General features: G+C 39.7%; 10 protein-coding genes, 1 non-coding gene and 3 pseudogenes across 15 annotated transcripts; 11 read left to right on the top strand and 3 right to left on the bottom strand.

The window, feature by feature from the left end:
* The first annotated feature begins 8,923 nt into the window (after positions 1-8,923).
* LOC124226311 (putative olfactory receptor 2B8) lies at positions 8,924-9,856 on the top strand. The gene has a single exon (XM_046639410.1). The coding sequence runs from the start codon at positions 8,924-8,926 to the stop codon at positions 9,854-9,856; it is 933 nt and encodes a 310-aa protein (XP_046495366.1).
* A 12,128-nt stretch (positions 9,857-21,984) lies between these two features.
* On the bottom strand, positions 21,985-22,931 carry LOC124226302 (putative olfactory receptor 2B8; annotated as a pseudogene).
* A 13,699-nt stretch (positions 22,932-36,630) lies between these two features.
* On the bottom strand, positions 36,631-37,584 carry LOC124226301 (putative olfactory receptor 2B8). Its single transcript, XM_046639403.1, has one exon. It carries the CDS (start codon positions 37,582-37,584, stop codon positions 36,631-36,633), a length of 954 nt encoding a protein of 317 aa, XP_046495359.1.
* Positions 37,585-69,487: 31,903 nt separating this feature from the next.
* Positions 69,488-70,429, top strand: LOC124226305 (olfactory receptor 1F12). Its single transcript, XM_046639405.1, has one exon. It carries the CDS (start codon positions 69,488-69,490, stop codon positions 70,427-70,429), a length of 942 nt encoding a protein of 313 aa, XP_046495361.1.
* Positions 70,430-85,381: 14,952 nt separating this feature from the next.
* Positions 85,382-93,271, top strand: ZNF165 (zinc finger protein 165). The gene is made up of 4 exons (XM_046639387.1): positions 85,382-85,874; positions 89,721-90,204; positions 90,495-90,633; positions 92,303-93,271. Exons 2-4 carry the CDS (start codon positions 89,794-89,796, stop codon positions 93,211-93,213), a joined length of 1,461 nt encoding a protein of 486 aa, XP_046495343.1. The 5' UTR covers positions 85,382-85,874; positions 89,721-89,793; the 3' UTR covers positions 93,214-93,271.
* Positions 93,272-115,289: 22,018 nt separating this feature from the next.
* On the top strand, positions 115,290-178,807 carry LOC124227079 (uncharacterized). Its single transcript, XM_046640985.1, is given in 19 exon segments — positions 115,290-115,348; positions 117,321-117,780; positions 117,912-118,059; positions 125,351-126,248; positions 140,396-140,673; positions 146,488-146,683; positions 146,753-147,257; positions 155,460-155,924; positions 162,079-162,495; positions 163,430-163,571; positions 165,370-165,458; positions 165,771-165,894; positions 166,566-167,513; positions 167,516-167,583; positions 168,114-168,318; positions 174,195-174,360; positions 176,314-176,450; positions 178,267-178,415; positions 178,673-178,807. Coding segments are annotated over 18 exon segments (5,469 nt in total). The 5' UTR covers positions 115,290-115,348; positions 117,321-117,381.
* LOC124226317 (zinc finger and SCAN domain-containing protein 16-like) lies at positions 130,614-140,216 on the top strand. The gene is made up of 5 exons (XM_046639417.1): positions 130,614-131,774; positions 132,399-132,817; positions 133,791-133,929; positions 134,347-134,398; positions 140,158-140,216. The coding sequence occupies exons 2-5, from the start codon at positions 132,431-132,433 to the stop codon at positions 140,159-140,161; spliced, it is 582 nt and encodes a 193-aa protein (XP_046495373.1). The 5' UTR covers positions 130,614-131,774; positions 132,399-132,430; the 3' UTR covers positions 140,162-140,216.
* Positions 167,523-194,634, top strand: LOC124226315 (zinc finger protein with KRAB and SCAN domains 8-like). 2 transcript variants are annotated; one of them, XM_046639414.1, is made up of 6 exons: positions 167,523-176,096; positions 176,952-177,096; positions 178,267-178,415; positions 181,210-182,304; positions 183,900-184,013; positions 192,214-194,634. In XM_046639414.1, the coding sequence occupies exon 4, from the start codon at positions 181,268-181,270 to the stop codon at positions 182,090-182,092; it is 825 nt and encodes a 274-aa protein (XP_046495370.1). In that variant the 5' UTR covers positions 167,523-176,096; positions 176,952-177,096; positions 178,267-178,415; positions 181,210-181,267; the 3' UTR covers positions 182,093-182,304; positions 183,900-184,013; positions 192,214-194,634. The 2 variants fall into 2 exon arrangements, with proteins under 2 accessions (XP_046495370.1, XP_046495371.1); XM_046639415.1 differs by lacking the exon at positions 167,523-176,096 and having other exon boundaries at positions 176,148-177,096.
* Positions 194,635-204,296: 9,662 nt separating this feature from the next.
* On the top strand, positions 204,297-212,816 carry LOC124226316 (zinc finger protein with KRAB and SCAN domains 8-like; annotated as a pseudogene).
* Positions 212,817-213,957: 1,141 nt separating this feature from the next.
* Positions 213,958-219,032, top strand: LOC124226318 (zinc finger protein 24-like). The gene is made up of 3 exons (XM_046639418.1): positions 213,958-214,477; positions 215,283-215,430; positions 218,233-219,032. Exons 1-2 carry the CDS (start codon positions 214,070-214,072, stop codon positions 215,370-215,372), a joined length of 498 nt encoding a protein of 165 aa, XP_046495374.1. The 5' UTR covers positions 213,958-214,069; the 3' UTR covers positions 215,373-215,430; positions 218,233-219,032.
* Positions 219,018-219,673, top strand: LOC124227078 (zinc finger protein 383-like; annotated as a pseudogene).
* A 14,384-nt stretch (positions 219,674-234,057) lies between these two features.
* Positions 234,058-234,139, top strand: TRNAS-GCU (transfer RNA serine (anticodon GCU)). The gene has a single exon. It is a non-coding gene; the product is annotated as a tRNA-Ser (tRNA).
* An 11,831-nt stretch (positions 234,140-245,970) lies between these two features.
* Positions 245,971-270,190, top strand: ZSCAN9 (zinc finger and SCAN domain containing 9). Of its 4 annotated transcripts, none has more exons than XM_046639394.1 (5): positions 245,971-246,091; positions 247,524-248,015; positions 248,188-248,335; positions 250,660-250,746; positions 251,951-255,534. In XM_046639394.1, exons 2-5 carry the CDS (start codon positions 247,596-247,598, stop codon positions 252,565-252,567), a joined length of 1,272 nt encoding a protein of 423 aa, XP_046495350.1. In that variant the 5' UTR covers positions 245,971-246,091; positions 247,524-247,595; the 3' UTR covers positions 252,568-255,534. The 4 variants fall into 4 exon arrangements, with proteins under 4 accessions (XP_046495350.1, XP_046495351.1, XP_046495352.1 ...); XM_046639395.1 differs by having other exon boundaries at positions 246,002-246,062; XM_046639396.1 differs by lacking the exon at positions 245,971-246,091 and adding an exon at positions 270,054-270,190 and having other exon boundaries at positions 246,109-248,015; positions 251,951-252,615.
* Positions 270,191-273,279: 3,089 nt separating this feature from the next.
* Positions 273,280-283,557, bottom strand: LOC124226292 (zinc finger protein with KRAB and SCAN domains 4-like). The gene is made up of 5 exons (XM_046639386.1): positions 282,857-283,557; positions 281,296-281,443; positions 279,075-279,157; positions 277,991-278,111; positions 273,280-277,015 (listed from the first exon to the last, which is right to left on the bottom strand). The coding sequence occupies exons 1-5, from the start codon at positions 283,277-283,279 to the stop codon at positions 276,153-276,155; spliced, it is 1,638 nt and encodes a 545-aa protein (XP_046495342.1). The 5' UTR covers positions 283,280-283,557; the 3' UTR covers positions 273,280-276,152.
* Positions 283,558-288,358: the final 4,801 nt, after the last annotated feature.

The following is a 288,358-nucleotide window of genomic DNA, read 5'->3' as shown; positions in this document are numbered from 1 at the left end:
GCTCGTTGCTTGGCTCAGGGGCTTACAATTGCTGTAGGCCTATGGCCTACAAGGCTGTTGTCAGCTCTCAAGATTTCAGTGGAGTTAGGATGGCCCCAGGCATGAGAGCACCCAATTTTTTTCTGGCTTTGGAGGATGGGGCCGATTCCCTATGTGGCTCTTTGAGAAGACAAGTCTGCTGCAACTCACAACCCTCACTGCCAGAAGGGACACACACCACATCAACACAGTCTTGCCCCATGCCCACACCCTGACCCACTGAAGCAGACCCTTCCATCCTGCTGCAGAGGTCCCGCACACTCCACCAATGCAGGCCCACCCCTCACACACACCCTGCCCCACAGAGGCAGACCCACTCACCCACCTGCAGAGGTTCCAGGTTCCCCACTTATGTAGGCCCACAAGTTGCCTGAGGGCTTGCTATTGGCTAGGCCCAGTCCCTAGGGCAGGCTGTCTGCCCTGGCTGAGCTGGATTAAATTGGTGCCCTAGTGGGTGGGGCAGATCCTGGCCTAATAGGCCAGGGGAAGAACTCCAATGGCTCCTGCCAGCATCTGTATCAGCACACCTGCACTAGGTGACAATAATGGCTGCCGCCAATGTCTCCATACCTTGGGAGGTAGATCCAGCCAGGGGAGGTCTCACCCCTCACTGAGAGGCACCCAGAGCCTATCAAGTGAATCTGTTTTCATCAAAGGACTGTGTACCTTTCTTTCTGGTGATTTTAGGTTGCTTTTCAAAATGGGTGAGTTTGTGCATGGGCTGTTTAAGAGCAGGCTTTCTTTTTTCCCTTGTGTCCAGTAGCTTTTCTGGGAGTATTCTCCATTGTAGTTAATAGCTAATAAAGCCAGATATTATGACACTTGTCTCAGTTATGCTGAATCCAAAAGCTGCTTATTGTGATAATGTTCCCCCACTCAGATCCCCTACTCCTCCAGGGAAGGCTTTATACCTTAGGATTGCTCCCAGCTGGCCGAAAAGCACCACAGCTGGAAGGTGGCATTTTTCCCTCCAGAAAGGAATTTCTGCCTCTCCCACCTCAGTCAGTACTGTCCCTTGTTGTGGGGGTTCTTGTTATCTGATTTTCAGTTCTCTCTCAAGGATAACTTTTCCAAGAGTAGTTGAAAATTAGTTATGTCATGGGAGGAAGTGAGTTCAGAGTCTGCCTATGCTACCATCTTGACACCAGATCTCCCAGAGAATCATTTTAACTAGACAACTAACTCCAGAATAAGTAGTAACTATACCCAAAACAGTAAGTTCTGATTGATAATCTCCAATGGGGAAAAAACAAAGAAGAGGTTTAACAGCTGATTAACCCAAGCAGGCACCTTAGGTGACTAAATAGAATTGGACTTTAACAGTTCCAAGGTGCTAAATTAAACAAATTATCTTAAAGAAGAACACTTAATGCTCAAATTTGATTTCTCATTTCTTGTGAGGAGTATTCTCTAGGTGTACCTACTAACTATAATGAAGCATTAATAAAGCGGGTGTAAGTTTTCCATGATTCTAAAAGACTGCAGTAATACATAAAAGTGACAGTCAATGAGTATATAATATTGACAAAGAAAGTAAAATTATAAAATAATTTAGAGAGATATTCTAGATTTAAAGGAGTAATATTTAAGAGAAAGGAATTGACTTAAAGTTCTTATTTATAAAACAAGTAAATATAACTCTAGACAGCACTCATAGTCTTAATGGTAGCTTGGCTTTAAAAAACATACCAGATCCATTTCCTGAACAAGAATCAATCCTAATCTCTTTTTAGCTAATTGATTCTGATTTTTTTTATTAATCTCTTTTATTTCTTTGCATTCCTTTTAATGATATCTTAAGATGGGTGCTTATATGACAGTTTAATTCTTCGTTTAATAAAAATGGTTTGACTTCTGGGGCATAAAATAGCACATTATCAACCTTACCTGGAAGAAGAAGACACACTTCACAGAGTAAGAAATGCTTTAACTTAACTATGATGTCTGAAAAGACATCCACTATATAAGAACATTCAAAGTGAAAGGAGCATCAGAGGGAAAAGCTGATCTGTGAAACTAGAAAAACAAAGAAACACAACATGAACAAGGACCTTGACTGCTATGCTTAAGAGTTAACACTTTATTCTGAAGACAATGGTGCACTGCCAAAGGAATTTAAGCAGAAAAGTAAGTTATCATTTTTACATATTAATAAGATTCCTCAAATCCACATTCATAACCTCACCTCTTAAATCAATATCTACTTGTGAAGGATGTACATGTACCTTTAACATATACAGAGAGAACAAGATAATTCTCAGATTCTTTTTCAATCCACTACAATTAGAGCTTACATTGAAATTACATTCATTGTTTCAGAATTTCAGCTCATTAACTTAATATTCATTAAGAATAAAATTTTGAAAACATAGAATGCATAGGACATAGAATTACACTGGGGATAGAAAGGTGAAGAAGAAATAGGCCCATCCTGAAGGAATTCACATTCTACATGGAATATAGGCAGCCAAGAATAAATACCATGGCCACTGATTAGTAATAATAATAATTAGGTAGAACATGTTACAAGACCTCAAAAAAGAGAGCAAGTGGGGATTTTATGGTCTTCATAAAGAATATGATCCTTGAGCAAAGAATTCAATTAGAAATACCTTTCAGATGAAACAACATGTTAGAGTGATAGAACGCCTAATATATTGGCCCCAAACTGGAATGTGTATGCAGTGAAAAGCAAGTTGTGGATTTCTTCCCACAACTACAGGGTCCATGGAATAAATACAGTTTCATATGTTAAAGTTGTACTTTTTATTTAATCTTGTAGAAGATAGCTATCTTTAAGCAAAGAAGTGATGCGATTATGTAGTTTAGGAAAAAAATTCGATAAAACTAAAGAAACTGCGAGTCGATTTGGTTGGAAGTTCTCCTAGGAGATGAATTAAATAGTTCTTGCAAGAATAAAAAGATCTTAATTAATATGCTGATAACAAGCGGAAAATGTGTGCTAGAGGGTGAATGTATTCTAAAAACATGTCAGAAAGAGAATCAACAAAGCTTAGGTTCAATGTTGTGACCCAAACAAAGGGCAGAGTCAAGGAAAATTCAGGAGTCTCAAAGTGGTTACTGAGGGTTTGGTAAGGAGATTATGGAAATTTGACATGTTTTCTTACATGATTTACATGACTTACATGGAGCTAATTTCATAAAATGATAAATTAGATTGTAAAACTATTGAAATTTTCGAGTTCATAAATAGTCCATGTGTATATAGCCAAGATTCCATTTGCTTTAGTATTGAACTCAAGAGTAGGTCTACATTGTAGATATGGAAAGAAGATTTATCATATACATAGATAGTAGTTTGAGCCATGGAAACAGCAAAGTATCTCAGGATCAGTATGGAGACAAAAGACAGCCAAGGATAGAATTTTAGGAAATCTAAACATTGAAGCTTATGTCCAATGAGAAAGAAGAGTGAGAATCAGGGTTCCAAGAAATAATAGATAACAAACACAGAGAAGCTATTAGCATAATTTCTTGAAGGAGGGAACATCATCAATGCCAAATTACGTCAAGTAAGATGATGATTAGTTTGTCGACCTTGTTGACTGGAAAGGTATTGAAGATTTCACAGAAAGCAGCTTCACAACAGCGGCAGGGCAAGAATACAAATAAGAGTATTTAAAAGTGTTGATGAGAGGAGAACAAACATGGGTATTTTGTGTACTATCAAGATGATTCTAAGTTAATGAAAGGGAGAGCTAGAAGAGTGTGGGGTTGGGGAAGAGCAACTTAATCTTAATTTTATTTTTCTGATAGGGCACACTTCAGCATATTTTAGGCTACGGATAAACAGATAATGGGATATAAGAAGCTGAAGATGGAATAGATTAGATATGTCTGAGTAACAAAGTCTCAAAAAATGTGGAAGGTAAAAGTTGATAGCACCATTAGAAAACACTTTTTTTAAGTGAGTCATTAATAGTGGAAGAATATAACTAATATGAAAAAAGTCGCAGAAGTTTATACTTACTGAAAATTTTTTTACTCTTTTAAGTAGGAAAAAATAATATTTCTGAAAATAGGATGAAGAATTTAAAGACTAGCCATGGGGATGTAATGTACAGTGTAGAGACTATAGTTAGTAAACATTGTATATTTCAAAGTTGCCAGAAAGTAGATCTTAAAAGTTCTTATCACAAGAAAAAAAAATTTTAACTGTGTGCGGTGATGGATGTTAACTAGACTTATTGTGGTGATCGTTTTGCAATATATACAAATATTGAATCACTATGTAGTACACTTTAAACTAAATAGTATTATACATCAATCATGTCTCAAATAAACAAAAGGATTTAAAGTCTAGCAGAAAAATTTGCAATCAATACTACTAGATTTGAGAAATGGAAATTAAGTAGACAATAGGTTCACCCCTAGTCAATTTGGCAGGAAGAGATGGACAACCTGTTGATGTCACCTCTCTAGAGCCTTCCTGCTTGGCTGCTCCCAAGAGGCAGCCAAACTCTGGATGCCTGAACTGAGTCTAATGAGTTACACAGGGCAGGGCACTCTTGGGACCGCTAAAAATAAACACATCCTCATGTATTTCAGTCCCTAAAGCATGTACTTTGACTTTGTGACTTATAAATATATCCTTCAGATGTAGTATTAGCCCTTCTTTCATGGGCAGATTCCATAGAATTCACAGATTCCAACTTCTGTTTAGCTACAGACTCAATTGTCCATTCTAATTTATTTTTCCTCTTTTGCACTGGAACACTCTATAAAATGAGTGGACAATCTTCCTGGAAAAACCTGAGGATGACATGTTATGCTAGCAATAATTATAAAAAGAGTTGGTACTACTTTTGACTATCCTGAAGTACCAACAATTTCCATTTTCCTTGACTTTGATGATTAACAATTTTCAAGGATTATCCTGCCCAAGGTTAGCATATTTTAAGGCATTTTTAAAATATATGGATCTGTATTTATTTTAAGAATTCTGTTCTATCTACTTCAGCCCCTAACACATTTCTGCAGTTCCACGACCACACACTGCTTAGTAATTACTGAATGTATCAGCATTCATGGGGAACTATTAATCATGTGGTTTCATCTGCTAGATATTAACTTTCCCAACAATATGCCAATCTTCTAGTTTCGCAGAACTGCAGTGGTCCTTCAAAGACCATCTTGCTTCTTTGAGAAGGTAATTGGATAGCTATAATCTTTCTTATTCTTCTATGAAAGAAGATGTCATATTTTTAACCCAACATCCATTCAAATGTTCCAAAGGCCAGCTGAGATTGCTCCTTTTGCTCCTGATTCCTTAGATCCAAATGTGGTGGTGCTTCGTGCAGAACTGGTGTCTGTGCATGAGTTTGCTTTATACATCGATTAAATTCTAGACTGAAAGAGTAGTCTAAACTCCACATACCACTTCAATAAAGAAGTGAAAGGACATAAGTATTTTCTCTTTCAATTCAAACCAAATGCTTAGTGCTAAGTCTTATAGGCATGCAACCTGTATTTATGTTTCAGATCCCTAAAGTGTAACAAGGTGTGTATAGGAGAAAAGCCTTCATTGGATATTCATGCTTACTAAGGGGAATCAGTTTTTCCTATTACTGTGGACTTCTGCTATCTACACACCAATTGGAATAACAGAAATAGCAATTTTATCGATAATAATCTTAGCAATTATCATAGTCACATTGTACCTCGTTTATGAACTTGGAATAAGATAGAACTAATATCTGCATCTTAGGCTTATCACTGCATAGCACGCATTTATAATAAAGAACTCTTATAATTTGACAAGCGTGATTACACTATTCTATTGGTATGGGTTGAATAGTGTTCCCCAAAAAAGATATGGTGAAATCCTAATCATTGGTTCCCATTCATATGACCTTGTTTGGAAATAGGGTCTTTGCAGACGTAATCAAGTGAAGGGAAAGTTATACTCAGTTAGGGTGGGCCCTATTCCAATATGACTGGTATTCTTATAAGAAAAACAGAAAGACAGATAGACAGGGGGAGACCGCTGTGTGATTACCGAGGCAGTAATTGAAGTGCTTCAGCTGCAAGCCCAGGAACCCCCAAAACTGGCAGCAAACCACCAGCAGCTAGAAAATTGCAAGGATTTATTCTCTCCTACAGGATTCAGAGACCCTGCCAACACCTTTATTTTGGACTTCCAGCCTCCACAACTGAGACAATAAATTTCTGTTGTCTTAAACCATGTACTTTGTGGTACTCTGTTATGGCAGGCCAGGAAAAGAATATAACATACAGAAATCTATATTAAAATGCCTATGTCAATTTAATTCTACTTTTGTAGTTACAATGAACTTTATGTCTTTTTTATTAGAATATGTGCTTTCTTGGTTCAAATCACTTTCTGTGCATCAGTAAGAAGAATAAAATCACTTCAAATCATGTTCTAGACTGAGTCATGAGATATTTCAGTGATCTCTGAGAAACAACAGCCTATTTGAAAGCATTTTAAGAGCCTTTAACTGGCACCGTGATGGACTGGAGACGCTCCTTCTCTGTGACTCTTAAAGCACAAGGATAGAGAGAAGAAGCAAAGGTAAGCACCAACAACATTTGATAAAACAAATTCTGGTGACTAATGCCAGTTTTATGATTCTGGATATTTTGAAACAAGGCCTGATAATCTGGAAGCTATAGAAATTAAGAACCATGTTGTCACTAAAGGGTGTGGAAGGACTGAGGAGAGTATATTCAAAGTACAACAGTAGGGGGCCAGCCCCATGACATAGTGGTTAAGTTCAGGTGCTCCTCTTCAGCAGCCGGGGGTTCTTGGGTTTGGATCCTGGGCACAGACCCACACACCACTCATCAAGCCACACTGTGGCTTGATGTGGCTCACATATAAAGTAGAGGAGTATTGGCACTGGTGTTAGCTCAGAGCCAATCTTCCTCAAGCAAAAAGAGGACAATTGGCAAAAAATGTTAACTCAGGGCCAATGTTCCTCAGCAAAAAAAAAAAAAAAAAAAAATTCCACAATAGATCTATTGGAACATAAACCTACCAGGTTTCAGTAAAGAGCTAAAAACATTGTCTTTCATTGGTTATTAAAAGCTGACAACAGTATCTCTTTTATTTTGAAGGAGAGAAGGCCAGGAAGTAGGGGTGGGGGGAGCAGCCTTTAGAATCTCAGAGCTTATTAGTCGTAGATTTGTATTAGAATTCAAGCATCCTGATTCCCACTTTATTGCATTTTAGAACTTACTATTCCAAATTAATTTCACTCTTTGAAAATACAGTAACAACAGCCACCAAAACAATCAATATCCTCTTGCCTGGTCATGGGTTTTGCTAATAGAAAAGTGACATTTACAAAAGATTAACACTCCTGAAAGGGTCCATAAAACACAGCATTTTACAAAAATCTAAAGTTTGAATGGTAAAGACTGCTTATTAACTGTTGTTCGAGATTCCTTATTTTTTTTGCCCTTGTACACTTATAGATTTCAATAACCCTTAAATTCACTTTCTATAACCTATTACAGATTTTAAACTTCTAGCGTATTTTCATTTATTCAACATCTATCTTTTGTGAATCTACCATATACCAGACTCTTTTCTAGGCTGTTGTGATATTATGAAATATTTCTCTTCCTTACGTATTATTTACTACTAAACTTGCATCATGGAGGGTTGTATGTGCGTGTGTTTGTGTGTGAGAGAGAAGTTTATTTCCAAGAAAATGCCTGCTGATTTTAATTAAAAAAGGAATGATTTGGTATTTATAGGAAGAGCAGAGTGAAAAGTGGAAAAAAATAAATTACTCTACCACATTGAAGAATTTAAAAAGAGAATTACAAAGTGAAAGAAAAGGAAAGAGTAAACATTGTGTTGTTCGTTCCCTGAGTTTTTGCTGAAAGTGGTATCAATGATGATTCTTCAGGATTAGTCCTCCAAAACATGAGATTTTGGACACAATGAATTCTTAAATCATGTCCAACCTTTAAACATGATTTCAGGCTCCGTAATCAAAGGTTCCTTTGGTGTAGGCATTAAAACATATTATTCTCTTTGAATAAAATTGGTGATGGTAAATTTTATTGTTTATGAAACTTCAGATAATATATTTTTTCTCTACACAAAACAGAAGAAAGGCAGTCTGAAATATTTCAGTTCCCCATGGAAAACAAAATTAGAGGGACTGGGGAGTACATATTTGCAAAATATTCAAGACAATTAGATTTAATTTTTTGAGAAACTTGGATTATCTTTAGAGTTCATGCAATTATAAAAAGGCAGTGTCCCTAGCAGTAAAGAACTCAGGTCGTGGAGTCAGTTTTAATCCTGCCTCTGCTTTTTTTTTTTTTTTTTTTGAGGGAGATTAGCCCTGAGTTAACATCTACTGCCAATCCTCCTCTTTTTGCTGAGGAAGACTGGCCCTGAGCTCACATCCGTGCCCAACTTCCTCTACTTTATATGTGGGACTCCTGTCACAGCATGGCTTGCCAAGTGGTGCCATGTCGGCACCCGGATCCAAACTGGCAAACCCCAGGCCGCCGAAGCTGAATTTGCACTCTTAACCGCTGAGCCAGCCCCTCTGCCATTCGTTAGATGAGTCACTCTGGGAAAATTACTGAACCACTTTAAGACTCAGTTCCTTCTTCTATTCAGTGGAGATCATGATAATGCCAAGCTCATAGAGTTGTTGTGAGAAAATGCATAGGAAGTTTAGGCCAGTGCCTGAAGCAAAGAAGGTACTCATATACAGTACCTATTTATCACTCCCTTTCTTGCCAACCAGGAAGTGTTGTGAAAATGCTTCAAGCTCCCAACCAAACTCTATTTACCCACTCTAGGAAAAAAGAGGTGGATTAAACATGGAAAATAAAAGCATAGAGTCCTCTTAATTCCAACTGGCAGAGTACAATGGAAAGAGCTAATGACAGCACCTTCTCTGGATTCATTCTCCTGGGCTTCTCCAACAGACCTCAGCTAGAAACGGCTCTCTTTGTGGCCATCCTGATCATCTACTTTTTGAGCTTTCTAGGTAATGGCACAATTATCCTTTTGTCAGTTTTGGATCCTCGCCTCCATACCCCTATGTATTTCTTCCTCTCCAACCTCTCTTTCATGGATCTTTGTTTGACTACTAGCACTGTCCCTCAGACACTGGCCAACTTTAAGGGGAAGGACAAGACCATCACTTATGGTGGCTGTGTGACCCAGCTCTTCATTGCCTTGGGACTCGGGGGAGTGGAGTGTGTCCTCCTCTCTGTCATGGCCTATGACCGCTATGCGGCTGTGTGCCGCCCACTCCACTACATGGTGATCATGCATCCCCAGCTTTGCTTGCAGCTTGTTGTGACTGCTTGGCTAACAGGGTTTGGCAATTCTGTAGTACAGACGGCATTGACCATGACTCTCCCCCTCTGTGGTAAAAACCGAGTAGACCACTTCTTCTGTGAAGTTCCAGTGATGCTAAAACTGGCCTGCACCAACACCTCCATCAATGAGGCTGAACTCTTTGCTGTCAGTATCTTCTTCTTGGTGGTGCCCCTGTCATTAATCTTAGTATCCTATGGTCACATTACCCGTGCAGTCCTGAAGATAAAATCAGCCCATGGAAGGTGGAAGGCTTTTGGAACCTGTGGCTCTCACCTAATGGTAGTGATCATTTTCTTTGGCACACTCATCTCCATGTACCTCCAGCCTCCCTCCAGTTATTCACAGGATGTGAACAAAAGCATTGCCCTCTTCTATACTCTGGTGACTCCCCTGCTGAATCCCCTGATTTACACTTTGAGGAACAAGGACGTCAAAGGGGCGCTAAGGAGACTAGTGAGGAGAACCAGAGACTAGAGAGAGAGCTAATGCAGGGCATGCAGGCCCAAGCACTTGTGCACTGGAAGACTTCTGAGTGACTAAAATCTAGTCATATCTTAATTCAACAAATTCTTGCAAAGCACCTGCTGTGTACAAGATGCTATTCTAGGTATCTGGGATATATCAGTGATGGAAACAGAGATCCCTGGCCCCATGGAGCCAACCATCCAGTGAGGAGAAAATAAGTTATATAAGATAGCTAAAAGCAAACTGTGGTCTTCTGTGTATTGGAATACTATACAATAATGAGAGTAAACAAATTTTAAGTACATACAACATGAGTGATTTTCATAAACATAATGTTGAGTGAAAGAAGCCAGACACAAAATAGTTCATACTGTATGATTCCGTTTACATAAGACACAAAACCAGACAAAATGAATCTGTGATGCTGGAAGTCAGAATAGTGATTCCTTGGGGCCGGCCCACCGGCATAGTGGTTAAGCTCGTGTGCTCTGCCTGGGCAGCTCGGCGGATTCACAGGTTTGGATCCCAGGCACACCACTTGTCAAGCCATGCTGTGGTGGCATCCCACGTACAAAATAGAGTGAGACTGGCACAGATATTAGCTCAGTGACAATCTTCCTCAAACAAAAAAAGGAAGATTGGCAACAGATGTTAGCTCAGAGCCAATCTTCTTCAACAGCAACCAAAAAAAGAATAGTGGTTCCTCTAGGGAGTAATGATTAGAAGGAGAAATAGAGGGAGGGGGCTTCTGGGCTTCTGCTTACGTTCTGATTCTTGACATGGATGCTGGTTACATAAGGTATACAATTTGTGAAAATTCATCAAACTTTCCACTTAAGGTACTTGCACTTTTTGTACGTATATTGTACTTCAATATCATTTACTTTTAAAAAGGTTTAAAGAAGCTGAAAATTAATAGAATAGTATGACACTAAGTAACCACATTAAGTATTCTTTGCTCCTTTCACACAAAATTTGGGTTTATATTGTGATCTCAGTTACTTCTCTCCATTGAACTGAACTAGTAGATTCTAAAGTGGTTTTGATATTAGTAATATTTAGCCAATTAGAATGAATCCTAATTCTCTTTTGAAGATCTCAATCAAAGGTAATTTGTACAGTGAGTGTCTGATCGCTTATTCATTCCACATAGATACCTAGTGGCCAGTTCTTAAGGTAAAAACACTGATAATTTTCAAAAGAAAATTTTACTACTGAGTATTGTATTGCTGTGAATTAACTATATTTTGACTGAAAAAGATGTTTAGTGTGTGTGTGTGTTTGTATATCTGTGTGTATTTGTATGTATGTAGTCTACAAAAATCCACAGTTTAGTAGAAACCTAAAAATATTTTCATTCAACAGAGATTTCAAGATATTTAATTAATATTTCATGGCATACTAGTAAAATAGCAGATATTGAAGGGGATTTATAAAATAAAGTAAAAAATAGAATCAAATAATTGGTAAACTCAATGTGCAGTTAGTTTAATAATTTTCTTCTTAAATGTTTCTTATTAAACTATGACAAGTTTGAAGCTTTTTCATTTATTATTATGCTAATTAAAGTATAGAAGAGCAAGGATTTATTCTGTATACTTAAAATAAAATTGATTAGTGAATTGTTGAGTTCCATAATGATTTTGTCTCTGCTTGTGTTGAATAAATTGAGTGCTTTCTGATTGTATTCTGGATATAACAGAGAAGATATGATTTTTTTAACTATTTGTTCAAGGTCATATTCATTTACAACATTGTGTAAATTTCAGGTGTATGTTATTATATATCAGTTTCTGTAAAGACTGCATCAGCATCTGGCCTTATGGCTGAGTGGTTAAGTTCACAAACCCTGCTTTGGCAGCCAAGGGTTTCGCTGGTTTGGATCCTGGGTGCAGACCCAGCACCGCCCATTAAGCCATGCTGAGGCAGAGTCCCACACAGCACAACTAGAAGGACCTAAAACTAGAATATACAACTAGGTATGGGGGGGGGGGGCTTTGGGGAAAAGAAGAAAGAAAAAAGATTGGCAACAGATGTTAGCTCAGGGCCAACCTTAAAAAAAGAGAGAGAGATTGCTTCAGGTTCAACATCAATAGTCTAGTTTTTATCCATCACCATACATATGTGATCCTTTACCCCTTTCACCCACCACTGAACCCCCTTCCTCTCTGGTAACCACTAATCTGTTCTCTTTATCCATCTGTTTGTTCATCTTCCACATATAAGTGAAATCATGTGGTGTTTGTCTTTCTCTGTCTGGCTTATTTGGCTTAACATCATATCCTCAAGGTCCGCTTATGCTGTTGTAAATTGGACAATTTTGTCTTTTTTATGGCTAAGTAGTATTCCATTGTATATATGTATATACGTGTGATATGTGATATATATCACATCTTCTTTATCCATTCATCAGTTGAAGGGCACTTGAGTTGCTTCCACATTTTGGCTATTGTGAATAATGCTGCAATGAATGTAGAGGTGCATAAATATCTTTGAATAGTTGATTTCAAGTTCTTTGGATAAATACCCAGTAATGGGATAGCTGGATCATATGATATTTCTATTTTTAATCTTGTGAGAAATCTCCATACTGTTTTCCACAGTGGCTGCACCAGTTTTCAATCTCACCATGAGGGTGCTCTTTTCTCCACATCTTCTCCAACATTTGTTTTTCTTTGTCTTGTTAATTACAGCCATTCTGACAGTTATAAGGTAATATTTCTGTAGGTTTGATTTGCAGTTCCCTAATAATTAGTGATGTTGAACATCTTTTCACGTGCCTGTTGGCCATATGTATGTCTTCTTTGGAAAAATGTCTGTTCACATCCTGTGTCCATTTTTTGATTGAGTTGTTTGCTTTTTTCTTGTTGAGTTATATGAGTTCATTTTATATTTTGGAAATTAATCCCTTATTGGACATATGATTTGCAAATATATTCTCCCAGTTGTTGAGTTGTCCTTTCATTTTGTTCATGGTTTCCTTTGCCGTGAAAAAGCTTTCTAGTCTGATGTAGTCCCATTTATTTATTTCTTCTTCTGTTTCCCTTGCGTGAATACACATTGTATTCAGAAAGATGCTGCTAAGACTGATGCCTAAGACTGATGCCTAAGACTGATGCCTAAGACTTGTGCCAGTACCATGCTGTTTTGATTACTATAGCTTTGTAGTATATTTTGAAGTCAGGGACTGTGATGCTTCTAGCTTTAGTTCTTTTTCTCAGGATTGCTTTGGCTATTCAGGGTCATTTGGTTTTCCATATAAATTTTAGGATTCTTTGTTCTATTTCCATGAAGAATGTCATTGGGATTATGATTGCAATTACATTGAATCCATAGATTGCTGTAGGTAATATGGACAGTTTAACTAACTTTATGCCTCCAATGAATGAGCATGGGATATCTTTCCATTACTTTCTATCTTCTTCAATTTCTTACAATAATGTCTCGTAGTTTTCAGTGTATAGGTCTTTCACCTCGTTGGTTAAATTTATTCCTAGATATTTTATTCTTTTTGTTGGGATCGTAAATGGGATTGTATTCTTGACTTCTCTTTCTCCAAGTTCAGTATTAGTGTGTAGAAATGTAACCAACTTTTGTATGTTGATTTTGTACCCTGCAACTTTGCTGTAGTTGTTGATTATTTCTAATAGTTTTCTGGTGGATTCTATAGGGTTTCCTACACATAGAAACAAGTCATCCACAAAGAGTGAAAGGTTTACTTCTTCCTTCCAATTTGCATCCCTTTTATTTCTTTTTCTTTGCCTAATTCCTCTGGCCAAAACCTCCAGTACTATGTTGAATAGGAGTACTGAGAGTGGGCACCCCTGTCTTGTTCCTGTTCTCAGAGGGCTGGCTTTCAGTTTTCACCATTAAGTATGATATTGGCTATGGGTTTGTCATATATGGCTTTTATTATGTTGAGGTACTTTCCTTCTATACCCATTTTATTGAGAGTTTTTTTAATCATAAATGGATGTTGGATCTTGTCAAATGCTTTCTCTTCATCTATTGTAAGGATCATGTGAATTTTATTCCTCATTTTGTTAATGTGGTGTATCACATTGGTTGATTTGTGGACGTTGAAACATCCTTGCATATGTGGAGTAAATTTCACTTGATCATGGTGTGTGATCCTTTTAAGGAATTTTTGTATTCGAGTTACTAATATTTTGTTGAGGATTTTTGCATCTATGTTCATCAGGAATATTGACCTATAATTTTCCTTTTTTGTGTTGTCCTTTTCTGGTTTTGGTAACAGGGTAATGTTGGCCTTGTAGAATGAGTTCAGAAATGCCCATATGCTTCCCTATTTTGAAATAGTTTGAGGAGGATGAGTATTAAATCTTCTTTGAATGTTTGGTAGAATTCACCAAGAAGTCATCTTGTCCTAGACTTTTATTTTTTGGGAGGTTTTTGATTACATTTTCAATCTCTTTACTTGTGATTGGTCTATTCAGATTCTCTGTTTCTTCTTGATTCAGTTTTGGGAAGTTGTATGATTCTAAAAATTTATCCATTTCTTCTAGGGTATCCAATTTGTTGGCATATAGCTTTTCATAATGTTATATTCCTTTGCATTTCTGTGGTGTCCATTGCAATTTCTCCTCTTTCATTTCTGATTTTATTTACTTAAGTCTTCTCTCTTTTTTTCTTAGTGAGTCTGGCTAAGGCTTTGTCAATTTTTTTTGTCTTCTCAAAGAACCACCTCTTAGTTTCATTGTCCTTTCTTTTCATTTATTTCTGTTCTGAATTTTATTGTATCCCTCCTTCTATTGACTTTGGGCTTTTTTTGTTCTTCTTTTTCTAGTTCTTTTAGGTTTAGTTTAAGATTACTTATTTCAGATTTTTGTTTGTTGAGGTAGACCTCTATTGCTCTAAATTTCCCCCTTTGTATCACTTTTGATGCATCCCATAAGAGTTGGTTGGTTGTGTTTCCATTTTATTTGTCTCCAGATATTCTTTGATTTCTCCTTTGATTTCATCCTTAATCCAATGGTTGTTCAGTAGCACGTAGTTTAGTCTCCACATGTTTGTGACTTTCCCAACTTTTTTCTTGAAGTTAATTTCCTGTTTCATAGCACTGTGGTCAGAAACGACGCTTGATATGATTTCAACCTTCTTAAATTTATTACGTCTTGCCTTGTTTCCTAACGTGGTCTATTTGAGAATGTTCCATGTGCACTTGAGAAGAATGTGTATTCTTCTGCTTTTGGATGGAATGTTCTGTATATATCTATTAAGTCCATCAGTCTAGTGTTTAATTTAAGGTTACTGTTTCCTTGTTGACTTTCTGTCTGGATGATCTACCCATTGATGTAAGTGGGGTATTAGGGTCCCCTACTGTTACTGTGTTGCTTTCCATTTCTCCTTTTAGTTGCTTTATATTCTTTGATGCTCCTGTGTCAGGTGCATGTATATTCATAAGTGTTATGTCTTCTTAGTGGAATGTCCCTTTTATCATTCTATAATGCCCATCTTTGTCTCTCATTATCTTTTTTATCTTGAAGTCTGCTTTATCTGATATAAGTATGTCTACACTCATTTTCTTTTGCTTGCCATTTGCTTGGAGTATCATCTTCCATTCCTTCACTCTGAGCCTATGTTTGTCTTTAGAGCTGAGATGTGCTTCCCGGAGGCAGAATACTGTTGGGTCTTGTTTTTTAATCCATCCAGCCATTCTGTGTCTTTTGAGTGGAGAATCCAATCAGTTTACATTTAGAGTGATTATTGATACATGAGGGCTTAACAATGCCATTTAATCTCTTATTTTCCAGTTTTTCTATATTTCCATTGTTTCTTTTCCCTTGTATTTCTGACTGCCATTTCAATTTGGTGGCTTTCTGTGATAGTTTCTCAGTTTTATCTTTATTTATGATTTGTGACTCTGCTCAGATTTTTTGTTTAATGGTTACCATGATGTTTGTATAGAAGATCTCGTAGATGAGACAGTCCATTTTCTGATATCCTCCTATCCCCATTAACCTGAGCAGATTCCATCCCTTTCCTCTTCTCCTTCTAATTTTTGTTTTCACAGATTACTCTGTTTTGTGTTGTGAGCTTGTGACTAAGTTGAAGAGTTTATAGTTATTTTTAATGCTTTCTTTCCCTTTATACTCTGTGTTATAACTAAATGTTTGCTAACCTATTCTGACATAGAGTGGCAAATTTCAGATTCTGTCTGACTATTATCTCCTAGCTTGAAGCTTTGTAAACTTTTGCCTTTTTATTTCAAACAGGAGTGCTCCCTTCAACATTTCTTGTAAGGCAGGTCTGGTGGAAATGAACTCCCTCAGCTTTCGTTTGTCTGGGAAAGCTTTTATGTCTCCATGATATCTGAAATATAATTTCATCAGATAGAGTATTCTTGGTGATAGTTTTTGTGTTTCAGTATTTTGAATATATTGTTCCATTCTCTCCTAGCCTGTAAGTTTTCTGAGGATAAATCTGCTGAAAGTATGATGGGGGTTCATTTGTAGGTTATTTTCTTTGCTCTTGCTGCCCTTAATATTTTTTCTTTGTCATTGACTTTTGACAGTTTTAATCTTATATGCCTTGGAGAACGTCTTTTGGCATTGATGTAATTAGGAGTTCTCTTGTCTTCATGTACTTGTAAGTCCAGTTTTTTTCCCAGGCTTGAGAATTTCTCAGCTATTGTTGCTTTGAACAAGTTCTCCGTTCCTTTCTCCTTCTCATCTCCCTCTGGGATACCTACAATACTTATGTTACTTTTCCTAATTAAGTTGGATATTTCTCAAAGAATTTCTTCATTTTTTAAAAATCTTAGTTCTGTCTCCTCCTCCACCTGAAGCATTTCTATATTTCAATCCTTGAGCTCACTAATTGTCTCCTCCATAAGGTCTGCTTTCTACATTATTTTTTCTACTTTATTATGCTTTCTACATTATCTTTTACTTCATTAATTGTTATTCATTTCCAGAATTTCTGTTTGCTTTTTTTTTAAGCTTCAATCTCTTTGATGAAGTGTTCCTTCTGTTCATTAATTTTATTCCTGAGCTCTTGAACTGTCTTTCTGAGTTTTCTTGTAACTCGTTGAGTCCCTCTATGACTATTATTTTGATTTCTCTATCAGTTAGACTGTAAACTTCAGTGACTTCAAATTTGCTTTCTGGAGAGTTATAATTTTCCTTCTGTTCTGCAGTGTTACTGTAGTTCTTCATGGTGTTTGAGCAATTGATCCTCTGCCAGCACATTTGTGGTAGTAATCACCTTTTCTTATTTGGGTACAGCTGTTGTTGCTTTGGTTCTAATCACCTGGCTCTTGTGTTCCTCCACTGGCTCTTTGCAGGCTCAGATGCTACTTTCCCAAGAACCACCTACACTGCTGTTCCTGGGTTATCTTGGGTTGCTCATTGCACCACTGCCAGGGTTGCTTCATTCAGGTGCCACAGTCACTGGCAGGGGCTGAGGAACCCAGAGACCTGTACACAGCTCCCACTGCTGCTGGAGCCGGTGTTTGGGTTCCTGCCACTGGAAGCTGAGTCACCAGTTCTGCTGTGGTTCTTGTTGCTTCTGGTTGGAGGTTCTACTTGCCACAGACATGATTATTTTAATAATAATTCCTTAGACTTTTCTTTCAAACATAACAACTAACTTCACTGATAACCATATCATTTTTATGACACAAAGGTTCCATACTCTATATCCATCTAGGTGTTTACTTTTGCCTTTTCAGCAAATAAACATTGCTTCCATTCACTAACTCAATTTATTATCCCATTCAAGGTAGCCTTGTGTGACTTCCACTTCCAGATAGGATGTATTAGGTTGTAACAGGCCAATATTCCCACTGAAATTACTTGAAAAAGCCAGATGAACTTTTAGCAATCATACTTTTGAAGACATTAGAGAGCTGCGGAAGTGACAAGAGTGATGTAGATGAGACTTACAGAGGACAGAACCTTCTGAACTGAACTGATGAGTGCCAGTATTCTTTTTCCCAGGGAGCATTTGCAGAGCCTGAATGTGAGCTGACGATTGGTCTTGGCCCAGAGAGAAGGCCTTTGCCAGAAGGAAAAGAAACCATCATAACAGTCATGTAAGGCTGAAGTGACAAATGGAAACCTAAGAGACTTCAAATACATGGCCAGATGTTTCCAGTGGAAATTTCCATTATCAGTGGACCACGTGGGAAACCAGAGAGTTAGACCAATAGCTTCAAAAATATAAAATAAAACATCTTGCACTTTTATTGTGCTTGAGAAATGCATACCCACTAGGGAGAGTCCTATCTCTACCACACAGCTCTCTTTATTAAGGCATTTGCCAAATTTTGAGCTGCATAGAGCAGGGGACTAAGTAGCTAAGCTGAAGGGCAGAACATAATCTTCCAGAGTCTTTCAGGACCGATTAAAGACTTTCCAGACTTTCAGTCAAAATCCCAGGAGGACCAAGCCCTAGAAATAAGAGAGAACAAGAGGTAGACTGAACATAAGTCTGCAGTCCAGCCTGACCAACTTAGTCTTAATCAAAGAAAGGGAGAACACTACCTGGGGGAAGATAACATCCTCTAGGATCCGCTATGGTTCTTTTATACATCACATCTGGTATATCATTAAAAATTAAAAGACATTAAAAGAAGGAACATTATATGACTGATAATTGAGGGGAGAAAATGATACTAGAAGCAGGGGGACAAATGATCTAGATAGTGTATTTAGCAGCCCAAGACATTAAGATAGCTGTGATTAATACATTCAACAAAAATGGAGGAAAAGATGGGAAAAAGTGATGAAAGGAAATAGAATTTCAACATAAAATTGGAATCTATGTGAAAGAATTAAGCAGACATTATAGAAATTAAAAATACAACTTCTATCACTAGAACCTCCCCAAATGTGCACACGTAATGAGTGTAAGACTCATATATATGCCTTTGGAACATTCTTCTCATGATTAGGCACACAAGTCTTAAAGGTATTCTCAACAGGCAAGGGTATGGACTAGTTTTGTGAGGTTTTCTGTTTTTTAATCACAGCAATAGTGAGCAGGATTTAAAGCTTTCCTTACTTTAGAAGTAAGTGGATGTGTGATGGAATGGAGATAAACAGAAAATTGCTTCCCTGTGACGTGCAGAAAAAAAAAGAGGGTGGAACTCATGAAACAATAAAAAGTCTTGTTAGAAATCAAATGTCAATAAAAAATTATAGGTTTCTTAATGCAAATTTAATCTGAACATCCAAGGTTTTTATAGAAAAAAAACAGCACTGAAAGTTCAGAATCTTATCCACTAATTAAGGATAGCACTTGATTTTGGAAGTTCCATGCTTTAAGAGTAGGATTTCACGCTAGAGGACCTTGGATTGGAATCCAGGCCCCAGAAATATGACTGTTTGACTCTGAAGAGTCAGTTACACTTTCAGTGCCATGGATTACTGATCTATAAATAACAGTTAATGTCATTTAAAAAGAAACAAAATTTTTAAAAAAGAAGGATTGGCATTATTCTTTAAATATTTGGTAAAATTCACCAGTGAAACCATCTGATCCTCAGCTTTTGTTTCTTAGAAGGTATCTGACTACCGATGCAACCTCCTTACTTGTTATTGGTTTCTTCAAATTTTCTATTTCTTCATGATTCAGTCTTGGTAGGTTGTATATTTCTAGATATGTATCCATTTCTTCTAGGCTATCCAACCTGTTGGCATATAATTGTTCATATTAGTCTCTTGTGATCCTAGGTGTTTTTGTGATATCAATTGCAATGTCTCCTCTTTCATTTCTGATTTTATTTATTTGAGTCTTCTTTTTCGTTTTCTTAGTCTAGCTGTAGTTTTGTCAATTTTTTTTATCTTTTCAAAAAACCAGTCTTAGTTTGGTTGATCTTTTCTATCATTTTTCTGGTCTCTATTTCCTTTATTTCTGCTCTGATCTTTGTTATTTCTGTCCTACTGCTGACTTTGAGTTTTATTTGTCCTTTTTCTAGTTCCTTGAGGTGTAAAATAAGGTTGTTTATTTGAGATCTTTTTTTCCTTAATGTAGGCATTTATTGCTATTAATTTCCTCCTTAGAACTGCCTTCTCAGCATCCCATAGGTTTTGATATGTTGTGTTTCCATTTCATTTGTTTTAAGATACAAGCATACCTCATTTTATTGTGCTTTGCTTTACTGCACTTCACAAATAATGTTTTTTACAAGACCCTCCACCAGCAAAAACATTACAACTCACTGAAGGCTAAGATAATGGTTAGCATTTTTTAGCAATAAAGTATTTTTTTAATTAAGCTATGCACATTTTTTAGACATAATGCTATTGCACACAATAAACTACAGTATGGTGTAAACATGACTTCTATATGCACTGGGAAGAAAATCATGTGACTTGCTTTATTGAGATATTTGTGCAATTGCAGTGGACTTGGACAAAACCCACAATATCTCTGAGATATGCCTGAATTTTTTTACTTCCTTTTAATTTTTTTTGGCTTCAGAAGTGAGTTGTTTAATTTCCGCGTATCTGTGAATTTTCCAGCTTTCCTGCTATTATTGATTTCTAATTTTATACCATTGCAATTAAAAAAGATGTTTGGTATTCTTACAATCTTCCTAAATTTGCTAAGATTTCTTTTTTAAATTATCATATGTTCTATCCTGGAGAATGTTCCTTGTGTGCTTGAGAAAATATGCATTCTGCCACTGTTGGATGAAATGTTCTGTGTATATCTATTGGGTCTTTCGGTCTAAATTACGGCTCAAATCCAATGTTCCTCTGTTGATTTTCTGTATGGATGATTTATCCATTGTTGAAGTCAAAGTATTGAAGTCCTGTGCTGTTATTGTATTGTTGTTTATTTCTCCCTTCAGATCTGTTAGTATTTGCTTAATATATTTATTTGCTCCTGTTTTGGGTCCAACATATTTACTATTGTTGTGTCTTCTTAAAGAATTGACCCTTTGATCATTATATAATGAAGTTCTTTGTCTCTTGTTACCATTTTTGCCTTAAAGTTTATTTTGCCTAACATAAGTGTAGCTACCCCTTCTCTCCCAAACATTTAAAGAACTAATGCCAATCCTTCTCAAGCTCTTCAAAACACTTGAAGATGAAGGACGTTCCAGAACTCATTTTACAAGACTAGCATAACCCCGAAACCAAACCCAGATAAACACTAAAAAAAAAAAAAAAAACCCTACAAATCAATGTCCCTCATGAATATACATGCAAAATTGCTCAACAAAATATTAGCAAACCAAATTCAACAGCATATTAAAACATTCATACGCCATGAGTAAGTGAGATTTATACCAGGGATGCAGGATGGTCCAACATACACAAATCAATAAATGTGATGCATGGGCTGGCCCGGCGGCACAGCAGTTAAGTGCGCACCTTCCGCTTCAGCGGCCAGGGTTCCCCGGTTTGGATCCCAGGTGCGGACATGGCACCGCTTGGCTATGTACAAAATTCTACATAAGCACTACCTAGTGTTATTGCCAGCTAATGGCTACCATTGTCACTGGCAGCATTGCATCACATCCTTCATCCAGTGATCCTGTGCACAGCCTACAATGAAATTAATGCTACATAATATGGCTGCCACATTGGTCAGGTCACTGTAGGACCTAATGTCGAAATGGCTTTATCAGGATTGTTGTTAGCAAGTTTTTTTTGAGCTTAGAGCTCGTTTTCCCAGTTTCCCCACCTACTTCTGTGAAAGGCTCAGATAAGTCAACCTGCGGACTTTGTAATAGACCATGATCAAAATGCAAGAATAAGTGATATCCCTCAGGCAATTACCAGAAAATGCTAAAATATTAATATTTCTTACAGCGTTTCAGTGGCTTACACTCTTATTTGGCTGTGCCTTTATGATATGTACTTAAATGTCTTTTTGCAAGTAGAAAAGGGATAATGTTTCTAAATGCTAGTGTAAATGAGAAAGCTCTATAGAGCTTTTGAAAATGATAAATATAATGCAGATGCTTAAGGAACAGGGAATGAGCATCTCTGGATGTTGGAATGAATTCAAGGTTTATAATAACTTACTTTCATAGGAGAATGAAGCGAGAAATTCCCTTGAGAGCTGTCAGGGGAAATTAGGGTGACACACGCAGGACGCAAACGTCTTAAGGACTCTCGTATTCAAAGTTCTTGCATTAACACATCTTCCTTAACCAGTTATCTAGAGTCATAGTCCTTCCAAAGCACCTTCTTCATTGCTCCTTTCATATCCTTGTTCTGCAGCATATACATAACGGGGTTGACCATGGGATGGTGTAGAAGAGAGATATGAACTTGCCCTGATCCTGAGAGTAGTTGTTGCTGGGCTAGAGATAGGCATAGATGCCTGTCCCACAGAACAGGGTGACCGCTGTGAGGTGGGAAACACATGTCCCAAATCTTTTCTCTGGCCAGCTGCAGACTTTACTCTTAAAGATGGCCCTGAAAATCCGACCATAGGAGAACGTGATTAATGCAACAGGTATAAGAAGAGTGATAACACTGACAAGAAGAGCTCAGATTCATTCATAGTGATGCCACACAAGCAAGCTTGAACAAGAGGGGCCTCACAAAGGAAGTGGTCTAATCTATTTCTCCCACAAAGTGATAAAAGGAAGATGAGCACCCACTCCCATAAGGAGTTGGCAAAACCAACGAACAATGAAGCAGAAGCCATCAGGGCACAGAGACGGGGGTGCATGATTACTGTGTAGTGGAGGACCCTGCAAACAGCTGCAGAGCAGTCAAATGCCATAAATCATAAGAGGATGCATTCTGTACTTCCCAAACCTACAGAGATATAACAGCTGAACTGCACAACCACCAAAGGATATACATTTGTCTTCTTTACTGAGATTAACCAGGAGCTGCAGAACAATGCTGGTAGTGTCACACAGGTCCAGAAAGCTGAGGTTGGAGAGGAAAAAAAAGTACATAGGGGTGTGAAGATGTGGGTCCAGGTGGGACAATGCGATGATGGTTGTGTTTCCCAGCAAAGTGAAGATATAGAAGATCAAAAGAACCACAAAGAGGACCAGCTCCAGTTGAGGCCTGTCAGAGAAAGCCAGCAGGACAAAGCCAGTGAAAGAACTTCCGTTTTTCTTTTCCGTCCTTTGTTAGCACATGGTTCCTGTCAAGACCAAGCATTTAGGAATTTTTTTAATTCCTAATTCCAAAAAAAGGGATGAGGGATCTATCATGTTAAAAGACATGCCCAAGAGGTTTTATATGTAACTATTTGAATAAATGATGTGCTCATTGAAGTTGACATATCTTAGACCAATTTAGTTTTACATCATCACAAAAAGTAATATCATTGATATTTAATATACAAAAATCAAATCATGGACCTTGTGTTTGCATCAATCATGGATCTGTTTCAGATTGAGTTTAATAGGATTTAAAGTACTGAAAGAATATATGTATGTTTTTGAGAAAATGAAAATGAGGGGAAAACAGAGAGATTGATCAGAAAGAATAAGAGATGCAGACAGAGGGAAAGGACTTATTTTAAATATGTATCTCAAAATTCTACACAACTGAATTTGCACATACCTCACATGCAATAGAATATAACAGGATAATCTCAAAAATTCATTCAGATATAGAAATTTATGATCTGGAATGTACTGATACAAAGGATTAAATTATATTCAAAATGTCACTAATAGTGCTGACTATATATATTTTGGTAGTTTTGCCTGTCTACTCTACATAACATATTATATTTGTGAATGCTACCCTGGTCTTTTAGTAGGTAGTAAAACAATTAAATAATCAGATATGGGGCCGGCCCGGTGTCTCAGGGGTTAAGTTGGCACGTCTCGCTTCAGTGGCTGGGGGTTCACCGGTTCGGATCCTGGGTGCAGACATGGCACCGGTTGGCATGCCATGCTGTGGTAGGCATCCCACATATAAAGTAGAGGAAGATGGGCACAGATGTTAGCTCAGGGCCAGTCTTCCTCAGCAAAAAGAGGAAGATTGGCAGCAGATGTAAGCTCAGGGCTAATCTTCCTCAAAAATATCAGATACAACAGGAAAATATCACCTTTCAATTACAATACTTAACTCCTTCCTGCCCTCAAGATGCCTAAAATTACTGTACTTATTTAACAAGGACTCTGAAAATTCATTGGCTGTGCATAGTTAGGTTTTTTTACATTCAAATTGTATTTATTCGTTGTTTAAGAAATATGCACCAAATTCCTATTATGATCTAGGTGTCTTTTTTTTTTTTAGAGTATTGCGGTATTTATTTTTTTTCCAAGTAATTTTATTGGGATTATAATGGTTTATAACAATGTGCAATTTGGGGTGTACATTATTTTTTATCAATTTCTGAATACATTTCATCATGCTCACCCCCAGTAGTCTAATTTTTATCCATCATCATACTTACGTGCCCCTTTATCCCTTTCACCCACCCCTCCACTGCCTTCCCCTCTGGTAACCACTAATCTATTCTCTTTATCCTGTATTTGTTATCTTCCACATATGAGTGAAATCATGCAGTATTTGTCTTTCTCTATCTGGCTTATTTCGCCTAACATCATACTGTCAAGGTCCATCCATGTTGTTGCAAATGGGACAATTTTTTAATCAGAACTCTGTAATCCAGTGGCCAACACTTGCCTTTTTATGTTGTTGATTTCGTTTTCAATACTACCAACAACTAGCGTGCCTGGAATTTTTGAAAAAGGTAGAATTATTCACTATCAACATTTTAATCAGGGTAAACATTTTGAGAAATTATCCAATTGTGCAGTCTATATATAAAGTGATTGCTTTACCTCACTCCCTGTGATAAAATAAATAAATAAACATACAGAAATAAAGACAGACACATTGTCAAAGCAATGACAGGTCAAAGAGATACATTGCAAAACTAAAGGTAATACCAGGAAACATATAAAGAAAACGATATTTTGGAAATATAAAAATCTAAGAACATCCATCTACATTCAGTTAATTTTATATGTACACTTTTCTGGGAGCTACCTTGAAGAGTTAGTTACACTGGACCAAATGCATTGCCAGCTCTAAGGTTAGTTGATTGCCATTTTCACCCAGCTATTTAGTGTTACACAAGCGTGGTCACATGCAGACCTAAGTAGCATCAGAAAATAAATAATTCATTTCTATTATACTCAAATCGTTAGGCATACAATAAATTTTTCATTTTCTAAGACCTTTAAAATCTGAATCAGGTTTGGATATAGACCTATTGATGTATCAAATAAATTGGTACAAAATTGGCATAAAATAAATGTTAAGGGGCCGGCCCCATGGCCGAGTGGTTAAGTTCTCGCACTCCGCTGCGGCGGCCCAGGGTTCGGATCCTGGGCGTGGACATGGCACCACTCGTCAGGCCACGTTGAGGTGGCATCCCACATCCCACAACTTGAAGGACCTGCAACTAAGATATACAACTATGCACGGGGTTGGGGAGATAAAGCCAAAAAAAAAAAAGATTGGCAGCGGTTGTTAGCTCAGGTGCCGATCTTTAAAGAAAAAAAATGTTAATGAAATCTGAATAAGGGAAAAGTAAAGGTCAAATGAAAGAAGAGTCAGTAGGAGAGAGGTCACTAGGAAATATTTCTCCATCACTGACATAAATGTCCTCCTTGTCCCAAACTTAGTTTCAAGGAAAATAAACAACAAAAAAATCAAGTGTCTTGAAATATAAAAGCACACATAATAGAAATTTGATACATCATATATGAGAAGCATTAGTTAAACTAATCTACATTTACACTCAATCCCCAAACAACAGTATGGCGAGTACTAGTTCACAAATCTGGCAAAAACAATAATATTAAATTAATAAAAATTTTTTCACATTTAAAGTTTGGAAAATTAAAGTATCCAAAGGTTGAAGGCTGAACTGATATGTTCCTTACACTTAATAATATTAATACGAGCTGGTACGATTGAGTGTTTATAAATTCTAAGACATAGACAAGCATAATCTCAACTAAGCTTTCAAAAAATTTTTGAAATTAATTTCTGTCTCCTTTTTCATAGCTTCTTTTTAGCATATTGTTGTATTCTATTTGGCTAGTATTTTGTCCTTTTTACATATGAAGAAGAAGGTTAAAGTGGTTAAACAGCTTACCCAAGATCATTAAAATCCTAAATGTTTTAACACAAGCCAAGTCTCTTTGATGTCAGACTTCATACGTTTAACCACCACATTACTTTATCATCAATGAAATGAATGTATTAAAATTCAGAGCAAGTCACCACATGTGACATAGAGGATGTCGTATTCACAATATTTCACACTTCCTTTAATTTCTTACAAGGATGTGATCAGTGGTATCTGCAAAAATTTCATAATAGAATTCATTATAAAAGCATGAGAGATAGTCTAAATGTGCAGTTCCAGAAGACATCCCCTGACTCACGTCTGCTCAGAAGAACAAATAAAAACAAACCATAGTTCAGTTTCATGCGCACATACATACACAAATATAGTGACACTCTTCTGAAACGAACTGCTGGCAAATTTTTTAAATGCACTAATAAAGGAAGCATTCACCAAATTGAAGGAGGGCCAAAAAAATGCTAACATCCAAAGAAAATGCCAATATAATAATGCACATTTATAATAAAATAATGTTATATTTTAACATTTTCATATCAATAAGGACAAAGAAGGCAGTTGATAAAAGATAAAACCCTGTTGAAATGAAGTTGTTCAAAAGATTTGCTGCTTTACAGGATTATATAGATAGATAGATACAGATATATACAGATATATAAATGCTGAATGGCTACCTATCTGACAGATATAAAAATGAATATGATTTTCAGTTGAAAAATAAAACATTAGGCAAAGGAGATGCCCACCAAACAGAAATAAAAATGTAATTGTCTCCATGTGTTACAACTGCTTCCAGTGCCACACTGGAGAGCACACTTGGAGGTAATTAGGATACTAATGTCGTATTCTATCTTCTTACTTTTAATTTTTTTCTCTTTACAATTCAGGAAAATGATTATCCTTTAGGAAGATTGGATATGGGAAAGATCTAGCTGCAAGATGCGTTATCCCATTGATTCTCAAGAGTGTGTTCTGCTGATCTGGGTCACTTTGTTCCCTTCCTCCTTTCCTACTCGGCATCCATCCCTCCTAAGGTTGTTTGCACCACCGCCAAAGCAATCTTCCAAGAGAAGGATTTTTTTTTTTTTTGAGGAAGATTAGCCCTGAGCTAACTACTGCCACTCTTCCTCTTTTTGCTGAGGAAGCCTGGCACTGAGCTAACCTCTATGCCCATCTTCCTCTACTTTATATGTGGGACGCCTACCACAGCATGGTGTGCCAAGCAGTGCCATGTCCGCACCCGGGATCCGAACCAGTGAACCCTGGGCCCCCCCCAAGAAGTGGAAAGTCGGAACTTAACAGCTGCACCACCGGGCCGGCCCCCAAGAGAAGGAATTTTTTTGGCTAAAGTCAAATGAGAAATTTTACCTCATTTCCTTCCTACCACATTTAAAGAATTGTGTAATTTGACTGGGAATCATCATCTCTGTTTAGATAAGCATCAGTTGACTCAATGCAGTAAAAAAAGATTGATTCATTTTAGATAAACTATATAAATAATAATGACTGGAAATATTAGACACAGTCATCCTAGGTATAGGAACAAAGAATGGAACAAACTATCACAATATGACACGATATGGGAAAACCCCATTACAAAAATCACACATAAATTATTACTTTGGATAGAAAAAATAATTTAAAAAATGAAGATTATATATTCCAAATAGGTAAAATAAAAATAGATTCTACAAAACAAAGATGGAAGTCTATGTAACAATTACCATCAAAAAAAGAATATAATGGGAAATGACATCTCACAAGAACACAATTATACAATTATAAAGAGAACAGGCATCAAATGAAACAAGTTAAATGCTTAGAATTGACACATATCAGGTGGTGGAGGTAGTATTTTACAATTACAATAATTGTACAATATTGACAATTAATCTAACTCTTTATCCAATACTCAGTATGCAAACTACACATTTTAAAGACAAAAGATCTCAAGATAATGTTTGTATTTAAGATATTTCAAATTATACAATATTCACTGAAATATTTAACATACAAACTCTGCCCTGTCCAGTTCCTGAATAAATTCTGAAAAGTGCTCACAAAATTTCCACAGCCTTAGTCCTATGACTGAATTGCTATTGCTTTAACAATGCTTCTGTCTCATAGGTCTAAGTTGACTCAAATATATTAGGACTGGCTCCTAATGGCAATGGAGGATGTATGAATGAGGGGGAAATATATCTACCACTCTATTGGTAATGACAGGTCTACTGAACATGGACAGTGTTTTAGTCCAGGTTTTATGAAAAAAGAGGCTGAAGTAGGAATTCCATTACATGTTGTTTTTTGAGGGAATATTCTCAGGATAAAGGGAGTGAGAGCAGAAAAACAGAGCAGAGAATGTTGCTAAGATGTGATCTAAAGTGGAATATAGCATGAGCCTGATCCCATAAGAAGCTGGAGCAGGACTCTGCAATAGAACTATCTGTGATGGTAGAAATATTCTGTCTTCACTGTCTGATACAGTAACCACTATCCATATGTTGCCACCTGAGCATTTGCAATGTGGTAGCTAAGAAACTGAATTTTAAATTTTATTTGATTTTAATTAATTTAAATTTAAATAGCTACATGTGGCTAGTTACTGCTGTATTGGACAGCACACCTCTGGAGCATGAACTGCAGGAAAATTGTTCTCATCTCAAGGCAAAGGCAGCCTTTTGTATATCCCAAGAGTCATTTGTTGTGAGCTGCCCTGACCAGGTTGCAGAGACCTCCTGGCAATGAGGCTCCTTTTCAGCTGACAGCAATTCTCTGAAAAAGGGAATGGCTGTGAATCTAGCAGTCAATACTTATAATAAGTAAGGGATGGATGGAGGCTCCAGCCAAATATAAAGGATCTGAGCAAGGCGCCAACAGCATTCATACAAAGGAGTCCTTTCATAGAGCACTAGGGTTGGAACTTGGATATGTAGAGTCAGGAAGTAGGTTATGTGGAGTGAGTGCCAAGATTCATTATACCAGCGTTGGATTATCCAGAAATTTTTCTGAAACAAGGGGATTCTTTCTCATGACTTCATATATCTTCACATGGTACTAGAGATCTGCTTTCTACCTCTGGGTGGTAGAAAGACAAAGAAAGGCAATTTCTAAATTTCAGTATTATTTCCCAAATACAATGACCTGGCCATGTGTCAGTGAGACCTTAAGAGCAACATGAGAAGATGGTGTGAAACTGTTCTGTGACGGGTCTAGCACAGATGGTGAACCAAATCTGTCTACCTGGCTGAAGTCTCTGGGGAATGTATGTCCTGTACTGTTGATTGGCTGATGTCCCCCAGATGCTCAGAGATGACAACCCTCGGGGAAACTGAATATCAAGGAAGATGCCAGAGGATGCCTAATCTGTCTCTGTTATTCATTTCATACATTTAAGAGAGGACAGATAACTCTCTAGATCCCCCTGTAATTACTTTTTCTTTATGTGTGTGTGGAAGATTGCCCTGAGCTAACATCTGTTCCCAATCTTCCGCTTTTTGCTTGAAGAAGATTGTCACTGAGCTAACATCTGTGCCAATCTTCCTCTATTTTATGTGGGATGCCGCCACAGCATGGCTTGAAGAGGCGTGCTGGATCCACACCTGCAAACCCCTTCCGCTGAAGCAGATCATGCACTTAACCACTACACCACCAGGCTTCCCTCCCCCACCAATTACTTTTGCTTTCATCTTTGAGTGACTTAGATGTTTTACAAAAACTTAAGATTATTTTTCTCGAATTGCAAAATAATTTTACATATAAACATACAAATATATAAATAAAAATTTATTCAGTTTGTCAATTTTAAAAGTAAATATGTAAATTAATTTCTTAATTCCGTTCATAACCAACTTACAAAGGATCACAGAGCTAACAATTGGGCACATTCTAATCTTTAAGCTTAGGAATATAAGGATCTATAAGGTTAGGGACTATAATGGAGGACAACCACTACATTTATTACCAAACTTCACATAGGCTAAGGAATAAAATCTCACATCCTCTACACCATTGTTCAGTTTATATCCAAAAGTTTTAAGGGTTCACACAAACAATAAAAAGAAAAATTATTGATTTTTTAATGAAACTTACATGGTTTGTTTGAATTCAACTAGTCTTTGCATTTACATTTCAAATGATTTAGAGTATACCAGGATAGTTATAAATAATCACTAAAGAAAAATGGAGCATTATGAGGGGTGCTTTGGCTGTTGAAGTCAAGTTTGAAGATCAATTAATTTATTTCAAAACAACTTGTCTTCACTTGACTATACAGGCAAAAGGCAAGCATAAATACCATCTGAGTTTGGCAAGTTTGGGCCCTAAATATAAAATGCAACTTCAAAAAAAAAAGTCTCTTCTTTCAGACTGGAACACATTTGGTTTCAGAGTAATAGACAACTGCTAAGTAGCAGCATAAGCTGGCTCAGAGAAAGCCATTGAAGTTTGAAACATCCTGGTTTTTATATGCCATTAGTCACACAAGTATAGAGAGCTTCAGTGATTAACTTCCATTCTATAGTCAACTGTTTCCCATATATCCATAAACTCCAGTTTTATTTATAAACTTCAGCATAGAGAGGTAAATTATCTATTTCCTACTAAAAAATTCTTAGGTTAGATTTTCTCAGATATCTCCCTACTAGTTAAATCCCATATGATATTTATAAGGAGGACGAGGCAAGACTAATACTGCTTAAGGTGTCCAGGGGAGGGAGGGAATTACAGACCTGCTATTGACACTTTTCTTCCCAATTCACTCTTGCTGCTGCAAGTATTAATTGGTAGAATTACTTTGATAATAGTTTGACATTATCTGGGAATGCTAACCTGCAATTAACATTACTAGGTTAAATATTCTCTAGAGTAATTCTTGGCCATGTGACTCGAGACAGAGACATGTATAAGAATGCTCATAGCAGCATTATTTGTATTAACCAAAACCTGGAAACAATCCAAATGTTCATCAACAGTAAAGAGGGAAAATTGTGGCCTACTGATGTAACTGATATAACTATGCAATAACAAATGTGAAAAAACTACAGCTAGACAAATCAAAATGACGTCCTCAGAGAAATACTGAGCAAAAGATGAAGATCACAAAGCAGTCAATGCTTCCAGATTAAGTTCAAAAACAGGTTAAAAAAAAACTGTTGTTTATGAATGCAAGCATAGGTGGTAAAACTACAGCTATAGTAAAATATTGTAGTCAAGGGGCCAGCACAGCGGTTAAGCTCGTGCCCTCGGCTTCAGTGGCCCGGAGGCTCGCCAGCCCAGATCCTGGGCCTAGAGCTACACATCGCTTATCAAGCCATGCTGTGGCAGGTGGCCCACATAGAAAACGGAAGAGGATGGGTACAGGTGTTAGCTCAGGGCCAATCTTCCTCAGCAAAAAGAGAAGGACTGGCAGCAGATGTTAGCTCAGGGCTGACCTTCCTAAAAAAAATTATAGTCAAAACTAAAAAGAATATCGAAAGCCTGATCATAACAAAATCAAGGGGAGAGGAAAGGATGCAATTGGGGAGAGGCTGTCCAAGGTACTGTCCAGGTTCTAGTTCTTAACAAGGATGGTGATATTATGACAATTCCCTTATTAATTATTCTCTAAACTGGCCATATTTTTATACAGATATATAGAGAGAGAAAGAGACAGAGACAGAGAAAGCAAGAGGACATAAGGAACAACACATAGGACCCAATATGATACTTACAACAATAAGAAAGCAGGAAACAAAAGGGTGACATAAAAATAATATAAATGATCAGGAGTACTTTTTAGAGGATGAGTATGGTTGATAACATCACATTTGGAAAAGCTAAGTTTAGGAAAAAGGAAAAATTATTAGGGATTTGTAAGGAATCAGGTGGACTAAAAGAAATACATCAAGGAACAATCACAAATAACCTTAAGGAAAAGCAACTTCAATGCAAAAGGAAAGAACAGGAATGCTTCTCCACCAGGTTCCGGGACACCATCCTCTCTGTAGAGCTAGACACAGGGCAGGCTTTCATCTGACATATCTCAATTGCCACGACCTCAGTAAATGCTTGCACAGGCTATTTCTGGTCTCTGAACTATTCCGAGCTCTCAGATTCTCTTCCTCACTGCTTGTCCCCTATCTGAGATAAGTAGGAGGAAATGTCCACACTTCCTAAGTGAAATGCTGCCACCCAAAAGCTGCCCTGCTTTTGGATTTCTGTGGTTTCCACTAGATAAATGGATAAAGAGCCCAAATGGGGAAAGGGAAAAGGGTAAAGCTCAGAAACAAAGGTAAAGATAGAGAAGACAAATCTTCCCCTGGAAGAACACAGATCAAAACTGGCAACAAAATATTAGCACACTGAATTCAACGATACATTAAATGGATCATACATCATGATCAAATGGGATTTATTCCAGGGATGTAAGCGTGGTTCAATACGCATGAATCAACCAATGTGATATATCACATTAACAGAATGAAGGATAAAAATCATATGGTCATCTCTATAGATGCAGAAAAAGCATTTGACTAGAATTCAACATGCATTGATGATAAAACTTTCAGCAACGTGGGTACAGAGGGAAGGTATCTCAATATAATAAAGGATACATAGGAGAAGGCCACAGGCTAATATCATAGTTAGTGGTGAAAAGCTGAAAACTTTTCCTCTAAAATCAGGAAGAAGACAAGGATGCCCACCCTTACCACTTCTATTCAACATAGTAGTGGACGTCCTAGCCAGAGCAATTAAGAGGAAAAAATGCATCTGAATCAGTAAGGAACTAGTAAAACTGTCACTATTTGCAGATGAGATGACATTATCTAATTTCCTTTAGGTTCCAGAAAATACCCACAAAGATGAAACTTTTCAAAATCTTTCAAAAAACTCATAGAGGCAATGGGAGTGTACAGCTCCAGTCCATGAAAACTCTGCTTACATGAGAACCTCCAGGGTTCATCCTGCACAGGAGGGAGATGAAGGACTGGATGTTGTACTGAACAGAAAGCTATCAGATTGTTACCATTGCTTTTGGTGAAAATATAGCTTTCTATACTTAATATGTCCCACTTTTTGTGTAAGATGACCATGTATGTGAAAGTGCTTTCAAAAAGTGAATTGTTTTTCAGTAAATAATAATTAAACAACATGCTTGCTTTGTAGTCTGGCACTATGTTTTAATTGTAATTACTTCAATGCATTCTGAGTTTTTTGAGCTTGTAAGAATTTTGTCTTCTCTCTTTCCCTTTGTTTCTGAGCCTTTTGCTTTTCCCTTTCCCCATTTGGGCTATTTATCCATTTATCTAGTGATAACTACAGAAATCCAAAAGCAGAGAAGCAGGGTAACGTTGGTGTCATAAAATGTATTTGCAAATGTTCACTCCTGTTTTATTTTTCAAAAAAGTTTGAGTAGGATTGATATTCTTCTTTACATGTTTGACTAAATTCAGCAGTGAACAGCCCACATTTTCAGCAAACCACACTTCCAAGAATTTCCCATATGGGTGGTTCCCAATGTCTGCCATATCAAGTTTTGAAATATGATACTACAGTAAAAAGATGGAAGAAAGCTCTCAACTATATTACAATGTCATTCTTTTCTTTTCTCTTCTTTTTTTTCTTTGGTGAGGAAGATTGTCACTGAGCTAACATCTGTGCCAGTCTTTCTCTACTTTATTTATAGGACACTGTCACAGCGTGGCTGTTGTTGAGTGGTGTGTAGGTCCATGCCTGGGATCTGAACCCGCAAACCCCAGGCCACCAAAGCAAAACATGCAAACTTAACCACTACGCCTCCGGGCCAGCTCCAACTAAGGGCGATCTAAGACAGGAGTAGGATAGCCTACCCGGCTGCTTCATAGTACAACATAGATTTTTGTACTGACTTTAAGCATATGCAGCTTGCTTGCTAGCTTCACCTGTTAGACCAGGGAGAAGAGTCCCAAAAGTTTGTTCACAGCAGGATGCATAGGATCTGTTTAGAATGTAGTAAAATTACAGCACGTGGGCTGCAATTATACTAATGAATAAAAGCTAGTCCTAAATCCAGAGCAACGCTACAATGATGGGGACACTATAAACTGAGAAACTCCCAAGCCTTCTCTGTGCTGACTTGTACCACACAAGTTAGTGCCCCACATTCCAAAAAAGAAAATATTGAATTCCACTGTAGAAAGGAAAACTTAGGAAGCTGTGTCTGACTGGATTGGGGCCCCATAGATATTGCATGTGTTGGTGCTCCTGTTTGTATCCTTTGCTATTGTTAGGATATTTTATGCCGGTTAAAAATTGTGTTTTACGCCAGCCTGATTGACGTTTTGGGTCTCAGTGATCGCTCATCACCTGAGCTGGTGGTGTGCACCCTGTGTTCCTCAGAGGATGAAAGAGCTGGAAGAGTCTATGAATTGCTCTAGGGTATAATGTTAGTCCTGAACTCCGGATGCTCAACACAGATGGGATAAAATAATTCGGCCAAGCCCTAGGTATGACTGCTGCAGCCTTTCCACTGTTGTTGGTGAGGATTCAAAAGGAAACAGTCCAGATAATTTTGGCAGTTGACAAGCATGGAGAGCTTGAGAAGATAGAGTTCCTAGATCTCATTTGAAAAATGTTACAGCACAATACAGAATTTGTTGTGTTTGGTCTCTTAAGTAATTTTTTTTTATTTTAGCATGGACCCAGAAATCTTTATCATCTGTAATTTATTCCCAAGTAATTTAACTATTCAAATGCCATTCAAACGTTTGCTTAAAGAAAATAAATCCATTTTGTGGCAGCGTTTCATGTGTCCTTAAGAGCAGAGAAGTAGTTGCTAGTCAGAAAAACAGTCTCTCTGGCTACATGAGGCCTTGAGGTTTTCTGAATCAAAGAAATTTCATTTGTGAAACTTTAAAGGGACCATTTGAGTATAACTATCAGAGGGTTGTTGAATAATCATAGAAAGTGGGAAATTTGTCACCATTGTGGGTAAATACTATTCCAAAACTGTTTTTATACTGGTATACATTAAGCATTACTATGGTGTCAAAATACGTGGTTTCCCAAGTGTTGATTTCAGGTGTGAATACTGTGATGCCATTGGGGACATAGATAGAATCTTGACCATGCGTATAATTTGCCCTAGCTGTCATTTCCAGGTCGCCAACCTGTGTCTCTTGCAAGATCACTTGTCGTGAGAATGACCAACTGAGGGGATTCAAGGAGGAGGAGGTTTAGCTGTCAGGAGAGGGAAATGTATGAGAATTGTTATGCTTATGTCTCCACCCAAATACATACATGTTTTTACCCACACTGTGCTACATGTTGTAAAATCTACATTTACGAAATGTTTCTGTGATTATGACATTGTCAAAGCTCCAACCACCATGTAAAAATATACTGTTCATGACACTGAATATATACCAAAAAACAGGATCCATACCCCGAATCAAATTTACACTGTAAACTGAGCCTGAGTGGGAATCTAAGAGCTAGAATAGCAGATTCAATTTTTCTGGAAAGTTTACACTTATTACATAATTGAGAATTGCATGACAGTTATTTCATAAAGAGATGGCTATTTGTAAAGCTTAGACATAAAGAGATTTTTAAAAATTAATATGCACTTTATTTAAATTTCCTCCAGATGAATCTGAGTAAGCTTCTACACAACACGAGGATTCCTGGGAATAACGGGCCACTTCTGATATTTTTATAATATGCCACTGAATTCAAATTATATGGGGCTTTGCCAGATGTGAGATACAAAGGCCGTAACTAATAGATGCCTGAGTCAAAGAATTTATAAAATAGTATGAACAGAGAAATCTAAACATATTCTACCCTTTGAAACTTTTGCTGCATTACTATAGGTGAAATGTGTAGACTATGAAACAGGACTTGGGTCTTGTACTATTCAGATGAGATAATGTCCTCAAAAGCCATTCTGAGAAAGGAAAAAGGTGGCTTGCAAAAATTAAAATAACCAACTGCCATAACTTACATCGATGTTTCTCTGACTACGTACGAAATTATATGTAAGCACTGCCTGATGTTATTATCAGCTAAGGGCTGCCATTGTTCTTGGCAGTGTTACATCACATCCTTCACCCAGGGATCCTTGTACAGCCTTCAATGCAATGAATGCTACATAATACGGCCGCCATGCTGGTGAGGTCACAGTAGGACCTAATTTCGGAATGGCTTTATCAGGATTGATATTAGCAGGTTTTTCTTTGAGCTTAAAGCTTGTTTTACTCACAGTTTCCCCACCTATTTCTGTGAAAAGCTCTGATACAGTAAACCTATGGACTTTGTAATATAGCCATCACCAAAATACAAGAATAAGTGATAGCCCTCTACGATTGCTAGAAAATGCTAAAATGTTAATATTTCTTACTGTGTTCCACTGGTTTTATGGCCTTATTTGACTGTGTCTTTATGGTACATACTTAAAGGTCCTTTTGTGAATAGAAATGGAATAATGTTCCCAAATGGGGATGCAAATAAGAAAATCCTGTAGAGCTTTTAAAAATAATAAATATAATGCAGATGATCTACAAACACTGAATCAGTATCTCTAAAGACTGGAATGAAGTCATGAACTAAGATTTGGAACATTCATTTTCATAGGAGAATGACGTAAAGAAATTTCCTTGAAGGTTGTCATGAGAAATTTTGGATGATACGTGGAGAGCACAAACATCTTAAGGACTCTGGTATTCAAGTCCTTTCATTAAAACATCCTCCTTACCCCATTATCTGGAGTCATAGTCCTTCCAAAGCACCTTCCTCATTGCTCCCTTCACATCCTTATTCCTCAGTGTATATATGAGGGGGTTGATCATGGGAGTAACGATGGTGTAGAAGAGAGCTATGAACTTGCCCTGATCCTGAGAGTAGTTGTTGCTGGGCTGGAGATAAGCATAGATGGCTGTGCCATAGAACAGAGTGACCACTGTGAGGTGGGATCCACATGTCCCAAATGCTTTTCTCTGCCCTGCTGCAGACTTTATTCTTGAGATGGCCCTGACAATCCCACCATAGGAGAGGATAATTAATGCAACAGGTATGAGAAGAATGATAACACTGGCAAAGAAGAGCTCAGACTCATTCACAGTGGTTTCAACACAGGCAAGTTTGAGCAATGCAGGAATCTCACAAAGGAAGTGGTCTAGTTTATTCCTCCCACAAAGTGGTAAAAGGAAGATGAGGATTGTCTGCAATAAGGAGTTGGCAAAACCAATAAACCATGAAGCAGAAGCCATCAGGGCACAGAGACGGGGAGGCATGATTACTGTGTAATGAAGGGGCCTGCAAACAGCTACATAACGGTCAAATGCCATAACTCCTAAGAGAATGCATTCGGTGCATCCCAATCCTAGAGAGATGTACAGCTGAACTACACAACCAGCAAAGGAGACACACTTGTCAGCTCCACTGAGATTGACCAGGAGCTGGGGAACAATGCTGGTAGTATAACACAGGTCCAGAAAGCTGAGGTTGGAGAGGAAAAAGTACATAGGGGTGTGAAGATGTGGGTCCAGGTGGGACAATGCGATGATGGTTGTGTTTCCCAGCAAAGTGAAGATATAGAAGATCAAAAGAACCACAAAGAGGACTAGCTCCAGTTGAGGCCTGTCAGAGAAAGCCAGCAGGACAAAGCCAGTGAAAGAACTTCCATTTTTCTGTTCCATCCTTTGATAACACATGGTTCCTATCAAGACCAAGCATTTAGCAACTTTTTGGAGGTATCTTCAAAAAAAATAAAGGGGGCAGGAGATGAATTGATCATGTTAAAAGATATAACTATGGGATTTTATATACAACTGTTTAATAAATGATGTACTCATTAAGATTGACATACACCAATTCAGTTTCACATTATCACTAAAAGTAGTATCATTGATATGTAATGTAAGAAAAATCAAATAATGTACCTTGTGTTTGCATCAGTCATAGGTAACAAAGGTCTGTTTCTGATTGAGTTTAATAGAATTTAAAGTACTGTAAGAATATAGGAACATTTTCGAGAAAATGGGAATGAGGGAAACACAGGGAGCGAGATCAGAAAAAATAAAGAGAAGCAGACAGAGGGAGAGAGGTTATTTTAAATATGTATCTCAAATTCTACACCACTGAACTGTACCTACCTCACATGCAATAGAATATAATAGAAGATAATCTCTAAAATACATTCAGATAAAGAAGTTTATGATCTAAAATATACAAAAGACTGAAGTACTTTCAAAATATCACTATAGTGCTGAATATACACATTTTGGCAGTTTCACCTCTCTACTCTACCTAATATATTACATTTGTGAAGGCTACCCAGGTCCTTCTTTTATTGTAGAACAATTAAATACTCAGACACCATTCAATTACCACCATTCAAATACAATGTTTAACTATGCCCACAAGATGCCTAAAATTTCCGTACCAATTTTATAAGAACTCTGAAAATTCATTGGCTATGTGTAGTCACTTGGAATCAGAACTCTAAAATCCAGTGGCCACATTTTTCTTTTTCTTCTGCTGATTTCATTTCCACATATTACCAACAACTAGAGTGTATGGATTTCCTGAAAGTAGTGGGATGATTCCCTATCAACATTATAATCAGGATGAACATTTTTAAAAGTTATCCAATTGTATAATCTTAGTAAAAGAATAATGCTTTACGTCACTCCCTATGATAAAATAATTAAATATATAAATACATAGAGATAAAGACAGATACATTGTCAAAGCAATGACAGGTCAAAGAGAGGTAATGTAAAACTAAAAGTAATACAAGGACAGGCATAAAGAAAAGGACATTGATGTATTTTAAAATCTAAGAACATCCATGTACAATCAGTTAATTTTATATATACACCTTTCTGGGAACTATCTTGAAGAGTCAGTTACACTGGACCAAACACATTGCCAGCCCTAAGGTTAGTTGACAGCCATTTTCATCCAGTTATTCAGTATTACGTAAGCATGATCATACAGGAACTTAATTGGCATCAGAAAACGAATATTTCAGTTCTAGCATATTCAAATGGATAATCATATAGTAAATTTTTAATTCTTATAAAACATTTAAAATCTGAATCAGGTTTGGGTGTAGACACTTTTATGTGTGAAAGAAATTGGTACAAAATGGCATAAAATAAATATTAATAAGATCTGAATAAGGGAAAAGCAAAGATCAAATGAAAGAAGAGTTAGTGGTAGAGAGGCAGCTGGGAAATATCATCTATCATGACATAAATGTCCTCCTTGTCCAGTAATTTAGTTGCAAGAAAAATAAACAAAAAAATTATATATTTTGAAAAGTAAAAGCACATATAATAGAAATTTAATATATGATATAAGAGAAAGATTAGTTAAACTAATCTAACTTTACACTCAATCCTAAACAACATGAAAGAGTACTATTTCTCATATCTGGCAAAAAACAACTATGTAATCAGTGAAAAATTTTTCAAATTTAAAGTTTGAAAAATTAAAGTATCCAAAGGTTGAAGGCTGAACTGATATGCCACTTACACTTAATAATATTAATACCAGCTAGTGTTGTGAGTGTTTGACATGCTCCAAAATATTGACATGCGTAATCTCAACTAATCTCTCAAAATATTTCGAAATTCATTGCCATCTCCTTTAAACATATGAAGAAACTGATTTAAGCGGTTAAATAGATTACCCAAGATCATTAAACTCCTAAGCGTTTTAACACAAACCCAGGTGCCTTTGACATCAAAGTTTGTACTTTTAGTCACAACATTACTTTGTTGTCAATCAAATGGATGTATTAAAATTCAGAGTAAACACCACATGTGACATAGAAGATGTGGTATTTCACAATATTTCATGCTTCTTTTGATTTCTTATAAGAATGTGATCAGTAGTATCCCCTTAAGAATCTATGGAAAAAAATTTCGTAACAGAAATAATTATAAAAATATGAGAGACAGTCTAAACGTGCCATGACAGGATACATCCCCTCACTCACACCTGCTCAGAACAGCAAAGAAAAACAAACCATGGTTCAGTCTCATGCACATATACACAAATATAAAGACAATCATCTGAAATGAACCACTGGACAATTTTTAAATTATATCTAATAAAGGAAGCACTCACCAAATTGAAGGAGGGCAAAAATAAAATGCTAACTCATCCAAGGAAAAACACCAAGATAATAATGCACCATTATAATAAAATATATATATAAAATATATATATAAATATATATATAATAAAATAATGATATATTCTTATATCAATAAGAACCAAGACAGCAGTTGATAACAGATAAAACCCTGGTGAGACAAAATTGTACAAATGATTTGCTGCTTTACAGGATAATATATATAATAATTTTTAAAATGTTGAATGGCTACCTATCCAGCAGGTATAAAAATGAATATGATTTCAGGTTGAAAAATAAATATCAGACAAAGGAGATGCCCGCTAAAATGGAAAAAAGAATCTGATTGTCTCAGTGTGTTACAATAGCTTCCAATGTCACACTGGGAGCACACTGGGAGGTATTAGGATACTGTCATATTCTGTCTTTTACTTACAATTTTTTTCTCGCTACAATTCAGGAAAATTATTATCCTTCAGAAAGACTGCATATGGGAAAGATCTAGCTGCAAGATGTGCTATCCCATTGATTCTCAAAAGTATGTTCCGCTAATCTACGTCACTCTGATCCCTCCTCCTTTCCTGTGTGGCAGCCATGCCTCCTAAAGCTGTTTGTACCACCAAAAAGTAATCTTTCAAGGGAAGGAATTTTTTTTTGACTGAAGTCAAATGAGAAACTTCATCTCATTTCCTTCCTACCATATTTAAAGAATTGTGTAATTTGACTGGGAATCATCATCTCTGTTCAGGTAGGCATCAATTGACTTTAATGCAGTAAGAAAGATTGATTCATATTAGACAAAATATATAAATAATAATGGCTGGAAATGTTAGACACGTCCGTCTTAGGTACAGGAATAAAGAATTGTGTCCTTGGTAACTATCACAATGTGACATGATACAGGAAAGTTCAGTTATAAAATTGCACATTAAATATTACTCTGGATACAGAAAATAAATAATTGATAAACTAAGAATATATAGATAGAAAAAAGTTTTTAATTGGTAAAATAAGAATAAATAGATTCTACAAAACAGATGGCATTCTATGTGACAATTACCATCAAAAAGGAATATAATGGGAAGTGACATCTCACAAGAACACGATTTTACAGTAGGAATCAAGAGGATAGGTAACAAATGAAAGAGGTAAGTGCTTAGTGCTGAGAGATATCCAGTGATAGAGGTAATAGTTTACAATTACAATAACTATACAATACGGACAAATAACTCCAAAAATTTTAGTGGAAGAATACATATTTCAATAAAGCTAGATACTTAGCAAACTACACATTTTAAAGACAAAAAACCTCAAGATAATGTCTGTATTTAAGATATTTCAAATTATACAACATTCACTGATATATTTAACGCACACACCCTGCCCTGTCCAGTTCCTGAATGAATCCTGGAAAAGTGCTGGCAAAATATCCACAGCCTCAGTGCTATGACTAAATTGTTATTGTTTTAATAATGCTTCTGTCTCATAGGTCTGAGCTGAACCCAGATCTAGTAGGACTGGCCCCTGATGGCAATGGAGAGTGTATAAATGAGGGCGAAGTGGATCTATCACTGTACTGGAAATGACAGTGTATGCTGTCCACTGAACATGAACAGTGTTTTTATCCACATTCTATAGAGGAAGAGGCTGAAGTAGGAATTCTATTGCATGTTGTTTTTTGAAGTAATGTTCCTAGGATAAAGGGAGTGAGAGCAGAAAAATAGAGCAGAGGACGTTGCTAAGCAAGGATGTGATCACAAGTGAAATATAGCATGAGCCTGATCCCATAAGAAGCTGGAGCAGAAGCGAAATAAGCCAGAGGGAGAAAGTCAAATACCGTATGATCTCACTCATAAGTAGAAGATAAAAACAACAACAAACAATCACATAGAGACAGAGATTGGATTGGTGGTTACAGAGGGGAAAAGGGGAGGGGGGAGGGCAAAAGGGGTGATTAGGCACATATGTGTGGCGATGGATTGTAATTAGTCTTTGGGTTGTGAAAACGATGTAATCTATACAGGAATAGAAATATAATGAGGTACACCTGAAGTTTATATAATGTTATAAACCAATGTTACCACAAAAAATTAATTAATTAAATAAATAAATAAGTAAGCTGGAGCAGGACTCTGCCGTAGAACTATCTGTGATGGTAGAAATATTCTATCTTCACTGTCTAATACAATAGTCACTATCCACATGTTTGAATGTGGTATTTTAAATGTGAAAGCTAAGGAACTAAATTTTAAATTTTACTTAATTTTCTTTAATTTAAATGTAAATAGCTACACGTGGCTACTTACTACTATATTGAACAGCACAGCTCTGGAACGTGAATTGCAGCCGAATTAACCTCATCTTAAGGCAAAGGCAACCTTTAGTATATCCCATGAATTGCTCATTGACTGTGGGCTGCTCCCACCAATTCCTGCAGACCTCTTGGCAATGAGGCTCCTTTACAACTGAAGGCAATTCTCTGAAGAAAGGAACGGCTATGATCTTAGCAGCCAATACTAATAACAAGCAGGGTTTGGATGGATGCTCCAGCTAGCAAAAAGGATCTGAGTGGGGTCCCAACAGCATTCACACAAAAGAGTCCATTCATGAGTATGTGCAAGGATGGAAGGATGGTCACTAGTGTACATTACGCATCACCTCAATGCAAACCCATAAAAAAAAAATTGTCGTTGGCCTAATTCACCAACTATTTAAACAATCAGGTCACCTTTTCCTTTTTCTTCTTCAAATTAGTATTTGCACTTAAGTGAAGAATCATCATTCTTCATTAACAATAAACTCAAAATAAAAATGCATTGACACAATATTCACTTAATGGAACTTCCTTGTAACTTTCAACCTAGCATTTTGAAGATTCCATACATATTTTAGACATATTTTTGTCCCACTTTAATGGAGGAAAAGAACATTTAAAAACTACAGATACTGAAAATACACTTTAAGGACAGAGAACAAATATTGTGCAGTTTCACAGAGAATAAAGAGGTAAAAGGAAAGATTGGAAGCATATGGTCTAATACTTTTACATACACACACTATTATTCTATTACTGAAGAACATATTCTGTTACACGGAAATATGCTCTGTTTATGTTATTTTCCATATGTACATGCTGAGATACAATGAATGTACTACAATAGAATGAAATATCTGGGAACGAGTTGTCAGCTTCTAAAATGAACAATAAAATTTAGTTCTTATATTTGATGAATTTCTGTAGTTTGTTTCTTTTGCCAGTGGACGTGTAGGCAAACCAACTTAGCTTTTTGTTTCAAGAGCAATTGCAACTGAAAATAAACTAACTTGCCAATTCCTAAAGCAACACAGAGACTAAGTTCCATTCCACTCACCTTTGTTCTGTGGGTCCTAAGCTATTTCTCTACCTCATCTTCAATTTGCCGCCTTCAATAGAGTACTGGGGTTGGAACTTGGATATATAGAATCAGAAGTATGTGGAGCGAGTGCAAGGTTAATTATACCAGCATTGGATTATCCAGAAATTTTTCTTAAGCAAGAGGACACTTTCTCATGATGGCTTCACATATCTTCACATGGTACAAGAGATCTGCATTCTGCCTCAGGTAGTAGGAAAAAGAAGTAAAGCAATTTCTCAATATTATGTCCCCAATACAATGATCTGGTTTTATGACTGGGAGACCCTTAGCAACAACATGAGAGGGTGGTATGACACTGTGCTATGACTGGGCTGGCACAGATGGATGGAGAACCAAATCTGTTTACCTAGCTGAAGTCTCTGGGGAACATATGCTCCATACTGTTAATTGTTTGATATCACCAACCTGTCCAGAGAAGACAATCCTCAGGGAATCTGAATATCAAGGAGGATGCCAAGGGATGCTTAATCTATCTCTTGTATAACTTCATATATTTGAGAGAGGACGGATGACTCCCTGGACCTCTTAGTTACCTTCTCTCTCATCTTTACATGACATAAATGTTTTACCAGAACCTTAAGACGTTTTCTCTCACTACTGCAAAAAAATTTTACGCATAAGTATATAAATAAATAAGAATTCATTCAGATACTTAATTTTAAATGTAAATGATTTTTTACTCAATATAATTTATAACCAACTTATAAGGGATTATAGAGCTAATAATTAGGTACATTCTCATCTTTAAGGTGAATATAATGGAGGGCAACTCCACATTTACTACCAAATTTCTATGGTGGCTACAGAAAATAATCTCAAATTCTCTATAACATTGTTCAGTTTGTATCCAAAAGTTTTAATGATTTACTCAAACAATGAAAAAAGATTATTGATTTTTTTAAAGAAACTTACATAGTTTGTTTGAAGTCCACTAGTCTTTGCATTTAAGTTCCAAATTATTTTGAGTTTACCAGGATAGCTATAAATAATTGCTAAAGAAAAATGAAAGGAAGTTAATGGGTGTTTTGCCTGCTGAAGTCAAGTTTGAAGATCAATCAATTAATTTCAAAATAACTTATCTCTACTTGACTATATAGGCAAAAGGCAGGCATAAATAACATCATCTCACATTGACAAACTTAGGCCCCAAATGTCAAATGCACTTGAAAAAATATATATAAAATCTTTTTCCACACTGGAACACATTTGGTTTCATAGAAATAGAGGGCTGCTAGGTAGCAATACAAGCTGGCTCAGAGAAAGCCATTTAGGTTTGAAGCATCTTAGTTCTTATAAATGCCATTAGTCACACAAGTATAAAGAGTTTTGCTGATTAATTTTATTCTGTAGCCAACTATTTCCCATATACCCAGAAATTCCAGTTTCACTTATAAGATTCAGCTCAGAGAGATAAACTATCTCCTCCTAAAACCATTCTTAGGTTAGACTTTCTGTTATCTCCCTACTAGTTAAATCCCATCACGATATTTATAAGGAGGTCTAGGCAACCCAATACTGCTTAGGGTGTCCAGAGAAGGGAGGGAATTACATACCTGCTATTAAAGCTTTTCTTCCCAGTTCACTCCTGCTGCTGCAAGTATTAATTGGTAAAATCACTTTGGATAATACTTTGACACTATCTAGGAATGCTGACCCACAATTAACATTACTAGGCTTAATATTCTCTAAAGTAGTTCTTGGTCATGTGCCACAAGAGACATGAATAAGAGTGCTCATAGCAGCATCATTTGTATTAACCAAAACCTAGGAACAACCCAAATGCTCATCAACAGTAAAAAGCGTAAATTGTGGACTATTGATACAATATAGTAGTATACAATAACAAATATGAAAAAACTACAGCTAAACAAATTAAAACAATGTCCTTCACACAAAAATATTGAGCAAAAGATGCAAGTCACAAAATACTTAATCTATGTAAAATTCAAAAACTATTGTTTACGAATGCAAACATGGGTGGTAAAAGTAGTTATAATCAAAAGTTATAGTCAAAACTAAAAATAATATCAAAAGGCTGATTATAACAAAGTCAAGATCAAAGAAGAGGGAAAGGGATGCAATTGGGAGAGGTTATCCAAGATACTGTCCGGGTTCTAGTTTACAAGGGTGGTGATAGCAGGACTATTCACTTTTTAATTATTCTTTAAAATGAACACATATTCATACAGCTCTATAGAGAGAGAGAGACAGACAGACAGACAGACAGACAGACAGACAGAGACACAAAGACAGAGAGAAAGATCGACAGAGGAACTAAGAAATGATACATAGGACAATGTTATACTCATGTTATACCCAATATTAAACCTCTGACAATAAGAAAGCAGGAAACAAAAAGGCTATATAAAAATAATATGAATGATCAGGATTATTTTTTAAATATGGCTGATATTCTATAAAAAGGAAAAATTATTAGGAATTTGTAAGGAATCAAATTAGTGGACCAAAAGAAGTCAAAAACAATCAACACTGATCTAAGGAAAAGCAAGATCATAGAAGGAAAGAACACAAATGCTTCTCCACCAGCTTCCAGGACACTATCCTCTCTGTAGACTAGACATAATGAAGATAACCATCCATCCAAAATATCTAAATTGCCACCACCTCAGTAAATTATTGAACAGGCTATTTCTGGTCTCTGAATTATTCTGAAACCTCAGATTCTCTTCCTCAGTGCTTGTCCTCTGAGATAAGTTGGAGGAAAGGTCCACACATCCCAAGTGAAATGCTACCACCCCTCTACTGCTTCCCTGCTTTTGATTTTCTGTGGTTATCACTAGATAAATGGATAAAGAGCCAAAATGGGAAAAGGGAAATGCTCAGAAACAAAGGGAAAGATAAAGAAGACAAGTATAGAAGGACAACAGGATCTGAGAGAGACAGCAGATATAAGCGGAGATTTGAATTAAATAGAGACAAAAGATATAAACTAAAAGTAAAAACAGAAGGAAAGTGATAGTGAAAACAATAAAATGATGGGCACAAGGATTATTAACACCTCAAAAAGCTCATAATGGATTGAAGTAATTACAGTTAGGTAAAATTTAGTGCCAGGCTACAAAGCAAGCATATTGTTTAATCATTCTATATTGAAAAATAATTCACTTCTTGGAGAAACTTTCACATACATGGTCATCTTACACAAAAATGGAACATATTAAATATAGACATCTATATTTCCACCAAACGTCAATGGTAACAAAATCTGATCACTTTCTGTTCATTACAACATCCAGTCCCTCACTCCTCTCCTGTACAAAATGTGTGTCTGGAGGTTCTCATGTAAGCAGAGTTTTCATAGACTAGAGCTGGACTCCACTGTTCCTGTGAGGTCCTTAAAAGATCTTCCCAAAGTATTTTATCTCTGTGGGAATTTTCTGAACTGTAAAGAAATCAGGTATAGTTAGTCTTATGGAGAAGTGACTGTGAGCACTATAACCCAGAACATGTGGAAATGGCCCATATATCACATGCTACATTTCCATCATCCACTCCCTCCCACTCCCAAAACTACACTCACATACACATAGACACAAAATATTTGCACTAGAAAGCTTCCAAATTTTGGTTCATCATGTCTGATTTGATTATCTGATCAATGAATGAATCTATGTTTATGTTGCTGAATATACCAGAAAACCTTAAAACAGTTTGAATCAATTTCTATTTTAATATATTAAAATTCTTTTGAAACTGCAGGAGTGACATCAGTAACATGGCAGAGTGAGCTGTTTCCTTCCTCTCCCCCTCTGAGTTACAATGAAACAAACAATCATTGGCCAACAGAGGATACCCACACAGCACAACAGGATGCCTGAGAGACCCCCAGAGCTATACATCTGAAGGTGGATGGACAGGATCCCCAGGAAGGAGCGGAGATGGGTGAGTGCACCCCTCCCTCACCCTAGCAGCAGCAAGCCAAGTCACAGGGCCTCACACAGTGGCCAGGATGACTCTAAGAGGGAGTGGGGGCAGTTCAGCCTCCACATGAATGCTACCATGGCCTTTGGGAGAGCCCACTGTGCTGTGGCAGCTCTGCCAGTGACAACACTCCCCACTGAGTGGCTTCAGCTTGACATCTGTGAAGGACCCCAGCCCAATAAGCACAGCGGCCAGTGTGACTGTAAGAGGAGTTTGAGTCAGCCTGGCATGCACAAACACTATCCCAGCCTGCCAGAGTGCCTAACATGCCATGGCAGCCCCACCAGCGGGAACACTCACTACTGAGTGGCCGCAGCTCAGCCCCTGTGAAGGAGCCCTGCCCACCAAGCACAGTGGCCCACATGACTATAAGAGGAGGCAAGGGCAGCCTGGTGCACATGCAAACATCTTTGGAGGGGTAGTGTGGTCTGCGGGAGCACCCACCATTCCCCAGTGGCCATGCCAGTGGGAACACTCCAGAACAAGTTGCCACAGCCCAGTCCCCATGAAGGTTCCCTGCCCACCAAGCACAGTGGCTCAGCCAAACCACCAGCAAGCACAGTGCTGGCCAGTAACTGTGCAACCCACCCACTGAGCACAGAGGCACAGAGGTCCCACCGCTAAGAGAGCTACCCGCCCAGCAGCTGTGGCTACCTGGTACACATGCAGAGCAGCCATACCTGCACAACTTCCAGCAGAGGAGGCAGCATCAGAAACACAGCTCCTGCTTCCCCCCAAGTGATGGCAGGTGGAATCTGCCACCTGATACTACCACTAAATGTGCCAGCAAAGGATGAGTTCATCAAACACCATGAAAAACTACAGTGAGACTTAAGAGCATAAGGAAAATGACAAGTCTCCAGAAACCAAGCCTGAAATCAAAGAAATTTACAATCTAAATGACAGAGAATTCCAAATAGTTATGAAGAAACTCAATGAGTTACAAGAAAACTCAGAGAGACAGTTCAATGAGCTTGGGAACAAAATTAATGAGCAGAAGGAACACTTCACCAAAGAGATTGAAATTATTAAAAAAAATTCTAGATAATGAAGAACACAATTAATGAGATAAAAAATAATCTAGAATCCTTACAAAACTAGAGCTGATGTTATGGAGGACAGAATTAGTGATTTAGAGGATAGAAATATAGAAATGCTTTTGGTGGAGAACAGAGAACTAAGATTTTTTTAAATTAAAGAAATTCTTCAAGAAAAATCCAACTCAATTACGAAAAGCAGCATAAGGATTATAGGTATTCCAGAGGGAGAAGTGAGCGTGAGAGGAGCAGAGAGCTTGTTCAAAGAATTTATACCTGAGAACATCCAAACCTAGGGAAAGAACTGGACTTGCGAGTACATGAAGCCAATAGAACTTCTAATTACATCAATGTCAAAAGACCTTCTCCAAGGCATATAATAGTACAACTGGTAAAAGTCAATGACAAAGAATAAATATTAAGGGCAGCAAGGGAGAGGAGAAAACTCTACAAAGGAACCCATATAAGGCTTTCAGTGGATTTCTCAGCAGAAACCTTACAGGTTAGGAGAGGATGGAATGATATATTCAAAATACTGAAAGACAAAAACTCTCAGCCAAAAATACGCTATCCAGTGAAACTATCCTTCAGATACAATGGAGAAATAAAAGCTTTTCCAGATAAACAAAAACTGAGAGAGTTCATCACCACTAGACGCCCCCATACAAGAAATGATGAAGCTCTCATACCTGACACAAAAATGCAAAGGTTTACAAAGCATTGAGCAAGGATATAAATAAACAGACAAAATCAAAAAACTGCAGCTCTCTATTACAACAGGTCAGCAAACAGTTTTAACATAAAAGATAAAAGGAAGGAAAGAATCAAAATAACGATAAACACTTCAATGTAGTCACAAACTCACAACACAAAACAGAATAATTTGTGATAATAACTCAGAAGGGGAAGTGGAAAGGGATGGAACCTGTTTAGCTAATGGAGATAAAAAGCTATCAGAAAATGGACTATCTCATCTATGAGACCTTTTATACAAACCTCATGGTAACCACTAAACAAAATCAGAGCAAAGTCACAAATCATAAATAAAGAGAAAACTGATAAACCATCACAGAAAACCACCAAATTTAAATGACAGAAATATAAGGGAAGAGAAACAATGGAAATATAGAACAGCTGGAAAACAAGAAATAAAATGGCAGTATTTAGTCTTCATATATCAATAACCATTCTAAATGTAAATAGATTGAATTCACCAATCAAAAGACAAAGAGTAGCTGGATGGATTTAAAAACAAGACCTAACAGTATGCTGCCTCCAGGAAATACATCTCAGCTCTAAACACAAACATAGGCTCAGAGTGAAGGGATAGAAGACAGTACTCCAGGCAAATGGCAAACACAAGAAAGCAGATGTTGCCATACTTATATCAGACAAAGCAGACTTCAAGATAAAAAAGATAATGAGAGACAAAGAGAGAGATTATATAATGATAAAAGAGACAATCCATCAAGAAGACATAGCACTTATGAATATATATGTACCTAACACAGGAGCACCAAAGTATATAAAGCAACTAGTAAAAGACATAAAGAGAGAAACTGACAGCAATACAGTAATAGTAGGGGACCTCATCACCCCACTTACATCAATGGATAGATCATCCAGACAGAAAGTCAAAAAGGAAATAGCAGACTTAAGAGAAATGCTAGATTGCATGGACTTAATAGATATATATAGAACATTCTATCCAAAAGCAGTAGAATACACATTCTTCTCAAGTGCACATGGAACATTCTCATATAGACCATATGTTTGGAAACAAGGCGAGCCTCAATAAATTTAAGAAGATTGAAATTTTATCCAGCATCTTTTCCAATCACAATGCTATGAAACTAGAAATCAACTACAAGAAAAAAGCTGGGAAAGTCACAAATATGTGGAGCCTAAACAACATGACACTGAACAACAATTGGATCAATGAAGAAATCAAAGGAGAAATTTTTAAATACCTGGAGAGAAATTAAAATGAAAGTCAACATATCAACTCTTATGGGACACAGAAAGAGCAGTTCTAAGAGGGAAATTCATAGTAATACAGACTCATCTCAACAAACAAGAAAAATTTTAAATAAGAAATCTTAAACTACACCAAACAGAACTAGAAAAAGAAGAATAAACAAAACCCAAAGTCAGTAGAAGGAGGGAAATAATAAGAATGAGTAGAAATAAATTAAATAGAGACTAAAAAACAGTGGAAAAGATCAATGAAACTGAGAGCTGGTTCTTTGAGAAGACAAACAAAATTGACAAATGCTTAGCCAGACTCATAAAGAAAAAAAGAGAGAATGCTCAAATAAATAAAATTAGAAATGAAAGAGGAAAATTTACAACAGATACCACAAAAATACAAAGGATTACAAGCAAATACTATGAAAAACTATATGCCCACTAATTGAATAACCTAGAAGAAATGGATGTACTCTTAGACCCATATTACCTCCCAAAACTAAATCAAGAAGAAATAGAGAATCTGAATAGACCAATGACAAGTAAAGAGATCAAAACAGTATCTAAAAACCTCCTAAAAAACAAAAGTCCAGGACCAGATGGCTTCTCTGGAGAATTCTACCAAACATTCAAAGAAAATTTAAGACCTATTCTTCTCAAACTATTCCAAAAAATTGAAGAAGATGCAGTGCTTCCTGACTCATTCTATGAGGCCAACTTTACCCTGATAGCAAAATCAGGCAAAGACAAAATAAAGAAGGAAAATTACAGGTCAATATCGCTGATGAACATAGATGTAGAAACCCTCAACAAAACATTGGGAAACCAAATACAGCCATACATTAAAAGGAAAAACACCATGATCAGGTGGGATTTACACCAGAGATGCAGGGATGGTTCAACATGCCCAAATCAATGTGATACAACACATTACCAAAATGAGGAATAAAAATCACATCATCAGGGCCAGCCCAGTGGTGTAGTGGTTAAGTTTGAGTGCTCTGTTTTGGTGGCCCAATTCACCAGTTCAGATCCTGAGTGCAGACCTGTATGCTGCTCACCAAGCCATGCTGAAGCAACATCCTACATAGAAGAACTAGAAGGACCTACAACTAGGATATAAAACTATGTACTGGGGCTTTGGGGAGAAAAAATAAAAAATAAATTAAATTTTAAAAAATCACATGATCACCTCAATAGATGCAGAGAAAGCATTTGACAAGCTCAGACATCGATTTTTTATTAAAACTCTCAATAAAATGGGTATAGAAGGAAAGTACCTCAACATAATAAAGAGCAGATATGACAAACCCACAGCCAACATCGTACTTAATGGTGAAAAACTGAAAGCCGTCCCTCACAACAGGAACAAGACAAGGGTGCCACTCCTATTCCACATAGTACTGGAGCAATTTGGCCAGAGCAATTAGTCAAGAAAAAGAAATAAAAGTTATCCAAATTGGAAAGGAAGAAGTGAAACTCTTGCTGTTTGTGGGTCACTTGATCCTATCTATAGAAGACTCTAAAGAATCCACCAAAACACTATTAGAAATAATCAACAACTACGGCAAAGTTGCAGGGTACAAAATCACCTTACAAAAATCAGTCGCATTCCTATATGCTAACAACAAACTAGCAGAAAGACGACTCAAGAAAACAACCCCACTCACAATCACAACAAAAAGAATAATATATCTAGAAATAAATTTAGCCAAGGAGGTAAAAGACGCGCACACTGAAAATTATAAGACATTATTGAAAGAAAATGAAGAAGATATAAGGAAATGGAAAGATATTCCATGCTCATGTATTGGAGGAATAAACACAGTTAAAAATGTCCCTATTACCTAAAGCAAGCTACAGATTCAATGCAATCCCAATCAGAATCCCAATGACATTCTTCATGGAAACAGAACAAAGAATCCTAAGATTATATGGAACAACAAAAGACCTCAAACAGCCAAAGCAATCCTGAGAAAAGAGAACTAAAGCTAAAGGCATCATAGTCTCTGACTTCAAAATTTACTACAAAGTTATAGTAATGAAAACAGCATGATACTGGCACAGAAACAGACACACTGATCAATGGAACTGAATTGAAAGCCCAGAAATAAAACCACACATCTATGGACAGCCAATCTTCAACAAAGGACCCAAGAACATACAATGGAGAAAGTCTCCTCAGTAAATGGTGTTGGGGAAACTGGACAGCCACTTCCAAAACAATGAAAGTAGAGCATTATCTTACACCATACACAAAAATTAGCTCAAAATGGATTAAAGATTTGAATGTAAGACCTGAAACCGTAAAACTCCTAGAAGAAAATATAGGCAGTACAATCTATGGCATCAGTCTTAGCAGCAGCTTTCAAACGCCATGTCTACTCAGGCAAGGGAAACAAAAGAAATAATAAACAAATGGGACTATATCAGACTAAAAAGCTTCTTCAAGGCAAAGGAAACCATGAACAAAATGAAAAGACAACCTACCAACTGTGAATGAATATTTACAAATCATATATCAGACAAGGGGTTAATTTACAAAATATAAAAAGAACTCACACAACTCAACAAAAAAAACACAACCCAACCAAAAAATGGGCAGAGGATATGAACAGACATTTTTCGAAAGAAGATATACAGATGGCCAACAGTCACATGAGAATGTGTTCAACGTCACTAATTATTAGGGAAATGTAAATCAAAACTACAATGAGATACACCTTACACATTTTAGAATGGCTATAATTAACAAGACAAAATACAACAAATGCTGGAGAGGATGTGGAGAAAAGGGAACTCTCATACACTGCAGGTGGAAATGAGAACTGGTGTAGCCAACATCAAAAATAGTACAGAGATTTCTCAAAAAGTTAAAAATAGAAATGCCATACAATCCAGCTATCCCACTACTGGGTATTTATCCAAAGAACTTGAAATCAACAATTCAAAGACACTTTTGCACCCCTATTTTCATTGCAACATTATTCACAATAGCCAAGACATGGAAGCAACCCAAGTGCCCATCAACTGATGAATGGAGAAAGATAAGGTATATATATACAATGGAATACTACTCAGCCATAAAAAAGACAAAATCGTCCTATTTCCACAACAGGGATGGACCTTGAGAATATGATGTTAAGTGAGATAAGCCAGACAGAGAAAGACACACACCATATGATTTCACTCATATATGAAAGATAAACTAACACAGGGATAAAAAAAACAAATTAGTGGTTACCAGAGGGGAAGGGGATTGGGAGAACGGTGAAAGGGGTAAACAGGCACACATGTATGGTGATGGATAAAAATTAGACTACTAGGGGTGAGCATGAAGGAGTATATTCAGGAATTAATAAACAATAATGTACACCCAAAGTTACACAGTTATAAGCCATTATAATCCCAATAAAATTACTTTAAAAAAAAGACCCAGAATTTACAGTGTTAACTAATGACTACACATTTTTTTAAAGGTTGTTCTTACTTATAAAACTCTTGGTTAGTTCTTGTTGACCCCACAGAAGCCAAAAGCAGATATAGTATTTTAAACATTCCCTCCTTTGTAATTCCAGCTATGGTACAGATTTTTCTTTGCAAAAAAAAAAAAAAAAAATTAGACTACTGATGCTGAGCACAGTGCAGTTTATGCAGAAATTGATAAATAATAATGTACACCTGAAATTACACAATGTTATAACTACTATGACCTCAATAAAACAATTGAAAAAAATTCTTTTACTTTTTGCCATTATTGGACCCACTCTATAATTCATAAGTAATTATATTATGAAAATTATTAACATCTTAAAATTAAAAATTATAAACACAAAGCTTACCATTATACTGAGGAAATCTTTGAATGTACAGCAAGCCATTTAAAACATTAAGAAAAGTTGATTGCCACCTTTTGGTAATCATTAGTCTCTACCTAGTGAGAGTGAGAGCTTATTAAAAGAAAGAAAAGAAGTTATTCCGTTTTTACATAGAAAGAGCCTAACTCTGGAGTCTGAATATCTAGCTCCACATCTTGGCCTCGTCGTTCAGAATCTGCATCACTTCAACTAAGAATTTAACTTCTCTGTTCCAGAATGTGCTGAGCTGCAAAATAAGTATAATATCGTCCCTCAATGTTGTGGTAAATAAATAAGAAAATGAATGTAAAAATGCATTATAAATTGTAAAGCATTGTGTAAATGCAAAGAACTACTAGCATTCCTGGATAGAGTCGTACTTTTTCTTCAGTCCGTTTCCTCAGATCGTCTTCAATCACGCCACGCTATTGGCTACTTCCTTTTTGAAATGGTCCTCATGTTGCTTTTACAAAATGTTCAGCCTTGATATTTTCACATGTCAGTGGCCACTACTTTTCCGAATTTTCTGAAACCCAAAGTCCTTTACCTTTAATTCTCTTTTTACACATTTTCTCTTTAAAATCGACTTCAAAGGTTGATTTTGAACCACCAAAGAGATAATTGCCAAAGCACATCATTCTCAAGGCCCTCTGTGCAAATATAATCCTACATTTCCATTGTCGTTCCTGACACACCTATTTATATATTTACAAATAATATGGCTCTGTAAATTCACTGTTTCCCTCTCCCCAACAAAAGTAGCTGTATTACTTTCCGATGGCTGCCAAGGTGCCAACAACTGGGGGGCTTAAAACAACAGAAATTTATTCCTCACCATTCTGGAGGGCAGAAGTCCAATATCAAGGTGTTTTCAGGGCCATGCTCTCTCTGGAGGTTCTGAGGGAGAATGTGCTCTATACCTTTCTTTTAGCTTTTGATTTGGCTAGCAATCATTGGCATTCCTTGGCTTGTAAACTCATCAGCATTGCTCCAATCATTGCCTCTGTCATCCCATGGTGCTCTCCCTGTGCGTATGTGTCTCTATTTCTGTTTTGCTTTCTTATAAGGACACCAGCCATTTTGAATTAGGGCTCACCTTAATCAAGAATAACCTCATCTTAATTTGATTACATCTGCAAAGACTCTATTTTCAAAGAAGTTCACATTCATAGATAACAGGTGTTAGGAAATGAACATACCTTTTAGGGGGACACAATTCAACCCTTAGCAGATGCTTTTCCTCTTGGCTTCTCCATTTCTAACAAAGGGATCAACTGATTTCTCAGTCACCAAGACTGGAATCTTTTTTTTTTTAAAGATCGGCACCTGAGGTAACAACTGTTGCCAATCTTTTCTTTTTCCCCCTTCTTCTCCCCAAAGCCCCCCACTACATAGTTGTATATTCTAGTTGTGAGTGCCTCTAGTTGTGCTATGTGGTACGCCACCTCAGCATGGCCTGATGAGTGATGCCATGTCCGCACCCAGGATCTGAACCAGTGAAACCCTGGGCCACCAAAGTGGAGTGTGCAAACTTAACCCTTCAGCCATGGAACCAGCCCCAAGACTGGAATCTTTAATGATACTATAGATATCTTTCCCTTGTTTACTCCCCTATAGTTAGTTATCATATGTTATCCTGTCATACTCCGCCTTGAATTCCATAAACCGTCTCTTAATCTGATTTTAAATCCAAATTTAAGTCTGAATTCATGACGTAAGATGCAGGTTCCCGTGTATTAGTGGTGTGAGCACAGGAAATCCCCTTACCCTCTCTGGACTGATTCTTCATCCAGAAATTGACGGGATTTACTAAAGGCTCTCTTAAGATTCCTTCCAATTTAAAAAGTTGTAACTTCTGCCAAATGTGTTTATTTATTCCTCACCTACCAGGTTGAATTACTCATATAATCAATGCAATTAAAAATAAAAAAGAGTGCCAACACTCAAAACAGAACAAAGTCTCATTAAAAGGAACAAATTCGAACCCGTCTTCCTGGCTCCTTATTATTATTATCCTCACTCCTTCGATGCTATATCACTTCACAGATCACTTTGGAAAACATTTCTTTCACCTTGCCACTCTCCTGAGCAGAGAGGAACAATGTTCCCCATTGTCTAAGACAGATCAGAAAACTATGGTCCATTGGAACTCAGACACACTCATTTGTTTATGTGTTGTCTACAGTCGCTTTCTTGCTACAATGGCAGGGTTGAGGAGTTGTGACAGAGACTACATGGCCTGCAAAGCCTAAGATATTTACAGACAACTTGCTGACACCTGGCCTGAAAGATGAAGTCTGAAGTCCTAAGCCTGTCTTCTTGGGCCTTTCACGATAAGGCTCTTAAGTTTCTTCTCTATATGAATCCTCCACCTCCAGCACATACCCGGAGCTCAGACCTTTTCTTCTGCTTGTTAAGATCTCTCCAGTCTTCTCCACCTAGACAAAGATTCACATCCTTCAAGGCGCAGCTCGAGTCCTACCATTATTTGTAAGCCTTCCCAAACCAATCAACTTGCTATCACGCTCCTCTGAGCTCAAACACTATGGCCTGCTGCATTCATTTTGCAATTGATAATGCATCATCTTTCTTAGTTTCCTGTGTCTTCTTTTTAACTCTTTTAACTCTTTTACAACTTATTTAACTTCTTTTCACATTTTCATTTGCCAATTAAATTGCAACGCTCCTTGGAGTAAGACATATTTATTTCTTTGTATTTCCCATTGCATCCAGCAGACACAGGTTCTCAAACAGTATTTGTTTAATAGCATGTGGTTTAATAATCTCTTCAGGGGACGGCTGGTGGTGCAGCAGTTAAGTGCGCACCTTCCGCTTCTCTGTAGCCCGGGGTTCGCCAGCTCCAACCCCAGGTGCAGACACGGCACCGCTTGGCAAAAGCCATGCTGTGGCAGGCGTCCCACGTATAAAGTAGAGGAAGATGGGCATGGATGTTAGCTCAGGGCCAGCCTTCCTCATCAAAAAAAGAGGAGGATTGGCAGTAGTTAGCTCAGGGCTAATCTTCCTCAAAAATAATAATAATAGTAATAATCTCTTGACAAGTATAAGTGGATGTAGAATTAGAGGTCATCTTCATCCTTAGTTCTTCATCAGTTCATGCTGCACAAAAGGAAACCCTTGTCACCTGACATTTTCCAGCTCCAACAATATAACCCTACCTTGAAATCTTATACTTCTTGATTATTTATGTGGGGTGCATTTGCACACACATTATTTAAATCCAGTGGGAGTGGTCAGCTGAACAGTACATATAAAAGCCAAAATCAGGGCCTCCAGCTACGTCCATTAACGACGTAATTTAAGCATCTCATCTTCCATCATTGCGCTCATTATCCCTGAAAATTCAATTTCCTAACTTCCCACAACAAATTTCAAGCTTCCCCTTCCCACTTGCTGTCTCAGTTAATAAACTCTTTCTCTAAATCATCTAATAGAACCACCACCTCCTCCCCACTTTCTGGATGCTTCTCTCAAACCCCATTCAGCACCTATCCTGGCAGAATCATCAGCAACTGCTCCAGCATCAGAAGCTCCAAGATCTAATCCTGGTGTGCGTCTCAGGCCACAGACACTGATGGCAAAGCTACCAGAGGCTCCAGAAGATGGTTCATCAAATTGCCTGAAGCATTTTCACAAGATCTCCTGTCCAGAAATCTCCACCTCAAGTTATATTCCTATTTCTGAGTATTATCCTCCTTCATATTTGCTATTAGAAGCCCCTCTTATTTGGAAGAAAAGTGGAGATCCAGAGTTGCTGTGCTCCTTGATTCTAAAACCATTTACAAAATGGCTCATGGAACATAGAATCTAGATTTCTAGGAGATTCCTTCATGTACTATTGTTGGCAAAAAATACCACTGTTAACACTGAAAAATCACAAAAGTTGCTACAGAATTTAAAAGAAACTTAAGCTTATTTACCATCAATGGAGTGTGGCTGTAACAAAGGCGGGGATGAGAGGGAACGTAAAGTTAGGGGAAAAAAATCAACTCCTCCAAAAAAGGGTACCTGTTACCCAAGTACAATAAGAAACTACTCTAGATAGTCTTCCAACTGCAAGAAGGGTAAAAGTCACAGATGGAGAGAATGGACTGGAATTGCTGAACCAACATAAAACCCAGCAAGGATTTTTAAAAAACAAGAAATTAAAAAATTACATAATTAATGTTTGATTGAGAGTTAATAATTTGGGCCAGCCTGGTGGCACAGTGGTTAAGTTCACATGTTCCCCTTTGGCGGCCCGGGGTTCACCAGTTCAGATCCTGGGCACAGACCTACACACTGTTCATTAAGCCATGGTGTGGCAGGTGTCCCACATATGAAGTAGAGGAAGATGGGCATGGATATTAGCTCAGGGCCAGTCTTCCTCAGCAAAAAAGAAGGGGAGGATTGGTGGCAGATGTTAGCTCAGGGCTAATCTTCCTCAAAAAAAAAGAGAAAATTAAAAATTAATAATTGAATGAGAATCTGAGAGAGAGGCTGAGACACAATCTCACCAAAAACCCCACCAGTGGTGTGGCGATACAAAATCAGGAGGGAACTCGTAACTCACAGTTCTCCCTGAAGAGCAAAAGTGTTTGTACCCTACATCTGGTGCCCCAACTTTTAAACACTTCTACCTGAGAGATGGGCCCCCAAAACACATAGCTCTGAAGCTAACTAAGCTTATGTCCAAGACCCACAAGGCTGTAACAAACTGAGAAACGGTTACCCGGACTCAGTGTGTCTCTCTCTCCAGGGCACAGCACAGGCGGAGCAGACTGAAACAGCCAGTTTTTTCCTGAAAGAGGCCTATTTACTTATCTTAAAAGCTAAGGCTTCTAGTTTAACATACATCTAAATGCAGATTGCAATCCTCTCCAGAGAGGGGAGGCCCCGAGCACCATCTTTGCACTCTCCCTCTGCCTCACTCCAAGTTGCCCATATCTCCCAGAAGGGAGCTTGTGTATCATGTCTGGTGCCTTGGTTTTTGTGGCTACCACCTAGGGTACACTTCTTGATCACCTGGTTCTGGTAGCCAGTGAGGTTTATCTACACGGGTACCACAGGACTGTAACAAACAGAGAAAGAGGCCTTAACTGACTATCCCCCCAGGACTCAATGCAGAGGAAGCAACAGAAAGGCTCATCTCCTAGTCTTCCTCTGGGAGAGGTATGTTTACATACTTTAAAAGCTGCTGCCTGATGGTCCAGCCTACATCGAGGTGCTGACTGAGATCTTCCCCTTTGGAATACTGACAAGTCTTGGCAAACCCTCAAATATCAGGAGACACTAAGAACAAAGTAGAGTTAGAACTGCCCCCCAATTCTTGAGAAGCTACACCACTGCCTGAGAGAGAGAGAGGTGGAAAGAGAGAAGACAGATGCAGAGAGAGAGAGAGACAGAAAAAGGATCTTCTGTAAGCAACTATATTTTCTGGGTCTTTTTGTTATATCAGCTTAGCTTTAATGCAACTAAAAGAATTTTTCTCTCACCTCTCTGCATTTTTCTCCCAATCTTATTTAGAGTCTTACAATTCTCTACTACCAATCAGTAAATGTTAAGGTGCCCCAAACCTTGGTCTTATGACCTCTTCTTTCTCTAAAATTGCCCCCCATGGGATCTTCTCCATTCTTATGGATACAAATGTCTTTGATGTTTAGTAACTCCAAAATTCATGTCTATAATCAAGATTAATTTTATAGGCCCCAAGATTTTTTGTCTTAGCCTAGGTTTCCCGGAAAACAGAGCTTGACACAAAGACATATACACAAATACCTAATGCAGAATGTGACACAGCATCAGGAGTAAAAGAAAGTGAGCAGAACAGGGAAGAAAAGTGGGTTTGTCAAGGATACATTATCACATTTACCACCAGTATGGAGTAACTGGGAGCTCAGTCACATGTGTCCCCAGATGTGTAACCACAGGCCCTCAAGGACCAGTTCAACTGACCCCATCTTATCAACAGAGTAATTAAGAATGCTTTTCCAGGAACTGAGACCCTCTTGTCCAGTTCAGGCTGGCTGAGACCACCAAACTATCAACTGGGCCTGCACAAATGCTCAACAAATGACCTTTTGATGTCAAGGAGCTAAAAACTCCACCCTCAGATCATGGTAATAGCTGGCATTTTGTGCGCATGCGTCCTATGAAGAGGCACGAAGCCTGACTATACTTGTGCAGATCATCAATTACCTTATTTCTCCTCACCTCCAATCATCTATTCCCACATTTTAGACCACCTTTCCCCCTCCCCCATAAATATCCCTGAGTCCCTATTTTTGAGAAGGCAGATCTGAGATTGATTCTCTGGCCTCCTAACTTAGTTGCCTTGTGATTAAATCTTTTCTCTTTGCAAACTGGTCATCTCAGTGATTGGCATAATCACGCGGCAGGCAAAACGAACCTGGTTTGGCAACAGAAATGTCAGGAGCCATCTCAACAGACATCTATCCCAGGAAAAGAAAGGAGAAACAATTTACTCATTGGCTCACATTCCCCATTGGTCAGATTTTCACTCCATGGGATGTTAACTGTCCCACACTTGCAGGTTGTGAATGTGTGACCACTAAGCAGTTTCCTTACCCCCTGCCATGGTGTTGTAGCGTTAGACGAACCTTAGGGCAAGCACCGGCCCAAGCTGAGGCATGGTCAAGGGGCACCCAATCAAAAATAGTGCTCACGGAACTAACCACTGCAGCAGTGGTTGAAATAAGAAGTGTGAGGCCCAATGATCTGAAGTGGTGCTCCAGACGTTCCTGAAACAGTCTACCCCCGGCAACATAAAGATCCCTTTTTGTCTGAACAAACACAGAGTCGCCTGCAAGGTGGCTGCCAGCATAATCTCTATAAAACCTTAATGCAAGAGATTTAGTGAAAATGCTACAATCTCACTGTTGCAGCTGTTCCGAAGCCGTTTATCAAAAATAGATTTCATTTATTCTCAGGCATTATCTATGTCGTTTGCCTGGAATGGTGGTCCAGACATTTATCCTCAAGAGAACTGTGTCTTGCCTTACTCTTGTAAGGTCTTTGTTGCCGTAATTTCACATTCACACCCTGGGCTCCAGATATACTCCTTCCTTGTCTTATGTGTAGCAGCAACCCTAGATCTACACGATAATCAAGGTCAGTTATCCCCTACCAGTATAGTAACACCTTTCTTTGCCTGCTCATCCACTGGCGTGCGGAGCCCAGAGCGGCCAGATGGTAGTCACTGCTTCAAGTTCAGTGAAACCCTTACTGTGTTCCCTTATGGAAACAGTCTCTTCCTTAGAATCAAATCTAGCAGACCTAAAGTTACAGGGATGAGAAACACAAATTCCAAAAGCAAACCATTTGCAGAAATGGTAAAAGATATCATTCCTACTTCCATCCTTGGTTAATTGCAGAAGTGGCTACAATTATGCCCTCTTCCTTGAATCCATGTTTTTTGCAATGTGACTTTGAAGCTCCACCCATCAAGAGGTAGAGTCTTTCCCCACGCTTTGAAACTAGGTTGGTCTTGTGACTTGTATTGGCCAATAGAATGAAATAGAATTAACGTTGTGCCAGTCTTAAGCCTAGAACTCAAGAGACCTTTCATGTTTCTACTCTTTCTCTCAGAAATCTGCCTCCATGATATGAACAACCCAGGCCATCCTGTTGGAGGATGAGAGACCACATCAAGCAGACAGGAGCCATCCCAGCTATAAGCCCTAGACCAGTAAGCCCTAAAGGAACCCAGTAGCTAACTGCAGGCATTTGAGTGAGTCTAACCAAAACCAGAAGAACTACCCAGTTGAGCTCAGCCCAAGTGGCTGACTTACGTAATTGTGAGATAAATAAATGGCTGGTGTATTAAGCCACAGTTTTAGAGTGGCTTCTTATATGGAAAAAGCTAACCAATACATACCCTTTGGCATCTGGACACATAAATTACAGCAGTGGGGAAACACTACCATACATTGGTCATTTTTCCCATGCATAGCACCCTAAAATTTCTGGATGTTATCCCCAAGCTGATACATTAGTTGAGGCTTTAAGAGGCCATTCCACTGTTATTCTAGGCTGAGTGCTTCATGAGGATGGAGTACACTGTAAGAGCAATGAATCCTGACCATGTGCCCGTTATCTCACCTCCTTTACCACAAAATGGGTCCTTTTATCTCAGGCAACAATGATAGATCAAGCATTCACAAGCCCAAGGGTGGTGTTGCTGAAGAGTGCTGAGGCAGGGAAGATAGACCCTATGTTTAGAGAGTAAATCGACTCATGCCTGAAAAGATCATTTGTTATCAGTGTAATGTTTGATATTTGTTGTTTTGGGGCCTCTTGAAGGTAGAGGGGGAGGAATTGTGTTACAATCCTTCCTGGAAGCCTATGAACAACTTCCAGATCTTTTAATTGTTTGAATCTCCCTGGAGAATTGTCTGCCACATACATTATCTCTAGGGTTTCAGTTGGGAAACCCACAGGAGGATGAAGTAATTATTACTGGCATCGAGGGAGCTTGTCAACATTGGGTTCCAAGAGCTACAAAGAAGCTGTAAATGTCAGTGTGGGGGAGTCCTGTGGTCACTCCAGTTCTCACTGCACCAGATATACCATCACCAGATACATCCCATCCCTCATCCTTGTACATCCTCAGGGAAGGATAACTTTCTTCCATTTTTATTTTTCCTATTACCCCTCAGTGAGACTTGGAAGCTAAAGTCTCTTCCTGGAAGGTTCCTGAGAGGAGCATTTGGTAAGCACAATGAGAAGTGAGCAGCTTTGAGAAAAAAGGAGAAAGCACGTCTTTAAATTAGATTTGTGAAACAAGTTCAGGTTCTACTTAAGGTCACCAGGCATTGTCTAACATGTAGTAAATTCTTAATAACCATTTGTGGAGTGAATGAATGAACTGATTAATTAATGAGAACATACCCTGGGAATGTGTGAGATCCTAGATGCAGTAGTGGCTTAGTAAAAAGTGGGCTGGATTTCAAAGAAATCGTAATTCAGATCCTGGCTCTGATAAACTTAGTGTTGGTATAATGAGGATATGTGACGTATGTTATAGAGTTGTTATGAGGATTAATAAATTATGAAAACATTTTGTGTGGTATAGAGTACCTGATAGTGGCAAGTCTTTTCTTTATATTTTTTCTATCTTGGTGAGAAATTTATGATTTTTACATAGTTATAGAATTTACTCAGCTTATTTCATGTACTTTTTATTGCTTTATCATGTTTACAAGAGTGAAAAACATTTTATCTTATGGCAATTGAGAGGGATAGATGATGTCTTCATTGTTATCACTATTGCCACCACCCTCGTGCACTGATGAAATCAACAGATGTCTGTGATTATGCATCCAAAGTATTTTCTCATGCCTATAACTCCTTCTTGATGCCTCCTAGAGATTATTGAAAAGCCCTTTCTCCTCCCTCCAGGGTATTTGTTTTCTAGAATATTCTCTTTATACATTCTCTGTAAATGAAGGTTTCAGTGGATCAGTTCTTTAACAGAATCAACAAAGAGCTTAGGATAACAGTTAATAATAGGTTTGGGTGAAAATGAAAGAGTACTAGAAAAAATATATACCTGCAGTTGAAAACATACCTGCAGGCAAATAAGGTCTGAAAAGCCAATGGATATGAACTTGGTCCAGGCTATGAACAAAAAAGAAGGAAGCTGTGTCTTCAAAACTGAGTTTAGGAAGAATCCAGTTTGGTAGGGCAGGAAAGTCAAAGGTGCAAAGGTAGGAGGGAAAATAAATAGGAGCAAACCCCTTTAGATAGTCAAAGCAATTAAAAAATGAGTCAGAATTGAAGGAGAGCACTATGTGACTCTCTCCCTTTTTCTGCAGATCAATTTTAGTCTTCCTTCTCTGCAGGTAAGTTTCCTCTTTTATTCATTCTACACAGCATAAAGTGGCAATGGTTCAAATTCTAAATTTTCATATCTGCTCTGTCCAAGAACTAATCCCACTTCACCTGGCCATTCCCCAGCACCCCCAAAGATCCTTGAGTGAAAGAGCAGAGTCTTTGGTAGAAGAAAAGACTGTGGGCACCATTTTCTCTTGGAGTTTTCTCTTTAAGTAGAAGTGAAGGATCTACACACTAGAAGTAGTTACTGTCAAGGTAAAGAGATATCCTACAGCTTATGTGCAAAGTAGAGAAAGGCATTGGCACTTTGGACTCCAGAGAAGCCAGGGCTGCATTGGCATTAGCAGCATTAGCAGCTCTGAGATCATCAGTGCCCCGATATCACATCACTTTTGTAAAAGCAGGCACTGGCAGAACAGTATTGGCGAGCAACCTAGATCAAAAGAGGAAGAAAAGGGAGGATTCCAACCACCAGGGAGACAGCAGAGAACCCGTGTGAGGGTTTCCTGGGAACTCTAAATAGAAATTATGGCAAATGATAAAAGCAGAGATGTCTGGTATGCCAGTGAGAGATGTGGAGGTGAGGGAAAGTGCAGCAAGAAGAAACCTCCCATAAAGGACGTTTAATATTTTTATTTCTTCTGCTTCCTGAAGAGCGCATGGCCTGCCCTCCCCTCCACCTATGTCTGCTTTATATTCCATAGTGAAAATCCTGTCTCCTGCTGTCACCATAGCTGTTACAGAACATTTATTCAACTAACATTTTTGAGTGCAAAAGCTGTGCCAAGTGACATGACACAATTCTGATCCATGTTTCCTGAAACCACATCAATCTGTTGGCCCGAGAGTGGCAATAAACAGCAGGCTGTCATTTTATCTACCGCAGCAATCCCTGCAGTCTGTGGAAAGTTGCTTTAATTATTTCTGGGAATTCCCAGGAAGTTCTCACATGAGCTCTGTGTGTTCTGGAGTCCAAAGTGTCAATGCCTTTCCCCACTTGACATATACATGTGTAGAATGCCTCTCCATTCCATTCAATTTCACATTTTTATTATTCAATCACGGAAAAAGTAGTCCAACAGCATCCCTCCATTTCCTTTAGTTTCTGCCACCAGACTCTCCATCCCTTTGGCTAAGACTCAGGACAACGGGGCTGAGTGGAGAACCAATCATGGAATCAGAGACGGTGTTGTCTTGCATCCTCTGGCAAGCAGGTCATTCCACCTATAAATTCAGTCTGTCTTCATAGGCAAATATAAACCATTGTTTATAAAACTGAGCTTCCCTAGACAAAGATGAATAAGATTCAGTGCATGTGCTCTCCAAAATATCTTATAAGCAAGGAAGAGCCATGAAAACAAATATACAAATACTGACATATAGATGTAGATATAGATAATCTCAAATTCTATATAGCCTAGAATAAAAGTCACTATAAAATATGCATTAAGGACACATATTTCTATCTGATATTTAAGAAAAAACTTTCTGAGTCTTTAATAAGTATGTTCATTTATTCATTTATTCAACAAATACATACTGATTATCTGCTGTATGTCAGGCACTATTCAAGACATATAGTGGTTTAAAAAAAAGACAGATTTCATGCTCTTATGGACTTTACATTTTACTGATGTAGATTAGAAAATAAATAAATTACTTTTCAGGAAACAAGAAAATTCCAGATAGTGGTAGGTGATATGAAGACAAAAAGCAGGGCAATGCAGTAGAGGATGTCTTGAAGGAAGCTTTAGATGGGGTGGTCAGAGAACTTCAAAAAAGGAAAAGCCACATAGACATAAAGTTTCAGGGTATGTCAGGAAGTTCTAAGGGTGGGAAATTGACCACAGCAAGAGATAAGACAAGAGAAGTAAGAAAGGGGTAATGAAGAACCTTGTAGGCCACAATAAGGAATTTGGAATTTGAATTGAAGGCCATTGAAAACCGTTGAAAGGTTTTTTTTGTTTGTTTTGTTTTGTTTCTGAGGAAGATTAGCCCTGAGCTAACTACTGCCAATTCTCCTCTTTTTGCTGAGGAAGACTGGCCCTGAGCTAACATCCGTGCCCATCTTCCTCTGTTTTATGCGTGGGACGCCTACTACAGCATGGTTTTTGCCAAGCGGTGCCATGTCCACACCTGGGATCTGAACCGGCAAACCCCAGGCCACCAAGAAGCGGAATGTGCAAACTTAACTGCTGCACCACCAGGCCGCCCCCCGTTGAACGTTTTTAAGAAGGGAAATGGGGAAATTCTTGTTTTAGAAGGATAATTCTTTGCTAAGTTTGAAGGAAGGGTTGAAAGGGAGAAGACTATAGGAAGGAAGACCAGTCTGAAGTTTACTGTAAGTATCCAGATGAGAGACGGTAAGAGTTTGACATAGACAGTATAATTAGGAATGAAGAAAAGGAGCATGGGTGCGAGAAAAATCAGAATCAACAGGGCTCATTCACAAATTGGATGAGTCAAGGACAACTCCGAAGTTTCTGGCTTTGATTTCAAACTCCTTGAGGGTAGAGACCACATCTCTCTTATTCACTGCTATTTCCCAATGCCTAAAACAGTGCCTTAGTTGTGGTAGATATTAAAAATCCATTTGCTTAACAAAAATATTCTGATTCCTAAGAAGTACTATCAACAGGGCTTAGCAATTGATTGGATGTATAGGTAAAGGAGAGGGTCCTGGACTCACTCTCAAATTTTCTCTTCTTGAAATTGGATAGATTGTGGCGCTGTTTACTGAATAAGGGTACATGGAGAGAGAAACAGTCTTTGAGCCCTGAGGAGAATATGATGGATTCCGTTTGGGAAGTATTAGAGATAAGCTGTCTATGACATCCAAGTGGAGACATCAGAAAGCATTGGGTATATGAATCTGAAAATGAAAGAGAATTGCACTAAAGAAATAAATTTGGGAGAGAGTGGCACATGGTAGCATTAAAGCCATGGAGGTGAATAGAATCATACAGGAATATGTGTAGGATGAAAAGAAAAGAAGCATAAGACGAAAACCAGAGAAATGTCAACATTTAAGGGGCAGTTAAAGGGAGGGAATTCTGCCAAGGCAACTTAAAAGGAATGGCCAGAGAGATAGGAGGAAATATGAAAATAAATCCAAGAAGGAAAAGAGTTTCTCAAGGAGAGAATTCTAGGAGGTCTAAAAATGTAAGGACTAAGAAATATCCATTGAGTTTTTCCAGAAATTTTGATGGGGCCGGCCCGGTGGCACAGCAGTTAAGTGCACACGTACCACTTTGGCAGCCCAGGGTTTGCCGGTTCGGATCCCGGGTGGGGACATGGCACCCCTTGGCAAGCCATGGTGTAGAAGGCATTCCACACATAGCGTAGAGGAAGATGGACACGGATGTTAGCTCAGGGCCAGTCTTCCTCAGCAAAAAGAGGAGGATTGGCAGCAGATGTTAGCTCAGGGCTAATCTTCCTCAAAAAAAAAAAAGAAAGAAATTTTGAAAGAGCAATTCAATGGAGTGGCTGGGGCAGTAGATAGATTGGCCCGAGATGGGATCACATGAAGAGGTTTTGCTTCTGTTGTAACAAAAGGGAAAGAGAAAAGGAAGGATGAAAGGAGATGCAGAGAAGTTTTCTGCACTGGTGGCAGGAAGAGAAGAAAAGATTTAAAACAGCCACTGGAGGCTGGGAAAGAAGCCTGACTTATCCCTTTCTGGCTTTCTCAACAATAGTTTGAATTTATTGAGTAATCATTATTTGCTAAGAGTTTTTCATACATTAATTCATTTCATTTTCACAACAAACTTTAAGGTAGGTACTATTATTTTACATGAGGAAACTAAGATTTGGAGAGGTTAGGTGACTTGGTCAATCAGACTGCAAGTGATAGAGTCTAGTTTCAATGTGGGCTAACTCCAGAGCCCACACTCTCCTGTATCTTGTCCATCTCTTAGGGAGTCCTCCATTCGTCTAAAACTATCTCATCTATGGACGTGAACCTTTGTCTTCTTACTTATTTTCCATTATAATATTTTTCCTCCACAACCTGATTCCAAATTTCTTGGATCAGGAACTCTGTCTTCTGTTACTTTGTGTTTTCTACATCTCCAAGAAATGCAGGAAGTAATAATGATACTGACAAGAGATTTTCACATATTGAGGTATATGGGGTAACTATTTGAGTTCAAAACTGATTCGACTTGAACTAGAAAGCCTGACTTATGGCGTATCAAAAACATAGATTCTACATCTGCTTATCCATTAAAGTAAGGAATCTCTCTTGACATAGAGAATGCATACTTCCCCTCCTATGCCCTATTGGTAACAACATCCGATTGGTAACATCCTATTGGTAATGCCCAGATTAGTCCCTTTCCTGGAATCATGGTCATGTTGACCTGTTAATTTGCAACTGTGTACTGGGTGTTTTTGAAAATGTATCCTGGGTGTTTTTAATGTATCTTCTTTGTTCTAAAAAGATGTAAGACTGTACTGAAATTCATGCTTCTCTGGAACACCTTCTAAAGCCTTCCCAGGTTATAATCCTCACTTTGGCTCATAATAAACTCACTCTAATTTTGATATATAGGTTGAATATGGATTATTTGCATTGACAATACTTTATAAACCTGAACCCCTTTTTGTAGTTATGGTTAAAATATTACAAAGCCATCAAAAGGAAATCTTCTAAATTTGCCCCCCTATTTTGACACAACTTTTTCTCTGTGTTCTCCTTTAGATTTATCTACATGTATTATATAATTATAGTATACAACTTTTTAACTTGCTTGTAAATACTTACCTATTTTGTACATAGTTTTCATGTAAACTATTTCTTTGGTGTCTTAACTCTTTACACTTGTCAAGTATGTTAATATATTTTTATTTTGCGTCTCAAAAAAATAAGATAGTTTATCTTTTCCTTATGAATCCTAAATGGTAGATGTCTGACTGGTTTCCAAGCAGGTTGGTTATTATTGTGTTTGACAAACATTTGGAAAAATTTTCTCATTTAAATCTTAATGTTTGGCGTGGAGTCATTTAGTGTGTCAAACCCATGGATGTGTTCCAGCACACAGCTGACAGTCAGGCAGTCACACAAATTGCAGAATGTGCAAGAGTTTGTATCAACATCATAAGTGGGAAAATAATCTCTACTTACAGAGGAGAGATGTATAGAGATCCCTTGGAAATCTTGGATGAGGTGAGGTTTCAGCAAGAGAGGATAAGTGAAAAGACAACGCATGAAATGGAAAGACACACCCAAGGTGCAGCAAGGCTTGGCAGAGAATATCAGAGAGGAGGTAGGGTAGTCTAAAGAGAAAATATTTAGTAAATGGGACTAGACTAGGTAAGTAGGTAAAAAGTACCAAGGGGAAATTTATTCTGTCGAAAATATTTCATCCTCTGGGTCCTCATGCAGGTATATCCAGGCAATGGAAAAGGAAAACCAAACCAGTGTCTCTGAATTTCTCCTTCTGGGCTTCTCGAGTTGGCCAGAGCAGCAGGCACACCTTTTTGCACTTTTCTTATGTCTTTACTTAACAGGTCTGTTTGGAAACTTACTCATCTTGCTGACCATCAGCTCAGATCATCGTCTCCACACACCCATGTATTTCTTCCTTGCCAATCTGTCCTTTGTAGACCTGTGCCTTCCTTCAGCTACAGTTCCCAAGATACTACTGAACATCCAAACACAGACTCAGTCCATCTCCTATCCTGGCTGCCTGGCTCAGATGTATTTCTGTATGATGTTTGCCAACATGGACAATTTCCTTCTCACAGTGATGGCATATGACCGTTATGTGGCCATCTGTCACCCTTTGTATTACTCCACCATCATGACCCAACACCTCTGTGCCTCTCTGGTGACTGCACCTTGGGTCATTGCCATTTTGAACCCCCTCTTGCACACCCTTATGATAACCCGTCTGCACTTCTGCTCTAACAATGTCATCCATCATTTCTTCTGTGATATCAACTCTCTCCTCCCTCTATCTTGTTCTGACACAAGTCTTAATCAGGTCATGGTTCTGGCTGTGGTGGGGCTAATCTTTGTGGTACCTTCAGGGTGTATCCTAGCATCCTATAGCCTCATCATCTCTGCTGTGATGAAAATCCCTTCTGCCCAAGGAAAATGCAAGGCTTTCTCCACCTGTGGATCTCACCTTGCCTTGGTCATTCTTTTCTATGGAGCAATCACAGGGGTCTATATGAGCCCCTCATCCAACCATTCAACTGAAAAAGACTCAGCTGCGTCAGTGATTTTCATGGTCGCAGCCCCTATGTTGAACCCCTTCATTTACAGTCTAAGGAACAATGAGCTGAAGGGGGCTTTAAAGAAGGCTCTAGGCCAGAGCAAAATCTTCTCCCGGTGATTCATACTGGTAGAAAGGAGTTCAACAGGAGGCAAGTTCTAATGAGATCATCATTTTCATTTTCATCATAATTACAAAGCTGTTATTAAATACCTATTAAACTTGACAATGACCTAAGTTTGCTACAAACTCTAAAAATGACATAGTCACAGGTCTTATCCTTTTGAGCTCCCTGAAATATTATTTATGTGGGCAAATATTTACATATGAAGTCCCTGAAAAATCACAATAAAAATATAAAATCAATATTCAAATGCATGATTAGGACCTCACATATGGCTCAGATTAATACAGGAATACACCACGGGGAGTTCAGAATAGAGTATTTCCCCAGGACTGTCCTCCTAGAGTAGACAGGAGTAGATAACACATTGTCATGCATGAAAAACGGTAGAGAAAAAATTACTATGTAATGAAAGGTTCAAATCAGAACTTTGATGTGAGGTCGAAGACAGAAGATATTGGGGAGGATTTAAGAGGTCAAGTAAAGCTTCAAGAAAAAGACAGCACTTAATCTGGACCTTAGACACAGATGAATTTTACATAGGAGTGATAAGAATATTCAAAAGTGGTTAGAAAGCCTTGTAGGGAAGAAAGAGCATGGTACGTATGAGTAAATGTATTGAATAAATCAATCTGAATGAAGTGAAGGGTCCATATTACAGACTGGTGAGAATGAAGGATGGATTGTTATTTCTTACCCTAATGTTTTATATTTATTCATGTTTTATGATATTGTATGAATTTCCTATAATCTGTCTTTATCTCCTTGTGTAAAGAGCAGGATTTATATCTATGTCTATGTATATAGCTATATAAATCTTCATGGTGGTCTCAACAAATTGCCTGGGATGCTATTAATCATCATTTTAAAATTTAAAAATTTGTATTTTTATTTACTCTGGAACATGCATAGAGTTGCCTATATGAATAGAAGACCACACCAGCAATGGAAAGCATATGCCTTTGTGACTTTTGATTTGGAACTCACATCTGATTTAACAGATTGTTTTCTGTCCGCAGTGTCCCCCAGAGCCCTACAAAGTGCACTTTTCCATATGCCATATGTCCCATATTTTAAGTCATACTACCCAAAGTATCTCTTCAAAGTTGGTTAAAAAAAAAATGCTCATTCATTTTCATGTGATGTGATAACTGACAGGAAAAAATAAAGATAAAAAGATAGAAATAAGATAAAGACAGAGATTTTTAAAAAGACATCCTGCTATAAATATTTTTTATTCCTTTGTTTATTTATGATGCAAAGATCTTCTACAAATTACCCTTCTGGTTTTCACTCTTCTCTGATGAGAAAGAGATCCAAAAAATTTGCTGGGGCATGTAAGGCCCAGTATAAATAACATTGGGCGGAAGAGAGAAGCAATGGTAAAAATGGCCCAATCAGATACAAATTCCCCAACTCTTGAAAGATCTTTGTATGCATCAGATATCTTAGTTGCAAAGAAACAGAAATCAATTCTGCTTAATTAAGCAGAAATAAAATTTAATGAAAGAATATTGGGTAGTTCACAAAATTGCTAAAAGGGCTAGAGAACTGGGTTCAGAGGCTCACAACCAGACCACAGCCAATACAACAATAATCATCCTATAAGTTGACCAAAGTCATGTCATTAAACACTGGATATTGCAGCTTGACCCAGTGATGCTGTGTGCCACAGACATTGGATGCCTATGCTAGCCTGCTGCCACTGCTGACTCAAAAACTGGACATTTCTGTCACTGCCGCCACCAGCAGAGAGATTTTCTACCATTTCTCATTTTTGTATCACCTATCCTTGATTCAAATTGCAGAGAGACTATATCTGATTGGTCAAACATAGAATACATGCCCTTGCCCCAAGTACAAAGAAGACTGAGAGAGTATCTCAGATTTTCCCCTGTACTGAACACCATGCCATGCCTCCCAGGCCCCCTTTCAAGACTGACAGATTTATCCCCCCAGTTGCTGGGAGTGTTGCTGGTTGATAGTCCTCCCTGATAGGCCTCACTGTCAGCCCTCTCCAGAAATTGCCCTCAGATGAAAAGAACAGCCTAGTCTAAGGGGCAAGCTCTTTAGGGGCAAGCTGTATGCAAAGACTGGTCTCTTGAGGGAGTATAAAGACCTTACCCATTTAACCCAATTCAGGACACTCTGAAGGGCCATCTTTCTTCTGAGTTAGCAGCAAAGGCTTTGTTGTGATTGCATCACAACCCAACTTCCTTCACCCAATGCTGATGCCTTTATTCTCTCACAGGTATCAGTCACAGGATCGCTACCTATAAACTTCCTGCATGCCAATCTGTAATCTCAGAGTATGCTCCTCTTGGAAGGCAATCTGTGACTCCACCTGTAATGAAATAGTTAAGACAACAGTCTCTGAATGTAATCTAGTAAAACTAAAAATTAATGACACATTCAGAGACAGAAAAATCTTCCACTTGAAATGTTTTTAAGTGTCCTTTAGGTAACTGTTGATTCAAGAAGGAGCTATAAATATTTGAGAATACTTAGAAAATTATAATAATCAAAACACTACATATGAGAAAGCATGAGAACAACTACAGCAGTGTGCAAAGGAGAATTCTGAGGCGTAACATTTAAATGAAACTTAGATAAATCTAGTTAAGGATCCGACTGAAAAGTTAGAAAAAGGCAACAAAATAAACTGAAGGACTACAACAGAAATGGAAATAAAAGCAAAAAATAATGAATCATAATACAAAACAACAACAACAAAAAATAACACTTAAAAAATAAGTCCAAGAGATGGATATTTAAAAAACAATTGGTAAAACTGAGAAACCACTACCTAAACTAATCAATAAAAAGAGGAGGGCAGAAATATACAAAATAAGAAACAAGAGGAAATATCTACAGAAATAGGAAAATTTGAAGAAACATAAGACTAAAGTATTTTAATTAAATCTATGCAGATAAGTTTGAAAATCTAAACAAAATGAGTAATTTTCTAGCAAAATATATTTATCAAAAGTGACCCTAAACAAGATATAAAATCTGAATAGACTGATTTCCATAATAAAATTTTCAAAGAACTATCACCCCAAAAGAACCAAACCTGAAGTTTTCATAGGAGACTTCTACTAAAATTTAAATAATTTTCAGAGCCTAGAAAAACTTCCAAAATCTATTCAAAATGAGCATAATATTGATATCAAAATGTCGCAGAGATTAAACAAAATTGAACTAGACAATGTGACTCATGTACACTGATCCAAAAAAAATAAGTAAAATATCAGCAAGAGGAATCTAGCCGCATTTCAAAAGAATAATACATTATGAACAAACAAGCTTTAGTCCAAAAATGGTTTAATATTAAGATCTGTCAATATAACTTATCATAATACCAAAAAGATGAAATAAACAGAAATAATCTTAAGAATTGTGCAAGGTAAATATGAAGAAAATTTTAAACCACTACTGAAGGAAACAAATGAAGAACTGGATAAAAGATAGAACTCCACAAAGATGGTCAATTCTCCCTAAATTAATTTATATATTCAATGTGGTACCAAAATTTATCAACAGTTTTTTAATCTAGAAGCGGGTACTAAAGTTAACAAGGAGAAAATAGATTGATAAAGGGCAACTAGATCTATCATGTTTAAACATCACACAGCCTCAATAATTGTATAGCACTGGCATTTGGCAAAACAACCAAAACCAATAGAACAGAATAGAAACACATGCAATTGTAGATAAGAGTTGAGAATAAAAAAAAGTGGCAAATGATAAAAAGACTAATGTACTATTTAATAAATGGTGTAGGGATCTCTTTGAAAACCAAATTGGATCCATTACTCATACCTTTCACCATAACAAATAATAAATGAATCAAAGACTTCGATGTAAAAGATGAAACAAATATACAATGATAAAACATAGAATTCCTTTATATTCAAAATTCAGAAATCATAAAAGGAAAAAATTATATATTCAACTACATAAGTTTTAAAAAACAAAAATTAAAAAAACTTTTACATGGTAAAGACATCAAAAGGAATATCAAAAGAAAAATGCAAAATATTTGCAACGCGTATGAAAGACAAAGAGCTAAAGCGAGGAACCCCTAGAAATAGATAAGAAAAAGACTAACACTTGGAAAAATGGCAAAAATATTAGTAGATAATTTAAGAAAAAATGCAAATGACTCCTAAACACATGACTAAATACTCAATAACGCTTATAAAGAGGAAAACAAATTTAGGGCCAACCCAGTGTCATAGTGGTTTGGTTCACACTTTTCACGGGTTCGGATCCTAAGCACTGACCTACACCCGCTAGTCAAGCCATGCTGTGGCTGCGTCCCAAAAGCTTGCAGATCAGTAGGAAACTTACATAGGTTATCCAATCATTGCTATTGGGACAATCCACATGTAAAAATATATAAAATTGTGTCTGTATTCCTTACCACACACACGCAAAAAAAATCTGTCCAGATAGATTCAGGACCTAAATGCGAAAATCAAAACTTAAAATTTTCTGGGCTACTTGTGTTTATTGGTCGCGGGTAATTGGAGCCGTATGCGCGGGCTCGAGGCCCGGGGTTTGGGGCGGGGATGGGCTGGGACCTCGGCGCTCCGCACGGCGCCTTCGAGCAGCTGCACAGGCTCCATCCCGGCCTCGCTAACCAAGCCCAGGCAGTTTCGCGGTCCTCCTCCTGTTCTCAGCGCCTAGCGGCCCGCCTGCGCCTTTTCGCAATTGAAGATATGAAGCTTGAGATAGTGGCGGCCATTCCTCATATCGTCGTTCCAGTTCCGCTCTGGAGCTACAAAAAAATTCCTGGAGTTATACATATACCCTCGGATTTCCCCCTTTGTTAGTCGTATATGGCCTAGAAAAGCTATACAACAATCCACTGAAAATAACAAAGGCAAAGTACACTAAAAAGGGCAGGCATAAATGGATTACCAACAAAAGGACCAACGGAAATCTCCCACAAAAAGAGAAACCGAAGGGATTTTTTTCAAAGGATCTCGTTTTAAAAACGAACCTGACCATGTGAAGCACTTTCTGTGTAACTGTCTCTGATCTTTTTCTCTGAGACCAGAATTTAGTAGATAGTTTAGATATTTGCCTTATACTAACCGGAAATACATAGTATTTATATTTAAAATGTATTTGGTTATGTTTAAGGACCTCATTCCTGAGTTTCTCTTTCATTAAAGTCGCTTTCATTCCTATTACTACAGTTTTAATAATATAAATAAATAGAAAGTTTGCACCAGTAGACACTCTGTTACTAAATCTGTACTGAAAATCCCCGGGCCTCTAGCATTCATTTACATGAATTTGACTGCTCTTTGCTCTAATTTCTTTGGACTCTTCTAATTTGAGTGGAATATAATTTTACTGTGAAACAGTGTAGTGAGACTGCACAGTGAAATGAAAGATAATTTTTGAATATGATAACTTGAACCATCAAGATATAATCACTGTCAAACACAGTGGAGCAGTTTATCTAGTAGAGTAATAATCTCTATTTACTGCTCCCAAGAAGACAGAAAAGGCACGGAAATAGGAGAAACTTCTTTGAAAAATGGAACATCTTTTACATAAATGGCTAATGAATATTATAAAATTCTAATCTGTCCCCTTCCTTCTATTCTTTCAAATGTTCTAAACATTCAGTTTAAAAAAACTTTTTGGGGAAAAAATAGAGAATAATATCTTTGTAAAAGCAGTCTACAGAAAGATTTATTAGACAATTACCATTTTATCCCCATTAGATGGTGGAAATTACAACCAAAAATACTAAGTGTTGCTTGAAATATGGAGCAATTGTAACTCTTACATGCTACTAATGGGAGTATACACTGGTACAACAACCTTTGGCAACAATTTGGCTATATTACTGATGTTGAATGTATTAATACTCTAAAACCCAAAATTTAATTCCTAGGTATGTATTCTAGAGCAATTTTCATACATAAACACAAGGAAACATATCCAAGAAAGTTTGCCCCAGATTGTTTGTGTGGTCCAGATATCAGAAACAGTTTAATGTCCATTATCAGTAAAATAGACAAATAAATTCTGATATATAAGCATATAGTGAAAATGAATGATAAATATGAGAAGAATAATTTTGACCCACGAGTTTTTCCTCTATGTATGTTCTATATATGTTCTATATATATTCTCTTCTACGTATATGCTCTAGAAAAAAAAGAGAGAGAAGTTAAATGTACATAATCAAGAAAATGGATGAACTGAGTGGCTACATTTCAGTATATTTATATAGTGAAATATTCTACTGTATTTAAAATGAACTACATATATATAGGAAAGTTTAAACATCTCAAAAATATAATGTTGAATGAAAAATCAAATGTGAAAAAAGAAAGTTGCAGTACAATTTCATTTATATAAATATTAAAAACCCATAAAACACTACTATCTACAGCAAAATAAATATATACCGAAAATAGAATTCTAAATATTGAATATATGCTAGGGAGAGTGTTAAGGGGATGGAATGCAGAAACACAGAGGAGCCCTCATCTGCATCTGTTATGTGTAATTCTTTAAAAAAAGTCTGAAGCAAATTGAGTATAATGTTAAAAATTGATGAATCTAGGAGGTGTGGCCAAGGAATTTTACATTATTTTTTATTCTTGTCAATAAGCTCAAATCCATTCACAGCTTTTAGAAAACTGGAGAAAAGAAAAGAATAAAGAAAATGAAAAGTAGTGTTCATGTGAGAAATATGTGGGGAAAATTTCCAGATCTGAGTTCATGAATTACTAGACTGAAAGGTCCTACTAACTTTCCATGATTGTGAATGAAAAAAGACTCTCACCAGGACATATTGTTGTGAAATTTAAGAACACTAGAAATAAAGATCATAAGAGCTTCCAAAAATGAAACATTACATCACATGCAAAGGATCAAGAATCAGATCTTACAGTCAAGTCTTTAATCCATTTTGAGTTAATTTTTGTGTATGGTGTAAGATAATGGTCTACTTTCATTCTTTGGCATGTGGCTGTCCAGTCTTCCCAACATAATTATTAAAAAGACTTTCCTTTCTCCATTGTATGTTCTTGGCTCGCTTGTGGAAAATTAGCTGTCCATAGATGTGCAGGTTTATTTCTGGGCTCTCCATTCTGTTCCATGGATCTGTGCATCTGTTTTTGTGCCAATACCCTGTTGTTTTGATTACTACAACTTTGTAGTACATTTTGAAATCAGAGAGTGTGATAATTCCATATTTGTTCTTTTTTCTCAGGATTCCTTTGGCTATTTGGGGTCTTTCATTGTTCCATATAAATTTTAGGATTCTTTTTAGTATTTCCATGAAAAATGCCGTTGGGACTTTGATAAGGATTGCACTGAATCTGTAGATTGCTTTAGCAAGTATGGGCATTTTAACTTTGTTAATTCTTCTGATCCAAGAGCACTGCTATCTTTCTATTTCTTTGTGTCTTTGATTTCTTCCAATAATGTTTCATAGTTTTCAGTGTACAGATCTTTCACTTCTTTGGTTAAATTTATTCCTAGATATTTTGTTCTTTTTGTTACAATTGTAAATGGGATTGTATTCTTAATTTTTCTTTCTGCTATTTTGTTGTTAGGCTATAATTAATAAGACAAGAAGCAACAAGTGTTGGAGAGGATGTAGAGAAAATGGAACTCTCATACACTGCTGGCAGGAATGCGAACTGGTGCAGCCACTATAGGAAACAGTATGGAGATTCCTCAAAAAATCAAGAATAGAACTACCATACAATCCAGCTATTCCCCTTCTGGGTATTTATCCAAAGAACATGAGAACACGAGTGAGAAAAGAGATTTGCATCCCTATATTCATTGCAGCATTATTCACAACAGCCAAGACTTGGAAACAACCTAAGTGCCCATCAATAGCTGAATGGATAAAGATGTGGTATATATACACAATGCAATACTACTTAGCCATAAAAAAAAAAAGGTGAAATCTTGCCATTCGCGACAACATGGATGGACCTAGAGGGTATTATGCTAAGCGAAATGAATCAGATGGAAAAAGTCAAATACCATATGATTTCACTCATAAGTAGAAGATAAAAACAACAACAATGAACACATAGATATAGAGATTAGATTGGTGGTTACCAGAAGGGAAGGGGGGAGGGAGGAAGATGAAAAGGGCAAAGGGCACATGTGTACAGTGACAGATGGTAATTAGTCTTTGGTTGGCGAACATGATGTACTGTATACAGAAATCAAAATATAATGATGTACACTTGAAATATATATAATGTTTTAAACCAATGTTACCTCAATAAAAAAATTTTAACAGTATAAGAATGGTGTTAGGCTTGCCAACACAAGCATTAGAAATTAGAACATAATGGAGAAGTACTTTAAAAATACTGAAGTAAATCATTTCAAATCTGGTATTCTCTATCTCAGTAAATAACAGTTGAGTGTGAGAACATAAAAAGGACAATTTTAGACTTGCAAGATCTCAAAAAATTTCCTTTCATGCATTCTTTGTTGAGAAACCTCTGGAGAATGTTCTCTAACAAAACCAGGTAATAAACTAAGAAGATGTGCAATCCAAAAAACAGGGGACTCCAAACAGGAGTGGGTGCCAATAGATTTTGGACTATCAGCTCCAAGCCCACTGAGGAAAAGTAAACAACAAAGAAGCCCATACACAAGGGTCATCTTTAATTCATTTATAATGTACCATCCTTTTGTTTTCAACCCTGTTGTGGCAATTTGTTTTAATTGTCTCACTCTTAACAAACAGCGTGTTACTGGGTGTTGTTTTTTTTAACTCTTTTCTGAAAATCTCTCTTTTAAAAGGATTTAATTCATGAATATTAAAATTATTATATTACTGCGATAATAATTTGTTTTCTGTTTGCTGTGCTTTCTAGTTTTGTTTCTTCTTCTATCTTGTTACACAGCTATACCATATATACTGAAATATAATAAAACATATCACTGATTCAAATATACGATATCAGAATGTCTGATATCTTCAGATATCATTGAAAGACTTCTTTTGTATTATTTTAAAATTAATATTTTAATATATGCAAATGAGTACTTGTGATTGGATAAAACTTCCAGGATGCCATAACTGGATTCAAACTCTCAAACATCTTAGACAGAAATAAAGATGATGTGCTCTGAAAATTTACATAAGAAGACTCTAAAACTAGCTTTGGAACACAAAACACTATCAAGGATGTAGATAAAAAACCGTAATATATTTATTTCACAAAGTGTGAATGAAAAGTCACATTTGTAAGTTTATTTTTATAATATATGGTTTTTATATTTAATAAATTCTAATTTATTAATTTTTTTCATGGATCATGCTTTTGGCTATTGTGTCTAAAATATAACCATCAAACTCATGGTCATGTAGGTTTTCTCCATTTTTCTTCTAGAGGTTTTATAATTTTGTATTTAACATTTATGTCTATGATCTATTTTGACTTAATTTTGTGAAAGCTCTTCTTTGATTTATTTCATCAGTATTTTGTAATTTTCCACATACAGATCCTGTACCTATTTTGTTAAATTTATACCTAAGCATTTCATTTTCTTGGTGCTATTGTAAAAGGTAATTTCTTTTCATTTCAAATTCTAATTGTTCATTGCTGGTATGCAGGAAAGCAATTGACTTTTGTATATTAACATTGCATCCTGCAACCTTGCTATAATTGTTTATTAGCTTCAGGAGCTTTTTTGTTTGTTTTGTTGTTTTGTTTTATAGAGTCTTTTGGATTTTCTACATAGAAGAGCGTATTATCTGTGAATAAAAACTGTTTTGTTTCTTCCGTCCCAGTCTGTATATCTTTTATTTATTATTTATTTTGTCTTATTGCACTAGCTAGGACTTCCAGTATGATGTGGAATAGGAGCAGTGAGAGAAGACACTCTTGTTTTATTTCCAGTCTTAAGAGGAAAATAACTAGCTTCTCATTCTTAAGTATGGAGTTAGCTCTGGTTTCTTGGGGGTTTTTATTTTCATTTTCTGTAAGTGTTCTTTATTGAGTAGAGAAAGTGTCCCTCTGTTCCTAGTTTGTTGAGAGTTTTATCGCAATGGGTGTTGGATTTTGTCAGTTGCTTTCTCTGAATCAAATGATCATATGACTTTGCTTCTTTAGCCGGTTAATTATATTGATTACATTGGTGTATTATATTGACTGATTTTCAAATGTTGAACCAGTCTTGCATATCTGGAATAAATCCCACTTGGTTGTTGTGTATAATTCTTTTTACTTACTATTAGATTTGATTTGCTAATATTTTGTGAAGATTTTTGCACCTATGTTCATGAGAGCTCTTAGTCTGTGGTGTTCCTTTCTTGTAATGTCTTTATCTGATTTTGGTATTAGAGTATTAGGTGTCATAGAAAGTTATAGGAAGTGTTCCCTCTTTTTCTATTTTCAATAGGATATTATGAAGAATTGGTATTATTTCTTCTTCAAAGGCTTGATAGAATTCACCAATTAAACTATGTAGTGGGCCTGATGCTTTCTTTTTCAGAAAGTTATTAATTAGTGGTTCAATTTCTTTAATAGATATAAGATTATTCGGGTTATTTGTCTTTTGTGAGTTTTAGCAGTTTGTATTTTTCAAGGAAATTGTCCATCCATTTAAGTAACCAAATTTGTGGGCGTAGATTTGTTCATAGCATTCTTTTATTATCCTGTTAATGTCAATGGGATCAGAAGTGATGACCTCTTTTTATTTCTGATATTGGTACTTTGTGGAGTTTTTGTTTGTTTGCTTGCTTTTTAGTTAGCCTGGGTAGAGGTTTAACAATTTTATTCATCTTTTTAAAGAACTATATTTTGGTTTTGTTGACTTTCTTTATTGCTTTCCTATTGTTAACTGCAGTGATTTATCTTCTAATTTTTATTATTTCTTTTCTTCTGTTTGTTTCAGGCTCAAATTGTTCTTCTTTCTCTAGATTAGATACATTACTTTTATTACCTATTACCTGGGGGAGGGGGGAGAGGTATTTGTTTTTTCATGCATTCTTTTAAATAGCCTCTCAAGCTGAGAAAGAAGTCAGAGATAAAAAGAGAGGTGAGAATATGGACAAGAATCTAACTTGAGGTTGTGGACATGAGCAGTAACCAGAAAATTAATGCAGTGTGTGGGAAGAAAACTGGGATCTGGTGTAGATGAAATTTTAAAGAAATTCAGGAAGAATGATCAGGAGAAATCCTAAGAGAAATAGTTGAGCAAGAAAAGACTAAGGATGAGATAGATTAGAATCACTCACCATTGGAGTTGGAGGCAGAAAAGAAGGAAAACTAGAATTTGGCCAGATCAGGCTCAGAGAATTAACTCTGCTGCAGGTCAAAGCTAAAAACAGAAGAACAAGGTATGTTGTCATGAATAAAACTGACTTAAAGATACCAACTTGAATTGACAGAAATTCCCTCCAGGCCTACATATCACAACAGATCGTTCCAAGACCCCTTAACTTCCAAAATCCCCAAACTGGTGTGCAAAAGGGGGACTCTGTCAGTGGTTGTCATGATGACAACAGAGCACAAAGATTCTTGGTCATTTCCTTAGGATTGGTTTGATTCTGTAATGAAAGGTTAATTGAGAGGCTTGCTCCTCTTCTCCAGGAACGTCTCAGATCCCAGACTTCACTCTCATGCAGACATTTACCGTTTCTTCAAGACACACAGTTGTGATAGAGGCTGGCCTTCTGCAGTGATCCTTTTTAAAAATAGCTTAAGCCTTTTCTATCAATTTCAGTCCACATAGAAAGCTAAGAAATAGGAACTATGGACATCTCTGGCAAGTGATTATTTACTGTTATTTCATGTAATTGTTTCACATTTATGCCTTCATCAAATATTTACTCAGCATCTACTCTGTGACATACACAGGGTCAGGCAGTTGGTCATAGAAGTATGAGCAGAAGAAATGTGCTCCTTCCTAGTGGTTACCATCTAGTAGAGAATACAGACTTTAATCAAATAACACATTAATCATGTATAATTACAAACTGAAGTAAGCATTCTGAAGGCAAGTCACATAATTCTTTGAGGATAGTCATTCAACCAATGTTTACCAAATACCTCTCATGTGCTAAGTACATCACAGTCTGTGACATAGCAGCTGTGTGATCTTGGACAATTTACTTAACCTTTCTTAGCCTCCATTTGTTCAACTGTAAAATGTAATAGTGGCTACCACATACAGTCTTTATGATAGTTAAATGATTATTGTATGTAAAGCAATTAACATAGTGCTGGCATATGATAAAAGCTCGTCAGCATCAGATCCAGTCATAGACTGCTCCTGGGGAATAGAAACTAGGGCATGTGTACTATAGCTTTGCTGCACAGCCACTGCCAAGCACTGGGGATACAAGAATGAATACAATGTGGCCATGTTCTAGAGGAACTGAGTGGAATGGGGGGAAGAAGACAATTTGAGGGATTATTTCTAGTATAGTATAGTATAGTATAGGAAAATGAATGAATAGATTCAGAACTTATGTCAAAGCAAAACTTTAAAACTCTTGGTATAATATATATCTTTCTGTCCCTTGGGTAGGGAAGAATTTCTTTTAAAAGAACACAGAAAATGCTAATTCTAAAGGAAAATATTAATAAATTTGTCCATATTCAAATTAAGAACTTCTGTTCATCAAAAAAAAATAAGGAAAGTGAAAAGAAAGTGCTATAAATTGGCAGAAAATCTTCGCAATAAATAAAATCAACAAAAAAATACTATCTAGAATATACTCATACAAATCATTAAGAAAAATTTTTAAAAACCCAATAGAAAAATGTACAAAAGATATAAAGAAATTTTTCATAGGAGAGGAAAACCATAATGCCAATAAATATTGAGATGTCTGGTCTCACTACTAATCAGACAAAGACATATAAAGACCAAATTTTACACCCATTCAAGTGGTAAAAATTAAGGAGTCTGTCAAACTAATTTTGAAGAAAGTATGCATAAACAAGACTGCTTAAAAATGGACAGTGAGAGTATAAATTAGACGACCACCCGGTCTAACAAAGTTTGACACCCAGCAAGTCTGCTTCTGAGAGAAACTCTTACCCATATACAAGATTCATAGAAGCACTGCTTGTAATTTTTTTTAAATGGAAATACTCTAAATACCCATTCATTTGACAAATATTTATTGAGAGTATATTTCATGACAGGCCTTATTATAGGTGTTTGGATATGGTAGTTATCAACACAGAAAAGAACCATTACTTCGAATATTGTACATTCTAGCATATGAGGCAATCGACATAATAAATAAAATAAATTACATAGCATGAAAAAGTAGAACAGGGAAGACGGATGTGAGGGGGCAAGATACGTCTCATTGAGGAGGTATGACTTGAGTAAAGATTTGCAGAAAGTGAGGAATTTAACCAAGCCCATACTTGTGACAGAGAAAACAGCTGGAACTGTGGACCTAAGCAAGAACATGCCTTTGTACTCCAGGGAGAAGGAGGAGGCCCATTGGGGATGATGAAGCAGAATGAGCAAAGGAGAGAGTAATAAGAGATACATAGGGTACAGCTCATATAGGGTCTTATAAGCCATTTTAAGGACTTTGGGTTTCACCCTGAATAAAATAGGGAGCTACTAAAAGGTTTTAAGCTTTAAAGGCTTTAAGTTTTAAAGGGCTAGTATAGGAGGTGAAAAAGTAATTTTCCCTCTACCTTTCTGAGTTCTTAGCTGAAATCCTCATAATAAAAGACAAATTAACAGGGAAAAATAAACAGAAGTTCATTAACCTGTATACCTTATGTATACATGGGAGACACACAGAAAAAAATGAGTAACTAAAGAAATGGCTTTAGAATTCCAATATTAACAGGGAAAGAGGAGGGTGAATGCAGGCCTCCTACAAGAGAGTAAATGATTTTTAGAAAAGATGAATGGGCCCTTAGAAGAATAAATGGGAGGTCTGATAGTTTATGACAAAATTTGCCTGGGTGCAATGTCTCCTATACTCTGATAAGAGTCGATCTTGACTGGTTGATGAAACTCAAGGAGAGGGAATTTATGACAATTTTGCTCTTTTTTGGAAGATCTGTCTGTAGGCAGGGATGAGGGGAGTTCAGAGAAAGCTTCTCTCTGCATTTGTTGTTTTTTAAGTGCCTACAGCTCAAAATCATCAACATATCAAAGCAGTATATTTTGAGGAGGTAATTTCTTCTACCCTTCAGTAGCATGATAGAACTTATGCTTCAACAGTACCACTCCAGCTTCTCTATTGAGAACAGCCTGTGGGGGACAAAGATATAAGCAGAGGGACCACTTAAGAGGTTATGGCAGCAATCCAGAAGAGAGACAATAGTCTATAGAGATAACAGTGTATTGGCCCATCTTTAGGAGAATGGTTGAATGCAATGTGATATGCACAATTGGAATATTATGCAGTAGTGAAAACTAATTTTAATTCAACAATACGGATAAACCTTAGTAACATTGTTGAAGGAAAAGAAGCAAATATCAGATAGTCTATGACGTGATGCCTTTTACATCAAAAACAACTAAAACCATACACTGGTTTTCCCATACATACGTATCTAATAGAAATATCTTTTTAAAAAGGGAAAGATAAACACAAAATTTGTTAACAGTGGTTACCTCAGATGAGAGGAGGTAGGGAGAGTGAGGAGAGAAAGAGTATAAATCTAAGTTATTGTGAATGTTCTAGTTCTTCCAGGTTGGGAAATGGAATCAGTGTTCGATGGGGCCTGCAGTGGACCAGTGATTAAGTCCCTGCCCTCCACTTTCACGCCCAAGGTTTTCCCAGGTTTGGATCCTGGGCGCCAACCTAGCACTGCCCAACAAGCCACGCTGAGGCAGCTCATAGAAGGACCTACAACTAGAATATACAACTATGTACTGGCCGGCTTTGAGGAGAAGAAGAAAAAAAAAAGATTGGCAACAGATATTGGTTCAGGACCAATCTTTAAAAAAATGTTCACATTTTAGGGCCAGGCATAGACGTCTTGAGCCAGGGTTATGCTTAATCCCGTTTTGTATATCTGCTTTTCATCGGAGTTGGGGGATGAATCAAGGGTTCGGGAAAAGGCTTCCCGTAAATCCAGAAAGGCTTTGCAACGGTGAAGTTTGAGCTGCATGCCTGTTGCGTGGGCTTCAATTTCACTGCCCCAGACTGAAGTTGAGGACAGGCCGCACGGGCGCAGTAGAGCCAAGTTGACTACTACAAAGTGCAGAAAAGACTCCTCCTCCTTCAAGGTCTGTGAATTTTAGGATAGCGGTGAAAACGCCAGGGACACAGAGTCTGAGCGCTGAGAAAGCCAAGAGGCTTCTGGGAATTGTAGTCCAAAGCCAGCCCGTCTTCTGCGCAGACTCAAAAGTCTCTGTGGAAGGAAGCCTTGAGGCGGTGCAGAGCCGTCCTTCCACCGGAAGTGTCCGATCGGAACCAGCCCTGTAAGAGAGGTGAGTCCGGATTTGGGGACCCAGGTGTCCAGCCCTTTGTCCCCTCCAAACACCCAGTCCCTACTATGTTCTATACGGGATTGTAGCAATCCTGTGTCGACCTGGACCGCGGACCTTAAAGGAATCCCGAGGAAAGGTGGAACTAGGTTCAGCGTTGGGAAGGCATTCGCGCCCGCCTATTTCGAGAGGGTAGTGTGGTTTCCATAGTTACCCCCGCCGCGCGTTACGTCATCGTTGAGGGCGTAGAGGGCGTGGTTCCGGGAGCCGACGGCAGTTCTGCTGGCGGATATCTGGGGTCCTGGTTGTGAGGAGTGGCCTGACCCCGTCGGGCGAGACGGGGAAGGGTGGTATCTTTTCCGGTTCGGCCGCTTTCTGCCGGAAGACGCTGTGCCGGAGTCCGGCCCCGATGCCTGCTACTCATGGGAGGAGTAACTGCCTTTTCATAGAAAAAGTGGGGATAGCCCCCGCCTCCTCGTGAAATTTATCACACAGTAAATATTTAGTATTTCCTGTGTGCTGGGGATGTAGTGAAACCAACGCTGAGCCCCTGCCATCGTTCTCGAACGAGAGACAGACCGCAAAGTAGGCAATTACAAGACGGTGGAAAGTGCATCCATGTGAGAAACACAAGGTGCCGTGGGAGCCTTCCCCGACACGCACTTTGAATCCCCTGCTCTGCTCTGTGGTCTCTACTAGATTTCCCCCAACTTCCCTCCCTCCACCGACAAAACTGTTCCCCCGTCCTCCTTCAACCCAAGCATACACACCAGAGACCTGCTAAGCCATCAGGAACCCTGCTCTTCGTCGAACCTGCACCTTTCCGAACATAATTACGCCTTCCTTTCAGTTCTAATGGCGTTTGTTTACATATCTGCTTAGCTTTTTTGTAACTCTCCCCAACATAATGATTGTAAAGCACTAGATGCTCAATAAGTGTTTATTAGCTTGAAGTTAGTAAGACATTTAAAAACCATCTTTAGGGGAAATATGTCACATCCTTGAGGACTAGATAATTCTCTCCACGGTTGTGGACTGTTTTAAGTGGATCAGAAGTGATGAAACACCTGGAGACAGAACTTTAAGCTATCTGAGGTGATAACATATGTTGTAGACCCAGCCACTTAGCATGATAATGGAAATGTAAGTGAATTGTGGATTATGTAGGTCCATCTTCCTATGCTGAATGAGGTAATGTCCATAAAGTATTAGGACACTACTAGGTAAGCACTTCACACATCCAGCAAACATAATAAGAAGTGAAATTAGATTTCTATATCAAAAGAAAGTCTCCGTAAACTATGAAGGATTGAGACTCTCTGATATATCATAGCACTAGCCCCCTTATTTCACCCTCTATCATTGCTAAATTTTGTTCTTACTTATACCCGAACTCTCTTTTCCAAGGTTCAATCTGATCCTGTGATCCTCATTTCATAATCTTGGAGAGTTGATCCCGATATTTGTCTTCAACTGCCTTTTCCATGGATCTTGTCTAAATCTATATTTCCATTCCTAGCTCCTTTCCCTTAAAATCTCTTAATAACTGTTGGAAATGTTTTTCCAAGTTGATGTCTCCTTAAGACAGAATATCCAAAACACAAAGCATCTCAAACTTTCCTAATTTCCACTTTTATTGATTTTATTCAAATCGACAAATGTGAGAACTTAAAAATAATAGTAATAATGCATGGTCCTTAACCTCATGGAGCTCTAGTCAACTAATGAAGAAAAGCAGCCAAACAACTAAAAATAAAACAAGGTGATATGTATTGTATTCACAGATATTATGTATTGGCAACTCAGGGTAGAGTTGATGAATTCCGTAACTGAGGCAGTAGAATTCTTAGTCGTTCGAATTATTACATCCTGCTGCGTGGTCTCACTATCAATCTGCTGTTCGTTCCTGCTTTCTAAGCTTTTCTTCTATCCCTTCCTTTTTGCCTTTCTGGATCTTTCTCATCCTTTATTGACCCATTTAAGCCCCACCACCTCTAGGGAATATTTGCTACCATTTGCACACATACACACACATTCTCTCCCTACCTCTGAACTGTTTGGCTGTTGTCTCTCTACAACTTTAGTACTTCAGCGTTCAACAGTTATGAAGCGTTTTCAATGTGCCATGTGAAACGTTTCATTATTTAAATGTTATATCCATGTTTGTTTTATGTCATTTCTTTCCGAATGTTTTGCAAACTCTTTGCAAACTCAAACACTCTTTGTTTAATTCCTTATAGCCGTACCTCAGAAGAGAGATTCTCCAGGCGTCCCCCATACTAACCCAGTCAACATCCCAGGCATCTGTTTGTAACGAAGTTCCCATGTAATGATCAGGCAGCGAGCCCAGCTCTGAACTCAGACTTTCTTGGAAACCACTGCCATACGACCTCTAGCCCAGTGCTTTGCTTGTGCTAAGATTCTAAAAGCACATGTGAGTGAACAGTCAGTAGTCAACTTGGTGATAGGTCTAATAGAAGGACCGGAAGAATTGATATTTGCCTTTTGCTATTGTCCTCTAGGACTTCATCTCTAAATTCTTGTTATTCAGTTTTTCAGTTCAGAAACCAGACTGACCATTCCCACTGCTGCTAACACTTGAGGAACTGATACTCAATAACAAGACTCACAGAAGGCTGGTTTATTATATTTTATTGGTGAGATGATAGGCCTCAATGTCCAAACCATGGACTAAGCCATGAAACTAGGAAGGCAGAGAAGAAACTGTTGGGACAAAAGGAAATCTATCTGGTTGCCGGCCCGGTGGCGTAGCGGTTACCACACGTGTTGCACTTCAGTGTCCCGAGGTTCCCTGGTCCGGATCTCGGATGCCAGGCAAGGAGGATTGACGATGGATGTTAGCTCAGGGCTAAACTTTCCTAAAAAAAAAAAAGGAAACCTATCTGGGGACTTTTGGGGAGGGAGCTAGTTATACTGACTGAAATTATTAACATCTGGCTCTCAAGAATATTTGTCCTATTTTATTATTTAAGAGATTTATAAGTAATCCTGCTTATAAATTCTGAATAGATAATTATAACATTCTCAGCGTCTATTTTCCTCACACTTGTATGAGTACAGTGGCCTCTTTTTGTTTCTGTCTTTTCATGTTGCAGTCCATCCTAGAAATGAACAATGTGTTAATCTCCACAAACAGTATCTTTCAGGTCATTCTGCTCAAAAACTTTCATTGGCTCCCCAGTGCCTAAAAGATGAACTCTGAATTCATAAACTTGACAGTTGAGGCTTTCTGCAGTAAGGCCCCAGCCTTTCCTCTGTAATTTCCTGATGCAAACCTGCTGAACTTCCCAGTTCCCCACTTCCGTGTTCCTGCCATTAACCAATTGTTCAGGCTGTTTCCTTGCTTATAATTTCCTATTTCTCTCTTTCCCACACCCTAGTCAAATCCTTTCCATTCTTCAGAAGTTAATTTTTTAATTGTTTCAGAAGTTAGTTTTTTAATTAAGCTTCCCTGACCATGCAACCTACTGTGCGCTTTTCCATCTTCCAACGTTATGAAGTACTTCTATCATTTATCTCTTTTGATCCTTATTGTCTTTATGACTTAGATACAATTTAATTGCATGTTGCATGTTAACATTTAGTATTGCCTTATATTTGTATTGCCTTATATTTAATATTTCTAATTTAAGTAACCTTATTTTTTAATTGAAATTTTAAGCTGCCTTGAGGTAGAAATTATGTAACAGTTGTATTCCGCAAAGCAGGTATTTCAGTGCTTTTACGCATAGGAAATGCCCAGGAAATTTTTGTGTAATGGAGAATGGCTAATTCTATGTGTGATCTTTCATCTTCATAGAGAGTAATAATAATTTTTTTACCCCTCAGGAGAGTTCTTGAAACTAAATAAGACCCTTCACAAAGCAGAAGTGTGTTTTCTGATAATATATTCTATTCGAAGATGACAACAGAATCAAAGAAAGCTTCAGCTCAGAACCTTCAGGAAGATGAAGGACTTCTGATAGTGAAGATAGAGGAGGAAGATTTTGTCTGGCAGCAGGACACTTGCTTACAGAGAAGTGATCCCCTCAGGCAAGAGCTCTGCCGGCAGCTTTTCAGGCAGTTCTGCTACCAGGATTCCCCTGGACCCCGCGAGGCCCTCTGCCGGCTCCGGGAGCTCTGCTGTCAGTGGCTGAAGCCAGAAACCCACACTAAGGAGCAGATCCTGGAGCTGCTGGTGCTGGAGCAGTTCCTGACCATCCTGCCAGGGGATCTGCAGGCCTGGGTGCGTAAACATTACCCAGAGAGTGGAGAAGAGGCAGTGACCATACTGGAAGATCTGGAGAGAGGCACTGATGAAGCAGTACTCCAGGTACAGAGGGGATGGGAGATCTAAGACCTCCAGAATGGATGGAGTCCCACAATGGGAGAAAAGAGCCTGAGATTGAATATCTAGTGAGACTTACAGGAGCTCTTAGTTCAGTGTGCATTTATATCTCCTTTCCTCTCTGTTTGGTACTATACTACATTTTACAATTGAATCAGACTTAATTCTTCCTTCCCTAGTTTTGTATTCCTACAGGAAGTTCTCTTTGTTTTTGGAAGATATTTAATTCCAACAGAGATTCTCTCATAAGCCCAAATATACTTTCTTTTTCTCAGATTCCAGTCCATGGACGTGGACAAGAAATATTCAGGAGAAAGGTGACACCTTCTGGACCAGCACTTAATGTCCAGTTCCAGCCAGTGGATGCCAAGGCCCTTCCTGGTTCTTCAGAAACCCAGCTCATAATGGACTGTGGTAAGGGGCAGTTTTCTATGCGGTGCATGTCACTAAAGCAGTGTGACAGTAAATCTCCCTTCTCAGATTAGTCTGAGTCGCTGTAGATGTCCTTTCCTTTATTACCCAGTGAGAAGGAGAGAACCTTTTTTTTCTATGTGTTATTGACCAATTAAAAAAAATAATTTTGTTCCTTATCTAGAATATTTCCATTTTTCCATTTTTTCTTTATCTTGAATGTTTGCAAAACACAGGTTGTTTTTATTTTATGAGCAAATTAAAAGAAAGAGAAATGAATGAGTCAAGAAAATGTCAGGGAATGAGAAAAGAAGCAAAAGAAGCAGCAGCACATGGACAGAAACATGTTAATAGAGAAGTGCGTGTAACGGTAGAGGAAGAGAGAGGCAGATACATTAGATATACTCATAAACAGAATATAATTCACAGATACATAGAATAAGATCCATATTGTTGCTGTTTTTATGTAATTTTGGTCTTTCAAAGCTCTCTTATGGTTTTATAGAATTGGCCATACTTCTGACTACCTCCATAGAATACTTATCACTGTCCTAAAACTGATCTGTTTAAAAAGTTCATAGATTCAGTATCACTTTAGGGGTGAATGGTCCCAAAAATAAACCCAAGAACAAATTACAGTAATTTTTTTAAAAAATACCCAAATTCTGCTTTCAAGGTTGTTCTGGAAACATTTCTATCCACCCCATCTAAAATTGTAAATTTTTCCCACCCTAAGACCAGCACTGCCTAACCCCCTGTCCTGCCCTAACTTATTCTAGGCAAAGGAAACCCTATATAAAAGAGGGGCTGCTTGACTCCAGCACAATATAGAGTCATGAGCACACTATAGATTCGTGAGCTAAAAGGAAGGAATTGTGAGGACTAAATAAGTGGGTCCTGGAAACCAGCCTGATGAATTCGGATGTGTTGTGCAAGAAAAGAGTAGAGTGTAAGAGGATGACAGGGTTTAATGACAGTCTGGTAAGAGTATTTATGATGGCTAAGAAGTAACAGCAAGGAGGCTGTTACAGTCATCTAGAAAGGAAGTGATGAGGTTCTTGACTAGGATGATAGTAAGAGAAATGTAGAGAAAGGAATGTATATAGGGGACATTTAGCAGAAAGTGGTGATAGAACTTGATTAAGCATGGAAGATGAAGAAAAAATGGAAGGTTGGATTGGATGGATAGACGGATGGAGGTTTTCTTCTTGACATACACATACCTCAGGGTCATTTGTAGCTTTACTTTTTCCTTGCATCTATATCCTCTTCTGCTTTCTTTGATATGGTGCCTCTCTTTCTCCCTCTAAACCTACCACTGGAAATCTATCATAGATTCAAAGTTCTCCGTCATATTGCATAGTTCTTTCTCCTTACTTTGTCTCCCCCTCCATTCTTGCGGGTCATGTTCCTATTCCCAGTCTTTTCTATTTGGTCTGTTCCTCCTTGAATGTCTGTTTCCTCTTTCTGCAAACCACTGCATATATACTTGCTTTTAACAATTTTTCTTTCTTTTGTGTCCTTGTCTATCACTCCTTTCATTTGAAAGGGCACATTTTTAGAGTGGCCAAGTGAGGTGCCAATATGTAACTGTATTGTACATTCCTCAAAATTTTCTGTTCTTCCAGCTCATCAAACAGGTATTTACCTCTTTCTTTTTTCATTATTTTAGATAATAAGAGTGAAAACAATGGATCCATGCCAAAGTTGGACATTTATGAAAAAATGGAATCGCAGAGAATTATATCAGGAAGAATTTCAGGATTCATGTCAGAAGGATCTGCTGAGTCTCAAAACATCTGTAAGTCTTCAGGCAAGATAAAGAGGCACTGGGAAAAAGAACCAGAGGAGTCTTGGAGACCATCATCTGCTCAGGATGGAGGTTTTAGTAAAATCCTCACCCACAAAAATACACTTACAGGTGAAATAATAAGCCATGATGGATGTTCTGAGAGAAGCTTAAATCTGAACACAAATGAATTTACACACCAGAAATCTTGTAAACACAGTACCTATGACCAAAGTTTCAAATGGAATTCAGATTTTATTAAGCATCAAAGAATTTATGCTGGAGAAAAAATCCATCAATACAGAAAATCTCTGAAGAGCCCAAATCTTATTAAACATGCAGCAATTTTCAGTGGAGAGAAAACGCATGAGTGTAATGAATGTGGGAAAGCTTTCAGACACAGCTCAAAGCTTATTAGGCATCAGAGAATCCACACTGGAGAGAGACCCTATGAATGTAATGAGTGTGGGAAAGGCTTTGGGGGGAGCTCAGATCTTATTAGACACCAGAGAATTCACACTGGGGAAAGACCCTTTGAATGCAAAGAATGTGGGAGAGCATTCAGCCTGAACTCACATCTTATCCTACATCAGAGAATTCACACCAGAGAGAAACCCTATGAATGTAGTGAATGTGGGAAAACCTTCAGAGTGAGCTCACACCTTATTCGACACCTGAGAATTCACACTGGAGAGAAACCCTATGAATGTAGTGAGTGTGGAAGAGCCTTCAGTCAGAGCTCACACCTTAGTCAACATCAGAGAATTCACAAGAGGGAAAACCTATTAATGTAAAGAACTCAAATTCATATGGAAATGCTAAGGAAATAGCAAAACATGAAAAACATTGAATGAAAAATAAACACTGGTGAGATGAATGACTGAAAGACCAGTGTCTCTTTTTTTCTCTCTCATTCTCTGGCTTGCTGTTCTGCATATGATCTTCACCTCTGTGTGTGTGCTTTCTGTGAGCCTGGGAATGTACGTCTGCCATTGACTGCCAAAGTCAACCCAAAAGAGCAGAATTTCGGTGAGGCTGATAAATGGGTTAGTCTAGAACAATGGAGATAGAAAAAAAGACTCTCTTGGGAAATAACCATAATTACAGAGCCAGGGGGAGGGGATTGGAGAGGAAGATTCAGGTAAAGAGAGACATCATCAACCCTAGTTAATGATTCTCCACAAGAGGAGGTAAGCTAAGCCCAGGAATGGAATAGCTTGAGCAATGCACTACAGAAAAGTGCTTTTGGAACATTCCTTTAAAAAATCAAGACACAACAAAATTAGAGTCATCTCAAACAAGAAGGCATACACAATGGTGGCATTCCAATATGGAGGCCAAAATCTATGTCCAGATTTACTTCTGCCAGGAAGTAAACAACCAGAAGAGCATACAAGGCAAGAAGCCAACATCCAGAGATTCAAATAAGACAGGAGGGGACGGGGCTGGCCCCGTGGCCGAGTGGTTAAGTTCGCGCGCTCCACTGCAGGCGGCCCAGTGTTTCGTTGGTTCGAATCCTGGGCGCGGACATGGCACTGCTCATCAGACCACGCTGAGGCAGCGTCCCACATGCCACAACTAGAAGGACCCACAACGAAGAATATACAACTATGTACTGGGGGGCTTTGGGGAGAAAAAGGAAAAAATAAAATCTTTAAAAAAAAAAAAAAGACAGGAGGGGAGTAGAAGTAAATTAGGAAAGAGTTGGTGTTAGAGATGAGGAAAGTTGTTCAAATTGATCTAAACCTTAGAATTTGGAGGAGATAGTAGTATATAGTAGTATAACCAGGATTGTACTGCCACATATGCTGTGGCTTTTGGCACCTTCCCGGGGTGGGAGAATATAGACTATAGTTCTGGGGAGCTCTTGACAGAAATACAGGGCTCTGGCTACTGAGTTATGGAAAAGAGCTGAGGGAATTAGTACTACAAATAAAGATTCTAAAATCTTATTTCATTGCTGCTGGCTCCTCTTCTGTCCAGAAAAGACAGGAGAGTGTAGAGAGGTTGGTATCTGAGAGAAGAGTGGAGAGAGGAATCTGCAACACGTTGGAGCTCTACCATGATTTCAAGACAGAAAGGTGAATTCTGCTCTACTTGTTTTACCTGTTTGTCGAGGCACATTTCTGCTAATGTGAGCAATAAAAACAACCATACAAGGCTTAAATATTCCACAGTATATGTTTTTATGTGAAAACTCTCTAGCTAAAAGCAACCTCAATACTAGAAGTATGATCATCTAAGGTACAAAATCTTACAGTAAGAGACTTTATACAAACTTTGCATTTATTTTTTGATGACCTTGAAATAGAAATGTCGTGATAGGATCTAAATATGCCAATATTTGGTTTTTGGAAGGTAATATTGAACTCATAGGTTTTGTTTTTTTTTTTACAGGCACTGTGCTAATGCATCCTATCTCATGATTGTACAAGTGGTGTTATTTTTCCCATTTTATAGTTGAGAAAATTGAGCTGTATTCCTGCACAAGAGCACATGGATAGCAAACGGTAGAAACAGGATTTAAACATATTATTCCAGGGCCTTAGTTCTTAACACCTAACCTTGATTATGTCACGATATTACTACCACAGGACATAAATCGGAAACGACAGTACTGCTCCACCATAACTTTAAAGTTGAGGGGGAGAGCGTTCGTTTACCACCCTTTTAGAAGGCTAACTGGCCATACATTTCAAAATAAAGGCGGCAGCAGGGAGCTGGGAGCCGCGCGAGACCACCACCGAGAGCGTCTTCCTAGAGAGGCCTGAAAGCCGCCGCTGAGCCTCGCTTGGCAGGCGCCTCGCCGCGGGTTTGTGTGGCCGGAGGGCCCTAGACGGCGGCCGAGGATCTTGTGCGCAGTTCCTGTCTCTAACTTCTCTCACGACTGCTGTTTATGTTTAAGAACAGGATTCCGGGGAAGTAGGCGACAGCTGCAGGAGGGGGCTGCGACTTTGAATCACGAGATTCGCCCCTCCTCCCACCGCCGCACACACAGACTCCAACACAAGGCCGGGGGAGGGGCCTGAGAGCTGACCCTGTTCCTTTCCCTCTGTTTTCTCCCCTCCGGGTGCTGGCTCTAGGAAGCTCTGTCTCCAAGGCAGACGGTGGCAGAGGAGACCTGTTGGAGGGCTGAGGTGTATAAACACACACAAGCGCTCAGACCTGTATATGTTGTTAGTGAACCTCTGGACACAGTTTGATCATTTTCTGATTATGATCGGAAGTCTTATCTGTAGATTTATTTGTAGTGGAAAACACCAGCATGCTTGGTTTGGTATTTTAACTTCACTCCATTTATGGTCAAGCTTCACATTGTTTCTATATTATAAATTTTATTGTCTGTCTTGCCTAATTTGTGCTTTCTGTCACACATCACAAAATTCACCAGAACTGTTTTTCTTTTGAATTAATATTTTAGTGGTTCATTCAGTGAATTTCAAAATAACTAATCTTCTTTAACCTCAGTAAAAGTTGTTAGATGGGAGAAATTCATAATATAAAAATGCCAGTACTTATAGTGGGTTGAATTGTGGCCCCCAGAACCTCTTTGGAATAAGGATTTTGCAGATGTGATTAAGGTAAGGATTTCAAGACAAGAGTATCCTGTATTAGGGTGAGCCCTCAATCCAATAACAAGTGTCCTTATAAGAGACGAAAGGAGAAGACAGAGAGACACGGGGAAAGCCATGTGAAGATGGAGAAGTTGGAGTGATGCATCTACAAGCCAGGGAATGCCAGGCATTGCCAGAGCCACCAGAAGCTAGGAGGGACATGGAACAGAGCCTCCCTCAGAGCCTCCAGAAGGAACCTACTCTGTCAGCGTGTTGATTTTGGCCTTTTGGCCTCCAGAACTGTGGGAGAACATATTTCTGTTGTTTTAAGCCACGCAGTTTGTAGTAATTTGTTACAGCACCCTTAGAAAACTAATAAACAACTCTCCCCAAATTCTATAATGCCAAACAAAATACAAAATATAACAAAAGAGAAGGCAGATGGTTCTGCTTCCTGCAAAGATGACAAACTAGCATAGGCTATTGGCTCCTTCCACCCAAACCAAGCCTGGAGAAACTTTAGAAGCTGAAGGATAATATGGATTCCAGGAAATAAGAGAGAGAGAAAGAACTTCTTGGAAGGACTAATGTCTATCTTGAATCAGTTGGGGGATGAGCTTCTCTATAGTCTGGGGCAGAGGAGTTAGTAAAATGTCAGAATGAATAAATATTTTTTGTTTGTCTTGGTTTTTTAAATAAATTCTACTTTTCCCTGTCCTTTGGGATCCTTTGGGATCCTTTGGAATAGTTATCATCTTTTCTTTCTGTATTAGTTTCCTATCGCTGCCATAACAAATTACTTCAAACTTAGTGTTTTAAAACAGCACAAATTTATTATCCCTGAGCTATAATGAAGGTGTCAAAAGGAGTAGGTCCCTTTCTGGAGGTTGTAGAGGTGAATTAATTACCTTGCCTTTTTCAGCACCTAGAGGATGCCCATATTCCCTGGCTCATGGCCCCTTCATTCATCTTCAAAGCCAGCAATAGTGGATTTAATCTTTCTCCCATCACATCACTCTCACCTCCCCTTCTACCTCCCTGTTCCACATTTATGGATCCTTGTGATTACATTGGGCCCACCTGTGTAAATCCAGGATAATCTCCCTATCTCAATGTCAACTGATTAGCAACCTTAATTCTATCTGCAACCTTCATTCTCCTCTGTAATGTAAGGTAACATTCATAACAAAATAAAGAAGAAATACTCATTACTGTTACAGACTTCATCTCTACAGCTGTCATGTGGTTGTAGCTAGTATTTATAATTATCTTCTTCCTCTACACATTCTTTATTCCTTTTGCCCTCAGCAAACATCTCAGTTAATTGTGATTCTTTGCCTGGTGGGGTGATCCAAACTTTCATTCCTGAAGAGTCTGGACCATTAGTAGTTTCCTTGAATTGTAGTTTTCCATTAATTTTAATCACAGACATGGTGGTACTAAGAGAAATTCTAAGATACCTCATGTATTCACACATATTCTTCCTTACCTCCATTATGTAGCAGCAACCCAATTTACCCTAGGTAATCAGGATCAACCACGTAGCCAGGATAGCAAGCCCCTTCTTTGCCTGTTTTGTTGTTGTTGTTGTTGTTGGCTTTTTTGTTGTTATTTTTGTTCAGTGTTTTTAGGCATGAGATGTCTAAAGTGGCTAGGTTGCAGTCTCATCTTCCAATTCAATGGAATCATTGCCGGGTCTCCCGATGGAAGCATTCCTGCCTTTGGAACTAAGACATCTAGACCATCTGAGGTGTTTGCTGAGGGAAAAGGGAATATGGAATGGGTAGTGAAAGAAGGTAATTATAAATACCAGCTACAATCATATGACCAATTGCAGAAACAAAGACTGTAAGAGTTATGAGTATTTCTTCCTTATTTTGTTATAAAGGTGTTATCTTACACTGCAAAAGGGAAATAAGTTTGCAAATCAGATAACCTTGAGGTAGGAAGAATATCCTGGATTATCCAGGTGGTCTGAATGTATTCACAAGGATCCATGAAAGTGGAAGAGGGAGGCAGAAGGGAAAGTCAAAGTGAGGTGATGTGAGAACGCAATTCACTTCAACCCACTATTGCTGGTTTTGAAGATGGAGAAGGGGGGCCATGAGCCAAGGAATATAGGCAAGATCTAGAAGCTAGAAAAAAACAAAGAAACAAATTTGCCCCTGGTACCTCCAGAAAGGAATACAGCCCTTTTGACACTTTCATTGTAACCTAGTAAGATCTGTGTCAGACTTCTAACCTACAGAACTGTAAGATAATAAGTGTGCATTGTTATAAGCTGCTAAGATTGAGATAATTTGTTAGGAAATAAATTAGTGATGTGGATGTGAAACCACAAGAAATCACAAAAAAAGAATCATGTGATAATATTAGTTATGGAAAATTTAACATTGAAAAAAACACAATAGCTGAGATAAATGGTAAAATGAATATAGCTAAAAATGAAACAAATTAGTGGTTTGGATGATAACATTAAGGAACTCTCCCAGAAGGCAGCAGGAAAGGAGCTAGTAAATATAAAAAGCTAGGAGGTAAGGAGGATAGATTAGAAAACCAAAAAAAAAAAGAAAACTGAAGTGCCAGAAAAGGAAAAAAATAAACTGGAAAGGAGGAACATTTTGAAGAAATAATGGGGAAAGATGAAAGTCTTCAAATTTAAAATTCACAAATTGGAAGGGCTTTCTCCAAACAAAGAGAGATGGAAAAACTCGTCCCTAGACACATTGTCTTAATTTGGGTTCCTCTGAAAGCAGAGCCTGAGAAAAGGACTAGGATACACATCATTTATTTAGAAGGTGATCCCAATGGGTGAGCATGGAGAATGAGACAAGAAATGAGGGAAAGTCAATAGAGTGAATGTCACTGAACTGATTACCGCAATGTCAGCTGGAGATCCTGCTAGAGATCCTCTGAGAAACCCTGTAGGATGTACCTCAGAATTGTTCCTCTGAAGAACAGGAAACTGAAGCATTTGTTCACTGCCTTCAATTCAGTGTTGCCCCTGGGGCATTAACTCCCCTGCATTTTTGAGATGTCTTTGACTATGTGGACTGATGTAGCTCCTATGGTGTTGGAGAAATCCCTGAGGCAGTAAAGCTAAGAGAAGGTGCTCTAGGTGGAACCCCATCAGTGTGTATGTTGTATCTCTAAAATGTTTTATGTAAGCCTCATGGTAACCACAAAGCAAAAACCTATCACAGATTCACAAAAGTTAAAGAGAAGGGAATCAGAGATACTACCATGGAAAATCATCACTCCACAAAGGCAGGCAGCAAGAGAGAGAGAAAAAAACCAGTGAAACTACAGAACAACCAGAAAGCAATTAAGAAGATGGCATTAGTAAGGCCTTACATATCAGTAATTAATCTGAATGTAAATGGATTAAATTCTCTAATCAAAAGGCACAGAGTAGTTGGATGGATAATAAAAAAACCAGACCCAAGTATATGCTGCCTGAAAAAGACTCACTTCAGTTTTAAGAACACACGTAGACTCAAAGTGAAGGGATAGAAAAAGTATTCCATGCAAGAAAATAAAAGAGAGAAGAGGGTAGCAATACTTATAACAGACAAAATAGTCTTTATGTCAAAAATAGTAAGAGACAAAGGAGGTCATTATATAATAATAAAGACGTTAACTCATCAAGAAGATATAACTTCATAAATACATAAGCACCCAACATTGGAGTACCTAAATATATTAAGCAAATACTAACAGATTTCAAGAGAGAAATAGACAACACAAAATAGCAGAGGACTTCAATACCCCACTTTCAGAAATAGATCATTGAGACAGAAAATCAACAAGGAAACATTGAACTTGACCCATACTTTAGACTAAATAAACCTAACAGACATATATAGAACATTCCATCAAAATGCAGCAGCATACACATTCTTCTCAGCACATGGGACATTTACTAGGATAGAATATATGATATGCCACAAAAAATGTCTTAGCAAATTTAGACGATTGAAATCATACCAAGTATTTTTTTCTGATCACAATGGTCTGAAAGTAGAAATTAAAAGAGGAAAACTGGAAATCACATAAACACATGGAAACTAAACAAATCACTACTGAACAACAAATGAGTCAAAGAAGAAATCAAAAGGGAAATTTTAAAAATCTTAAAACAAATGAAAATGGAAACACAACATACCAAGACCTATGGGATGCTGCAAAAGTAGTTCTTAGAGGGTCTTGTGCAACAATAGATGCATACACTGAGGGGAAAAAAAGCAAAAGGAAAAAAAAATCCAATTAAAAAAGCAGGCAGAGGGGGCCCACCTAGTGACATAGTGGTTAATTCGCCTACTCCGCTTCTGCAGCCTGGGGTTCACATGTTTGGATCCTGGGTGCAGACCTGGCACCACTCATCAAGCCATGCTGTGGCTGCATCACACATAAAATGGAGGAAGACTGGCACAGATGTTAGCTGAGCAACAATCTTCCTCAAACAAAAAGAAGAAGACTGGCAACAGATGTTAGCTCAGGGCCAATCTTCCTCATATACACTCACAAAAGAACAGTAGGCAGAGGATCTGAATAGACATTTTCCCAAAGAAGACATACAGATGGCCAACAGGTATTTGAAAAGGTGCTCAACATCACTAATCACCAACGAACTGCAAATCAAAACCACAATGAGATATCACCTCACATCTGTTAGAGTAGCTATCAAGCAGACAAGTAATAACAAGTGTTGGTGAGGATATGCAGAAAACGAAACCCTTATCTGCTGTTGGTGGGAATGTAAATTGGTATAGCCATTATAGAAAACAGTATGATGGTTGCTCAAAAAATTAAAAATAGAACTACCATACGATCCAGCAATTTCAATTCTGGGTATTTATCCAAAGGAAATGAAAACACTAACTTGAAAAGATATGTGCACCCCCAGAAGTAATTCAACAGCATATTGAAAGGATCATACACCATGATCCTGGGATGCAAAGATGATTGAACAGATGCAAATCAGTTAATATGATAAACCAAATTAATAGAATAAAAGATAAAAATCATATGATCATCTCAATAAATGCAGAAAAAGCATTTGACAAAATACAACATCCTCGTATGATAAAAAAATGTCAACAAACTGGGTATAGAAGAAACACACCTGAACATAATAAAGGCCATATGTGACAAGCCCACAGCTAACATCATACTCAATGGTAAAAGGTTGAAAGCTTTCCCTACAAGATCAGGAACAAGAAAAGTGTGCCCATTCTCACCACTCTTATTCAACATAGTACCAGAAGTCCTAGAAAGAGCAATCAAGAAAAATAAAGACATAAAAGTCATCCAAATCAAAATAGAAGTAAAACTGTCTTTATTTTCAAGTGATATGATATCTTATATATACAGAAAATCCTAAAGACTCAACCAAGAAACTTGAAACTAATCAATGAATTCAGTAAAGTTGCAAGATATAAAATCAACATACAGAAATCAGTTGCATTTCTACATACCTACAACAAAATATCTGAAAAAGAGATAAAGAAAACAATCTCATTCACAATAGCATCAAAAACAACAAAACACTTCAGAATAAATTTAACCAAGGAGGCAAAAGATCTGTTCACTGAAAACTACAAGATTTTGATGAAAGAAATTGAAGAAGACTCAAATAAATGGAAATATATCCTATGTTCATAGATCTGAAGAATTAACATTATTAAAATGTACACACTACTCAAAGCCATCTATGGACTCAATGCAATCCATATCAAATTTCAATGGTATTTTTCACAGAAATAGAAAAGCCAACCCTAAAATTTGTATGGAACCACAAAAGATCCTGAATAGCCAAAGCAATCCTGAGAAAGAAGAACAAAGCTGGAGGCATTACACTTCCTGATTTGAAACTATACTAAAAAGTTATAGTATCAAAACATTATTATACTGGCATAAAAATAGACATATAACCAATGGAACAGAGTAGAGAGTTCAGAAATAAACCCCTGCATAAACAGTCAACTAATATTTGAGAAGTGAGCCAAGAATACTCAGTGGAGATAAGAGAGTCTATTCAATAAACAGTGTTGAGAAAACTGGATAACCTCATGCAGAAGAACGATATTGGATCCCTATCTTACACCACTAACAAAAATCATCTGAAAACGGATTAAAGACTTAAACATAAGACCTGAAACTGTAAAACTCCTAGAAGAAAACATAGGGTAAAATTTCCTTGACATTGTTCATTGCAATGAATTTTTGGATATGACACTAACAGCACAAGCAACAAAAGCTAAAATAAATAAGTGGGGCTACATCAAACTAAAAAGTTTCTGCACAGCAAAAGAAGCAATCCAAAAAATGAGAAGGCACCCCATAGAATAGGAGAAAATATTTGCAAACCATCTGTTGGACAAGGGGTTAATATCCAAAATATATAAAGAACACACGCAACTCAATAGCAAAACAAACATCAGATTAAAAAATAGAAAAAGGACCTAAAGAGACATTTTTCCAAAGAAGACATACAGATGGCTAACAAGTGCATGAAAACATACTCAACATCACTAATCTCAGGGAAATGCAAATCAAAACCACAATGAGATATTACCTCACACCTGTTAGAATGGCTATGATCAAAAAGACAAGTGATAACAAGTGTTGGTGAGGATATGGAGAAAAGGGAACCCTTGTGCACTGTTAGTGGGAATGTAAAGTGGTACTATGGAAAAGAGTATAGAGGTTCCTCAAAAAATTAAAAATAGAACATGAGTCAGCAGTCCCATGTCTGTGTATACAACCATAGGAAATGAAGACAAGATAGCAAACATTGTGTCCATCAATGGATGAACAGATAAAGAAAATGTGGAATAGATACGTATATAATAGAATATTATTCAGGCATGAGAAAGAAGGAAATCTTCCCGTTTGCAACAACATGGATGGACCTTGAGGGCATTATGCTAAGTGAGATGTCAGCCAGAGAAAGACAAACACTGTATGATATCACTTATATGTAGAATCTAAAAAAGCCGAACTCAAAGAAACAGAGAATAGAATGGTGGTTACCAGGGGCTGCAGGGTAGGGGAACTGAGAGTATATTGGTCAAGTCAAGGGTACAAACTTGCAGTTAAAAGATGAATAAGTTCTGGGGATCTAATACACAGTATTATGATTATAGTTGACAATATTATATTATAAACTTGAAAGTTACTGAGACTAGATCTTAAATGTGCTCACCACATAAAAGATGAGATAATCATGTGACATGATGCAGGAGTTAGCTAATGCTATGGTAGTAATCATATTGCAATATATAAGTATCAAACCAACATGTTCATACACTTTAATTGCATACATGTTATATTTCTGTTATTAAATTATATCAATTATGTCTGAATTTTAAAAAAACACAAACACAGAACTATTTTCAAAATGTCAATATCTTGACACGGATTCACCCTGACGTGAAACATATTTTTCCAAGTCTCATTATTCATATACTCATAATGACTAACTTTTAGATTAATAATGATGATGATGATGATGATGAAATAGAATTTTAAATTCATGCTGGATTTGGATTTAGAAATGATTCCTCCTTTGTTCTTTCATTTCAACCCAAGTTTCTCAGTCTCAAACATAACTTCTTATAAGACCCAAGTTTTGTTTTCTTTCCTGAAATTAAAAAAAAAGTCCAAAAATATTATAGCCCATCTCTCCCACCTGAGGGACTGATATTGTGCATTTTTAAAAGAAAGAATACTTTGTTGGAAAGACAGTGAAGTTTATGTCTCTTGAACCTGCAAATTTTATGAAAGCATAATAATGAACACTGTAATATATACCTTGGGGAAAGGTTTTGATTCATATTCTGGAAACACAATTGTAACATTTTTCTTAAGTGATATTTGTTAGGTTTTAATATGCATTTTTTATTCTCATTTATTTCTTTTCTTTACTTAAATCTCATACTTTTTTTGGTCTTCCATTTTGATTTGGCAGAGCCCATACTCACCTCTACTACAGCTTTCTCATACTGATGTGGATTAAGGCTGCCCCAGGTAGAGAAGCCCAAAGTAACCTGGCCTACGTGCCAATCTATATGACCGGGTGGATTTTTATGGTATGTGCCGGGAGCCGTGGCTACATCATTTGATCGGCTGTTTGACAGGGTCCAGCCGATTAACGCCTAAGGGTGCAGGGTCGCCCCTTGGTGAAGAATAACCGGCCAGCCCCTCACATAGTTCTGAAACCTGTGCTGCTTCTAATTGCCCTTCATTCCTTTTCCTTTCTTAACCTCCAGTTTTCACTCCTTTGGGTGGCTGCTTGGGAGGCACTACCTCCTGGGAAAATTAGATATAGTAAGAGAATGTGACCACCTGCAGGTAACTTTCAAGATATTTTTCAGTTAATTATTGGAGGAGCACACAGTCCCATTTGAGACAATCAGAAAGGAATCCTGCCCAGATAAGATGTCGAATTATGTTTATGGCCTCTGTCTGGTTAATGTTTCTTTCTCCCTCCAGTTCTTTGTCTAAATATATATATGCATCATCCTTCTAAGTTTGCTGGTTAATTGGATGATCAAGAAGTATCTATATATTATTCTTGACCTTCTGCTTTCTGTTAAAATGTTATAGAGGTTTTCTCCTAAAAGCAATAAATAATAAACAATTGATGAGTAGAAGGGCCGAGGGGTGCAGGGATGCCCCTCGGTGAAGAATGGCCGGCCGACACCCCTGATATTTTCTGAATTATATGCATGCTTTCTAGCAAGGTTATGCCTATACTTATTTCTGTTTTTCATTCTTGAAGATATATAGTTTAGCTTAGCTTTTCAGCCCTTTACTCTACTAATAAAATACTTTCTCCGGCAGTGTGTTTAAGGGACTGTTAGCTCCACAATCTAAAAGACAAAGGAATGCTTTCACCCGCTAAAGGGCGCAAAAATGTAAAGATGTTTAACTGCCCACTGAGAATGCAGATAGCCCTGGGGATAAGACACCCTGGAGTCGCCTTTTGTTCCCATTAACCATCTACACTAACGGCGTAAATGATTGAGGGAGGAAGGGATGGCTCCCCCAGGATGTAAACAGCTGTCCTGTCCGGAGGCCTGGACCTTCTCCCTTTGATTTAACTTTACCATGAATTACAACAGGTGTCTAGGTACCTATCTCTTTTAGCTTAGAGACAACAAACACTAGTTAGTTGTGGAGAAGACGATCATTAACTTTATGCTCTATAGAATGGAATGCTAATAAATATTCTTGTGCTCGATTTTTTTTACTTCCTTATCTCTCTGAGAATATTTGTAGAACCATTTCTGTACTAATCCTGAAAAATATATAAACGACACTTGTGCACAGTAAAGTCGGACTTGCTAACACCAACCCAAGTCTCACGTCCTCTTTATTTCCCCCTCCTTCAGTTTTTCGGCGACGCCGTCTCTCCCGCGGGAACCTGGACTCTGCCGAGGCTGGACCCCGGCAGGTATGAATTAGGGCTGCCCCAGGGAGAGAAGCCCAGGGCATCCTCACCTACATGCCGATCTATATGACCAGATTCATATCTAAAGTTATACAACCGCACAATAACCAGACCCCATCTGCACTGAAATCATTTAATGACTTTTTACATCTTTTCTTTTTCCAGTAAAAATAAGTCACGTACCCATGCCTTATAAATTTAGCCCTAACCCTCAACTCAGGGCAGCAGCTCTTTACTGCCCATGGGTCCTGTCCCCATGCTATTCCGTACCATTCTCTAAATAAAAGAGCACCAATGCCAGACCTTGAGAGTCCAAGACATCTTTCTTTCGACTCTTCGGCTCTCCGTGCCCACATCAATACCAGCACAGAAATGCATATATTCAAAATGCCTTCCATATGTTACCTTCTTCTATCCTCATAATATTCGTGGTAAACAATAGAGTAGTTATTATGATCATTTTATTGAAAAAAAATTTCAATAAAAAGGTATAAAGGAGTTAAATAACTTTTCAGCAGTTACAAGACTATGAGGTGAAGAAGCAAGATTCTTCAAATCTACAGCTGTTCATCCAGAGACAATGTTTAAACCTTTAAACTATAGGTATCTAGCACACTGCAGAGAAGATTTATGAGTGTTTGGCTAGAAAAGGCTATTTTAAAAGATCCTCTCCATACAAGGGTCTGACACTGGAAAAATTTGCCATGGCAGGAGGAAAAGACCTTGAAATTTTTCTCATGCTCCTTCCTGTAGCATCCTTTTTCAGAACACGTTATCTGTTGAGAGAGGCCTGAATTCTTAATGAAATTGTCTCAGTATGTAGCCCATTATTAGAACTTCTTATCCACATGGACAGTCTGATGCTTTAATCCGAGCTAAACTCAGCTGGAAACTTCTCCCACATTCCTTACATTCTTCGGGTTTCTCCCCTGTATGGATTCTCTAATACTGAGAAAGGCCAGTGCTTCCACTGGAAGCTTTCTCACATTCTTTACATTTACAGGGCCTCACTCTATCATGGATTTTCAGGTGACCAACAAGGTGAGAACATTGAATAAAGGTTTTCTCACATTTATCACAATGATATAATTTCTCCCCAGAGTGCGTTCTCTGATGTCCAGAAAGGTGGGAATGCTGAATAAAGGCTTTCTCACACTCAGCATAATTATAAGGTTTCTCCTGTGTATGAAAAGATTTGAAGTCCAGATGAAATTTTTTCCCATATTTATCACCTGTTTGTTTGAAGACTTCATAATTGTCTTCCTTGTTAAGTTTCCCCATTGCTCTGCTAGATGTGCAGGACTAGCTTCTAAGGTGTGTGACCTATGCCCTAGCACTCAGAAGGGGCCTGGGTTCAGAAGGTCCTGAGCTTGGTTTAATGCTCTCTGTCACAGTCTTGAAATTCTTAATTTCTTTGAACTTGTTTTGCAAGTGAAGTAAAATAGGACAATAGAGTATGTGCTTGATGTTATGGGCATAGTATATATCTGTGGACATGTCTGTGGTTTCTTGTACTCCCATTCACATATTGCATTTGTAATATCCCAGGAGCACAAAATTCCAGTGGACCCATGATTCATGGGAGCTCAGCAAGACTCAAAGTGAGTATAAAGGGGAGCAGAATAGGCTGCCCCAAAATGTGCTACTTTGGCAATCAAGACCCAGCAGACTCAGAAAAAACTTTTACCTCTCCCTTACCTACCTGAAAGGATTTAGATTAGTGGCCTGTACCAGGTAAAGAGCTATTGCCAGAAATAACGTTTTTTATCTGAAAGAACTATCTGCATGGCAAGACAAACTTCCAATTACCAAACATCTGCTCTTCTTATCTTCCTGTGAATTACCCTCCTCCCCTTTGAAGCCCCCAGCTCCTATCTCATTCCTTAGCTCAGGATGGCATATAAGCTTCAATTGCCTGCCTTGGCCTTGAGTCTCAAATCTTGGGACTCCTGTAAGTATGAAATTAATTTTGTTTTTCTCCTATTAATCTGTATTATGTCAACCTAATTATTAGACAGCCAAAGAACCTAGAAGCAAAGAAGAGAAAAATTGTCCTCCCCTACAAGTATAAGGTAAGCATGTTACTTCTGCATCTGAGTAAGCTGGGGCTGACAGCCAGGTGAGACCACAATTTCTGCTGGAATCAGAACTTGTTTATAACTCAGAACGCTGACAAATGGCAGGGTCTAAGAAATAGCAATGACTGAGGAACTCTACCATATTCTTTCTTAATCGTGTCACTTCCCTGTAGGCAACCACTTACTGAAAATTACGACACAGAAGGAAAGGGAAAGAGAGCAACACACTGTTCTCTTCCTTTCAGTCCTTCCTTACTCATCAGTAAGCTAAAGGTAGAGAGTTTTGGCAGAATGTGTACCTGTCAAGAAATGATGAGTCAGTTTTGCATTGTGTTTCCACTGATCTAAAATACATATGCACATAGGAGCTACAAAATATGAATTGTGTATAATTTTAGTGATTCTACATACAAGTTAAACACTTTTATATTTTCATTAAAAACTGACCGCATAATATAAAAGTGAACAGTAAATTTCATACTAATAATTTAACATTTTAATTTTTCTTTACTTAAATGACATTAAATAACAAAAACACAAAGACAAGTCAAGAGAAAGACCTTGGGGGGGAATAAAAAGGTGTTCTATTTTAATATCTTTAATAATATGTTTTCCTTGCTTTTTGAACAAGAGGCCCTACATTTTCATTTTGCACTAGCCCTGAAAATTATGTAGCTGGCACTGCCTATGTGGATGTATTTCTTTAAATGTTTATTTGGTGCAAACTTCGTATTCTCAGTATTACTTTTGTCACTTGAAATAAACAGACTGCACAGATATGACTTATTTTCTGAGAGAGACACCTAATAGAAAGGGCAAAGGATAACTTAAGTATGTCCCAGGATTACATACAATGAGTTAACCTAAATCAAGCACAGATACCAGGGTCAGTTCAAGGGAGAGAACACTAAAACAGAGAGGTCCAGGAGACAGATAAGAACAGTAGAGCTTCAGCAGTAATTACAGGGAAAATTACAACAGAACATTAGAGAGTTATAATGGGTATTGTAGGGGAGGAGGACATTTCCTCTCCCCAAATGGGGGTTCGTCTGGCCGGAGAACGAATTAAATTCACATGAGACAGAATAGCAAGAGAAAATTAAACAAAGCTTTATGAGGAACCATGGCCCGGGGACTTTCTTCCCAAAGGAAGAAAGGGCACCGAAGAAGTGGGGTGCACATAGTGGTTATATACCCCCAAACGGGGTGTTTCACATGTGACTGAAATGTCCCTCCCACAATAGTCACAAGATTGCCCCGTCAGCACAGCGCTTGATGGACACAGCAGGTAGCGGTCTGCTGTCTCGGAGGGCGTAGCCGGAGGCAAGTCGATTGTCTGGAGCTGGGCGGTCACAGGTGAAGCTGGGCGGTCACAGGTGAGCTCAGCAATCAGTTCCTAGCCTAAAGAAAGATGCTTAATCCTTAAAGAAATGCCAGCGTTGGGAGGGGGAGGGAAGTTAGTTACAGGAGGTTACCAGACTAGCACAATAAAATGCAGATTTTAAGTCCTTGCCTTTGGTATTGATTAAGTTTTTAGAGAGAAGGTCATCTCCTTTCTTCTTCCTGGTACAGAGAGGGAGGCAGCTTTTACAGATAGAGATTTACCTTACAAATGCAAATGTGTCATAAGGAAGGGCAAGTTCCATTCCTCAGAGCCTCCTTCCCTGTCCCAGTTTATCAAAAGCAATCAGCCTCAAATAATCCTGATGCCAAAGAGACATATCTTGGGGTGGCCAATTTCAGGTCCCCACAGTATAAAACACTTTTCAAAGATATCATCCTCACTTAACCTCACAACTCATTCCTGTAAGATGCTATTTTCATCCCCCTTTCACAGGTGAAGAGACTGAAGCACATAGAAGATAAGTAACTTGCCTGTGGTGGTTTAAAATATAAGCACAAATTCTTTGACACAACTCCATCCACAGGTGGGGCCTAATTTCCCTCCCCTTGAGTGTTGGCTGGACCTAGTGACACCCTTCTAAAAAATAGAATATGGCGGGTGTGATGGTATGAAACTAGGTCATAAAAAGCATTACATCCAACTTGGTCTCTTTCCTGGATCACTCATTTTGGAAGAAACCAGCAACTGTGCTGCGAGTGTCACCAGTGCATTTCCTAAGCAGCCTGAACAAAATTTAAAGGTGTCTAACACTCCCTCAAGGTTGTTTTTCAGAGCTATGTCGGGAAGAGGTACCAGCGTCAACTGGCCTGAACCAGATCAAGCCCCACTGTAATGGCAGTGGCTGTACAGTTGACCTGAAGATGACCAGAAAATGCCCTTTTTCTACATCTAAAGACTATGAGCTCTGCCCTAGGAGGAGCCTAGGGCTTATTAGAATAGCGTGTGATGTATGTGACAGCATGGTTTCAGACTGTGCCTGTGCCCGATAATACCTGCCTCTACCCGTGATGATAAAACTTCCTTTTTAAATATTCATTCCCCACCCAAAATAAAAGGACCTGCCTCCTTTTGTTTGGGGAGTGCCACAACTTTGGAAATGATTCTGCGTGGTCTCCTATTTGCTATAAGAATACTTTGTTATGTGTGACAGTACTTCTGGTGGAGAGTCTGATTTTAACTCACCAGGGAGTGAATTCATTTTGGTTTGGTAGCATGAGGACACTCAGGCAGCCCTGTGGAGAGGTCCATGTGTCAAGGAACTGAGGTATCCTGTCCATAGCCACAGGAGCGAGCCAACTTGAAAGCAGATCTTCATCTTTCTTCAGATGACTGCAGCCTAGCCAACATCTTGACTGCTACCTCTTGAGACACCCTAAACCAGAACATTCCAGCAACAAGCTAGAACCTGGAGAAAATTAGATACGGTTGAGCCAGTGAGGGAAACACACTGGGAATTAGAACTAAAACTTCAGAAAATACATCACAAGCAGTATGACTAATGGGCATATAACAGGAGACTTAGGAACTAGAAATTCATCTATTCCTCAAGTCTAGGAAAGAATGTAGCAAGGAGTAAGAGAGGGACAAACATGGAACTACAGGAAGACTTTAGTTCAGCAACAGTCTACTTAGTGTAATTGTACATCCATGTCTCCTCCTTGCCATTCTCAACTGTGTTACCCAGATTATAACTCTCCTTCTCACCTGCTGTCCTAGATCATCAAATTCTTTCTCTAAAACTTCCTAGTGTGGTCACTTTCTCTCCACATTATGGAGGCTTCTCCCACACACAGGCCTAGAGCTCTTTGGGTAAGATGGTCAAGAACTGCTTCAGCACCAGCAGTTCTAGAATCTGGTGCCTGATGTCTATCTTGGACCTCAGACACTGACATCAAAGCACCTGGAGATGGCTCAGAGATTTGTGGGGCCTAGGCATTTGTTTCCTGATAATGGAACTACCTAAAGCACTGGCAAAACTGCTGGTCCACAGCCTTATTCCATTGCTGCCAGGATTCTTGCACCCTAGTTTGGTCTTCTTCTTTTACTAAGAGAGGTTATTTGTCTTTTGGAGACTGTGCCTAAGGAATCAAGTTGACTAAATCCTTTATTTCCTTAGCCATCCTGATCTTGAACAGTGGTATGGTTCAGACAGATTCCTCTGAATCTTTTGGGAGAATTCCTAAAGCAGGAAAAACATGACATTTCCGTGATACAATTGTCATGAAGCAGAATGTTACCAAACCAGCTTCGTTTTTGCCTGTCACCTGGAAAGCCAAACTCTGAGACCATGAGATGGCAGCAGAGAGAGAGTTTAACCACAAGGCAGCCCCAACACAAATCCTTGTTTTATCGAAGACTTCATTATAACACCACAAAATAAAGTCTTGTTCTCAATAAGGCTTAGGTAATGCTTTTGTCCAAGCTATGCAGATGATCCCTTTTTCTGCCACAAGTTCCTTAAAGTTCTCAGGCTTTACTATTGTTGGGGCCCAGGGCAGGCTACCCCAAATTATCCCACAATGGCAGATTGATGATTTTGAACTAAAGTTACTTGAGAAGCAAAAAGGGCATCCTGACTCTCCTCTGTTCCCCCTGAAAGCAGGAAATAAATCTCCCATGTGAAAGACACTCTCCCTGCATCCTTATCACCAGAGCTAGGGAATTCAGGGCCAAAAAGCTTGTAGAAACAAACCAGGTTAACGCACTACCTCACGCCTAAACTCTGTTCAAATTCCTCACTAATTATGTGCCTCAAACTTAAGCTTCTTTGTCCTGTCATTCCTCACAAATATATTGTTTCTTTATGTAAAAGATATATATACTGCCTGTTTTGTTCACTCTCAGAGCATCATTTCTCTATAATCTCGAATATGTACATATTAAATTGGGGTTTTCTCCTGTTAATCCGGTCTTGCTTCAATTTTATTATTAGTCTGGCCATTAGAACACAAGAAGGGTAGAAGGAGAGATTTCCTCCTCCCTGACAATATCAATCAACCAACTAAAAATATATTCATTAAACATTTACATACAGATTCAGCAGATAATACAAAGAAAGATAAGGCAGAGCCCTGCCATCTAGATGCTGATAATATTCCAGAAATAATAAATACATCTGCCCCAGGGAAAGAAAGCCTGTTTACCAGGTAAGACAGAAAACACATTTTAAAAAGAACAAAGAAAAACCAGTCAAACGCCAGCTAAAGGGGGCATCTGTTTTGGAGCAAGGGGCTCAGTAAGGCACAGAGGATTAAGAGGAGCTGGAAGAGAGAAAGCCAGGGAAGGAGAGTACTATCTTTCCTTCTCTAACCTGGGCTCCTGCCCCATCAGGGCAGGTGCTCATGCTCACACACTTCAACTCTGCAAGAGCCTCAGCACCAGCCTCACCGGTCTCCCCTCAGTCTAATTTCAGTCTGGTCACAACCACCTTTTCCATATAGTATCTCTGCTCCTACAAAGGTAATCTGCTTTGTCACAGTCCATCTATGTTTGCCTCTTCAACTTCTAAGTCATATTTATTTATTCCCCTTTTTAGGTTCTCTGCAAGTCCTTGCTGAGGCAGAAAAATTTTCCCTTCTTCCCTTCTAGGTTCTTTGGCTGGCCTAATAATTAAATTGACATAAGAAAGATTAACAGGAGAAAAACAAAAGTTTAATAATGTGTATACGTCCTATATACATGGAAGAAATCCAGGAAAACTGAGTAACTCTCTGAGATTTCAGAAACCATCACCTTCAATACCACCTACAGCGAAAGACAAAAGAAGATGTTGGGGGTGGGGAGTCAGCTATGGGAGGTTACCAGGAAAAGCACAGTAAACAAAGATAAAATTGTTATGCAGATTTAAGTGTTGCCTTCTCCAATAATGAGTTTCCAGAGATTGAGTCCTGCCACTCTTTCTGGTACAGCCTTGGAGACATCCTTACAGATGGAGATTTCCCTTATACATGTAAATATTTCTCACAAAAGGTAAGCAGCCCTTGGTTTTCAGAGCTTCTCTCATGCCTGCTGTTTCTTAAAAAGTAACCAGCCTAAAATAATCCTCATAGCAAAGAGACACATTTTGGGGTGGTAGATTCTGCTGCCCTACATTCCATAAGTCAGCAAAGCATATCGGTGGTTCCCCGTTTCCCACTCCACCTGCCAACTTAAAAAGTCCCCAGAACGGAAGCTTCCTTTATAAGCTGCAGCTTATAAATTTTTCCAGAAGACTTTTGTTCTCTACGTGGGATTCCAGTTTTCTTAAAGAAAACAAACAAAACCTTTGTGCTGTTTGCCATGAAACTTTTGAAACACTCGTTCTCTATACCTCTCGCTCAGCAGTTAGTACAGCAATAAGTGAAGTGCCCCTCTGTGTAAGATCCAATAGAGGAGGAATACAAAAATGTAGAGTCTGTAGCCACACTGAGCTCATTCAATGCCTGGAACAATGCAATAAGCATTCTTGCCTAGAGGTAAGAAATCAAGTTACCAAGTGATTTCTGAAGCGGGGTCGGTGAGCCGATGAGTCAAAAGAAAGATTTCTTAGACTCTTAAGATCTGGCAGTAGAGCTCTTTTATTTAGAGAATAGAATAGCATGGGGACAGGACCCATGGGCAGTCAGAGCTTCTGCTGCTGCCATGGGGACAGGACCCCATGGGCAGTCAGAGATGCTGCTGGCATGGGGAGCTGCTGCTGCTGCCGCTGGCATGGGGACAGAACCCGTGGGCAGGCAGAGCTGCTGCCGACATGTTGCTGCTGCCGCTTCTTCTGCGAAGTTGGGTGGAGAGTAAGGCTAAATTTAAGGCATAGGTATGTGAGTTATCTCTTTACAAGACAAAGGAAAGAATATGTAAAAAAGTTAAAATGGTATCAGTGCCTGTAGGGTCCGGCCATTTGGCGGTCCCACAACTTTTAGATAAGAATCAAACCGGATTGAGTAAATGGCAGAAGTCACTGCTTAAATATTATCCTCAGCTAAAGACAAAGGAGGATTTGGGGGGGGGGGGGGGTGCTCACTTACATGAGGTTGCCAGACAGTAAACAACTTATATTCTTGCCTCTGGCATTGATTAATAGTTTCTAGAGATAAGGCCATCCCTCTTCTTCCTGGCACAGAGAGGGAGGCATCTTCACAGGTAGAGGTTTCCCTTAGAAATGTAAATGTTTCCCAACAAAAGGACAAGCAAATTCCACTCCTCTGAGCCTGCTTCTCATTTGTAGCTTTAAAATTAACCAGCCTAAAAGTCCTCATCAATTTCTATAGTAATTTTTATTGTATAACTTGAAAATATCAAATTACTAAGTGTTGTGTTCTAACAGCTATGTGATATTTCCTAATTCATCACGATACTGCTATAAAGTGCTGATATTATCTCCAATTTGTAAAGGAAATTTCTTGAGAAAAGTTTAGCTAACAATCGAAGAACTCAGGATTCCAATACAAGTTTGCCCAACTGCATACCACAAGCTTCTAAACACTCGCTCCCGTTTCCTCAACTGGACTGTAGGCTCCTTAGGCCAAGAACCATCTCAATACTTTCCCTCTATTCCTAGCACACACGCTAGTTGTGAGCAGCTCCTAGCAACACACCTGCTGGGCGGTATTTAAAATCAATGGAATACATTTAACAGAGGCATGTAGCAGTTTCATTTTAAAATGTCAATACAACACAATAAGCCCGGAAACTGCCATTTTAACTTGAGCACTGGTGGTCTCCGGCTGTGTGGCGCTGAGCGTGGCTACGCTGTAGGGATCCCGGGGTAGGTGTTGATCACACCTGCGTGGGGTGCATCCTGTCCCTGGGCTGTGCGGACTTGGGCAGGTCACTTAAGCTTTTTGCGTGTTTCCGGGTTGTAAGTGGAATACACAGCCCAGCGTTCATCAGAGCGTGCCTTAATCCTCCTTTCCCTTCCTCTCCTGTGGGTCATTTATGATCAGGACTGCACGACTATACTGATGGGAACCCTGCGGACATACTCCGGTTGAGCGATGTGCCTGCCTGGTAAATATATTCACGTTGCGGAAGGCTGCGATGGCAGGGCGAGGATGCTGGCCAAGGAGGCGGGTTGGCAGGGAGGGAGAGATGACTTGGGGTCGGTGAACAGGCCGGGGGAAGGGACGCTCGGAGGGGAGGCGCATCTGGGAAGGTCGCGGCCCGCCGCCCCGCGCCGAGGAGGGCGGAGGGACTCAACGCGGCGGAGCCGGCGCTCGGCTTCTCTTTTTAAGAGGAGACAAGCTATAAATCAAAACCGCATAGGCCTGGGCGTCCCGGCTTGCAGAGTCGGCGGCAGGCGCAGCTCTCCTGGACACGCTAAACCGCGCGGATCTGTCCGAAGCCGCCGGAAGCTCCGGCGCGGGGCCCGGGCGGGTCCGCGGACGCACTTCCGCCGGCGGCCGGGCTGGGGCGCCAAGGGGCCGGTCGGGGTCGGGCGGCCGCCTCCCCCGGGCCTGGGTAAGACCGGCGGGAAGAGAGCGGGGCGCCGCTGCCTGGGACCCCGTAGTGGGCTAGACGCGGGTGGGAGGCGCCACCTCCTTGTTCGGCCCGTGCTGGAAGCGCCGGCGGGGAGCCCTCAGGAGCGGGACTGGGCGGCGACCGTGCCGGGCTCCGCGGGGCCCCCTCGCCGCCCCAGCTCCGACTGGCGCGCCAGGACATTTCGAAGACCCGGACTCTTGGGCCACGGGTGCTGACCCGGGTCGGTCTGTGCGGACCACCCGTTTGTCCAACGCGGCCGGCAGCTCCCAGAAACCTTTGTGATCTGTCAGGTCCTTGTGGCTTAAGGGACACACACAGCCAAACCTTCCCGAGTCTTGGGCTCGTTGTGGTGGGTCCTGGATGATGTGCCAGTTCGGTTTATGTTACAGGGTAAAAGGGAAAGGTGTTGGAAGTCCAGCAGGTTAACTCACTATGTTGTCTTATTCCTTCGAAGATCCAAACTAGTGGAAGACAACATGTAGAAGCGGCCCCATGTCCTTTATCTTGAGTGATTCCTAAAATAGTCTTTCTCCAAGCCCCCTGTAGAATCCCCTGAATGAATATTTAGGGCTGGGGAAGTGAAGGTGTTTTTGAGAGATGCCCAGTGAGTAACATGCTAGGCGCAGAGAAGGCACTAGAGGGCCTCTCTGCGTGGTTCTAAATTCTGTGCCCAGAAAACGAGCCAGTGTGCCTGAGCGCTGGGCGTTGGCTCTCGAGCCGGCGCCTAGATGACCAGGTCACAGCGGTAACTGCAGCCTTTTACTGCGGTCTTACTAAGTACTAGGCACTGAATTTAATGCTTTCTGTAGTTATTCCCAAAACAGCCCTCCATAATAAATGCCAGTAGTTTAATTGCATTATAACAATATTGTTTTTCTGGTTTGTAATCGTGCTGTGGTTATGTAAGATGTTAATGTGAGGGGAACTGGGTGAAGGGTATAGAGACTGTTCTGTACCTTTCTTGGAAATTTTCTGTGAGTTTAAGATTATTTCAAAATAAAACGTTAAAAAAAAACTATAAGATATTTTACAGAGGAGGAAATAGAAGTTTAGAGAGATTAAGCCACCACACGTAAGAGAACATAACAGGATTCAAGCCCAGGTCTTCTGAAATCCACAGCTAAGCCCTTAAATCATTGCCCACCATGCTAATCAGTTGGTCTTTCCTTAAACTGATAGGCCCTGCTTCAGTCTGCTGTTACATGGAAAACTGAATCCATCAATACTCACATAGCCTACTACCTTCATTAAGATGTTTTTACTATTCACTTGTCCTCCCTAAATGTGGCACTAGTATTCCACTGTCTTTATCAGCATGACTTTACTATTCCAGGAAATTCTTGCCCTGGAAGATAAAAGTTGCAAATAATTATATTTGTTTCAAGATCTTACCCCTCAGTGCATTTAGGTGCACATCAAACTCTTCGACTATCTATGGATAGGATCCAGATTTTTGAAACCCTCAACTCAAAACCTTACCTTGCTGAGTCCATCAATCCTGAACTATTGATCATGATCCTTGTCCAATCCTTATTCTGCTTTGAAAGAACTGCCTTAAAGCCCCCAAACCTCATAAATATTCTGACTTTGCCTTCCCTGGGAGATACTACTAAGAACTCTGTCAAGGTAGTGCACTCTGTGGCTCATAAGAATAAACTCAGCTTGGGCTCAGCAACTGCTTGTTCTGGTGTTATTTGGGGGAAGCAAGCATCCAACAATATTCTCAGTCTTGTCAAAAATGATGTTTCTTGACAAACATTCCTTCTCCTACTTGGAAAAAGGTTTGAATTGCCTTAAACTTTTACTTTTTAAATTCTCTTTATTGAATTCTTTTTAATTTTGGCTTGAGCTTCCTCTTCTAAAACAGAAACATTAGACTTAGTGAGTGAGCTCGAGTATTTAATCAGCCTTCGTATATATATCTTTTTAACTATGGTTTCTGTAACCTTAGGAGGGTGCCCTAAAGATAACACTTGTAGCAGACATCCTCTTCTCTGCTGATTGGAGCTGGAATGGCTGCTGTCTTCCTTCCACGGGCTCCTGAAGAGCCAAAAAGGCTCTTAGAAGTAAGCAACAAAAAAAGCCCTGTCAGGGGTCAGGGATCTGGCCCACAAGGGAGCAGCCCAAACAACCAGGAGTTATCCCGCCAGCGCTTCCGACAGTTCTGCTACAAGGGGACTCCCGGGCCCCGTGAGGCCTTTAGCCAACTCTGGGTGTTCTGCTGTGAGTGGTTGAGGCCTGAGATACACACCAAGGAGCAGATGTTGGACTTGCTGGTGCTGGAGCAGTTCTTGACCATCCTGCCTGAGGAGCTCCAGGCCTGGATGCAAGAGCATCAACCAGAGAGCGGGGAGGAGGCAGTGGCTATGCTGGAAGATCTGGAGAGGGAGCTGGATGAACCAGGCCAGAAGGTAAGAAAGGTCCCTATGCTCAATGGGAGGATGGTTGGGAGTGGGCATGTAGGCTGATCCTTTGTGGGCTCTCTGGGAATCATGTACACTGTGGTCCCTTCAGATGCCCAAATGAGCCTGCTTGTCCTCAGGTTTCAACCCAGGCCTGTGCACATGAAGTACTTTCTGAGACATCGGTGCCTCTGGATCCAGCTAAGGAAGCAACATATCTCCAGCCTCAACCCATGGAAATCCAGCCTAAGGGTGAATGTCAGGACCCTCAACACCAACAGGATTGTGGTTAGTGTTGACACTTGGTCATATGGCTTCCCTGGAGACCTGAGAATCAGTAATCATTCAGTACATATATATTGAGTACTTATGTGCCAGGCACTGCAAAGCACTAAGTATAGTGAATACAGCAGACATGATCCTTGCTTTCGTGGAGCTGTCTGGTGGCAGAGGCATTAAACAAATAAATACACAAATAAATATACCATGACAGATTGTATATGGGGTGAGAGGATAGTCAGAGAAGGGCTTTTTGAGGAAGTAACGTGGGAACTGAATCCTAAAAGTGGAGTAGAAATTAGCCAAGTGAATACTAGAGGGAAAAGCATTACAGGCCAAAAGAGCAAAAACAAGTGGCAAAGGGGCTGGCCTGGTGGCATAGTGGTTAAGTTCGCACGCTCCACTCTGGCAGCCTGGGGTTTGCTGGTTCAGATCCTGGACACAGACCTAGGCACTGCTTAGCAAGCCATGCTGTGGCAGGCATCCCCCATATAAAATAGAGGAAGATGGCCACAGATGTTAGCTCAGGACCAATCTTCCTCAGCAAAAAGAGGAAGACTGGTGGTGGATGTTAGCTCAGGGCTCATCTTCCTCAAAAAAAAATAAATAAGTGGGAAAGAAATTCATGGGTTTGAAAGAAGACCAAGATGGCTGGAGCATGGAGAGATAGGCAGGGTAGGAGAAAGAAGGTGGTCAGAGGCCAGAACATGCGAGCTTTGTGGGTCCTGTTAAGAAGCCAGTAAATTTTTAAGTTTCACTGTGTAAGGCCTGGCTCTGGATTCTATGAGGATCCCTGAGATCCCTTACAGTTGAGTACTCATAAAAAGATAGCTGTTGGTTTGAAACAGTGAATGATCGTGTACCATATCAGAGATCACGGTCTGAGGAGGGAGAAATCTGTCTCTTCAGGCCCTGGTGGTAGCAGAGTGGCTGGAATTTGAACTGGGTGGTAAAGAATGGGTTGCATTTCACCGGGCAGAGAGCATCAGGAAGTATGTTCCTCACACTCCCCTGTCTTCTAGCTCTCTCCCACTATTCTATACTTTGCTTACATTGGAATTTCTAGTCATTCAACCCATTTTTTTTCCCCAATGCTTCTTTCCTTCCCTGTCCTATCAACCCATGATATATTTGTTCTTTGCTAATAATGCTCAACATTCTCCCAACCACCCCTACCCCACTGCTGTATAGACACACACACACATTGTGACCCTGTTGTACTCATAACACACCACCTGTCACCACACCTCCACTCTTCTACCAAACCAACTTATAGCTATTCTTCAAGACTCAAGCTGTCTCCTCCTTCAGGAAGCCTTTCTTGATACCCTCCCACATGTTTGAGTTAGGTGATGCACCTTGTGCATATCTATCATAACATTTGGCATACTATATTACCACTTGTCTGAAGCTCCTTCTGTGTATCCTCAGCAACTTATATGTAGGAAATGCTCAATAAAGGTGAACGATGAAGTCCAAACAGGAATAATGTGGAGAAGTACAGATCATGATAGGAGGATGTGGGTGGGTCTACCAGACTGAGTGTCTGGTAGAGGAATAATGCTAACAAGGTGGTCTGGAACAAAATTGCAGAGAGCCTAAGAACGTTTTTCTTTTTCTTTTTCCTTTTTTTTTTTTTTTTTTTTGGCTTTTGGTTTTTGAGTAGTAACTAACACGTGCATCGTAAACCAGATGTAATCTGGATTGGAGAGACAGGAGAAAGAGGACCACTTTGAAGACCATTGCTATAGCTCCAGCCCAACATTATGATGGCCAAAAGTAGGGCAGTTTTGAATGATGACAGAGAGGAAGGGAGGCTTGCAAGAGAGCTAGATCGCTTATTTTAAGGCTCTAGAAGTTACTTCAAAGATGACAGAGTTGCTCTTTCTGACTCCTCTCCTGTCTTGAACAAGAGATCTAGGGTTCAGGGTTGGGATCTTACTATGCCTGATGAGTGGAAGTGATGCCCACTTTTCCCAAGGGAAAATGAAGAATGTCAGTTAGAAATAGTGTCATCTAAAGCAAATAGTTATACTTTCTTTGTTGTGGTCTTCGTTTTACTTAGGGAGGATTTTTAATGACTAGGATACTTCTTACCTATAAGAGTATGTTTGTGCATCCTGCTATCATTTGGAAATTCATGTTTTCCAAATTATCTAGAAACAACATTGTCAGGAAATAAGGTGCTTCGCATGCTAAGGTTTCCCTAAACAACTGAAGATTGTCGTTTGCTAGTTAAAACTTTATTATTTCCATTAGCCAATTAATGGACATCTTACTGATATGTATAACATTCTTAGGGTAAATTCAACACAGTCTATCCTTTTCATGAAGACTTAAGTCATTTTGAACATTAGTACTCCCTCTGACATGCAAATCACTGCTGCCCTTGGAGGCTTTTAGGTAGGTAGAACTATCGGCTTGTACCCTACAATAGCACCAGATTGCCATGCTAGTAAATGATACATGTGGGATTTAAATAGTCAGTCTCCAGAGCCCGTGTTCTTAAGTCCTTAGTACTGATGAAGGATAAAAATGTGAGCAAGGTGGAAGGTTATGGGAAATGAAACTGGAAAGATAGGCAAGGATATTCTCCCATCAGAGTTTTTAACCCTCATTTTGCATCTGGATGACTTATAAGATATATCAGTGCCTGGGCCCAACTTTCAGAACTTTGGTTTCAGTTGGATTGGGGCAGGGCCCAGGCATGGGCTTTTTTTGTTTGTTTGCTTTTTAAACTCTCCAGGTGATTCTAACGTGTAACTAGAGTCAAGAATCCAGTGGATCATGAAGGGCTTGTATACTCACCAAATGAGTTTAGATTTTATTCCATGGGGAAATTAAAGATAGAGATAGGTATTCAGAGCTTTAAGTCCTTGGGCAGATTTAAAATTTGGTAATTTAAGCTATAGGTATGGTAGGTACAGTCTACAAATGGCATGTGAAGTCACAATAATTATTTTTAGGACAAACAATACAGAATTGTATGCTTCAATAGAGCTACTGTAGAAATTGAGTATAGGGTGGGCATCTGATCATCTAGTCACTAGATAATACATGGTTGCAATGACCTTGATTCTAAGTTCCACTAAGGAGCTTGATTTCTTGAATAAACCCCCTCTTTTAAGTCCCTGTAAAGAGGTCTAGTAGCAGCAAAGTCAAATATTGGTCTACATCTATTAAACTACCCTTAAAAACCTCCCTTGGGATTAATTACACCCTGAGAGCACAGTGACTTGAACCTTTATTTTGCTAAAGAAGGCAATATCAGAAGAATTTAAATTCCATTATTTTCATGGTCTTTTTGAAATTCTTCCCCTGTAACTGGGGAACTAGACTTTTGATCAAACCCAGGCCCCCTAGATGATAATTGGTCACTCATAGGAACCAGTTTCTTTTTAAAATATGAAATAGATTCTTTTTCTTTAATCATAAATTGTTAATTAAATTTTCTGACAAATTTTGCCCATTTCTGAGCCACCATTTTTGTATGCCAACACCTTTCCTCTGGGTTTTCACTCTGATGAAATTCATACTTTAGTGAGGTTCTTTGGGTGGTAGACTTAGTCTTTGCATGTCTACCCTTATTTTATCCTCCCTTTTTAATCATGGTTTAGCTGGGATAAAATTCTAATTGACAATTTTTTTTTTCCTCAGCATTTTGAAGACACTACTTCACTGTCTTCTAGCTTATATTGTTTGCTATTAAAAGACTACTATCAGTCTTGGGGCCAGCCCCGTGGCCAAGTTCACTCGCTCCACTTTGGCGGCCCAGGGTTTCGCCGGTTTAGATCCTGGGCATGGACATGGTACTGCTCATCCGGCCACACTGAGGCGGCGTCCCACATAGCACAACCAGAGGCACTCACAACTAGAATCTACAACTATGTACTGGGGGGCTTTGGGGAGAATAAAAAAAAAAAAAGACTGTCAATCTAAATACCTTTTTTTTAGGAATTCCATCTTTACTCTTTAGTAACTTTTAGATTTACTCTTAACCTTTATGAGGTTTCACTAAAAAGTGTATTCTGGGGGCCAGCCTGGTAGTATGGTGGTTAAGTTCCCACGCTCCACTTAGGTGGCCCAGGGTTCGTAGGTTCCAATCCTGGGCAAGGACCTACCACCACTTACCAAGCCATGCTGTGGTAGCATCCCACATAAAATAGAGAAAGATTGGCACAGATGTTAGCTCAGCAACAGTCTTCTCAAGCAAAGAGAGGAAGATTGGCAACAGATGTTAGCTCAGAGCCAATCTTCCCTACCAAAAAGAAAGAAGTATTCTGATATGGTTTTATTTTTGTTCATCTTGTTTAGTCTATAAGTTCACATTTGCTCCAAGAACCCATGTTTTTCTTCAATTCTAGGAAATTCTCAGCCATCAGTTCTTTAAATAGTGCTTCTTTTTTATTCCTTATGTTATTTTCTTCTGGAACTCCCAGAAGACACTATTAGAACCTACTTATTAATTTATTCATTTCACTTAACTGCTTTTTCATATATCTTATGTCTTTCTGTCTCTGTGGTACATCCTAGTGGATTCCTCTTCAATTATCTTTCAGGTTATTATCCTTCTGTCTCCAGTTTATCTATTTCTAAAATTTCTCTACAGTTTTTATATCACCTATGCTTATTTCATTTTTCCTTATTTTATTTCACAATTCTTTGTTTATTTGCCATGGATGGTATGTCATCATTTATCTCTTTTAGGTATCTTTAATCTGCTAATTTTTTCAGGTGTTTTTTTTTTTAGGGTTTTATTTTTCCTTTTTCTCCCCAAAGCTCCCGGTACATAGTTGTGTATTTTAGTTGTGGTCCTTCTAGTTGTGCTATGTGGGATGCCACCTCAGCATGGCCCAACGAGCAGTGCCATGTCCGCACCCAGGATCTGAACCGGTAAAACCCCGGGATGCCGAAGTGGATCATGGGAACTCAACCATTTGGCCACAGGGCCAGCCCCAGGTTTTTTGATGAAAGTAATTTTATCTGGATTGAATTTATGTTTAAATTGGTGATTTTGTTAACCATCTTTCATAGCAATACATTGATAAGTTTTGAAATTTTCATTTCTAGACTCATTTTGAGTTCTTTCTGATCTGTTTTATATTCTCTCCTTCCTTGTTTAGGAATGCTGTTGTTACTCTCACCTGGCTCCCCAGAACCAAGTCTTAGGTCTCTTGTTTCATGTGATAGCAGATGTCACCAATGTAGTCACAGGCTTCTAGGAGGCTTGACATAATTCTCGCTCATAGGGTTGTATCTTTCTCTGCATATGTCTGGGTGCTTGTGTATGTGTGTGCCTGCATGTCCCGTCCAGCCTCTGGCATCAATCAGCCCCCCCTTTCATAGAGCACTTTTAGTCTCCCATTTCCCTCTGGGGCTAAGATCTCAATCACTCCCTGGAGCCCAGCACGTCCACATCTTCAACTGTAGCCACATTCTCTATTTTTGTTTCCTTTCTGTTCCACAGGGATGTTTATCTTATTTTTTAGCACAGATGTGTTTTTCAATTAATTTTTATTTTTTATCTATCACTCTACGTATTTGGAGATGAAGTATGAACTCAGTATACCATCCTAAGTAGAAGTACATCATTTTCCCCAACTTTTTTAGTCAGCTAGAAATGGAGTTTCTATACTGTGCTTCTTTTTTTATAATAATCCATAAATTTCCTTCTCAGGCTGATACGGATTTTAGTTCTATTATAGGTATAATGCTGTTTTGGATTCCATCCTTATTAGGCACTTTTTATTTGTTAATGGCTCTAAAAGACTATGTTCTTGCATAAATGTGTATCTTTGTGTAATTTTCCTTTAAATTCTGCACACAGATATATCTGGGGTAGCTATAACATAAAGTTTTAAACTGCCCATAAACTTTAAGATAACCTTATATAACCACTCACAATGAGAGCTTTTAAACCAGTGTGGCAAGCTGGAAATCACTGCAGGCCCCTGTCCTAAAAGGAGCCCCTGAGGAGAGGCTCATCTTACTCTTGGCAACATTCTTTCTCAGCTCTGGTTTATCTCTGGGTTTCTGCCCTTCACAGAATAGGAACCCCAAGACTCAGAGGTGGCTGTGACTTTTCTCAGACAAGTTGCCAGTGAGCTTTGTCCCTCATCCACACTCTCAGAGATCGCGAAATGGCTCTTTGACCATGGCTTCTCTTGCCTCATTCCAGGGTCTCTTTAGCCAACTCATTTTGGCACAGTCAATCCAGTGCCTCTGCCTAGAGTTAGTCTGACTCATTCGGCATCCTGGTTCTTCAATTGTCTCCATAGTTATCTTTTCCTTTTTTTTTTTTTTTTCCATTTAATGTCTCTTATCCACACAAAGCATATCACTTTTCCCTATCATTATTCTACATGGTTACAAATTCTGCCCTTCTCTCTGGGTCCTAAAATGGGATTACTTCAGGGAGAATATCCCTTGAGTGGGACAACCTCGCTCCCACTCAAAAAATTCCTGAAATTTTTTTCAGAAATTATTGACCATTGAGGAAATAGTCCCATTTCCCACTCTGGAGGAATGGGGGTGTTGGGCTTCTGCTCAGAGGAACCTCTGTAGGAAAGACAGGCAGAGGAATTATAGGAACATCGTTTCCTTGGGTAAGGACAGAAAGGAGTCTAGGGTCTATTAATCTTCTCTGTGTCAATGACTGCTTGAGAAGTCTCGAATAACCCACAGAGTATAGCTTTAGTCTTGAGAGATTCCCAGTGTTCTCCTTTGCAAAAAGAGTAATGAAAGTCTTTGGGGGCCAAAGCGGTTTTTGTCTGTCCCCACAGGATAACATTCTCTTTTGCTCCATATGTCTAAACTCTAATCTCTTTGTTCTCCATATTTGGAAATGGGATATTTCTTTGTGCTCTGATCTCCCATTTTTCGATATTCCCAGAGGCCTTCAGAGCAACCTGTACAGAGTTATTTCATGGCTCCAGCTTGGTTCCTGCCACTGTCAGCTTCCTTTCTCTTTTTGCTCCTCCCACAATTTCTGTTCTTTCATCCCTCTCTACTCAACTTTTAGCCTTCCCTGGTGAACTCATTCTTATTTGAGAGCTTTCCTTCTTCTCTTTACTATGATCACTGTTACTCCTCCCTGACTTTTCTCCACTCCTTTCTTGATTCACATCCTCCAAGTCCAGCCACCGCTAGTCCTCTCTTCATTTGCCATCTCCCAATTTCCTCCTTAAATGTTGTAAAACAAATTTGGTGGTATATTTAAGCTGTGTACATCTAGTATATTTGTTTAATTTTTTTCCCTATATGTTTCAATGACATTTGAATTCTATACTTTTTATGTCAGATGATGTGATCAGAATTGAGGAAGGAGAATCGATTCAAAAACAGGAACTTACTGTATCTGTGGAATCCCAAGAAAAGGTATCTGGCCAAATCAATGAAGAGGTTCCTAAACGTGGAAAAACCCCGAAACATGAAAGATATCAGAGAAACACTTCAAGGGAGAGAAGATATAAGTGTGATGAATGTGGGAAAAGATTCACTCAAAACTCAAGCCTCATAAGACATAAAAGAATCCACACTGCAAAGAGACCCTATTCGTGTAATGTATGCAGCAAAACTTTCACTCAGAGCTCACAACTTATTGACCATCAGAAAATACATAGCCGATTAAAACCATATCAGTGTGATAAGTGTGAGAAAGCCTTTTATTACAGTTCACACCTTGTTCAGCATCAAAGGACCCACACTGGAGAAAAACCTTTCCAATGTAATGAGTGTGGGAAAGCTTTTCATTACAGCTCAGGCCTTATTCGACACCAGAGGACCCACACAGGAGAGAAACCATACCAGTGTAAATTCTGTGGGAAAGCTTTCTGTCTGAGCTCATATCTGATACAACATCAGAGAGTCCATACTGGAGAGAAGCCATACCAGTGTAGTGAGTGTGGGAAAAGCTTCAGCCAGAGCTCAGGCCTCTTCCATCACCAAAGAATCCATAGTGGGGAGAAACCATATGAATGTGATGAGTGTGGAAAGTCCTTCAGTCATAGTTCAGCTCTTGTTGGACACCAGCGAATCCACAGTGGAGAAAAGCCCTATGAGTGTAATGAGTGTGGAAAAGCTTTCAGTAACAGCTCACATCTTCTGGGACACCGAAGAATCCACACTGGAGAGAAGCCCTATAAATGCAGTGTGTGTGGAAAGACTTTCCGGCGGAGCTCACACCTCATTGTACATCAGCGAATCCACACTGGAGGGAAGCCCTGGTGATGTCAAGAGTGGTGCAGAATTTTTTATCTATGCTCATTCCTGTGGAACATCAGAAAAGCAAAACTAGAAAAGGATGCTGCCATTACAATGATCTAGGGAACTCTGCATTCACTATTGTAATTTCAGCAGTCATTTGAAAATACATATGGAGCTGAGATATATGGCTTGCCAAACAGTACTTTGTGATGTTCTGCCCCTAGGCACACCATCTGCTGAACTGGGACTTTGGAAAGGCTCATTCCTTATTCTCAAACTTTTCTTCTCTGAAGCAAGTGGCTCAGGAAATCTAAATGTTCTATTAGATATATTACTGGAGATTTTAGAGATTACTATTGTTCCTCTTCCCCTTCCCTTTTTCTCCTCCTCTATTTTCTTTGGAGTTGGGATAATAGTCTTGTCTAGAGTGGGAATTTAGAGTTAATATCTGACCTGCACGGGAAAAGAAAAACCTGAATTTTTGGTTAACTTGATGAAATGCATTAACCTATCAATTATCTACACTAAAAACATTGTGAAATACAAAAGCCATTTTGTAGTATTGGAATGAATTATGATTTGTGTGGGTAGGATGCTTCAGTGGGAGTGGAGTAAGATTTATCATGCAAGTTCCCAGTGACCTTTCACAACTTAAATCAGAGATGGCAAACAGGCTGGATGGGCTGTGTTTGGCCTGCACATGCATTTTTTCCACATGGGTTTTTTTGGTAATATAAAATTATCACAACTGTTTAAGAATCTGGAGATTTCACATGAAATCTGACTTTCCAGATTCTTTTACAAAAGTGCATGATGTGGCAATATTAGGCACCACATTCCCCACATGGCAACAGTTGACATGAGCTGATTATCAGTACTCTCCAGTTGGACATGGTCCCCACTGCCACACAGCTCCCTATTGTCTTATATCCCCCCCCCCCCCATTCATTTCACCTGTGTGAACCCTGCCCCTGCCCTAAGGGTTTCTTAGAGGGGCTTCAGGCTCTAGGTCCCTCACCACCAAAACAACTTCACTTTAGTTAGTTTTATATATGACCTCCCAAATAAGATTTTTTATGACCAAATGGTTTTCTGCTAACAAAAGTTTGAAGATTTATATTAAAAAATAAATTTAAAAATGTATTCTTTGAGCAGCTGAAGGTAGAAGAAAGCCACTTTAAAATTCTCCTTAAACAGAATTTATAAGTAATCTCTTGAAAATCTACTGTAATAGCTTCTAGCCAAATCCTTAGAGACTAGTTCTTCAAGTGAGATGAAAAACAAAACACACTTGAAGTGAGTCAACATTCAGTGTTACAGTGAAAAACCTAGGGCTAAAAGCAGAGGTTCAACTGGGCAAGAGAACCACTGAAATTTGAAGCAGTTAGTAATAGGAGAGTTGTGGGAAAGCAGCAAGATGAGGCCAGAATGGGAGCGGGAGGAGAGGGGAAAAGAAAAAGCAGTTAAGATAAAGGGAAGAAAGGCAAAGAGGAGTTAGGGGGAAAGAGGAAAGGTTGGAGATGCCAGAAAAACAAACTGCAAAGGAAATGGAAGCAAAGTTAGTGAAAACATTAAGTGAAAAAGCAACCTTTAAAGAAACTTGAGGGGGAGGTTGAGGGTTTATGGAGGCTGGAGCACTTGTTCTTTTGATCATTGACCTCTCAGTGACTTCAGAGTAATAATCAACTCTTTATTTCTATGCCATGTAGGCCAAATGCCTAATATAAAAGATCCTAATCCAAATCTGAGTTCACTACTATTGCTTTGTACCACTGAGGATCCTGGCCCTGCATGGGTCTCTGAATTTTGAGACACAGGACACCTTTTTTTACCACTCTAGGCCCCAACTTACTGAACTCTGATCAGCCTGGACTCCACCTTCTTAGCAAAACCAACCAAGCAGCATTCTCTGGAGGAGCAATAATATATTCTTGGCCTTCATATGGGAGGCATCTGGCTTGTCTATTCCCCCTAAAGAGGAAACAGTATGTTGTGAGATAGTAATACCCATTATAAATTAAATGAATGATATATGCAAAAGGAAAAGCTGTTTGCAAACTATAACAGTAGTAGCAAGCACCTTATTTAGCTCACGTAAACTTTCCAACTCTTCTGTAAGATAACATACGATTATCTCAGTGTGTAGATATAATTATTCTTATAAAAAGCTTATAACAAAATGAAAAGTTTTTATTAAAATGTTAAACAGCCTATTAAAGTGCTTTTAGAATACAATCACAACTGTGTAAAATAGATTAAAAATATTAAACATTGGAAGTAAATGACAACAAAATGTCAACAGTGACTGTTAATTTAGATGATGAAAGTGGAGTGATTCTCCCCTTTCTACATCTCTGTACATTTGAGATGGAAAAGTTAGAAAGAATCCATCGTACACATGTAGTAAGTACTTATAAAAAATGAAAATGCTACAGAATTATCCAAGTCTTTCTGGAGATGATTCTTTGATAACTTTTTCAGTTGTTTCCTTTAGGATTGGTTTATATAGATTTTTCTACCTCTTGAATGAATTTTGGAACTAATGGTTTTTTTCCCCAGAAAATCACCAATTTCATTGAGATTTAAAAAAATTTTGATAGCATATTTTCATCTGCTATTATCATTTATAATTTTTAATATTTCTCTCAACTAGGTTTACCATAGGTTTATTGTTTTATTTGTTGTTTTTATGGGCTTGCATACAAAGATTTCATTCTTGGATTTATTTATTAATGTGATTATTTTTCTATTTTCTAATTCACTTACTTCTGCTTTTATCTTTATTTGTTTTCTAATCTTTCTCTTTGGGGTTTTTTTCTCATTCTTTTTCGAATTTCTTGAGTTGAATGCTTAGTTCATTTATTTTCTTTCTTTTTAACTAATGAGAGGAAGTGAGAATATACACCTACCAAGTACTGTTATTTTTAAAATAGTCCACTAGTGGTTTTTGGGGGGTTTTTTTGGGTAGTTTTGGAAAATATAGACAGCAGGGGAGAAGAAGAGGGCCCTGCTTGTCATACACCAGACTGCTTATGCCTTAGTGAAGAGGTCAGAGAGGCTCTACCCAAGTAGAGGAAGGACATACCTAAGCCCAGAGCAGGGCTAGGATTATAACAGGATCTGTGACAGTGGCTGGAAGCCTCATTTTGTCTGGTGTGCAACCACTCAAGTTACCACCACCAGGTGCTCCAAGGCTCTGGTGAGTTGATTCTTTGAAGTTGATGAGCAACTGAAGCCAGGGGCATACCTGAAGAATTTTCTGGGCTGTAGCAGGGTTTGTGTCTGAAAAGCTGATAAGAGAATTTGCTGTAACAAGACTTTAGATAAGGAGGGAGAAACAGGCTGACTGTGAACGATGCACTAAACGAGCAGCAGGAAATAGTTAAGCATTATCTGGATTTTTAATTTGCTCAGTTGGCTATGAGGGACACGTTATGTCACAGTGAAAGGAAGGGGCTCTGGCTTTTGATCATTTACTTCTGTTGGAAAGAAGAGCAGACAGAGCTTATCCTTTTTCTAAATTTTTCTCCCCAGAGAGGAGAGTTTTCTAAAGCTTACTTGGAAGTTATTCATTTCTACACTACCTAAATGTTCCACCAGGTTTACTTGATCATTTATAATTGCCCTTCAGAAGCACAGAGAAGTTGGATCTGATTTTCATCCTAAAGGAGTTATACCCTTTGACAAGATGATTTGTCAGGCAAAGAATTTCAGACAGGGAAAAGGGATATTGATGACATCCACCAAACGAAAACTGTTTGTAGGTTGTGAAGAATAAATGGGATTTTAAAACAATTATCTTTTCCTGTTTACACCAGTAGCAAATTTTTGTAAAAAATTAAAATTTTACAGAAATATATGATGTATAAATTACAAGTTCTCTGTAAGTTTACCCCAAGTGATAATCATTGAGAACATATTTAAGATAATTGTTTTACAAAAACCATCATATCATACTGTTTTGTAATTTACTTTTTTTACTCAATATGCCTTTGGCATCTTTTAGTTTCTAGTTTTTAAAATGATTGGGGCAGCCCCGTGGCCGAGTGGTTAAGTTCTCGCACTCCGCTGCGGAGGCCCAGGGTTTCGCTGGTTTGGATCCTGGGCGCGGACATGGCACCACTCCTCAGGCCATGTTGAGGCAGTGTCCCACATGCCACAACTAGAAGGACCTGCAACAAAGATATACAACTATGTACCAGGGGGGATTTGGGGAGATAAAGCATAAAAAAAAAAAAAAAAGATAGGCAACAATCGTAAAAAATAAAATGATTGGACATATAGAAATTTAAATTCCGAAATGTTGGACATTTGGATTTCCCAATTTAAATAAACAGTGTTGTTTGTATATATGTTCAAACATTTGTATAAGTATTTCTACATGGATAATTCCAAGAAATTAAGTTGCTAGCTCAAGGGGTATGGACACATTAATTTTAATACACTCTATATTTTTCTTGTTTATTGCCTGCCTCCCCACCTCACACACACACACACACGCTAAATTATAAATTCCACGAAGGCAAGGGCATTATTTTGCTTTAAACTATAGTTCCAGCTTCCAGAACAGTGGCTGGCGTAGTAAGAGAATAATCAATATTTGTGTCAGAAAGGGAGAGCAGGAGAAAAAAATAAGCATTTCCCACCCATCAGATTGGCAAAGATCAAAATATTTTATAACATTGTGTTGACAAGTATAGGTAAGCAATATCGCTAGTAAGTTCTATGACTGGTAATTTGGCACTAACAAAAGTACAAATGCCCCTACTCTGTCTAGTAATATTATTTCTAGGAATACATCCTATGGATATATCCTTACACATGAGAAATGATGTATGTTCACAGTAATTTATTTCAGCAGCTTTTGAAAAAGGAAAGACTGGAAACAACCTACATGACCATCAATGGGGTAATTATTAATAAATGATGGCACATATAAACAAGTGGATACTAAGCAATTGTTTAAAAAAAGAAAAAAGAGCAAGATCGAGGAAGCCCTTTATGTACAATCTCCAAAATCAATTGGTAGGAGGGAAAAAAGCAAGGTGCAGAAATGTTACCATTTGTGTAGGGGAGAGAAAAGCGAGGGTAATAAATATCTGCGTGATATATTTACAGAACCATATATACTTAGATAGGTCACGAAAAACATTGGTTATCAAAACCAGATGGGGACATTTCTTCTTTTTAAATACTGAACCATGTGAATACATTATTCATATTACTTAATAATTAAACCGAAAAAAAATCTTGAGATGGAAAAAGTTTTCTAAAAAGAGCAAAGAAGCGGTGCTTGCGGGCCCCGCAGCCCCATCAGTTAAACGCACAGGAACCAGGTCCTCCACCCGCTAGGGCTGAGGGAAGCCCGGCCGCCGCCACCGAGGCGAGGCTTCCTAGAGTGGCCCGGAAGTGCCCGGCTGACAGGGGCAGGGCGCCGATTGGTCGGTTTGAGTCGAGCCTTTTGTTTGGTGCTGCCCAAAGGACTCTAGCTTTCGCACCTGTTCCTCTCCGCTTGTGAGGTGAGTCTCTCCCCCATGCTGGGTGGAGCAGAGGAGGGGGCAGGGCATAGTTGTCAGCAGCAACCCCTCCCCGCCTCCTCCGGCAGATTTACAAGAGAGGTCTGGGGCCGACCTTCCGGGAGAGGATGGAGTGAAAGCGATTTGCTCTGCGGAGATATCCATCTAACCCCCTTCCTGGGTTGGCGCACGTACCCCACAACCACTGAATCGGACGGACCCTCGCGTCTCAGAATGCGGAATGAAAGAGCCTTTTAACAAAGCTGTTAATACTTAGCGTTTATATAGTGCTTACTAGTGCCAGCTGCCACGCCAGGGACTTTGCATACGTTCTCATTTAATCCACACATCAATCCTATGAGAAACATGATAATTTTACTAATGAGGATCTGTAGCTCTAGTCTAGATAAGTAACTTGCTCCAAATTACACAGTAGAACACAGATTCACACCCGTGTCCCTGCTTCAGCGTTCTTGACAGCCTCCTATGAGACTATTTTTTCTGTTCAACTCTGATTGCTTGCCTTCATTAGTGTGTGTTTATGTTCACAGCAGCTTTTATTTCTCTATGGTAACAACTTTTTCTCTGAGACAAGATTCTAAGAAATTCTCCTTGAATCAATCCCAGATAGAGATTAATCGCCTGAAAAACTGCCCAGAATGGCCACAGCCCTGGAACCTGAGGAACAAAAAGGACTTCTAATAGTCAAGGCAGAAGACCCTTACTGGGGACAGCACTCCATCTCACAAAAGTACAGTCCTCACAGAAGGGAGCTCTTCAGGCAGCACTTCAGGAAGCTCTGCTATCAGGATGCACCTGGCCCCCGTGAAGCTCTCACTCGGCTCCAGGAGCTTTGCCGCCAGTGGCTGAGGCCAGAATACCACACCAAGGAGCAGATTTTAGACCTGCTGGTGCTGGAACAATTCCTGAGCATTCTTCCTAGGGAACTGCAAGCATGGGTGCAGGCGCACCATCCAGAGACTGGAGAGGAGGCGGTGACTGTGCTGGAGGATCTGGAGAGAGAGCTTGATGAACCTCGAAAGCAGGTGGGAAGGGGGCAGTCATTTGGTTGTGAGAGATCAGGGTGTCTGAACCAGGCCAAAGCAAAAGACGTATGAAAGAACACCAGAAGGTGTTTAATATGTTACCCTGGAGAGGAACAAGGCTTAGGGAGGCACCTGACTGCCAGTGTCAAATAATTAAAGTGTGGCTGAGTAAAGAGAGACACTAGACTGATTCTATGTCAGTTTGGAAGACTAGAATCAGTGAGAAGTTACAGGAATGCAAATAGGTATCAGAGGAAAACAAAGAATTTTCTAACATTCATAGCTACCTATAAATAAAATAGGCTACTTTATTTTAAAAAACTCCCTTTCCATAGGAGTATTCAAGTTGGGGTTCAAGTAGATGTCAAGGATATTACAGAACAACACTGTCCAATAGAAATCTAATGTGAGTCATGTATATGTAATTAAAATTTTCCAGTAGCCACATTTTTTTAAAAAGTGAAATTAAACATATTTTATTTAACCCAAAATATTTAATCAATATAAAAAATGAAGTATTTTACATTCTTTTCTTTGTATTCAGTTTTCAAAATTTGGTGTGTATTTTACGCTTCATGTATCTCAGTTTGTGCTAGCCATATTTCAAGTGCTCAATAACCACATTTTGCTAGTGACTATCATATTGGACAACACAGTTAGAGAAGAAATGCCCCCATTTGGAGGAAGTTGGGCTAGATGATTTTTAAGATACCTTTTAAGTCCCAAGACTATGATCTTGGACCTCTGCAGATCACTGTGAGAAGAGACACTGAATTTCACTCTCCAGTGTCCTGAACTGTAGAGATTAGCCTCTGTCTCTTCTTTTTAAGTCATTATAGCCATTTGCAATCGAATGAAATTTTGACCCTTTTTCTATGTCCCTGGTCTCTGGCAGATGCTTCTTTTGATCTTTCCTCTGAAGTTCTTTCATAAAATCTACCTTGCAAGCCCAATCATACTTCATTGTTCCCAGGTCCCAGCCAATTCAGAAAGACAGGACACACTTTTGGACAAGTTGGCCCCCTTGGGAAGGCCACATGAGTCACTGACTGTCCAGCTCCATCCCAAGAAGACCCAGCAGGAGCAAGAATCTGGGGCGCCCCAAAGGAATGGTAAGGAGCAAGAGTTCTGTGTGTATGAGGGAAGAGGTGATTCCTCAGGTTAGAGAGGAGCTTTCTCACTTTTATCTTCTCCTTCTCAAGTTTTCCTGCTTGTCCTCCACTTCACCGTGGAAGATTTTATTCCCCTTCCTACCCTTGGCCCATCATGGAAAGAATTATATTTTAGTTTTTCATTAGACTTAAAAGCTGCTATTTGGCCCAACAGGTGGGGGTAGGATTTAAATAGTCATTCAAGTTAATAATACCTTATACCTCTGTCTGTTGCTATCTGATGATTCTAGTGTCAAATTCCCTTAAATTTCCATTTTGAGCAGGAGAATTTGTATGATACCCTGTATTAGTCTGTTAGGGCTGCCAGAACAGAATACCACAGAGTGCCTTAAACAACAGAAATTTATTTTCTCACAGTTCTGGAGCCTGGAAAGTACAAGATCAAAGGTGCCAATAGGGTTGGTTTCTGGTGAGGCCTCTCTCCTTGGCTTGCAGACTCACTGTGTCTTCACATGGCCTTTTCTCTATGTACGTGAAGTCCTGGTATCTCTTCCTCTTATATGAACGCCAGTCCTATTGGATTAGGGCCCCAACCTTATGACCTCTTTTATCCTTAATTGCCTATTTAAAGGCCCGTTTTCCAAATATCGTCACATATTGGGAGGTTACAGCTATAACATATGAATTTTGGGGTCCATAATTCAGTGCATAATATCCCCCATGGTGAAAGAAGTAAGGAAGAGAGAGCAGGAATCACTAAGTATAGCAGGTGTTTTTTTTTTTGGTTTCTCTGCATGTCAGGTTAACTGGGTTTTGGTTGTGGTTTGCTCCCCCATCCCACTAATCAGCTCTCTAATTAAAAACCAGGGTGTCTAGTGTATCCCCAGGCTACACTAAAAAGCAGACAAACTTTAAATCCTAATTTACCCAAACTCTACTCTTTTCAGTGCTCCCTGTCCTTTCTCTAGAGGCTCTCATGTCCATAATGCCTCCCCTGAGCAGTATGTTATACTCTGGCCTATTCTGGATTCCATTCTCACTACTATAAATTTTACCATTATGGTTCTCTCATTCTCTAAGATCCCTGCCAGATGATTTGTCTAATCTGAAAAATTATTTTAAGCTAAGAGATTCCTAGCTTACATCTGAAAAGCCTAGCATTCAATTATGTGTAATTTAAAGAAGTCTTTTAGTGCTTTAAAGTGAAGGGTTGGTTATTGGTCGGCTTTAGAGGTGAGATTGAGACCCCCTGTTCTGTTCATTCATTCCTCTTTCACTACACATCTGTGGAGTAGCAGCTATACGCCAGGCACCATGCTAGAGGTAAGAAACACAAAGATAAGACACTTAAGTTCTTCAAGAAGCAGAGAAGTGGGCAGTTACAATATACTGTGAGCCACAGAGAAAAAGATAGCTATCCCTGTGTCTGGCCTGAAAAGGTATCACAGAGTAGGTTTGCTTGAGCTGAGATGGTAAGGGTAGGAAGGGGAAACATTCCAGGCAGAGAGAACAGTAAAAGAAAAGCATAACATATTCTAAGAACAGCAAGTGCTCTGAGTTTAATTTTGACATGGAGAAATTTTGTGGGAGGGAAAGTCAAAGGCTAGTGTGAAGATTCTTAAATACCAGAACTTCATGCTATCAGATGGAGGTGCCACATTATTTTACATAGAGGACTGGGTGACACAGATTTGTGTTTTTAAAAATCACTGTCCATGATTCCATTTTTTTAAAAGAAAAGACTGGAAGGGTTATCTCCAAATGTAGACAAAGGTTATTTCAAAATAATGAAATCACAGATGACTTATTTTCTTCTTCTCTATTTTCCAAAGTTTGTAAGTGAATGAGCACACAACTATAGTAGGGAGAAAAGATAAACACAAGGGACTTGGGGAGGAGACCACTCTCAAATATAGAGGTTGGTGAACCAGAGTGAGAATAAGACTGGAGAGAAAGGAAGGGGAAAATTCAAGAGATATTTAGTAAGTACAGTGAACAGATCTGATGGGATATTGCGGGGCGGGGGGCTGTATTTTTAATATAATCTGAGTTTATGGCTTGGGCAACTTGGTAGATAATAGTGTCAGTAATTGAGAGGAATATGAGAAGAAGGATGTATCTGTGTGAAGAAGAGTTAGAGTGAATTCAATTTTTATACATGTGGATTTGCAGTGCCTGTGAAACATCTAAGTAAATAAAATCCAGCAGGCGATGCAGTTTAAAATATGGTTCTAAAATTTGGGAGTCATCGCTGGGTAGATGGTAGAAGACATGGGTGTAGATGAGTTGACCAAAAAGAATGTATAAAGTAAACTGAGAAGGGAGCCACATGCAAAATTTGAGGCATGCTACCATTTGAAGTTTGGGTGGAGGAAGAGGATTCTGGAAGGATATAGAGCAGGGACTATCATACAGCTAAGTGAGGCCAAAGAAGGTGGTGTCACTGAAGACAAGGGAGAAGTCAGCTGTAGCCAATGCTAATAGGACACAAGATAAAGACGGATAAGAGTCCACTGAATTTGGCATTTAGAAGTTAATGGTAGTCTTAGCAAGAATATTTTGAGGCAGAAGCTAAAAGATGCAGACCATTTTAATAAGCTTTAGTAAGCTTAACTATGTACAGTCTTCACCTCTTTTCTGTGAGGAGGCATAAAATAAGAAACTTCTCTCTCCACCTTTGGGAGGAGACAGGACATAGGCTCGTAAAATAGGTCACAATAATAATTTAACATGTCAACATGCTAAATTAATTTTACCATGTAGAACACAGAAAAGTACTGATTATGACTAATGGTTTGGGCAAAACTTTAAATTCTAGATGGTCTTTCCTTGTTTTTTTATAAACACTTCTGGACTATTTTCACTCTGTTTCCTGTTAGCCTAAGTCCAGAAAAATGCACTCCTCCTATACCTAAAATTGTACAGGCTTACACATGTGCTGCTAACTTTTCAAGGGAATACCATACAGTTAAAATATAAATAGTCTTTTCTTAACCTAGTCTACTGAAAGATGCTTAATGAAATCTAGCTATCCTGTGAGGCCTGAGAATTCTTAGGGAAGTCCATTTTGTCTACATTGAACAGTATAAATAGGACTATTTTTCTAAGGTACACCACCAGCAACTTTACATAATTTTTATCTGTGTCCCCACCACCACAAGAAATAGACAAGCAAAACACAAACAAAACCCACCAAAACAATACCCACCCCCCCAAAAAAAACCCTGCATAAATCACAATACATACATTTCAAAAAGTGCCTCTCAACTTTATTAAAAGCATGTAATATCTGGTCTAAATCCTCATTTTACAGTTGAGGAAGCATACCCACAGTGGTATGGGACTTGCCTTGTCCAAGTTTCCATAGAAGTTAGAGGCAGAGGTGAGATTACAATCAAAACCTGGCGCTCCTGCCTGCTAGTCCAAAACAGTTCTCAATAGCCATCAGGATAATGTACCAAAAAGCCAGTATCTTTTAAAAATAAATTTATTGTTAGTCTCTTTTTTATGCAGTATTTGTTTAAAAAAATTCATTGTATCCATACCAGCAAGATTGTATAGTATTAGCTGTTGGCTAGGGTAACGGGACTCGTCTCTATAAATATAACTGGGAATTGTAATAGTAGTCACTTAATACAGAATTATCTTTACATATGACAGAAGAACTTGGAGAGCTGAGTATCTTGCAATTCTGTGTAACATTCTGAAGTATTTCAAAGGGAACTTTTTGGACATGCTAATCTACTAACCCACAACACTGACTCTCTCCACTAGCAATGAGTGATAGTCTCCTTAACTCTGTTCCAATTTCACTTCACTCGTTATTTAACTTTGTCCTTTCTCCCCTTAGACTGTCAAGCAAGTCATACACACAGTAATCAAATGGTCTTTGTGGACTTATCCTCATCTCAGTGACCAGCAGGACTGGACTTATCTGGAATTGTAACTGATAAGGACTCTTGGTATTACATGTGCCAAAATAACATTGGAAGAACAGCTCTGGCAGAAGATGCTAGAACCAAATATTCCTAATTTTGTTGGTTCTGAAACAAGGTCTCTTGCAATCCTATTAGCCTGGCACTAGCTGGCACTTGGAAGAGACACATCAACAAGGCCCTGAAACCCCAGTTGGCCAAGAAGTAGACTGCAGTCCCTGAGATGAGAAAAGGTCACATTTGACAGTTTCCATATAATACTCTTTACATTGTTCAATCACAGATCTAAGGGAGAGGGTTATAATTTGAATTGCTGACCAAGGAAAACTGACTCTGTATTTCAAAAAAAAAAAAGTCTTTTAATGTCCTGGTGAGAGATTTTTCTCCAGCTTTCTCCTGAAGTTGTGGGAGAGAGACTCATCTTAAGGACTGTGAAGGCAGTGAAGTGACCATTGGTGACAACTCTTTGTGTTTTGTGTTTTTTTTAATATTCACTTTCATCAATAAGCCACAGGAAAGCCAACCAGCAGTGACTCCAGTATGTAAAAGAAGCTGTTGAGCCAATTAGGTTGATGTTTGAGAACACTTCGTAATGGTATGGGGTGCCTCTGATTTCCATAATTTGCTTGATGATTACTACCCTACTAACTTAGCAATACTTGGGTCACACTATACTTTTACAAATGCTTTATCATAGATTCCCTCATCTGATCAAACAACAGGCACGGAGGAGGGCACTGTGGTGATAAGGAAACCAAAATGGTTATCATCTGCCAAAATTTAAAAACTATCAGCAGAGCCAGGACTAGAATCTGGATGTTCTGGCTCTAGACCTTATAATTTCTAGCCAGAGATAATGTGGCATGTAGATTCCAAAACAATATCATCTTAGAGCAAATAGCCAAACTTTGAGAAAGTCTGTTGCCTGTTAAAAAATGTTTGTAAGGAGGAAGGTAATTCAGGAAGATTTGGTAGGAAGGGGATATGGTGATGACAATGAAGAGTGAAATTCATAGCACTCAGATAGGCCAGAGCCAGTGTTTTCCATACCTAGACCAGGCACTGAAATGTTCTGGTGGCTCTTGTTGCTTCTTCCATCATGCCAAGTGAACCACTGAAAACTATCTGTAATTAAATGATTATTGCACAGTTGGCATTCCTAGGTCTGTGGAGATGGTGGTTTCAGCATGCCAAATAGGTGACACCTTTTATCCCTCCAAATCACCAAAACAGCTATTTTCTTATAGAATTCAATTCAACAAATCTATGAGTACTTGCTATGTGCCAAGTTGTATGCTATGCATGGGGTTGAGGACATGGGGATCAAGAAGAGGGAGAGCGCACATCCAGTTTGGGAGATGAGGGAAGACTTTCTAGAGGAGACAGCATTTGAGATCAATCTTGAATAACAGCTAGGCCAGTGGTTCTCAAAGTGTCGTCCCTGGACCAGCAGTATCTATCACACCAGGAAACTTGTTATAAATGCGAATTCTTGGGCTCTACTCCAGCCTTACCAATTCAGAGTCTCTGGGGGTGAGCACCCCAGCTATTTGTGTTTTAATAAGCCATTCAGGTGATTCTGATGCACGATAAAGTTTGTAGGATCTAGACAGGAGAGATAGCGAGGCATCAGTTCCAGAAAAAAGGATTCAACTCAGCACATACACCAGACCATCCACTGACACTTCCGGCTTATCTTCCTTCCTCTATTTATCCTGCCCTGCATGTTCTCACTCTTCTTTTAACTAATTATTATTCTTCATACATGCTTCCCTCCTTTGATGGTTCCTACTCATTGCATTCCTCTCAGGTTCCCTGATCCCATTATCTTCTCCAGTCACTTTTACTCAATTTTACTCCCACTTACCACCTGTTTCAGGCCCCTGCATGTTCCCTCCAAACTTTTTCCTTCCTCCTCATCTCTGTTCTCTAATCTCCCTGTTTATCCCTCTTAATTATCCTTGGCATATCTATAGTGCCCATTTACCATTTACCACTCTGCCTTTTGCACAGGATTGCCAGGTAACACTGGATCCACATTTTTTGCCTTTTTCTCTCTTATTATATTCCCAAATAATGTATCCTGCTGCTATCTTCCTTATCAGCCTCTTCTTAATTTCTTCCCTGTATTATCAATATATATTTCCATGGTGCCAAATATCTGATTTGTGCATTGTATGTGACTTTTCATTTTTTTATAACCTTTATAACATTTACATGTTCTTTCTTCCAGAGGCTTTTTGCTTCTCAAACCTAGAATAGGACCTGTTTGTATACTGTTTGTTTGTTACAGGTGATGAAACCAAGACTAAGAATGAAGAGTTGTCCCAAAAGGAAGATATGCTCAAACACATGGAATTCCTTGGGAAGATAAATGACAGACTCAACAAAGACATTTCTCAGTATCCCGAATCCAAAGATGCTGTTGAAAGTGAGGGCAGATTAGAGTGGCAACAGAGGGAAAGAAGACGCTATAAATGTGATGACTGTGGGAAAAGTTTCAGTCATAGCTCAGACCTTAGTAAACACAGGAGAACTCACACTGGAGAGAAGCCTTATAAATGTGATGAATGTGGAAAAGCCTTCATTCAACGCTCACATCTCATTGGACATCATAGAGTACACACTGGAGTGAAACCTTTTAAATGTAAAGAATGTGGGAAAGATTTTAGTGGGCGCACAGGTCTTATTCAGCATCAGAGAATCCACACAGGTGAAAAACCCTATGAATGTAATGAGTGTGGGAGGCCCTTCCGAGTAAGTTCAGCCCTTATTAGACATCAAAGAATTCATACAGCAAATAAGCTCTACTAATATGGTGGAAATAAGTTCTTTAGATGCTCAGGCCTAATTAGTTATAAGAGAATCTACCTTAGAGACCTTATGAGTATCCTGAATGTATGCAAAGCTTCAATCAACATTAAAAATTTCTCTGGCACCAGAGAATCTTCCTGAGTAAAATTTCATTTTATTTCTAAATTAGTTCAGTTTCCTGGGAAGAATTGAGTTATTTCAGAAAGCCTTGTCCATTGACAACACTGCTCCCTTGCAGCCCAAGATAACCATGTTTCCTCATTGAAAGATAATGAATTCTACCTCTCAGCTCTGGCTCCTTTTTACTTGACCATTCAGTGTATGACTTGAGGCAAGACATTGAAATTTTTTTCTGCCTTCATTTTCCCCTTCTGTAAAGTGCAGATGATATAATAGAGGCCCACCAGGTGTGTTGTTTTAAGTTAAAGTGGATGAAAATTAAGAGCTAGAACAACACTTTGTTTTCCATCATTACTGATATAATGGCCTAAATATTTATCCTTTTTTTATTTAAAGTAGGGGGTATATCATTTTGTGGAATTTTTTGTTTGCCAATGATAAAAAAGAGGAAACCATCAGAAAAGGCAGGAGGCTAAGGAAAACACTAAAGTGGAAAGGAAAGCAGTAAATGATAAGTAGGAGCTGCTGGGAAGGGGGGTAATAGAGTGTGTTATGGATTTGTAACTGTGGATAAATCTCTTCTGAATTTCAGGTCATTGTAAACTGAGGGAGAGGGGGAGAGGTCGGTCTAGAACTGCACTGTCCAATATGGCAGCCAGTCCCCACATGTGGCTATATAAACTTAAACTTAAATTAACCCAAATAAGATGGAAAATTCACTTCCTTAGTGACATAAGTCATGTTTCAAGTGCTCCATAGCCACATGTAGCTAGTAGCTACTGTATTGGACAGCACAGATTATAGACCATTTTTACCATTGCATTAAGTTATAAAGGACATTGCTGTCCAAATTGATCACTGGCACAGTACCTTCCACCTTTGATACTGTGTGATTCTGAGTTCAGGAAGGTAACAAGAGACACCTGAGGAGGGTGCAATAACAAGAGGAGATAAAATACAAACACCCTAAAAGAAAATAATTTAGTAATAATAACTTTATGGTACTTTTTCAGCCTTAAAAAAGAAGCATATTATAATTGGAGGAAGATGATTATGAAGTAAATACAATAACCTAATAATCTAAATTGAAAGCTTAAATTACTAGCTCATCTGTATAAAAAGAGTGGAATTACCTTTACAAGGGAGCATCCCCTGTCAGATACCCTATACTAATGAGACACTGGGACTCTCAGGGCACCAATACTTTAAGATAGTGAACAATCCAATTTTTTTCTTTTTGGCTTCGGAATGTACCAGCGTTTCATGTATTTGCAACAGTTTTATATCCCGTAGCATTTCCTGTATTTGCAACGATTTTACATCCCTAGTTAGAGAATTTTATAGCATGACAGGAATTGTGGCCAAAGGCCCAACACATTCAAATTTATGCCACCATCAGACTGCCATGAACCACTGGTTCTAGCAATAGCCATCACCAAAACAATCAGGAAGTGATCTGATCTCTTATTGAAGACATTAATTGCACATACTTGCTTTCACATTGTTTGAGATTAGGAAAACCAGCAGAATCATTTTTGTGTCTACTACTATTGGAAGATGAATCTTAAATCATTTCTCATAACACCATAAACTGAGCTTTGATGTCTTTTGAACATAATGCTCCTTAAAAAATAAAATGTGTTTACTTTTAACGTGTATATCAACTGATACAAATTTTTAAAATAAGTTTCACACATACTTGTTTTTATGATTTATAATTATCTGAACAATATTTCACAGCATTTGAAGCCAAAGATTTTTTTTTTTTGTCTCTTTTTGCTGAGGAAGTTTAGCCCTGAGCTAATGTCTGTGCCAGTCTTCTTCCACTTTATATGTGGGTTGCCACCACACCATGGCTGACAAGTACTGTAGGTCCGCACCCAGGCCACTGAAGCAAAGCACACCAAACTTAACCACTACGCCACAGGGCCGGCCCCCCAAAAGATTTTTTAATGGTCATGAAGAGAAAAGTAAAGTATTAAATCTTCAGTATTAGAAACATCCTTATTTAAAAAAATAAAGTTAGGTGCTTACTGAATGATAGTTTTTCCCCCTTTATCTTTAGTCTTGCTGAGAAACACTGTCATGCATAGAAGCTGTTCACAATCTTTAAACGGGAAACTCATGTTTCTGCTCTTATCCTTCCTTGAATTTAGAGAGGCTAGCACAATATTAGGTTTCCTAAAATTGGTAAAGACATGACGACTGATTTTCTTCTATCATCCTCTGTATGACAGAATATTCTATTCAGGTAGTAGTTTTGAATACCTGTTTTATACAAAGAATTGTTCTAGTCTTAGCTGTATACCCTCCAATGCTGAGTGAAGAGTAGTTTGGAGCATAGAGACGATGCTACCCTTTTTAGGTTTAGTGTTGATTCCAAATTTCCGTCATAGTGTCCACCATCTGATGTTGACCAGAGGGGCAATGATAAGAGTCAGGGAGGTACAGAAAGATATGGGGCCAGAGATAGCCTGGAGTGGTATAGACAAGAAAGTCCAGAGGGACCCGGGATAACTGCAGGCATAAGGCAAAGGAAGCATGAGATTAAAGAAGATCTAAGTAGTTGCTAGTACTATGAAGAAGCAGGCAATGTACCAGGAAGTCCGTAGAAACCCGTAGAAAAAAAATGGTGAAGATGCAATCAGTTAGAAAGAAGAGCTCCGAGTTCCATCACAGCCAGTTATTGGAAGAGAAGATGTACTATGTTAGACATTGTAATCAGAACCACGGGGTCCTAGCAGAGAGACATCCTGGGATTGACAGCACCCGCTCTAAAAGAACCCTGAAAATGGAAGGCAGTTTCACAAACAGTTATGTCAGAAACATATGTGTTGCTCCTCCCTCTTTTTGGAGGAAGGCAAGAACTTGTAGTTTGTACTTTTCAGGAACAAATATATATGTATATATTGTGGAACAGTCATGGAAATCAGAATCAGATAATTTTCCTATAGAGCAGTGGTTCTTAACTGGGAGTGATTTTGCTCCTCAGGGGACAATAGTGATTGAAAGGGGCAGCTCTCAGACACAGGCAATGGTGATGACCTGGTAATTTGGAATGAGGAGCCAACAGCTATAAAGGGAGGAAACAGATGAGTGTTGGGGAGGAGGGGTTGTAGGAGTTATGTGTGCGTATTGGTGAAGAGGGAGAAAACAGAAGAGAAAAGGATGGAAAGAAAAGAGAATAATAGAAAGGAACAAGGATATAGGGAAAGGAACAAAGATAAAATAAGAGATGGTGATAGGGAAAGAGAAGAAAGTGACAAGTAATTCTGATATTATATTACATCCATCATATTTGAGACAGTTGGGTCATATGATACAAGCCATACAAAGGTGAACAGATCAGCTCCTTATCCCCAGATGTATTGAGTCTTATGTGCACAGCACATATTATTTTTCTTATCTTTAATGAATGGGCCTACATTCTCATCCTGTGCCTGAAATTATTTCTTTATAGTCTAATCAAAAACTCCATCAACAGTGAAAACACAACTAGAAACTTTGAAATGCTTCAAAACAACTTGTTCTCCTCTTAGTAATATCACAAGAAGTTAAACTGAGGTTCTAATAGCTATCTCAGTCTTTCTTAAATCCTCTAGAGCACGGTTTCTCAACCTTAGTTCTAATGACATTTTTAGCCAGACAATTCCTTGTTGTGAGGGGCTGTCTTCTGTTGCAGGATGTTTAGCAGTAACCCTGGCCTCTACCCTCTAGATGCCACTACCATCCTCCATTGTGACAAGCAAAAACTTGTCACAAGTGTGTGTGTTGGGGGGGGAGGAAAATGTCCCCTGAGGAGCAAAATCACTCCCAGTTAAGAACCACTGCTCTATAGGAAAATTATCTGATTCTGATTTCCATGACTGTTCCACAATATATACAATAAGATTCTACTGAGAAATGGCACGTATGACCAGCACTGCTAGTCCCTTTTCCTAGCCCACAAAATGATCTCCAGAGTACCTGAAGTCTATGCAGCAATCACGCTAGAGAAGGCAGTCTACTGTAGGAAGCCACACCTCGTTTACTTTGAGGCCCCGAGAAATCTGTCCTCAGAAACGACTTGCATAAAGAGCTCACGCTGCCTTTAGACCTTCCTCTTCCCTCCATGCTGTACTTTTTTTCTTTTAAAGATTGGCACCTGAGCTAACAACTGTTGCCAATCTTCTTTTTTTTTTTCTGCTTTTTTCTCCCCAAATGCCCCCAGCACATAGTTGTATATTTTAGTTGTGGGTCCCTCTAGTTGTAGCATGTGGGATGCCACCTCAACATGGCCTACCGAGCAGTGCCATGTTGGCGCCCAGGATCCGAACCCTGGGCCACCGAAGCAGAGCGCGCGGACCTAACCACTCGGCCACGGGGCCAGCCCCACCATGCCATACTTCTGGTGCTACCCTCTCCTTTGCCCTTAGACCCAACCATGAATAGACACTATCCTTGATCTAGATCTGCACTGTCCAATACAGTAGCCACCAGTTACATGTGGCTGTTGAGCACCTGAAATGTGGCTATGCAGTTGAAGAACTATATTTTTAATTTTATTTAATTTTAATTAAATTAAAAAACTGATACTCAATTCAATTATTGGGAAACCTTTAAGTATGTTCAGAGTAATGTGGATATATAAATCTACTTTTTCCATTTCATATTTTATGTAATCTCAATCTAAAGTATTTTCAATGAAAATTTAGTATCTGAATTGAGACATGCAATAAGTATAAACACTGGCTTTCAAAGACTTAGTATGAAAAAAGGAATGCAAAATATTTCATTAATTTTATATTGATTAGATGTTAAAATAATATTTTGCATATGCTGATTTAAGTAAAATATATTATTAAAATTAATTTCATCTTTTTAATGTGGCTACTAGAAAACTTAAAATTACTTAAGTTGATCACATTATGTTCCTATTTATTGGACAGCACTGATCAAGATCTTCTCATCCTTTCTCTGTGCCATTCTCTTCCAAGCCATTCTCTATGTTCCAAACCAGCTCAGTTCTGTGAGGCTAAGTTCTATGATTCCAACGACTTTTTACCTAGTTCTCATTCATTCATTCAACATGTATTTATTGAGTGCTGCTATGTGCCAAGCCCTTCCTCTAGGTACCGGGAATACCGCAGGGAACAAGATCCCTGCTCTTATAAGCCTACATTATAAAGGAAGACAAACAAACAAGACGAATAGCAAATAGGAGTAAGTGGTATGTAGAATACAAACAATGAGTTGAAATGAAACAGTGACCGAATGACTACCACAAGTAGTCAGAAAAGGCTTTTCTGGGGAGCTGACGTTCTAACTGAAATATAAATGTTCAGCTTTGGGAAGTTCTGCAGAAGGGCATGCAAAGGCAACAGCTAGTGCAGTCTTTAAAGGAGGAATGAATCTGATGTGTTACGGGAACTGAAAGTAGGTCACTGTGTCTCAAGATCTGGATTAAGGGGAACCTGGCATAACATAAGGTCCGGGAGGTGCTTGGCACACACTAAGTATCAGCCGCGACCATTAGCGGTGTCAGGTCTTTTCGTTAGCATCATGTTCAGCATTTTCTTTCCCTCAAAGCTGTTTAAATCAGTTAACTGGTATTTGATCTTCATGAATTCACTGCGTTGTGGCTGTTGTGTTTCAAAATAAGACCCGTAATGTTAACAATTACTACAATTCTGAACTGCTCCCTAAATAGCTAACCCCAATCCCACCCAGGACGGTCCCGCCTGTCACACTGGCGGAGACCACCACACCTGGCGCCCTCACTCCGACACTCACCCGCCAGCCCTTCTCTCCCGACCGCCTCCGGCTCCTGACTCCGGGCCCAGCGCACACCGCCGCTCTAGCACCGGGCCGCAAACCCCTTCCCCAGCCCGGGGCGCTCTGGAACCGTTAGCAACCGGAAGTGATTAGGAGCCGCGAGAGCTCTGAAAAAGGGCGCCGGTCTTTCCCTGGTCCAGAAACACTGGGTTCCCCCCTGGAAAGAGGCGCAGCGCCCCCACGTGGAGGAAGAGGAGACCTGTTTGGGGGCGTCCGGGAACGCACTGTCCCGGAGCGGTTCGGACGCGGTGGACCGCTACAGCGGCATTCTCGCAAAGCGCATCAACCGAGGAGCTGCGGAAACCTCCAGGATTCCACGAGAGGCCCGACAGTGACTTTGGGAACAGGCTTCTGCCGCGGCCTGCAGCTTCCTATCCGGGCCCTCCGCACAGCTGTCAACCGCAGTCTGCGGCTTCCCAGAGCGCGGGTCCGGCGGGCCCAGGCACGGAGTGGGCCGAGACCTTAGGGGCCTCCGGGTGGAGGAGGGGCTGTACGGAGCCGCCGCCTCAGCAGAGACCCGAGCGGCCGCGGGCGGGCAAAGAAGGCTTCTGCCGCTGCAGTCCGGCCGGCCGGGCGGCGCCTCAGGCTCCGGGCAGGGGCGGGCTGGGGAAGGGCGCGAGGAGCGTCCCTCCGCTCACGTCTCAGGTTCACCGACTGTACCTGCTCGCTTCGATCTGCCAGGACTTTGTGGCCTAAGAAAGACGAAAATTGGCCTCTGTTTAAACTTCTCTGATCCTTGGGGAAAATGAAATGGGCGAAGAGTACTGGCGCTAGAATCCTTTAAACCGGGATTCAAATTCTGGCTCCACCGCTCTCCAGTTAGGACCAAGGGCAATTTTTTTAACCTCTATAAGCCTCGGTTTCCTCGTTTGCGTTAAATAAGGATAATAACATAGTGCCTATTTCATGGAGTGGTTGTGACGGTTAAGTGAGAGTGCATGTAGAAAAGCAGTCTTTAGACTTTTCCCTCCGCTCCCCAGAATCTGCTGTCTCTCTCCTTCATGTCAGATGGGACTCATTTACTGTCACTTTTCTGGAGCTCGTGTGAAGAAAAGTGCAGGACTTGAGTGGGGGAGAAACCAAGAAGAATGCTAAAGATTGACGATCACTGTGAGTTTCAGAGAGGTACTCATCGCAGCAGTTTCTCCTCACTTGGTACCTAAAAGGGGTAGGCTCTTGATAAGTACTTACTTGGGTGAATGCAGACAGATCTAGGGGAAGGAATTAAAAATAGAACAGAGGAGCAGGCCTGGTGGCGCAGCAGTTTAGTTCGCACATTCTGCTTCTCAGCCGCCAGGGGTTCACTGGTCTGGATCCCGGGGCAGACATGGCACCGCTTGGCAAGCTATGCTGTGGTAGGCGTCCTACATAGAAAGTAGAGGAAGATGGGCATGGATGTGAGCTCAAGCTCAGGGCCAAGCTTCCTCAGCAAAAAAAGAAGAGGACTGGCAGTAGTTAGCTCAGGGCTAGTCTTCCTCAAAAAAAAAAAAAAAATAAAGAACGGGAGTGGCAAGGTGAACCAAACTGACTAAATTTAGCTAGTTGGCAAAACAAGTCAAACCACTTTTCCTATCAGAAATATATGGCACATCTGCATATTTCAAGGGCCACCAAGTACTGGAAGTGGGAGGGAGATCTCAGAATAAATATTAGACACCTAAGCTAAGGAAGCTTATAGTCTGTTTGAAGAGCAAATGTAACAATAGCAAGTAATGACAGAATGTGATGAGTGCCAAACAGAATGATAAAATCCTGAGAAGAGAGAGACCTTTAGTAGAGTAATAGACCAGTGTTTATATTGAGTAGGGAGCAATGAGACAAGTCCTTTGACTTGCAAGTACTGGAGAAATGTGACAGTGATTATGGGAAAGAGAGGTTCATTCTAGACAATAAAAGGCAGACAGGATTGCTAATAGTGGAAAGAAAAAAAAACAAATGTCTAACAATAGGGGAATAATTACATATGCCATATCCCATTATGGAATACTATTCAGCCATTAAAATGATAAATTATCATTGAAAAAAGCACTGTCAGGACAACATATATTCCATTTTTCTTGGAAGAAAATTGTTGTATATAAAGATGTGAGTAATTATGTGTGTCACTTGTGCATGTAAAGGAAAAAGATACACTCCAAACTTAACAATGATTGCCCCATATTAAGAATTGTGAAGATTTTATTCTATTTACAAGCTAAAAATTTAACTTGCCACAGTTTCATGGATACTGGCAGAAGTCACTAGATTCCTGTGTTAGAGACAAAGCACTTTATTTAATGACAGAGGCATCATGAGCTTCATGTTCCCCTTGTCCTCAAGCCCACAGGGGTGATGTGGTTGGCCCCAGGTGGATGCTGCTCATACAATGGGTTTGCATCCTAGCAGAGGAACCCCAAGCTTAGGAAAACTAAATCTTTGCCCAACCTTTCTCCAGAGTGAGACATTATCTTAATTATCCTGGTAGGGAAACAAATCTGCTCCAAAAGGAGATACAAACATATTTGAAAAGATAATCTGAAAGAAAATCTGACAGAAGACTTGGAGAAATGTGAGAGATTCTTGGAGAATTGTTTCCCAACACTCTAGGTAATAACATTTGAGGGTAGAGGAGATGTCAGATTTGACTTTATATACATCTAGATTCTAATGTTTATCATGTTTTAATTGTTAAAAAATAAAAGGCAAACAGAGAAGTTTACATTTGTTTTAGTAAGCAATAATGAGCTACTCAGGGTCAGTGACTGGGGGAAGGGTAACGATATTTAAAGAACATGAATCTATTAACCATATCTGGGATGGACTAGAGTTAGGAAGACTGTCTCAAGGCTGCAATCATGTAGGTATGAGGTAATTAAAACCAAGGATGCTGGTTATATTAATGGAAAAGAGCAACATTTTAAAGGAGAAATCTGCTGGCTCTGATGATTTCTCCTTTATCTCCAAATTTCATCAGGGTAAATCAAGGAGGTCTCTCAAGACTGTGTAACTTGGAAATTGGTGATATTGTTAATAACATCCAATGGCAATTGCATAGAGAGTTGAATTTAAGAAGGAAAAGGAAAATCTCAGGTCCAGATGGTTTCACTAGAGTTCTACCAAACATTCAAGGAATAAATAATTCCTATCTTATATAATCCTTTCCAGACAACAAAGATAAGGTTACACTCCACTCATTTTATGAGGCTTGCTTATCTTCGATTCAAAACCTGACTCTGACAGTCTTATTCATGAACACGGTTACGAAAGTCCTAAACCAAATATTAAATTGAATCCTTCCAAAATATTGGAAGGGTGACATTCATGATGACCAAGTTGGATTGCAAGCATGGATTAACATTAGCAAATCAGTGTAATTCACACTAACATGTTAAAGGAGAAAAACGGTACAATCATTCAATAACTTTAGAAAAAGTGTTTGATAAAATTTAATATCCATTCATAATTTTTTAAATTAGCAAATTAGGTAATTGAAGGAGATTTCTTAGTCTGATAAGGGGTATCTACAAAACCTACAGAAGAAATAATGATGTTACTTAACTGTACCTCCCCATGTGCTTTTCTGTTTGTCAATTATAATTAATTTGATTATTTTATTCCTTATTTCAGAGCTCTTCTCAGAACCATCCTATCCAAAAAATCCCACTTGAAAGTGGTTATAAGAGAAATCCTCTCATTTTCCCTGCTAACATAGGCCCTCTTCTTATAGTCCTTAGTGTATATTTTTAATGCTGAAATCAAACAGAATATTCTGTTATATCCACTTGGACCAAATTGGCATGGGATTACACAGCTCTCATCAGAATTCCAGTTCCCCTGAGTCAGCCAAGGTGCCATTGCCGTGTTTGGGAAGCATCATCCTCAGAGCTTCTGCTTCTTGTTGTATAGTTTAGTTGGACTTATAAGAATCTTCGCATTTCTTCTCATCCCTTCCTGGCCTTTAACCACTCCCTACTCACTCCACATTGAATCCCAACAGGTGCCCCGCCATCCCACCTGCTGTCACCCTATCTTTCTTCTGTCTTTTCTTTTGGTTCTTTGCATTACTTTCCTGAGATTCTTTCCCATGCCTTTTGTCACTCGTGTTTGCCTAACTCTCTGGCTCATCGACCCTATATAATACTTCCCCAAACAACATCCTTGGATCCAGTCTTCCCCCACCTTCCACTTGAAGCTGTTATCAATGGAATAGGCTATTCTCTGTTTCCAGCTTCTCTCTCCTTTTGGTCAATCCCTATCTCAAACTTTTATGACTTTGCGTCAATGTATACACCTATGTACCTTCCCTTCCTCTCTCTACTCACTACCACCTCCCACCCTGGATTTGATTTAAAGCTGCTTCCATCTGGACCATGGGACTCCCTAGATCAAAGCCAGATCTCATAATAGCAGTTTAGAGTCACCACTCTGCAGTAATATCAGGGATACGGCAACACCAATCTCAAATCAAGTAGATGACTGGAGTCAGCTCCTAGCTGCAAAGCTGGGCCTGTGCCCTTGGCATCCTTAGCCCAGCAGGCCTATCCATCAAGTCTGCAACTTTGGCCCTGCTCACTGTTTTGCATTTTTATTCTGTTTCTGATCAATAGAGATCCATAGAATATTTTAGCCTATGTGTGTCTTTTATTTCCTTGTGTATATTAATCCATCATTTCTGTTTAGGGCAGCATGGATTAAATACTTATATACTCATTTGCCTAGAAGCAATCTGCCAAGCAAGTCTTCAGCATTCATTCCCCAGCTCATCTATTTAAAGTTTTCTTCTGTTCCCTGAATTGTCTGTTTCTTCTGAGGGTCAGATCTCTTTGTTACTCTTAACCCTTTTCTTTCATGCTCTGCTCTTGATTTTCATTAAATGTTTTCTGATGTTTGGTGCCTGTTTATATTTAGAAATGGAGTCCTGTGCTGGTTAACTTAGGTAGTGTGAGTTTCCACTGAAGACGTAGGAGGCTGCTTCTGCAGACAGGCCTTCCTTTAGAGGGAGTGAACAGGGAGCAAGCAGACAGGCTTGGGGACCTACACAATTACCAGAAATGAGAACCACCTTCTCTGGGGTGGAGAGCTTCAATGCACTTCACTCCTAGGCAGTGCTGTCTGTATTTTTCCTCCTCCTTGTTCTATTGTAGAGGTCTAGAGTCATCTCAAATTTTGCTATGCTTCTTTCTTAGGCCTCAGTTTTCTTAATAAGAGCCCTCCCATTTGTTTTAGAAAGCAGGTATCAAGCCATAGCTAGAGGACGGGGGCCCCAGAGATACCAGTGAGAAAGGGAAGATATCCAACTGTCCCAAATGCAGTTCTTAAATGAATGACCCACCCTTACCCTGTGCAACTGCTGATTCCGAGGTTAGAACTTCTCCAGGCTTCCTCTGGAGATGGACACTTGGCCTTGGTGTCTTGCGTGGCAATTATCTCTGCTTCTCCAACAATCCTATCCCAATTATTTATTCTTTTCCAGAAATTCCTTGAAATTTCTGGTCCCCTCTTTGTTTTCTAGCACTGTTATTTATGTATGTACTTGTTTTTTTAGTTTTTAGTTTTTCAGTCATTTAAGTAGGTTCTTGGGAGGGAGAGGAAGTAGATATATATATATTACTCTTCCAACTTGAACTTGAAACAAGCCATGTTCTTGCCTCTCTACCACCCTTTCTCCCATTTTCTCATTTTTACACACCCCACTTTTAGATTCTTAGAGAAGGCTTTCTGATTAAAGCAAAATTTGAGCAAGACCTTGAAGATGTACAGGGTTTAGGTAAATGGAGAGAGTAGGAGGAACTACACTTCTAGAAGAGGGGAAAGTGTGAGCAAAAGTGTGATACTGAAGAAAGAACCAGATATGAGAATCCAGCCACCTTCTATTAAGACAGACATTAAAGATTTGCAAAAAGGTGAAATAATTCCACCCCTTTCACTAACTTACTGTGTTTTGGAAAATATAGTTAAATTTCATAAAATATGTTACTTAAGTTAACATGTAATAGGTTGTTATTGTTATTTTAAGGAATAAATATTTTTTAATTCCTCCGTTTTAATGTGAAACACAGAAAATCTCAATAGATATGACCCACATAAACATAAGCTCTCTGAAGTCCTTACTACTTTTTAAGAGCATAAAAGGAGTCATGACCAAAATATTGGAGAATTACTGTGATAGTCATATAATATATATGAAGCAGTCCTTCTGAAGCTAAAATGCAGAGCAACTTAGGAGAATCTGGGAACACCTTTGAGGCCCTAGGTGTGGAAAATATTTGGAGTCTTATTAGAAATGTGTCCCCTGCTTATACAAATAGGGAAAGTACACGTAACCAGAGTCTAACTTCTTTTTGTACTTTGATGGGGCTGCTATTGTTGTGGGACCTAGCAACTCTAGGAAGTTTAAAATGTGTCCTCTAATACCTGGTGTGGCTAATCCAAGTAGTGGTTTAAAAGGGTTAAGTGCTTATTTTCCATAGTAAGAAGTCAACAGAAAATGCATATTACCTATACATGAAAAATCAAGAAATGGCAGTGTTAGCATGTTATTTATAAATATAGAGGTTAATAACAAAAAAGGAAAGAGTTAATGTAGTTGTCTCTGGGAAATAGATTTTGATGGGGATGAGAGGAGTGAGGCGTGCTGTCTTTCACACCATAAATCTGAGAGTACTATTTAATTTTAATCATTTTTAAATTTTATTTTTATTAATAAAATGCACAAATCAGATGTGCAGCTCAATGAATTTTTACATATGTATGCAACCACGTAACCACAACCTCAATCAAGGGTAAATACTTCTTGTCTTCTGTCACCACAGATTAATTTTACTTGCTCTTGAACATGTTATCATAAGGCTACTTTTATTCAGCATAATATTTTGGAGATTCGTCCACATTGTTCATTTGTCAGTAGCTCCTTTTTACTTCTGATTAGTATTCCACTGTATGAACACAACACTATTTGATTCTCTATTCTTCTGTGGATGAACATTTTCCAGTTTTGGCCTATTATGAATAAAGCTGACGTGAACATTCTTTTTGTAGACTTATGTTTTCACATCTCTTAGGTAAATACCTAGGAGTGAGACTGCTGGGTCATGTTTTTCAAATTATGCCATTTTACATTCCCACTAGTGGTGTATAAGAGTTCTAGTTGCTTCATATCCTCATTAGCACTTGGTATTGTCAGTCACCTTAATTTTAGCCATTCTAATGGATGTGTAGTGGTAACTCATTATCATTTTAATTTTATATTTTCCTGATGTATAATGATATTGACTACCTTTTCATGTACTTGCTGGCCATTCATTTATCTTCTTTTGTAAAGTATGTGTTCAAATCGCTTGCCTATTTATGTTGGTTTGTCTTCTTATGATCAAGGTGTGAAAGTTCTTTATATATTCTGGATACCAGTTGTTAGAAATATATATTGCAAATGTTTTCCAGTCTGTAGCATCTCCTCTCACTTTCTTAATGGTCCTTTTTGTTGAGCAGAAGATTTAAATTTTGATGAAGTCAAATTTATCCATTTTGTATTATTAGTGCCTTTTGAGAAATCTTTGCCTAGCTCATAACACTATTTTACTTCTAAACTACCTATACGTACAACTTTGGTTTTAAAAAATTATTTTCTTAAGTAAAAAAAGAAACCAAGAGCAGAGTTCTAGTCTGTTCCCAGTTACCTCCAGTAACCATCCCAGCAAAGAGGCAGGAGCTACGAAATAAAGAGCAAAAATAAGCGCTTTGAAAGAATCTTGAAAGAATCTGTAACTTCTTGGTGTTGTTATTTACTTATTTTGTTGTGCTGATTAGATGACAAAACACTTAAAAACAAATCAAAACCACTAAGATTTGATCTTGGTGGGTGGGCAAAATATTTTTGGGTTAGGGTTGGGGACTGGATAAAATATTGTTGGTGGCTATTAGAAGGAACAGATAAAGAGGGGAAATTACGGTGAAGATTGGAGGGACACCTGAGTACTCAGAATAAATGGGTGGTTAGTAAAAGTGCTGAAGGAATAAAAACGTGGGATCAAAACAACAACAAAAATAAAAGACATTTCCCACAACCACCACCCCTGAAATCCTATTTAGTCTGAAAGTTAAAACTTTAATACAACGGGTATAAAGAATGAACATAGATTTGTTTCCCAAATTTTGTGGTATTAAAACTAGAGTCGAGAGGCAGCGGTTGCCTAGTGGTTAAGTTCTGCGCGCTCGGCTTCAGGGTCCCGGTTCGCGGGTTCGGTTCCCGGGTGCGGACTTCCTACACTTGTCAGTCACGCCGCAGCAATGACCCACACACAAAACATAGGAAGATTGGCACAGATGTTAGCTCAGGGCTAATCTTCCTCAAGCAAAAAGAAAGCTAAGCTGAAAACGCAGGTTTTTATGAGATTGCAATTCATTAAGATAGGAAACGGTGGAAAATATGTAAGGATTCGAAAAGAATTTATATTCAATTACAATTTTTTTTTGAATACTTAACAGTATAAAGTGTACTATTACTAGGTGCCATAGAAGCTTTTAAAAACCATGAACTACGATTAACAGGAATTCCTCAAGAAATTTGCAGTCTATGTTGGAGGATTGGAGATATTTATGAAGAGAGAACAGAAAAGTACAGGGGTATCTAACCTGGCCAAACGCGAGGTCCAGTTAATTAGCATCACAAGAATCCTTAAAAGTGCACCCTTCTCCACCGCCTTCCCAGCTTCCTCCTGTTCCCAGTCCTGGGCTCCGCACGCCTGCCGACCGGCCCGTGGGGACCGTTACCCTCGCCAGCGCCAGCGAGCGCGCAGAGCGGGCCCCCTGCGCGGGGCAGAGATGACACAAAGGTCCGTTATTCCTCAGGACGTTCATGGTGCCCTGTAGTCGTGCAACCCTGCGTCGCGCACACACGGGAGGAATCCGGCGCACCGCCTACCGCCTAAGAGGGGCGTAGCCCCTCCGTCCCCGCTGTCGGCCGACCATAGAGCTTTCAGACCTCCAGGATTCCTAGAGAGCTTCCGGAAGTGCCTGTGGGGCAAGATGCGTGTTGGCCGGTGTTGTGCCGCCGCAGGTTTGGAAGTTAGGAGCTGGAGGGGCCTGGCCCGGTTACAGCTTTCGACCCGTTTTCTCCCCGCCCTTCCTCAGGTGCGCCCACCCTTGGCAGTCTCCCTTCCCCACCCTGGGCAGCCCCTGGAACTCACGGTGAGTACGCTTGGGGCTCTGGGCCGGGGGAAGGGGAGCGCTTTGTGGCCAGACCAGGCCGCAGCCGAGGACAGGCCTGAGGGGTCTGGAGAGGGGCCCGAACCGAGGTCGGAGTCCCTGGCCGCTTTAGCTGCCGGCGCAGGCCGAGTCCGCGCCCGCAAACTTTTTGCTAGGGAACCTTTTATTGGCGTTCTCTTTCTTCATGGCTAATCGTTTTATAGTGTTATTTGCAGTTGAACTTATTTATGTTAAGATAGTAAAACGCCCCCACGTTATCTTTTACCCAACTATTTCCACCATCTCAGTTGTTTTTACTTAGCAATTTTGCATTTTTCACAGTAAAATTGTCACTTTTTTAAAAAAAGAAAGATCTGTTTTGCTTTTGGAAGCCCCACTTACCCACGGAAACGTATCTTTGCTCTTAAGTTATTCTACGCTTTGTAGGGTATACAGAAAATGGTGGTGTGTTGACTGGATAATTGTACAAAAGAAACATTTTTGACCACCTCAAGGTAATACAGAATTCAACCTTATTCAGCTTACTTCGTTTATTAAAGCTAACTGAAATAGATGCCTGGGAACTCTTTAGGAGGGGCCCCATTTCCAAAACTCAGGTCACTCATGAGTAATTTTTGTCAGGCAACATGAAGACGGCCACCACCACCTCTAAAAACAATGGATATTTCTGTTGTTTGATTAGTTCAGTTAAGTATATTTATGCAGTAATCATTGTTTTAGCAAATACACACATATTTTGAATTTTTCTTGTGGTTAAGTGTAAAATGTGGTAGATGTTAAAACGTTCAGCTTAGAGGTTTGAGATAACGATAAAGCACAGTATTTGCTTCACCTACCTTTTCTTGATCTTTAAAGCCTGGAAAATATCTTTCTTGTTTTGTTTGTTTTGTTTTCAGTTCCCAAACATCCCAAATTAAACTTAGTCTGAAGGAAGAAAAAACATTCCTTCTTCATCTGTTGAAAAAATAATGTTGTTAAAAGCTGAGTTGTGCCTTTAGTAGTCCACAGGATTATCGCATTTGAGATGGCAAGAAGCTTTAAAGATTGACTGCTTGAGCTTACTAAATCAGTAAACTTGACTAGGTATTAAAAGAGGATGTAAAAAACAGTTTTTATCCAGAAGGTGCTTACCTACTTAATACACAAGTGTATACACAAAACTATTTGAGAGGAAGATACATAGTGGACTAATTTGTAGTATATATCTTTGTACTTGGTTTGTTATAGATTGCAGTTGTCCAAAACTGTGTGATTGGCCAGGGAAGAAAATAAAACATGGAAAATTAGCTACTAAAAAGAATAATCAAGATGGGGAATGGAGGAGATCTGTTGGCTGATTTGGTATAAAATATGAACCTGATAATTAGATGACTTCCATCAGTTTCATTGTTGAGACGTTATTTAATATCATTTATTATGATGATATTAATATATTGATTTAATGTTTTAATATGTCAACAATATAAAGTTCTTGAATGGTGCACACTTAGCATTGAAGTATTTTATAGCTCGTATTGACGAGGATTGATTATAAGACAGAAGATGGCCAGTTGTTCAGCAGATAAAGACGAACCTTGGCTTTGAGGAAATTCATAAGAAAACAGGGTAAAACAATGACTGTGCAGCATCACATTCTAGACAATTAGAGCTTAGAATTTGTCCCATAGTAATGACCTTTTAAGCTTTTAAACCATAAATAGCTATTGTAAGAAAATTTAGGAATTTATTAAATTTTAATTGATTTTCAAAATAAATTATTTTAAAACTATGAATGTTAATCTTGTCTGTTCAAAACAAAATTGATTACCCCTTGTCTCATACCCTCCACAAAATCTCAACCTCTTGCCCAAATTCATTCTCCCCTCAAAATTTCACTATTCCAGGAAATCCCCCCACTTCTCTATAAAGTCATCACCCATGAATTAAACCCTGTGATGTGAATCACCATATTTAATCTTAGCTCGTGCTTCTTGGTTTTTCCTGTCTGTATTTTACTCCCCATACTGTTCCCAGCCTTGTCTAATTTTAAAGACAGTTTTCAAATTCCCTTCCTTTTCTGTCCACACTCTCTAAGTAGGGGTTCTTAACCTTCCTGGAATTCTTGGATGGGTGTCAGGTCTATAAACTCTACTGAAATTGAATGTAAACTTTCGTGCCTGTGGGCTTTTTTCTGGGGAGAAGTTCTGTGTTTTCATTAGATGGAAGAAACTGTGAACCAACTCCACCCTGCCTTCGCCCCAAAAAACTCTGAAAGATAGAGGCACTGCTTTGCAGATGCATGTCAGGCACTATGTGTAATCTGATTTTCCTTCTGATTGCCTATCTTTTCTTTTCCTTTGTGGATTATAGGTCTATGGTTTTACCTTGGTGTTAGCATCTCTTGCCAACTACTTTTGGACATGCTACCTTTTGTTATGCTCTTCTTCGTTCTCTACAGTGCTGCCTTCAATTACATTTTTCTCCAACCCATGGTCTACAAAGCTGCCATTGTGATCTTTTTGGCATACAAATATATAGCTTCCCTGCCTAAAAAGAGATACAAAGGAAAAGGTCACTGCCACAAACATTTGCAAGAAAACCATGGCCACGGCAGACATTTGCAGTACTCTACACAATGTGATAAATCCTGTATTTGGATGGTGTAGAAAATACCTTGGCAAGAATGAGCACTTTAATCTGCTTGGGGAGGGGCAGGTGTTGGGTGGGGATGACAGAGAAGACCTCATGAAAAAGGTAATAGGTAAGCTGAGACTTTTAAGTTAGAGTTGAATGGTTTCAGCTAGACCAGGATTCCTTGGCATTGACACTTTGGGCCAAATCACTCTTTGTTTTGGGGGGGCTATGTTATGCATTGTAAAAGGTTTAGTAGCATCTCTGGCCTCTACTCTAGATACTAGTGGCACCCCCTCTCCTCAGTTGTGGCAGATGTTTCCAGACATTGCCAAATGTCTCTGAGAGAGGGGGGCAAAATTACTCCCTATTGAGAACCACTGAGCTACAGTAAAGAGCTCTGCAGCAGAATGTAGGTGTGAGGAAGCCACATTTGGAAATGAGTTTGAATGCTATATGCTTTATGAAGGTGAGTTTATAGCAGATAAAGTTAGGCAGGTTTACATATCATAAAGGGCCTTGCATACCATGTTGAAGAGTTGGGTTTCCTGTTGAAAGATTTTTAGGAGGTGAGTGATATTACATATTTGTTAAAACAGTCTCTGGCAGTATATTAGTCTCATAGGACTACTGTAACAAAGTACCACAAATTGCATGGCCTAACACAACAAATTTATTCTCTCACAACTATGGAGGCCAAAAGTCCAAATTAAGGTGTTGGCAGGGCCACGCTCTCCTAGCTTCTTGGTTGTTACTGGTAATCCTTGGCATTCCTTGGCTTATAGCTGCCTAACTCCCTCTCTGTCTCTGTAGTCACATAGCTGTCTTCTGTGTCTGTGTCTTTACGTGGCCTTCTCTTTCTGTGTGTCGATCTCTATGTATCTTCTCCTCTTCTTAAAAGTACGCCAGTCATACTGGATTAAGGGCCCACCCTAGTCCAGTATAACAGCATCTTAACTTGATTATATCTGCAAAGACCCTATTTCTAAATAAGGTCACATTAACGGGTACAAGAGGTTAGGACCTCAACATGTCATTTTTGGGGACATATTTCAACCCACAACAGGCAGCTTTGCAGAACACGAATGGGAGAAAAGCATAACCAAAAGCTGGAAGACCGCTTAACACTGCAGCTGCAGTGAGAGAGAGGTCCGATACCAAAGACAAAAGCCATGGATGGAAATCCCATAAAGAAATGGGACTCTGTAATCGAACTCTGTGGACCTCAGGTCTTGTATCTAAACCTCACTCTTCAACAAACATAGATACATTCTCTGTTAAGTATTGTAAATAATGGCCCTCTGATGTTCTTCAATTCTGTCAATAAGATAGAAGATATAGACCTCTACTCAAGGGGAACGTACAGTTAAGTTAGGAAGTCAGAACTCTTTTCCAACTAATAATACACAATTATGGGAAAAGTAACATTAAAGTAGTACACATTTAAGAACTATAGTGTAAGAGGGAAGTCACTTCCGATTGGAGTCATCAAAAAAGGATTTTAAAGGAGAAAGCATTTTATCTTGTCCTTTTAGAATAGGTAGTTTGGGCACTAATGAAAGAAGTCGGAGAAGACAAATAAATGGAGAGATGTATCGTGTTTATGGGATGGAAAACTCAATATTGTTAAGATATCAGTTGTCCCTTAACTGAGCTGTAGATTCCACATAAATCCAATTCCAGGATTTTTTTGTAGGAATGAAGAAGCCAATTCTAAAATTTATATCAAAATGCAATGGAAGTGGAAAAGCCAAAACAATTTTGAAAATGAACAACAAAGTTGCAGGACTCTTAGTACCAGATTTCAAGATTTTAAAAGCCACAATAATCAAGGCAGTTTTATATTAATAAAAGGGTAAACATATAGGTCAATGGAACAGAATGGAGATTCCAGAAATAGACCCACACACATATGGTCAATTGATTGACAAAAGATACAAAGACAGTTCAATGGGTAAAGGATAATCATTTCTCCAAATGGTGCTGGAACAACTTTGTATCTGTATGTAACAAAATGAACCTCTGTACCTCAAGCTCTATACAAAAATTAGTTCAAAATGGATCATAAAACTAAAGGTAAAACCTAAAACCATAAAACTTTGAGAAGAAAACAGGAGAAAATCTTCGTGGTCTTGGATTTAGCAAAGATTTCTTAGATATGGCACCAAAAGCACAATCCCTTAAAGAAAAAAATCACAAACTTCAAAATAATTAGGGATTTCTGTTCTTTGAAAGGCACTGTTAAAAGAATGAAAAGGAGGAAATATTTGCAAATCACATATCTCGTAAGGGACTTGTATCCAAAGTATGTAAGGAACTCTTAAAACTCAATAATAATTAAAAAAAACCCTGATTAAAAAAATAGGCAAAAATTTTGAATGGATACTTCACCAAAGAAGATATGGATGGCAGATAAGCACATGAAAGGATGTTCAACATTATTAGTAGGGAAATGCAAATTAAAACCATAGTGAGATACCGCTACACACCTATTAGAATATCTAAAATTTAGAAAAAAAAATGTTGATGAGGATATGGAACAACAGCAATTCTCACATATTTGCTAGTGGAATAGAAAGTTTTATAGCCACTTTGGAAAACAGTTCAGCAGTTTCTTACAAAGTTATACATGCACTTACCATATGACCCAATAATTTCACTTCTGGATATTTACCCATGTGAAACAAAAACTGTTCACAAGAAAGTCATATGCAGATGTTCGTAGTGGCTTTATTTGTAATCATCAAAAATGAAACAACTAAGAAATCTTTTCACCTGAGGAATGGATAAGGAAACGTACATCCATATAAGGAATAAACTACTGATACATGCGACAACATTGATGATCTCAAAATGTACTTAGCTAAGTGAAAGATGCCAGATTCAAAAGGCTACATACTGTATGATTTTATTTATAAAACATTCTGGAAGGTCATTAGTGTGTTAGACTAGACTTTTGTGTTATAGGTGTTGATAGGGCATCCAGGTTCCTTGGAGATGGAAAACCAATGCTGCAAAGAGAGTTGTAGAGCTTTAAGATAAGAGGGTCCATAGAAGTTCACCTTGAGACAGGAGGGAAGATGAGGAGCACAGATAGGAATGAATGTTAGGTGGAGAAGAGGAATGTGTTAGGACAGTTCTTGATGATACCTTGAGCTAAATTATATGGAAATTGGTCTCTTTTGTTGAAAGTGAGGGTCAAGTTGAGAGCTGAAGTGTGAAGAAACAGTACAGCTGGTGTAGCAAACGCTGAAAAGAGTTAAATAAGCAGCACTGAGGGTCAGCTGAGGTTAAATGCATGCTTTCTTAATTAGACCCAATCTACATGGTTTCCTGACTTTGTTTAGCCCTATTCCACGTCCTTAAAGAGAGAAAGCAGAAGGAAGGGGTTATTCCTCAGAAAGGTTTGGTGTGGCAGAAGGCTTAGAAGGTAAGGAGTTACTTCTGAAACAGTGAAGAGGATCACTTAAATGCCTGAGCCATGAAGTCCACATCATGGTAGGGAGCCTGATAAGATATCTTAGTAAATTATTATGACCTTTGACTTGCCTTAACACTATTTGTTATTTTCCCCAAGGAGTATCTTTAAAGAAGAGACCCTCGGAAGGGTCTTCTCTTAAGAAGATTATAAGAAGGTAGTGGAAACGAGCCTCCTGAGCTTTTCCGGCCCTAAATGGCTGCAGAATCAAGAAAGTCTTTAGCCCCATCCCCTCCAGACCAGGCTCCTGAAGAGGACCTTGTAATTGTTAAGGTGGAGGAAGATCATGGTTGGGACCAGGAATCAAGTCTACATGAAAATAACCCTCCTGGCCAAGAGCTGTTCCGCCTGCGCTTCAGAAAGTTATGCTACCAAGAGACACTAGGACCCCGAGAAGCTCTTATTCAACTCCGGGCACTTTGCCATCAGTGGCTGAGGCCAGATTTGAATACCAAGGAGCAGATCTTGGAGCTGCTAGTGCTGGAGCAGTTCTTGACCATCCTGCCTGAGGATCTCCAGACTCTGGTTAAGGAACATCAGCTTGAGAACGGAGAGGAGGTGGTCACGCTATTGGAGGATTTGGAAAGGCAGATTGATATACTAGGACGGCCAGTAAGTAGAAGGAGGTGTGCATGCTGTGACTGTGGGAGTCCTGGAAGCTGGGTGGGGGGACATTGGCACCACCATGGAAGTAAATGCTGAGCACGAGTTTCTGTTATAGGAGAATGAAAACAGTTGTAGTATAGTATGGCTTGTATTTGTAGAGTTCTTTTTAGTTTTGTAAAGGATGTAAATCCGTATGTTATCCTCAGAACATCTCTACAACTTATTGTTCCTGTTTGCCAGAAGGGAAACTGATGCACAGAGAGCTTAAGTTACTTTTTCAGGGGCACCCAAATAACTAAAGGTAGATCTGAGACCAGAACTCAGGTTTCCTAGTTCTTTATCAAAAATTTTTTCCACTGAATAGCACTACTTTAAGTTTCTGTTTATCATTCTCCTCCTCCTGCCTTGAGAGTGCAAAATATTTTTTTCTTTACTTTTACTTATTTTTTTTTTTTGAGGAAGATTAGCCTTGAGCTAACGACTGCCAGTTCTCTTTTTGCTGAGGAAGCCTGGCCCTGAGCTAACATCTGTGCCCATCTTCCTCTACTTTATATCTGGGACTCCTACCACAGCATGGCGTGCCAAGCGGTGCCATGTCTGCACCCAGGATCCGAACCTGCGAACCCCGGGCCACTGAGAAGCGGAATGTGCGAACTTAACCGCTGTGCCACCGGGCCAGCCCTGAGAGTGCAAAATATTGATGTTGTGTGCATCAGGGAGGGCATTAGCAGAAATCTTTCCCGTCAGTACTGAGCAAAAATGATGCCTTTCTATGGTAATCAACATATTTGTGTTCCTTACTGCCCCTAGGAAGTAAATGAGACTCTGCTTCTCCCTTCCCCAAGCATGTATCCCTGTAGATGTGCTCTTGGTCATCTTACATTGTTCACTTCATTTCTCAAAGGGGTGCCTTGTAATGCAACTGTCCCATTGTTTCCAGGTCCCGGCGCGTGCACATGGACATAGGGTAATGTGGGAGGAGTTGGTGCATTCAGAATCTGCACCAAAGTCTCCAGATACTCAGCTCCAACCTGTGGCAACCCAGCAGAAATCTCCAGTGCTCCAAGGGCCACAAGAGAGAGGTGAGGGGCCAGATTTTATTGATGAGGGTAGGGGGAAGTAGAAAGGAAAGAAAGTACATTTGGAACACCTGTCTAGTTCCTGGAGAACCAAGAACTAGAATCAGTTCTATTTACAGACCAGTCATATGATCTGGTTTAAATATTTATCTAGGCTTCAAATACAGACTCTCAGTTCCAGTGGTAAACTAACGAACAAATTAAAGAATTTGGGGATTTTTAGGTATTCACACATTTCTGTTACCCCAATGTATTTACAATGTAGGCATTTTTGAGGTTTTGCTGGTATCATCAAGCCACTTTATTTGTAAATATTTCAGTTTGTATTTCCTCAAACAAGGGCATTTTCTTACATAACTGCAATAAATTCATCACAATTAGGAAATACAACACTACTAATCTAGTCCAAAGTTCATATTCACATTTTCCCAGTTGTCCCAATCTTGTTCTTTCAGAGTCCATTCCAAGATCACACTTTGCAATTGGTTGTCATATTTCTTTAGTCTCGTTTAATTTAGAATAGTTCCTCAGCTTTTCTTTGCCTTTCATGATCTTGACATTTTTGAAGAGTACAGGTCAGTTATTTAGTGAAGTGGCTGCAAGTTGGGTTTGTGTGATGGTTCCTCATATTTGATTCAAGTTGTGTGTATTTGACAAGAATGCCCCACAAGTGATGATGTATTCTCAGGGATACAACAGGAATTTGTTCTGTTATTGGCATTGTTATCTTTGATAATTTGTTTAAAGTTATTCTTGCTAGGTTAATCGTTGTAAAGTTACTATTTTCCCCTTTGTAATTAATAACTAATTTGTGGGGAAGACACTCTTGGGTCTATGTAAATATCCTGGTCCTCATCAGACTTTTGTTGCTAAAACACTAGTTTTAGTATTCACTGATGCTTCTTGACTGAATCAGTGATTACTAAGACTGTTACAAAGTGATCATTTTCTCTTTCTACGTTTATTTCCTTATTGTAATGGAGAGTGTTCCCTTCTCATTTTATTATTTTTCTAATTTATCAGTATGGTCTCATAATTCTTCATAAATATTCTATTACTGTCTTTATTTTTATGCTTAAATTGTCTCAGATTTGGCCAGAGGAGGCCCCTTCAGTCTGGCTCCTGTGCCCTTTTGACATTTCCCTGTCATTTTTTGAGAGCTTCCTTACTTTCTTACAGAACAAGATGTTCTACTCTCATCTTGTACTTGCCTTGCATTTCTTGTTTTTTTAGTAGTTCTATATAAATGGATTTTTAATATTTCTAAAGAAGCATAGAAACATTTTCAATTAATAGTATAATTATTAAAGTTCTAAAGCGTGTTGCCCAAGACACAGTGGTCTATGTTGATTCTGTTGTTGCACACTCTGGTATTTATGGGAAGAAGATACTGGCAGTCGTGGTAGACATTTCAGAAAGGTAATAGAATTAATAGAGAGAGACTGGTTCTCATATTCAGTTTGCCAAGAGATCAAGACCTAAAGAAATACTGTATACAGGCACAAGGATAGAATATAGCTTTGGTGGTGGAGAAGAAATTGTAAGGCGATCCCTGTTAAGGAGACCAGCACACTTTCTGTTTTTGACATGTAGCTTGAGGCTGAGTGGGGCGTCAAAATGCTTGTGTTTTGTGGGCAACCATAGGTATGGATCCAGAACCCACGATATCAGCATTTCATATGCAAAATCTCTGGTATGCATATCTTCTGAAATACAAATAATTGTGGAATGGGTTACTCCTAGCTCCCCCAATCGCAGGACAAGGCTGGTATCATTCATAGCTCCTTTTCTCCTCTCTCAGCCATATCTACTCAGAGTCCTGCCCCTCCCCAGAAAGGAAGTCCTGGAGACCAGGAGATGACAGCTACACTTCTTACAGCAGGATTCCAGGTGAGTCGTGCTCCTTCTCACAGAAGTCCCATAGCTCTATTTGGCAGTGTTTGTGGCATCTACCCCATGTTTGGACTGTCTGTAGCAGTACTGACGCAAGAACTTGCCCCAGATTCTTTTGCATAGAGACAGATCGATACTTGATTTTCCCCCAATAAATCTTTTCTTCCCAGCTATTCAGATCCCTTTACACAATACATTCCCACCTCTTGATCCTCTCCAATTGTCCAACCGTGGTGGATCTCTCTGACACTCTGGGTTTGAGCTGTGGAACAGTCCCAGTCCCCAAATGGGGATCTTGTTTTGTTTCAGACTTTGGAGAAGATTGAAGACATGGCTGTGTCCCTAATTCGAGAGGAGTGGCTTCTTGATCCATCACAGAAGGATCTGAGTAGAGATAACAGGCCAGAGAATTACAGAAACATGTTCTCCCTGGGTAAGGAGAGCTCTGGTTATTATTATCATTTAAGTTTTTTGTTCATTTGTATTTTATGTGTATGGTAGCTCTGAGCTTTCTGAAAGACATATTTGAGTTTAAACTCAGCATCTAATAGAGAGATACAATGTTGAGACTTCTTGAGGTCTAAAATGAAACTTTTATTCTCCCATCCAAGATTTACCTTACAGTTTGTAACTGGGTATTGGTCTCTTTGCCAGTTGAAAATTGAAATCTTTTAGTGCTCTCTGAGTTCACTCATTTCTTCTGCTCCCAGTTCCCATAGGATCTTTACATAGATTTCTCTCACTTCGGCCTGAGGCTTTCTTCCATTTCTATCCCACTCCTTAGATCTTTTAGTAGTTCTATATTCCTTCCCACTCCCCAACTTCCACTTCTCCTCAGTTGGTACCTTCCCTACTTTAATACTCCTTCCAACAACCCTCTTTTTTCATAGCACTTCTTCCCCAGGTGGCCTGTCGTACTTCTGTTTGACCCTGCTCACATCTCCCCATATTATGAAGGCATTTTGAAGACAGATGGAAGCTTCACATTTACTTATAGCTATCCATGTGTGTTTTCCTTTTCCCCTATCTTGGATTCCTTTCTCCTAACATAGAGAATAGCAAGTGACATTGACTTGATGTTTATTTATTACATTTTTATTTCAGGTGGTGAGACCAGGAATGAGAACAGGGAATTAGCTTCGAAACAGGTAATATCTACTGGAATCCAACCACATGGAGAAACAGCTGCCAAATGCAACGGGGATGTTATCGGGGGTCTTGAGCATGGAGAAGCTCGAGACCTTCTGGGCAGATTAGAGAGGCAGCGGGGAAATCCCACCCAAGAGAGACGACATAAATGTGATGAATGTGGGAAGAGCTTTGCTCAGAGTTCAGGCCTTGTTCGCCACTGGAGAATCCACACTGGGGAGAAACCCTATCAGTGTAATGTGTGTGGTAAAGCCTTCAGTTACAGGTCAGCCCTTCTTTCCCATCAGGATATCCACAACAAAGTAAAACGCTACCACTGTAAGGAGTGTGGTAAAGCCTTCAGTCAAAACACAGGCCTGATCCTGCACCAGAGAATCCATACTGGGGAGAAGCCGTATCAGTGCAATCAGTGTGGGAAGGCTTTCAGTCAGAGTGCGGGCCTTATTCTGCACCAGAGAATCCACAGTGGGGAGAGACCCTATGAATGTAATGAGTGTGGGAAAGCTTTCAGTCATAGCTCACACCTCATTGGACATCAGAGAATCCACACTGGGGAGAAGCCCTATGAGTGTGATGAGTGTGGGAAAACCTTCAGGCGAAGCTCACATCTTATTGGCCATCAGAGAAGCCACACTGGGGAGAAACCGTACAAATGCAATGAGTGTGGGAGGGCCTTCAGTCAGAAGTCAGGCCTTATTGAACATCAGAGAATCCACACTGGAGAAAGACCCTATAAATGTAAAGAATGTGGGAAAGCTTTCAATGGGAACACGGGCCTCATTCAGCATCTGAGAATTCACACAGGGGAGAAGCCCTATCAATGTAATGAGTGTGGGAAAGCCTTTATTCAGAGGTCGAGTCTCATTCGACATCAGAGAATCCACAGTGGAGAAAAACCTGAATCCATAGGAGTTTAGGAAGAAACTTCAGTCATAGTTTGGGCATTATTCAGCATTAGAGAAACCATATGCCAGTAAGAGGTCTTTCAGTGTGGTAAAAAGGCAGAAAGTTTGTCATCATTGTAACCTTACCTAGGGTCAGAATCAATAGTGGTGGCAAAGTTAGAATAGCTCTTCAGTAGTTTGGGCCCAGTGCCTTGATGCAGGTTGATTAGCTTGACATTCTTGCAAAGTATCTGATGGAGTGGAGCTCCCGATGGCCTAGTGCATCCTTTAGAAACTTAAAATAGCATTAGAGCAAGTTGCTTGTCGTGGCTCGAGGCACTTAATTTTGTTTTTTGGGTGAGTAGCTGTAGGTTTGAGAGAGGCTGCTCCTAGTTCCTCTGCTTTTTCCCATCTCTGTGATCTCCCATTTATTCCCCTGAAGGTGCACTTGTGCTCCTAATCTGATCTAAGAAGCTGCTTTAGAGTGCAGAGCAGCCTCTGTATAAGACATATATTTGTATTTAGCTTTCTAAGATGCTAGTTCTAGGGAAATTTTTACAGACACTTAGTGTATTTATGCTTAAGTGCGCATTCTATTTTATTCCAATGTTCCTGCTAGTCAGTGGAAATCCATGTTCCCATGCAAACTCAGAATGCTATATTTTTAACAGCACTCCAGCATTTTTCTTCATATATCACCTTCACTGACTCCACTGAGTCATTGAGCATCCATACGTATCCTTCACAACCCCCAGTCCCAGTACCTGTGTCAGCAAAGGAAGTGGACGCATTAGTGATGGTTGTGGGATGTTGCAGAGAAAGAGGTGAGTGGAGACTCAGCCCAGTGGCTCTTGAGCTTCGATGGTTGTACCTTTTGGTGGCTTCTGGCTCTCCTTCCTACCTTCCCACTGTACACTGTGGTACAAGTAGGTGTTTACACTATCCTAGTTAGGGCATCACCTGGGAGAAAGAGGAGACAGAGGTGCTTGAGGAAGATAGTAAAATCCTTACAAAGAATGTACACTTGTCCCTTTAGGCCCATTACAGTACTGCTTTCTCAGGTTCCTATCAGTCTGCACAAACCCCCTGACCAGATGGTCTGTCACTCTTGTCATTACCCTGGATCCACCTCCTTAGATGGCCTCAGCACCTCACTCATCATTCTCCATCTGTTTCTTGCCATTTGTTTTATATATCCACAGTGACAATCTGTCAAATACTTCACCTTAAAATTCCTCATTCTTCTGAATTCTGGTGTACTCCATCTGTAATCCAGCAAAGGCACAATATTAAACTCATCATCATCAAGCACTGTATTTCATCTTTGAGGCTTTCACTATACCAAGGGATATTATGTTAAGTAATGAGGCTAGTTTAAAGTAACACACCAGAACTTAGGCATCCAAACGTGGGTTGTCCTTTAAATTGAGCATTCTAGTTATTCCAGTAGTGCTGTTATTCCAATAGTGCTACCACTCCTCCACATATTTGGAACACTCCCCAAATTCCCATTTAATAAACCATACAAAGAAACTCTCTATTACTCTTGAGTCACATCTCATTTTCGACCATTTGATTACCCACTTACTCACCAGATTTGGAATTGAGTAACTTATGACTATTTCCAAAATTGGCTTTCAAAATTGGAATTGATTCCATTAATACTATTCAGAAGAATATGACCTACATTCTGATGAAAACTCCAAGAGAAGTTACTCAGCTTCACCCTGTGGCTATCCTCAACAGGGACCACACTCATTAATCACGTTATTTTATGATTGCTATTTTTAAAAATCAGTCATAAAATCGTACATCATAGAGGTCCACCTTTTGGATCATAAATTCCTTCCCTGTAACATCCTTTGTCTACCCACCCCCTCATGGTCCACCTTCACCACTAAAAACATCAAGGTTATTACACCTATTTCATTGAGCCATTGGTACCTACTTGTCATTTGTCGTCCTGGTTTCCTTGGTTAACTTTTTCAAAATAGTGCTTTCCATTATGCTTTATTTTATCGTCCCTTCTCTCTTTTCTTTGTGTTTTGCGGGGGGTTTTTGCCTATAGATTACCATTCCTAATTCCCTTGTAGTTGAAATTTCAAGAAACCAGAAACTAATATACCTGGTTGTCTCTAGATCCATGCTCTCTGTTTAAGTTGTGCCTTACCATAACTCTGTGCAAGATACTAATTCTGCCTGAGGCCAGTGCTGCCTATATACAGATATTACATAGGATGAGTACATTGTCAGGGGGAGAAAATGTGTGTATGCATGTGCTTGTACACACACACACACCCCTCTCATATAGCGTAGAAGAACGTTTGCCTTCTATTTCATTGAAAGCTCTTAGCAGAGCAACATACTGAAATAACTATAGATGTACCAGTTAACATCTCTTTACTCAGAGTAATGTGTAGCCAGCTTACTTAAATCTCAGAATTACTATGCATCTGGCAGAAATTCAGAGAAAAGAAAATATAACCAGAAAGATTAATGTTATATTGGGATGAATGTGAGAAAAGACACGACTTGAAAGAACTATCAAGGTTGATTCATCACACCTGTAGAAATAACCAAGTAGTATGAGACAGTAGAAAAAGGCTGTTGTTTCTTTGGGGCATACGTAGAAGTCCATTCTTGTTCTCCACTTCTTACTCATAGCATTAGAATATTGTTGGTCAGTCTATAGGACCTTATTTTGAGCTCCTAACTGTGAGGGACATGCACTAAGTTCCTTTATCCTGCAGATTCTCTTTTTATGCTATTAATCTGAAATGCACTGTTCACCAATACTTTCTTCTCGCATCCTCAGCTTCTCATTATAGGACCTGATATGATGAAGTGGTTCTTCTGTAACTCTGCTGCCATCCAACATAGTCCTAGGAGAGAGGCATCTTAGGTTTCAAAGATTTTCTCGGTTGAGCAAGGTGACAATGCTAGAATGTATTGGTTGATTCCTGTATGGAACACTTCGCTTTGCACTTGGTTCTAAGTCTCTAGACAATAATAGCTGACATTTATTGAGCACTTACTATGTGCCAAACCATGTTAAGCATTTCTCATGCTTATGATAGATATAATTATTATATTCCCTGTTTTATAGATGAGATGAGGCTTAAACAGTTGAATGAGTTGCCCAACATCACATAGCTGGTAAGTGATAGAGCTGGGATTCTAACCTGTACAGTCTGATTCTCGAGCCTGTGCTCCTGACCACCGTGCTACCATATCTCTAATGGACACCCTAACGCTGGTCAGCCATTTAAAAATTATGTATCCCTGGTCATAGGAGGTATAGGGGAAGGGAATGTGCAGTATAGTTGTAAGTCCATTACAATTACTGGAAAATTGGTTGAAAAATGCCATTTTGGTTTGTAATTATATCATCTTTAAGTGTTGATACTTTTGATGCTTTGTAGTACTAGAAAGCTAAATTGTGCAAGTAAAACATGTTTAAAAGGGTAACTGGGAGGATGAAGCAATAATAACTTACAGTTTCAAATACATTTCTCTCTAAACTGCCCCAGGGAAAGTAGAATGATGGAGGGAAATGAGATATCCATGTACAAGGCCAGGGAGATGGACAGTTAGGATGACAATAGTATCTTCATCTACAACATAAAATGTAGAAATCCTTCAACTTCACTGCCCATTTCCAACAACCATTTTATTTTTCTTCTATCAGTCATGATTTTTCAAACATGTCATCCATTGTTCAACCCCATTTCCTCACTCATCTGTTTTTAAAACTTCTCTTTACTAGTTTTTGTACTCAGTATTCCACTGAAATGTTTTCATAATCACTAGTGGATAAATATTAATACCTTTTCTGCAGCTCTTATCCTTCTTGGTCTATATTTCATACTGTTGAAGTTCCCCTGCATCTCAGGAATTCTCTTCTCTGGCTTGTGGGATCCTTTTTGGTCATATTTCTCCAATTTCTAGCTTTTATTTATTGGTCTTTTTTCTCCTTCTCTCTACTGAAAATAATCCCCATGTCTTAATTTTATTCACTTCTTCTATACTCATTCTTAGTTATCTATTTTGATTGTTTGCACTTACCTCCTATATTTCAGTAACTTAATATTTCCTACCTTGTGGGTCATCTCTTAACTTGTGGACTTTTCCACAGGTCCCTACACAATTTGGTATTTGAAAACAGAACTCATCTCTCTTGTCCCCAAGCTCCCATTTTCCTTTTAAATAAGCATCGTTACTTAACTTCTTTACCCTGAATAGACTCACTACTCTTCATATTTCTTATCCTAGTCTTGGGTAAGTCTTTTTTTGCTCTCCACTCTCCAAATCCAAAATCTTGCTAAGTCATTCAAATTTTTAGTCAGTTTTCTCTTTGAGGTTGGATCTTTTACATTACTGCCATCCTCTCATAGCCCTCTGCAGCTCTGTATCATCTGAGGCCCAGGTTATTGTAATTCTTTCTTACCAGTTTCCTTGCTCTCAAGATCCTCATTTTGTATGCTTCCAAGATGGTCCTCCTCAAAATCCATTTTCATTAGGTCTTTTTCACTCAAGAACACCTAGCACATAATTTCCTATGAGAGCAGTGGTGTTCAGTGTTCTTCATTACCTTGCCCTCCATGCTTAATCTGCCTCAGCCCCATTATTCTCCAGCATATTCACCTTGATTTGTCACGTTCAAACTTCCTGTGGCCTTCCACTCTTGTCTTATAAACCCTGCCTCTGTGCCTTTCTCATGCTATTCCTTTTGCTTAGATTGCTCTTTGGCCCCAGCTCAGTTGATCACTCCCTTCAAAGCCTTGCTTCCTTTATATCTTCTGAGTGAGCTCTCCCTGACTGACTTCACCTCATACTGAGACCTCCCTTATTCCGTGCTGCCTCAGCACTTATCCTTTGAGTTTATATTGTGGTCCACGCACTTACTAATATGTTGCTTTGTAATTATTTTCTAGCACTCTGTATTGTGGTTTCACCTTTGTATTTATTTCCAAATTAAATTGTAAGCTCCTTGAGGGCAGGAATAATAACTTTTACATTTGTATCTCTGCACCCCCTAGTGCCTAGAACAGTGCTGAGCACACAGTAGGCGTTTAATAAATGCTTGTCGAATTATTGTGTGGATTATTTATGGTGTTACCTAAAGAAATTTTTAAGCCGTTTTCAAGGATGTACTTTTCTTACCACTTTGTGTGCAGATGTATTTCTGTAGTACATCAGTAACTGCCTATACCTAAGACTAAGACCAAAAAATCCAACTTTAGGAGATTATGTGTGAAAGCTGAAATACGAAGCTCTCCATTTGTTTGCCCAGACTTATTTATTGGTTAAAAAAGAAAGAAAATAGGAAACTCTAAAGATTACTGTGTTAAAGTTATCATTGCAAAAGTGCTTGAGGATAGGGTTTTGTATCTGAAGTTAGACCAGTGGTTCTCAACTGGAGAAATCTGGCAATGTCTGGAGACATTTTTGGTTGTACCATCAGTGGATGGCTGGGATGCTACTGTCATTTAGTGGATAGAGGCTAAGGATGCTGCTAAAAACTGCACACACAGGACAGCCCCCACAACAAAAAAATTGTCTGGCTCCATATGTTTAATAGTGCTGAGGTTGAGGAACCCTGGTCTGGATATCTAAGAAAAAGAATAGAGATCAAATATTAACATTACAATTACAAAAATTAGCTATGCCAAGCTTTAAGAGAATCTTAAGTGTGTATATATTTTGTAGTTTATAAGATTATTTAAAAAAAGCTTTAATGTTTGGAGTTCACAGCAACATACATGTTGGGGTGATGGTAAACAATAAAATTGCTGCTGATGATGTTCTAAGGTTGCTTTCAGTATCAGATCTGCCTCAATCCTTATACCAAGTGGAAGGTGTCAGAGGAGTAAAGTCTAGTTTTAGTCTTCCACATCTTGGTGCATTATATAAAATCAAAGATAAAACACTGGGGGCTATCTCTTTAGCAGGGGGCCTGTAAATCATCAAAGATTTACCTTTGGGGACAAGACATAACCCTCAACAGTCCCTTGGCTTTTGTATCTGAAGTTAGACCAGTGGTTCTCAACTGGAGAAATCTGGCAATGTCTGGAAAATCAGCCACTGAACAGGATTAATTACCAACTATCCAAGGAAACCACAAGCCAGAATGTTGTCAGAGTTTGTCAAGTAAAACACATTCCCACTTAGCAAGTTTTTAACAGACTGTTAATCCTACTTAGGAAGGCAGATATGTAGGGGGAGATGTGATTTCCTAAATTAAATGGCTTAAAAGAAGACCTTTCAAAAATATGTCTCCTTTTGTAGCTCTATGGTACTTCCTTCAACAAGTTTAAAAAGGATCAATCCCAGAGTTAGAAAATCAGTTCAATGTGTAACACTCCAAAGAAGTAACTACATTGCTCTGTTGTGTTTAAGTATTCATAGTCTGTAGAATGCTAGGTTGGGAAGTGACTTTTGAGATCATTTTCCAACCTGTTCTCTAAATAGAGGTCCAGAGAGTCCACCCATTGCACTGGGTCACCCATTAAGTTAGTGGTACAGGTGGAAAGAGAATCCAGGTTTTCTGAGACTCTGCCCATTTCTTTTTTGGCTGGGTATGCCCTCAAGTCTGAACCTTGTTATTGTATGTTCTTAATTTATACTCTGCCATGGGATGGATTCATACTTAGTGCCTCCACCTGTAATGTTTCATTTTAAGAATTACTCCTTTTATCAGCTTGTATGTCCGAACCAGTATACTGTCATCCTGCAAAAACAGAAACCAGTTTAAGAAGCAAAGTGTTTATCAAGGAACAAAGAATTGAGATTTCAGGAGCACAGATTCAGGTAGAAACCCAAATAGAGTCCAGTCCTGCTAGGGAGGACACTCAAAGTCCGGGGTGGTAAAGCATTTTAATTGGAGCTGGAGGCAGACAGCTAATCTTGGGTAAAAATTGAATTTTGATTGTATCTTCAAAAAGTTCACAATCAGTCTTTGTGATCAGGATGTCTGTTCTCCTGCTGCCCTCTCAAACAATTGCTTGTAAAACAATTGTAGTTTTGGCCCAGTCCAAGGTTCAAGACAGCAAAGCAGTTTCTCCAGAGAGGCCAGCTCCATTTTCAAATAGCTCCACTGAAATCAATTTTGACAATACTGACTGGTATCTTGAGTTAAATTCTTTCATAAATGAGTAGTTTGAGGGATTTTTGCAGTATCACAGTAATGTTTTGAAAGCCCTGCTTTCATGGGACTGGTCCCTAATCCTCACGAAAGCAGAGAATATGCAGCATTGGCTTTCAGATCACTAATAGTGAAGACCAGGACTCTTGCGGTCCCGCCTGCTGGTTTTAGGGGTCCTGTAGGGCCCACACTGGAGATGTTGCCTTTTCCCATAAGCAGTGTCTTTAAATTCCAAGATTCAAGGGTGGTCCTACCCTGGGTAAAATCAGGAAGCAAAAATCACTTTCGGTGAAGGGTGAGGTAGGAAAGCCAAGTCTTGCGGATGGGCCTGGGGTAGAGGCGGTCCCAGAAGGATCGACCAGGACCTGGGCCTGAACTCGAGATAGCCAGCCGGGAGCGAAACCAAGCCCCGCCTGGAGATTTCCGGGCTCCTGGGCCCGCCCCGGAAGTGCTGAGAGGGACTTCCGCCCCGTAGGGAGCGGAAGGAGCTGATTGCTGTTCTCGGTCTAGGGCCGACTGCTCTGCGTTTGGGCGGTGGCGCGGTGGGCGTTGTTCAGCTGCAACCTCTCAGATCCTCTCTCGCGAGGCAGGCCCGGGTGGAGTGCTGACGGGAAGCTAGTGAGGCTGCCCATCTTGGGACCGTGAGGATTACGGCTAAATGCAACATTCCTAGGAAGGGTATTTCACGCCATTCAGTGCTGCTGGAGTCCACATTTGGGACTGCTTCCCTCTCGGGATTATAACTTTGGTCTTTACGGTCTTCAGAGTTTTGAGGCCTGACAACAACGTGGACCCCTGATATATTTGGTATCACTGCGCATCAGACCCTCAGTTCTCCTTTCCAAACAAAAAGAAGAAACTGCAAATGACTGGAAATTGTTAGGGGCTCTAAGTTTAAGAGAGACTTCCTCTTCCAATTCTTCTTGTGCCCATTACATTACCTTTTGATTGCAGAATACACGTCTTTATTTCAGCTTGGCAATAATTTATTGCTCTTCCCCTTTAGCAGTCACTTTTCCATCCACGCCAGGGCAGAACCACTTTCCAGCAACGGTGATGCCGTTCTCTACTGACGACCGTGTCCAGGCCCTTGGTCAGTAATGCACAGAAGCACTGGCGGGGAGATTCCTGTGGCGCAGGGCCACACCTGCCATCCCAGTCTGTGATCTGACAGCCCTTCTTAGCAAATTAGCCCTTTATTTGATATTGCTCTTTTTTCTGCCGTAACCCTCAGTAATTAGCGTAACAACTATGGCAGTCTTTGCTTTTTCTTTGAGTAAAATAATTTCTTTTACAGAAGAAATGTTCTCGAAGAAGAGGCCCTCAAGAGGAATCTTACTGCATTTGGAAAGCTGCACGGCTGCATTTTAGAGGATCTGGTTTTGCTGGTTCCAAGGATTCTGTTAGCAGAAAACTCGCTCTGAGCTGGCTCCAGCAGCTCGGTTGACAATGGCTGAGGTCAATTCCCCATCATTCTTCCTGAGGAGCGCTAGGTCTGGGAGTGGGAGCAGCGTGCGGTGGGGGGTAGGGAGTTGTTGGGAAAGTGGCTACCTGGACGACCCGAAGAGTGAGTTGGATGAACCCAGATAGCAGGAAGGGAAGAGAGAGGTATTTTTCAAGTCATCTTAAAGCTTTTAGTCTCTTAGGGATTCTTCTCTTCTGTTCTCTTGTTTAGGCATTTAAGTCTAACGGGCTTTTGTCTAAGGGCTTTAAAATGGAGCCAGGAAGCTATTAAGGAAATGGGTCTTATAGACGTCCTCACGGAGCAGAACATGAACTTTTTAACAGAGTTAACACTGCAAGAAACCTGCGGTTGGTCACAGTGACGAACTTTTGCCTCCCTCTAGCTAGCCTTAGCAATCAATTATGTTTTGCCAAGATTAGCTTTCTGCCGCCAACCCCAATTAATATTTTTTGTAATGCAAACCTCCCTCTTTTGCCTTTAAAAGCCTCTGCCTCTTACTCCCTAGCGGGACATTATTTGAGTTGTTACCCGGATCTGTGTACCCTGAATTGCAATTCTTTGATCCCAAAATAAACGCCTCTCTGCCTCTCATTTTTAGCTCTTTATTTTTAGCTTAAAAAACTTAATTTCTCTGTCCCTCCATTTCCTCATCTGTGAGGATGATAAAAGCACCTGCGTAGAGATGTTATCAAGATTACATGAACAGTACTTGATACATAAGAAGTCCTACCTAGATTATTTGTTGTAATTAATTCTTCCTCTCCTTATTTCCCTGGGACTGGCCTGCTCTGCTGATTTATTTGTTTATATGGTGATTTATTCACAATTTCATGTATTTAATTTTGCAGATTCCAGCTCTTGCATGCAGTCAAGAAGTAATCTAGCAAGAAATGCCAGCTCTGGGAGCAGGAGAATCACTGTCTCTCTAGCTCCTACTCCGTAATACACCACTGAAATATCAATTATAGGGATCCTTCCCCCTAAAGAAGAGTTGTAAGTGTTAAAATTGACATTCTGTGGTCTTCTGAAGGTTCTAGAAGTAAGAGGCCTGAGGAGACCCTTTTTTTTAAATCTTCTATTTAACGGAATCAGAATAAGTGTATTGTTGTGAATGCTTAGCAGAATCTGATTCAAAGTGAGGATGGAACAAGAGGGAAGCCAGCTCAGCTCTGCCGTTTCCACAATGTTATTGTTTAGGAGTTCCATCTTTGCTGCCTATTGTCTCAGATATAAGTTGTAAATATGTTTTCCATTTTTTATTTGTCTTTGACTTTGCTTAAGGTGGTTTTGTTTGTTTACTGTGCAGGAAATTTGATTCTTTGCATAGAGGTTAGATTTATCAGTCTTTTCATTTATGGCCTCTGGATTTTGGCTCATAATTAGAAAGGCCTTCCTGAGGTTATAACCTTCTGAGGTTATAAAACACTTCTCCCAGGTTTTCCTCTGGTACTTTTATAGTTTCATTTGTAACATTTATAATTTTGATTTATTTGGAATATTTACCCATGCATAGAGTGAGGTAGGAATCCAATTTAAGATTTTCCAGATGATTACCCAGTTCTCTTCCTACATTTATTGAAAAGTCTACTCATCTTTTTCTTACTGATTTGCCACCTTTGTTATATGCTAAATTTCTGCCTCTGATTGCATCTATTTCTGGACTTTCTATTCTGTACATTTGTCTATCTCACTCATCAGTACTACACTGTTTAATTATTGAGGCTTTATAATATGTCTAAAATCCTTTAGGACAATTGCCCCTTCATTGCCCTTCTTTTTCAGAGTTTTCCCAGGAAGTCTTGCTTGTTTATTTTTCTATGTGAAGTTTAAAATCTACTTATAAAAAAGTTAGTATTTTTATCGGAATAGTGTTAAATTTACAAATTAATTTAGGGATTAGTTTCTGAGTGCTAAGCCCCAAGGAGCCATATGGTGGTTCATCTAGGAGGCAAGTGGAAGGAGTTGGACTGTTACAGATGTAGGTTCAAATTTCATCTGTGCTGTTTTATTAGTTCTCTGACCTTGTAAAATTTATCTGCTTCTCAGTTTTCTTATATATGAGAGGAGGACTATAATGTCTACTTTGCAGGATTAAAGGAGATAAAAAGTATACAATGTCTTCTTCGGAGTGAATAGAATCCTTTCCTCTCCTGCTCCTTTCAGGGCATCAACTCTCGAACCACCGAGAAGGAAGCCTCCGCGATCCTAGAGCGGCCCCCAGGTGCCCAGGGGCGGGGTTCCGCGGAAGGCGACCTCTCCAGGCCAGTGGTGGCCTGAGTCGGTCGTCAGGTTGTGTAACTGCACATCTCCAGGTGAGTCTTCTGTTATCCTACCTCTCTGGTTTTGAGTGACCTCTGGGGCGAGCACCGCAGAGGAGGGGGAACTACCTGCTGCGCCATGTCGCCTCAAGCCTGTCCCCCGACCCTGCCCTCTGACCCCTGTGCCTCCCCTCACCCCGCCCCTCTTTTCACGCTCCTCACTTTCTTCTTTTACTGTCTTTTCCTTGCCTTCTACCCCTGCCTCTTCTGCCCTTCCCCTCTTCCCTCCCCTCCCTTGCCGCACTGCCAAGGCCGACTCCCCAGAGGCCCTGGGAGCAAGGATGGCGGGGGCGCAGGGGCTCTGCGGCCAGAGCCCTACCAAGCCCGGATCTTGGGCTGAGGCCCGCAGTCCCCAGCAGCGTCTTCGGGGCTCGGAGGAGACATAATCACAGTGACCTGCCTGCCTGTTCTGACAGGGCCGATTTCCAGAGGCGGGGAAGGAGAGTAGGGGAAAGGAGGAGACCCTGTTTTCTCTTGGCCCTGTGTCCTCAACTCTCCTTTGTGCTCTATTATGACCTTGGTAGCTGAGGGACACGCAATTTTATCTAGATGTTCTTGAAATAGTTTCATTGTGCCTCAAAGAAAAGATCAGCTTAGCTGAATATTATGCTCGGGAAAGCTCCTTTCTTTTGATATCCGTATTGCATTTTTCCACCCCCACCCAGCTTTTTTCTTCTGTTTAAAAGATAAGAGCAATCGTTTCTTTCTTCTTGATAGCTTTTCTTTGAAGTTAAAAAGTTAAAGGTTTCTGATGACAGCTCACAAAAGTACTTTATATGTACCTGTAGCCTTAAAATAATTTATTCAGAAAAAAATAAATATTTATCCTTTGTAGTTGCCTGAAGTCAATATCAGCAGTTTGGGGCTCTGAGGGGAATGTATTATGGGAAAAGAAGGAACATTGAAGCAGGAGTGGGAAAGGCTAATTCTAGTGTGAGCAAGCTGCAGATCAAGAAGGATTTGGGTAGGACTAGGGGTTCCCCATGTTTTGCTAAGGGCAGAGCAGCTTACACCACGTGCTTCCATGGTAACCGTGTTTCTGGACTCCGGGCAAAGGTTCACGTACATGTGACCTGTGCACTGAGTGAGCCTTTTTCAGTGTTGCTAAGGAGCTACTCTTCAGAGAAACTTGACAGAAGAGCATGGCTTAGAAATAGTACAGCTCCTAAGCCGTGGAGGATATAGTGTCTGTGACAACAAACCTGTGACCGATTTCTGGGGAATCCCTTCCTCCCCTCACAAATCAGAGGCTTAAGAAATACATGTTCATATAAAGAAATATTGGAAAGACACAAGAAACTAATAAAAGTGATTACCTATGGAGGTGGCAAACTGAGGGGGATCAGGGTGGAAACACGACTTCTCTACATGTATCTTTTTAGATGATTTTGACTTTTGAATTGTATTTTACCTATTCAAAAATAGAGACAAATTTTTAAATAAAATGTTTAGAATAGTTTCTGGACTCTGGGCATTTTAGATTCACAGAAAAAATGTGAAGATAGTACGAAGAGTTCCTATATACCCCACACCCAGTTTCCCGTATTATTAGTATCTTACATTAGTATAGTACATTTATCACAACTCTGGAATTACTTTTGACTATTATTATTAAAGTCTACTTCATTCACATTTTCTTAGTTTTTATCTAATGTCCTTTTTCTATTTCAGGATCCCATCCAAGATACCATATTAAATTGTCATGTCTCCGTAGGTTCCTCTTGGCTGTGACAGTTTCTCAGGCTTTCCTGGTTTTTGATGACCTTTACAGTTTTTAGGAGTACTTGTCAGGTGTTTTGTAGAATGTCACTCATTTGCAGTTTGACTGATCTTTTTCTCATTATGATACTGAGGTTATAGGTTAAGTGGAGGAAGACCACAGAGGTGAAGTGCCATTCTCATTTCCTCGTATCAAGGGTGCATATTGTCAACTTGACTTATCACTATTGAGACCTAAAACAATTTATAAGATGGAAAAAAGCAGAGAGGGGATAATTTGTGTAATTTGAGTTTAGAGCAAAAGTTTTATCAAGTCTGGATAAAATTGGATTTGTTCCCAAGGAATATGAGAGTGGCAGCAATCAACCAAGTTCTCCACATGTTGGTTTGAACTATAAAGATGAAAGGGGCTGGTGGAGCCCCTTTCTTTGGAGTTAAAGGGTCTGTTCTATCACAGTTCCAGAGAAGACAAAGCATCGCTGTTGCTAAGATACTGTCTATCATAGCAACAGCTGCTGCAGTAATAGTAATGGTAGCAATAGGCAGAGCTTCTGTTATTCCCATGTCTCTCTTCCAACCCGCATATTGTGGACTCTTGTAAGTGGTAAAACACACCTGTCAAAGATGTTATTGTCATTTTTCCAAACTTACTCGTTATCAGTTGAATTTCTGATTCTTTCTGCCTTCTCTATTCCTTTACTCCTTCATCTGCTCTGCTGTCTGCAAATCTCTTCAATTCCTGTCTTGTTTCCTAATTTAATTAAATATGATAAAAAGTATTTTTAAGTAGGAACTATATATTATTTTAAATTCACTTATATCCCAGACTCTGTGCTTTATAAAGAGTAGATTTAAATAGTCATTTGAGTCAGGTGTTCATTCCAGTAGTTCTGTGATGTTACTATGTTGTGGTACAGACTGAATAAAAACATTTGATCTGGCTGCCATATGATTGGTGTGCCCTGGGGTTGTCAAACATATTCAAGAGTCCTACTTAAGTCTGTTTTCAAAATATATTGCTTTAGCAGCAGGAAAGATTTAGATTTGAAAGGTCTGTTTATTATTTCAGGCATCAAGGCCAGAGGTATGAACAAGGTATTGATTCTGAAGGGAAGATTTTTGTAAGAATGGACCCACACCAGAAGGTCCCCAGCATATATAATGGGGATACTTTAGGGGAGATTAATGGAGAGATTCCTGAGTATGAAAAAGTCCCTCTGTATGAAGACCAATTAGAAAGGCACGAGGACGGGCCCACAGAGGAAAGACGGTATAAATGCAGTGATTGTGGAAAGAAGTTTGCCCAGAGCTCAGGCCTTGTTCGTCATCGGAGAATCCACACTGGAGAGAAACCCTATGAGTGTGATCACTGTGGAAAAGCCTTCAGTGTGCGCTCAACCCTCACAGTGCATGAAAGAATCCACACTGGTGAGAAACCCTATACTTGTAACGAGTGTAGGAAAGCCTTCAGTGTGCGGGCACACCTGATTATACATCAGAGAATCCACAATGGAGAGAAACCCTACGAATGTATTGAATGTGGCAAAGCATTTAGTGTGAGCTCAGACCTTATCAAACATCAGAGAATCCACTCTGGTGAGAGACCTTATGAGTGTAATGAGTGTGGAAAAGCTTTCAGTGTGAGCTCAGCACTCATCAAACATCAAAGAATACACACAGGAGAGAAGCCGTATGAGTGTAAGGAGTGTGGAAAGGCCTTCTATGTGAACTCAGCCCTTATAAATCATCAGAGGATTCACTCTGGAGAAAGGCCCTATGAGTGTGGACAATGCAGGAAGGCATTCAGCCAGATCTCAACCCTTATTCATCACCAGAGAATCCATACTGGAGAGAAACCCTACGAGTGTGACGAGTGTGGGAAAGCTTTCCGTGGGAGCTCTAATCTTGCCAAACACCAGAAAATACATACCAAAGGGAAGTGTCAAAAGTGATTTATGTGGTGAAGATATTCAAAGGACTTTTTTTGTATCAGAAGTTACCACCAAAAGAAGGGTGTGGTTAAAGTTAATGTTTTAATTGACGCTTGGTCCCTTGAAATATTAAAGAAGTGAGAAGTCAGTGAAAAATGACTCCAACATAATAATGACCAACTAAAGCTCTAAAATCACATCTACTTCTGAGAATGCAGTTTACAACTCATAAGGTAAAGCCATTTAAAAACCATATGCCATAATGTAGTTTGTTTTGGTTTAGTAAGAGCAAACTTCGGTATTTCAAGCATGGTTTTTATTTTTATGTATGAACCTGTTATTGTTATTGTTGTTGCTACCAGTATTACAAGTGAGACATTAAATTTTGAAATTGGAAGTAATGTTGGTGAGACAGGGACAACATATCCTCATTGAATCTGGACATACTAACCTATTGGTTTTCCTTTCTTTGCCTTTGATATCCCATTATGCTCTCAGGGTTGTCTAGCTGGGTTAGTGACCTCCTGGCAGAAGGTAGACTATCTCTTTTTAGGTAGCAATCCCAGTAGGTTGTTCTTCAAGATTATTCTTGCTTAGTTAACAAAGCCCTAGCCTTTTGACTTACTGATCCAATAAACCCTGACCTTAACTGAGCTTCCTGAACCAAAACAAAATAATGAAAAACCTCTTAGAGTCAGGTCCTCCTACCCTTTGCATTTAGTGTTTCTCAGAGTGTAATGTGGCATATGCAAAGAAAGACTGAGACGTATGAGAATAGGACAAGCTTAGGGAACTACTGTTGAGTTGCAGTTGGCATTGGTTTTAGGATGACTTTCAAGGACCTGAGTGACTGTGTGAAACTTGATAACTGATATCAATCAGGAGAGCTCAGATTCGGGAGGTGGTAGAAAGTTGAGTTCAATTTGGAAAATGTCTTTCCTATGTTGGTGGAAATCCCAGGAGAACTATTCACCAGACTATACCCTAACTTCCTAGCCCGAATCCCTAGGCCTAAAACACAAACCCTGTATATGTACATATGAAACTCAGGAAAAAGATTTAGACTCTAAAATTACTTTTTTATTATTTTACTATATTAATAGGGATTTCTCACTCCTGGGTAACAGGCCTGAAATTCTTTTGATCCTTGAAACTTAATCTTGTGAGGGTCAAGACGAACACCAAATTGATAGAAATTGCAGATTGCTTTGGTCCATGCTGTGGACAGGTAGAAGGGAATAGTCTCTGAGAAGGTAAAATAGTGTTCACTCCTCAGAGTAGGACTCTATTGCAAAGAGATGCACAGTTTCCATGGATTCTCATCAGCAAATCAGGCAAGTCAGCTGCAAGACACACGGGATTCCATGAAGCTCTGAGCCCACTTGTGCCATCAAGCACTGAGGTCACAGATGCATGTGAAAGAGCACATTATGAAGTCTCTGGTACTGAAGTAGTGCTTACCACCCTGCGCGAGTAACTCTAGGCCTGGACATGGGGGCTGAAGGCAGAGAAGGACATGGTTCTGGAGCTCAAACTGTGTGGATAGAACCTCACTTAGGGCATGGGGCATATTGGAGAAACTAAGGCACATACTTAGAGGCAGAAGTGAAGGGCCTCAGCAAAGCACCAGGCAGTTGTCTTTACTATACTGGGTTGAAAGTGTGAATTTCTTTGCCCTGCTTCTTCCTGCGTTTGGCAATTGAAGGACACTGTGGTTTCTCCTTACTCTGCCCTGGAGAGAGTTCCCTGTCATCCTGTGTCTTTGTTGTTATCACCAGTGTTTTCAGTTTTTACTTCTTTGGCCTCAGCTGTCTTGGTTTTTTCTTAGGATGGAGGTTTGCAAACAGAGTCTTCTGGGTGGAGAACACCCTTCTGGGATCAGCACTGAAGAGATGCCATATGCCACCCCAAACCAGCACAGTTGAATCTTAAGCAGTAACTGGTGAGTATTCTGAAGACTTTGAAGGAGCAGATGGTCTGGCAAAAGAAATCCCTTTTACTGAAGAATTTAGTGTTATAAGATCAGGATACATGTAACATGTTATTCCTTGTGAGCTCAAATTAAGGTGTTAATGATTATCTGTTTTAGGCTGGATCTTGTGCCTGATGTTAGGAATACAAAGATAAAGGAAAAAAGCACTCTGCTCTACAGGGGCTTACAGTCTATTTGGCGACAGGGAGAAGGGAGTAGAAAGAAAACAACAATTACAGTGATAAAGCCACTGGGTTTGCACAAAGTGCTTTGCACTCAAGGTGTAATAACTACTCACAAGAGTGTTGGAAAGCCTTTGGAGAAGGATGAAATCCTGGAGAAAGAATGAGTTCTGCTGCCATATGAAAAAGAATGAAGGAAGGTACAGTGGGAATAGTATGTTAAAAAGCACAGTGCATCTGGGGGGAAAAGAAGGAAGTTTTCACTGACTGTTTATTGAATGCATTATGGAAGTAGTGACAGATGAAACAGAGAGAGCCAGGGGCCAGACCATGAAATGCCTGGATTTCTATTCTAGGAAGTATGAAACATCTTCTCTAGGCTAATGTTTTTCAACCACTTTATGCACTAGGAAATGCATTTCACATTGTAACTCAGTATACCATTGTTGGGAGAGACAGTCCTCCTTGGACCAGTTGCACTCCTACACATCTTGCTGGGTGTGCCAGCACTGCAAGGCCCTGGCCACTTTCTTACCCAGGCCACTTCTTAGTGTTGTTTATGCACCTGGTGTCCTTGAGAGATGAGGTAACATCTCTTGAACAAAGAGTAGGCTAGCTTCCTGTGTGCTTACTGGTGGTTTGGTGCTCTTTATGGAAAGTTCCTATTTGATTCTTATACATGTTGCAGGAATTATGTACATGTTCTCAATATGAGCTCTTCACACAGAGAATGCAAATATCCTCTCCATCTCTATGGCTTGCCTTTTTATTCTCTTAATGGTGTCTTTTGATGAGCATTAATTTTTAAGTTTAATATAGTCCAGTTTGTTAATCTTTTTCTTTCGTGTGTGTTTTTGTTTTGTTTGTCTTTGAAGATTTCTTTCTCTGCCTTAAGATCATGAAGATACTTTTTTCTTTGAGGAAGATTAGCCCTGAGGTAACATCTGCTGCCAATCCTCCTCTTTTCGCTGGGGAAGACTGACCCTGAGCTAACATCCGTGCCCATCTTCCTCTACTTTATATGTGGGACGCCTGCCACAGCATGGCTTGCCAAGTGATGCCGTGTCCACACCCGGGATCTGAACTGGCGAACCCCAGGCTCCCAAAGCAAAACATGCGCACTTAACCGCTGCACCACCAGGCCAGCCCCCAAATACTTTCTGTTTGGTCTTAAAAAGTTCTGTAATTTTGCTTTTCCATTTATATCTATAATGCATTTGAAATTGGTTTTTGTGCCTTTTCCCATGTGGATATCCAGTTTATCCTACATCATTTGTAGGTAAGACTCTCTTTCGCCACTGTTCTGCAATGCTAATTTGTCGTATATTAATTGTCCACATGTGCATAGATTTGTTTCTAGTTTCTCTATTATGTTCCATTGGTTTATTTGGCTATCCCTGCATCAGTACCACATTTTCCTAATTATTGTACCTTTACATTATGTTTAGATAGCCAGTGGAACAAATCATCCTACCTGAGGAGTCCAGCTCTAAATTTCTGTGTGTGATTTTTCAGACCTGACCACAGGTAATTGCAGAGGCTTTATCCCTCATGGGGGAAAGCTAGCCTCCCGCACTAGACCTGAGGCACAGCCAAAGCATGCAGTCTCTGAAGGGAGTTGAAGTCAAGGACTCAGACTGCCTGGCCAGTTATACTCTCAGGCATATCTGCATTCCTAGCCCAGGCACCTCCATTTGGAGGCCTGTTTATTAGGGGCCTTGCCCAAGCAACTCTGCCAAGACCCCCTTATTGGGGTGGGAGAACCTTGAAGACAGTTTTCTCTACTCTAACTTAGTACTCAGTACTTTTCCACTCTTAGCCTTTTCCCCTCTTCCTCCCCCTGCCTCCTGGGTCCATTAAATGACTGCAGCCTTTTGTGTGCTGCTCACTTGGCAATGCAACAGTCCCCACATTTGTGCTGATTCAGTTGACCCTCGCCTGGCATGTTCCATGGATAAGAATGGAACACAGCAGGAGCCAGCACTTTCTCCTGTTGAGCTTCTTGATAAGGCTATTGCAGTAAATGTTTAAAGACTTCTCGTCAAGCCACACTGTGGCAGAATTCCACATAAAATAGAGGAAGATTGGCACAGATGGTAGCTCAGTGGCAGTCTTCCTCAAGCAAAAAGAGAAAGATTGGCAACAGATGTTAGCTCAGGGCCAATCTTCCTCTCAGAAAAATAAAAATTTTTTTAAAAGACTTGGCTGTTACTCTCATTTTTGCCTATGTTAACTGACCACTGCAACACCTGGCAGCTCAACTCTCTCCAGCTCAGCTTAGCTCTTGATACCGTCTTATCCTACTTCACAAGTGTCTTGGATGTTCTTGACCCTTTGCATTTACGTATAAATTTTAGAATCAGCTATCCACTCCCTCCCCAAAAAATCTGTTGGGATTTTGATTGGGACTGTATTGAATCTATAGACTAATCTCGGGAGACTCAATATATATACATGAGTCTTCCAATCCATGAACATTTCTTTAGGGTCTTAGTTTTTCCCAATAATATTTTATTGTTTTTTTTTTGCAGAGGCCTTGAAGACCTTTGTTAGATTTATTCCTAGACATTTGATACTTTTTCCATGCAATTGTTAGTGGCATCATTTTTTTTTCAATTCCTCTTTCTGTTAACAGAGACTTTCAATTGATTTTTATATATTGAGTTTTTATCCAGCATTCTAATAATTTTATATGTGGATTCTTTTGGTTTTTATACATAACATTTGCAAATAATGTTTTATTTCTTACTTTCCAATCCTTACGTCTTTTTTTTTTCTTGCCTTATTTTACTAGATGACCTCCAGTGTCATAATAAAAAGAAGTGATGGTAGCTGGAATATTTGTCTGGAAGAAATGCTGTTACCTCAGCTGTAGGTTCCCCTCTCCACTGACCCATCTTGAGATGAGCATTCTCCCATATCTCCAATGTTTTTCAGACTTAGAGATTCCAACTCTATGCTGACCATTTACTTCTCGGTGTGTACTTTCAGTGGAGGAGAAGTAGGTTCTGAGGGCTGCCAGTCCCATTGGCTCAAAAGAAATCATTTTCTCATTTGTTACTTTCAGACCCTTCACCCTTCTCCTGGATCTGGTTTTGGTAATATACAGTTGATTTTCATTTTTCACAGTAGTTGTGTTCTATAAAGTTGCCACAAACACTGAATTAATGAATACTGAACTCCTTGAGGAAATATAGGGTTAGATTCCTATGAGCGTCTGGTCACATTTTTGTCAATTGAAATGGTATTGCATTGCGTAGGTTCATTTGCCAAGGTCTTTATAAAACAAGCCAATCTTATCAACATTGAAAACCAGCTCTTCAGTATAACCCATTTCTTGTATAACACTGAACAGGTATTTTAAAAATTCTACCACAGCCTCCTGGTGGTAGAACCTGCCTTGCCTGCAAATTTAACATTTTCCAAACTCTATCAGTGTGTGAGCTAGCTAGCCAGCACTAGCTGAGAAGGGTTTATCATTTCCTGACCCTGGTTAACAAGATGGTAAATTTCTTTAGCTTTCAGGCTCACAGCAGTGCTCTCTGCTATGCTTTTTTTTTTTTTTGTATCGGTTGTCATCTCATAAATACACAAGTTTAGCTGCTTTTCCCTATTTTCCATCTCTTCATCAAACACTATAGATGTTACTGTAGCACTTTCTGGAGCAGCCTCCTGTACAGATCATTAAATTTCCTCTTCCTTTTTCTGGATTTACTGTATTATTGATTTATTACTATTGAACTCAGGCAACAGCAGTATAATTCATGTATGAATGAAGCTTATCTAGCACATGTATTTTCTCTGGAAGGCACATCACAGCCTTCTTATGCTTAGGAAAACTAGACAGCACTTCAGCACTATGCTTGGGGGGATTTTAAACAGCAAAATCACCTACAAAAAATGCAGCACTAATTAGGCCACAAAAAGGACACTTGTTTGCAGTATGAGAGCTGAAACAAAGGTAGAGTGTCATCTTGTTTGATCTCAGCTAGAAACAGCAGCAACTCAAATTTTTGCCACTCTGTGCATACCCAGGAATGACTGCAAAAGTGCCACAAGTGTCAATTAGGGGTAACAAGTAATGTTAGCAAGTACATGAGTTCACAAATATGGAATCCATGAATAAACAGGATTGACTCATTTAACCAATGGGTTTTGTGATGTGTATTAATGGAGTTTTTCAAGCTTCTCACAGTTTAGTTCCTTTGCTTCTATCTCCAGTACATAATAGTTTTCTCAGTGTGTCTTTGTGTGTGCTGTTCTTTCAGCCTATGATACTAGATTCTTTCAAGCAATCTTGTGGTATTTTTCCATACAGCTTTAATTCTGTGTAAGCTCTTTTCAGAATTCAGGGACTCAATTGGTACTCTGTTACTGTGTACTTATGTGATTTTCTAAATAGATTATTCATTTTTGAGTATATCTTAAGCATAACATTTATTTTTGTTTATTTAAGATTTATACTATATTCAGTTCCAAAAAGGATTTAGGGAACACATACTTTCACAATGAAAATGGGACACTTGGGAATAAAAACAGATCCAAATTATATCTACTTAGATAGATATAATCTAATAGATTATATTATCTTTTAGTATATAATAGATTATATCTATTAGGTTCTTGGGGCTGCCATAACAAATTACTACAAACTTGCTGGAATGAAATAAGAGAAATTTATTCTTGCACAGTTATGAAGGCCAGAAATCCAAAATCAAGGTGTTAGGAGGGCCACACTCCCTCCAAAGACTGCAGGGGAGAACCCTTTCTGACTTCTTTGAGCTTCCAGAAATTCCTTATCTTGTAGTTATATCACTTAAAACTGTCTTCATGTGGGCCTTCACTTTCCTCTTTCTGTCTTCTCTTCTATCACTTAAAAGGACACTTGTTGTTGGATTTAAGGCCCACCTGGATAATCCAAGATGATCTCATCTTGAGATCATTAATTACATCTGCAGGGACCCTTTTCTCAAATAAGGTCACATTCACATGTTCTGAGGATTAGGACGTAGACATTCCTTTTTGAGGGGTCACTATTCAACCTACTACAGATGGTAAATTTCTCTCTTCTCTGAGATAAATTAATTAATAGTTGAGTACTGAAGTTGAAGTTTTCTGGCCATTAAGACAGAATGGAAAATATGTTGGTTTATACTGTTTTTCATTTGCCTAACAAAAGAAAGCAGTTATATTTGACTGCAGAGATGACCTTTTTCCTGGAACTAAATGCAAGTAAATATGTTGCTTGAGTGCCTGTGTAAAGGATATTGAATAATAGTACATTATCTTCAACTATAGTTTTAAATAGAGAAACACTTAAAATGGATCATAGTGAACCCTTGAAACAATTTCATAAAATCTTTTTTTGTGTAGTTTATTATTAAATTATAAAAAGTGCACAAATCATAAGTATTTGTGAGTGCAGAAATTATAAGCAGTTTTGAGTTTAAACTAAGTGAACATGCCTGAGTAACCCATACCCAGCTCAAGAAAGAATATTCCCAGCATTCTAGAACACTCCTTTTATCCCTATGCTCCGTCCCATTCTTACTTCTCCAAAGGCCACCATTGTTATGACTCCTAAATACCATGGATGAGTTTTGCCTGTTTTTGAACTTCATACACATTGTACTCTTTGGTACCTGGCTTATTTCTTTCAACCTTATGTTTGTGAGATCATTCCATGCTGTTGAGTGTAGTTTTAGTTCACTCTCCCATGAAGTTTCTAACTCAGTGAAGCATTTCTGCATGTGGCTAAGACAGTATTCAGGGTTTTGCTTTATATGATAATCATGCTTAATTATAAAAGGGTTAGACTTAGAGTATCTAAATGTATAGAAAGTTAAATGATTATCAAGTAGCTTCTCTCAAATTTCAAATGCCTTAAGCAAGCATTAGGTAAGTATTGGGTTGAGATTCTTGACTGAATTCTCTGACAGGAACCTATGATCACCTATTCTATGTAGCCACCTTTGGTCCTTTTTGTAATGATTTAGGGGGTGGATGGATGAATAGGTAGCTGAACTTTATTCTTGTCCAGACATAAGGCCAACCCACTCTAGCATGGGCACGAATAGTAGAGGAATGTAAGTAAAGCAATTATTCCTCAGGAGAGAAACATTGGATCTTCTCAATCAGTTTGGGTGCTGAGTTGGGATTCCAAAATTCTTTATCAAAAAGCTTAAAAGAGACCACATTAGACTGAAAGATGTTTAGAACAAGTCTCACTTGGTGACTCCCTAATTTATTAAAAAGTCTTAGGTTGAGCTCCATTTGATATCTGCTAAACAAATGTACAAATATACTTCTGTTCCCCATTACCACTTCCAATTTTTCCCTTCTTCCACCTCCCATAGCACGTTGTTTCTTTCTTAGGACACTTACCTGACATTTTGCTTTGTATTTGTTTGCCTCTCATCCTGCTTATTTGATTACAAGTTCTTTGATTGCAGGGATTATGTATGATTCCTTATGGATTCTCTGCAGCCCCTAGTGCACTGAAATGGTGTGAGATTGTAGAAGTCATTTTAGGCTAATTACGATCAACTAGCTTTTTATTATGTAAACAACAGCCCCCTCCCCCCACCCAAACTCTCAGTGGCTTACAGTACAAGATTTATTCTTGTTTATGTTGCATGTCAGTTATGGATCAGTTTCAGCTCAACAGCACATTCTTTCCATTCTAGGATACAGGCTAGAGGAGTATGACTACCTTGAATATGCTCCTGTTATGGTAAAAGAAAAACAATGGTAGTAACACATGATGACTTTTAAAGCATCTACTGGAGAGGAGGATATGGCATTTCCACTTACATTTCAATAGCCAACACAAGTCAAATGACCAAGCTTACTATCATCTATAGGGTGGGGAAAAATAATTCTTACCAAAAAATACAGTGAATGACTAAAAAAATTAGTATAATCTACCATTGATATAGTGTATCTACCATGATAGCCAATATTTATGGAATGCTTTCTATGCCAGGGCTTTTTATGAGTGCCTTATATATATATTTTTTTCTCAATAAAAAATAATGATATGAGATACATACTACTATACTCCCATTTTACAGCTGAAGAAATTGAGGAGCAGAGACATTAAATAACTTGCCCAAGATCACACAGCTAGGAAATGTTAGAATCAGGAATTGAAACCAGAAGTCTAACACAACAACCTGTTCTCTTAACCACTGTGCTGTATTATGAAAGTTGTAATCCGAAGGTTGTTTATGCACCACAGTAGGCTTTAAGAGCCAGTGTATTATGCTGATAGAAACTTTAAAGGTATGATTCAAGAGCCCTTGGTCTCAACCTGTCTTTACCTCTAAGTATCCATGTTACCTAGGTCAATGCCACCTAGCTGGGCCTGTTTCTACATCCTTAAAAACAAGAGAAACAGGCCAGATATTCTCTGATATCCCTTCTAGCTTTGAGATTTTTATAATTTCTCCAAATAGATAGTAAAATGCCTTGTTGATGTGATGACCCTCTTATTTAATCTGCTGTTTTATGTGTTGTTACACTCACAGGAGATCTTAAAGAAATATCAAGTCTCCTCCTCAGTGCCTTCCTCCTCTTTTACTTCTCCTGCTGCACATTAGTGATAATACTAATAATAGTAGTAGCTTCTATTTTTTGAGACCTATTCTGTTCCAGGTACTTTTTCAGGCTCCGTAGGTAAGTTATTTCATTTAAAAGTATAGACTATGTTTAGAAAAGAAGCAAAGCTGGAAAAAAATGATGCTCTAAATGTTAATTTTAAGAACATAAAACTAAGAACAGGAAAATAAACCCAAAAAAGCAGAAGGAAGAAAATGCTAAAGATAAGAGCAGAAATTAATGAAAAGCAAGTATATGTTCTTTCTTAGAACTTTTATATATAAAAAACTGTGTTTTAGGTAGTTTCTGTAGGCTATTCTCATACTTGGACTCCCTCTTTCTGCCCCTGGGGAGAAGATGCTAATTGCATAATCAACTTGTTCTTTCAGATGGTGATTCAGACCTTAAACAAGGAGTCCATGTCAAAGCAGAGTTTTCCAGAAGTCCAGCACAGAGGATGATGCCTTAAGGACTAAATGGGAACATTCCTCAGGGGCTCCACACTGGACAAGTCCACGGGCTTCTGAATAGTTTGCCCAAGTGAGGGAGGAGCTGCTTTGATGAAGCACAACCTATATTGCCTCAAGCCAAGGAGAGTATCACTCTGAGGGAGAGACCTAAGACACCTGGGAAAATTCGCCCTGAAGTTCAGTCCTGTCAATGCTCTGGGAGTGGGAAATACTTCATTCAGCTTGCACATGATTTTCAATTTCAACTGTAATAAAAGCAGCAGCCCCCCAATGTAAAGTGAGTGGAAAAGTCATTGTTCCAAAAATATCCCTCCCTTATAAAACAAACCCTGACCCACCAGCAGCCCTAAATAAACACCAGCATATCTAACCTGGAGGAAAGCCCAATGAGTATCGAGCCTGGAAAGACCTTCAATGTATACCTAAGTCCCATTAAACAACAGAGGAGCCATCCTGGAGAAGACTCCCGTGAGAGTAAAGAATGTGGCAAAATCTTCAGGTACTGGAATGATCTTGTCAGACATCAGAGAATCCTTGTGGATATCTTCAGTATCAGAAGACTGTATGTGAGCTCAAGTCTCATTAAACATAAGCAAATTCATTTTGGACAGGAGCCTTATCTATGTCATGAATGTGGCAAAGCATTAAAGTTCTGTGATAGCTTTGTTAAACATTAGAGAATCTGCACTGAAGAAGACCCAAGGGTGTGAAGAGTATAGTAAAGGGTTCATTGTGTTTCAACTCTGGTCACCAACCAAAGAACCCATGCTGAAAAGTACCATTGTGAATGTGGTGAGTGGGGGAAGACCTTCATTTGGAAGCCAGCACTTAGTAATTACCAAAAAACCCACACTGGAAAGAAACCCCATAAATGTAAAAACATAGGAAGGCCTTCACTAAATGCTCAATCTTATACATCAGAAAATCCACACTGGAACAAAACTGTGTATGTGTGACCACTGTGGGGAAGCTTTCAGTCAAAGTTCAGATCTTATCAAACATCAGAGAGTCTTATGAGAGAAGTCTTATGACTGGGACACGTGTGGGAAAACCTTTTGATGAACAACTCTCTTACCAAACATCAGAGGATACACAACAAAAATGAACCTCAATAGTCAGATATGTGGTAGAGGTAGTATAGGACTTTTTCAATATCAAGCATCACCATTAAGAAAAAACCCAATTGCATATAATCACTTTAACTGGTATTATTTTATGGAACTAAGGACACATTTTATTAGAAAGAGACTTTGTCTTGTCACTTCCTGGGCAAAGTTGAATTAAAACAGATCCAGATCTCTATGGACGTTTAACTCTCTTTGGCACGGTTTTTCATTTTCTGTAGTGAAGGTAGAGAGTAGGGGGAAGCCTTTATAACTAATCAAACCTTGGATAATCCAAACATTATTTATTACATTTATTGGTTTTTGTTTGGAATTCATGATGCTAATTAAAGTAGTTTTTTCTAAGAATAATTTTCACATTGATTCCTGGGACCCAACAAGTATACCACTTCTGTGAGATTTACTTGCTTTTACTTTTTATAGTGTTAGTAGATCTGGGAAAGGCTGCAAATAAATATCTACGTTTGGTAAGCCATTTCACAGAATTTTCTGTCCGTTTGTAAAAAAAAGAAAAGAGAGAAATGTGAGTAGGCCTAGTGAACTTGTGGTATATTGAACAACAGACCATATTTACTTTGTTTACCTTTGTGTCTCTAACATATAGAATAGTGACTGACACAGAGAAGACCCTCCAACATGCTTGTTGAATGACTGTTTGAGGAGTTCTGTTCATGGGTTGGTATCAGTTCAGGCTGAAAAGGGACCTGTAATAGTTTACCATAAGATCTGCCCCCTTCCTAGACCTGGTCAATGAATGACCTTCTAAATAATCCAGGCTCAAAGAAATCACAATGGAAACTAGAAAATATATTGAATTGTACTTCTGACAAAGATGGAGTAACAAAGACTGAATTTTCTCTCCCACCATAAAAAAGCTAAAAACCTGGACAAAATTAATGAATAACCATTTTTAAGACATTAGAAATCAAGCGATGTAGGATAGCAATCCCTGAAAGCAGGAGACAAGTGAAATGAATACTGTAATTGCCCCAGCTTACTGCCATGAGGGGATTTTGACTGTTACACAGGGAGAGGGAACCTAGGTGGAACTGGCAGATTATCTGAGATGAGGATACAGTTGAGAGTCTGAAAAGACCAAGGTGGCTATAGTTCACAGGGCAGAATGATAGAAAGTGCTGTACGGAGAACCCCAGAGACTGTAGAGTCCCTCTCCAGTCTTCAGGAGTATGTATCAGGGCATCACATGAAGAAACTACCCTGGCTCAGAGAAAGAACCACCCAAAAGAATTAAAGGAAACAGTACACAGCATTACACAAGACTGAGAATAGTACCTGATCCTGCCAACAAGACTGAAAAATGCTCTAATTCACAAAGCATTGGGTAAAGTACTCAGAAGGAGTCTACCTCAGTATTGAGGAATACTTAGCTATGTTAGTTTCCTTTTGCTGCGGTAACGGATTATCATGAACTTAGAAGCTTAAAAGAACACAAATTTGTTGTCTTACAGTTCTGGGAGTCAAAAATCCAAAATGAGTCTCACAGGGCTGAAATCGAGCTGTCAGCGTAGTTGCATGCCTTTTGTGGAGCTCACGGGGAGAATTTATTTCCTGGCCTTTTACAGCTTCTAGGGGTCACATATATTCCTTGGCTCTTGCCCCATGTCTCCATCTTCAAGCCAGCATCAGGTTGAGTCCTCACATCATATCCAACATCTTCTTTGGCCTCCCTCTTCCACTGTTAAGGACCCTTGTGATTATACTGGGCTCATACAAATAATACAAGATAATCTACCTCTATTAAGGTCAGCTGATTAGCAACCTTAATTCTATTTGCAACTTTATCCACTTTATAGATCTTCTTAAAGAACTAGTGTTCACTTTTTTGTGTTGTCTATTTTTTGTTTCCTATTTCCTTGATTTTTACTCTTTATTACTTTAATTTTTTACAAAAGTAATTTATTTCTTCTTGAAGGAGCCTTGGTAGTTTTTGTCTTTCAAAGAATTTTTCCATTTAACCTAAGTTGTCAAATTTATTGCCATGCTAGTTTTCATAATATCCATGTATTATCTTTTCAATATGTGTAGAATTAGTACTGATTCCTCTTCTTCATTCCTGACATGCATAATTTGAGTCTTCATTTTTCCAGATCATGTGAGTGATATCAGTGGAAATGGTGGAGTTAGTACCTCTGAAAATCTTCATAAAACCAACAAGAATACTGGCAAAATGTCAGAATCAACTTTTTGTGAACTGTGGAAATTAAGAAAAAGCTTACAGTAATCCAGCGCATGTTTATTCAAGAAAAAAATGACTAAATCTCAGTAAGAATAGTGAGCTGTGTGGTGTTTTAACTGGTGCTATTTCCATTCCTCGCTCTCCGCACTCAGCTCCACAGTAGCCTGAAAACCTACAGCCTGCAATCATGATGAAAACCAGCAACCCTGCAGCCACTGGAGGGACACAACAGTGTTGGAGTGCCTTCAAAGCACCATTCCCAAATTGTCATTATTTGACCTGTCTGATGGTTCCCTGGAAGATTCCACGCTCCAGGCTTGTCTTTATTTGACAAGCCTTTATTCGACAATTGAGTGGTCATCTGTGTTAGCTAATTGCCTTTATCCAAATGAAAAAGAAAACTTCTAAACAAGCAAGTACTTATGATGTGGAGCCAGGCATCTAGTTAACTACCACCAAGTGGGGAAGGGTGAGGGTTTGGAAAGGGAAATGAGATAGGGGTGCTGTCTTCCTAATGTTTACATTTCAAAGAGGTGGAGCCCAGGCCATTAAGAAAAACATTCCTGGGTGTTAAAGTAGGAGAGTCTTATTTAGCTTTAAAAAAATGATTTACATCCCTCTAAGAGATAGAGAAAGATTTTACAATTGTACAAGTTTTCTAAATAAAATGCTCTAAGGGGGGGTGGATCTCTTTTTTGCAATGGGGAATATTAAATATTTTATTTTTAGGTTCATATTTACCCTTACAACTAGAAAGGACAAAACATTGCTAAGAGACATTGGGGAATGCCTAAATAAATGGTAACACATCTCATGTGAATGGATTGCAAGATTTAATATTGTTAAGATTGCAATATTCCCAAATTGATGTAAAGGTTCAGTTCAATCTCCTTCAAAATTCCAGCTGCCTTTTTGTTCCCCAAAAATTGAAAAACTGATCCTAAAATTTCATATGGAAATGTAAGAGACCAAGATTAGCCATAGCAATCTTGAAAAATAAGAAAAAAGTCAGAGGAATCACACTTCTTGATTTCAAAACTTACTACTGAAAAAGATTCTTTGCTTGGGCAAATTTTAGTCAGCCTCCTGAACATTCTCGTAGGCACATCCGTGCACTTGCTTGACAAATCTAGCTTTAGCAAGAACTCTGCAAAGTCAGTGTAACCAGAACCTCCCACCCTCAATGTCTGATCACTCTCAACACCTGATCGTTTCTCATCCTTCATCATCTCCCAAGTGATGTGTGATCACCCTGGCCTGTCTTCAGCAAGAATCCTGATAGGTCAGTTTAGCCAGAACCCTCCTTCTCTCTGTTTCCTCTTAGTAATTTTCCCTCCACTGGCCCCCACCCTGCTTCCTGGCTATAAATTCTCACTTGCCCTTGCTATTCCGAGTTGAGCCCAATCTTCCTCCACCACTGTAAAATCCCATTGCAGTGGTCCGGAATACAGTCTGCCTTACCACCTTTAACAAGCATCATTGAATATGCTTTTTTAACACTACAAGGCTTCAGTAATCACAACTGTAGTGCTGGCATAAAGATAAACACGTGGCTCAGTGACATAGAAATGAATGTCTAGAAATTAACTTATGCATTTATAGTCAATTGTTTTTTATTTATTTATTTTTTAGGAAGATTAGCCCTGAGCTAACATCTGCTGCCAGTCCTCCTCTTTTTGCTGAGGAAGACTGGCCCTGAGCTGACATCCGTGCCTATCTTCCTCTACTTTATATGTGGGACACCTGCCACAGCATGGCTTGACAGGTGGCCGTAGGTCTGCACTCAGGATCCAAACTGGCAAACCCCAAGCCACCGAAGCAGAATGTGCTAACTTAACCGCTGCGCCACAAGGCCAGCCCCGACAGTCAATCGTTTTTTGACAAGGTGTCAAGATAATTCAATGGGGGAAGGTAGTCTTTTAAAGAAATGGTCCTGGGACAACTGGGTAGCTATATGCAAAAGAATGAATTTGGACCCCTACCTAACACCATAGGAAAAAACTAACTCAAAGTGGATCAAAGACCTAAGGGTAAGAGTTGAATTTTAAAACATTTGGGAGAAAACGGGTGTAAATATTTGTGACCTTGGAGTGGGCAATGATTTCTTAGATAATATTAGAAGCTCAAGAAACCAAAAAACATAGAGAAATTGAACTTCATCCAAATTAAAAACTTTTGTGCTTCAAAGAACACCATCAACAAAGTGAAATTTTCTCCCATGGAATGGGAGAAAATAGTGCAAATCATATATCTGATAACAGTCTAGCATCCAGAATAGCAACTCAACAACAAAAAGACAAACAACCCAATTTAAAAATGGGCAGGGGCCGTCACCGTGGCCAAGTGGTTGTTTGTGTGCTCCGCTCCTGCAGCCTAGGGTTTCACCGGTTCGAATCCTGGGCGCGGACATGGCACCGTTCATCAAGCCATGCTGAGGTGGCATTCCACATGCCACAACTGGAAGGACCCACAACTAGAAATACACAACTATGTACCAGGGGGCTTTGGGGAGAAAAAGATAAAATTTTTTAAAAATGGGCAAAGGATTTGAGTAGACATTTCTTCCAAGAAGATAAACAAATGGACAATAAGTGCAAGAAAAGATGTTCAGCATCATTTTTACATTAGGAAAATGCAAATCAAAACCATGAGATACCATGTCAAAGACACTAAGATGGCTATAATCAAAAAATCAGAAAGTAACAAGCGTTAACAAGGATATGGAGAATTTGGAGCCCTCCTACTTTGCTGGTGGGAATACAAAATGGCATAGCCACTTTGGAAAACAGTTTGGCAGTTCCTCAAAAAGGTAAACATAGAGTTGCCATAAAATCCAGCAATTCCGCTCCTGTGTATATCAAAAAAGTTGAAAACAGGCATTCAAATAAAAACTTGTACATAAACAGTCATAGCAGTACTATTCACAATAGCCAAAATGTGGAAACAATCCAAATTTCCATCAATGGATGAAAGAATAAATAAAATGTGATATAATCTTACAATGGAATATTATTCAGCCATAAAAAGGAATGGAGTATTTATATTTGCTATAACATGGATGGACCTTGAAAACATTTTAAGTGAAAGAAGCCAGACAAAAAAGGCCATACAGTGTATGATTCCATTTTTATGAAATGTCCAAAATAGGCAAATCCATTGAGACAGAAAATGGATTAGTGGTTTGCAAGGACTAGGGGAATGGGAAGTGACTGCTAATGGTGTTTTATTCTTTATTTTGGGCTGATAAAATGTTCTAGAATTAGACAATGGTGATGATAGTACAAATTTCTAAAAATACAAAAAAAACACTGACTATTACACTTTAAAAGGGTGAATTTTATGGCAAATGAATTATATCTCAATAAGAAAGATTAAAATCTATTCATTTCACAAAGGGGAAGGGAACACTCAATTCTAGTCCCCTCTTATCCTTTCATGTGGGGGAATGGAAATACCAAGTCCAGCCTTCTCTAGACTTCCTCTCTCACCTAAGGAGGGAAAGAAGAATAAAAACTAAGAACTTGTGAAGGTCACAGTCCAAGGCTACGGGCTCACTGAAAGACTGAAACCAAGACACAGGACTGTAGAACACTTCTCCTCTCCCCATACCTTACCACCACATCAACAGGGATCCTCTGTAACAAGAGGGGAACATCACTGGAAGAATCACACATCTTAGAGCTATTTAAGAAGTCTATAAGGAAACTCAAAAACAAAAGGGTAAGACAGAAACAAGGACACCAGAGCAAATTTTAGCCTCTGACACCTACAGCTACAGCAAATAATAAACACAGCCTAATTCTAACCTACAAAAACATAAAACCCCACACTAAAGGCCTATTTATGTCAGTTCCTCATACCCAGTATAGTATATCTGGCTTTCACAAAAGAAAATTACAAGGCATATTAAAAGACAAAAGCCACAGTTAGAAGAGGCAGAGCAATAATCAAAACCAGACTCAGATATGGCAGAGATGTTGGAATTAGCAGACTGGGACTTTAAAATAACTATAGTTAATATGCTAAGGGCTCTAATGGGAAAAGTGGACAACATGCAAGAAGAGACTGGTAATGTAAGCAGAGAGATGGAAACTCTAAGAAATAATGAAAAGGAAATGATAGAAATCAAAAACACTTTGACAGAAATGAAGAATGCTTTTCATGGGCTCATCGGTAGACTGGACAAGGCCAAAGATAGAACCAATGAGCTTCAAGAAATGTCAACAGAAACTTCCAAAACTGAAATGCAAGGTGAAAAAAAGAATGAAGAGGATAGAACAGAATGTCCAAGAACTGTGAAACCTGAAAAAAGAAAAAACATAATTAATATGCTAAGAGAGGAGGAATGTAATCATATAAAATGCTCAATTAAAACCACAAAAGAAAGAAAAAGAGTGGAAGATAAAAATACAAACAAACAACAAGAGCCATGAATAGAAAATAGTAATGAAAATATGGTAGGCATTAATCCAGTTGTATCAATAATCACTTTAAACATCAGTGGTCTAAATATACCAATTAAAAGACAGAGACTGTTAGAATGAATTAAAACAAACAAAAACAAGACTGAACTGTATGTTCTCTGCAAGAAGCCCTCTTTAAAGACATAGATTAAAAGGAAGGAGATATAGAAAGATGTTTCATGCTAACATTCATCAAAAGAAAGCTGGAGCAACTAATGAATTTCAGGCAAAGTCAGCTTCAGAGCAAGAAAAACTATCAGGGATAAAGAGGGGCTTTACATAATGATAAGGAAGTCAGATCTCCAAGAACACATAACAATCTTTGATGCGTATGCACCTAACGAGAGTGTCAAAAAACATGAGGCAAAAACTGATAGAACTGCAAGGAGAAATAGATACCCCACTACTGGAGTTGGAGACCTTAACATCCCTGTATCGGTAATTGACAGTCCAGCTGGCAGAAAACCAGTAAAGACATAGTTGAACTCAATAACACCATCAATCAGCTGGTTGTAGTTGATATCTATAGAATATTTCATCCAACAACAGCAGAATACACATATCTCTCAAGCTCCTATGGAACATTCACCAAGATAAACCACATTCTAGGCCATAAAACATACCTTAACAAATTTAAAATAGAAATCATACTAAATATGCTTCCAGACCACAATGGATTTAAACCAGAAATTAGTAACAGAAAGATAGCTGGAAACTCCCAAAATATTTAGAGATTAAACAACATACTTCTAAATAACACAAGGGTCAAGGAAATCTCAAGAAATTTTTAAATGCTTTGAACTAAATGAAAACATCAAAATTTGTACGATGCAGCAAAAACATTGCTTAGAGGGAAATTCATAGCATTGAATGAATACATTAGAAAAGAAAAAGATCTCAAATCAATAATGTAAGCTTCCACCTTAGGAAACTAGCAAATGAAGAGCAAATGAAATCCAAAGTAAGCAAAAGAACAGAACTACTAAAAATTAGAGCAGAAGGCAATGAAATTGAAAACAAGAATCCAATAAACTCAATGACACCAAAAGCTGGTTCTTTGAAAAGATCAGTAAAATTGATAAACCTCGAGCCAGGTTAACTAGGAAAAAAAAGAGAAGACACAAATTACTAGAGTTACAGTGCCAGGTTGTTTTTGCCTCACCCCCAGAAAGCCAAACACTGAGATGACAGGATTGCAGAGAGACAGAGAGTTTAATCACAAGGCAGCCATCTGGGGAAGCGGGAGTGTGAGTCTCAAATCTCCTTCCCCAAAAATAGGGACTCAGGGATATTTATGGGATTGGGAGGCAAGGTGGTCTGAAACGTGGAGATAGGTGATTGGAGGTGAGGAGAGGTGAGGTAATTGATGAAGTGCCCAAGCATAGTCAGACGCCATGCCACTTCAAAGGACACAGGCTCCCAAAATGGCATGTAAGCATGATCTGTGGGTAGAGTTTTTAACTTCTTGACATCAAAAGGTTGCCTGTGGGACATTTGCATGGACCCACTTGATGAGTTGGCAGTCTCAACCAGCCTGGAGTGGATAAAGGGGTTGTGATTCCTGAGAAACAGCTCAAACACCCATTACCATGGTGACCCAGGTGCCAGAGATCTTATCTATAGGAACCCAGTGGGAGTCAGATAGCATAGTGCCTAAACAGCACAGTTAACGATGGATGGGTTAAACAGCTAAAAGCTGTAATCAGTAATTGCAAAAAGGAAAAAAACCTTTAGTTCCTAGCTACCTAATCATCAATGGCTAACTCTTTACCTATTTCACTAGTATCAGAAATCAAAGAGGGCCATCACTATGGACTCCATAGACATTAAAAGGATAATAAAGGAATATCACAAACAACTCTATGCCCACAAATTTGATAATTTAGATGAACTGTACCAGTTTGTTGAAAGACACTGTGATTCTGATTCCAATTACAACGTGTGGGAGTTTTTTCCACTTTTTTTGGTAAGCCTAAAACTGCTCTTAAAAAATTAGGTCTACTAGTAAAAAAAAAAAAAAAAAAAAGCTACTACAGCAAAAGACATCATTAAGAGAGTGAAAAGGGAACACCCATCATATTCGGTGTTCATATAACAAAGAGCTCATATCTAGAATGTAAAAAGAGGTTCCACTCATCAACAATAAATACACTACACAAAGGGCTCAGAGCTAATGCCTAGAGCACAGTGAGTCTTAGCAAGCTGGGGGGTGAATTCAACTTTACGGAGAGGCTCAGAGTTCCTCAAGGGAACGTAGAGGCAGAGAGAGGAATAAAGAACCAAACGCCGCAGCGCGAGGTGCTCTGCCCGCCCTGGATGCACCCGGAGGGGAAAGCAGAGCCAGGGCCGTAGTACCGAGGATCATAGAGAGGACCGAGCCTCCGGATTCCTAGGCGGACACAGGAAGTAACTCAGGGTCCAGGGGTCTTTGGCTCTGCGCGTCGTGGGCTCGTGCTTGACTCCAGGCCATGGTGGCTTCAGCTTTTCACTTTGTTATTACCACCAGAGGTCGTCTTCAGGGAACACCAGCCATCCCCAGAGCTCCGGGTGAGCGGTTCGGGCTTCTTCCCAGGCAGGCTGCGTAACGCGCCATCTCTATTGTCTGTCCCGGCAGAGTTGGGGTGGGGAGGGAAGGGTCTCTGCGGCTTGGGTGTCCTATCCTCCCCCCAACACGTGCACGCAATGATTGATAACGAGCTGCAGTGATGATTTGGCCCTCTCTTCGTTTTGGATTTATTACTGTTATTTTGTCATAGTATAAAATAAACTAGACTCGGATTTTGCTTGACAATTCTAGTTCTTTCCTGTCACGACAGCACTACACAACAATTGGGGGGGGGGGCGGGAAATGTCTCAAATGACAGGTGCTTAATACTTTACTCCCTGAATGAACACAATGACCACTTTATGGATCTTTAGTGTATTACCCCCTGGATAAATAGTATGATTCCTTTAAAAGTCATAAAGGTTTCACTGGAGAATTCTATGACTGCTGATGTGTATGTTATCATAGTAAGTTTACTAAGGTGACAAGATCTGCCTTCCCTTACCTTGCTAAGGATCATGAAGCCTTCTTTTTCTCTACTGGAGTGCCCCAAAACCCATCCTGTCCTGCTGAAGGAGTTCTGTGAAGGGGTGCTAGGTTATGCATATACGTAAAAGAAAGCCTTGGAAAGTGGGCTATGGTGGCCCCCAGCCTCTGGCTCATGTGCTTTTCTCTTCTTTCTTCCTGTAATGCAGTTCTTAAAAACTCAAAAGTTTTTAAATCCTGAGGGTGTGGCCTTATTTTCCACAGCAACAGAAGTTCTAATGCTGCTATTTATGTAGCATTTTCTATATATTGGCAGCCAAGTCCACTTTCTCAATGATCCTTACTTGCTGTGGATGTTACCACATTGCTACTACACTACTTAGGAATATTATCACCATGGTGGTGAGTCTTCATTACCGGTAATACAGGTTCTTGACTGCTCTGGTTATTTTGCTGTTTCAATAGTGGGTTCTCCTCCCACAGGAGTGCTCTGATCCTAAGATTCTTCAAGACTCCTGGGATATAAGACAAGTGAATCCTATCCTCAGCCAGTGAATGCAAGATGTCCACCAAGTTGAGAGAAGATGCAACCTTGACTCCTGTAGTCCACACTCCAGAGGAGGAGGAGGGTCTGAGTATAGTGAGAGTGGAGGAAGAGGACGACCATGCTTGGGAACATAAGACTGGACTTCCAGGGAATGTGGACCCTTATCAGGAACTTGTCCACCAGCGCTTCAGAAAGTTCTGTTACCAGGAGGCCCCTGGACCTCGAGAGGCTCTGAACCAGCTTCGGAAGCTCTGCCAAAAGTGGCTACAGCCTGAGATGCACACCGAGGAGCAGCTCCTGATCATCCTGCCCACGGAGCTCCAGGCCAGGGTGTGAGGATATCATCACCGTAGCGGAGAGGATGTGGTGACTGTGCTGGAGAATCTGGAGACAGTACATGGAGATAAAGGACAACAGGTGGGAAAAGGGTAATCCATTGTTCATTTATGAGAGCACCAAGGGTCTGCCAGCAAAGAAAGTGTAAGCAGGAGGATTTTATGACCATTATTTGTTAAGCTGAAGTATTGTCTTTCTGTTTTCTCTTTGAAGCTATGCTGCTTATTTCTTTTGTGAGTTGATTTTGTCATTCTGCTTCCTGTGCCCATAGGAAATTTTCTTTTGACGTTTTAGCTCGTGCCATATTTCTGATCCTTTCATAAACCCAGCTCTACTTGTATGTCCTTAGGTACAAGCCAATGCACACTACAAACAAGAAGTGCTGTGGAAGGCAATAGGACCTGTAAGCCTTGCCGATCAGTCACTGACTGTCCAACTAAAGTGTGATCCTTGGAAGCATAGTCCTCTGCAAGAGAATGATGGGCCTTAACACGTGAGTCCTTGTGGTCTTTTGGAAACAGAGTCTGCAGTGTCTGCTAGAAAGCAGTATTTCTGGCGAGAAAAGTGCTATCTGGGGATAGCAGACTAAATTTAACACCAAAAGGTTATTTACAAAGTGAGCATATCCAGAGTTGACTTAATTTTGAATTGGGATTTCTGATATTTTTTTAAATTCTGTTATGATAGTGGTTTAACAACTCTGACTGAAAAGTCACAGGGAGCTGTTTTAAAAATACGGGTGCCCAGATCTACCATGGATTTACTGCAATGGGCCCTGGTATTATATTTTTTTAACTAGTTATTAAAAGTACTATTATTATGGGACAATAATGGTAGCTTACATTTAAAAATTCAAGTAGTATAGAAAGTTTTAAAATGAAAATAAAAGTGCCATTCCCGAGTTAACCACTGTAAACATTCTCTAATATATATTTCTAGAACTTTTCTGTGCATACTCAAGTCCCTCTTCCCTTTTTAGGGCAAATGGTATCATACTGTATTGACCATATTTTCTTGTTTTCTATATTCTTGATGCTCTGGCATTTGGAACCTTGATCCTGGAGAGACTGCGCTTCCCAGGGCTAGCTAACTCCTAGAGATAGCAAAGGGCTCCCCTGGGAGTACACCTTTCATATACAAACCAACCAGTCCAGAGCCCACTCCCCTAACCATCTCCTTTATCAAACTCTCACACACCATGCCAGTATTCCCCCTGCCCTCAATCACCCTAGGGCCAGGTACTGGACAGCTAGGGACCATCTCTATAGCCCAGAGCCTGACAGAATTATTCAAACTATCCAATCCTAAGCTTACTCAGCATACCTACCTTGTCTTGCTCTTCCCTTCCTGGGAAAACTCCAATAAAGGCTCTAGACTATGCTCTCCTCTCTTGCCCTTCTGCCTCCTGATGGGCCTTGATGCTTTCTCACCTGGCCCTTCATGGCATGTCATGCCTCCTGTTCTTAGGTATCTGTGAATATAAAAAACTTCTTCTTGATAGTCATTTCCATGTCTGCCTGTCTTACTATATGTGATTAAAACAAATCCTTGGTACATTTTACCACACATACTATACATACACTTTGCATTTTGCTTTTTTTACTTAATGATAATATTCAGGACATTATTCATTCATGCAACAAATATTTATTGAGCATCAACTATGTGTCCAGTAGTAATCTAAGCACTGGGAATACAGTGGTGAACAAGATAGTCAAAGTCTCTACCCTCATGCAACTTAAATTCTAGTTAAATCACTGGGTACCACAGTCTTAGTTCCTTCGTTCAGTTGCAGTGGGTGTTTGTGGCCTACATACAAAATGAAGAAATAATATTCTTCTTTTTTTCTTTGAGGGAGATTAGCCCTGAGCTAACCACTGCCAACCCTCCTCTTTTTCCAGAGGAAGACTGGCCCTGAGCTAACATTCATGCCCATCTTCCTCTAGTTTATACATGGGATGCCTACCTCAGCATGGCTTGTCAAGTGGCGCCATGTCCACACCTGAGATCTGAACGGACAAACCCCGGGCCACCGAGAATCGGAACGTGCGAACTTAACCGCTGCGCCACCGGGCTGGCCCCTAAATAATATTATTCTTATCAATAGAGTTACTTCATTCTTTTTGATAGGTGTTTAGTTTTCTGTTGTATCCGTATATTGTAATTAATTAACTAGTCTCCTACTGATGTACATTTAGGCTGTTTCCAGTATGTTTTTTATTATAAACAATGCTTCAGTGGGTGTCTTTATGTTAAAAATCTTTTATCACTTGTGTGAAAATATTGGGAGAAAAAAATTCCTAATAAATACAGTCAGAGGTTGACAGCCACTGGATTGAAGCAGGAGATTCATTACATGGGCAACAAAGCTACAGCGATTACCTCTGGGAAAGGAAAAGGAGGATACAGGGTGATGGAGAAAGATGAATTTGGACTTTTTTGCTTTTATACCTTTTGTACTGTTGAAATTCTTACCATGAGTATCTATATCTTTTGTAGTAAAAATAAAGAGGACAGGCTTTGGATTCAAATAGATGGGTTCCAGGCCAGGCTTTACCACCTACTAGCCATGTGATCACAGGCCAGTTATTTAATTTCTAACTTCCAGGTTCCATATCTGTTACCCAGCTCATAGTGTTGCTATGAGCATCACCAAAATCTGGCTGATCACTTGGTGTTTTATCTCTCTATTTCTATTGTAACAAACTACCCCAAAACTTAGTGGCTGAAAGGAACAACCATTATATTATCTCTCACAGTTCTGTGGGTTGACTAGAATAAGCAGGGTGGTTCTGCTGCTGCACATGATATCAGTTTGAGCTGTAGCTATCTGGGGGCTTGCCTGGCCTATGATGCTCAAGATGCTTTACTCACATGTTTCATACCTTAGCAAGAGAGGGCTGGAAAACTAGGCTTAGTGAGACTCTGAGATGGATGGGCATCCGGTTCTCATTCTCTCACTCTCTCTATAATCTTTCTAGCAGGGTAACCAGACGTCTTACAGGATAACTCAGGGATCTTAAAAGCACAAAAGCACCTTTTAAAAGTCTTAGTCATTGAACTGACACAGCATCACTTCCAACACATTCTGTTCGATAAAGCAAGTCATAGGCCAGCCTAGATACTCTGTGGGAGGGGAATGGACTACACAAGGGATGAATACTGGAAGATATGTTAATTGGGAACCCTTGAAGACTCCTGGGAAGTTTTCATTTCTTTCCTGCCATTCTGAGTTTTTAGATCTGGGCGGGGGCCCAAAATCCTTTTATTTATTTATTTTTGTTCTCTATGACTCATAGGCAAAAACCATTAGGGTGATAGTTCTTAATTATTTAGCACAACCCCTGATATTAGTAAAGCATTCAGTAATGTTATTAATTATTATTACTAATCTGTCATCAAGACCTCATGTGGGACATGTGACATTTAAATAATGTCATGCTCTCTCACAGGAGGTGAGACCAGGAACATGGCTGGTGGGTTGGCTCCAAAGCAGATTTCTGCAGAAAGGAATTCCTTGGATGTGTCCCAGTATACAAGGTGTGGAGAAACTTTTCAATATGAGAGTAAATCAGAACAGCAAAAGGTCAACCCTACAAGAGGAAAACAACACAAATGTAAGGTGTGTGGGAAGGCCTTTGCTCAGAGCTCAGGGCTTATCGGGCACTGGACAATTCACACTGGGGAGAAACCTTATAAATGTAATCAGTGTGGAAAAGCTGTCAGTTATAAAGCAGCCCTTCTTTCACACCAAGAAATTCATAATAAAATAAACATTATCAGTATAATGAATGTGGGAAAGCCTTCAGTCAAAACACAGGCCTGGTTCTTCATCAGAGGATCCATACTGGTAAGAGGCCCTATGGGTGTAAAGAGTGTGGTAAATCCTTTAGTCAAAGTTCTCACCTTATTGGACATCTGAGAATCCACACTGGAGAGAAACCCTTCAAATGTAATCAGTGTGAGAGGGCCTTCAGTCAGAGGTCAGGACTCATGGAACATCAGAGAAGTCACACTAGAGAGAAACCCTATACATGTAAGGAATGAGGGAAAGCTTTCTGAGGGAGCACCAGGCTTACTCAGCACCTGAGGATCCACACTGGGGAGAAGCCCCATCAGTGTGAGGAATGTGGACGAGCCTTCATTCAGTGGTCAAGCCTTGTTCGTCATCAGATAATCCACAGAGGGCAGGAGTCTGTGTCTCTATTCTAATTGTAAGGCCGTTAATCATAAATCAGGCCCTACTGAACTCTTTAGAAAGCTATGCTGAATACAGACCCTATCACTGTGTAGCAAATTCAAGAAATCAGGGATGTGGCATCTCCGTTCCCATTGTTATTCTAGGTTGTCAAACTAGGAGAGTGATCTCAAACATCAGATTGAAAGGAGCTGGGAACTGGAGCTTCCAGTCCATTGTCAGTGGAGCAAACTGCTCACATATTGGCCTGACTCAGCTGTAGATGCTGCTATTTCTTCTCCTTTCTTTTGATCCTTCTCCTTTGTGGTCCTTCACACTTTTGCTTTTTGAAATGACTGTCGTCAAAAACCCTGAATATCCAGATGATACAGTTTCTCTCAGATTTTGAACAGAGGCCCACTGAGACTATTACTGTGCATACTACGCAAAGGAGAACTTATCAGAATGAGTGGGAAAAGTGATGCTATTTTAAAAATTATATGAGGGGTAAGCTGGTAAGTTAAGTTTAAAAATGACTGCTCAGTGACGCAGCTTGCTGTTTGTTCACCTCCCTTTCACCCTATTGGTGAGGGAGGGAGTCCTACCCTAGGATTCTGAGGATGGCCGAACACATGACACTCAACACTGGACACATGGGATTGACAACAGTTTATTAGTCACTTATACTCACAGCCAGGGGAGGAGGACAGCACACCACATAGGGCCACTCAGGAGCACAGTGAATAAATAGGGGTTTTGAGATTCAGGCTTTTTAGAAATGAGAGGATGAGGTGATCCCTAGTTTCCTCAGGAGGATGTAATTGGTTTGTTTGAATAATTTCCTGGGCAGGCAAGGAGGTCAGACCTGTAAGGTTGAGGGCCAGGAGTGCAGCTAGTCCAGCTGATGGGGAGCTAGCCAGGTGAGGGTCGTTTCCCGCTGGGTGGGAGGCATATCTGACAAGAGCAGAGGAACTCATGGTTGAGCCTTTGGGTCCCTGTGAGGCTCAAAGATGTCAGGGCAGAACATGAAATTTTAGGCCTTGGTGCTCACGCTGTCAACTTATGGAAGAAGCATAGTTTTTAGGAAAGTTATCACGTATATTGTTATCCTCAACGCTACTCTTTATTCATATGTCCTCTTTTTCTTTTGAAATCTCAGTGATAAACATCTCTCCTCCTGTTTACCTCTAGGGAAAAAAAACCCAGAAATACCTTTGACCATCCAGCGCTCCAGGTGGACTTGATCACATATTGATAGTGAGACTAAAGAGACATCAGGTACATCTGTAATGCTTCACCCTTCTGCCTTTCTCATGCTAAAAACCCCTAGATACTTCAAGCTCAGCTCCCTCACCGACCACAGTAGTCATCTGGATGCTTGTGTCCTCATTATGTTTTCGTTTATCTTTTCAGTCTTTGGACTAGATAGTCTAAGAAACTTTACTGTTGTCTTCTCTTTTGACTTTGAATAAAATATGCTTTTCACTATTAGGAGGACTTGAGAAATTAGAAAGTTTATAAAAGTTGGGTATTTCACTATATTCATATTTTTATGGGAATAGTACAAATAAATATCAACCATGAAAACTCTGGAGGTGCTAATTGTTCACCTCTACTGCCGTCAAAGCACTTATTTTGTTTTGCCTTGTTTCAAGGCTCAGGTAAGAAGTACTGGTGCGGTTGAAGTCTATAGGCCAGAGGGAACAGTCAAGAAACATCTATGACAAAAATAAGAGAAAAGTGGATAGAACATTAAATCTCCCTGAAGTTAGGTAGCTTGAAATTTAAAATATAGACTTTCACAGAATACTTGTACATTTGAAAACTTGTACATTTGAGGAATTTTCAACCAACTGGATGAATTCTCCCAAGAGGTGTGTTGATACGCTGAGCTTTTCTGAAAGTGGGAACTATGCCAGAGATGAAAACTGGCATCCTAAGGATCAGATACATTTGGCAGACTTTTGTGTAGCTCATTCATTGTTTTTAAGAATTGAATTAGTTGCCAACTTAAAAAATGTAGACACTTTATGTAAAAATCTGGATTTCCATATTATTTTGAAAAATTAAGATCTGGTGTCACTGGGCCAGACCTCTGTAGATGCGCTCTCCAGTTCATTCCAGTCTCCACCCTCCAGCTTCATTATCTATCTGCGCCCTAGAGACATTTGAATTTGCTTATCTCAAGAATGACTACTTTAGAAGAGCGTTTTATTTAATGGCAGAGAAAACTAAATAGAAACAAGGGGAAGTCATCCTTGACCTTTTTGATAGGCTGTTTGTAAAAAAAATGTAAAAAAAAAGGAAATTTAAAAAATCGGATATTTCTTGATTTAGTTTAAAAATAGTAAAAACATATTATAAATGTCGATAATTTGACCTTTGTGGGCTTTCCTAACCTTAGAGCTCTCTCCATAGTGACTTGGCTAGTACACATTTCTGAAGATATTATGTGTTTAAAGAATGGTTATTGCATTCATATGTCATGCATTTTAAGGGTATATACAAAATGTAAATAAAACATGGATTCAAACTTGATGAATTTATAATCTATTAAGAAAGACAGATGAACACAAATCAAGAAACAATTCTGCCTGGGAGAATTGGGAAAGTATATAAAGAAGGTGGGCATTTGTGGGACTTTAAGGATAAATAGGATTTTGGTATTGTTTATCAGTTATTGTATCATCTCTGGTGGAAATGTCCACTAGGATGTCCTGCTGGCACCTCAGACCCAGTGTCTAAAGGTTTTTATCCGCTTCCCTTCCACCACTACCAGCCCCCATAGAAACAGACCCACAGCCAACAGGAGGTCCAGGAAATTGGAGAGTGGGAAGAGAGTGAGGTCAAGGCAGGTCTTCCTCTAGCTGCCTCCCTCCGAGGTTGCTTTAGGTTGGCTGTATTCCTCGCCTAAGGCTGTCAAGTAGCCATATCTTATCTCCGGGTTCCAGGAACTGCTTCCTCCCCTCATAGCTTCCTACAGGTCTCAATGCTGGACAAGAGAATTTGGCTGACACACCTATGAATCCTCCTAAAACTAGCCTTGTGCTTCAGAATAATATCTGCTTTTCATTAGCTAAAGAGGAAAGGAAATGATAGTTTGGATTACTGGGCAGCAAATATTCATTTCCTTGCTTCCACTGTGGGAAGAGTATAGTTCCCGGTTGGTTGATGTGGGAGTGGGCATGGACCTTGCTTTGGCCAATGGAATGTTAGTGAAATAAGCAAAGGCCTTAAATGTGCTTAGATTTATATTGTGTCATCTTAGCTAAGCCAGAACTATATTCCCACGAATTCTTTTCCTTGCATAGCTCTCTATTAGTGTGGGTCACAAGAGACATTGGAGATTTGGAAGGCAGAAACGAAGCAGTTGCCGTATTCCTTTAGGCTCAGGAGGTCAGTGCACGACATGAAGCATCGTTACAGCTCACACTGTTGATCTACTGCTTCATCTGCCGCATCTTCCAGCTTCAGTTTCTCTGATTCCTGGGCCAGGCACTTGTTTAGTTCCATGAAGAGCCCAAAATTTTCCTGGCAGACACCCCCACTATCAAAGTTGGAGAACTGGAGGTGATGAGAGACTGATATGTCTTCTAGCTTGCAGCTTGTCCTTGTTTCTCCCACTTCACATCCATCTTCCCCTCCTGACTGCCTACTCTGTTGACTTCAGACTCCAGGACCACACACATGAAAAGAGCCTCACAGACTGTTTAACCAACTCCCGGAGTAGTGTAAGGCCAAATCCCTGTAATAAACCCTTTACCATATTTATCGCCTAGTGGTTCTGCTTCTCTGATCAAACCTTGACTGATACACCTTGGATCTTGTGCTCCACCAAGAGAAGTTTGCCCTAAGTTGATGCTGTGGCTTTATCTTGGTGCTCAGAACACAAGCAGGGCAGAAAAGAGCCTACCTTGTAGCCCAGAGTCAAGCCCTGTCTACCTGAAGCCTTACCACAGACTACCCAGCCTATCCTGATCCATCCTAGATCAGCAGCAGATCTGTGAGCAAGAGAAAAAATACTTGGAAGCCCATGAAATTTACTGTGGTTTGTTACACAGCGTTATTGCGGCAATATCTAATACAGGAAATGCCTTTATCTCTGCCATTTGTTAATTAGCTGGTTAGCATTCTCCAGGCTAAATAATGGAATTTCATTAGGTGGGACCTAGAGAAAAGAGAGGTCTGAGAGGTTAAACAAACATATGAAAACACACTTCCAATTGTAAAAAGAAAAAAAAATTTTACAATAATTTACCAGAGAGTATACAAGATCCTTGCTTCTGACACTTAAAGCTTAGAATATAGTGGAAGCATTGGGCTCAATAAACAAAGGAAATAGAAACCTGAAGACCTACCTTCTCTCGTTAAAGCCCTCTAAACTTATGGTGGAAAGGGTTAAAGAGGGGAGGGGAAAACAAGCCTTTCTTGCACTATTTGAAACATTACAAGCAAACAATCTGAGAGAAGTTACACTGACGACATCCCAAAGTCTAGCTATAGTGTTCCTTCCTTAAAGGGAGAGAGTTCCGGACGCAGGGCAGAGGAGACGACAGCGCCCAGGAAAAGGGCAGAGAAGAGACAAACAGGTTAGTGATGCTGACCGCGAACGGCCTGCCTCACGGGAGCGCCCCTTATGGAAAAGAGCAATCCGTTTTTGTCTTTGTTATCAAGAATTCTTCCACTAGATTTTCAGTTAAGAGATCCTGCCGAGTTTGCAAGACGCGAGAGTCCGAGACCTTTTTGTTAACTGCAGAGATCCAGGAACCGACTTTAGCTTATCCATCAGCTCGGTTGCTGCTTCCATGGCCTTTCGTTCCAAACTGCTCGAATTTAAATCGCAGCGTAACTGCCGGCAGGGTTACCCGCAGGCGCCGGGCATGTGGGCGGAGGCGGGGCGCGGCCGCGCGCTCGGGGGCGTGGTCTCCGGGAGGCGCCGGAAGCTGGGCGCGCGCCTGAGCGGCTGGTTCCTGCGGCCGCTGGTCTGCGCCCCCGTGGGTCTTTCTCGCCTAGGTCTCGGCTTCGACTTTCGCAGTCCGGGAGTCGGGGTCCTGCGAAGCTCGTGACGTGCTGAGCCGCGTCGGGGAGCCAGCACCGGCCCCGGGTCAGGCTGGGGGACGCTCGGCATCCTGAGTGGCACGGGTCTGCGTGCCTGGGGGCAGGCGTCTCTCTCGGATGCTTGGGAAGGGCCGGCTGCAAGGCCACCAGACGGGACCGTTTACCCGGGTTGGGAGCCCTCCCTCCGAAGCTCGGACGGAACCCGGGCCGCTGGCGCTGTGTGACTCTGAATGGGATTTCTCTCTCAGTTTTGCCAAATTAACATGAAAACAGGTGAATGCTCTACGGACTGTGATTCGTGACTTTTTTATCTCCCCCAAATTGGGTCGTATGTATTCAAGTATGGGAAAACTCTGTGCCAACAGATAAGTCTTGAAAGCTTTGCTTTAGGCTAGGTACCACATACCCGTACTTAATGTCGCATTTGGCGGAGTCGTCCATTAAACCCAAGTCAGGGAAGCTTAAACCCTTCCATTAAGCTTGTGTTCCCCCTCCCCAACTCCATAAGGTATTTTTACTTACCACCATCTAACATACTAGATACTTTTTATATTTATTGTGTTTATTGATTACCCCATCTGGAATGGACGCTCCATGATGGCAGGGATCTTTGCTTTGTTGACTAATGTATTTCAAACACTTAGAACAGTTTCTACAAGGTAGGTCTCTAGTAAGTATCCGTGGATTAAATGAATGAATAAAATTGGTTACACTAGTTACAGGTCTTCTTTCTTGTGTGGGTTCTGCACGGTATTTCCCATTTATCCTCTTATCCCTTAATTCTTATTCCCCAGGGTGCCCTCAGAAGCCTCCAGTTGAAACTCTAGCAGAAGCCAGGTCGGATGGCTGTGGACACAAGAAAGCCTGCCAGCCTGCTGTTCAAAGCCCCATGGGGTCAGCAGGGGCCTGTGATGGGGAAGGTGAAGTTGGAGGATGACCACCCCAGGAATCAGGGTCTCAGCTTTCCAGAGAACCAGCTCCCTGGCTGGGAGATCTTCAGGAAGCAGTTCAGACAGTTCTGCTACCAGGATTCCCCTGGACCCCGTCTGGCCCTGAGCAGGCTCCGGGACCTCTGCCATCAATGGCTTAGGCCAGAGACACAGACCAAGGAGCAGATCCTGGAGTTGCTGGTGCTGGAGCAGTTCCTGTCCATGTTGCCTGAGGAGCTCCAGGCCTGGGTGCAGGAGCATCATCCAGAGAGTGGGGAGGAGGCAGTGACCATGCTGGAGGATCTGGAAAGAAAGAGAAATGTACATGTAGGAGAGTAGTCTGATATGGTTGTGGGAAAGCTGAAAGTAAAGCTTTCTGAAGTGTGGAGGCTCAGAGAACAATGGGAAAGCCCAGCATTCAGCAGGGAACAGAGCTTCTTGCTAAGCTAGCGCTCTAAGGAGGGGAGGGGTGGGAACCAGTAGATTCAGGGATGGTGAGTAAAGATACTGAAGGCAGGGGCCGGGCCCGTGGCCACTTGGTTAAGTTCTCACTCTCCACTCTGGTGGCCCAGAGTTCCACTGTTTCGGATCTTGGGCACGGACCTATGCACCGCTCATCAGGCCATGCTGAGGTGGCATCCCACATGGCAGGTCTGGAAGAACCTACAACTGTAATATACAACTATGTATATAGCGGGGCTTTGGGGAGAAGAAGAAGAAAAAAAGGATTGGCAACAGATGTTAGCTCAGGTGCCAATCTTTAAAAAAAAAAAGTTACTGAAGGCATTCCATGAGCATTGTGCTCCTTGTTTTACAGGTCACTCAACATTTACAGCAACTAAGAAGTAGGTCATTATCACACATGGAAACTAAGTTCAGACAGGTTGTGTAACTTGGTCAAGGAAACATGGCTAGTAAGTGAAGTGACAGAAACAAGATCTGATCAAACTTTGTTTTGCTTACCTTTCTGGCTGCTTCTAAGTGCCCCAGCAAGTAAATGAGGCTCTGGTTTCTCTCTACTTCTTCCTAGTCTTGGGGGATATTTCTTGTGGACTTCTCCCTGAGGTTTAGTCCCTGTTAAATTCATGATATCCTTACAGGCTTATTGAGTTCTGCTTGTCTCCAGGTTTCAGCTTGTGCTCTGGAACAGAAAATCCTTTTGCAAACAATGACCCTTCAGACACTAGATGAAGAATCTTCATACACCTGGGTTTAACTCTGAGTGATCCAGCTCAAGAGCAAAGGACCTGAGCCCCAACCATCAGAGGAAAGAGGTGAGGCAAGAATTTCTCTAGGGAATTTGGACTGAAATGAACTTTGAGTTGGTTTTTTTGTGGAGTTTGACATGTTAATTTCTTGTGATGAGGGTTATTAAAGGTCATGACAAAGGTAACATTCTAGCTAATAATGATTAAAAGGTGATAAGTCATCTCAGCATAGCGTCAGTAGTATGGTCAGTTTTAAATATCCATAGCTGAATTTTCTGCATATAGTTTAGTAGCAAATATTATTTTCAAGTGTTTTTTTTTCTCCCCAATTCCTCCAGTACATAGTTGCATATTTTAGTTGTGGGTCCTTGTAGTTGTGGCATGTGGGACGCCGCCTCAGGATGGCCTAATGAGTGGTGCCATGTCCGCACGCAGGATCCGAACCAGGGAAACCCTGGGCCGCCGAAGCGGAGCACGTGAACTTAACCACTCGGACACAGGGCCGGCCCCTATTCTTAAGTATTTTGATGCATACATTCTTCAGTAGACCCTGTAGAATATTAATACTGTAAAATTGTATTGATTTTTTTTTTAAAGTTACCTTTTATTATTACCAAAGAATTATATATGCATTGTAGGAAGTTAGAAGATACAGTCGCAAAATAAGAAGATAAAGCATGATATTCTATCACCCAGAGATTACGACTGATGACTTTTTATTTTATTTATGTATATCTTTTTTATGTGCATATGTATTTATATACATATATGTACGTGTATACACACCTTTTACCAAAAAGAGTTCATGCTCTATATGCTGTTTTATAACCTGTTTTGTTCTGTTGATAATCTTTCCTATTCCCAATCAATACATTTTAATGTTATCTAAACTCAATCCAAATTCAAATTGACCCATTTTTCCCAATATGTCTTTAAAGCTGATTTGTCCAAACCAGGATAGACTCTAGGCCCACATTCTACGTCTGGTTGTTATGCCTCTTAATTCTTTTTTACTTTAGAACAGTCCTCCTCACCCATTTTTCCCCATAGCCCAGACGTTTTGACCAGCCCAGGCCAGTTTCCCATCCTCTGGAGTTTTCTGGTTGCTTCCTCATTGTATCATTTACTTTGCTGCCCATATACCCTGTATTTCCTATAAACTGGAATTTAGATCTAAAGGCTTGAAGGATTCAAGTTAAACATTTTTGGCTAGAATTAATATTAGGTAATAGGAGACGTTAATACTGGCTGACCCACTATGAAATCACCGGCTTAGAATGGTAACAGTGGGATCCCTCAATTGAACGGCTGTTTTTTCTCCTTGTAACTAACTATATGGTATCACTTTGGTACTTTGTGAATGGCCAGTTTCCTATCAATAAAATACAAAATATTTGATAATCCTTATATGGGTCAACCATTTTATTAAGGGCTGCAGAATGATTTTATAATTGTCATTCCTTGTATGTTATTAACTGGTATTCTTTATCATGAAGCTTTCCCTCATCAGATATGTCTATTTGGTCACTTCCTACTAGGCAGTCATGAGTGATGCTCACTTTTTCCCCTTTATTTAGCAATTTTCAAATTCAAAGAGTGATTTAATAGGCACCTCAAATGGCGTCATGAGATTTTAGGACTTTGTGTAGTATCATTAACTTTTTAGGAATTTTCGTTGAATCGATGTGTCTCAAACCACCACCGTTATCACTCTTTTGAATGCTCAGATTGGCACATCTTTGGCTTGTGTGGATGTCTTCAGTGTTACTCATATCTCTTGATTGCCATGACCCTTTTAATTTTGAATGTTTTCTCTTTTTTAAAAATTAATTATTTTTAGCGAGGTATAATCAACATAACATTATATTTGTTTTAGGCAATGCTTTCTTTTTGAACAAAATAAATTGTTCTGGGCTCCCCTTGTACCTTCCTTATACCCCAGATCTGGTATCAAGCATTTCTGAACCTTGGTTCCTTTTAATGAAGAATAAAGTCTGGGTGCTAGGGGTGTTTTTTATCACTAGGGTAACACTGCTTCTAGGACATTTCATTGGCAGAGCTAGATGTACATTTTTTTCCTAAAAAACATGAGTTCATATTGAAGCTTTTCAATGTGTGGTTTGTTTTCCCTCATCTTCTCTTTTTAATTGTAGTAGTTTATACAGTTAAGAAGCTTTGTATTTTTGTACTAGTGGTATATGCGTTATCAATTGCTGCTTAACAAATTATCACAAAATTAGTGGCTTAAAACCACACACATTTATTATCTCATAGTTTCTGTGGATCAGGAGTCTGGGTTGGCTTAGCGGAGCCCTCTACTTCAGGGTCTCTCACAAGGTTGCAATCAAAGCTCCAGGGCTGGGGTCTCATCTGAGTTGTAACTGGGGAAGGATTCACTTCCAGGCTCATATGGATGTTAGCAGGACTCAGTTCTTTACAAGGTGTTAGACAGAGGGCCTCAGTTCTTTGCTGGATGCTAGCCAGAGGCCACCTTTGGTTCCTTGCCACATAGGCTTCATTCTATGGCTTTCTTCATCACAGTCAGCAAGCCAGCAAGGAAGGTGTCCGTAGAGAGTCCACTAGTGAGATGGAACTTAGAATATTATGTAATCGCAGAAGTGACATCCTGTCAACTTTAGTACTCTATTGATAACTCGCCATGCTTTATTCTTTCTCAGTTCCACACCTCTGTTACTACCATTCCTTCTACCTTAACTGACATTTCTCTGAACCCCTAACACTAAATAAAGAGAAGATATACTATCCTCTCTTAAAATTACCCTAAAATAAAAATTAGCCTTTCCAGCTGTCTTTTAAATTATTTTTGAGTTGTATTTTCCGCTCAAATTGTATGGTCTGTTCTTTCAGATGGTGGTGTGAGGACTGAGAACATGACATTAGACACAAAGCAGGAACTTTGTGAAGAAACAGAACCACGTAGGGAGGGGTCTGATGGACATCATGAAACTATGTCTCAGCCCACCAAATACAGAGGAGTTGGTGGGCCTACTGGAAGTTTAGAAATGCAAGATGGGGATGCCACAGGTGAGAAAAGATAGAAATGTGATGAATGTAGGAAGACCTTCATGTGTGTCAGAGGCCTTCAGATGCATAGGAGGATCCACACTGGGGAGAAACTGTACTCACACACAGAATGTGGAAAGGCCTTTATCAGACATGCAGAACTTACCCAGCATCAGGGGCTTCACAGCAAGGAAAAGCCCTATCAATGTAAAGAGTGTAGCAAATGCTTCAGTCAGAAGGCAGGCGTCCAGGCGGCCCCATGTTTCGTTGGTTCGAATCCTGGGCACGGACATGGCACTGTTCATCAAACCACGCTGAGGCAGCATCCCACATGCCACAACTAGAAGGACCCACAATGAAGAATATACAACTATGTACTGGGGGGCTTTGGGGAGAAAAAGGAAAAAATAAAATCTTTAAAAAAAAAAAAAAAGAAGGCAGGCCTCTTCCAACATCTGAAAATCCACACTGGAGAAAAGCCCCATAAATGTAGTAAATCTGGCCGATGTTTTAGTCGGAGGTCAGTTCTTACAAAGCATCAAAGTCTCCACACTGGAGGGAAACCTTTTGAATGTCTGGACTGTGGGAAAGCCTTCCACCACAACTCAGACCTCGTTGAACATCAGTGATTCCACAACAAAGAGAAACCTTATGAGTGCAATGAATGTGGGAAGGCCTTTAGGCAGCGTTCACATCTTATTGAGCATCAGCGAATTCACAGTGAAGAAAAACCATATGAATGTAAAGTGTGTGGAAAAGCATTCAGTCAGTATGCAGGACTTAACCAACACCAGAGAATCCACACTGGAGAGAAAACTTCTGAATGTCCTGTATGTGGACGAGCCTTTATCCGGAGCTCAGAACTCATAATACATCACAGAATCCACTCGGGGAAAAGCCCTATGAATGTGCCGAGTGTGGAAAAACCTTTAGCATGAGCTCAACCCTTATCATACATCAGAGAAGTCACACCGGGGAGAAGCCCTATAAATGTGACAAGTGCTGTGAAGCCTTCAGTCAAAGGACAGGTCTTAGTCACCATCTCAGAATCCACACAGGAGAAAAAGCTTTTCAGCGTTCTGAATGTGGATGAGCCTTCAGCCGGAAGTCAGATCTCAAAAAGCATAAGAGAGACCACTCTGAGGAAAAACCCCATCACTCTGAAGAGTGTGGGCGGGCCTATAGGCAGAGAGCCACACTGATCCAACATCAGAAAGGCCACATTGTGCTAAGCCCTGGCAGTAGGGTGGATGGGGTGGAGCGTGCAATGGAAGCTCAGCCCTGATTAAGCACCAGAGAATCTACTACAACTGGACACCTTGCCCAGGTGTTTGGTGATAACTTCAAGTAAAACCCAAGATTTTGTTTTTACTGGATAAAATGTTTCTTGAACTTCATTATTTAAAGGACATCAGAGATGCCACATTGAAAAGTTTTTATAAAGGTCATAAATGCTGGAAAAGTTTCAGATTTAGAAAAATAAACATCAACAAGGAATTTGCCTGTAATTAGCTTTATTAAAGGCAATGAAGTGTCGGTTAATGCAATGACAAAGTACACAAGGGCAGCTGTAAAAAAATATATTTTTCTACTGAATTCAAGTTTTTGTGTTTTGTTTTTTGCAGAATGTTTTGATTTCTAACTAGCTTTAGCATGGCCTGATGTTGAAATTACTTCTCTGAGAACCAGTCGAGGACAGTGGAATATCTAAGAGCTTAGAATGTGTGAGGTGAGTTGTCTCTGTTTCCCTCCCTGCTTAACCAAGCCTCTAACCACAAGTGGGTGGCCTGCAGAAGTTTTCTGATCCCCACCCCATAATTAGCATTTCCTGATAAAATAAAGGGTGGGTTATATTCTAAGTAATGAGGAGGGCATAGAGGTTTTGGCCTCCAGTAGCTCAGAATCTAGTGGGGCCATCATAGCTAAAGCCCAGGGCTTACGTTTCTCATTGTGAACACAGCTCCTTGAGCTGACAAAGAAGAACGAAAGGGAGGAGGGAAAACCAATCCTTTCATTCTAGCATTTTCACCTACAAATTATATTTACACAACTGAAAGCTCTTTCAGCTTCAGCACTACCTGTGTCCTCGGTCAATGACGTGAGGGACATCTTTGCTAAAGCTGATAATAGTTTTCAAATACTAGAAGAATATTTCCTCACTTTTTTGTCCTATCCACGATGTAACAGCTATAGATGTGACACACTTTTAAGTTTAATCTTCCTTATTAACATTTTCTTCAGCACTTTCTTAAATCTAGACAGCCAGCGAAAGAATAGACCCTGCTCCTCCTTTCCTGTGACTGATGTTTGCATGATGTATCTTTTTCCATCCTTATACTTTCAATCTACTTATATCGTTAAATTTGAAGTTTCTTGTAGACAGCATATACTTGAGTGATGTTTTTTAGTTCACACTGCCAATCTTTGTCTTTTAATTGGTGCAGTTAGACAATTTCCATTTAAAGTAATTATTGGTATTTTAAGGCTTAAGTCTATCTTTTATTTGTTTGTTCTCTGTGTTTTGCTTCTCTGATTTCTTTTTCCTGCCTTCCTGTGGGTTACTTGTACATGTTTTTAGGGATCCATTTTGATTTGCGTATAATGATTTTGAATGTATCTCTTTACTTAGTATCATTGTCCTTGCTTGATAAAAGCTGTTATTTTGAATTGGATTTCAACCCACCTACACTCTACACATTTCTCTCCAAGAAATACATCATTTTTTGTTAACCATGATTTGAGAATAATCCTGGACAGTAATACAAACATTATAAAACTATGTGGGAAGGTAAACTGGGTTTGATCCTTTACAAAGTCTGTCTTTGTTAGTTTTCTCTATGTTACCTGTTAGTCTTATGCCCCAGGAGAGTCACTGATGAGACCCAGCAGAGGGAGCCCTGCTACTTTAGCTAAGAATGGTCAAGAGCAGGAATCTTGATTTTATGTACTGATATATCTCAGCTCTTCAGTCAGTACCTGACATGTGTTAGTTGCTCTATAAATATTGCATGAAGGAGAGGAGATTCCTGGGCCTTGAGCAGCTCTGAATTATCAGTGGCTGAGGCCAGAGACACGTATCAAGGAGCTGATCCTGGAGCTGCTGGTGATTAAGTACTTCCTGACCATCCTGCCTAAGAACTATAGGTCTAACTTCAAAACATAACCCAGGGGAAATGATACCTTTGCTGTGGAGAAATCTGGTAGACAACACCCTAACCAGGTAATCAAACAACATAACTAGTTGTGGAACGAACATTGATATCATATGGCTCCTGATAGGATTGCTTCACTGAGAAGGACACACCATCACTTCTGTGGTATTCCTGGCAAAAATACAGAACCTGAATCTAATCATGAGGAAACCTCAGACAAACCCAGATTTGGGGAGGGGGGTGGGGAGTAGTTCAATAGAACAACTGGCCTATGCTCCTCAAAAATAGCAACATTATGAAAAGCAAACAAAGAGTGAGGAATTATTTTAGATTAAAGGAGATCAAAGAAATACAACTAAATTCAATGTGTGAGCCTAGGTTGGATCCTAGATTGGAGTAAGATTTATATAAAGGACATTATTGGGACAATTGGCATAATTTAAGCATGGTCTATACATTCAATTAATAGTATTGCATCAGTGCTCAATTTCCTGAGTCAATAACTGTACTGTGGTCACAAAAAGGATGTCCTTGTGTTTGGAAGATATGTGCTGAAATATTTAGGGGTGAAGGATCATGGTACTGCAACACACTTTCAAGTGGTTTAGCGGTTTTGCAAATAATAGTAGCAGTAGTAAAATATATGTGGAGGAGAAAACAAAACTGGCAAGCATTAATAATAGGTGAATCTGGGTGAAAGGTATATGTGTTCATAATACTTTTCTTACAAATTTTTCTAAGTGAAGGTTGAAAATAAAAGCAATACCTCCAACAAAAACAAACCCAGAGAGTGGTTCACATTTAAGAAAGATTTTTCTCTTCAGATTTCTTCTTTCCAAGAGAGGGCCAAGTGGGTGAAGTGGTCAAAAAGTACAAACTTCCAGTTGTAAAATAAGTCATGAGGATGTAATGTACAGCATGGTGACTACAGTTAATAATACTGTATGGTATATTTGAGAGTTGCTAAGAGAGTAGATCTTAAATGTTCTCATCAAAAGAAAAAAATTTATAACTGTATGTGGTGATGGTACTAACTGGATTTATTGTGATCATTTTGCAGTATATACAAATACCATATCATGTTGTACACCTGAAGCTAATATAATATGTCAATATATCTCAATATATCTATATATCCCCCCATCTCACAACTGCCAATCTGTTCTCTGTATCTGAGTTCAGTTTGTTGTTGTTTTAGAGTCCACATTTAAGTGAGATCATACAGTATTTGTCTTTCTCTGGTTGACCTATTTCACAGCATAATGCCCTCAAGGTCCATCAGTGTTGTTGCAAATGGCAAGATTTCCTTCTTTTTTATGGCAGAATGATATTTCATTGTGTGTGTGTATATATATATAAATTTTCTTTATCCATTCAGCCATCAATGGACATTTAGGTTGCTTCCAGGTCTTGGCTGTTGTAAATAATGCTGCAATGACCATGGGGGTGAAGACATCTTTTCAAGTTAATGTTTTCATTCTCTTTGGATAAATACCCAGAAGTGGAATTGCTGGATCATATGGTAGTTCTGTTTTTACTTTTTTAAGAAACCTCCATACTGTTTTCCATAGTGGCTGCACCAATTTACATTCCCGCCAACAGGGCACAAGGATTCCCTTTTTTCCACATCCTAGTCAACACTTGTTATTTCTTGTCTTTTTAATAATAGCCATTCAAACAGGTGTGAGGTGATATCTCATTGTGGTTTTAATTTCATTTCCCCAATGATTAGTGATGTTGAGCAACTTTTTATGTACCTATTGGCCATCTGTATGTTGTCTTTGGAAAAATGTGTATTCAGATCCTCTGCCTAGTTTTTAATCAGATTGGGTTTTATTTGCTATTGAGTTGTATGAGTGCTTTATGTATTTTGAATATTAACTTGTAATCAGATATGTGATTTGAAAATATTTTCTCTCATTTGGTAGGTTTCCTTTTCATTTTGTTGAGTTTCCTTTACTGTGCAGAAGCTTTGTAGTTTGATGTAGTCCCACTTGTTTATTTTTTGCTTTTGTTGCCTTTGCTTTTGGTATCAAATCCGAAAAATCATTGCCAAGACCAATGTTACGGAGCTTACCCCCATGTTTTCTTCTAGGAGTTTTATGGTTTCAGGTCTTACATTCAAGTCTTTAATCCATTTTGAGTTAATTTTTGTATATGGTGTAAGATAGTGGTCCAGTATCATTCTTTTGCATGTGGCTGTCCAGTTTTCCCAACACCATTTACTGAAGAGACTGTCTTTTCCCCAATGTATATTCTTGGCTCCTTTGTCGTAAATTAATTGACCATATATGCATGGGTTTATTTGGGAACTTCTGTCTATTAATATATGTCTGTTTTTATGCCATACTGTTTTGATTACTATAGCTTTGTAATACAGATTGAAATCAGGAAGCATGATGCCTCCAGCTTCATTCTTCTTTGTCAAGATTGCTTTGGCTATTTGAGGTCTTTTGTGGTCCATACAAATTTTGGGGTTGTTTGTTCTATTTCTTTGAAAAATGCTATTGGAATTTGATAGGAATTGCATTCAATCTGTAGATTGCTCTGGGTAGTATGGACATTTTAACAATATTAATTCTTACAATCCACAAGCACAGAATATCTTTCCATTTATTTGTGTCTTTTCAGTTTCATCAGTGTCTTTTCATTTTCAGTGTATAGGTCCTTCACCTCCTTGGGCAGATTTATTCCTAGGTATTTTGATCTTTTTGATTCAATTGTAAACGGGATTGTTAATTTCTCTTTCTGATAATCGGTCATTAGTGCAGAGAAATGCAACTGGTTTGTATATTGATTTTGTATCCTGCAACTTTACAAAATTTGTTTATTAGTTCTGACAGTTTTTTGGTGGAGTCTTTAGGGTTGTCTATATACAATATCATGTCATCTGCCTATAGTGACAGTTTTACTTCTTCTTTTCCAATTTGGATGCCTATTATTTCTTTTTCTTGCCTAGTTGCTCTGGCTAGGAGTTTTAATACCATGTTGAATAAAAGTGGCAAGAGTAGACATCCTTGTCTTATTCCTGATCTTAAAGTAAAAGTTTTCAGCTTTTCACTGTTGAATATGATGTTAAGAGTGGGTAATGTTAATTGAGAGAATCATTAACCTCTAATGCAACTTGGATGGTCAGGTCACTTTTCTTTGATGGACCAGCTTGTGTTCTTGTTTAATCACCTGCTTATTTCAAGCCAGTTAGGAGAAATTAACACTTAAGAATATCTACAACTGAGCAATTGCTTTGTCAGAACTCTGGAAGTGAGGAAAAGGTAAGTTAGTTTCTGCCTTTAAAGAGGAATTGCCATCCACAGTCTGAAAGACCTGAATGCAAGCCCCAAAGGAAGAAGAACATTTTGAATAAAATTGGGAAAGACAAAAATAGTGTAAAATGTCTGAAGATCAGTCACTGAAGCATCCTCTGGGGAAGGAGAAAGAGAGTGTTTGCCCTGTTTTTCCCATAATTCATTGGGAAGCAGACATTTCTCTGAGAATTGTCTTCAAACACTAAATAAAATGAATGGAGCAGCGTCAGTTTAATGTAATTTCTTTTTTTTTTTTTGCCAAGATTTTTCCTGTTTCTCCTAAAGCTCCCCAGTACATAGTTCTGTATCTTTAGTTGTGGGTCCCTCCAGCTGAGGCATGTGGGACACTGCCCCAGCATGGCCTGATGAGCAGCGCCATGTCCATGCCCAGGATTTGAACCAGCAAAACCCTGGGCCACCAAAGCAGAGCGTGAACCTAACCACTCAGCCACTCAGACAGCCCCTAATGTAATTTCATATAAGGTATTTTTATCTCATTAGAAATGCTGGTCTCTAGCCTTCAGCACTGGGTTATAAACCTACACAAGCCCTTGATAAGGCACAGCCTGACCCACAAGTCAGTAAAATCTTATAATCCGAAGTCCCTCAACAAGGACAACTATCACTTCCAGAAAATGGAAAGAGGATATCTTGGGATTCTATTCTTTAACTTTAGAGATATGAGGGTTTGTACTCTCTTAGTAATGTTAGGGTCTGGCCCTGGGGCTGAGTGGTTAAAGTTCCATGCGCTCCCCTTTGGCAGCAATTTGAATCGGGATGCGGACGTACTCCACTCACCAGCTGCACTGTGGACATGTCCCACATGCAAAAAAATGGAGGAGGATTGGCACAATGTTAGCACAGGGCAAATCTTCCTCAGCAAAGAAAAAGTAATGTTAAAGGTAGAATTTTAGGAATGTAATTTCTTTTAAAATAGAAAACAGCTTTTTCAAAAATAAAGAACAAAAGGCAAAACAGCAAGTGAGCTTTGATTCATTAGCAAGTCTGGAAAAGCAATTCCTGCAACTACCAAGCTGGCCTCCCTTGGCAGAGAGATGGGGGTCTTAATCTCAAGGTCCAATCAACACCCAGGGAATGTTCCAACACTGGACCAATTTCTAGGAAGCTCCTCCTGCATCTGGCTAGTTTGCATTCCAGGGTAAGACAACATGGCAGCCACTAGCTCTCCACCAGATTTTTCCTATATCTGGTCTCCCAGAAACAGAAGAGGAGAGCCAATTGTCTAGTGTGGTCTTGAGAATGTCAGAAAGGTACTTGGGTGGGTGAAAATTATGGCCCTCCTAGGATCCAGATCTTAACATGGGAAAATGTTGGAACCTCTGCCTGGTCACTGTCCACCCTAATGTCTCCCACCCCACACCCTCACCTCCCAAAACCTGGATTTGAATGTTTCGAAATTCTAAGTTCCTCTATTAACAGTTTACCTACAGAAAGAATAGGAAGCGTATGCAGCAAAAGGGAGGATTGGGCAGCTTTCCTGGGATCTCACACCATAGACTGACCGTCTCAGAAACCCAAGTGCGCATCTCAGCGGGGTCGAGAAAGGCGTCAGTCATGTCTGCACCACCGAAATCCCCAACATTTCACCAGTTATCCTCCTGGACTTTCTTTTCCGTGCGTCTGGGGACACATAATTCTCTAGGAAAGGGTGGAGCAGACCTGGTCCCCAGCTCCCTAGCGGCTGCAAACAGGGGCAGTTTTGAAACATTCGCTAAGATTCTCCTTCAGGTGAGAAAGGTTCAGCTCTAGGCAGCTCATTTGAATGGACGCAGAGATTGTGACCAGGGGAAGAAGAGCGACACCGGCTAGCGCTTTATAGAGCTGGGTACAACCACCGCTTCCCCATCCAGAGAACCGAAGCCCAGAGTAATGTCCTTTGACAGCCACCAGAAAAATCGAGAGAGGCCTTCACCTGCGCACCGAGCAGATTTTGTTTCATGGCTTTTGGGTTGGTGTTTGGAAAATTGGGTCCTAAGAGTGGCTTCTGGTCTTCGCGGAGCTCTCTTTCGTTTTAAGTCTTTCGACACCACAGGTTTCGCCCTCCACCTTCCCCCTCAAGCCTAAAACAAACCACTCAATCAAACTCGATTGCGTCTCCATTGAACTTTAGGGAAAAATACTCGGAAATTTCCGCGTTTGAAATGCTGCGTGGTAGTTAAGAGCATGGACCGTGGACGCAGATTATCCCTTTTAAACCACAGCTCGGCCGCTCTTTGAAGTGTGCGCCTGGGCTGGAGGAAAGGTGAGAGCGCCCACCTTACAAGCGCCGGTCTGAGGTGCCACGAATCGTGCGTGTAAAGCGCTTTGGAGAGAGCTCGGCAGAGTCCGCGCTATGTAGGTGTCTGCCGTTATTATTACTACCCGGCTGTGAAAGATTTTAGAAAACAGAAACCAGGAATTATGTAAACCTACAGAGAGCTACCCTCCGCCCCGCGGCCCCCCCTCCACCTCCGCCCCCGTCTCCAACCTGTGCTCCACCGTCTGCGCTTTCCGGGGAATAAAGTTAAAGCTTCGAGTGTGCGGACGTCGCTGACGAGGAGTGTTCAAGTTCTCGGTCAAGTGGTAAAGGCTTGGGGCCATTGGGCGGGTGGGCACTTCCCACGCAGCTGTGAACCCATGGACCGCGATGTTTCCCAGTTTCGTAGTTCTATCTCATGCCTTTAGGTTATCGATAAGAAATTTCCTGCAAATAGGGTATTAAACGCCTCCCTCAGCTTTTCTTGTCAGCAGGGTTATTACATATGTCTTTGCTTACCTCCTTATACTATCCTTGACCATAACCTCTGGCATATTTATGCAATGAAGATAAGTTAGACATTTTGTAACTTTTTATTATGGAAATCTTTAAACGTACAAAAAGTAAAGAAATTGATATGATGTAGCCTCATGTATCCATCACCCAACTGCAAGAATTAGCAATATTTTTACCAATCTCATTTTATATGTATCCCAACCTTTTTCGTCCTGTATTTTAAAGCAAAATCCAGGCATTATACCATTTTATCCATAAAGACTTCAATATGTAAGAGAGAGAGAATTTTAAAATACATTCACTGCTTGTTTACTGGGGATGTCTAGTAGGGGAAAAAATAGCTTCTTCAGATTTCTTTGATTTATCCTATTTTATTTTCATCAGTGTGTTAATTTTCTTACAGTGGTCTTAAAATAAAGAATCAGGTACATAATTCCATTGCACAATGTTGGTAGGGCAGAGTTTTGCTTACACGGTGAGCAAGATAATTTTCCTTCTAAGGATCAATGTTAAATACGAATTTTATCCCTATTTATTTATTTTTGAGGAAGATTAGCCCTGAACTAACTGCTGGCAATCCTCCTTTTTTTGCTGAGGAAGACTGACCCTGAGCTAACACCCGTGCCCATCCTCACGGCCCATCCTCCTCTCCTCTAGTCCGTCTGTGGGACGCCTCCCACAGCATGGTGTGCCAAGCAGTGCCAATGTCCGCACCCGGGATCCGAACTAGCTGACTCCGGGCCGCCCAGAAGCAGAACGTGCGCACTTAACCGCTGCGCCACCGGGCTGGCCCTTTTATCCTTATTTAATTTGAACTTAATCAGTAACATCCTTCAAGAAAATAGTCACCTAAATCTTCATGTTCATGGCGATGTATGATATCTTCCCTCATTTCTCTGCTCTGCTTTAATGCCTTGCAATCGTCTCCTAAAAGCCTCCTTTCCGCAAATTTCATAGTGCTCTTTATATTTAACCCGGCACGTTGTTTCAGTCAAAACACACTTTTCAGAAGCTTGCAATTACGATATTCAGTTTTCAAGACTGCTCTGCCACCTTTGCTAGGAACACATCTACTAATAAATTATTTTTATTCTGGTTAATGTAGATTCAAACAAATTGGCTGTCAAAAGTTTTGCAAGATTGGAAGTTTTCTTAAAAGTTTTCTCTATTCCTTTGAATAAATTATGTACACCTTACCCCTGCAGTATTTAAATAAGTGGACAAAAGAAAAGAATAGAGTTGTTAAAAATGGGAAATAAACCAAGGAATTAGCAAATAATTTCCTGTGAATTAGATTTACTGTAAGAAAGAGAAAATTTTGGAATCTTTACCATTTGTAGTTAAAATCTTGAACAAGGAGAGAGAATTACTCATTAAGGATGTAAATCTGGTTTTTTTTACAATCCTTTAAAAAGCCAAATTCTTCTGCTAACTCTAAAAAGAAACAAAAGACATGCTACTTCAGACATTTGGCCTGCCTAGGTTTGTGTCCAATCTTAACATGCAAAAGCTAACTTGTCCTTCCAACAATACCCGCTACTTCCCCAATCTCCCCAGTTTCAATAAACACTGTCTCCATTTGCCCTATCGCTCAAGTCAGAAGCATGAGAATCATCCTTGGTCTTCTCTGTCACCAGCTCTTTGGGTTTGCCTGGGACAGAGGGGGCTCCCAGAGAGGAGAAGCTTTCAATGCTGAAATAGGAAAGTTCCAGGCAAACCGGGAGCAGTTTGTCACCTTACATGTCCCTCACAGTGTGTATACAAATCATCACCAGGTCTCGACGACTCTGTTTCCAAAATATTTCTTGGATCCATCCACCCCTCCTTTCCTGTCGCCACTCTTCTAGGTCAAGCCACCACCATCTCTCATGCTGACTCCTGCCAGCGCTTTCCAATGGATCTGCTCACCCGTTCTCTCCAGAGCAGCCAGAATGACCTTTCAAAAATATTAAACAGGGCCAACCTGGTAGCGCAGCGGTTAAGTTCTCTCCTTCGGCTTCGGCGGGCGGGCCTTACCGGGCTTGGCCGGTTTGGATGCCGGGTGCGGACATATGCACCACTTACCAAAACATGCTGTGGCAGGCGTCCCACGTAAAACAGAGGAAGATGAGTACGGATGTTAGCTCAGGACCAGTCTTCCTCAGCAAGAAGAAGGTGGATTGAGGAGGATTGGCGGCAGATGTTAGCTTAGGGCTAATCTTCCTCGGAAAAAAAGAATATTAAACAGATCACATTCCTCCTCTATTTATGAAGCTTCAGTAGGTTCCCATTGCAATTTGGATAACATTTCAGATCCTAAAAATGGTGTGTGTTCAACGCCTGTGTGATTTGGCCAACCTCTCCAGGTGCCATTTCCCCACTGTCTCCCTTGCTCACTTCTGTTTGGGTCATGCTGACATTCTCTTAATTTTTCTAACTGCTCTGGTTCTTCCTGCTTTGGGAATTTCACACACTCTTTTCACTCTGCCTGAAATACCCTTTGCTTCACTCTTCCCCTGCCTATTCCCTACACTTCAAGTTTCATCCTAAATGCCACCTACTCACCCAAAGGATATCTATTCAGAGACACGTTTCCTAATCTCCCAGTTAAGGTTAATTCTCTCCTGTGGTTTTTCTCATGATGCTCTACCTTTTTCATATCTCTTAACAAAACTTGTGATTATGTACTTATTTGTGTTCTTTTTTTGTTTAAATGTCTGTCTCACCCACTAGACAGTGAACACTGTTCATAACACAGTGCCCAGAATAGGAAAGATGTTTGTTAAATAATTATTGAGAGAACAGATTTGTGGATGGTGGATGGTGTGATTTCATCATGCTTAAAGTGCAAATATTGTTTCCTAGTAGATTTGCTGCAGTCTTTCCTTTTTCTCAAACCACAGAACATTAAAAATGATCTAAACAAAGACGTTCCAAGCTTGAACAGTAAATCCCAGATCCAATCTGTACATTTAAAGAAGGAGAGAAAAGCTGGAATAATGGGCACAGAGGATGAGACCATCTGAAGAGCCTCAGAGTTGAAGGATCAGGAAGATGAGCAGATTATAAAGGAAAGAGGCAGAAACACAGGGGACTAATGCAGGGCACCTAATGAGAATTTTGCTCAGATTCTGCTTCAGATGGGTTTGTAATCAAGTTTTGATTTCTGGACATTATATGCCCTCCCTGTGGAAATGGAAAGTGTAACCCAGATCACCACTGAGAAAAGGTGGAGAAGTACAGCCCTGATCCTCTGTAGTTTGGTGAGATGTAAGAAGCGAGGTTGGGAAGCTTTGGTAGGAAGAAAGCCCATGCAGGAGTTTGAGGTACAAAACAGTGATTACAATCACCGTGCTATGGAACACAATTACAAGGATGCTTTCCACTGTCCTGAAGTAGTTTGTGGAATCAGACCTCTTGCAGGTAATGCCTGTCAGCTTGATCTATAAGATGTCAAGATGAAACTCTATCCTATCATGTATAAAAATTGTTGTTAAACCTAGTGGTCATTTCATAATTAATATCTTCATTTCTGAGCAGCCTTTGGCTCTGTCCACCACTTTTCTGCCTTTAAATAATTTCTTTAAATTTATCTTTACTTTTTAAAATTAAATTACCAAGTGGTACATACTCATGGTAAAGAAAAAAATTAAATCTTGGAAAAATGTTTAATATAGAAAATTTAAAACCTTCAGATAATAGCTGTTAACAACTGGCATACATCTTCAGGATGCTTATTTTTATATCAATCAAAGGCTTCCAGAAATAGCAAAAGGTTCACGTCATCTTCTTCCCAACACGTAAAAAATAAAGAAATGCCAAATAAGATTTGAACATATTGGGATATATTTAAAATTCCTCATCCATACACAATGGTGGGATGTATAATACATACATAGACTTATACATACATAGTACTCCTTTGAGGATAACTTAAAAAGTCTAAGTTTGGGGCCTTCATAAAATTGAGGCTGAGGGGCCTGCCCAGTGGCTAGTGGTTAAGTTTGTATCTTTGCTTCGGCAGCCCAGGGTTCAGGAGTTTGGATCCCAGGCATGGACCTACACACCACTCATCAAGCCGTGCCGTGGCAGCATCCCACATACATGATAGAGGAAGATTAGCAATGGATGTTAGCTTAGGGCCAATCTCCTCACACACACACAAAAATAAAAATAAAAAGGAAAAATTGGGGCTGAAGCTAAATGGCTCTCACTAATATTAAATATCTAACCTCTCAGTCTATCACTTAAACAAAAATACTATATATACTGTTCTGCAACTTGCCTTTTTTTAAACTAAGTGGGAAAATATTTGTAAGTTACTACATGTAGATTTGTATTATTGTTATTAATGGTAACATACTACTCTAATGTTTTGTTTAATCATAAGTTATTTAACTAAGTATTCCATTTTGGTGGGCATCAGGTGGTTTCTAATGTTTAACTATTATAAGTAGTGCTCCAATGAACTATGCATAATATGTGTGTGTGTGTATTTTTTTCACACTAGTGGTGGCATTTCTCTAGCATAATTCTCTACTAGTAGGTTGACTATTGGGCTTAAGGAAAGGACGAAGGAAGCATATAAACTTTGCACATTTTAATAGGTCTTACGCTATTGTTCTTCAGTTTGATTGGGCCAATTTACACCTGCACGGACAGTATTTCAGAAATCTGGAGTGGGAGCAGGGGAAGGAGAATGGTATGTTATTGTTTTAAATGGCACACCCTACAGATAAATTAGGTAGAGTATCTTCAAATACATTCATCAACCATTTGATTTTCTTCTGTGCATTGACCATATGTGTTTTTTGGTTATTTTTTTCCAACTGGGTTTTCTTTTCTTATTGAATATAATTTCATGTAATTAATTAGCTTATTATTTATTTTATTAGTAATAAAAACAACTACAATAATGTCAAGTGGCTTACACAGTGATTACTATTTGCAAGGCAATTTTCTAAGCATTTTACTGATATTAACTAATTTAATACTCACCACAAACTCAGGATTTAAAAAAAAAAACTACTAGGATTATTAACCCAAGAGATTTAATTGAACATATTCATTCTAGTTACCTTTATTCTGATGCTTAGATTTTGTGTTAAATCTAGAAGATTTCATCCATTCATTTAGTTATGTTGTTGGCGTACTCTTGCACTGGTGTAATACTATTACCAAAACAAGTATATATTTCCTGCCCTCTAGTTGGAGGGAGAATGGTCTAAACCAAACTTCAGTGAAACTCTTTCTGTGTTAGTGGCAGAAATTCTCCCCTCAAAGCTTCCTCTAGGACCAATTCTGAAGTTACTGGCGTGAAATGAGGTTGCCCTTGAGTCTCTGAAGAGCGAGTGTGAGTGGCACTGGATGATGAGAAGTGTAACAATATGCTCGCCCCATTCAAAGGAATAAATAAGACTGTTTAGTTTAGTATTGTGGACGAAGTACCCCTAATGGTTGTTTTGTGCTAACCGAAGACATTTTGAAATTCGGTGAATATGGGTGAGAGAGAAAAGAGTCCCTCCCAACAAAGTTGAGAACAGAGCTAAGAGGTTTGATAGGGAGCGAAAAAGCACCAACATTTTGGTAGAAAAGAAAGTTCCCCCTTCCAAAATTCTGCACTAAATATAAAAAAGCACACAAACTCTCACGAGCGAAGAGGCTTCCTGAGGGTCACATTACCACTGAGGTTCTCGGAGCCGGAAGGGACGTTAGGGGTTACCCAGTTCGGCTCCCAAAGTCAGGGTTGGAGTTAGTGATGTGGCTCGGGAAAGAGCCACAACCAGAATCCTGCACTCTGACTCCTGCATCGGGCCTTACCCACCCCACCCGCCCTGCCCAGTGCTGCCGATCTTGAGTTATGATACAAACGACTCCCCCTAAGGGCTTTTGCACTTCTCTACTTTTTTCCGAAACACATTCTCGCCCGTTGCTGATTTATCATAGGCTGATCAATGCCAAGTCCTAGAGAGGGTAGCGAAAGAGAAATGAGAGCGTCTTCTGGCCGTCGGGCATATTACAAACGCAAACAGAAGGAATCGCAGAGTCAGGTTTCTGGTACCGCTCAGAAAGCAGGAATCCCAGACCTTTTGATCAAGAGGCAAGAAAATGAATTCCTCGAATGCGAACGCAGCGGCTGAGGGACTCTGTGGAGGTCGGAGAGTTTGTCTCCGAGGCACGCAGGGCTGCGGGCTGGAGCTGAGTCGGCGAGTCAGGGTTGACTGGCGTCTAATAATGTGTGCCAGGCCTGGTTCTACCTGTTATTAGGTATGAGCCAAATACTGCACCACTCTAAGCGTCGTCCATCAGTTTTGTGGTGGTGGTGAAATGCACTTTAAGACACCTGACTCAGACTGTGATTGTGAAGATTAAGCCAGGGAAAAGGCAACGAGATACATTGCTACAAACTGTGTGGGAGTACTGCAGGGAGGAAGAAATTGAACGGCCGGTGCTTCTGCATGACGAGGTGGCCGAGTGGTTAAGGCGATGGACTGCTAATCCATTGTGCTCTGCACGCGTGGGTTCGAATCCCATCCTCGTCGGCTGGCTGAGCATTACAGTGGGAAAGCACCTCCTTTTGGTGAGTTAATTCCTTACTCACCACCCAGCTGAGTAATTTCCTCTAATCCTCCCTGTTCTCTGCTTTCTCAGTAGCGCTTTCCGTGGCTGTGAACTTAATTTATCAATTGATTTATTTGATTTATGTTTCATTCCCCTACCAAATTTTCATTCGAAGTTTTGCTTAGCAGAGACTCCCCATTGAGGACACAACTCACGAATTAATTGAGGACCATAAAGAAACATTGCCTAACAAATTTAAAGGAATTGATAAAGTTGTCCATAGAGTAATGCACATGAAATTATGTATACTGAACTATATGGTTATTTAAGGCGTTTTCAGGCTAATTTTATCTCTACTGCAATTTTTGTTATATCTTTAATGCTAACTTTAAAAGCAAACATTATTGTCTAAGGACCCCTGTCTTTGACAAGGAGGCATATGTGTCTCTTAGAGATACGACAAAACTAAAAAGTACATGCCATACAGTTCCAGTTAGGGCTAAGTATTTCTTCCTGAGAAAAGCAAAGAAAAATGTGGGTATTGTGTAGTTTCTACCTGTGACTTCCATCTTGGCAGACCTTTAGAAGGAAAAAAAAAGAATAACATATTTCTTCATTTTATTTATTTTATTATTTCCATTTCTTTGATATGTACTACATTGACATGATTCAAAAAGTATAAAAAGCTATACAGCAAAGTTTTGTCACCAATTATCCTTCCCACAGGTTGGGTCCTATTAGTGTCACGTATACCCTTTTGGATATGCCGTTTTGCATGTGTGTCTGTCTATATCTGAAATATAAATATCTAGAAGTAGATATGCTGTGTTCTATGATTTTTTTACTTTTAAGATAATGCCACATTTCCTCCATAGAGGTTGTATGATTTACACGCCCAATCAACAAGATGGAAAGGAGACCAGACCATAGCTGCTTAGGCAGCCCTATAATAGGGATTATTATTTCAACTAGCATTGTCACAGGCCATCTAAATGGAAGCACAAACACCCGCAGTGAAAAGGAAAAAATTAGGAATCCTGAGTTCTCATAAACTTGGTGGCCTTAATTTTACATATTGAATTACAAGTTTTCTATATAACCACCAGCAATTTATAAATTGGGCTGATTAAATATTTAAGATTTAATGGATTCTAGGGTTCGTGAGGTTGAGCCTTTGTGTGGTTTGAGGGTAGAACTCGTTTGTTTTATTAGAATGAAAATTTAAAATATCTAAATCAGAGGTCTGAAATTGGATCGCTGGATTCAAAGCATTAGCTCTTATGCAACAGATGAGATTACTCTAGTTTTCAAAAGTGGTTCTCAAAAGTGTGGTTCCCCCACACAATAGCATCATCATCGCCTGTAAACTTGATGGAAATACAGACTCCAAGGCGGGGGCCCAACAATTTATGCTTTAACAAGCTCTCCAGGTAATCCTGATTTGTGCTAAAGTTTGACACTGCTGCTCTAGTTTTGTTTTGTTTCAAAACACGGTTAACCTAGTTTCTGTCCATCTTAGTAACATCTTTTCTCCTTAAGACCGGCGTTTCTCCCATCTTTCCAACATCGGCATGAGTGTCTATGCTGAACCCTCTCAGCTCCTCCAGGATTACTCACTCTTACCCCTACTCTGTCCATGTCCCCAAAGCTAGAACCCACAGAGCAAACTAACGTGGTGTTAAAGACACCAGCCAAACACCGCCAGGAACAAACCTGTAGTCTGACAAAATCAGTTTATTGAATCAACGCAGGGACAGGATACTCCAGAGTAACCGGGAAGTGCCGCTCAACAAGAGGAATGAGAAGCGTCTTTGCTTAAGAATTGAGTTTCCGCTGAAGGGTTCTGAGGAGGCTCTAAGTGAAGCGGAGAGCTGGGTTGGCGGCTGTTGCAAAAGCAGGATGAGGAGAACCGGGGATTAACTAGGGATTGGGTATTGTCATGAAAAGAGGGCGGCTTTAGGTATCCCCAATAATAGGTGGGTGCATAAGGGCGCTTCTGGAGCGTTGTAAGGCGGTAATCATACTCTCAAGGAGGGGGCTGCTGTGGCGTTTTGCAGCCGCTGCGTGATCCGGGGCAAACTGTGTTCCTGTTAACTTTGCAGCTGCCTTTGCCGGTGTCTGTTTCCAGCCTGACAACAGCAGCGTTGCTTTTTTCTTTTTCAGTCAGAGCCAATTTCCTTCCTTTCCGTCTAGACAGGTTTTTACTCTTCCAGTGGACATTTCCTGTCCGTGAGCCTCGGCTTCGGGGAATCATTCTCCGGTGCTGCGGCTGTGGGCGTTTGGGAGACTTTGGAGAGGACGCAGACTGAGGTTTCCTCCATTTTTCCCGGGTGCGGGGGCCCAGAAGCCCCGGCGCGGGAGCACGGACGACCGCAGGGGGCGTTCCACATGTCTAGACGGGCCCCGCCCCTCCACCTCCCGGCCACGCCCCGCCTCCCGGCCCGGCCCGCCCCGCCGCCTACCGGCCCGGCCCGGTGAGGAGTTTTCCCGCCTCCGGGAGGATTGAGCGCTTGGACAGCCGGAACTTGATCTCCCCAATTCTCCGTCCTCTGCTGGTTTTCGAGGCGTTTCCAGCCTCGGGTTGGGGTTGGGGTGGGCGGTGAGGAAGGAAGAAGGCGGACTAGCGCGATTGCTGGGTGAATGAGGAGATCCCCTCCCCCAGAGGTGGGGAATGATCTGAACGCATGCCCCGCAGTGGAGAAAGCGCACCCGCCGCCGGCCGGAGGTCGGCGGTAAGGTTGACAGATAAAATACAGAACGCCCAGTTAAAATTGAATTTCAGATAAAGAACGAAGAATTTATGTACAAATCTGTCAAACCTAGCCGGTGGCTCCGCGCGTCGGTGAGCGGGCCTCGGGGCAGGGCGGGCGCGGGGAGAGGATCCTCCCTGGGAGGATCAGGAGGCCGGAGCCCTGCTCCCCGAAAAATGTTACCAACCCGCCCTTTCCGCCCGGCTCCCGGGGAGTCTGTAAACTTCCGAAGGGAAATGTCCATTTCTGAGTTCTCCAGCCCTCAGCCCGCTTTGGGTCACAGAAAAGAGGCATTAAATTTTGACTTGAGAACTCCTTCGCTGTGAAATACAACTTTCTCACCCCTTGAAGCTGAGCATATCATTAAGTCGGAAAGGAGTTTTACTCAAGAGAGGGGAGAAATGGGCTGCTCCAAGTCATTTACCAGAGAGGTAAATGCAAAACCGAACCCCAAGGCCGCAGGGAGATGTGAACTCGGATCGTGGGATTCAAAGTCCATAATGCTGACTGTTCCACAAGAGGACAGCTGCCTTGCGGTGTGTATCGTGATAAACTGAAATGAATCGGCAGCGTCTTAAAGAGTTTCTGACGAAAACGGACGTTCTTATGACGTTTACCACCAAGCTGTGCGGTGGCACCAGCTCCTGAGACTCTCAGAAGAGCTGGGTTTGGGTCAAGATAAAGGAAACTGGAGGGTAGGTCCCAAGTTCTGTTCCTGGCGGAGAAAACTGACCAAATGAACCGGGATTCGTCTGTAAAGTCGCTGTCGCACACTTCTGGAGGGAGAGTAAAACGCCTTTCAGAGAGCAAATTGGCACATCATTTATCACCCTTTTAAAAGTAGACGTCAGACTTCAAAAACAGACTAGCACATTTACAGTCAACTGATTTTCATCAAAGGTGCCAAGGTAATTTAGTGAATCTAGAAGGAAAGGAGTCTTTTCAAGAAATGGTGCTGCAATAATTGGGCAGCAGCCATGGGAGGGAAAAGATGATGAATTTCCGTTCTTACTTCACACAATATTCAAAAATTACTCATAATGGCTAATAGACCTAAATAAAACCTAAAACTCTAAAATTTCTAAAAGAAAAGAGAAAATCTTTATGACTTTGAGTTAGGAAAATATTTTAAAACTAGGACACAAAATGTAAAACATAAAAGAAAAATAGAAAAATTGGACTTTATCAAAATTTAAAACTTCTGTTCTTTGAAAAGCACTGTTAATAACAATGAAATGACAAGCCTCAGACTGGGAGAAAATTTTTGCAAAGCACATATCTGATAAAAAGACTTGTATCCAGATTATATAAAGAACTCTTACAACTTAACAATAGGAAAACAATCCCATCCCCCATTAAAATGGGGGAAAGATTTGAATTTAGACCTCAACAAAGAAAATATATAGACGGCAAATAAGCACATGAAAAGATCTCATTATCATTAGTCATGAAGGAAATTCAATTAAAACTGCAATAAAATACCATTACACAGGTATTAGAATGGCTAAAATTTAAAAAAATAATAAACCTAACAATGCTAAATGCTAACGAGGATGTGGAGCAGTTGGAACTCTCATACATTGTCACTAGGAATACCAAATGGTACAGCCTCTTGGAAAGGCAGTTTGGCAGTTTCTTATGACATTAAACAAATACTCTATGACTCAACAATCCTGAGTATTTACTCAAGAGAAATGAAAACATATGTCCACCTGTGAGTGAATGTTTATAGCAGCGTTATTCATAATTGACAAAAACTGGAAACAACCCAAATGTCCATCACCTGGTGAATGGATAAGTGAATTGTGGTACATCAGTGCAATGGAATATTACTCAACAATGTAAAGAACAAACCACTGATACAGACAGCAACATAGCAGAATCTCAAAAGCAGTATGCTAAGTGAAAGAAACCAGAAACTAGACCCAAATCCTAATGTTATATGATTCCATCCCAGAGAAGGCAAAGAATATGAGTGAAAAATCAGATCAGTTGTTATCAGGGGCTGGGAGTGGAAGGGAAGACTGACTAAAAAGGAACAAGGGGAATATTGGAGGATGCTGGAAATGTACACCTTGATTGTAGCAGTCTTTACATGACAATAAGTGTTTGTCAAAATTCATCTAACTGTACACATAAAAAGGTGAATTTTACCATATGCAAGTTATGTCTTAATAAACCTAACTTTAAAAAAAATGGATATCACTCAGCAATTCCATTTCTAAAACTGTATCCTATAGAAATACTTGCATAAGTTCATCAAGGTATTTGTCACAGAATGATCAAAGTAGTAGTGTTGGTTACAAAGGATGGGACCTATAAAACAGATGGCAACTGACATAAAAAGTACCCTGCAGAACAGTAATGTATAGCAGTTTCTATTTTTGTAAATATAATTCTAGAAGTAGACATACAATTATATGTTCATTTATAAGTAGCTTGGAGGACTACACGTCGAACTGTTGGTGTGGATTTTTTTTTTAAGAATTGAATTGGGGGTCCAAGGGCTTTTCAATTACTATGGAATTTGCTGTTGCAATGTTTGAAGGGAGTGGCAGGTGGAGGAGCATATAAGCTTTTATCATTTTTCTTAAAGCACATCTGCATAAGACAATTAATGGCCAGTTACATAGGACTCAGGAGTCATTTTTATATTCGATGCTGACCCCCCACCGCGCTGAGCTCTGTGGTGGCAGTAGAGGGAAGAATATGAAAGAATTAAAAGGTAAAATCCCAGATTGCAAAAATGTGTTGTCTTTTCGGCTGGAGGAGATGGGGGTGGGGGCGCTAAAACGCACAGGGGTGTGTGCATTTAATAGTGGCTGGGCAAGGAGAGGAGCCCCTCATCTTGGACCTACAGATTTTCAACCGTTTGGGGGTCACCCCTTTAAGAACCTTAGTAAAGACCCTCAAAATTCATGGCTTCGGGGATTTTCTGGCGACTATTCAGAAAACTCAAGGCAGGACCCTTACCTGGGGGGAGGGATAGGATGGAATCTCAGGGCAAAGAGCAATGGAGGAGTTGATCTCCAATCTTTGCTGGATGAGTTCCCAGGTCCTTCTAGGCTTAAAATGTTCTGAATCAGAAAGAACAAAATTTAGGAATCAGTGGAGTCCGAAGCAGCAAGAACGACACAGTGGGAAAGAAGAGCTGTTTAATAAACACTCCTCTGGCACCTCTTAGGCGTTGCGCGCTCTGAACCAGGCGCTGGAGAGGGCTGGGAGCGCGAGGGAGGGGAACACTCGGGGCACAATCCTGAGGCCCCTGCTCTCCCACACCCCTCGAGAAATCCCGCGGCTGCGCCCTTTCACTCTGTCAGTCTCCTTTTTGCTCTAAGTCCAATTCCTTGGTTCCTTCCTTCTCTGGCACCTCCAGTTCCCGAGAACTTTCAAATGCCCTGGCTGAAACGGCTCGCGCTGCTGAAATGGTGTGAGTGAGGTGGCAGACGTGTGGCCCTCTCCGCTCCAGTTTCAACTCTGAGGTCCGCTTTTCTCTCAGGGACGAGTTCCTGCAACGCTCTCCGTCGCTGGTCACAGCCAGAAGTGTTTGTAACGGCAAATGCCGATGAAATTCTAAAACACCACTTTATTAAACGCTATGCAAAATAACTTAGAAACCTGGTTCAATGTATATATTTCCAGAAAATATAACATACCAAAAGAACCTTAGAAGAAAGAAAATCCACACAGACCAGCTACAATTGAAGACATAAAAAGTTGTCAACAAACTACCTCCCTAAAAGCATCAGACATAGTTTCACAGGTGAATTCTAAGAAACCATTTACAGAACGGATAATTCCAATGCATTTAAAACTGTTCCAGAACAGAGAAAAAGAAAAGAATACTAGATTTTGGAGGGAAACAATCTGAATATTGATCTTGAAAGTCAAAATAGACTACCAACAAGAAAACCACATATTTTTATTCTCCTTATGCTGAATCTTAAGTAAAACAGTAGAAAACAGAATTCAGCAGCACATTAAAGGAACAAATAATTTACCATGACAAAATGGGGATGAGCAGAAAAATTGTTTAAGAAATCTTCAAACGTAATTCACCATATTAACATATCTAAGGAGAAACAGCATATAAACATTTAAACAGATGTTGGAAAGACATTTGCTTACATTAACATCCAGTTTTGACATTTAAAAAAATTTTAATAAAAAAGAACAGATGGTTCCTTACATAACATAATAAAACATACGTAACTTACATCAACCGTCATCATCCTGCTTTTCAGAGGAAACATTATATGCCTCCCCTTTGAAGTAAGCAACATGTTAGAAAGCTGTCCACTGTCATTACTATTGTTTTATATTATTCTGGAGGAACTAGACAATGTATTTAGCAAGGGAAATAAATACACTTGAAAGAAGGAGTAAAAATTATCATCATATTAGATATACAAAGGTACCCCAGGATTTGTTTATAAAATTAAATATATTTATAAAAATAAACAAGAGAAATCAATTGCCTTCCTACACACACACACACACACACACACACACACACAATGGACAAAAGACCCCATTTACAACAGCAGCAAAAGAGATAAAACATTGACAAACTAATTTGATGAAATTACAAGATCAATAATAAGAAAACTTTAAATGTTGTTGACTGACCCAAGATATGGAGAAAGAGACATATCAATTTTTTCTTACTTGTTACTCTAGGTATTTAATATAATGCCAATAAAAATTAAAATAGAATTTTGCTTTTGAACTGGGTAAATTGCTTCTAAAGTTTATGTGAAAAGTAAACAAGCATTAGCAGCCAGGAAAACTCAGAGAAGAATAATAACAAGGAAGACATAGGCCTTCCAGGTATTAAAACATCTTACAAGCCACTGTTAAGTTAATTAAATAAGGAGACCATTAGATTGAGGTGGCTCTAATGCCGTATGTAGCAGCCTATGTAAGCAAACCAAAATCTAAACCTGTAAATGCCTGAAGGTTATGAAATCAAAACCTAAGGACAGCCAGTCACAAACTAGGCTTTAAGCTATAGCCAATCAATAATTTCCTTGTTTTGTTTCCACCTTTTCTCTATAAAAGTTTTTCCAGAGCTCCTGCTGGTGGAGCACTCCTAACCACTTCTGGTTTGGCACTGCCCATTGGAATCAATTTTTGCCGAAATAAATTCTTAAAATTTGTACTATGCCTCAGTTTATCTTTTAGCATTACAGTGAATAAAACCTTGTAGTACAAACAAGATAGAAAATCTTGAAGTAGGCACAAATATTTAAGCACAAATATTATAAAGATGACATTTCAAGTCAGTGGAGAAAAGATGGATTATTCAATAAATGGTACTGGGCCATCTGGGTAGATATCTGAAAAAAAACAGAGTGTAATCCACACCTCACATCTTACAACTGGATAATTTCCAGGTGGTTCAAAAATTTAAATAGAAAAAAAATAAAACCATAAAAGTACTAGAAGAAATCATCTGAGAATTTTATTTTATAGTTTTAGCACAAGGGAGGCCTTTCTTAGTATCACAAAAACCATAAAATATTAGTAAATTTAACTACTTAAAAATTAAAAATTTCTTTGTAACTAAAACCACTACAAAGTAGAATAGAAAAATTCCAAATTATCACAAAAGGATAATTTCCTTAATATATGATGATCATACAAGTCAACAAGAGAAAGACCAAAAGGAAAAAGGGAAAGGGTATGAACAGACTGTTCACAGAAAGAAAATGTACATGAATATTAATTTACTCAATCTTGTTCATATTTAAAGAAATGCTAATTAATGCTACAATGACTTACCATTTCTTATCTATCAGGTTGGCACAGATCAAAAAGTTTGGTGAGATTGGAGGCGATATCACTTTGGAAATTGTTAGAGAGCTGTAACTTTTTAAAACCACTTTGGAGGGCAATTTAGTAGCATATATCAATTTTACAAATGCATCTATTTTTTGACTCAGAATTTCTACTTCTAGGAATTTATCCTAGAGATAATCTCAGACATGTGTAAGATGATGTATGGATGAAACTATTTAGTTTAGCACTGTTTATAAATAGAAAACAATTGGAAATAGCCTCATTGCTCATCAACTGAGGACTGGCTAAATGAATCTGCATAATGGAATATTATGCAACTGTCAAAAATAGAGGTAGATCTATGTCTATGGCAATAGGAAAAACTCCAAGATTTATTATTCAATAAAACAAGCGAAATAGGGCACAATACGCATAATTTTCTACCATTTGTGCAAAATAATGCGGATGAATTATAAATAAATATTTGCTTCTACATGCATAAAATATCTCTGAAAAGCTACATAAGAAATCAATAGTTTTGGCTGTTTCCATAGAATGAAATCAGGTGAATGGGGGTAGGAGTAGGATAGAGACTTTTCTTTAAAAATGTTTTATTTTGAAAATGTTAGAGATCTAGTACATATCCAGAATTCCTTATCCACAGTTCTAAAATCCATAACATTCTGAAAATTATTTTTTTCCATAAATTTGGCACTAAAACTCACCTGGGACAAATCATGAAGTGAACTGAACTGAGATTCCTTATAATCAATCTGAATTCTGAAACACGTCTTCTCCCAAAGGCTTATGTATAATGCATAATGAACATTCATATACTCACCTCGATTTCATAAGTGTTCACATTCTGCCACATTTGCTTTCTCTCTCTCTGCTGAAATATGTTAAAGTAAACTATAGATGTCATGACATACCACCCTTGAATATTTCAGTAGCCATCTCTAAAAAATTAGGACATTTTCCTATGGAACTACAATATCATTCCCAAACCTAACAAAAGGAAAAATCAGAGAGAGATTTTTCAGTGTATGCCTTTTTGTGCATCTTGTATTTTGACTCTGTGGCTCTGTAACTTATTCGATAGACAATAAAATTTAAAATTAAAAATAAACTAAGGAACATTAATACTTAAAATTGATCAGAAAGCTATGGGATCTGCCCAAGGTATCATTAAGGAATAGGGAAGAAAGATTCACAAGAACCCAGCTGAAAGTAGACATTGAAAAAAACAAATCATCTCATTTTAACATCCAGCTAAGCTGGGGCTGGTATGAGCAGGGCTTTTATCAAGTCAGTACTGACAGAAGCATGGTGGGTATGGAAAGCCAATCCAAATCCAAAACAAATACCTACTGCTTTCAAGAAAAGTTTTGCTCTCTCCATCAAGGAGAGAGTTCAGTGTAATCAACTTAGCACCAGATGACTGCCTGTCCCAGGATTGGCTGCGGCTCTTGCAAAGTGGACTCTCAACAGTGATGGTATCTAGATTAGTCTTAGTGAAAGAAAGGCTTTTGAAAAAAATTTTTTGAGCCTATGCACATCCTCCATCCTGGCAGCCATGGTCGCTATGTTCAAAAGCTTCTTGAGCAAACAGAGTTGGCTGAACAAACAGCAGCTAACATCCATAGGGAAGATCAGCTTGCCCACTTGCTTATTGAAACCCTCTTACACAGCAGGTTAATGAAGATTCATATGGGCCACAAATATTTTTACACTTGGGTCTATCCACATACTAGCTAGTTCCCTCAATCTCTTTGTCACTAATCCTCCAAATCTTTTTTTTTCTTCTCCTCTCTCTCCCCCTTCCCTCCTCCTCCCCCTCTCTCTTCTTCTCCTCCCCTTCCCCCTCCTCCCCTGCTCCTTATGGTATAACCCACAGCAGAGTCAGTATCCCAATATGCATGCTTCCAGATTCAGATAACCCTCAATTCAGATAACTAATCTAGTTAGACTTGTAGTCAATATTTCTTCTTGTCTCTGAGCTGACTGGCAATTTAAATATTTTCAGTAAGAATTCCCAATTCTAAGTTAAAAATAATCCGTTCTGTCTCAGGATGCTTATCAAAGTACTGCTATAGGGAATCTTCTCCCAAACAGACAAGTAGGAGCCAGTCTTTCTCAGGGCCGTTTAACTACAGAGAAGTTCAATGCACTGTTCATTTGACCCTAGAGTGGAGGCTGCCTGAGTCTTATAGTTGACCTACTTAACAAACACACATAAACAAGTTAGCCTAACCAACTGTCAGTGAGACATTTGGGAGTTTCATACAAATATGAAAACTGTGATTACTTGTCACATATGGGCATCCATAACAGAAGAGAATAACATATTTAAACAACCTATTCAAGTCCAGGAGAAGGTGAGCATTTACTCATCATATGCTCTAAATCCAGTTAGTTAGGAAAGTTTGTACTGAGGGCTTTGCAAGTGAGGTACGATGTGGGAGAAAGTGATCAGGGTTTTGAACTGATTTTCTTCATGCTGGTGCTCTTAATGATTACACACTTTGGAAATCTGGAAGAAGCTGAAGTAAAGGATGAAGCTTGAGTTTATTTAATGCCCTCAGGTGGCTAGGTTGAGGAAAATAACTAAAGAAATTTACAGAGCTACAGTTTTGGAGTTTAAATGCATTACAAAACCTCCATTAACACATGAGATAGTTTCTGACTGCCGTGGTAAAATAATGAGGGTCTCTGAAAACAAAACAAAACATAGTTTAACCTAAGCTATACCAGCATTCTGGTTGACATAATAAAATTGATCACTGACTAACAGTACTTATAAACACGCTTGTTTGTTCCAGTAAAACTAATTTAATTGGTTTTGGACTGATTTTTTATTACTACTAAAATTCAGACAACTTTTGTAGCAAAAAAACAAAAGATAGGAAGGGAGAAAAGAAAGAGAGAGAGAGAGAGAAAGAGAGGGAAGTGGGACTAAGGGTGAGATCTCACCTTTTAATTTATTAATTTTGGCAGTCTGAGTTTTTTTTCTTTTTAAACCATAGGTAATGTATTACTTTTTAAATGTTTTAAAAATAAATTTTTCAATAGTCTATGCTTCATCTGTGTTTGCAGTTTAAACCTGTATGGGGCCCACACATGTATGAAATTCTGATCACGTGACTCACTGCTGAAAAAGAACTGGATACCCAGGAAATCGGGGGTTGATGCCCAGGTGAGGCAAGCGCCGGAGGTAGGAAACGAGACAGGGAATCCTAGACCGGCCGGAAGTGCCTCTGCTTGGTGGGCCCCGCGCGGTGGGCAGGCGTCTTCCGGGCGGGCCATTGTCCGGGCTGGGCGCTCGTTCCCACGCCCGGGCAATAGCGCCAGGCTCCCTTTTCGCCGTTTGCAGGTCTCGTGAGTCCGCCCCTGGAACCTACGGTCTGTTGGTGTGCCTGAGAAAGGGGTGTGGGCGGTGACCCTCAGCCCCGGGGAGGGCGGAGCAGGGGGAGGCTGTGGCCTGTGCTCGGCAGCTCCGGGCGCTCCCTGGACCAGGCTCCTCATCCCCGGCTGTGGGGACAGGGCACGGGAGAGGGCTGTGGGAGGCCTGCGAGGCTGAAGGGTCATGACCGTGAATAACCACAGCCGGATTAGGACTCAGGGTAGGAAACGCCTGGAGTCTGGGGACATACCTTCGGGGAGAGGAAGTCAAGAACAAATTAAAAATGGCTGTGCAGCCTTCGCCATGGAGAGCCAGTATACCCTCTCAGACAGAACATTTTGGTTCTAAAAGCAGATGAAGGGGCGTTGAATGGACCGATTTTCATTGCAGAATGTGACACTTCCCGATTCCCTTTCCCATAGTTCATTGATTCTCAAACCGCAGAGTGCATGCAGATCCCTGGGGATCCTGTTAAAGATGCATATTCGGGGGCTCTCTTCCCCCGCCTCCCCTCCCTATCCCCGATTCTGATTCCTTAGATGTCTGTGGCAGGCCTGGTCAAGCTGGAATTCAGCTGCTGGGCTGCACTTCCTGAGGTTTTGGAGACACACGGGTCTCCTGGGTCTCAGGCACCGCCTGGGTATGAGCAGAAGACTTCCTTCCGGCTTCTGTGGATTCTTAGGATTGTCCTCACAAAGAATTTGATCTTAGGCTCCCTGCTAAACTTCCCCTGGCCTGCATTTCTTATGTAGTGACATAGTGATTGTGGTCATCAAACCTCAGAGGGTGATTGTGAGGATTAAATATGGTCCTGTGTAGAAAGCATGTTGTGACTGTTTGGCAGTGCTGACCATTACTCGCAGGCAGCAGCCGAGCAGGGCAGAAAGCTCACAGGACTTGGAATCTACCAAAATTTTCCTTTCTGTCAATTTAGTGAAAATGATACCAACTTTAAATGGTTGTTTTGAAGAGATTAATTTTAAAAACTCAAGATTTCAAAATAAAAGTGAGTTCATTCATTTAGTCAAAGACAGGAACAATATTTCCATTTATTTTTTCTCTGCTTTGGCTTTTATACAGTGGGGCTGAACTTTTTAACCATTCTGAGTGGTCTGTGTGGTCCCTAATTCTTCCATGAACTCCATAAGGTATTATTTGCTATTTCTTTTTCACATTAAGAAACTGGAGCGTGAAAGAAGCTAAGGAATTGGCACACAATTAGTAAATGTTAGAATCAGAATAAAACGTAGGTCTGGGTAGCTTGAAAGCCTGTGCTCATTATGCCTTATGTTTTCCATCATTCCCATCCTTTGGTCACCAAGTCACTTTACTTTCATTGAAGGGCTTAAGGGTCTAGGATAATTGCTTATATTATCAGTTGCTGTCTTCAGCTATTGCCTTTTTTCTATATAAATGATTTTTACTGCTTAGGAGGAAGCCTTCAGAGGTGGTTCTGAAACAAGCTCCAGGTGGAGGGTACTTTTTAAGTTATTCAAGGTCAAGATGAATACAGACTCAAAGGAGGTTTTATCCCTGGATGTTCAAGCTCCCGAAGTGAGGGAAGAACTTCTCAGAGTGAAAATGAAGACAGAAAGTCACTTCCAAATGCAGGAATCCAGACTGAAACGCAATAATCCACTGGCAAGGGAAATTTTCCGGAGGCGCTTTCGGCAGCTCTGCTACCAGGAGACCCCCGGACCCAGGGAGGCTCTTACCCGACTCCGGGAACTTTGCCACCAGTGGTTGAGGCCACATGTGAGCACTAAGGAGCAGATTTTGGAGCTGCTGGTGCTGGAGCAGTTCCTGTCCATCCTGCCGAAGGAGCTGCAGGGCTGGGTGAGGGAACACTGTCCGGAGAGTGGGGAAGAGGCTGTGACTTTGCTGGAGGATCTGGAGAGAGAGCTTGATGAACCACAGCATGAGGTAGGAAAAGTGATTTGCCAGGGAAGAAGTATGTGCTGGTTACCAAGGACCTTTGTATCCTCTGCTTTGTATCTCCTTGACTTTGGTGATAGAATTTCCCGCTTATTTTTGGGAAGCATTTCTATAGAGAGTTGATTTCTTCAGAAGTCAAATCTTGTCTCTTTGTCCTCAGATGGTAGCCCACAGACGGGGACAAGAAGACCTCGTTAAAGAGACAGTGCCTCTTGGAGAGCAGACATCACTGAGCCTTGAGTCTGAGCCTAAGGAGCCCCAGCTCTTATGTGACCCTGCTCAGGAGCCCCGCTCTATTGGAGAGGCAGGTGAGGGACAGGGTTTATCTGATGTTGAACGTATCCCACCTGGTCAAGCAAAAACACAAAACCTAGAGCTGGGGAGACAGGCGATCAGAAGACTTTACCAGATGGCAACAGTGCTCAGTGCTTCTAAGCGTCTAGGGTGGTCATCTTTGTCCCCTCCCCCTGCATGCAGTCTTGCCCCTTGGTACCATCCTGGAAGCTCTCTGGTCTTCTGGCACATGATACATTAGGAAGACTTTCAGAAATCGCTATGGAGAGCAGCTTTAGAGAATGGGCTTCGAGGCTTGACAGACATAGGTTACATCTTGGCTTGGCCTCTTGGAAGTTGCTTGTACTTGTGCAGGTTTCTTAACTACTTGATGTCAGTTCCCTCATCTGCCAAATGGGGTGGATAGTAGTATTGTCTTAGTCCGCCCAGGCTGCCGTAACAGAATACCACAGACTGGGGGGCTTAAACAACAGAAATGTATTTCCTCATAGTTCTGCGTGCTAGGGATCCAAGATCAAGTTGGTTTCTGGGGAGACCTCTCTTCCTAGCTTGTAGGAGGCCACCTTCTTGCTGTGTCTCACATGGACACTTCTCTGTGCACATGCGTGTGGAGAGAGAGAGCACCAGCTTTTGTGTTTCTTCCTCTTCTTGTAAGGACATCAGTCCTACTGGATTAAGGCCCCACCCTTATGACCTCATTTAACCTTAATTACCTTCTTAAAGGCCCTGTGTGCAAAGAGAGTCTCTCAGAGGCTAGGCCTTCAACATATGAATTGGGGGCACACACAATTCAGACTGTAACAGGTATGTACCTCAGAAGGTTGTTGTGAGCGATGAATACAATTTATGAGGAGCACTTGGCATGCGTTATGCTTAGTACATAGTAGCTGTTCTTATCAGAAGTTGCCAGTGCCACCCTCGCTGACTGGGGTTTACACTCAGAGTAGAGAGGTGTGAGATATGCTCGGTAGGTGGCAGGTGGTTGGAGAATCTGGTGGAGTCAGACTTGCCATTTCCCTATATGTGATCTTAGTGGTGGCAGTACTGAGTACCAGTGGGGCAGAACTGGACACTTGGGTCTGAGTCAGCTGCCTTCCCTTTCTAGCTCTGCCTGCAGCCATTGGCTCCAGCTTCTGTCTAATTTCCCACACTTACCATCACAGCCTCTCACTGACTTTTTGTTACCTGACAATCAATCTACAGCAGAGTTCTGCTGTTTTCATTTTCACATTACCCCATATGTATCAGAGCCACACCTTCCGTTGCCTCTCTGTCTTCTGCTTCTATTTATTTCATCTACCCTAGCAATCATACTGTTATCACAGATTTCTGTCACTTGGAGCCCATCTCTTGATTTAAATTGAAATGTACTTGTTGAGTAAATTCTGTGCCCACTGTAGACTTTCCTTTGGCTCCCGTGATCTCATCAGATTAAAATTTCTTCTGGTTTTGTTTTCTTCCTTTGAGTATCTTTCCAGTCAGTTTCTTTGTTTCTTTCTTCTTCATCTCCTCATGAACTTGGACTTTTCGTTTTCTGGCCATCGTCTCCTTTCTTCTGCCTTCTAAACGGCATCCAGAATGTGGCTGAGAACCCCTCTTCCAAGAGGCACATCTAAGTAAATTCATCCACACATCCATCCATCCATTTAGTCATTCATTCCTTCAGCAAATATTTATTAAGCATCTACTCTGGCTACTGGAAAGTATCCAGAGGGCATCTACAGATGGGAGAGTTCTCCCTGTAGGACCATCAGTGCAGCTGTGTGTTGTACTTTCAGGAAAAGCCAATTTTGTAAAGCAACATAGTGACAGAGGAAATGTTGGAGATTACAAGCACCAAATCCAAGTTCCAGCTCTTCTGTTTTTCAGCTAAGCAACATTTAAAGTTATTTCAGATCACTGAGTTTGAGTTTCTTTTTGAATTCATGCTGATTGTAAAAAATCCAAATAATAAAGGTTTATATAGTAAAAGTGGAGGTTGTCCTCCAAATTCACTCCCCAGGGATAACCACTCTTACCAAATTGCTGTGTATTTTCCAGACTTTTTTTCTAAATATATAGCTATATATGTCTACCTATATATTTATCTTTCTTTTTTTTCCCACTTCTTAAAGAGGTGGGATAATAACTTTAAAGGGTTTTGTGCTGAGTTAGTTTGATATGTCTGTGAAAGGACTTTGTAAGTCATGGAAGGCTGTGTAAATGGTAATTACCAAAAGGTGGGAAATGTCTTCGTTTTTATATTCTACCCAATTCCCTTGTACATTTCAGATATAAATGTGAAGTTTGGGCAAAAGGGTAGGACTGATCCCACTTGTGGCCCATTTCTTCTCTGCAGACACATTTCTGTTTTCCAAACCTGTTGTCATATCTCAGCTAAAAGAAGGAAGAGAGCCATGGTCTAACAACAGAGGAGTCCTAAGAGGTACCTATCCAGGAGCATGAGGGACAATGCAGTTTGATGTGAGAGGAAGAGCCAGATGTTTTGTAAAAAGAAGGGGTCGGGGGCTGTTTTCCTTGGGCTTTTCTGGGTTACAAGGTGGAGTCACACCCAGGGAACCTAAGACATCCTAAGGACACCACAGCAGCTGCACTCTAGTGTTTAGACAGTTTTTGTCTATTTATCTCCATTCTCACCTTCAACTCCTCCAAGTAAAGAGGGTCTGATTGAGTTGGTTGGACCCTGTCCAATATGGGCCAGTCCTATGGGGCCGCCTTTGGCTCAGGTGCCAGTCCCTGGGCCAGTCAGTTGAGGCCATAGTAATAAGGTTGATTTCAATACTTTCTTTTTCGTTCATGCAACAAATATTTATTGAGCAAGTACTATGTGCCAGGCATGATTCTCAGGGAATAAAACAGACAGATACTGCTGTCATGGAGATTAGATTGTAGCAAGAGGAAGACAAAGAAAAAACATACAAATAAGGAGATGATATAGTATGTTAGAAGGTGGCACGTGCTTTGGAATAAAGCAGAAGTTAAACAGGATAAGGGAGATTATGAATGCTATGGATGGGGCAAACAGATTGCAGTATTAAATAAAAGAATTACGAAGGTGAGAGTTGAGCAAAACCTTGAAGGAAGTGAGAGAGTGAGCCTTGCTGTTATCTGAGGTGAGAGCTTTCCAGAAGAGAGAAATGCTAGAGCACACGCCTTGTACTGGGAATGCACCTAGGATGGCTGTGGATTTGAAAGTCATAAAGTACTTCCTGAAGCACCTAGAATAGTACAGGCTTAATACTTGTTCCATAAATGAATGAATGAATGAATGTATACATGAGGTAACTTTCCTTGGGAAGTTCAGGCTCCCTACTTCAAAATGAGGAGAGTGTTCTAAGGGAAAACTCCAGAGATGCCACCTGATTCTGACTCTTCTTTCCCTTGAGCAAGTATAAAAAATCTTTCCAGGCCCAGTCCACGTAAGGATGGACTGAGCTGCATTTTGCCAAAGAAGGCAGGCTTCTGTATTACCTGGAGGAAGGTGTTACCACCTGGCCCTTCTGTTTCTAACCTCCCTACTCTGATGTAGGGTTACATCAGGTTAGAAGCACCTTGTATTTCTGAGCACATAGTGACCCTCCCATAGACTCAGGGAACAAGTGATATTTACCTGGTCTTTTTTGTTTCAGATGAAATGACCAAGACTGAGGACAGAGAGTTGGTGCTAAGGAAAGACTGTCCTAAGGTAGTGGAGCCACATGGGAAAATATTTTATGGACGGATCTGGGAGGTATCACACCAGAATCCTCAACGTGGAGAAGTTGGTGAACACAAGGGTCGGATAGAAGGGCACTGGGGAAAGCCCTTAGGAGAAGGACAGCACAAATGTGATGAATGTGGGAAGAGCTTTGCTCAGAGCTCAGGTCTCATTCGACATCAGAGAGTTCACACTGGAGAAAGACCCTATGAATGTAATGAGTGTGGGAAAACCTTCAGTCGCAGTTCTGGCCTGTTTAATCACCGAGGAATCCACAATATACAGAAACGGTACCACTGTAAGGAGTGTGGGAAGGCCTTCAGTCAGAGTGCAGGTCTTATCCAGCACCAGAGAATCCACAAGGGAGAAAAGCCCCATCAGTGCAGCCAGTGCGGTAAGAGCTACAGTCGGCGTTCATTTCTCATCGAGCATCAGCGAAGCCACACCGGGGAGCGACCTCACCAGTGCAACGAATGTGGGAAAAGCTTTAATCGCCACTGCAATCTCATCCGCCATCAAAAGATCCACATGGTGGCTGAGCTGGTCTAAACCTTGCTATGTGCAAGTTTTCTGGATCGTTGGCCAAGTCATGTGGGGGTAGGTTAAGACTAGAAAATGCCTTTCTTCCTGTCTCCACTAAATGTGTTTTAGAACAAATGCTGACCTGTGGTCCAGGGGCATCTAAAGAGGAAGGTTTGGGTTTTTGAAGCTGCTGCTTTCCCTTTGGTTCCTTTACCCCTTCCCAGTTCTTACTACCCCCATCTCTTATTTATTCTCATTGAGGTGGCTGCTAAACCTTCCCAATAGTGTAATAAATGGTGCTGCTGTAGCCAACTTGCCTGAAAGGTCTGTATCTGTGTTTAATTCCTAAAGATCACATAGAGCCCTGCTGATGTTTTATGATAAATGGGTCTTTGGTGCTCCCATGGCCAGTACCGACATGGTAAACACCTTTTCTGCCTTACTGCTTCCCTCTGGCTCCTACATGACACTCCCTTGGAATAGGGACCAGCATTGGCTGGGTGTTTTGTTGTTTGCAGAGTTCTTCCCTTTACTTAACCACATTTGGTCCTTACAACAGCCACGCAGGAGAATGAGTATTATCATGATCTCATTTTACAGATAGGGAATCTGAGGCTCAGAAAATCCAAGCATCAGAGCCAGGGTTTAAACCCTGGACTTTTATTTTTAGTACGTTTTTATTTTTGGAATACTTTTAGACTTATAAAAAAGTGGCAAGAGTAGAGTTCTCATATATTCGTCACCCAGCTTCCCTTAATGTTAACATCTAACATCAGATCTTTTTAGTTAAACCCTTGACTTTTGACTCCAAATCCCTATCTGTTTATAGTGTCATGCTTCATATTGGTATTCTCACATTTCCTCACTTAAGCTGTCACCTGAAACTCCTTTAGTGCTTTTCCATCACGTCTTCGGCGTTAGAAAAAGTCCTCTGTATCCTGAGTACAAGGCCACATCAGAGAATTGGGTCACCATCCAGATAAGATGCTTTAAAAACTGCTGTCTGAAATCTCCTGAATCTTTCCTTTCTGTTGCTTGGCTTAGGTCTGGAGAAAAATTTGCCTCCCTGTATGTTGTTGGGACGTTTTCCTAGAGTTTGGATAATGGGTGAGAGAATGTTTTGGTAGCAGCTCAAAGAAGACTTATGTACCTTGTGTGTTCTGCACCCAAAGGAAGCTCTTCCCCAGGGAAGTTTCCTCATGGGGAGCAGGAATCCCCTCTTCTTGGGACTAAAACAGGCTTGAGGCTTGATCCGAAAGGCTCTCTTGGCCTCCCCTCCCTTGTTCCCTCTTATGATTTCTTCACCAAGGCTGCAGCTCCATCTTTTTCCTTTAATGTATTTGATGTTTGGAAGTTTCCCTAGAGATGGGAGTGAAGGCAGAAACATCCTGCAGTTTGCTCAGGATGGTCCCTGTGCATACACGATTTGAGGTTTGTGCCGTTTTCAGTAACTCCAAAATGTGTTGCACAGGGCAGCCAACTCTTGAATTGGGGATTATATAATTTAACCCCTCTGGAAAATTTCAAACAAACAACAGTGGAATAGCATAGTGAACCCCCATGTACTCATCACCCACTTTCAACAGTTATCAACTCATGGCCCATTTGTTTCATTTATACCTTATATCATGTCATATTATGTTGTATTATATATAACATATATTGTATTATTATGTATTTATTGTTTATTATATTATACTCACTTCCTTTGGATAACTTTGAAGCAAATTTGAAATGTAAATGTTGATTCAGGTTGAGATCATTAAGCGGATGTGGTGACAGAGTCCTTTCTCGATCCCAGTCTCTATCTTTTTTTCTTGTTTCTCCACTGAGTGAATAGCCTAGGAAGTTGGATTTTAAGTCAAAGCCCGTATTAAGTTTCCCATCACAGGGAGATAAATTACCTCATACACAGCATCACCTAAGAATTCCATAAAATGTCAGCTTAAACTAAGGCATCCATTTCCCTCTCTATCAGAGAAAAGTTCTACACTTTGGGGGGCAGCACATGTGAATTTCCACATCACAGCAGGTGTAAAGGATAAAGCTCTGGGATCATTTGATAGAAATGTTAAGTGTAGAATACCTTCCCCTACCAAACAGAAATGGTCTGGGGATTAGCTATCAGTGGTTACAGTAATTGTCATGGATAGAGTCCCCTGTCTTGAGTGAGTTAAGGGTCAAAAGTTCAAATATTGAAGTAGTCTCTTCTCATCCTTTGTTGTGTCTCCATACCACATGGTATAGTGAAAAAGGGGGCCAGGAGTCAGGTCCCAGGGATGGAGTCCATGCGCAGTGAGTTCTAGAGTGTGGACCTCACTTGGTTGGGTTTCCAAGAAGCAGAACCTAGGCAGGGATTCAGGTCCAGGGGAATTACTGAGGAGAAATAAGCTGCAGGGAAAAAAAATGCAAGGCAGTGAGGGAAGCAGGATATGGGAGAGGAATGGGCTGAGCAAGATGTGGTCTCAGTTAAAGTTTAGCTCTAGCCTGATTTGGAAGAAGGGCCTGGAATAAAACTTGCCCTTGAGGCGAGGGCCAGCCTTTTGTACCCTCAGTGAGTCACTCATTGACTGAAGGCTGCCCTGAGAGAGGAGAGCAGCCCCTTTGTCCAAGGGTTATTCTTCAGAGAAGGGGCGGATTTGAGCCATTAGCCGCCAACTCTCAGCAATCAAAGAGTGGGTGCATTGCAGTCAGGAAATGGGTGTACTGACTGGGTGAAGAGCACCCCGGCAGGACACCACTGGCATCTATTACTGTACTTAACCTCTCAAGGCCCCAGTTTCTTCACCTATCTTCTTACTTTGCAAGATTGTTGTGAGGAACAGCAAATAGCCATTATGTGAAAGGACACTGTAATCTATAAATGCTACATTTAACAAATAGAAGGTGATATTACTAAGTTTGAAAATGATATATCAAGGAAAAAGGATCATCTGACATAGCAGTGAGAGACTTCTCTTGTAAATTAAAGTTTTTTGTGGGACTTTTTCTTTTACTTCAGATTTTTAAAAAAGTGTATTATAGACTGCACTCACTTGGATTTTAAAAGTAAATTAATATTAAAAAGTAAAGGCTTGGGGCTGGCCCGGTGGCACAGAGGTTAAGTGTGCACGTTCCACTTCTCGATGGCTCGGGGTTTGCCAGTTCGGATCCCAGGTGTGGACATGGCACCGATTGGCAAAAGTGATGCTGTGGTAGGCATCCCACGTATAAAGTAGAGGAAGATGGGCATGGATGTTAGCTCAGGGCCAGTCTTCCTCGGCAAAAAGAGGAGGATTGGCAGATGTTAGCTCTGGCAAATCTTCCTCAAAAAAAGAAAAAAGTAAAGCCTTGTGTATTGCTTGAAATTGTCTGTTTCCATATATGTTTATCCTGAACTAATCATTTAGTGTATGTGCAATGTAAATGTGTTCACAACAGTCTCTCAGCTAAATCAATCTAAAAGTCCTCCCATCCCAACTTCTTTCCTTCCCTGCTCATCTCACCCCATCTGCCTTAGTCTGCTTGGGCTACCATAACAGAATACCATAGGCTGGGTGGCTTACACAACAGAAATTTGCTTCTCACGGTTCTGGAGGCTAGGAAGTCCAAGGGGGGACGAGGGTCAAGCTCTCTGGTGTCTCTTCTTAAAAGGGCACTGATCCCATCATGAGGGCCCCACCCTCATGACCTCATCTAACCCTAATTACTTCCCACAGGTCCCATCCCCAGATACCATCACATTGAGGGTCAAAGCATCAACACATGAATTTGGGCATACACAAATATTCAGTCCATAATACCACCCCACTACCTCCAGTGACTGCTCTCAACACACTTCCCCCATTGTTTCTTCATCTTTTCTTGAGAACCAAACATAACTGTATTTTTATACAATCATATTATGAATAAGGAGAGTTTTCCTTCTTCCTTTGCTTTCTTCTCTTTCTTATCTTGATGCACTAGTCATCTGTTCAGCACAATGTCGAGGAGAAGTCATAGTAATAGTCATCCTTATCTTATTTCTAATTTTGAGTGGATACATCTGCAAATAGCATATTTGCTTTGCGTTTCTGATTATTATCCTCATAACATTAGGAACATTCCCATCTAGTCCTCATGTACTAGAAGTCTTCATCATGAATGGGTCTTGAATGTCATCAAATAATGTTTCTGCTTATGTTAAAATGGTAATATATTTTTTCTTTTGATCTATTAATGTGGAGAATTATGTTAACAGATTTTCTATTGTGAAAATATTAGTTTCTCAGTTTGTTAATTGTATTGTTCAAATTCTTTTACATCCTAAGTTTTTGTCTATTTGATCTATTGATTACTGGGAGAGGTTTGTTAATACTATGCTGTGGGAGGGGACTTGTCCATTTCTCCTAGTATTCTGTTGGTTTTGCTTTATAGATTCCAAGGATATGATTTTAGGTATACAGAGGTTCAGCAATTATATGTCTTTTTGTGGAATTATTCCTTTAATCATAAAGTCTTTATATCTAACGATGCTTATGTTGTTGATATTAATGTAGCTAGTACAAAATCTTTTAGAAAATATTAGCCTAGTATACCTTTCCTATCCTTTATTTAAGAAATAATTTCCTCTGGACATCAAGTGCACAGAATTAGATTAATTATAATCCTTGATATGATTCATGACACACTGTCATCATTGGTCCATGAATGCCCGCGTTTTTTGTGTGTGTGTGAGGAAGAATGGTCCCCAGCTAACATCTGTTGCCAATCTTCCTCTTTTTGCTTGAGGAATATTGTCACTGAGCTAATATTTGTCCCAGTCTTCCTCTGTTTTGTGTGGGATGCCATCACAGCATGGTTTGACAAGTGGTGCTAGGTCCACGCCCGGGTTCCAAACCTATGAACCCCAGGCTGCTGAAGTGGAGTGTGCAAACTTAACCACTATGCCACTGGGCCAGCCCCATGAATGCCATGCTTTTGATTATTAGTTTGGAAATTTAGGTAGTTAATTTTAATAATTAGCACTTGTTAATGTGCCATCCAAAACACAAGTAAGACCTTGAAAAACCTCTATATATCTAATCATTTGGTGCTGCTCATCTCAGCCGTCTGATTTCTCCCAATTAAAGGAACGTCATTCTGAATCCTGATTTTATAATTTCTTGCTTTCCTATTTATATACTTTGATTGCATATATATGCATTCCTAAGAACTGTAATTTTTATTTTAATTGATTTTAATAACCCTTTATAAAACTTTCTATGTTCAATCTTGTCTTTTGACTCATCAGTTTAATCCAGTTATGTTTATTATGATTATTGGTTTATGTCTGGTACCTGACTTTGTCTTTTCTATTTTCCATGATCTTTCTTTGAGTTTTTTTCCTCTGTTCCTGTCTTATGTTGATTAATTTATATTTTCTTCCTTTTCTCCCATTTGCATGTTTGAAAATTATACACTTTTTTTTACTGGTTACACGTAAAATTTAAATATGCCACATGACTTGTGAGATTATGAAACTCATCTCCATCCCTGCCCTTCTCCATGATACTGTACAAAACTTGGATGCCTCTGTCAACCTCCTCTAATATTACACAACATTGTTCATTAGTATTTTAGTTCCACTTGTTTTTAAGATACTCTGACCCCAAATTGACATTGTCATTATAATTACTGTTTTTACTGGGTTTTTATAATCAATGATTGATTATATTTTCATATGTGTGTTTTAACAAATTAGTTTTACCCACTGGGTAGTATCTTGAAGATTCATTTTTCTTCTCACTGAAGTGCATCTTGCAGTGGTTTCTTTAGCAATGGCAACTTCTGTTAATGTGAACATGTTTTTATTTCATTTTCACCCTTGAATATTAGTTTCCATGTGTTTGTAGTGAGAGAGCCCTCATTAACTCAGTCTCCTTAGAAGGTGGACAGTTCTTTGAAGATTTTAAAATGCTATTTTCCAGCACACAATAAGAAAGACACTACTTTCAATTTATTTGTTATTCCATTGTAGGTAATCTCTCTCTCTTTTTCTTCTTTTAAGCTTTTTTTCCTCTTGCCTGAAGCTTTACTACAATGCATCTAGGTTTATTTTTATATAACTTGCTCCAGACTTGGTGTGCTTCTTCCAACTTGAGATTTGTATCTTCCATCACTTCTGGCAATTCTCAGTCAATGTCTCTTTCAAAATTCTCTTTGAAGAATATAATTTTTCCTGGTTCTCCTGTTACCTATATGTATTGGACTTTCTTCCGAGTCTCTTCATCTCTATTGTGTTTTGCTGGTCTTTATCCCTCTGTGATATGTATCTGCAGATCAACCTTATAGTTTACTAATTCTCTATTAGCTATATTTAATATGTTAATGCATGAGATTTTCATTTCAATGCCTATCTATTTCATTTCTTTTTTTTTTTAATTTTTTTTTTTTGAGGAAGATTAGCCCTAAACTAACATCTGCCACCAATCCTCCTCTTTTTGCTGAGGAAGATTGGCCCTGAGCTAAGATCTGTGCCCATCTTCCTCTATTTTATATGTGGGACGCCTGCCACAGCATGGCTTGACAAGTGGTGCATAGGTCCGCACCTGGGATCCAAACTAGCGAACCCTGGGCCACTGAAGCGGAACGTGCGAACTTAACCACTGCACCACGGGGCCAGGCCCTCATTTCTTAATTTTTTATTTGGTTCTTTTTCAAATCTGTCTGCTCTTTTCACTTTATGTCCTGTTCTCCCATTGTGATTTCTAGATCTCTAAAAAAATCTTTAAATGTTCTAAATACAGTTTATAATTTTCTTCAGATTATTGTATTATTTGAAGTTCCTAAGGAGCCAAGTCTGCTGTTCATTTCTACTGATTCCTTTTCCAGGGTAAATGCTTCCTTCTGTAGTTTTTGATTTTCTGTCACATGCTAATTTTCAAGAGGGATTATTTTTTATCTGTGGTAGTCCACTGTATCCTGTGGCAGGTTATGGAAGGGTCCTTACAGAGTTGTTTTGCATTTCCTTCTAGTGAAACTAAATAATCCAAGGGTTTCCTGGACCCAAGACCATATGTGTTAATTTTTAAAATGTGTTATTTTTTTGACTTTCAGATTCCTACAAAATGTAGGTACTGTGAATTCTGGTTTCCCTTTCTTACCTCCCACCCCCTCCTCCAATGGTAGAATCTTGGGTTTTAATTTCCACCCAGAGGCTTAGGAAGAGACAAGTCATCTTCTTGAATTAGTGTGTAGAGTTTTTTAAATAGTCCTAGTGTTCTTGCTTTATGTAGGGAATCTAATTTCTAGTTCTCTTCCTCATGCTAAGTTAAGGCCGCCTCCCTATATCTTTTTATTGTGGATTTAAAATGTATCTACAAATTCCCTAATGATTCTCCCTTTTAAGGGTAGAGTCTAATTCCATTCCCCTGAAATGTGAGCTGACTTTATCCTCTAGCTCAGAGATCCTTTCCTCAGTCATGTCCAGTCTACTAATAAGCCCATCAAAGCCATTCTTCATTTCTCTTACTAAGTTTTTTATCTCTAGCATTTCTTTTTGTTTTTTTTCTTAGGATTTCCATCTCTCTGCTTACATTGTCCATGCATGCTGTCTACTTTATCCATTAGAACTGTTCGTATATTTATTATAGTTGTTTTAAATTCCTGGTCTGATAATTCCAACTTCCCACCATGTATGGTTCTGATGCTTGCTCTGTCTCTTCAAATTGTGTTTTCTGCCTTTTGGTGTGCCTTGTAATTTTTTCTTGATAGCTGGACAAGATGTACTGGGTGAAAGAAACTGCTGTAAATAGGCCTTTAGTAATGTGATGGTAAGGGGAAGAGAAGTGTTCTATAGTCCTCTGTTTATGTCCCAGTCTTTTAGGGAGCCTGTGTCTCTGGATTGTTTCTTAGGTTTTTCCTTCCCTCGTAGATGGGACAGGGTCGCTAGAGTCGGTTATTTCCCTTCTCCCACAAGGAAGGCTAGAGCTGGCTGGAATTGGGTATTTCTCTTCCCCCAGGTCAGTTACGTTCTGATAATACTTCAGTTGGCTAGACTCTGCTTAACTAGTTTCCCCTGTGGGCAGGCCTTATTAAAAAGAACAGAGTGCCTGGTTTATTTCAAAATGATTCTTTTTCCCCTCCTCTCTGCTGCAAGCACAAGGGGATTTTTGTCTGACATTTATTGAGGGATCCTGGTCGAGCTCCTGGAGGTAAATCTCACAATATTGTGCAGGCTTCCTTATGACTGGGTCCCCCTGGAGTTATTAACTCTCAGAGTTGTCCACACTGAACCCCCAGCAATGCATCAATTGAAGTTCAGGGTTTCCTACCCCGGCGCCGGCCTCACAGCCGTTTCTGCTCGAGTCTCTGCTTCAGTAAGCCTTGCCTCCCTGTGTTTGCCTGTCTGTCTCTCCAGTCTTGGGGGCAGCAGTTTGCCCTGTGTCCTCCCCTCTTTTATGGATCCAAGAAGAGTTAATTTTTCAATGTCTTCGGCTCTTTACTTGTTGTTAGCAGTGAGTGGTAACTTCCAAACTTCTTAACATGTGAAACCAGAAACTGGACAATATGTGTGAGCTAAATTTGATTACCCACCTCTAACAAATAGAATGTGGTGGGAGCTGCATGTCATCTGAGGCTAGATCATAGAAGAATGCAGCTTCCACTCTTCTCTTTCTCTCTCGGATTGTTCGCTCTGGAGGAAGCGAGCCACCATGTCATTACACTCAAGTAGCCCTGTGGAGAGCCCATGTAGAGAGAACTGAGGCCTCCTGCCAACAACCAGCAGTGATTTACTAGCCATGTGAGTAAGCCATCTTCGAAGGAAATCCTCCAGTCTCAGTCAAGGATGACAGCAGCTTTGGCTGACGTCTTGACTGCAACCTCATGGAAGACGCTGAGCTAGAATCACCCACCTAATCTATTCCTGACCTATAAAAATTATGACATATAATAAGTGCTGTTGTTTCAAGCCACTGAATATTGAGGTAATGTGTTATACAGAAATAGTTAATACACTGCCTTCCTAATGGCCAGTATCCAGGTAAATATCTCTGAGAGTTTCTTTAGCACCAGTTCACAAGCTTGTCACAATATGTACCATCAAATTCTCTCCTCATTACTGGCATTTGGGAAGTTTCCCTTTCATTCTTTTGAGCTCAGCTATGTACATAAATGTTCTTTTATTATACTTTATTATTTACCTGTGTCACTTGGCCATATTAACATATGATAATTTTCCATAAAATTATAAATTATTACAATTAACTTCAGAAAAGATAGAGAATTTAAGGAAACTACATATTTCTTAGAATCAAGTTTAACTGAATATGATGAAACATTCTAAGTACTAGTGGCTTAACTAAAGGAAAACTTCATTTATCTCTTTTATAAAAGAAGTGTAGAGACAGAGAGTTTAGGGCTGATATGGCAGCTCCATGATGTCATATAGAGATATAGGATATATAGGAGATATATAGGCTCATACATTTCTGCTAAACCACCTTGGTGTCTGGTGACATTCTTCAAGATCAACTTAGCATCCAACAAGGCTGCTAGAGCTCCAGCCCTCACATCTGCAGTGTGGGAATAAAGGAGTGAGAAAAGCAAAATGAAAAATAAAAGTCCAGCCCTAGCTGAATCAACTCCCTTTAGACACTTCTCTGAAAGTCCCACAGGATACATCCACAAACGTCTCATTGACTTGAACATAGTCTCAAGACCATAAGTAGTTGCAATGGAGACTGAAAAATGTCCTTTATTCCAGTGGCAATGTATCCAGCTAAAATCAGGATTATTTCTGTGAGAAGGAAAGAAAAAATGGATCTTGGGTGGACAATGAGCAATTTCTGCCACAGACTAATAACCTGAGAAGAAACAGAAAAATTGTCAAAGATTTACGCCCAAAACAACACCAGGTCCAGAGAATTTCACAAGTAAAATTTATAAAAACTCTAAGGAATATAAAGATACTTTCATTTAAACTTTTCTGGAGTATAGAGAAAAAAAGGAAATGATTCCAAGTTCTTTTTATAAAGTAAATATCACATTGATATTAAAACCTCTCAGGGGCCAGCCTCGTGGCGGAGTGGTTAAGTTCGCACGCTCTGCTGAGGCGGCCTAGGGTTTTGCTGGTTTGGATCCTGGGCACAGACATGGCACAACTCGTCAGGCCACAGTGAGGCGGCATCCCACATACCACCACTAGAAGGACTCACAACTAAAATATACAACTAGCTACTGGGAGGATTTTGGGAGAAAAAGCAGAAAGAAAAAAAACCTGTCAAAACCAGCATAAAGAGAAAACTACCAACCAAATTTACTTGTAAATATTAATGCAAAAATCCTAAATAAATATTAGCAAAAAAAATCCATAGCACATTAAAGGAAGAATGGATTATGATAACACTCATTATTAATTAAACTAGAAATAGATAATAAAAAAGATATATCTTAGAAACAACGTTTTTTAAATTTTGTCGAGGTCATATCGGTTTATAACATTGTGTAACTTCAAGTGTACATTCTTATTTATCAGTTTCTGTATAGACTGCATCATGCTCACCACCAATAGTCTTGTTTTTGTCTATCACCATAGAGATGTGCCCCTTTGTGCCTTTTGCCCACCTCCCCCACCCTCTTCCCCTCTGGTAACCACTAATCTGTTCTCTTTATCTCTGTGTTTTTTATCTTCCACATATGAGTGAAATCATATGGTGTTTGTCTTTCTCTGTCTGGCTTATTTCACTTAACATCATACCCTCAAGGTCCATCCATGTTGTTGCAAATGGGATGATTTTGTCTTTTTTTATGGCTAAGTAGTATTCCATTGTATATATATGCACCACATCTTTATCCATTCATCAGTTGATGGTAACTTGGGTTACTTCCATGTGTTGGCTATTGTGAATAATGCTGCAATGACGTAGGGAGACATAGATCTCTTTGTATTGTTGATTTGATGTTCTTTGGATAAATACCCAGTAGTGGGATAGCTGGATTAGATGGTATTTCTATTTTTAATTTTTTGAGAAATCTCCATACTGTTTTACATAGTGGCTGCACCAGTTTGTAATCCGACCAGCAGTGTCTGAGGTTTCCCTTTTCTCCACATCGTCTCCAACATTAGTTATTTTTGTCTTGGTAATTAGAGCCATTCTGACAGGTGTGAGGTGATATCTCATTGTAGTTTTGATTTGCATTTCCCTAATAATTAGTGATGTTAAACCTCTTTTCATGTGCCTGTTAGCCAGCTGTATATTTTCTTTGGAAAAATGTCTGTTCATAACCTCTCCCATTTTTTTCATTGGGTTGGTTGTTTTTTTGTTGTTGAGTTGTATGAGTTCTTTATATATTTTGGAAATTAGCCTCTTGTCATTTACATGATTTGCAAAAATTTTCTCCCAGTTGGTGTGCTGTCTGTTCATTTTTTTTCCTTTACCTTGCAGAAGGTTTTTAGTCTAATGTAGTCCAATTTGTTTATTTTTTCTTTTGATTTCCTTGCCTGTGTAGACATGGTTTTCAAAAGATACTGGATGTCAAAGAGTGTACTGCCTATATTTTCTTCTAGGAGTTTTATGGTTTCAGGTCTTATATTCAATTTTTTAACACATTTTGAGTTAATTTTTGTGTATGGTATAAGATAATGGTCTACTTTCATTCTTTTTCGCGTGGCCGTCCAGTTTTCCCAATACCATTTATTAAAGAGACTTTCCTTTCTCCATTGTATGTTCTTGGTTCCTTTGTTGAAGATTAGCTATCCATAGATGTATGGTTTTATTTCTGGGCTTTCAATTCTGTTCCATTGATCTGTGTGTCTCTTTTTCTGCCAGTACCATGCTGTCTTGAATATTACATCTTTGTAGTATATTTTGAAGTCAGAGATTGTGACGCCTACAGCTTTGTTCTTTTTTCTCAGGATTACTTTGACTATTTGGGATCTTTTGTTCCCCATATGAATTTTAGGAGTCTTTGTTCTATTTTCACAAAGAATGTCATTGGGATTCTGATGGGATTGCATTGAATCTGTAGATTGCTTTAGGTAATATGGACATTTTAACTATGTTTATTCTTCCAATCCATGAGCATGGAATATCTTTCCATTTCTTTATGTCTTCTTCAATTTGTTTCAATAATGTCTTATAATTTTCAGTGTATAGATCTTGCACTTCCTTGGTTAAATTTACTCCTAGGTATTTTATTCTTTTTGTTGTGATTGTAAATGAGATTGCATTCTTGACTTCTTTGTCTGCTAGTTCATTATTATTTACAGAAATGCAACTGATTTTTGTCAGTTGATTTTGTACTCTGCAATGTTGCTGTAGTTGTTATTTCTGATTGATTCTTTATGGTTTTCCAAAAATAGAATCATGTTGTCCACAAACAGTGAGAGTTTTACTTCTTCCTTTCCAATTTGGATACCTTTTATTTCTTTTTCTTGCCTAATTGCTCTGGCCAAAACTGCCAGTACTATGTTGAATAGGAGTGGCAAGAGTGGGCACCCTTGTCTTGTTCCTGTTCTTAGAGGGATGGCTTTCAGATTTTCACTGTTAAGTAGATGTTGGCTGTGGGTATGTCATGTATGGCCTTTATTATGCTGAGGTACTTTCCTTCTATACCCATTTTATTGACTTTGTATCATAAATGGATGTTAGATCTTGTCAAATGCTTTCTCTGCATCTTTTGAGATGATCATGTCATTTTTATTCCTCATTTTGTTCATGTGCTATATCACATTGATTGATTTGCAGATGTTGAACCATCCCTGCATCCCTGGTAGAAATCCCACTTGATCATGGTGTATGATCCTTTCATGTATTGCTGTATTCAATATGCCAATATTCTGTTAGGGATTTTAGCATCTATGTTCATCAGCAATATTGGCCTGTAATTTTCCCTCTTTGTGTTGTCCTTGTTGGGTTTTGGTATTACAGTGATATTGGCCTTTATAGAATGAGTTAGGAAGTGTTCCATCTTCTTCAATTTTTTGGAATAGTTTGAGAAGGATAGGTATTAAATCTCCTTTGAATGTTTGGTAGAATTCTCCAGAGAAGCCATCTGGTCCTGAACTTTTGTTTTTTGGGAGGTTTTTGATTACTGTTTCAATCTCTTTACTTGTGCTTGTTCTATTCAGATCCTCTATTTCTTCTTGATTCAGTTTTGGGAGGTTGTATGAGTCTAAGAATTTATCCATTTCTTCTAGATTGTCCCATTTGTGGGTATATAGTTTTTCATAGTATTCTCTTATAATCCTTTGTATTTCAGTCATATCCATTATAATTTCTCCTCTTTCATTTTTAATTTTATTTATTTAAACTTCTCTCTCTCGGTGAGTCTGGCTAAGGGTTTGTCAATCTTGTTTATCTTCTCAATAACCAGCTTTTAGTTTCTTTTTTTTTTTTAAGATTTAAAAAAAATTTTTTCCTTTTTCTCCCAAAGCCCCCTAGTACATAGTTGTGTATTTTTAATTGTGGGTCCTTCTAGTTGTGGCATGTGGGATGCCACCTCAGCATAGCCTGACGAGTGGCGCCATGTCCGTGCCCAGGATTCGAACCAGCAAAACCCCGGGTTGCCAGAGCGGAGCTTGTGAACTTAACCACTTAGCCATGGGGCCAGCCCCCCAGCTTTTAGTTTCATTGATCCTTTCTATTGTCATTTTAGTCTCTATTTCATTTATTTCTGCTCTAATTTTTATTATTTCCCTCCTTCTTCTGATTTTGGGCTTTGTTTGTTCTTCTTTTTCTAGTTCTGTTAGGTGTAGTTTAAGATTACTTATGTGCAATTTTTCTTGTTTGTTGAGGTAGGCCAGTATTGCTATAAATTTCCCTCTTAGCACTGCTTTTGCTGCATCCCATAAGAGTTGATATGTTCTGTTTTCATTTTCATTTGTCTCCAGGTAATTTTTTACCTGGAGACAATCTTGAAGGCAGCAAAAGACCACATATAGTGAAACTCTATTAATTTCCTAGGGCTGCTGTAACAAATTAGCACAAATTTGGCATCTTAAAACAATAGAAACTGATTCTCTCACAGTTCAGGAGGCCCAAATTCCAAAATCAAGGTGTGGCAGAGTTGGTTCATTATGGTGGCTCTGAGGGAGAATCCATTCCTGGCCTGCTGACAATCCTTGGATTCCTTAGCTTGTATCCACATCACTCCACTTCTGCCTCTTTCACATTGTCTACTCTTCTGTGTGTCAATATCTTCTTGTCTTCCTTCTGTCTCAAATCTCCCTCTGTCTTTCTTTTATGAGGATATATTGTTGGGTTAGGGTCCACCCAGGTAATTCAGGATGATCTCCTCATCTCAATATTCTTAACTTAATTGCATCTGCAAAGACCCTTTTTCCAAATAAGCAAATGTTCACAGGTTCTGGAAATTAGGACATGGACATATCTTTTGGGGAGCTACCATTTAACTCACTGTAAACCCCAATAAGATTAAAAGATTATAAATACCTTTGTATATATATTTCACAAAATTGTTTAAAAATTTAAAAAACATAAATATGTTTATTATATGAATTATTACATTATGTGTCACTAGTATATGAAAAAATAGACCAATAGAATAGAATAGAAAGTCCAGAAATAGACCAGATACCTAAAATAATTTAGTAAATGATGAGGCTGCTGTATCAAATCAGTAGGAAAAATAGGAACCATCAAAAGTGATGTTGGGACTATTGGGTCACCATCTTTTTTTAAAAAGTTGGATCCTTACCTCTACATCAGAATAAACTCTTAATTTATCAAAAATTTAAATATAAGAGAATGAAACCATAAACTGCTAGAAATAAACATGGAACAATGCCTTTATAATCTTGAAGGGGGCCAAAGCTTTTTAAATATTAGTATTGAAAATCCAGAAACCATAAAAGAAAAGACTCATAAATTTAATTGCATTGAAAAAACTTCTGCATGGCAAAAAATGTGCACAAACACACAATATAGAAAAACATTTGCTACTTATATATAAATAGTCCCTAGAAGTCAAGAAGAAAAAGACTATAATCTCAAAAGAAAATGGACACAGAATTCAAACAGTTCAAAGGAAATAAAATGCAAAAGGCTCTTCCATACATGTAATGATGCTCATTCTCATTTATAATAAGAGAAATGCAAATAACACTACACTGAGCTGTCATTTTTCATGTATCAGATTGGCATCAATTCAAACAAATCCACATTTTTTATATAAGCTGTTGGAAGATAGGTACTCTTATTCATTGCTGGTGGATGTGTTTGACAAAAATACCCATGGAAGGCAATATGGCAATATCTACCAAGATTATGCATATACCCTTTGACCTGGCAATCCTACTTCCCACTGGCAATTTACCTTACAGATACACATGTGCAATATGATGGATGTACAAGATGACCTATTGCAGCATTGTTTGGCAATAGCAAATACTAGAAACAGCATAAGTGTATCAAAAGGAGATTTGTTAAATATTTAAGGTACATCCATACAATGGAATACTAAGAGGCTAAAAGGAAGCTCTCTATATCCTGATATGAAAAGATCTCCAAGATACATTAAGAGGAAAAAAGCAAGATGCAGAACAGTGGGAATAATAGACTACTTTTTGTGTAAAAAAGGAAGGAAATTGAGAATAGACATTCATGTTTGCATAAAGAAACTCTGAAATGATATAACAGAAAAATTTTACAGAGGTTATCAGGATGAAAACTGGGAATATGGGGGACAGAGAGAGGTTTTTACCATATATATATAAAATATATAAAATATATGGTATGATAGATAATATATTGATTTTTGAAATTTGTAAATGTATCATCAATGCAACATTTTTTAAAAATTAAAAAATAAATGTAGAGGGCCAGCCTGGTGGTGTAGTGGTTAAGTTTGTGGGCTCTGCTTTGGTGGCCCAGGGTTCACAGGTTTGGATCCTGGGTGCAGAACTACACACCCCTCATCAAACCATGCTGTGGCGGCATCCCACATACAAAATAGAAGAAGATTGGCACAGATGTTAGCTCAGTGACAATCTTCCTCAAGCAGAAAGAGGAAGATTGGCAACAGATGTTAGCTCAGGGCCAATCTTCCTCACCAAAAAAAATTAGAAAAAAAAATTAAAAACCTATATAAGAATGTAAAAAAAAATCTAATGAATGAACTTTTAAAGAGAAAACAATTAACAAGATAAAGGAAACAATATACTGGGAGTAAATCTAAAACATACGGATAAACACACACACATCTTCGGTATAGGTAAGAAAAAGATCAACAACCACATTAAAAAAATTAAGCATAGGACATACACACACAGTTCACAAAAAAGAAATAATTAAAAAAATTTAAAGATATAAAACTATGCTCAAACTCATTTGTAGATAAGAAATTCTAATTAAAACTTCAATTGATTGACTAGGCAATGAGTAAAAGCTTGACAGCACCCTGTTGGCAAGGCTGTGGGGGAAACAGGCAGCCTCACACAATGTTATACTGAGATAAGTGGAGCCATGGTAGAGAGCAATGGTTTGGGAGCCATTTTGAATGCTGGGTTTGAATGCTGGATGTATACATTCTGGCAAGTAATTTACCTTTCTATGCGCCAGTTTTATCATTTGTAAAAGATGGATTATAGTATAACTACCTCATAAAGTTGTTGAGAGGATTTAAAAATGTAATCCAGATAAAGCTTAGACAGCACCTGACAGACTTAGCACTCAATAAATATTCACTATTTGTATTACAACCAACATGCAAGGCATTTTGGCAATGGCTGTCAAATATTTTTTTTTTTTTTTAAAGATTTTATTTTTTCCTTTTTCTCCCCAAAGCCCCCTGGTACATAGTTGTGTATTCTTCGTTGTGGGTTCTTCTAGTTGTGGCATGTGGGACGCTGCCTCAGCGTGGTCTGATGAGCAGTGCCATGTCCGCGCCCAGGATTCGAACTAACGAAACACTGGGCCGCCTGCAGCGGAGCACGCGAACCTAACCACTCGGCCACGGGGCCAGCCCGGCTGTCAAATATTTTAAGTGCACATTTCCTTCAACCCAGCCTTTACATGTCTAGACATTATGCAGAGAAAAGGAAAAGATCAGAGCATGGTTGAAGCCTTCAACTGGAAAATAAAAGTGTTTCCCGTTGGTACTCTACTTGGTTCAGACCATTCAATAAATCAGTAAAACATCTACAACTTGGCAAGGTCAACATCAATTGCCATTTAAAAGATAAGAAACAGAACCTCAGAGAATGTGTATTAATTATCTATTGATGTGTACAAAATTATGTCAAAATTTAGTAGGTAATTTATTATTCCTTATCTATTCTGTGGGTCTTAGCTGAGTGATTCTGGCATGAGATCTCTTACGAGGCTGCAGCCAAGATGTTGGTTGAGGCAGCAGTTTTCACTGACATGGCTGTTGGCAGGAAGCCTCAATTCCTCCTCTCAACAGGCAGCTTGAGTGTCCTCAGACATGGTGGCTGTCTTCCTCAAGAGTGAGCAATTCAAGAGTGAGAGAGAGCCAGGAAGAAGTGATCCTTCTCATGACTCAGTCTTGTAAATCACCTAGCCTCACTTTTGCCATGTTTCCTTTGTCAGAAACCATCACAAAGTCTGCCTACATTCAAGAGGAGAGGCATTCGATTCCACCTTATAGAAGAGGAATGTGAAATACTTTACAGGTACATTTTTAAACCACCACAGATGATACCTGTCCCAAGTTTACACAGTTGCTGAATGGCAAAGAAGGTGGTAACAAACAAGCTCTAAATCTCAAAGGCTTACAACAATAAATATTTATTTCTCACTCATGGATGTGCAGGTTGCTTTGCCTCCACTAAGCTTTCCTGGGCTCAACTGGGCTTGTTCCCAAGCTATAGCTTGGGTTCAGATCTGCCCTACTGGTTTTCTCATTCAGGGATGCATTCTAGAGGATCAGCATGACCTGGGGCAGTTTATTCCCCTGGTAGAGAGAAGAAACTGAAGGAGGCAAGTGGAAACATAATGCCTTGTAAAGTTTGCTCAGAACTAGCACACTGTCACTTCTGCTCACATGCCATTGACTAAAGTAGGTCACAAGACCAAGCTTAAAGTCAATGGGACATGGATACGCCTATTCCTCCAGGAAGCAGGCAGGACACATGGCAAACACCTGGAAACACAATCCTGTTATTGTGGAGAGAGGGAGAGAGTGGTTATGACAATAATACAATTGACCAAAACTACACTGGAAAACCAGAGGTTAGAGGAAATTGAGGCTTGATATAGTAAGAGAGTTTCTAGTGATGTGTTCTGCAGTTATTTGATGTTAAGCCTGATCACAGTCTGTGAAAACAAAAAAAAGCACTGCTACATTCATTCATTTATTCAACAAATATTTATTAAGCACCCACCATGTGGCAGGAAATATTTTAAGTGCTTGGGATACATCAATGAACAAGACACAAATACTCCTGCCTTTCTGGAGCTTATCTTTCTAGTTGAGGAAGTCAGACAATGAAGCTAATAAATAAGTAAATCAGAGAGTCTGTTAGAAGGTGATGAAATGATAACTTAAAAAACAGCGGGCTATAGGGAGGATGAGGAGTATTAGCTTGTGGTTTAGTATTAAACAAAGTAGTTGAAGTAAGCCTTATTGAAAGGATGGCGTTTGAGTGGAATTAAAAGAGGTAGGTGAGGAAGTTAGCTAACTGGATTATTCTAGGAAGAGGAAATAGCTAGAGCAGAGGCCTTAAGTGGGTGTTTGCTTGTGTGATCAGGAAACAAGGAGGCCAGTGTGGTTGGAGCTGGGTGAGTGAGGGGGGAGGGTGGGCGATGAGGTCAGAGAGGTAGTAGGGAATCAGATTGTGAAGAGCCTTTCTGATCTCTGTAAGGGCTTGGGCTGTTAATTTGGACAAAAATGGAAACCATTGCAGGGTGTTGAGGGGAAGAATGCTGTGTGTGATCTGACTTAGATGTTTAAATAATTGCTCTGAGTGATATGTTGAGAAGAGCCTAAAGGGAGGAGAGCAGAAGCACAGAGACTCATTTGCAGGCTATTGTAGTAACCTTGGGAGAGGAATAGTGGCTCAGCCAGGATGGCGGCATTGGAGGTGGTGAGAAATGATCAGCTGCTAAATCTGCTTCAAGAGTAGAGCCACACATGAAAACTTAGCATGGAAGAACAGAGAGTAGCTCTCAGGCTCTTCAAGGGCAGGGGCAATGTCTCAGTCATCTTTAACTCCTTAGTGTCTGAGCACAGGCATGACATAAACAGTCAGGTTTGCTGAATGAATGGTTGTGAAAAACCTGTTTAGAGGGCAGGCCCGGTGGCATAGCACTTAGGTTCATCTGTTCCACTTCACTGGCCCGGGTTCACTGGTCCAGATCCTGGGTGTGGAGCTACACACTGCTCATCAAGCCATGCTGTGGCAGCATCCCACATAGAAGAACTAGAAGAACATACAGCTAGGATACACAACTATGTACTGGGGCTTTAGAGAGGGGATAAAAAGAAAGAGGAAGATTGGCAACAGGTTAGCTCAGGGCCAATCCTCCTCACCAAAAAAAAGCATACCTAAAAAACTTGTTTAGAAATAGGGAAAGAAGACTGTTACTTCTGGAAGTGGGAATGTACTTGCTTTGGGTTCTAGCAGTAGGTGGCAAGGAATCTTGATTTAATAGTACAAAAGAACGAGTTGAATCAATCAATTTCCAGATTCATTCATTTAATAGGAACTCTGCTAGGTGCTGAGGATACATGGGCGAGCTGGTCATTTATCTCATGTCTCAGCCCTTCTATACCCTGAGCTGTTAGTGGGTCTGCAAGGCTACAGATTCCATTTCCCAGGCTCCTAATGCCAATGGGTAGAGCTGGCGGGAGAGCAGAAGGGAGAAAATGGTTAAGTTTCAATGCTTTAGCTAATAACTGAAGTACAGTTATTTTCTGACAGCATGGAAATCATGCAACACGTTATCTGTTTAAGAATTCACTCAGACGAAAGGAATAACCACATGGTTTATTACGTTTATACAAATGAGTTACATAAGGATTGTTCAGATTTTGAAAATCTTGAACAACCTTAAAAATTGGAATAAAAACAGGGATTCGCAAAGGTGTGCAGAGGATTTCACATGATGACCCAATTCCCATAAACAAAATACATGGAACAGGCAGGAATATATCATAGAGTTCAGCTATTAATTGGGAAAGGAGAGCAGGAAATCGTGATATGTTCACATTCCAAGGTCTTAGTTTGATGTAAGTAGAGAGGGATCGCTAATGCCAGAAACCAAGTGAGAAATGTGAGTAGATGCAGAAATGAAAGGCTATTTCGACAATACAAGTGATGTGTTAACAAAAAAGTCCACAGGAAAGTAGTCATCCTGAAATAGTTCCTTAGTAACAATTCCATTTGAAATGTACAAAATAGATGCTACGTATACAAAGCTAGCTAAGAAAAGTTTCCTTATTTGAATCTGTCAGACCCAATTTCAGCTGTTGTCAGGAAAGACAAAAGATAGACTAAAAACGGTTTAGAGAAAAGTAGATAATTGAGTTTACTTAGTTGTTAAAGTTCTCATTACGAATAACTGAGATGGAACCACACAGATGATTTGGGACATCGTTACAAGATAAGAAGATCAACACTGTCATGTAGTTACAGGACACTTTTTTAGATAGTCTTTATTATTAAACAATTTTCATTCCAATATATAGAGGTTTCAGCTAGTAAAATGTTTAATCTCCATTTCTCTACCAATGTCAACATCTTCAGGTTATTTACAAAGCACTTCTTATTAGTATCAGCAGATCCTTCAACCCTGTGAGGTAAGCTGTCACTCCTACTATTTTTTTTTTTTCCCACTAAAGGAAAAGGCAGAGAAACAGAATCTTTTCCAGGGTTATACTGTTTACCAAAATTAAGAACACATCTAGGAGAACTATTCATCAAAACTCTTTTCATTGTAACTATTCATTCTACCCAAGTAGAAAAAAAATGCTATAACCAGCTACTTATTCACACAAAGGAAGAAAAAAGAAAATGGAGAATTTCTGCATTGCTTTTGGTTGGAGAATTGAAGTAGAATGGCTGACTAATCAACACTAAAACTCCTAAAAACAATTTTGAAAAACAGCATTTTATTCCACTTCATATACTGCTTATATCTTTAAGCAGCTTATTTTACTGGACCCGATTTTATCTGAAAATAATATGTTTTTACTATCCTTTTAAATAGGCTAGAATTAAACTCATTTTATAATTCACTTATTTATAAACACACCTTTGTTTTATACAAAAGTGAAGTGTCTTACTATAAATAGACTATCTGCAAAATAATTTTTAAATTTGAAATTACACCATACTTCCAGTTAGTTTTGCAGATAATATTTTGACCATAAAAATGTCAGGGGCTCTCTGGTACTTAGTGAATAAAATTTAAACTCCTTGCTCTGGCACTGAAGGCCCCTATAAGGTATCCGCCTCTTCAAACTTGCCTTATTTACTAAATTTGACAAACTCTGTTAGTCTTTTCAGCTCTCAAACAGGTCACTTTGTCCGTGTAATAACAGCAGCACACAGCCGGAAGTAACTTTTCCCTCCTCAGAACATCCACAGCCTTCAGCTGACCACTCATGAGGCATTTACCATGGCTCTGCCTCATTTACGGGCAAGTGTTACCAATTCGGTTATAGCCTAAGCCCAAGTATGTACGTGCGTGTGCGTGTATGCGTTATCCCTTTCATTATCAGGCACTCCGAAGTATTTTTCTACAATATTTCCCTCCTCTACAGAGAAGTCTTTCAGGCTCAGAAGGAGTAGAGTGAAAGGAGGCACAGTGGTCCTTTGTCAATCTCAGTAAGTTATACGTGTATAATGCTTCTGGTTTGTAAAAGGCTTTCACGTGTATCTCTTCACATGACATAAGAAACAATTAAATACCAAAGAAAAATGAACAGCCTCTAAGATCAAGGCTACTAGCAAATATTTAGGAAAAATAAAGATAAGAAGAGAAAAGGAAATGGCTAGCTTTGTGAAAGTAACAAAAATAAGGTTAATTTAAAAGGAAATTTTAAAAAGCTAGAAAAGATTAACTGGAGAAAGTCTACAGGATTTTGGAAAGCTACAGAAGTTTTAAATTAGACTGCAAGGAGGGGATCGTGAATGCAATGGAAGGTTGTAGGGAAGTGATAAAGGGAGAGCTCTATGGTTTGCAAAGTCCCTAGTCGGCTGTGGTACTTCAGAGCAGGAATCCAGAAAGGTATTTGGGAACAGAAGAGAACACTATGCTGGTGACTGAACAAAACATGGTTATGGATTCCATCAGAAGCAGAATCCATTCTCGGCACAGGCTGGTAAAGCTGGAAGCTGGCGAGATACACTTAGGCATCTAGGAAGGATAGCCTCTGAAGAACTCAGTAGAAGGTGATTTGGGTGAAAACACGAGCTATCACAAAATTCTTATTGTGATTAACTCACAACATAGAGCCTTGTCTTCTTATGTTGATACTTAGGATATTGTGGAATCATCTTGGTCAGATACTCAGGATTCCCAATGTATTTCTGAAAAGAAACATTTTTTTCCTAGCGCCCATACTCAGGTTCCTATCCTCATTGGTTGCCTCTGACCCCATCTTCCTATTCCCAACCCATAGGGCAGTTTTGAAAACATGAATGATACTTGTTATAAATATTTGGTGTTAATCCTCTGATCTAGAGGAAGTTCAAGCTTAGTTGGCATAAGCCTTGACACACAGTTGACTCTAAGTTGGGAAAGAAAGATAAAGATGGTGTCTTGGCATTTGGTTAGGCCCAAGATAACTAAGAAACAAGCTGTTGAGCATCATAGAATTTATATCACAATTCATAATCATTTTGAGCTGACTTGATAAATTGATTTTTATTTACCTGAATGTGAAAGGTTTCCCCTTAAACGATAGCAAAATTAATGTGAACTAACGTGATTAATGTTGAGTAAAGAATGGAGTGGTAAGGATGGAGCAGTCTCGATGTCTTAATGATAAAGCAGCTGTTTAAGGCATTCTTACCATAAGTACTATGCTGGTGAAGAAATATGGACTCCTCCACCCAACTCTGACTATCTTATGTACTTGGCAATAAATACATTAGATTCACCAAGAATGTAGAACTCAGAGAATTAGACACAAACACAATGGCCTTAGTTAGAAAGTCCTCAGAAATCTAGACAACGTTAGATTTTCAGAGCTATGAAGGTCATTTCACTGGTCTGTTTAATAAATGTTTATAGCACCTATATGCAAGGCACAATGGGGGGTATAACACATCATCGATCCAACCAACTGGTGAGGGACTCAATATAGGCAAAATGAATAGTCAGAGCAGCCGTCTCCAAATCAGAGCCTTCCACCCAGGAGACATCATGAAGTGCTGGCTGAGGGTGAGGAGCCAGTCTGGACGCCTTTGAAGTCCAGTAGGTAGGAAGAAACTATTTCAGGTCCTACCTCTTCCAGACAACTCTCCCATAGCGTCCTATCAAACAAGGCTTTTTTCCAGTCACCTTATAGAACGTAGAAGATAGTTCATCTCAGCCAGACTCTATCTTTTTCAAACAAACACCCGATGACATGTAGTGGTAAATTAAGCCCCAGCCCACAATTTCTGCAGTCAGAAGGGCTCCAGGGTGGCTTCAGTTCGGTAGGAATGAGCACCAACTTTGGCATGTTAAGACAATGAGTCACTGTGACAGAATTTTTTTCCCAACATGACTTCTCTGATGTTGAACAAGGTACGAAGTTCGGGTGAAGCCTTTTCCACATGCATCACACTGAAAGGGTTTCTCACCAGTGTGGATTTTTTGATGTTCAATAAGGCTTCTATTTCTAGTGAAACTTCTCTCACACTCATTACATTTATAAGACACGGGAGCCTCAATATGTCCCTCCTGGCTTTCCATCCTAGCCTGACTCTCCCAGCTCTCTCCATGGTCAGGATCCTGAACGTTGTTATCCCCATGGATCCTCTGGTGTCTCAGGAGATGTGAATTCCGCCTAAAGGCCTTGCCGCACATGTTGCACTGGTACGGCTTCTCCCCGGTGTGGATTCTGTGGTGTTCAAGCAGGCTGCAGCTCTGGCTGAAAGTCTTCCCACAGTCATCACACTCGTAGGGCTTCTCCCCAGTGTGAGTTCTCTGGTGTTTGATAAGGTTTGAACTGTGACTAAAGACCTTGCCACAGTCTTCACACTCATATGGCTTCTCACCAGTGTGGACCCTCTGATGAATGACAAGGGCAGAGCTCCCGATGAAGGTCTTGCCACAGTCTTCACATTCGTAGGGTTTCTCCCCAGTGTGGATTCTCCTGTGTTTAGTCAGGCCTGAACTCTGAGCAAAACTCTTTCCACATTCATGACAATAGTGCCGCCTACTCCCAGTGGCATTTTTCTGTTTTCTTTGTAACCTGCCCTCCTGTTCACCAGGTTCTACACGTGTAGGAGTCTGGCCAACAGCTTCACCCAGGTGGGATGGTATTTTCCCAGGTTCCTCTTCTGGATGTTCCTCATCTGGAGGCAAGTCCCTGATCTTAGTCTGTATTTCACCACCTGAAATAACAAATGGCCAGCAACTGTCAATTATGCTCTGCCAAGGAGGAAAGCTCTGTGATGAGTCCCAGGGAGGCAAGAATTACAGAGGTCTATATAGGCCATGGGTGAAGAGTGAGGTGCAAGAATAAGGATGGAAATAAAGAGGGAGAACAGGGGTGCTGGGGAGGAGGGAGACCTGAGAATGAGAATGGGGCCACTGGAAGAAGGGTACAAACTGGGAATGGAGGGAAGGTGGTGATGACTGAGGACGGTGCTGGGGATACATGGAGAGGCTCCAAGTTCTAAGGATAGTAAAGCAGGGCCATGCATCTAAGACTAGATACTAAAAGAGCTGAGCAGAAGGTGACAGTAAACAAGACAAGTGAAAGGACTTCTGAAGCCTTCTGTAAGAAACAGGGAAAGTGGGGACTCAGAAATTAGTCACTAACCAATGAAAAGTGCAGTCATCTCTCACTGTGCATCAGGCAGAGGCAGTCCCCCAAATTAAATTGGCTTCTGTGCTGGGAAATCTGAGTTGGAGCCCCCACTGTGCCACCAATGAGCTATGTGAACTCAGACAAGTCAGGCAGTCTTGTCAGGCACCCTCATCTCTAATGTCAGGCTCTGTAGTCAATCTCTAGGTCACTGCTAGCCCTCACATCTACGGTCCCATGGCCCATTTCCTGAAGAGACCCCTCAGGCCTCCTCTTCTGTCAGGGCTAGCAACATTTACTAAGCATCTACTATGAGCCAGACCTGTACTAAGAGTTATACCTACCTGATCCCACTTAAACTGACTAGAATACTGGCAGGGCAGAGAAGAAAGCAAGGTCAGGATTAAGGAGCTAGTCACACAGCTGGTTAGGAGCTGGGGTTCAGAAGCGGTGGTTCTGAATCCAAACATAATTCAAACAGCTGCTAACAGCCCAGGAGGTTCTCATACACATAGGAAGCCAAGAAACCTGATGAGAAATCAGTGCCCATCAGTCTTACCCAGGGAGATCAGGCCGCCACAGTTCTGCCTTTCATCTCTGAAGAAGTTCACCTGAGGTGAATCCAACTGGGTCCACCCAGGAGTGAGGGTCAGGGCCACATCTTCCATTTTCAGCAGCCCCTGAAACAATAAGTAATCATACCTAGTTCCTCTGGCCCAAAATCATTCCCAAAGCTGGGTACATGCAATGAAGGAACACCCTCTATAAAGGGGCTCTTTAAAAAAGAGCAAGAGTGGCACCCTTATTCCTGTCTCTAAGAATACCTTTGTCCAAAAAGTAAATATCAAAGGAAAGAAATATTACACACATTAGGATAAGTACTTTCATATAAATATCTAAACAGTCCAGAAAGTGAAAAGATTTGGAAAACAAGGACCAATGCAGTGAAAGGAGTGGAACCACATCCAAACCTTCCAAAAGATTTGTGGTGTGCTTTGGCAAAGTGGTAGTGGGGGTTCATTTATATTAATGATTTTTAAAATACAATGAAATCTAGGTCTGAGGTGAAAATAACCAGGGAAAACATAAATACTACAGAGCCTCAAACACTGAAATCTTCAAGCAGGACATAAAAGACTGGATAAGAAATTAAAATCCAAGTTAAGTAAAGATTGTTCAGGTTGTAATATTAATCCTCAGACCCAAAGAACATGCCAGATCTCTTCCTCTGAGTAAGTTCCTAAAGGGCAGAGGGCACATCTTATATCCCTCACTACAGCACAGTTTATGACACTTCAAAAAAAACAAAACTAAATCACTATCACAACAAAATCTTCAGTTTGTATTTGCTAAATTGCCCTTGTTGAAGAAGAAAATCCTGTTGATGAAGGCGCTGACCAAACAGATGGGGTAAAGACTATCAGGGAAGCACAGACTACCCCCCACCCCCTCAAGCCACAGGTAAAACAGGAAAATCCTCTTAACTGGGCACCAAATAAAGGCCAACAATAACAAGCCTTGGGATTGATGAGAAAACTGAAACTCCATATGTATCTAGGATGAAGGGGGAGGAGTGGGGAGAAAGGAATCCAACAGAAGCAAAAAGGCTGAGTGCTAGGGGAGGGAGAGGGGCTCCAGCTCACCTGGGACTCTGGGGAGAGCCTGGCAGCTCCGGCTGCATCTTCTCTGCAGCGCCCTCCCGCGGCAAGCCCAGGAACCTGGAGAACTAAGAAGGAAAGCAGCTCTGGATGAGATCTACCCTGGCATTCGGCCTCCCTGCCCTGTGGAACCCAAGTTCAAACACTGCATTGATGAATTCCTGCCAAGAAGTTTATAGAGTATGCTCCCTTCTAAACATCCTGATCCCTACCAGTTCAAATCCTAGGGCCTAAGAGATGTGCTGTGCTCCTGCAGATACACAAAATCGATGGGCAGGATCCTCAGCAGGAAGAATGAAATGAAAGCAACATAAAAACAAAACAAAGCTTCCCATTTGAAAATCCCTTATTCTTGAATTTTGCTAAGAGAGGGGACAAGAGGATTTTTGTTATTGTTAAAATCTCCTGAGTAGCTCTTAGGGTGCTTTCTGCTTTAGTTTTAAGAAAGTAAGAGGAGTCAGAAGAAGCTGGGTCCAGAAAGGAAGAAATGGAAGTCTGCTTATACAGAACTTGCTCGAATTCGAGAGAAGTAAAGGGGAACTTCAGGTTTTCCTATAAGAGGTGAACTTTGCAAAGGACAGAAAACAAGTTAGTTTAGGCTGGTACCTCTGCTGAGAAATAAAGATGGCATGTTGGCTGGTGTGTCCCAGTGCTGCGTGTCTTGGGAATCTGCCCAAATGTTCACAGCACATGGAGAACACCCTGGAACATATTCCTACTGAGCAATTTTCACCCTGTTCTACTCACACACTGAGGGTTAAGATCTATACTCTGATGTGCAGCAGTCCCACAGTCTCTGGAATATTCTGGCTGGCTTTACATATTTTGCCTTATAGTCTTCATAGCACTTACCAATATCTAAAATTGTATTAATAATTTATTTACTATCTTCTGTACTAGACTAGATGGAACAAGAAATCCATCTTACTGACAACTCGATCCCTGGTGCCTACAACACTGGCTATCATATAGGGGCCTCCATAAATATATGTTAAATGAATGGAGATCACTGTGATGTTGAAAAATCAATTCTTTCAAATCACCAATTTTAATAATGTCTTATTTACTATCTCCAGCTTTTGCTGGGAAAGCTCTCCACAGGCTTTCCCTGAGGGAGTATCTCTTTCCTGTCTCCCTCATCCTAGCTCGCTGACCCCCACTTCTAGTGTTTTCAAAGTCATCTCTTCTACTTGGACTGTCCTCATTCTTCTACTCTGAATCTAGAGTTCCTCTGTGGTCTATTGGTAACTCCCAACAAACAAACCAAGAGCCCAGGGATCAGGCAGCTCCCATTTAGCTGGTAAGGAGATTGCCTCCTAAGGTGAGTGCTGGCTGTTTCATGCTGACCCAAGACCAACACAGGTCACACACAGGAAGTGGAGGAGGCACGGATGCTGGTGCTGCCTGGCTCATCCCTTGGTCACACCAACGTCAGCACTGACAGATAATGCCCATTCCCATGGACCTGGCTAGTGGGCACAGCTCCTTCATACCTAGAGGTGAAATCCAAGAGCGTAAAGAACATAAGTGTGGAGTAAGAAGACCAGGCTCGGGTCCCAGCTTTGCCAAAGAGGAATGAATAAAATACTAGGAGATCCCAGGTTCCATCCAGGTTCCCCAAAGAAAGGCCCCGGATCCTGCCTCTGTGGCCTGCCAGGCCTCTTTCTTCCCCTGCAGCCTTTAGCTCTTCATAGCATCCACTCTGTACCTCAGCTCTCTCTCCAGAGTCCCTCAAATCTCCTTCCCTCTGCCCCAAAGATGATATTCTTAGGAAAACACTGAGGTTTCAGCTCTATCTTTCCCCTTCCCATGCACTCCAGACCTGAAAGCTATGGTTGCCTGGCTGGGGGCTTTATTTTGTCTGGCTACCACCCCTCCCTACTTCTCAGGCACGCGTGGGAAAGAGCATAGCCGAAGCAAGGATTCCCTGGCTAGCACCCTGGGGAGTCCTTTGCTCTCCAGGGAGGGTCCCTGTGGGCTCCACCTGTCCAGCTGGCCCCACTGCTGGGGACAGGCAGCTGGGACCCGTACTGCAGGCGAAGAGGCTGTGGTTGTCTGAAATTTCCCTTTTAGTCGCAGTCTCAAAGTCAAGTAGATCTGTGATGGGCATATACAGGACGTGTCAACAGATCTGTCTTTCAGGTGATCCTTCAATTAAACTAGATGAAGTCTGCAGAATTCACACTGCCCAGAAGATAATACTCACCCCTGTCTGGTAAGGACTGGGATCCCAGAGACTCATGCTTGTGCAGAGCCTTCATCGGCTGGAACTGGGTACTTCGTGACTTCTGAGTTGGTGTCAACACTGCCATCTTGCAACAGAGCAGTTCTTGCCCCTGGTCACCACCTGGGACCTAGAAGTCATTCATTTATTTGTTCATCAAACACTTCTATCATGCTCTTGATGTGCTAGTACTTTCTATTTTCCAGGCACTATTTCTAACAGCTTGACAAATATTAACTCACTTAATGCTTATAACAACAACTCTACGAGCTAGGGACTACTATTATCTGAATTTTTGTAATGGGGAAACTGAGGGACAGAGTTTAAGCAACTTGCCCAAGGTCAGCCAGCTAATAAGTGGCAATGCTAGGTTGGGAGCTTAGGCAGAATGACTCCAGAGCCCATGCTCTTAAGCATTACTCTGTGCTCCCTCATTAAATATATTTGTGCTTTTATGAAAACTCTTTAGGAATTGGTGCTAAGTTCTTATATAATACTAATATCTCTTCTTATCTGAAAAATGAGGATAATAATTTCCAGCTTACAGGGTTTGGGGAACCAGTATATAAGATCACAGTATGTGAAATCACCTAACGCAGGGCTTAGCATATGGTGCGTCCTCATTAAATACAGGTTTCCTTCTGAATATTTGTAACTAATTAGTTTTCAAGTCATTTTCATGATCATTAGCTCACCTGCAGCTGAGAACGTCCCACATCCTCTATAAAGAATGAAGAGCCTGAAGCTAAGAGACTTGAAATGATTTTTCACTGTCACAGGGCTAGGGGGCACTAATGTCAACTCAAGAACCTTGGGCTCCTGGTTATGGGGTTAGAAGCCTTTACTCTGGTCATGTATCCCCTGAAAAGAAGGCACAAGGACACAGGATAACGCAAAGGGAAAACAGTCTCATACAACAAGCAGGAAGATGCAGATAAAAATGACCCAGGGGTTCCTACCCTGTGGTCGGTGGACTCCCTCTCAAGAGTTCCATGAAAGGGAATAGGAAAAATATTTTTATTTTACTAGCCTTTAAGCAAAATTTAGCTTCCTTTATGAATTTCCTTCAGTTATGAATGGAAGCAACAAACCACAGTATTAGAAACAGTACACAGGAATCTGTCACCAATAGAAACTGCAGACGTTTTCACATCACGTTACAACCAGGTAAATATTGTTAAAGTCATTCATGCCTGTCAAAGTCATTCATCACCACTTTAAAATTGTACCAGAGTTATTGGGCCTGTCCCTAGATATTACTATTTAATGCATTAATTTTTAAAAACACATAACTTTATCATAAATTTGTTTAATGCCTTGCTAACTGTATTTCAATATAGTTGAGTACTTTTGTAATCCTTTATATTTTCCTTATGTATTTCAAAATATTATTATCCCTGGACTTCACCTTACTGCCAAAGAGGTTCATGACACAAAAAGAGATTGAGAACTTCTGATCTTAAAGAAATGCCTCTCGCTTGGATCTTGACATTTCAGCAAGAAACAGAGCACACCTCTCAGATACTAAACCTGTTCTCTCTACCTGCGACATCGGCTCATCCAGCTGCCTCTCCAAATACTCCAACAGCACTACCACCTCCTCCCCGCTCTCGGGATGCTGCTCCCGCACCCAGGTCTGGAGGTCCCCCGGCAGGATGGTCAGGAACTGCTCCAGCACCAGCAGCTCCAGGATCTGCTCCTTGCTGTGCATCTCGGGCCGCAGCCACAGTCGGCAGAGCTCCCGGAGCCGGCTCAGCGCCTCGCGGGGCCCCTCAGCCTCGGGGTAGCGGAAGCCCCGGAAGCGCTGGCGCAAGCGCTCGGGGCCCGGAGCGGGGCTGCCGGGTGCGCCCACCTCTGCGGCCAAGGCGGAGGCTTCCTCCTTCTCCACTTTCACCGTTAAGATCCCTGTTAAGTCCTCTGCAGATTGGGGGTCCAAGGCTGCGCTTTCCTTCGATTCTCTGGCCATCCTGGGCCAAGGCAGTTCTTGGGCCTCACTTTAGCTGGGAGCTGTATTTCTCGAGAAAATTCTTGAACGGTGGGAAATCAGTGTTAGCCAGTAAAACTGCAAGTGGTCCCCTTCTCCGTGCCCAGGACACCCCTGGGGCGCAGCTGCACAGATTTCTCCTTGCAGTCCTTGCCTTTGCAGCGTCCTTCTCTGCACCCCACCCCGAAATCCACAATAAGTATCCTCAAAGGATGTCCTAGTGAAGAGTGAATACCCACCAAATGCGGGAGAAAAATTGAGGTTGGGGCACAGGAAGCCTCGGTGGGAATCAGTGCCACTTCCTGGGCTCTCTAGGAATCGCCTCTCGGTGGTTGTCCCCGAGTTAACACGTTAGCAACCATGTCCTTGCCTCCGCTCGTGGGAGGCGGATAAGGGAAGGACAAAGAAAGGACGACAGGCTCTGCATCATAAGAAATAAGAAGAGACTAAGAAATAAGGCTAAATCTTTAAATCCCGTAGGATGCTGGTACTGCATCAATGCTCTGATGTGCTAAACAGCTGGCATAAAATTGACATTAAAATTTAGAAGAAAGCAGGGCTTTCTCAGAGCCCTTAGAGCTCTGGGCAGGAGGACCGTCAGTTTCTCTCAGAAACATCAAAAAGCAGAACGTAGCCTGGGCACTTGGTTGGAGAAAGCAGCGGCTGCCCCTGGTCCTTGCCTGGCTCCAACTGCCTGCACTCTCTTTCCTCCCCTTCAAGGCCAAACTTCTTGAAAGAAAACCCGCCTATCTCTGACTCTAGTCCTCACCTCCCACTCATGCTTAACACATTGTAGGCGGCAAACTGACAACAAAGCCATTGAGATTGCTCCTGCAAAAGCAGCTGGAGATTCCCCCTCCTGCAGTGCGCCCCACCAGCTACCGTTTTCCATTTTCCATGGCCTCTCAGGCAACCAGGCTTATGCTGTTCCCCATTTCCAGACACCCTCTAGTCCCTGGCTTCAGGGACTCTATTCTCCCTGGCTTTCCTTCTTTTTGTTTCCTCCCAGCCCTCATTCACAGTCTCTCATAGTGGTTAGATCCACAGACTCTCCATCCAGGTTACTTGGGTTCATAATCCTGGCTTTACCACTTACTAGTGGGGTGACCTTGGTAAGTTACTTAACCTCTCTGTGTCTGACTTTCCCAATCTATAAACAGAGATAGTAATGGTAGATAGGGATGTTGTGAGCATTAGCTGTGTTTTTTGTGCTTAGAACAATGCCTGGCCTGTAATAAGCTAGGCCTGCCCCAAATGGAAGGAAGACTGGAGATTCCTTTAAACCAGAGACAGGAGGAGATTTTAAGCCAAAAGTGACTGCAAAGTTATTTTGCTGGCCTGAGATGTCAGTAAGTCCCATTTCTACCCTGTGGAATGGAGAGCCTAGAAAATGCAAGTTTGGTAGAAGTTTACCAAGTGGAAAAATACCATGCTGGTACCTGCCTGAGTTTTTAACCCCTCAGTGTATCCCTCTGCAGTTGAAAGGATAATAAGGAATGGATAGAACTTAAGAAATGAGAAGTCCCAAAGGCTGCTACAAAAGAAAATTACTAGAGAATAGTTTTTTCTCTTGATGAGCTGCCACAGGAGGGACCGGGCACTGCCAGGAAGTATTGTTGGCAAAGTAAGTGAATCTGAATCTAGTTAAATTTCTAGATCCTAATACTCGTGTATAGGTGAGATACAGAAGCCAATTAAGGTATCAGTTTTTAAACTCTGCAGCACATTAAAATCATTGGGGAGGTTATAAAACATCCCGATACCTTGGATGCAACCAAGATCAATCAAATCAGAATGTCAGAGGGTGGGACTCAGGCATGAATAACTTAAAAAATTTCCTAGATGATTCCAATATGCAGGTGAGTTTGAGAATTAATGAATTAAGTGATACTTAAAAGATGCAATCAATGAAATCCAGAATGTGGGACATTATACAGAACAGAAGATCCAGATTTTTCAACAAATAAATGGCATTTTTTGAAAAGACAGAGGAGAAAGGGGAACTGTCATAGATTAAAACAGACTGAATAGATAAATTACCCAAGTGATTGTAAACCTTATTAGGACCCTGATCAGAACAAAACAACGATAAAAATACGTATTTGAGACAACTGGGAAAACTAGAACACAATGACATTAAGGAATTACTATCAATTTAGTTGCCCCAATGATATTATGGTTATGTTAGGAAAAAAGTCCTCAGTGGCTAGAAATTTATACTGCTGTGCTTCTACTTGTAGGTGAACTGATATGTCTGGATTTGCTTTAACATATTCAGAGAGAAATAGAGAAAGAAACAAAGAAAATAGCAGAAAGATGATAGTTGTTGAAGCCGGGTGAGAAGCATATGGGGGTTCGCTGTAATAGTCTCTTTACACTTATGCATGTTTGAAATTCTCCATAGTAATTTTCTTTGAAATTAAACAAAATCCCACCTTCCTTCCTGAATAATTCAGTCCAAAAGCCTTTAGGTGGGGCCAAAGGAAGTGGAAGAGGAGGTGGCAGCCCAACCCACAGTGAGTCTGGAGTCCAAGTGGAGTGAGGAGAGTGTTCACACTGGTGAGGGGAGGGCGCTGTAGCAGGAAAATTGACACTGATACATTACTACCATCTATTCCACAGACCCCATTCAAATTTCAGCAACCTTAAGACTTGAGGTCTGAGCCCAACTGAGAGGAGCGAGAAGACATGAGCAAGAAGACACTCAGGAAGGATTAATACAAGTAAATATATTTAAGATATTGCGAGCCAGGTTTCTCAGGTCAGAGACGGAGTTACAAACATGGAAAAGCGAAAGGCCAAAATGAGTCTTGTAGTGTTGGATTGGAATCGAAGGTGCCAGCATGAACTCAATGTCCCCTAATCTATAGTTACTTATAGACATAAATATAAATGTAGGCATGTAGATGTATACTTGATAAATGGTGCTGTAATATTTTGATGTCCAATTTGGGAAAAAATTTGGTTTACACATGCACAAAAATTAATTCCAGTAGTTTAAAGACTTAAAAGTCAAAAAGCATAACTTTCACATTTTTAGAAGAAAATCAGGAAAAGTTTATGATGCTCTTGAGTAAAGCAGGATTTCTTTTAAAATCCACAACCTGCACAAAATGTGTAGGAAAAAATTAGTAAATTTGACATCACTAAAATTTAAAACTACATCAAAATATACTAGAAACAAGTAGAAATGACAAACAAAAGACTGACAGAAGATATTTACAACCCATATAATCAACAAAGATCAATACCCAGAACATACAATGAACTTCTACAAATAAACAAGAAAAAAGCCAATAAACGGGAAAATTGACAAGGAATACTCACAGGGAATTCACAGATGAGGAATTAGGAACAGCCAATAAACATAAGCAAACATCCTTAACCTCATTAGTAATTAGGAAAAGGCAAATTTTAAGTCATTTCATACCTACACCTCAGCAAAATGTTACAGTGTTTCAATAGTATTTGCTGGCAAGAATGTGAGAAATTGTGAACTCTCATCCACTGCTGATGGGTGTATAAGCAGGTACAGTCATCTTAAGAAGCAATTTCAAAATATATACTACAGTTGATAATAATATACATATGCACTCAATAGCTTTAAATTATCTAACTTATAGGAGCTCTTGTACAAGAACAAGAATGTTAATTGAGTCACTATTCTGAGCCAGAAACTGTTTTAGGTGTTCAGGATACAACAGAGACAAAAAGACAAAGATCTCTGCCCTCATAGAGTTTATATTCCAGTGAGGGCTGACACACACAAAAATAAACTATGAGCAGAATAAATACACAAATTTCAATAGAAAGTTATGAGCACAATGATTAAAATAAAAGAATACAATAAAATCAGGATACAAGACCCTGATCATTTTTCCCCCCAGCCTATTCCTCAGGATTGTTTATGCAGCTGGTAATCTTGCAAGATGAGATAACGCATCCCCGTGGATGATTAACAGGCTTGCTTAACTGCTTGTTATAAAAGCTGCAGATCCCCTAAATTCAGGCTTCCCTGGATGCAACACAGACACACTTGTAGGTATAGCATCCATCTGTGCCTGTCATGTCACCTCCTGGGGACTTGGGGGCAAGAGCAGTGGGTGCAAATATGATGACGCTCATGCTTTTTGCTATCTATGAGTAATAAATATTAGGCTTGCTATCTATGAAAAATAGGCTGGCAAAAATAAAGTGATCAAGGCCTTGTATCCTTGATACAAGTAACAAGATACATCAGAGCACAGACAGCCCAAAGAGAACTGTCTCTCCTAATAAGGTTTTTGGGAATTGAGAAAGAGTAACAATTACAATGACTTTGAAATAGTGTGGCTAAGTAAGGGGACCATTGATGCATTGGAGAAAGGCAGTGAAATTCTGAAGGCAAAGCATGAAAAGCATAGGGCCTCCCTGGAATCATATAAAGTCCATTGTTTCTGACCCAGGAAACTCATATTTTATGCCATATGCCATGAAACAATAAGAAGCTAAGTTAATTAGCTTGTTAGTAGAGTACAATCAAATCCTAGACCCAAAAAATCTGAGAAAATATACCCAAAACCCCTTGTCAATGCCCCTTTTGGTCTTATCTGTTCTTCGGTCCATGACTTTGATTACGCATACTGATACATCTCATGGTTTGGAGAATCTTCTTTAGACTTACATATTCCCTTTCAGTGTTATGGTGATAAAGCTTCGCATGCATAACTATTTTTTAATAATTCCAATTCATTCAAGACATATACATATGTTGGCATAGTAGGCCAGTACTCACTATAGACGTATTTAAACTCCTGCACTGCTTTTACTTCTTGAAGAGAAGTCACCTTACTGTCAGACAAAATTAAAGACATGATATTATGACTAATTTGTAGACCCTCTAAAAATATTTCAGTTTGTGAACTCCTCCCTATGATCACTTTTAAAGACTCCTAAAAGACTCACTTCTCTGCTGAAGCACAGAGAAACTTAGGGACTGCTCAAGTTCCCCATCTAATTAGTAGCAAGGTTAGCAGTAGAAGCTTTGTTATCCAGAGCTTTGGTTATCCAGTAAGACTTTTA

The sequence above is a fragment of the Equus quagga genome, chromosome 15, assembly GCF_021613505.1.
Source record: "Equus quagga isolate Etosha38 chromosome 15, UCLA_HA_Equagga_1.0, whole genome shotgun sequence".
Taxonomy (NCBI): domain Eukaryota; kingdom Metazoa; phylum Chordata; class Mammalia; order Perissodactyla; family Equidae; genus Equus; species Equus quagga.
This window is presented reverse-complemented; position numbering and strand designations above follow the sequence as displayed.

Coding starts and splice junctions, on each gene's coding strand:
- LOC124226311 (XM_046639410.1), top strand. CDS start 8,924: ATGGAAAGAGCTAATGACAGCACCTTCTCTGGATTCATTCTCCTGGGC.
- LOC124226301 (XM_046639403.1), bottom strand. CDS start 37,584: ATGTGTTATCAAAGGATGGAACAGAAAAATGGAAGTTCTTTCACTGGC.
- LOC124226305 (XM_046639405.1), top strand. CDS start 69,488: ATGGAAAAGGAAAACCAAACCAGTGTCTCTGAATTTCTCCTTCTGGGC.
- ZNF165 (XM_046639387.1), top strand. CDS start 89,794: ATGACAACAGAATCAAAGAAAGCTTCAGCTCAGAACCTTCAGGAAGAT. Junction 90,205..90,494: donor CTGATGAAGCAGTACTCCAG/GTACAGAGGGGA, acceptor TCTTTTTCTCAG/ATTCCAGTCCATGGACGTGG. Junction 90,634..92,302: donor CCAGCTCATAATGGACTGTG/GTAAGGGGCAGT, acceptor TCATTATTTTAG/ATAATAAGAGTGAAAACAAT.
- LOC124226317 (XM_046639417.1), top strand. CDS start 132,431: ATGGCCACAGCCCTGGAACCTGAGGAACAAAAAGGACTTCTAATAGTC. Junction 132,818..133,790: donor TTGATGAACCTCGAAAGCAG/GTGGGAAGGGGG, acceptor CATTGTTCCCAG/GTCCCAGCCAATTCAGAAAG. Junction 133,930..134,346: donor TGGGGCGCCCCAAAGGAATG/GTAAGGAGCAAG, acceptor ATTTTCTCACAG/TTCTGGAGCCTGGAAAGTAC.
- LOC124226315 (XM_046639414.1), top strand. CDS start 181,268: ATGGACCCACACCAGAAGGTCCCCAGCATATATAATGGGGATACTTTA.
- LOC124226318 (XM_046639418.1), top strand. CDS start 214,070: ATGGCTGTGGACACAAGAAAGCCTGCCAGCCTGCTGTTCAAAGCCCCA. Junction 214,478..215,282: donor ATCTGGAAAGAAAGAGAAAT/GTACATGTAGGA, acceptor GCTTGTCTCCAG/GTTTCAGCTTGTGCTCTGGA.
- ZSCAN9 (XM_046639396.1), top strand. CDS start 247,596: ATGAATACAGACTCAAAGGAGGTTTTATCCCTGGATGTTCAAGCTCCC. Junction 248,016..248,187: donor TTGATGAACCACAGCATGAG/GTAGGAAAAGTG, acceptor CTTTGTCCTCAG/ATGGTAGCCCACAGACGGGG. Junction 250,747..251,950: donor CAACAGAGGAGTCCTAAGAG/GTACCTATCCAG, acceptor TTTTTGTTTCAG/ATGAAATGACCAAGACTGAG.
- LOC124226292 (XM_046639386.1), bottom strand. CDS start 283,279: ATGGCCAGAGAATCGAAGGAAAGCGCAGCCTTGGACCCCCAATCTGCA. Junction 279,158..281,295: donor CCAGTCCTTACCAGACAGGG/GTGAGTATTATC, acceptor TTTCCTTCTTAG/TTCTCCAGGTTCCTGGGCTT. Junction 278,112..279,074: donor GGCTCTCCCCAGAGTCCCAG/GTGAGCTGGAGC, acceptor TTATTGTTTCAG/GGGCTGCTGAAAATGGAAGA.